This window comes from Archocentrus centrarchus, chromosome 12, assembly GCF_007364275.1.
Source record: "Archocentrus centrarchus isolate MPI-CPG fArcCen1 chromosome 12, fArcCen1, whole genome shotgun sequence".
NCBI classification, from domain to species: Eukaryota; Metazoa; Chordata; class Actinopteri; order Cichliformes; family Cichlidae; genus Archocentrus; species Archocentrus centrarchus.
Genome location: NC_044357.1, coordinates 14,383,415 through 14,645,957, shown reverse-complemented (window position 1 = coordinate 14,645,957; position 262,543 = coordinate 14,383,415). Strand labels below are relative to the sequence as shown.

Here is a 262,543-nt window from a genome sequence, read left to right as displayed (position 1 = left end):
TTTCTATTACTCTATCAGTTTGGTAACAGACTGCAGAAACCTGACAGTGCTTTAAGGTCATATGATGTAAGAAATAAACAAAGGCCTGCATGACACTGAAAACAGCTCGACATGAACGGTCCCATCGTTTACAAAAAAAACAAATAATTGTGTTTAAGCTTTGATCAAATCCATTAAAAGTTCATTTAAGAGCTTAGTTCATTTACATCTACGAGATTAAATTATTCAAATTAATACCTGTGATTTTTTTTTTTTTTAAGTAAGTGAAACAGTTTATAAGGAAGATCTAAAGAAAAGTTGGCTCCTGGTTTGTTTGTGCCCAGATTGAGGATAGGAGGGCTTGATAAAATGTCCCCGGACTGACAGGGTGGCTTTTATTTGCTCGTCCTTGAAGCTGATAACTCTTAGATTGTCTGTGTGAATGAACTGAGGTCCCTTCACCACGTGTACACACACACACACACACACACACACGTAAATTTCAATTATTTCTCAACACAGACAAATTTCTGACTTAAAATGTATGGCACTTATACCTGGAAACCATGTTGAACTGGTTAGAATTTAACAATGTACCTTTGTAGGTGAAATAAAGCGAAAGGAGCAGCTGTCCATGTGGGATTACAACGGTTTCCAAAAACTTTGTCAACTCATGTGAGAGAAGGAAGTGAAACTTAAAGTGAAAACAGTGCATGCTGGATACATTTATGTACCCAAATCTGTCTGGATAAACGTTAATGAAACTAAGTGAAGTCTCTGGATACATGATAAAATATACTCACCAGCCACTTTACTAGGTACACCTGTTCAGCTGCTTATTAACAGAGATCAGCAATGGCAGCAGTCGCAAAGCCTTAGAAATGACTTTGTAACCCTTTCCAAGCTGACAGATGTCATTGACCTTGTTTGTAGCATTATGTGTTGCTTTTTGAGCTCTTTTAGCCTACTTCACTTTGTCACACAGGCTCTGCTTAAGTGATTTCTTGATTCAATAGGTCTGGCAGTAATCAGGTCTGGGTGTGGCTATTGTTGAACTCACAATTAATTCATGATTTAACCGTAGGGGGCAGTTATTTTCGGCTAGCTTTTTTACCCTTAATAAAAGAAATCCATCCACCTTGTTCATCATTTAAAAAGTGCATTTTGTATTTACTCGGGTTATCTTTGTCTAATATTAAAATTTGTTTGATGAGATGACACATTTAACTGACAAATATGGAAAATAAATCAGGAATGTGGTAAATGTACAGAACTGCATATTTAGTCCTTTAACATTATCAGAAGTGTGTAGTTACAGCATAATTACAGCACCAAATACACTGTATCTTTATTAGCATGTTCTTTTTATAAAAATTGCTACTTTGAAGTATAAAAGCTCATGAAAGACTTTTTTCTTGGTGATCCTCTTATTTTTTTCCCCGTGAGTAGTAATTCTGATATCAGAAATGAGACCAACAAACCCACACCTGCAACTTGAGGTGCAGACAGCAATTTAATATGCAAATGAAAAATGGGAGCATCTACATTCATTCATTCATGACTAGAGATGGGAGCAGAAATTAGACTTGTGCATGTGTGAAACTTCAGTCAGCATTTATAAAAGAGGGCCATGCATATACACATCTATAGAAATCATCAATACACTTGCACTAGATTGGTTACGGATTACACAGTCTGTAGCTCTGGCCCACGGTCTACAGCAATTTATCCACTTTTAAGAGAAGTTGGATCTTGATTGATTGAAGCGACACAGTGTGAGAAGTTTGATTTTTATTTGTCTGAAATTAAATGAACCACAAAGAGTTGCAGAAATTGATGGACTGAACAAAATGGTATTCCCCCTCATTTGTTTAAAAAAAAAAAATCTGTAGTGAGTCAGTTTGAGTGGTGGGATTACAGACTGGCAGAAACACAAGGAAGGAATATGTAGAGAAAGGGGACAAAGGAGGAGCTAAAAGAGAATATATTAAAGGATCTGAAGGCTCAGCTTCATTTCTGTTAACTTTTTGTAGCAGCAGCCCAAATTTATTGCACCGAGTGCTTTGAATGGGTGGGTGGGTGGGGATCACATTCAAGTAAATGACAAGAGACATACAACAGGTGACATGACCTCAGAGTGATCTATAAAGTGCCCTTTAGGTTCAATAGTGTTAGAAAAAGAGAAACAAGAAGATATAAAAGAAAAACACTTTTTTCCCCCCGCTGTAAGAAACGTGCTGCTTTATATTCAGTGGTGATCACAGCTTTTCTCTCACACATCAACACTCACGCATACACACATCTTCATTTTAGTGTTGTTGATCAGTAATACTTCTGTTAAATGTAATACATATATTCATATATCATGAAAGAACTTAAAATGTACCCCCCCCCCTCCAGAACAATTTACAGCATTATGAACAGCAACAGGCATCAGAATATTAATGTAATTATGACGTCTTAGAGAAACTACCCCCGGTTTTTAGTTTTCCCTCCCCGACCTCAAGACCAATTACACTTCCAAATTAATATGTAGCAAACACAAGATACAGTTTCATGCTGCTTTCAAAGCACTACAATAAAAACATTTTATTAAACACATTTGCTATCACTGTAACAAATGATATGGATTAATAATTTCTCAGACTAGCCAGATTTTCACTTCACACACCATGTCATATAGTTGTCAAAATAGTAAAGAACATTGTTCATCAGTACAAATACACTGAGTACGTTCCTGGAAGAGTTATACCAATGTTTAAAAGAAAACCTGTTTCATGACAACAAAATGTATTACAAAAGAAAAAAAAAAAAAAAATCCCCTCTCTGGGAATCCATCCCCCATCTTCAAATCCTTATCAGTGGCTAAAAAAGAAAACCTTATTCTACAAAAGGCTGCACAGTGATCTCTGATCACGTGGCACAGACAAGGCTCTATGGAGGGGCGTGGCCAATTTCCTGAAATGTGACTGGCTAGCATTCCTAAGGTAATCTGGTGTTGGTCTAAGGGTTTGAGAGAGTTGTGATCATAGTGCCGTTGCAGTTTCTTAAAGAAATAGTGCATGTAGGAGCCAGATTAAGGCCATGCTAAGCACCCTTCAGTGGAAGGGGGTGCAAATCCTGTGCTATAGTGTACATAAAAGGAGCTATTGAAATGCATTAGTGTTTTCCAGCACTGTAGATTTTCACAGGAGGAGGGTAGAGGGGAAAGAAACAGCGGATTAGGGGCCAGCTCCCATCATTCATTGCTCATGCCTGTGGATAAGAGAATTCAGCATTCGACCAGTGCAACGCTCCCTTTTCTTTCCCCAGCACCTGAAAGGAGGGACCTACCCAGACCGAAAAGACATAAAGACGTAGGCATATTGGCTCGACAAGTCGCTGTACAGTCTCAAACCACCGTGCAGTGGAGGTGGCTCACAGTCGGGCGTTACAGTACAACATGCTTGCACAGAACTGCTACAGCAGCTGGTTTGACATCCCTGTTTCATTTTGTTTTATTGTTGGATGGTTGGATGTTTTAGTCGACCCCCTCGAAGCCCTGCGCGTTCTCAACGGCCATCAGCAGCTTCTCTCTCAGGTCTTCAAATGAGTCATAGGTGGGCAGATCCAAGCGGTTGAAACTGAAAAGAAAGGTAAAATAAATAAGGTAGGTTTTATGGTTCTCTGTGTCATGTCCTCCACTCTGATCAAGACCAAAACATCTTTAGAGCTATTTAATGATTCCCTGATGTTTCCACAAGCACCTCCAGAAGGTTAAACTGACACTTTTTTTTGGTTAAGAAGTTTAAATTTAACACACTTTAGCTTTAACATTTTAGCACAGGCATACTCATCCAAGATAACCCAGCTCACTGTCGTGACCCAAGTCAGCATCAGTGTCGGCGTTTCATTACCATGTTTTGAGTGTAGAACAAAGTGTTTCAGCGCGTTCCCCTCAGGCTATACAATTATGAGTTTTGGGTCGCCTGACCTCTACGTTAGCACACTTATCAGGTCCATCCAGCCATCCATTTTTTGCTGCTTATCTGGGTCTCAGTCACGGCAACAGCAATTCAAGTAGATCTGCCCAGAATTCCCTCTCCCCTGCCACCTTCTCTAGCTCTTTCAGGGGGATGCTATAGCATTCCCAAGCCAGCCAAGAGATGTAATCTTTCCAGAGTGTCCTGGGTCTGACCTATGGCCCTCTCCCATTGGGACATACCTGAAATACCTCATTAAGAAGGCATCCAGGAGGCATTCTAGACAGATGCACGAAGAACCTCGACTAGCTCCATTTGATGAAGAGGAGTAACAGCTCCACTGACCATGGTAGAATATAAAATAGTAGCAATAGTGCCCCAATGTATTTGAGAAATCAGCTCACCAGTGGTATTTAGCTAGTATCTTCTTTGTGGTTAACAAAACAACTGCGTTAATTTAGTGCATGATGCTGAACCGATTAATACCGACTACACACTTCGGCATCTTAAGTTTTCTGCAAATTTCATTCGATCTTCACTAAACTTGGTTCACAGAACGTTTGGACAACACTAAACATTGGACTGGATGACCAACAAACTGCAAACCAAGAATAATACTGCCAAGTTTAATGCAATTGTGTCACCGGGGGACACAAATATAAAAATAAATGTCTTAATACTATTTATCATGTCTACATTTTAAAGGATAATGTGATTGCTTTTCTAGCTTAGAAGCAACTTTCAGCAGCTACGGCAAGCTTCAGTTTTGTCCAGTTATTTGCCAGGTGACAAAAACCCTGCCAAGCTAATGACATTCCCATCAGCCTTAGCTGCACTATGTTAAGTGCAGGCTGTCACTGTAAGCATGTTAGTGCGTTAGATTTTTGCTAACCACCACTGTGTAGTTTCATAGAGCTGCTAGCACAGCTGCACACTCTCAGCTTTATTGTTCTGTGTGTGTGTGTGTGTGTGTGTGTGTGTGTGTGTGTGTGTGTGTGTGTGTGTAGCAGTGGCATACCATGTGTGAGCTCTTGGCAACTTATCTGGTGTTCCCCACTGCTCGATGGTGAACAGCTGAGGACCATTAGAACCTGGCACACAGAAAGAAACAATTGTAATTCCACTGTTGATGCACACATGAGGACAAATTAAACCACTAAGTCAACTCAGTAAATCCAGTCATTGTGATCTTGGCTGAAGGAAAACCTTTCAATATTTACTACATTTTACATAAATGTTTTCTTATGTAGATACTGGATCAAGTCAAGCTTTATACATAAAACTAAAATAAACACAGTAGACTACTTTTCAATAGATGGTCATGACATCTCTGTGTATATGTGTAATTATATTAATTCAATCCCTGGACCACATTTAATCAGAAAATAATTTGCGTGACCTTGTTAGACCTTGTTCTGGGCAAATATATGCCAGTACTGATACGCAAGTAAAAAATAAAGGAGACATCAAGCTATCTGCTCTGGTCACGTACCATAAAGCTCAGCAAAGCCATTCATGGGCACTCGTGATGTTCCTGTGACAAACTGGAGGAGTCGTATTCTCTTTTCAGCATCCATCAAAAGGACAACCTGATGAAAAATTACAAAGTTTACAAGGATGTAAATCAATTTACAAAAAGTTGACAGAATTCTTTATCAAATCTAAAAAAAAAAAAAAAAAAAAAAAAAGAATAACCTGAAAAGGAAACTCATAATTAATATTTTTCCATCACTTCAATTCCAACACAGAAAGTACATTGAAAACATCTGAAGGACAAAGGTTTCTGCATACAGTTTTGCAATCTAGTGCGTGCGTGTGTGTGTGTGTGTGTGTGTGTGTGTGTGTGTGTGTGTACTTGCATTACCATCTTTGTGGGAATGAAGTCTTAGACTTTTGAAGTGAGGACATGAAGTATTCGCTAGCAAAAGGCTAGCGAATACTTCTGTCCTCACAGGTATAAATGCACATTTGTACAGGGGGGAAAAAAAATATCAAATTAAAAAATGATGACACAAATTTAAACAGAAGCAGTCGCAGCCCCTAATCAGATGACACGAGACAGTAGTCTCTGTGGCTAGTGTGTGTGTTTGCTGTGTGAGTGTGTTAATGCTCAAGTCAAGACAGATGATAACCAGGGCAGGTACCACTTTAGGCTCTTTCATCAGAGCAAACAAGCCTGCTCTTCCAAATAGACTTTGATCTTCAAAAGCAAGGCCAGTAAACCTGTCACAGGCCAGATGGAGGGAAAGATGACAGGAAAGTGCTTTTATTGTGAAACATTCAGAACCACATAAACTTAACATGTTGTTTACACAGTTCTTCTGCATGTTATGAGTCTAAGTGTGTAGCTAAGTAATGGACATACCTTCCAGAACCACTGTATGACGGGATGGTTGGGACAGTAGCCATTCTTGTAAACGGTGTGTTGCCTCCAGTCGTTGACGTCAACGTCACCGAGACCACACATGAGCAGCTACAGAGAGGCAGAGGTCAAGTAAAAGATAACATTTACACACAGTGCCACATTTTACCACAGACCTAATTTCATAAAATATACACTAAACTAAAATTTCAGTTTAGATTTTTTAATAAATCACCTAGCTACATTCTTAAATAATTGATTGCTCTATAATCAGTTTACCAGCATTCAAGGTTATATCTTTAAACAGTCTAAAGATGCCAAAGAAGCTTAAAAAAAAAAGAAGATAAAATATTCTCATAAAAGTAGTATTTTGTGTTTTATATAAACATTAAAAAAAAAAAATCTAGATTTTAACAATTGCCTAATTAAGTTAATGGCTAATTATTTCAGCTCTACTAAGAAGATATTCATACCTCCAGTTCATTTTCATCAAAGATCTTGATCAGATCTATTTGAATGAGCTCAGTGAAGCCCTAAAATTTAAACAAAAGGAATTATTATAACAAGTTTTAAAGACATGATCATTAAGCAGGTTTAGAGAAGGTTCAATTCAACTCTTAGCGTTAAGTAAACCAAACTCAGTGGTCACATTGCCCTCAAGTGGAAAGTGTATGACTTTACATAAATACCTCCAAGAAGGCGTTCATCTGCTTCTGGACCCGATTGACAAACCTCCACTGAATGACCAGACTGACAGAGGGGAAATTATTGAGATGAGCAGCTTATTGCAGTTTTAGTGATAAATATTATCTATGAGTCAATGGATGACATAAGAAAAATACTCACTCTATGTATTCCTTCTTGTTCTCATTGGTGACCACCATGTCTGAGCCACTGGGCTTCAAGTCAACCTGGTATGTCTGAGAGGAAAGAGAGAGAGAGAGAGAGAGAAGAAAAAAACAAGCATACACACAAATAAAGCAGAGTATTCTCCTGATACCAAAAAAGATTAGGCCGCTGAAATTAAAAATTAGGTTTTAATGATTAAATGTGACTGCTTGGATGCCTGCATACCTGTCCAAAGTTGTCTTCATCAATGCAAAACCTCAGGTCCAGCTCAGTGGGATCATTCTCCAGAATCCACTTAAGAGAGTTGTAATATTCACTGTCCTATTAGACACAAAGAAAATTAAATAAGTCACTGGCCTTCATTTGTGAAATAGTCATTTTGTTTCATGAATGTGTAACACTTCCAATCAAAGAAAGCTAAGGTGTTTCAAAGAAAATGTAAGGAATAATTTCATGGATCCTGGTATGATTTATCAGGAGTGAAACCTTACCACAGACTCCATGTCTTTAAGAGAGATCTGTTTTCCCAGCATCATCTTATAGAACGGTCGGATGAAAAAACCTTAAAAAAAAAATGTAAAAAAGAAAGACAATCATCACCATCATCTTTATTTCTGCAACACATTTAAAAACAGAATTTACAAAGTTCTTTGACAGAAAGCAAAAGCAGAAAACTCAGAGGGGTAAACAGCCAGTAGAAATAGGTTTTAAGAAGCGATTTAAAGGAAGTCACTGATCTCTGGTAGGTCATTCCAAGGCCAAGAGACCCTTAAGGCAAAAACACGGTCAACTTTCGAGATAAACCTTAAATCTGGAACAGGCAGAAAGGCCTCCCTCTCATAGGATCTAAGGCTGGAGGAAGGCTCATATGGGGTCAATAATTTGGCTATATAGACCCGGACCCACACAATTGTTAACAGGGATCAGCATGACAGGGGTGATGTGATGCTGTATGCTAAAAACCTGTAAGATGTTTAGCTGCTAACACCGCGATGGATCCATTCTGTGCTACATTTGTCATATCAAAAACAGCCTCCATAATCAAGTAGCTTACCATCCAGCAGTTTTCCATGAAACACGGCCATTCCTGCAACACGTCCAATGAACTTGAAATAGGAGAGGTGATCCTCATTGCATAGGCCAGAGTTGGGATTAATTTGGAGAGTGTAGTTGTCCCTGGAAAGACACGAGCACAGATGAAGAAAGGAACTTTCAGTAATGTTCAGAAAGGTAAGCTAAATATTTACGAAAAACAGGATTATCAGCAGCAGCATTCGCTTTTCATTTAACTGCATCCTTTGATGACTTTTTTGCCTTTTTAATTTTTCCATTTCTCTGCCCTTTAACACAATTTATTTCCTTTTAGTACCTCATGGCAAAAGTATGCGAGAACAAAGTCGTTGCACACTGATGATGGTGCCAAGAAAAGCAACGCAAGAGAAGACACTTTGATTAGCTTAATGTGTAATGCCTGTGGGAAACCCTTGTTTCACGCTGGCTTTTTGAATGGGAGGAAAAGTTAATCAAATTAAAGGAAACTTTCACAGCTCTCATGGGGACAACATGGCAGCACTGCCCCTCACCAGCTAACCCAATAAATGAGTAGAGATGGATGTTTTCATGGCTTAGAGCTGAAAGAATGGTTCCTTTACAACTTAAGCTTTGTGTAACACTACACTATATTGCCAGAAGTATTCACTTGTCTGCCTTCACACGCATATGAACTTGAGTCACATCCCATTCTTAATCCATAGGGTTTAATATGATGTCGGCCCACCCTTTTCAGCTATAACAGCTTCAACTCTTCTGGGAAGGCTTTCCACAAGGTTTAGGAGTGTTTTTATGGGAATTTTTGACCATTCTTCCAGAAGCACATTTGTGATGTCAGACACCGATGTTGGACGAAATGGCCTGGCCCGCAGTCTCCACTCTAATTCATCCCAAAGGTGTTCTATCAGGTTGAAGTCAGGACTCTGTGCAGGCCAGTCAAGTTCCGCTTTGCACTGCGCTTGGTGACATAAGGCTTGGATACAGCTGCTCGGCTCAAACCCCATTCCATGAAGCTCTCTACGCACTCACTGTTCTTGAGCTAATCTGAAGGGCACATGAAGTTTGGAGGTCTGTAGCGATTGACTCTGCAGAAAGTTGGCACCTCTGCACACTATGTGCCTCAGCATCTGCTGACCCTGCTCTGTCATTTTACGTGGCCTACCACTTCTGCTGAGTTGCTGTCTTTCCCAATTGTGTCCCAATTGTGTGTTATAATACCACTAACAGTTGACTGTAGAATATTTAATAGCGGGGAAATTTCACAGCTGGACTTCTTGCACAGGTGCCATCCTATCACGGTACCACGTGGAAATCACTGAGAGCGACCCATTCTTTCACACATGTTTGTAGAAGCAGTCTGCAGGCCTAGGTGCTTGATTTCATACACCTGCGGTGATGAAAGTGATTGGAACACCTGAATTTAATGATCTGGGTGGGTGATTGAATACTTCTGGCAACATAGTGTATGTCCTGAGTGGTAAGTGATATCCTGTTAAAGTCTCAAGGGATTAACCCCTTTCATCAGTATCAGAAGCAGCTCTTAAAGGAGGTACACACAAACACGCAAAGACTTACGTGGCAGAGTATTCGAAAAGGCCATAGTAAGGATTGAACATCTCCTTAGATAAGAGGAAAAACCACTCTCTGGCCACACCACCATAGTCCAGTCCTTTCTCTGATTCAAACTCGATCCATAGACGCGCCTTCAGAACATCTGGCCTCTTTAGGGACATGATTCGACGGTAAGATTCTTCAAAGATGTTGTTCCTGTGTAGCTTCATCTCAAATCGATTAGGGATGTCAGCCTGAAACAGTTTAAAGAAAAAACTGTAATAAGTGGTTTGTTGAAAATAAAAACTATATTGAGTTAAAAACTGGTAAATTAAACCATTTTCAGCAGGAAATAAGGCCAAACATGATCCAGTGAATCAAGTTTAATATCAGATTGTGTTAGGCCCCAGACACACAGACCTAGAGACCAGTCAGCAACCATGTGGTTGCTGGAGGTTGATGCCAATTGCTGTGAAAATGATTATTAAAACCCCAGTCATGCAGGCCTAGCTAAGTGACCCTGGCAACTACAGGTCACAAGTGAAAAATATGCACCCCCTGATTGGGTGGCAAATGGTTACTGGAGGAGACGCAAACCATAAACAGAGACCGTTCAAAGTAAAAGCCGCACCTTTGGAAACGTGTTGGTGGAACAACTCTTACCCTGAAGGCAGTCTCCATTTCCAGTTAGTGTCATAATTTTTCCAAGCTGTAATACTGCTTGGCTAGTAGTTAGGAAGCGCTTGCAGACAAGTTGAGATCTTCCATGCACACTACAGGTGACTGCAGGCAAACTGTTAGCAACCAAAGCAATCATCAAGATTTTTGATACAGCACCCTCTTTGCAACCCATTTCCCCTAATGACTGCCAACAACCTCCAGCAACCACTTGCCAACCAGTTGGGGATACAAACATTTCCCTAGCAATCAGAGCTTGCCAAGGGGTCACCAATCAGTTCATAGGCTTGTGGGAATGGGGCCTTACATGCAACAAACTTCTGTGAAAAGAATTTCCTTTTCTCTTTATTTTAAGTTACTAAAAAGAGCAAATAAATAATGTTGTCTCAGCAGACAGTCCAAAACTAATCTCTGTTCAAAAATTATTGTTATTGTTCACTTAAGATTAAATTCAGACATTAAACAGCAATGGCAATGAAGAAAAAAAAAAAAAAAGGCAATAACTGGGAATTATGCACCAACTGCAACATATTTTAATTACAAAGAAATGTGAAATGATTGCAATGAATATTTAACAAACAACAAAGATGTTACACAATCTTGAGACAGTGTGAATAAAGTTGAATAAGTACACAATCAAGCATCAAAACAGAAGCAATCAGACTGCCTTGTGCATCGGGAAGTCAGGAGGTCTGGATAACATTTATCTTCGGCATAATTATGCATTAGTACCACTAGACAGAAACTAGAGAAGCAGGATAGAAACCACGTCTTACCGGTTTCTTTAATTTCTTTCTGAAGTAGTCATATTTCTGCTTGAACTCTCTGGAGTAGGGAACCGCCTGCAAAGAAATAAAACACGCAGGTGTCAAGAAACAGTTAAAAAAGTAGCAGTCTCCTTATTAATGAGCTTCAGACATAAATGTTTGAACAGAGAGCAACATGGTGGCGACCTGCCAGTGAAAGTAAACTCTGAAGTGGTACACAGAGTGATACAAGGTGTTAGCATGTTAAGTGACAAATTCAACAGCTAAGTGATTTATCTCTGCTGTGCATAGATGGACTGGGGCTGATGAGAGTGCATGAGAGATAGAACGGCAATGTTAAGAGAAAAAGCTGTTGTTTCCATGTAGTGACTCCCCGAACAAATGAGGGAGTAAGAGGAAACTACTCACAGGTCCTGTGATAGCTGGACTCTGCAGACGTGGGTCCTCCCACTGTGTGTTCTTTGTATCTGGATGAAATGAATACAATGGAATATCATTTCAAGCTTTCATGTGTATTCTCAATATCTAATGTTCAGGGACGGCGATCATTCTTGGTAATGGAAGCATTTTGCCACTTTATTTGTAGCCTTTATAAACAAACAGATTAGTCAACAGAGCATTAAAAATTAAGCTTTAGTTGCAGGAGTCATTAAAATCCATACATCCTGATTAAAATAACTATATCTTCATAAAGAAAAAAGGTAGTAAAATGTATTCACTGTAATTCCATTTTGGGCACATCAAGTTTCTGTCTACGCTTCAAGTGACACAGTTTCACTACATTACACTCATACACATTGAGTTTTTGCATTCAGTAAATGCTGTAAAAGCATGAGGTCCTTTGTAATCGAAGAACTACTAGTCTGAAATGACCTCTGACTAATGCATGGACGAACAATGTAAATCCTGTCTAGGTATCCATCAGTGCATTCAGCCTAGCATTAGGATTTTAATTTATCTAATTTTTCATGTTAACCTACTACTCCCATAAACTTTTAATGCAAATAAAACAGGTTTAAAAAACAAAACAAAAAAAAAACTAGAAAGACTGCTGAGCCAAGATCCATAAATACTCATTTTCCCCATTTACAGCAGGATACCAAGGATTTGTTGGTATTCTGCAAGACTTGACTAAGGTTGTTGGGAATGTGGAGGCCTTAGCTTTGATAACCAGCTTGGTAACATGAAGAGCATCTAGTGAAAAGAAGGAGAAAACAGCGCTGAGGCAGGAATGGAGCGGGCAGAAAGACATCCTCAGAATGGGATGAGAGTGGGAGGTAGGAGGCTTGGACTGAGTCCAGTTTAGCCTGGAAGAAGTCCAGGAATTTAGAACAGAGGACAGGGGCATCAGAGTGGTGGGGGGCCCCAAGGGGATGAAATAACTTTTATAGTAGAAAAGAGCATTCTGTGGTTGTTTCTGGTCATCAGTGAGGGTGGAATTGCAGTTAGTGCAGTAGTACTGCATTTTGGCTCTCAACAAAGCTGCTTTACAAGCACTCACATGGTCTTAAAAAGCCTTGTGGCAGACAGTAAGGCCAGATCTTTTATAGAGCCTTTCCAGGCGATGACCAAGGGTCTTCAAAAAGCGTAGTGCACAGGCGAACAGAGGCCAGGATGGAGCCAGAAAACAGTCTGGGATTTTAGAGGCGCCAAAGATTCAAAGCAGTGAGACAAGACAGTGTTGTAGTGTGTAACTAAGCCATTTACTGTGTGGTCACTACACACATGTAGTGACACTGTTAACACAGACCTGTGTCCTCAGGTTCACGGAGTAGCAATACAAATGTTGGAGAGATTTAATGACACTGGAGAAATCCAGGAGTGAGATGACAGCAGAGGTTCAGGAGTCCTGATGTGTAATATTTAATGGTCGCTATCCAGCAGGAGAGCACAGTAGAAGGTGAGTACACAGCAGCAAAATTCAGTACAGCCATTAAACTGGAACAGCACAAGGTAACTCAGCGAGACATAGAGATTCCCATAATTCCAGATAATAGGAATCAAGAAATGAATGCTTCTTGAAGTGAGAAGAGGTGTCAGACAGACCAGTGTCCTTGTCGCCAGTAGGTGACAAGTCTTTTCTCTAAAAAGAACATGCCAGCATGGCTTAGGTTTGCAAAGTTGCATCTGAACAAACTACAAGCCTTCTGGAACAATGTTCTTTAGACAGGCAAGATCAAAACACAGCACATCAGCACACCTCATACCAACTGTCAGCATAGTGGTGGAGGGGTGAAGATTTGAGCTTGTTTTGCAGCCACAGGACCTTCGCACTTTGAAGTCATTGAGTAAACCATGAACTGTTCTGTATACCAAAGTATTCTAGAGTCAAATGTGAGACTATCTGTTCAACAGGGAAAACTTGGCTCACATTCGGTGTTGCAACAAAACAATCATCCTAAGCACAGCAACAAATCTACAACAGAATGGCTGAAAAAGAAAGAATCAAGGTGCTGCAATGGCCCAGTCAGAGTCCAGACCTCAAGCCAATTGAAATGGTGTGGAAGAGCTGTGCGCAAACAAATGCCCGTAAACCTCAATGAACTTAAGCCAGGTTGCAAAGAAGACTGGGCCAAAATTCCTCTACAAAAATGTGAGAGACTGATAGATAAAACAGTTGTTTCAAGTTTCTGCAGTTCTACAAGATACTGAATAATTTGGGGGGGGGGGGGGGGGGGGGGGGGGGGGGGGGGTTGGGGTTACTTGGTTTTTCACAGGACAATGACCAACTGCAAGCATTAAAGAGTCATCTTACTGTGGTCAATGTAAAAGGTGCGTCCATCTGTGTGAACTCTTTCTTCCCATCCAGGCTGAAAAAGAAGAAAGGAAGAATGAGAAACTACTAAACAGCACCAATAAACAGGCCACACTCAAATAGCAATTTAAATCCATCCATTTATTTTTCCTTGTTTTAAATTAATGTTTAATTGAACTTGACTGACCATTAAATGGTCCAAACAATGACATCCCAGCACTGCAAGCAAGGTAAGCTCAATCAAACACCGACAAAGGAAATGAAAGGATTTTGTGTCCTATTTGAGTAAAGTCTGGCACATCAGCAAGGCAGGGATACAACCACAACATAAAGGTTAAATCACCACTATTCAAACCAGTATACCACGACTGACACGGTGACAACTCAGTACAGTGTCACAGGCGCCACACACACACACACACACACACACACACACACACACACACACACACACACACACACACACACGTACGTACGGCACCAGCAATCGAGCAATTAAAAACATTACAGCAGACTGAGTGTAAAGGAGTGGGGGGAAAGGACAGCTGAATCTGTTGAACAGAGGATGTATAGTATATGTATAAGTATGCTGCTGCTGCATGAGTGGAGACCAGACTGGAAAAAAAAAACAAAAAAAAAACTGAGAATACATGCAGCATACAGCCAATTCCTTCCTCTGATATACATGTATAGCTCCTTTTGTTTCCTTTGAAACCTCCCTCCCTCCTTGTTTTACTCCCATTATGTGCTCTGTTCTCAGCATTCCTTCAAATCAGTCCTACTTGTTTGTTGTCCTCCAACAAATGCCCGGGGAATCTGTCAAACTAGTCTGTTTCTCAGACACTGATAAGGGTAAGCTGTCTGAGAAATCCAAGAACAATGGTGGGGAGCTCCAAACGTTATTCATTAACAGAAGGAGCGGTGGTGGTGCAAGGAGGGCGCACACAGAGAGAGGAAGTGGGGTAAAATACTAAAAAGGAAGTATAGGCACAATCCATCCATGCTGGTCATGAAAGAGAAAAGATTGAAGGAGAGAGAGGAGGGAAAAAAAAAGAAAAAAAAAAAAAAAAAAATGAAAGGCTGTCTGCAGGCATTTGACCAGACCAGACTGGACCAGACAGGTAGGTAAGGCAGGCAGAGGGAGGGAGGCACCAACCAACCTCCTCTGGTAGGTTCTGCCAAACAGACATGGCCAGGTGTAGAAGAAGAAGCATACATTAGATCCATCAGAATGAAGAGAAAAGAGAAAGAGGGAGAGAGAGAGAGAGAGAGAACACATACACACATGCACACACACCACACAAGCCTGTGAGTTGTACAAACCCATAAAGCTTTTATTATTAAACACCTAGCTACAGTAACATTTTGCCCACTTCCAGGGAGTCTGAAGTTTTCACCTCCTAATTAGGTTATTACAGCCCCCCAGACCCTCTTGGCTAAGCTTCGCACCAACCCCTTCTGTTCTTACAGGACTAAAAATGGAAATGTGTAATAGAGTGTGATCACATGATCATGTCTCATCTTTTACTGTAAAAGTCACTTCATTCACATATTAAATTTAAACATAAACAGATCAGTGATACAAGCTGATTACAACATGCACTATAACATAAAAAGCCAGTTATCTTTCTTAATTCTACTTTAGCTAAGAAGAAAGACTGAATGTTTGTAGTACTCAAAATAACAAAAGACAGAACACACACTGGTAATGGTGAGTGAACAAAGTTGAGCAGTTTTTGTGATTCATGAGGTAGTTTTGAATCTGCATTGTAGGCCCAAGGTTAAATATCGAGTTGGTCTTATAGTGACTGTACTTACAGGAAGAGGGCCGAGGTCACCAGGCTCCATTGAGTTCTTAGTCCTCATATGGACTGGATATTTCAACCTGGGATCCTCCTGATTTTCAGCAGCAAAAGACAAGAAAGAGAATAACTATGTCTCAATGTCCACATTGTTCTCTGGATTAAAACAGCAGCTCTGTCAAAGCACACAACTTATTTATTCTAAAAGAAATGTGAAACTAATGTTCCCACCACCAGATGTCACTAAATGACCCTGTAGGACCAGTGCTAACCACTGCCCAAGATTTTTAATCACTAGATTATTGGAAATGTCAACTAATGCACAAAAACCAGTGTTTTTCCCTAAACCACAATGTGCTAGCTCACCCAGGTGGTGGTCCTGCTGTTGTGGTCAATGAAGAAAGGTCGTCCATTTGGAGCTATTCTCATCTCCCATCCTGGGGGCAGGAAGCTCTGCTGGGTCTTGTGTTGTGACTTTGGGGAGCTGTAAGGGGATGGCTGGGGAGACTGAGGATTAGAAAGAGTATCTTTCACAGCCCTCCGTACCTGAATGTTGTTGGCTCCCTGAAAAAAAAAGCGACACAAAATAAAAAAATATATATATATATATGTAATACCATCTTCCATATCTACAAGTGAACAAGGAAACATGTTGAAAATTAAACTTTTAAACTGGCTAACAGTGGGATACAAAAATCAGTGATCATTAACAAAGACAGAAACACATCTCCCACCAATTCCCTTCATTTTCTGCTTTAAAAAAAAAAAAGGACAAAAGAAAAATATTAGAACTCTTTAGCACCACTGGAGATTACCATCTAACACTTGTGACATTTGAAAATATTATCACAATTTTGTCCTAAAACTATTATATCTGTTAACACCAGGGTAATTTTTTGGTTTACACGTTCCATGCTGTTTACTCCATCAACCTGTAAATGAAAATGTCACATGCGTCAGATTTGTCAGACTCCCCAGATAATGCTCCTGAGCTTTCATGTTTTTTTGTTTTGTTTTTCCTCTCACTCTCTCTCGGTCTCCTAGATACTGAAGAAATAAAAGAACAACTTCAAAATGTTTACTTTAAATCCACCAGAACTCATTAATCTAAATCTGGCAATAGAGACCTCTGTCTAGGCTGAAAGGAAACCTAATTACAACATAATACCAGGAACCAACTATCTCTGCTAAAAGCTTCTTATGTTGCCCAGACTAATAAGTGTCCCTGCATCAAATTATTTTTTTAGCAGTAATTATCACTCACTGATCTGATTTTAACAAGGAAGAAGAGTGCCTTAATTAGCCACAGACCTCCCACCTCCTCTGGAAGCTGTAATTATGACATTCTGCTGTGACTATTTCACTTCCTTTTACTTCCACAACACACACACGCGCGCACGCACACACACTTTAATTAATCTTCATTCAGGTCTGTTCCCTAGGTAGCATCTTCAGCACTATGTGAAGCTACCAAAAAGACTGTAAGAAGGACCAGATGAGAGCATGCATTTTTACAAACATGTTGGTCTGAGTTACATGAGTTACATTTGTGGCCATGGTGCATAATGTAGACTGAGGATAAAATAGACATAATTAAATTGACAACAGAGGTGATCTGCATGATGTAGCCTGTAGGCTAAAACAAAAACAAAAAACAAACAGTTAAAATGTGAGGCAGAAATTCCAATATTTTACCCGGGGTGTTATACAGCTAACGCATTAACCACTTGTGCTGTGTGAATATTAACACCCTCTAACCACTGAGTAAGAAATTGTTTATGTAAAGCATAATGCTGGGAACAACATAATGTGGAGGCATTAGGATTACTCCATGAACCGCTATTGTTCATTAACATTCAGGTTATTTAAAAGCAGTGATGAAAAAAAAAAGTGCTAATATTTAATCTGCTCACTAGAGGAGTCAAACCCAAGGAATGTGCATGAAGTGGCTCACATTTAAATCTCCTTAACAGAAAGTTCTACATCTATTAAGATTTCTGTATGCTTTGTTAGTATAGAATTGCTGCAGAGAATGAATTAGCCTTAAATGCTTATTTGGTCATATGTGCAAAGTTTACAGTCCTAGATGTTCTGTATTTGTCACACCTTCCAAAATAAATCTTATTTGCCTTTGCATTACTAAAACAGCCTTTGTTTCCTATACTTCATTTGGATGTCTCAGTTTTTTTTTTTTGTTTTTTTTTTAAATGATATCATTTGGGACCAATTATCAGTTTTAAAAAAGTGTATTCATCTAGCTTAGACTTACTATACCAGCTTCATTATGTTATTTCTTTGAACCACAGTGTGCATCGTGAAAAAAAGCTGTCCCAAAACTGCACACACTGCATTAACTGTGCACACAAAGAGCATGCTCATGTTTAATGAAGATTAAATAAAGCTTAGATCATATTATTTGCCTAATCATTATAAGTGTACTAAAGGAACTGTAAGTTTCCTTAGTACACAGTCATCAGCTCAACTTTAATTAACGAGGAGAAGGAAAGAGCAGTGTGAAGGACGAAAACTGTCATTGATGGAGAGAAGACAAGAGATGAGAAGATTCCATTAAGTTTGGCAATGAGGAGGAGAGAGAAATACAGCAGCAAGACAAGAGTTAACCTGAAAAAAAAGGAGACCTAACAGGTTTAAATGTTAATCTTCAGAAGTAAATGATGTGAAAAAGTGAAGATCATGATTTTGTCATTTGGAGTACATGGAAATAAAGTATGGAGGGTAAAGACTCGGGTAGAAAGGACAGAAATAAGTGTATCTCAAGTAGTTTAGACAGGAAAAGGAGATGGGCATGATGGTGGAGTGGGACAGTACAGGTGGCTAATTCTCACCTCCAAAGGGGTGGAAAGGGTGACAGTAGGGGAGCTGAGGCTACGAGGTCGTCGGACTTGGGGCTCATGGAGGTGGTTGTTGGAGGCATTGGAAGAGGAGGGGGTGGATGCAGGTGCCAGGACTGAGGCTCCTCCTGATGCTGCTGCTGCTGCTGCCGAGGTGCTGGCGCCATCTTCAGTCAGCTGTCAGTGAAAATAGCACTTCTGAGGTTAGGTGGGGAAGGAATCAAGTAAGCTATGCGGTTTGCAAGAAAACAAAAGTCTGTCTCTTTGTGAACCATACTTTTCTGCACCGGAAAGGTCTGGAAGCAAGTTTGGTTTTTTTTCTCTCCCTGAGGAAATGAACTGCTAAAATCTCAAAGGCAAAGGTCATTTCAGACCCAAAAACAACAACCATAAGATTATATGTCCAACTAGAAAACAAGGACAAAGGTTTGAAATAGTGAGACTCTACAGCTTTCACCCCTAGATGAAGTGGGAGGTACAGCCTGCATTTACAGCAGGGTATAACTTCATACCATACACAGAGCAGTTATGTGATTGATTCTTCTCTCCTTCTGAGTACTTAAGAAAACAGATGAAAATCAGAGAATGAAAAGACTATGACATTTATAATACAGTCAGCACTGACCATAAAAAGGCACAAATGCAAGGGTGGATTTCAAAGGAGAACATCAAACATACACCCAGTCCCATGTAGCTGTCTCTCTGTGAGCACTGCTTACGTGGGGCTGCCTCGCTTGCAGACAGAAAGGCAGGGTGGAAAAATGGGGTGGACATGGAAGAAGGGAGGGAAGAGTAGTGGTTGCAGTTCCATGCCAGGGTTTAGAAACATGTGACCAATACACAGTTGCACTTCATCCTTATATTACACAAAATGTTGTGTAGAAGAGAAGAGACGGAACACAAAGTCAGACAAAGTAGGAAATAAAACAATAAGGAACTTTGACATTTCAAAGCTGTCTCTCTTTTTCTTTCACTCGGCTACACAGAGGAGAAACACAGGAGGGGAATAGAGGGGGAAGAGATCCAACACACAGGCGAAGAATTATGGGGCCTGGGTAAGGTCCAGTCCCATGCACAGAGTCCAGCCAGCCCTACAGCTAGCCTTCAGACCTGCTGTACCTGCACAACTGGCCTAGTCCATGTAGTGGTGCGGTTGTTATGGTTGACGTAATAAGTTCTTCCCTTGGCATCCTTCCTCTCCTCCCATCCAGGGGGCAGGCCAGGGGTAGTCAAGGTGTAAGCAGTCGCCGACGGAGACTGGCCAAGTGTAGAGAGAGAGCAAAGCAAAGATAGCTAATCAGTACAGACTAGTATGTTTAGACAAGTGGAGGGACTCTTAATATTTTAAAATGATGCTGCGGGGAGAGACACGTGGATAGCAATGGGTGCTTTCAATAAAGTCAAGCTGAGAACCAGTTATTCCAACATACTGCCTGATTATTTTTTGGCCATCTAGCAGCAACACAAACGCTTGACAATATTTTCCTCTTTCAGCTGCAGAGTTTAGGAAGCTTTCTGACTCTAATGGAAAAGTAGGTGAATGTGCACAGAGTCAGACTTTACACATTAAAAAAAAAAAAGCACAAACTAGTACTAAAATAAACACCACATGTGGAAAAGTTGTACATTATTACAGTCTGAGTGAACTATTAACCATTCTCAGCACAAACATTACTAAAAGAGTCAACCACATGGTCACGGCATAATCTGGTGAGTATGAAGATATACAGACAGCATGACTAAACATTGGCAACATTTTATGATGCAGCTTTATGGCTTGTTAGCGATGGCTGATCAGTGGCATTCTTTATTTACAAGTATTATTTGATGAATTATGCTGTCAATTTCTGAAAGATTCCTTGTTTGTACAATATGCATCATAGCAATGAAAATGTTTGAGGGCTGACCTGTTTTTATATGGTGGATGACGTTCTAAAATGCAGATCACCATTTGGCATATGATCTGATTTTTAGAGGAATCATAAACAATGTTCCTGTCACTAAGTTAATAAGCAACAGTGCTGTTTGAGCTTTCCTACTCCGCATGAACTGAAGAAAAGCATGACTGTTGTCATGTCCTGACCTCTTTTGCTCTGATTAATTAGGGTAATTTTTTCTCTGTTTTTGCTTTGCATTCATTTCTTGTACAGCACTAAATTGGTTTTTGCAAAGTGCTTTCAGGCTGTGAAAAATGATATATAAATAAATATTACTTTCCTTGCTTCTAGGTGCAACAGAAGAAAGTATGGCTGACAAGGAATATCTATATGCTTTTAGTCTTGAGTTAAAATGTGATTTTATCTTAAGATTTTCACATGATCTTTTGATCATATTGCCCTCCTCGGCATATGCTTGTTTGGGACTTTACTGGGAAGAAACACTGCTTCAACATTAAGTAAACCCTCATGTGGCTTCCTAACCTAGTGCAGGATTTATTAAGTCAGTCACAAAACTACTCAAGTGACAACTACAGTCCCAATGTACATGTTGTTAGGGAACTAAGAGGTGTGTGCCTGAAGCGCTATACTGTACATAAACTGAGACATTACCATAGGCTCCTCACCACCTGAGACTGTTTGAGCTCTTGTTCTTCTGGACTGGGAAGTCTGCTGGTGGTAAACAACAACGGAAGAGGATCTTTAGTTCACAATAGGTTATGTGTTAAGGGTGGAAGTTAAGAGTCAAGTATGGGCAGTAGTGAAGGCTGAGTGAGGAAAAACTGAGTGGACAAAGGGAGGAATTCATTCTCAAAGAAGGTGAGGAGTGGCAGAAAGACAAAAGATCCTTTGGGTTACAGACCTAAGAGTGCAGTGGCTGTGAATAGCAAAGAAACGGGACACCAAGTGAATTGTGACTGGATAACAAGAGGGTGATTAAAGAAGTTTTATCACTGTGCTATCAGTAACCTTTTGAAAACAGATTTCTTTCCCCATTTCATGTAAATTTAATCCCCAGATAGTGCAGCATCTTTAATTTCAACCAGAAAAAAAATGATGGACCTACAAGACAGGTGTGTCCTGAAAATGCTCAAGCAGAAGTGATTTACAGTGCTGATGGTGAGAAAAAGAAAACAATCAAATAAAGAAAAAAAATTAACTGTATTTTCCACTAAATAATTTAAATTTGTTATTTTTTTCCTCAACACAGAAATGAACTAGGTGTTGCTCTGCTTATGCATAAGTGCAATAAGCAATGATATCAATCCTAGAACAGCAGCCTTATAACTTGATTAAGAAATAACTACTACTGCCGAAACAAAAAGAAAGCTCAAATACATGTGAAGAGCCTTAGATCTCCACTTCATCTCCTACTATTAAGCTCATGACATATTTTAAAGTAAATTACAGTCAAATTAACTAAGAAGCAATGGTGGGGGTGGGGGGCTGTGGGTTTTTCCACAGGAAAACATTAAACCTTGTATAGACATCAAACAAATGCATTTTCCCCCTCTAATGACTCAACAGTCCAGTTCTGAGAAACGTATCACTGATGGGGGAACAAAAAAAAAAAAAAAACATGAGCACCTGTACTATCGCTTTTTTGGACAATGCTCAAGCTCACCGCTGTGACTCAGCTGCATGACAAACATCTGACTCAGATCTTGTGACAGTTTGTTAAGCTGACTCCCTACTGATGCCGTGACTCAGGACTCCACAGGGGACACTGGTGCTGTTCTTAAACTTACTTTTAGTCTCAAAGTTTTTAACTGGAGTAGTGATTCTGGTGGCACAAAAGCTGTACAGTCAACATTTTCTACTACAAATCAAACACAGTGGAATGTGAATCACAAAGAGCAGTGATGACAGAGGAGGAAGAGGTGTGGTAATCCTAGAGAGACAAAAAGCAAAGTAGGATAAGTGGTACAGTTAAGAGGGAAGAAAAACGATGAGGAGGTAATAGCGTCTGCCTAGTATAAATCGGTGGAGGTTTGAAATGCAAGAGGAGCACAGATATATCCACAGAGAGGAGGTAAATGAGACATTACCAACCTGCTTAAATAAAACAGAAAAGGAAGCAAAAGCAAAAAGGATGGAAGAAGGATTTATAGGTTTAGAAATATGTACCGTAAGAGGAGGAGCCTGGGCCTGATCACTGACGCCATCCGTCATACTTGAAGAACGGAGTCTGTTTGAAAGCTGGCTCTGTCCAAAGGAGGAGAGAATAAACACTACTGCCAACACTGTCAGTTTGGCTGCCCACATTTACAACATTAAGTCTAGGTTTTTGACAATGGAAAATGAACAGGTCTCCAGTCTCACCAGAACAGAGCTGGGCCCTGGCACTTCGCCATTAGTGTCGGGAGTCAGTGACAGCCTCAGATTTAAGTCTTCAGAGAGCTCCTGGGTGATGGGTGTTGGCGGGTGCTGTGGTGTCAAAATGGAGGAAGGACCAGGCAGAGACTGAGCCAAGCTGTCGTTATCCTCTTCTGTGATGAGCTCCCAAGACTATAGCCACAAGGAGACAAAATCTTGAAGCAACACGGATTTTTGCGGAAATTTATCACTGTGGATGAGGCTGAATGTGTGTGAATGGACTATATGTATGCCTGTGTTCTTTTCGCTCACGTTGTCCAAGTCCCTGGGCTCCAGGTGCTCATTCTCAAGGTCTTCGCTGATGTGGCGCCTCGATCGGAAAACACGATGGGCTTCCTGATTGATTTGCCGCTGTTGATTGTCATTCTCAATCTCTGAAATCACATCCCTGAGAGACATATGGTGAAATGTCATTCGAAACCAAAGAGCTAATGACCATGTATTAATTTCCCTGTGCAGGGTTTAATTAGTAACAAAAACCAAACACTGTTTAACAAGAAGAACTCCGAAAGCACAAACCTCCACCAAGGCAGCTCACTCTCTGGGAAGCATTTAATTTTAAGGGAATAGTATTCTGTTTTGTACATGTTCATTGTTTTTCTTGTTCTTTTTAAAAGTACTTTAAGTTTCTTTGTTTGTTTATTTTTTTTATTATTAGGGCTGCCGCCATGGTTGCATCTAACGTCTTTAAAAAAAAAAAAAAAAATTAAACCAGTGATTTGTTCATGTATAAAACCACTGGAATCATGTTAAAGGTTCACATCTCTGGTACTGCAAAACCAGACATACATGTTGGAGGGCCGTTTCCACTGTGTAGTGCGGTTGTTGTGGTTCACATAGTAGGTGCGTCCCAGGTTATCCACCTTTTCCTCCCAGCCTGGAGGCAAAGGAGGCAGCAGCTGCTGGGGTCGTTGGGAGCCCGAGTCAGCAGATTCATCCCAACCCTGAAAGAGAAAGTCCAGGTTTCTGACATGGTAGTTCAGGCCAAAGAGCCAGAGCTCAAGGAGGATTAAAGCATTCAAGTGCATTAAAGATATAGCCTGTTAGATTTTACCTGACTGCTGTGTTGTTTGAAATGTTTTACTTAACATTTACTTAATACCTGTGTTTGCTAGGTGCCAGCAGACTGAGCTGATGTTTGGGCAACAATATCACTTCTAGTGTTGGCAAATTTATACTCAATTTAAGTAGGCAGAGAAAAAAAGCCACTCCAAAAACAAAACGTTAGCCAGGAGGCTATAATACAATGGAAAAAAAATCCAGAGTGGAAAAGGGGGCATTTTTTTTTTTTAAACAGTAAGAACATGACATGAAGGGAGGAGTGGCATTTTCACGCTTTGGTTGCTATATGTCACCTTATCTGTGAAGCCTTTCACTCTCTTCCACACATCCGAGAACACACATTAAAGTAGGAAAAGCTCCATTTTCTCCAAATAACAGGCCACATTGTAAATCTTTTTTCCAGACCCTGACCTGGAAAAGACTTTTACCAGATGCTGGCAGCAAGAGGTTTCCTGAATTCTCAGAGAAATAATAAAAAAAAAAAAAAAAAAAAAAAAAGGAAAACAAAAGGGGAAAAAAAAAAAAAAAAAAAAAATAAAGCTCTCACATTACTTTTGGTTCACAGTGGGACATTTACTTTCAAGCTCAGAACTATGTTGCCTTCATGTGGCAGAAAGAAATAACAGTAGAATCTGGTTTGGTTTTATTGTGGAAAAAACAGTTAAAAGAATGTCTTAGGTAATGCAAAGTCAGCACTTTAAACTAACTCAACAACAATAGAGGATTAGACCTTACCTCAGCCTCCTCCCTTATGTCTGCTCCCTCTTCCTCATGTCCTCCTTGTTTGGGCAGATAGGCCATTTTCAGGCGCAGGTAACCCTTCACCCTGGACTTGTGACTAAAAGGAGAATATCTGCTTTAAAGTACTTCTTGCCCATTAGTCCTAGATAGTATTTTACATTTAGTATTTAACTGACAGTCACATGAAGTTATTGATGCTGCTTTGTGCTGATATGGCCAGAGCCTAGACATCGTTGCAAACCAAGCCATTTATTTTTTCTAATTTGATATCAAATACAGAAAAAAACTGACCTCCTTGGTCGCAAAAGGAAATCTTTAAATGTGTAAGGCCGCTCCATAGTAGGATCCTCAGTCTGCAAACAGAGGGGAGGCTTTTGTTGACAACATTTAAGTGAAAACACAAGCATAAACACATGTTGTGATATTAGAATATCACCATCACCAGTTTTCATGCAAGGGTTCAACCCTCTGCACAGCCATCCCAGGATCATTATGCAATCCTGAGCTTCTCCTGTTACATATTGAACAGCCTTTTGTAATTCACAGCAATCTCACACCGCTCTCTGACAGGCCCAAACCAGTCCACGCTGGCTGCTCACCACATACTGCTCTGTGAGATACCACTGAGGCAGACTGTCAGTTTACATATCAAAAGTGCAATCTTGAATGGTGGAAAGTTTTATAAAAGGAAAAGGAACCTATGTGAAATGAACCAATGTCAAGTTTCCAAATAATGGATCTCAATTACAGTGAAAACACCATTGTTAAAATATTATGTGGGAGGGGGGGGGCCTCAAACCAGGAATATGAAATGGTTTGGAACAAAATTTCAACTGAAAATATTAGGTGCAATTCCAGTTTCAGCAAATCTAACCATAAAATAATATCTGATTTTAATTTAAATAAATCACTCTCTCTTTCAAGATAGTTTCCTCGGGCACTAAAGCAGCTATTTTTTTGACTCTATGGAACCTCCATTCTGTCCCCTTTGCAACCAGTAAAACTGGATCTCTCAAACCCCAACAACCTGAGGAGGACAAAGTCACAGGGAGGCAACTCTGATGACTAAGGTGGGTAGTGAATGAAGATTGTGTTGGTGTGGCTTTCACGTGATGGTACAGAGTTCAAGTTGGTTGTAATGAATGGTTTGATGAGATTATGGCAGAACTCCTAGAGCTAAATCTGGCCCTGCAAGGCAAATTGTGAAAGGTTTAAAAAAAAAAAAAAAAAAAAAAAAGACCAGCGAGCTCATGAGTTAAGCTTCTGTCCTGACCTTGAACACTAAGTATCTCCAATAAAAACAGTTTGTTCTGTGACTTGAGAGAATCTGGAGAATGCATTCTTATCAGCCTCATCCTTGACGTGAAATTTGGCTCAGTATTGATGTCCTGGTGCTTGCATGGTGCCATCTGAAAATAGCAGCAGCACTGCAAGCAGTCCAGAGGTGTACAAGGAGATGACCCTAAGGGGGAAATTTCAATCATGCATGGTTTTTGATTTGCTGAACTTTCACATCTCACTTACTTATATATTTGGTCTCGCTACATTCAGCACAGAGCCCGGTTAAAATTGGTTGCTGATGGTGGAGCCTGCTTAAATACAGAGACCCAAGATAAAGACCTAGCCATAAGTTACAACAAAAAGGGAGGAATGATGTCGACCAGTTATTTGCTCAAAAGGAGTTCATGGTTCCACAAGGAAAATGTAACTACCAGATGGCCTCGGATGAGTCAGTACTGATGTCCTGTTTCATGAAAAGTAAAAGGACATTTACAAGAAGCTAGTATGGAGAAAAGGGTAATGACTTAGTTATGCTCAGTAACTATGAATAAGACAAGAAATTATGTCATCCATGAAATAATATACCAAATCAAAACAGATGTATGCCATTTTATACATCAGGTATTCATATAAGCATTACAGTAGGCTATTTATGCCAAGATTTTTGGCATAAGCTAGATCGGGACTAAATATTATCCATGTTGTCCCTGGGCTTCAACTCTCAACATGACTCAGCTGTAAGCTTTCATCTGCTAATAATTTCCAGGGCCTATGGGACCCAAACAGGGCATTAATAATTAACCCCAACAACTTTTACTGATAGGCTTTTAAGGTTGACAACTTAGACAGAACTTCAGAGAGCTACAACCAGGCTGACAGCAAAGCTCTCAACTGTGCTACAGCTTCAGAAAGATTTGTAGGCCTCTTTAGCAGTTTTCACACAAGAACTCTACACAATGTTGCCCTTTTTTCACATGAAGGACACAGCAGAAAATAGCCTGCTTTAAATGCGTTCTGACTACTGGAAAAAGTTTGGTTTAGGAAAGGGCACTCTCTGGGCAAAGCATGCAGAAGACAGGATACAGAATGACCGCTTGCTGGCTGTGAATTCCCCAGACAACTACCTGCTTTGTTCCTACTTCATACAGACTTACTACTGGGGAGCCAGAAAGGTTAAAAAAGAAACAAAAAACTTTCAAGTCCAATCCAACTGAGCATTTTCACAATCATCTCTGCTAGGTAATGTCGGAGGTGTGAAAATGGCTTATGCTTGCATTTCAGGTCATGTACATCAGACCTAAACTGTAAACATTCCCCAAGCAGATTCTGCATGTTGTTGTTGTGTATTTACCTTCCAGCTAGCCCGCTTCCCCTTTGTAATACAGGGGTGTCATTTGACCACAACAAGACATTCCCTAAGTAACCAGCACTTTCTCACACTCAAGATGGGCAATCATAAACAAACTCTCTGCCTGACCTTCACAGAGGTTAATCAGGCACAGCAAAATTGTAGATAAGAAACAGCTGAGTATTCAAAATAGTGCTAAACCAGCCAGTCTGTCCACAAACACACACACACACACACACACACACACACACACACACACACACACACACACAGAGATAACAGCAGAGATGTAAATAACTTACTGGCAAATGACTGAGAGGAACATCGACTTGTCCCAGGAAATCATCTCTAGTCTAGGGAGAAAGAAGAAAAAGAGACCTTTAGGAGCTTAAATTTAGAAAGAATGTCTTTTTTGAGAGTGTCTGTGAAAAGTCAAAATTATCAGCAGGGGCAATGAAGGGAAAAAACCACAATGCTGAGGTAAATCACCTAGTGCACCAGATTATTCAGAAGCATTTTGTGTGTTTTAAATACAGGTGGAAAGAAAGGCAAAGAGATGTTAATTTCATAGGCAGCCCCATCCAGAAATATAGTAACCTCCAGCCTAATTTGTGAACACACGTGGAGATCTGAGAATCTCAAGAGAGTTACAGTAAAGTAAAGAGAGAGGCAGTAAAGAGAAACCATATTTCAACTATTTCTACGCTGTTTTACAGAAAATGTCACACAACATTTGCCATGATTTGTTCTGGTATATGATCAGCTTCTCTATCAATCAGAACAGATTTCCACATGTGCCCAGACAGAAGGTTCAGAGTAAGATTTATTTATGGACAGGCCTTTGGCATCACTTTATGGGAGAAAAACCTGTGAACCCAGCAAGGAAAAAAACAACATCTACAGCCAGCAGATAGAAGACAAAACAGCTGGTCAGAGGGAGAGAAGGGCTGATGTGACAACAGGGAAAAAACAGGGAAGGTTTGTGTTTCAGATTTTAAAGGCCCATAGATTTGTCCATTACGGAGTATGGATTACCTGTCCGAGATGGAAAAGCCCATTCTTGGAAGCAGCCTGTGTGTGGGACACAACTTATTTAGACAATAGGCATAAACTAACAATGTCTGTTTGCTGGCACTGATTGACAAACAAGCTGGGCTGAAATAATGCACTGAGAGGTTTAATGGGCTCCCTTTAAAAAAACAAAATAACTAGAGTAGTCAACTGAAGGAAAGGAAAGCAGCGTTGTGGAGTGCATACACTGGGCTTCCACCACGGTTAACCGACCTGGAATTCAGTGGTGAAAAGGTTACAAATGAGTCACATAAAAATGCTGACTGATTAACGCACAGGCATGTAAACACACACTTGTGAATGCATGTGTAGTCACTCATCTACCCAACTCCACTGAAACACACACTGTAAATGAGCCCTTCTTGGAAACCAGGAGTCACTACTTTCCAGCTTACCGTGATATATGCTTTTATTTTCTAAACCAGCTGGACAGTTCACTTACTGTTGGCATATTTAATTTAAAACAGTCTGACATATGATTCCTCGAAAGACTATCAAAGGCCAACTGGACCACAGTATAAGCACAACTCTTTACCATACGATCATAAGCAGTAGTAGTCCTGTAGTCCAACTGTAATGGCATTATCACACAGAACACGTCCTTTCTGAAGACATAGCTGCATTTTTGTGTCCCCAACCATAACAAGCATTTAAAGCTTTTGTTATATATGCTAAGTGGGATATAATTACAGAGTCATTAAGGGGTCAGATTTGAGCACACAGCTGCCTCCCAGGATCAGGCAACATCACCGCAATGCCTGCGGATTCCACATAATTTTGTGATTCTCACTGCACAAAAATAATAGCTTTCATAACAGCTTTCATCACCCTTGTTTATGATAGGAGTTCAAATCACATGTAATAAATTAAAAACTAAATGCATTAGGACACCTAAATATGAGATAAGTGGAAAAATATATTTCCAGTCCTTCAAGACTGTAGGAGAGTAGATCAAGTGCTTACAACTGGAAATGCTATGAAGCTACAGGAAGATGTGCTGACAGGGTGTTTATGACAAAAGGGCAACCTGGAGCAAGTCCAGTCTGGCACTGAGGTGTGAAAAGGCTGTCTCACCTTCTCAACAGCCTCCCTCCTGAAACAACTGAATTACAATGCCATGCAATTCAAAGAGATTTGCGCTGTCAGAGAAATGCCTTTCATAACACAAGCGATTTGAATGCCTCTCACATGCTGTTGGACCAAAATAAAGAGCGCCCTCACCCCACTCATCCACAATCTTGCCTCAGGTAAATATAGCCAGCCTAGTGGCCTCCAGGAGCTCTCAGTAAATGGAAACTGAGGGGAACCATGGCAGGGCTGTAACGAGGGCAGTGCACAGTGGCATAGCCAGCAGTTAGACCATCTGCTGCATGCACACACACCAACGTCATCCCAAGCCCAATTTTAAAAAGGGCAATCCAACTCCAGGCAATCAGTTGGGGAAGACCCATCATTATGCCCTAATTGGGGACTTCCTTGTTGCATGAGAAGCGGGATGTCATGGAGTATGGCATCACCACATGTTTTAAATCAGGGGGAAAGAAAAGGCTCATTTATCTCACCAGATTTGACAGAAAAGGTCATTCCTCAGTCAGAGAAAAGACCTTGTACAAATTGATTTAAATTCATTTCTTTCAAGGTAAAACATTAGCAAATATGCTGTTTTTCTCCCCCCAAACCTAGATTGTTTATATCAACACAAGCCTTGCCATTTTTATCATCACCTTTGCTATTGCTAGTGTAGTGCTAGTATTGGCATCTCCTTTTTGATCACCCAATTAATGTGAAACCATTGCCAGGACTGGATGCACACATATCCCAGTCAATTTGAGGAAGAAAAGGTATTCTTTTGGCCAACTGGTCATAACTTGTTCACATACAGCCAAACAGAAACAGCTGGAGCCAAATAAAATGAAAATGACGACTAAGTACCAAAAATTGCAGTTCATGGAGCGGCCACCTGAGGCTAGCTCCAAAAGTGTGAAAATCCCCATTAACTGCACAGCAGTAAGTCAGAAAGAAAGAAAGAGTTTATAGACTGTTACAAATAATTTTGGTTTGTAGTAGGGTGTTTTTTTTTTTGTTTTGTTTTTTTGTTTGATGTTCAGGCTTAAAATTTGGATTATTAGAGAATGGCCACTTTGACTCTAAGATGGATGATGGCATCTCTGACAACTATGTTCCGCTATCTGTAGGCTTCGATGCTACTTTTTTCAACTGGACATCTCCATTGGGTCTGTGGGGTTTTAATGTTTATAATGCAATTATCTGACAAACAACAAGGACGGGTAGTACAGCCTGTCCTAGAATTACTTAGCACAAATTAGCAACCTGTATGTATGTGATACACCCATAGACTTTGGACACATCTTATTAATCAAGCAAGCTAGTGTTAGCTGACAGCTTGGCACCCCACATGCTCATCTAAATGTTCTAGCTCAAAAAGATGGCTGTGACCAAAATGCTAAGTTGAGGATTCAAAGCAGAATCAGTTCAGATAAGAAGGTTATTGTACCAAAAATTTTTTAAAAAGATAATTTAAATTCTGTCTCTTAATTATGACCGGCCAACACACTCACGCTCCCATTTGTGTATCTATTTTTAAATGCCGATAGAATTGTAACCAAATGAGACAGAGCAATAATTCTTTTCGCATATGAAATCGGAGTTACATATCATGCCTTCAACGTGTCCCAGAGTGCTGTTTCCTTCCACTAATGGGTTTGGAGAAATCACGTTACAAGGCGCACAAAACAAAAACATTATAATCCAGGTGCTTTATCAATCTGATCAGCTACTCACATTCTTCCTACATTGGAATATCCTTCATCATGTTGTCAGTATGAACCATCACATGATTTTAATGTGAACCACTACCTGTAACAGGATGTGCCATCATTTTGCTGAGAATTGTAGTCGTCCCCTTCCATCCCTTCCACAGCTCCACTGGTGCTATTGAAAAGTAATGTTTGACTTTGTGTATCTGTGGGACAATTTGAACTCTGACTGCACTATTGGAAATAGTTCATTTTGGTGCACATGCTTTCTTTTTGCAAACTGTGCACAATGGGCATTTTATTTTGGTTTTTCCTACAGTTTATAAAAATGACTCTCATTAAAGAAATTATGAAAAGACTCATAATACATTTTTACACTACAGCATGTAAAAAAGATAACAGACATGTTATGTGCTGTTTTAGTAGTGAAATAATAACAGACCTCTCAGGTGACATGTAGTAGACAATGATCAACTGGTCATCAGTTATTTGTTTTTTCCACACGATTTTCATTTGTTTTCTAGTCAAATGGGGCTTTTATGTTTATTCAAAGTTATTCTTTGTTATTGTTTGCAAGTTCTAAGTAATTTAATTGTGCGGGATTAAATTCTGAGCAATACTTTAGGAGGAGTAGTGATTCTTGTTCATTTTGAACGCACAGATAGCCACCGATGCCTCACCATACCATGACCTCATCGGTAATTTGGTGAGATGAAGAGGGGGGTGGAAAAAAAAAAAGTGATATGAGCAAACAGTTTCCTGTTTAGGCAATGCTTCCTGGAGCTAAACATCTCATGACAAACCTTCATCCTGATTGCTAATGGGTGCAAACCTCATACAGTCAATGATGGCCTTACTATTTAATTCCAAAATCTACTATATTAAATATATTAAAGATGAGGCTTGAAAGTTCAGTTTACAGCTCTAATTTGCCATTCAGAAAGAAAATAAGCTTAAAAACAAACATCTAAAAATTTCAACATCTTAAGTGTTTTAAAGGTTTAATAAGTGAATAGCAAATTAGGTAACCCGATATACTGATTATGATATTCAAGCTCCATAGCTGGAGATATGCATGAGAACAGAGCAACGCCAAAAGTTTTCAGGTTTTGAAGGAACTGAGACTGCCTGTGAAACTTCTTAATCATTGTCTGGGCTGGAGTGACACCTTAATTCTTAATCACTTGTGGAGCAGCTGCATGGATACAGATCCATACCAGCCAAGAACCGGAGAAGACATGCCGCCCGCCTGCTCTCAAAAATCAACAACCACGCTCGAGGTAGACTAAAAATAGACACAGCCAACTCTTAAAGAGCGCTGACTGCACTTAAGGGTATTATCAAAACCCAAGTGTCACATTTCTGTGAAACAGAAGGCAACAAGTGCGTGGAACAAATTATCCATTCATCCATGTTATCCGTTCCTGCTTTCCTTGCACAACTGAACAGGCTGATGTGTGTGAAATTTTGAATCTTTCTGGTTATTTAGTGAAAGAAAGGCAGCATGTGTGATTTAGATCAGTAAGTGTGTCTGACTTTTAGTTCCAGGAAAGTCACCACTCTGTATCAGCACCATACAGATCTCTCCCCATCTAGGCTAGATTCTGTGAGTTAAATACTATTTGGCAAACAACTTAGATGTGTTAGACTAATTTCAAATCGGGCTCTCTTTCATTTGTTATGTCCATGATACTACTGGCTCTCACCCCTTTGGCCACAAGACATACAAGCTTTGTCATATTAAACTAAATGTCACATGCCATTCACTATTTTTGGATTTGTTTACTATTCGTTCTCATATCAGTTTCTTTAGGAACATTAAAACAAGTCTATAAATGTTACATAATGTTTCCATAATTCTACAATTTTTTTCAACAAACATTTCAGAGACAGCGTATGCTTCTACTAAACTTTTCCAAACTCTTTACCTTGGAATTATTCATAGTTGATTCATTGCCAAGGCTCACATCCTGATTTCCACCTCCACCCGGGGTAAAATATATCTTGAAATGTGGCTGCCTTCTGGGGCTTTCCCCACTAAAGTTTAAAGTACAACCATCAGGTCTGTTTCTTGCTTCTGTCTCCACATCTGTTTCATTCGCTTCTATAGTCTGACCGTCTGCACCAGTTTTCTGATGATTATTTTCCAGCAACAGCCTCTGATGAGACGAGCTTCTATGTAATCGAATTCTAGGGTAATGCACCCGATGGCAACCCCTTGAGCCTTGATGCCCAGCATCTGTGAATTGTTCCTGTGATGCATCACCCTGTTGTCTGCCCTGCTTCTGATCCTGACTCTGATTTTGCTGGAGCTGAAACACTAGTCTCTGTGTTGGTCCATTAACACCAGACGATTGGTCCAGGCTTTGCTGCTGGACAGACCAGCCAATACCACCATATGGAAGGATTCTGAAATGTTGGACATCAGGACAGTCAGGAGAATTCCTCTGGATGCAGATAGCTCCAACACTGATACCAGGTTGGCGTCTGCTATACATACAATGACTGCTGGAACCAATACTGAAGACCCTGCATTTGGGGAGGTTTGGCTCTGCCAGAGAAGGTTGCACATTTACAGAATCTGGGCTGTAGTATGGAGGAGGGGATTGCTGCGGAAAGCCTGCTTGAATCAGTTGTTCGGTGTAGGCAGGCGCAGGTCCTGGAGGAGTATAACAAGGTGGCGGGACATCATCAGCATGGCCACTGGAATCTCCATTATTAGTTCCATTGGAGCGCTGAAGGGAGATGTGCATGGATGAGCTTTTAGTAGGACGTGGCTCAGTGTAGGCAGCAAGCTGGGGTATAAACATGGAGGAGCTGCGTTTAAGCAAAGGCTCAGAATGCAAACCAAAAGTCGCTGATGGGACGCGCTGCGCAGCTGACTCCTGGGAAGGCCTCAATACTGGACGTGGCTGTGCGAGGTGCGCCGTGACCACATCGTTGTCTCGCTGCTGCTCCTGCTCCACGAAGTCTCCTTCCAGTATGTCCGGGGCTGTGTTACTACGTCCTGAGCCAAAGTACAAACGTAGACGTTGTGCCATTTTCACCTCACGTCCAAATCTCCTGTTGCCTCTCACTTTCTCACTGAATGGCTGTTGATTTTCTCCTCTGGCTCCTGCCTCAGTATCCTAGTGTTGCCCACTTCTCCTCTGGCTAGACAACTGATCCTCTTTTCTTCCATCCCCCCTCCCCACTTCTCTCTCCCAAGCTCTTGGAGTCTCTTCTGCAACTTTCCTTCCCACACTAAACTGAACTCAGAAAAGAAGTACTCACACCAAAGAAGCAAAACAGCCACTGCAAAACAGCTGACAACTTTACACAACACACTCAAAGGAGAGGGAGTGTGAGGGCTGAGAGGAGGGGTGGGGATGGGGGTGGGGGGAAACAAAAAAAAGAAAAAAAAATAGGAGGAGGATCCCAGTATACCAGTCTCTTAGCATTACCAAGCACTAGCGACAGACAGCAGAAATAGCCTAAGCCGAGTGACAGCCAGCATTCCCGACATGATTGGATAAGAGTGGCTGGCACTCCTGGTTTCCGCGGTGATGGTGCCTGGCAGTCATGTGACTACAAATGGCCCTGCTATCTCCTGTTACGACCCCATACTGCCCTCAACACTCCCACTGACCCCACCTACATCCTGCTTGCTTACTCCTATCCATCCTTCCATCCATTAACGTGAACTTTTTCTAACCCTGCCCATTCTCCCTGCCTCCACATCTCATTAATTAGACATTAAACTATTTACTTCATAATTTAGACATTAGCTACAATTTGATTTCATTTTCTAGATCTGATCTCTCATTAAGCGCAGCTCAGTTCCCCACCCAACACTCACCAAGAGTAGGCCTATTAGATTATGCCACCCGAAAAAAATCCTAAATCATTCTTTTTTTTTTTTTTAATGTATTAATCTTTAAACAAAACTAATCTTTGACAGTAAATTTTCTTGAACTTTAAATATAACTCAAACAGAAAGAAAAAGCCACCATTGCGGGAGGTCTGCAGGTCAAAATACCCGTGCCCCAGAGAGTAGAGTGACAAATGGCTGAGCTACAGCAGGCTCACCTACAGAAACTTTATTATGACCCCTTTTAGATCAATCCTGTTGACCAAAGTCTCTCGCTTTTTTTTTTTTTTTCCCCCCCAACTCCTCTTGCATCAAACTGAACTAAAAAGTGAGCGGATTTGGGTTTTTAGGGAGGAGCGAAAGCATTGCACTGTTATCAAAATGGGAATGTCGGATAAAATTAGAGCATCATTATGAAAATGAGTGCAGCTCTGTTGGCAATGCGAATCAGCTGTTTATTTGCTCCCACTCAACTCCTTTGGCATTGAGTGATTTCAATCACTCAGCGTTGGCTGCAATCAGCCTGGTCTGAAAAGAAAAAGAAAAAAAAAATGCTGTAAACAGACACTGCAGTAGCAGAAAGAAAGAAGGAAAGCAGAAACGCAGAAAAACCCAGACACACACTATTACAAAAAAAACAAAAAAAAAAAAAACACACCTTTGTTCAACCAGGTACTCTAGTTTCAAAGTGAGGTTACTTGTTAATTGATCACTAAATGCCACTTGGTGCCAAGCAGGTCAAAATAGAAAATATATTGTGAACTGTAACTTCTTGTCAATTGGAAACAGAAAAAGAAGGAAGTTGCTGCTAAAAATGGACTGGGGGGGGGGGGGGGGTGCAAAGTGAAGAGCAGAGTATCTGACAGATTGCAGCTTTGATAAGGCAAACAGCACAGTTGTCTCTGGGAAAAGACATGCCTACTTGAAACAGAATAGTCATGCAATGTCTCCCATAGACATCCCCACGCTTGACTGTGCTTTTATAGGTCATTCCTTTTGCATCCAAAAGCAGTCCGAGACACAACTTGGCTGTGATGCTAGCCTGTAATGCTGAATGAAATCAGACACACAAATTCTGGTGCCTAAGTCGAAGGTACAACACAGAAAAAGACGCTTTATATGCAATGTACCGTACATTAATGTTAGAATGCTCCTATAATTTGATTCCCCACAGAATCAGCATATGAAAAAGTGGGAGTTGGACTACTATGCCCTGAAGCCCGAGTTAGTGGGGGAATCGTCCGCCTCCATGCACAGAACTGACAAAGCCCCTATCACAATTTGCCATTTCAGAGTTACACACGCTTCAAAAGTGGCTGCCTTGTTTTAACTGCTTGGACTCGTTCGACCTATGGCTTAGGCCACAATGCGTCACCTTATCTTTCTCAAAAAAACAAGCTGCAACAAGCAGCTCATGGTGTATTGAACGAGGGGGGGGGGGGGGGGGGGGGGGGGCATATCAAAGCTCTGCATTGTGGACAAGAGGGCATCACAAAGACAAGTGATACTGACTGAAGACAAAGAAGCCAAAAGAAAGAGACTGTAGTACAAAAAGAAATTGTGGCTTGGCAGCCAGTTACACTTAGTGATGACACACTGCCTACAGTGTTAGGCACAGTCAATAAATGTGTGTCTGTGTGAGAAACGTTATGGGGAACGTTCTGTATAAAAGAACGAAAATGCCAATGTGTGGTCCAATGGCAGTGAGCCCAGCTTGCCAAATGACATAACATGCCTGCTTCAAACTACACTACGCTGTAGGTCTATTCAGCCTTTTTCCAAACTCAGCTATCAGTCTCCTACATAGCTCTCTTATATTTGTACTATGCTCTAGCACAGATCACAAAACAAAGCCAATTTTTCATCTCATATGACAAATAACCCATAAATTAATAAATACAAAAGTACAAGAAGTCCCTTCAAAGAAATGCTGACCAGTGGTGGAGGAGCTGCCTTGGCATGCACCTCGAGAAAGACAAAAAGCACCTCCTCAGACATATAAGGAGAGGACTGTGCTTGAGGCTGCCTGTACTGTGCGCTCTTGTGTCATCCTCTTATAAAGAGAGCTCCTGTTGTACTGAAGGAACATTAGAGCTGCCCTTTAGTGCAAATGATTCCCCTTTGCAAGTTAGACCTGATTTTATCAGGATATGAAACACGTGTTTAAATCAATAAAATATCCATTTCTTTATATGGTTCACCTAGTAAGAAAACTAGAGAATGTGATGTTACTAAAAGACACTCCCCAAACAAATCCCAACGACCTCCCACGATGGTCCTCAGCGTTAGCCCTGAATCTGTGAGGCCTGGACAGAATGTGCCTTATCCAGCCAAGATCGCCAAAACTATGTTGGGCTGCATCCGCTGTTTGTTTTATACAGCATCAAGCCCAATACCCAGTGTTACTGAGAAGACATAAGAAACAAATAACACTGCTAGCAGAGCCTTTTGCTTATTCTACAGAACAATGACTTCATGGTGTCAAGCAACCACTTCTCTTGTGTGTGTGCTCTCTGAAGACACTTCACCATAGTGAAGTTTAGAGCCAAAAGTGAATTAGTAAATTGATAACAAGACCAATGCTGTTTTTACTCACTGCAAGTCTCAACATTGTGCAGACATTTCATCTAGTTGTCAAGGCAACTAAGGGTCTGCAAGGGGTTTTAATTTCACAAGTCAAGGAAACCAGTGTTCTCGTCTGTGGGGAAATCTGAGAAATCTGACATAAAAGGAATGTAGGAGCTGACAACAGTCTGAAAGCAGAGTACTGAAACTAGTAGAAAAGCTGTACACCGTTTACACTGCACAGAAGCTAAAGCTGAAATCCTGTCATATTAAACCTGACAAAGTTCACATGAAGAAAATTGTTAATGCACAGAGGGGGGTGGGGAGCGATAAAGTCAATACAACTCATTGCAGCTTGCTGAAAACCTCCGCGGTATAATGAAAGCAGAACTAACTGGAGACAAATTTTGCGGTATCAGTTTTACAGTCATCACATTATGTTTTATTGGCGTAACTGAGACCAAAGCAGAAAATAAAATACTACTGGAAAGCACATTATCACCATAGGAAATTAAATGAAAGGCAATATATTTTGCAAATATTTCCAAGTAGATCGCATTGCATCAAGACATGACAACTTAATAAATTGGCAAAAGTGTGAATCTTACCAATCTGTTTTCATCAAACACCTCAAAAAGTAGCCTGTGATTCTGCGGACACACCTGTGGGAGCAATAAAATGACAGGGAAGAGGTTAGAGAAGTTGCCGACCGTTTATGTGGCAGGTGTGTGCACGTTAAAAATTTTGTAGGTGACCGCCTGCTCGCTTTTGCTTCATAATAATTCATAATTGTTGCAGGTAGAAGGTAGTTAGTCGTCTAATCACGTTACAGAAGCCTGAATTGCACTTATCTTACCATAATACACAAAATCTCTGTTTCCTCACAAACTCCTCCTACATGATCAGGAGTTGAGCAACCAAAATTGGCACAAAGGCAAATCTTAGCCCCCTAAAGGTTCTTATCTATATCACACATATTGACATACAATCATGTTGCTTAACAACTATCTACCAATGGGCTAAAATGACCAATTTGTAGCAATTATGCAGCTATAACACCTTATAAAGCATCACATCATTTTAATTGCAAAACAGTAATATCTAATTTATATCCACAAAATTTTAATTATGCATGATAATATGCCATCATCTTGCTGCCTAACAACCACTTAACAAAGTCCTAAAATAACAATACTGTAACATGGGAATGTTCTACTTTTATAAATAACCAATGAAGAGTTAACCATGTGGCTACGCTTGTAAAGTCCATAATGGGCTGTTTGATTACAGTGGTGTTAGAGGTGAGACTCATCACCAAATTAAACTGCAACAGCTACAACACTACCACTCCAAAGTTGACAAGTGCAATAACAGACTGTCATAGCAAGATAAGAAAAAAAAAACATCATTCATGAAAGCATTTAAAAATCTGAACTCACTCTGAAGTAGAATTCTTCGTTCCATTTGGGGTTGAGGGTCTGAAACACAATGTACAGAAGCCAAATGAATCACTGCAAGAAACAGCATCATTAATTTACACAGAAAACAGAACAGATGTATGAAAACCATCCCACTCAGAGTGAGAGAGGAGAGGCCAAATGAAAAATTAGGATCTATCTGGAATGCAAATGATCCTCTCTTACATTGTTAGAGGAGAACTGTAGCAAACTTGCTCCTGTGATACAAATACGCCTTTAGATTAACAGCCAAGAGGATTTTCACCCACTTTCTGGATGGATCAGCTCAGCAGATACGCTCCTCTTTCCTTCTGCCTCACACATTTGATATTTTTATTGGACTGAGAACTAAGTGACAGTTCTCATTAAAATTCCTTTGGTGACTCAAATGACTTAAACACTCAAATGTCAATGAAACCTGAAATTCACAAATGATGCTGAATAATAAACATTAAACATTTTACAGCAGTGATAAAATAACATCCCTACTAAAACTACTGTGATGCCAGAATTACAAATTAACTCACTGCACTTGGACAAAAAATATCAATGAAATCCACAACCTGTGATGCAACAAATAATCAAAGTATCCAGAATATCCCAAGTCAGCTCTTGGACTATGCTCAGGTCAACATCTAGATACTGAGCTTTGCCTTGACTTTTTTTTTTTTTTTTTTTTTTTTTTGGTCATACTTTTTTTCATACATTTTTTTCACATCCTCTTGCCGCAAGCCAAACTAAAACTCAACAACAAAGATGCCATCAAAGGTGTCCCACTTAAAGACACATGAAGCCCACAGACGAGCTGAGCAGCACTGCTGCTTTTTCTGCTCCAGTTCTATTGTCAGCTATTTATATCCTATAAAGAAAACCATGGCCACTGGCAGCATATGTTTGGCTGCATGTAGGCCTGAGCTGCTTGACTCCAACACAGGCTTTCACTGGCAGCTTCTTATAGCTAACTTTCCTACTCGGAAGCAAGAAACTGATTCAAGCTATGCTTCAAAGTTTCACCCCTGCATATTATAAAGTATATACTTGCAGAACACAACATATTTTAACTTAAATTTAAACTATGTAGCCCAGAAAATTCAACAATCCTGGAAATCAATATGAACTTCTATTAAAAATGCAGCTCCCTTTGAATTTGAAATCTCTCTTGACCAGAGTGTACAATAGCAAGTAATAGCTCCCCCTGCTGTGAATAGATTTCCTCCCCAAAATGGGCCATGGGGAAAAGAGCTCGACCAATGTCTCCCTCTAGACTTTCCATAACAGGAAAAGCATCACTACCTTTTAGTGCATTTCTCTTCTCTTAGAATGAAGTATTTGCCTTGATTGGTAGGGATAGAGTTAGGGAGTGTGGGCTGATATTAAGATGATCTGTGATCCCACACCTGTGACTTGAAAAGGAACTCAATAAACAACGCAATAAATGCACATTTAAGTGGCTGAGAAGTACATCTAAAGGGCCTGTGTGGAAATAGAGTACTGTGGAGTAGCCAAAGCTGATACAATACAAGTAGGTTCATTAGAGTCCATTGGACTGTGATGGCTCAGGTGGTAGAGTGGGCTTTCCACTAATATAAGGGCTGGTCATTCAATCCCTCCATGTGCCAAAGTGTCCACAGGCAAGAAAATGAACTCCAAATTACTCCTTGCAAAACAATCTGCTGACACTGGTGGTTGAGTGTGTGTGAATAAGGAATAAAGCCATGGCCTTGTTCAGACCTGGAATTAACTTGCATCTTGGATGATCCAAACACAAGCAGACACTTGTAAGTACAGGTGTGTGATCACACACACAGATCTGACTGCTCAGACCTAAGGCTGTTTGATTATGGGGAAAAAAGAAAAATCATAATCGATTACTTTGGTCAATATATAAAATCACGATTACTCGTTGACTTTGTAAAAACATTGCATTTGATGCACTTTAAGAACAGTGAATACCTTGAAATCTAGTGCACTTCTACAATCTCCTGAAAATAAATACTAAATTGAAATTAAACTACAAATATATAAATTATATAAATAAATTACAACATAAATACATTCTAAATTAAATACAAATAATAAATAAATAGATAAATAAATAGGTAATACCAGTTAGCATGACTAATACTAAAAAGAAATAGATCCAAGTTAATTAGATCAAATAAATTTGCTCACATTTTAGTGCACTGCCACACCACAATGAAAGATCCTGTACATGTATTCAAAACTGACATTCAATTAATTACTACTGTGTAGCAAATCTGTGTTCATTTACGCATTAATGACCTTGCAGTTGTGTCCTGGTGTTTTACATGTGGTACCGGCCGATAGAAACAATAAAATGGTGGGATTTTTATCTTCCTGGGTCCTTGCCCATTGTGGTCAATTACTTTGCAGAATCATTGCAGGCTTCAATGCTCTGACATGTAGTTACATTTTTTGGAGGTGCACGTCAGCTTCTGTCATAGGTTATAGCAAGGATTCAGAGGGGTTTCCAGTAACAACGTAGATTTCTCGATCGGGTTGGGACACGACCACATGGTAATTAACATAAACACACCTCGTACAAGCGTAAGTGCTCGGAACGTCACTGGCCACTTATGTAGATTACATTGCAGGCCCCGCAAAGAAGGAACACTGCAGCATAAATCAGGAATAAGAGTATACTTGCAGAGCTTAATGTGACAAAACACTTTAAATAATTGTTTTTTTGTCGATTACACCATTTTTGAAAGTATCTGGAGCCAAAGTCAAAATTCGATTAATTGCACAGTCCTACTCAGACTATATTCAGAGGTGCTGTGGGCTGCATAATCCCATACTCTTTTTAGCAATGTGTACATAAATTTGTCTGGAGCCACACTGAAAGAACGCCTACTCAATTGGTGTTTCTACTGCCAGTGAAGAAACACAATGTCGTCCTGCACCAGATCTGGCTAACAGAACCAATCTGCACTAGACTGTTGGGTAACTATACAAGTAAGAAGTCTCTCCACAACAGTGTGATAACATGAAATGCCTTCAAACTACCGTCTCTTTCCTGTCAGCTTTCACTATCTATAATAGATCTCCCACTAGCAACAAGTGCCAAACTGCTGATGCCTGCTGTACAATTAACAAAGAATGACAATCTCTAATTTGAGATAAGCAATATTTAAGCAGGTTTGCAAAACACCTGTAGGCTACATGTTTATTTGCACGGTGGACTGTTACTTAGAGCTTTCCATTTGTGATTGCTTCATCCAAGACATAAACAGGGCGACAACAAGACAATAAGTATCCAAGTAGGTATGCTACAAGTCAGTGCATCCAAGTTCATTTCAATTTTATTTATATAGCACCATATCGCAACAAACAGTTGCCTCAAGGTACTTTATATTGTAAAAGTAAGGACCCTACAATAATACAGAGAAAATTCACCTTTTACTTCTGGACTTACCTTTTTAATTGTTTTTGTTTGGACTAAGGCAAGCTCTCTGTTTTCATCAGCAACATAGAGGGAAAGCTTGACATAAGGATCGCTGCAAAAAACAAAACAGAAATTAAAAAAGAAAAAGAAAAAAAGCCAAAGTCAGAAGCACATACAAATTTAGAGATTACAATCTGCTCCCACAACCTTATAAATATTTATCAAATAACATTTCTAAAATATATACATATGCCATTGCTAGAATACATACATTTTGAAAAGAAACAAAGTATTTTAAAAAAAAAAAAAGAAAAAAAAAAAAAAGAAAACACAATAAACTAAATCAAATTTGACTGCAAGATAAATGTTAGGGACATTCATCTTTCACAGCCTATAATAAAAAGGCAAACTCCAAACTTCCTTCCTCCACTGCAACACAAATCTAAAACCTGGGTCAATCCAGCTGTGAAAAATCAACCGGACAGTGGACAGAATAGGCCAATTTGCAGAATTCTCAGCCTGGACAGGTGACCAGCTGGTCAGCTTCCTGTATGTCCGATTAAGAGTCAGTTGCAACACATACATAGCAGAGCAGACTAACAGTCGTGCGTACACTCACACCCACACACTAAAATGCTGTTCATGTGGAAACTCTTCAGTGAGTGAAAACACGAAGTTCACCAAAATGAACCACAGGGGACCAACACAAAAACGTATGCAACAACAAACCTAATCAGACACTTAAATCACCTTCATCCAGCTGAACATGAATATTTTAAACAAGCTAACAAAGGGAAAGTGGCTGAAGCTATCTATAGCTGAAGTATGAGCAAAGGATCAAAACAATTACAAGGAAAGTTATGAGACAAGTGGAAAAAGAGAAGGGAAGGTTCGATGTCTTGTTATCTGGTGAAGTTATAAAGATAATAGAAAATTATTTAAGTACTTGACATTTGTTGTTATATAAATTTGTTGCACCTGCTTTTTTTTTTTTTTTTTAAAACAAGGTAAAATACATCAGGTAAAGGTGAGTGTACAGCAACTCTTTCAGTTTATTTGTACCACTTTCCAGTAGCAGAGACCTTCATTATAAGTTGTTTCAGTGAGAGAAGATCCTGTAACTCACTGCAGTTTGGATGAAAATTGTAAAGTTTAATCATCTCCTTTTTATGAAAATAATAGAAGAAAATTGGAAATGGTGTATCTTAGTTAGAAACTGCTTGCATTTGAATACCATGAGAAATAAAAATATGACGTCTTATTGCAAAGATTGCTAAAAATAGAAACAGCTGAACATGAGCAGTGCAAATAGTAAACAGACCATATGTGACTGTGCCATTTAAAAACCTTCACATAGCTTATTTGAAGGTGCTGACAAGGTGGAAATCTCCGGTGAGTTCTGTTCTGAGAGAACGATATCTACTATTCAGTGGGAAGCTCATTAGTCTGCTGCTAACCCCAGTGGGCAACACCAGGTACAGTGTCAGGTTTTTCCAAATCCTTTCCTTTTGAGGAATGACTACTTACAGATCTGCGTGTCTGGAGGAAAAGATGACTATGAAAAGTTACTTTCTATAGTCCTACACCAAACTTTTACATTATTATAAAACTATAAGTACCATGGATGCTTTTAACTGTGTTTTTAATATCTAAAGATATCCGAAATCTTACTACAGTATAGTAACATGACTGATCAACTGGATCAATTAGGTGGACTAAAATCACAAAAAAATATTAATTTAAAAAAAAATTTTTATAGTAAAAAGAAGAATCTGACAAGCAGCAAATTCACAGATTTATACATCAATCAACTGATGTTAGAGTAGCCATACTTGAAATTAGGAGGCAAAGTTGGTGCTGTGTACATTTCGCTGTTTCTAAGAAGGCATGGCCATGTTGGCAGAAGTCAAAAAAAGAAAGAGACAAAGAACAGGCCAAGAAAGGACTGGTGCAACAATAAAACAATGAAAAGAAGTGAAGCAACAGCACAGTTTCTGCACAGACTCAGAGAAAGTTTCTCCTGTCATGTAATAAGACATGCATTTCTTACTGTGTTGAAGAGGCAGTTTGGTGTGAATTACACCTTTCTGCCTTTGCAGGTGCTGAATTAGATTCTCAGCACTAGCAGGGAGACTGCTACCACATAAACCAATGGAGATTTACCTAGCACACCTTAATTAGTTACAAAAACTACCTCACAGTCCACAATTTATAATGTTACCACTAACAACAACTGTAATTTCTCAAAAGACACATATTTCTTCCTTTACAAATGAGTTTATAGTTGTCTGTATCATCACTCGCTAACTTACCTCAGCAATATGTAACATGGCTCGTAATCAAGAGAGCCAAGTTCAGATTTTCAGTGATTAGAATGTAATCATACCTTAGCTGATCATCAACAACATGGAGAGAATCCAAAGCTCAGTGTATTATCAACAGAGCTAATAAACATGTTAGCCACCACCAGGCACTTAACTGTGGTGTATGAAGATGATGTGGAACATAAGGTTAGTAGGACATTTGGGCAACTCAATAACTGCCTACTACTACTGTGACCCTTCCCCTGCTGTTTATTTTGCAAACAACTACACTCAAGAACACAACTGCTGTGGTTTAAGAGGTCTTTGGTCAAATTAGCAGTATGCAGACTTGACATAGGTGAACAGTGCGATTGCTGTTTTGTGTCAAGGTGATGATTTGGGGTTTCTGGCATGACCAATACAGTGTGTTTCAGCACCCTCAACAGAATTTAGTGCCACAGCATCCTGTAATAACCTCCTGTGGTCTCAGGGGCTGCAATTGTGGTTGCTCAGCAAGAATTACTTCGTTTGAGGTTAGATAGATGATTTGAAACACATTTCAAAATATCAATGAATGTGTTTTAAATCTATCTTAGAATAATCAGTAACCATGGCATTAGGTCTAACCGAATCAGCAATTACATTCCAGTTTAGATACACCCAAAATTAGATTTAGCCTGGAAGCTACAATCCACCCTTACATTCATTTGAAGGAAGCAGTTGAGACAAAGCAAAAGAATGAGAAGAAGGAAAATAGATAGGCAGACAGGCAGATATTTAAAAAAAAAAAAAAAACTTGCAAACATACCCAAGGCAAAACTGGTGCTGCTAATTAGCATCTTCAGGAACCCCATAGCTTCTAATTGTGTGTTTGTGTGGTTCTGTGATTTGCTGTGACTAAACAAAAACAATGAACCTACTGTATCCCAGCTGCACTGAGACTTCTCGTCTCCTTCCTTCTATTAGCAAAAATCCGGCTGAGGGCGAGAGAGGCTACTTCTGGTCAACACAAGATTAAAAATACCACAGGCTGCAGGACTCGAAACATAGCCGGGTCCACTTGCTGTTTTGACGTTAGTTCCTTGACTTTCATCAGCTCTCAAAAACAGTGAGAACAGAACCCAGAGTGTTTCATTTAGTCTGAAACAACAGAATGTAACATACGAGCACCAACATGAACACACATGGAGCAAAAAGAAGAAAAGAACAGGCCACGAATTTTTGATCATCTTATGAGGTGACAGACTGCCAAGTCAGCACTGTCTCCTGTGGTAGCTAGCCACACATCAAGACCTCACTCAGTGCACTGCATTACAGTTCAGCTTTCTCCTGAGCCAAGCTGAGCTGTCCTGCCAGCAGGGCATCAGGATGCTAACACATGCACTCTGGCATGCGAGTAGCACTCACACAGTGCTACACATGCCAAGCTCTTCCTCCAACAAGGTCTGCTTTCTTACAGCTCAGATACACTTCTATAATCAAGAGCAGGAACAGCGCTCAAATTCAGACAAGGCTTGCAGTGCTCAGACATCAACTTTATTATAAAGTTTTCTTTGCAGCCTCAACTTTTGTATAAAGTCAAGGACCTACACATCCAAAAGTTACTGTTTAGCAAATATGTAAAGAATGATAAGCAATCTTCAGTGAATGAGACTGTTCTGTGACATATTCTGACATTTGCAAAGCTACTCAGGCATTCAATCAAGAGGTCATAAATGTTTAGATCTTACGAGTTAAAAAATTGTCCTATCCCCTTTTAAAGCAGAGGCATGCCATTTAAGTGACTCTACTTCTAATGGATGTTTGCACTTCAATATAGTAAATATTTTATGTTTATTTTGACACTAGAAAGCTGGTTACAAATTAAGGAAAATGTCTCTGATTGGCACAATCAATGGGAAAAAACAATAACAGACAGCAGGATGATAGAGGTGGTGCTGGTAGAAGTGATAGCGAGTCATTCGGTATGTCATTAGAGTAAAAGTAAAGCTGTGGGTAATTAAAATCCAAGGAGCAAAGTCACAGTGCTTAGCAAAGAAAAAAAAAAACAATAATAAAAATACATTAACTCCATAGAGAGCTATTATGTAACATCACATAAGAACTGTATTAACAGCCCGTTGCACTTCACAGATTCACACATGGGAAGAGGACATTGATGGACATAATGCTCCAGAGATCCTCAAAAGTTTAACCACACTGTGTTCCCACATGTGAGAAAGTATGTGTCATGTATAATAATTAGTCAAACTCTTATCTGGAAGAAGGGTAACAGAGGTGGGTTATGACTAGGATAGGAAAGGCAGGTTGGTAGTCATTGATTAACAATTCAAATACAAACAGGTCTGTAACTAGAAGGAATGTAGTAAACGTGCATAACATTGTGCTGCTCAAGGACAGGCTAAAAGGAGAACCCCCAAAGAGTGAGGATGCTAAATACCATACTACAGTTAAGGCCTGTCACGTTTTCCTTAAGTTTGGGTTTCTTTATGCAAATATCCCTGAAGAATCATTATTGTTGAGTGAAGTAGCTGACATATTGCACATTACATATCTGAACAGTGACAATGCGCCTGCAATCCTGAGAGCCCAAAAGACAAGGCAAAATTTTCAGGTCTAGTTTTGTGAAGGAGGAGCGCATGCAGAGCAGCCCGTGTCCACAGCAGGTGCGCTCACCAGGCCTCGAAGATGATGGGAAAGCAACGTAACAGTTCTACTATTAAGAAACCTCATGTGAAAACAGCATCTTCTGGCATGTTCTCAAAAATCCTGTGATACTCACCTCGCTCCAAGGATGTCTTTCTTGGCCAGATCAATTCCTGCAATGACCTTAACGCGTAGCACTCGTGTTTCATGCTGCAGAGGAAAGAGATGCTGGGTCAAAACATTTAATCAACTCATGGAAAAATGGTTAAGTCACCACAGATATTTCAAGCAGGTGCCTGCACCGACCTGCCTTTTAAATCAATAAAGCTCACCAAGAAATGAACGGCCATTTCTAGCCTCACGCAGAAACGCAAATAAAATATTACAAAATATTTAGATACTTAATACTTTAAACCAGCGCACGCCAGGCTGTGACATCACTTTTCTCCAAGTCATTGCAGCCACAGCCAGTCATTGGGTAAGTCTCTGACAGAGTTAATAATGCTAGCATGAAGCCAAACAAAGTGATAAAGAGGCAAGAAAACAGAATGGGGATAGAAACTATGGCCAAAGCAGCTGTTACCTTGGTGGATAAATGGATTTGGGTGCATTACTGAATGTTGTCACAGGAAATGCTTTGTTTTATGGCATCATCTTGTGGAGATTACACTTTGGTTTTAGTCCTGTAACATGGTGAACACTATTAAAAAAATAACCTAGAGATTCCTTTACCATTCCCCATCTGCTGAGTGTGAGGAATGTGTTTTTTAACATAAAACAAACAAACAAAAACAGGGAAAGCTTTAAAAGTGGATTACACGGTGGAGTTTACTATTACACCTACTGATTGTTATGAGGATGATAAAAAATTATGTTAATCTACAAAGGCACCTCAATTCTGGGCCAATATCAAAACTGTTAAAAATATTTTTTGGCCAGTGAAGATTTCTGTATTTTTTTTTTTTTTTTAATGTTGTTGCTATATGCTTCCTTTTTGGTGTCACAGAAACATGAAAGTCTTTTAATTCTTGATCACACATACGTAAACATGTAACCTACTCAAACCTGAAATTATCAATGGCCAGCATATAATAGTGATGCTCAGGAGCTATGTCAATCCATCCCCAAGTTGATGTTTGAGAAACTGACTTTATGTGTTTTTTGTTTTGTTTTTTTCACAGCCAGTTTAAAGTGCATCTACACAAACACAGGTTCAGTTAATTGTCAAAGAAAGACCAGAGGCAGAACTCTCCTGCATCCTGCCTGGTCAGACTGACAGATGAGTCAACTGCAGAGTGCAAATTCAACAATCAGCGGCACACCCCTATTTCCCCTTTGAGGAGCCATTATAGAATTATTTTTAGCTGTCGACCAGGATTATCCAAAAAACATCTCCACGCTGCTTGCTATTTGAGACTACACTGATACGGTCTCACAGATAGCTGGCTGATATGGCAGCTGCCCCGTTTAAAATTTGTTTGGTCTCTCAGTGATGCTCTAATGTTGGACTCGTGACTATGATGCTGCGGTGTAAAAACAACAACGCTTGCATTATTTCTCAATTAATGGCACTTAATGTAAATCTAAATGCCATGGCAACATAGTCGTCTACATGCAACTCCTTCAGTAGTCACCTCACTATCAGGCAGCCACGACTACAGACAACTAGTGTGTTTAAATCTGACACAACGGTTATAGCTTGTACTGTCATCCAGACTCCCACCCAAGAAATTCGTCGGTTTCCCTTCTGCCCTTCTGGGATTCAATAAAGCATTCTGGGGTAGCAGCTGAGCTATAAGTCGCCCATAAATTGAATTAAACTGAGGATGATGGAGAGAGGCAACAGCGCTTGCCCGCCTCTCAATTGGACGGCTTGGTTTCACGGCTGGAGGTAAACTGGCGCAGGCGCTAGTAAAAATGAGCTGAGAAGACTAGTGTACACGAAGACAGGGAGGAATTGACAGCTGCCTAACATTACACAGGAATGCTATCTAGGGTAAAGGGGTCTTTAGCTTGCCTATCGGCTAACGCTGGCCATCTCTGGTTGCACCCCTCGTGAGAAGACTCCTTTTCCTGACTGTAGTCTACATTAAAAAAAAATAATAATAAACAGTCCGGTTGAAATTAAAGCTTACCTCATCTTCTGAAAGTCCATATATCGGCTCGTAATTCGCAGCCATATAGCCTGCGGTCCACAATAAATTCACACAAAAACAAACCGCTTTGCAAAGCTAGCTAGCTAGCCTTGAACAATAAAGTCCCACTCTCCTCTCTCTGCCGTGCGGTGGTGGTAAAGTCCGCGGTGAAAGCAAGTCCTCGGCACGGCGCGGGTGGTTGATTCACAACCGGATAACGTAATCCCCTCCAGCGTGGTCCGTCCAAGACCCAACTTGAAGATTAAAAAAAAAAAAAAAAAATACAGTGTAGAGAAATGTTTCAACTGAGACAAATCGCTTTTGTCAACTCCGAGCTTATCCCTCCCGAAATGTTGTGACACTTGACTTCCTCCTAACCGCTCAGCCAATCGTGTGCCGATTAGACATGATTGCTGTCAAAATCAACCAATAACCGTCTTGAATTCACTAACGCCCCCGGCCGCCCAATTAAACATGAAGAGGGCATTTGACTGAAGTGGGTCATTTAAAAAAAAAAAAAAAAATCGTCCTTTTATGTTATGTAGAGGTACGTCTCACTGTCAAAATATCCAAGATGTGTAAGGTACTTTTCACATATAATATTACAATTTCCACCCAAGTGGTGTCACGGAGAAGGGGATAGTGTCGTGGGTGGGGCCAGTAGCAGCCAGCCAACCATGGGCGGCAATCACAGAACGCAGAAGATCAATCTACTGATCTGGATCACGAAATTAATTAAATCCGGGATGGGCGAAATTTGAGAGCAACTGTGGGAAACAAACAATAAAATATAAGAGTACTGCAAAATTACAGCTATACATTTTATTGTATATTGTGAGATCACATTTATTCACTTGTAAGGTTAGACTAGAAAGAAACACACAAAAAACATAACATTTAAAATGAAGACAAAATTAAATTCTGCCATTATGCAATGACAAAGGAAATAACTGTACACCAAAAAAGGAGAGGGAAACGGATCATTCCCACCTACTGCCTTATTATTATTGAACATCTTCCCTGTCTAGTATGTAATTTAGAATCAATGACAAACCAGACCATTTGCATGTTAATCTAATTTCTTTAGCAGGAAGAAACGTGACTAATGAAGACAAAGAGATTGATGAATTTTTTAATACTATTATATAATATTTGAGAGTGTTGCCTCTGCTGTGTTTCAGAGTTGGCCATGAAGGAGCTTGATGTCATCACCATTCCCGCCAAGGATATGGTGATGGTCCACGAACACAAACAAAAAGTGGACCTGACCCACTGCCTGGAACATCAGGCCGACATCTGAGCCATTAGATTTATTTAATTTCAGATTGTGTGATGCAGCACGTGAGCCACTAGTCTAGGGGTGTGACCTGGCCACTCAGCCAGCAAAATCTGCTCTCTTAGTGATCCTGGCGATTCTTCCATCTTGAGCCTGTGGCAGTAACGCAGTTTTGATTGTGATCAATCAATGGGTTCTTGTAAATCTTGTGGTTTTTATCAGAAGTTTAATAATTTACAAACATGCTACAAGTGACTGTTTATCTATTTGCATCATTACTAAACCACAATAATTCAAAAAGCACCCAGGGTTTGGCATGTGGTTGAAAATGAATTCAATGTTTTTTACATGTTAATCTAATTAACATACAAAAAACATGTTAATTAGATTAAATTAATTAGCAGGAAGAAACATGACTAATTGAACACAAAGAGATTAATGAATTGATATTTTATATCTTGCTTTTGGGGGTGGAGTAGAGCATGATTGTGCATTCTGTCTTCTCCTGCAGGTTCACTGCCAGACCTCTAGCAGAAACCATTTTTGAGAGAGGCATGACCACATGCTTTGCTTATGGACAAACAGGCAGTAGAAAAACACGTGAGTTACATGTAATGACTTAAAAACATATAAGGGCTTAAAGCTTATAGTTATTGTATTTTATATAATTGGAAAGTACAGTTTCATCTGTATTTTTTTATTGTGTCACAGACTATGGGTGGCGACTTCTCTGGGAAGAACCAAGACTTCTCTAAAGGAATTTATGCATTAACTGGTAAGCATATTAGCTGCAACTTTTTGTTGACCAAAGAATGCATTTGATTTGTTTGGTTATATTATGAAGGGTTTGCTTTGATATGCTGGTATTAGATATCTCATCTGTTTTCGTGCAACTGAGGATGTATTTCTCAAATTAAAGAAGTCCAGCTACAAAATGTTGGAGCTACAAGTTTACGCAGCCTTCTTCGAAATCTACAGTGAGAAGGCAAGTGCTCGTTTTTCTTCTTCTTTTCTAAATAGAGCTTTAACCCATGCTGACAGAACTGCATTTGTAATGACAGGTGTTTGACCTCCTGAACTGTAAAACTAAGTTGAGGGTGCTCGAAGATGGGAAATAACAAGTACAGGTGGTGGGGCTGCAGGAGTAGGAGGTCAAGTGCACAGAGGTTTATCTTTGTTCCTTTGCTTAAATCCTTGAAAATTCAATAAAGATATTTTGGTTAAAAAAAATTTTCTTTTTGTTGCACCCCCCAGATTGAAGAGCACAGAATATGTGTTTATGTGAGGAACCGTCCTGTCAACAAAAAAGGTAAAGATCTTTGAGTTTCATCTCACGTTACCTGCTATTTTCTAATTAAAATGTAATTTTTTAATACTATTATATAATATTTGAGAGTGTTTTGCCTCTGCTGTGTTTCAGAGTTGGCCATGAAGGAGCTGGATGTCATCACCATTCCCGCTAAGGATATAGTGATGGTCCACGAACACAAACAAAAAGTGGACCTGACCCACTGCCTGGAACATCAGGCCTTCTGGTTTGACCATGTGTTTGATGACAGCACCACCAACGAGATGGTTTACAGGTTTGCAATCCGGATCGACATCTGAGCCATTAGATTTATTTAATTTCAGATTGTGTGATGCAGCACATGAAAAACCGGCCAAAAACACAGGCGGAGAATCCCAGCCTCAAGGAGATTAATGAATTGATATTTTATATCTTGCTTTTGTGCTCATTTCTTTCTTCTTTCTTTTCTAAATAGAGCTTTAACCTGTGCTGACAGAACTGCGGTTGTAATGACAGGTGTTTGACCTGCTGAATTGTTAAGCTAAGCTGAGGGTGCTGGAAGATGGGAAACAACAAGTACAGCTGGTGGGGCTGCAGGAGAAGGAGGTCAAATGTACAGAGGATGTCCTGAAACTCATTAAAGTGGGAAACAGTTGCAAGTATGACAACAGAAGCTTTGCCAGGTATCCCAAGAATTTGAATTCTTGGCTTTGATTAGTGATCATATCAAAACTCTGAGAAACACCCTTAATAAATCGTTCTATTCACAGCAAATGTAAGAGGCCTCATCCATTTATGAATTTCTTGCTCAGTTCAGCCTTGTTCACTCTGCATTCATCTTTCATCCCTTCCTCTCTTGTAGAACATCAGGGCAGATGTTGAGTGTGTTTCTGTGTCTGTGTTTGTCTGTAAGGAGGCCTCCGTGTGAGTGTGACTCTGAGTACTGCTGTGCATTTGTATTGGCATGTGTGTTTCAGAGAGAGAGAGAGAGAGAAAATGGAAAATGGTTGCTTCGTTTAGTATGTGTGCGCTACGGTTTGTGTATCTGTGTGTGTGTGCATGTATCGGGACAGAGAGGGAGAGAGAAATAGGAAATAAGGACAAAATATTGTGTGTGTGTGTGTGTGCATTTCTATCTGAAGGTTGTGTGTGTGTGTGTGTGGATGAGAGTTATAGCCTTTAAGTTGTTTTTCTGTTCTTTTTTTTTCCTTAATCTGCCTTATAAACATTCCGCCAAAATGCTCCATAATTCAAGATATCTCAAATGTCATTCTGACTAGTCAGAATGTTAATTTAAGATATCTTAAATAGAAAAGTGTCTAATTCAAGATATCTGTAATTAATTTGGAGATATCTTAAAAGGCATTTTGACTAGTCGCAATTACATTTCTAGATATCTCTAATTTAGTTTTGCCTAGTCATTATTTGCTTTCAAGATACCTACAATTTAATTTGCACTAGTCAAAATTATATTTCGCCTATCTAAAAATACATTTAAGATATCTTAAATTAGGGTGTCATTTAAGATATCTTTAATTAGAATTATGACTAGTCAGAATAAAAAACAAGATATCTCGAATTCACTTTATGACTAGTCATAATTTAATTGTAGATATCTGAAATGTGAGTTTCAGATAGTCAGTAATTCATTGAACATATCTTGAATTGAAGCCGCCATACAAATCAATGGTAAATTTGACATCATTTCAACTAGTCAGAATGTAATTAGAGATATCTCAAATAGGTATTTTGTCTAGTCAAAACATAATTAGAGATATCTTAATTTACTAATACGTCTAGTCATAAATCAATTTCAGATATCTGGAATGTAAGTATGGTGAATCGGATTTTATGTTAATACGGTCTGCCATACGAGGCAAGAGTGTTTCTCAAGAAAATCCAAGATGGCTCAGAACACACAGCTATCCGGTCTTTAAGTCTGATGTCATTTCTGGGTCCAGATGCCCATAAAAGGACAGCAATGGCAGCCCAGTGACTGTTCACTATTATATTCGGATTGGTCAAAACAACGAGGGACACAGCATTGCTGAGTATTGAACCCAGGAGAGTTTGGACCCGGAAATGGAATTCTACATCATCACTTCAAGACTGGATAATTAAGAATCGAAGCCTATCAATATGGTATGTGGTCAGGTATTGTTAAGACACAAATGACTGAAATCATTGATGTAACAAATTTTTTTCCTTCTTTTTTTTCATATAGCACATTTGATCTGGTACACTTATGCTCCTAAATATGTAACGATAATTAGTATAATGAGAAATTATCCTTTAAGTTAGTATCCATTATCATTGAGCAATAGTCAAATTGTTATAATTAAGCAGTCGCAGTGGTATAGTTTAAGTTAGGGGTCGGCAACCTGTAATCCGGAAAGAGCCATTTGAACCCGGTTTCCATGGAAAACAAAACGGTGACAGTCGCAAATACTAGCGGAAGCCGGTAGCGGCTACCGCGAGTGACACATATATTGAGAAATAAAAATAAATAGATAAACAAAATGATTTTATTTTAATGTTTCAAGATCACAATAATGTTCCAATTTAAAACTACAACAAAAACCGAACTGACAAAAATAAAATGCACTTCAATTGGATACTTATAATTTACTTCCGCGAGCTGCACAGAGCCGCAGATTAAGCCTGAAGGAGCCTCATGCGGCTCCGGAGCCGTGGGTTGCCGACCCCTGGTTTAAGTTCAGAAAGTGGTCTGACTTATCCAAACCAGGTATGGCTCGGTCGTTGGCAATGACTGGAGACGTAGAGATGGGGGGTGGGATTTCCCTAATATGGGGAAAGTCAGCAGCAGAAAGAGGAAGGATAAAGTACCGGACACACCAAACAGCAAGCTCCTCATGAAAGAGTACACATATGCGGAGGTGAGCACCAACGAGCTTTGCTGTGAAAGTATGGAAGAGGGTGAAGAGGTGGTCCTGCAAACTTTACCTGACCCTCCACTGAACAGCCCTGCAGCTAAAAAGAGCAACATCGGTGACCTCCTGCTTCACGAGCTACAGACAAATATAAGTGCTCTCACGATCAGCATAAACCAAAGAGCAGACCAGCAAGAAAGCATGATAAAAGACAACACCAGTGAGCAACTCAAAAAATCTCTTGAATTTGTCCATGAAGAAATTAATGACATTAAAAAAGAAAAAAACAAGTTACTAGAAAAAATAGAAAAGCAACAAAATGATATCAATCCGCTGACTGATAGTCTTGCTGAAGCAGAACGGTACAAAAGAAGATGGTGTCTGCGTCTGTATGGTGTGGATGAACAAGAGAATGAGGATGTGAAGCAGAAAGTATCCCGAATCTGCCAGAAAACTGCCCCTGAGCTTGGAGAGAAGGCAGTGGAGGGGACTGATATTGTGCACAGCCTGTGTGAGCCTGTGCAGGCGAGAGAACACAAACACAAAACCACGTGCTGTCATCATCCTCAGCTTTGCTCTTCGGTCTGTGAGAGACACCATCTGGAAGAGAGCAAAGAACAACACTTTCCTGAGAGAGAAGAAACTTCGTTTTGGTGAAGATCTAACAAAAAATGAGAAGGAAACCAGAGCGGCTCTGTGGCCTGCTGTGAAAAAAGCACGCAAAGATGGGCAGAAAGCATACTTCATCGGTCCGAGGGCTTTCATCAATGGGAAAGAGATTTGGCCGGGCTAAAAAGAGAATTAACACATGGCATCTGCAGCCCATTCCATTAGGAAGACTTATAGCTTTTTTTTCCTCTTTTTTTCTGATCTTCTCTTTAAAAAAAAAAAAAAAAAGAGGGCTTTGTGGACAATCACCCCTCCACCACACACTTCTCTGGACCCTTTTTGAAAAATTTCCTCTGTCTCTAGTCTGCTAGCTGACAAGAACCGACAATGCCAGAGGACCATCAAGGTCATAACTGTAAGACTTGGAGCCATCTTTCAGCATGGGTGTTTCTCCGTGGTGTCTCACATCCTTATTACATTAGAACCGGGCCTGGTGGAGACAGTGAGCTGTTCCTGTATCTCTGATTAGGGAAATCATGTAGTGATGCAGCAGCTATTCTGTGGAAGGTACATCACTTATCTGGATATCAGAATGTTCAGATCACTGAAACAGAAACACTGGACTGGCCAAAGGCGGTGATCGAGGAGACACGCAGCCAGGCCCGGTTCTAGCCCACTGTAGTTGGGTTGAAAATGTAGGTGGGCAAGTATATATATATATATATATATATATATATATATATATATATATATATATATATATATATATATATATAATATGACACAAAATATTAGGCTATATTTGTTTGTTTTTTTGGGAGTTGAATACAGCCCTAGTAGGCACAAAGATATACATATACCTTCTCCATTTATCTGGGTTTGGGACATCACAAAAAGTACACAGATTTGTGACCTTATACATTTTTTTTATTATTCTTTTTGTTTTCTTTTTTTTTTTTATTATACAACAGTACAACAGAACGAGAACAGCAACTGCAAAAAATGCAAAATGTGAAAAACTACAGAATCATTCTTCTGTTTTTTTTTGGGCAAACTTTGTGACAAATTCATTCGGGAAGCAGAAACATGTGTCCAGAGCCACAGAGTATTCCAGCCAAGGTCTAGTGCAGTACCACGCCGCGCTGAATGAGCAGAACGTATTGGCGAAGGCAAGATAGTTAGCTAGTACTGGCTGTGTGGGCCAGGGTTATAATAGTTTTGGATTTTTACATTATTGTTTAGTTTTAGTTAGTTTTTACTTTTTCTCTAATTCAGTTAGTTTTAATTAGTTTTCAGAGTGGTTTTGCTTGTTTTTTATTAGTTTTTATTTTAGGTTTAATGCTTAGTTTTAGTTTAGTTTCGTTAGTTTCAGTATTAGTTTTAGTATTTTCATACTATGTCAGGTACAAGATTCAATGCACAAAAGTGACTATTGTGTAATAAAAACTCAACAAAAGATACCATAAAGAAATATATTCAACAACCAACAGTTCACAAGACAGCAGCACTACATGCTAAATGTGTAATAATTAGGACACACCTGAACATCAACAGGGAGAAACAAAGAAAATTATCAACTCCCAAACTCAATAAACTCCCAATAAACTCCCAAAAAACTCCACAATAAAGTTCAGCATCAGTGCAGTAGATTAACAACACCTACATGTGGTGTTTGACAAAAACAAACTCTTTGAAGGAGTCAAAGCTCAAATCCAGCTGCATCCTTTTTCTGCATAAAGTCTGAATAATGACTAGACAGCCCAAATTAAATATTACTGATATTCATGGGTCTGTACTTTTTGGTGATTCCTTTTTCTGTTTTGAAACCAATATTGAAAAACGAAAAATGTTGATGCTTAAACCACACAAATAGCCCCCAAAATAATGAGGTTACAGCCAGTTAATCTCTCCGATCTCTCAGCCGCCAGGCAAAGGAATCCGGCTTTGACATCAGAGCATTGATCATTTTGAACATATCAATCACGCTGCCTCATTATTATTGAACATCTTCCCTGTCCCATATGTAATTAAAAACAATGACAAACCAAAAAATTTCCAAATGTATTTAATTTTTATCACCAGCACTGAACCCCAGCGCTGCAAACAGGGGCATGGTGGCCATTGGGAGGTTTCCCAAACGGCCGGTCGTTTCCAGGCCGAACCGGCCTGTGACCAGAATTTTTTATTTTCTAACCAATTAAGCACAGCAACGCTTCTGCTGCAGCACTGGCAGCCACAGGTGCAGACAGTGATGGTGGGTCAGAGCTGGCTCTTCATCAGGAGGGGCTACAAACACAACAGCCCAGCCAGCACACAATAGGAGAGGTGAAGGGCGAGACACCAGCTTGGGGGGGGTCTTTGCTGCTCTGTTGTACGATCGTATAAAAGGTCTCTCCAAACCAAGCTCCCGGGCTGAATTTCAACCCCATCCTGCCCCTGCCTGCAAATTTCACTGAACAATCAGATTGCACATTCACCACCCTGGAGGGAGAGTCCTTGTGAACCTAGTGAGGGTGATGCCACCAGCTTGTGCCTCCACTGCAGTGTCATTGGTAAGAATAGTCTCTGGAGCTTGAAAAAGGCGACTGGACTTCTTTTTGTTTCTTGAAGACGTTTCACCTCTCATCCGAAAGGCTTCTTCAGTTCTCAACCAAATGGTGGAGAGACCCAGGTATTTAAACCCCTGTGGGCGTAGTCCCCTGGAGGTGGTTATGACCCTCTATTGAACATGTGCTTGAACACATGTGCCCAGGTGTGAAGGGGGCGTGGGTCATATTTAATCAGTGGTTTCAGTTGAAACCAACTTAGGACTCCGCTCCATTGTTTCCTGTGGCCTATTGAGGTCACTGGAACAAAGGTGTGAATGGGGGTTGAGACGTCTGGGAAGGGAGCTCAGGACAGCACTGTAAGCGGGGGAAAGTTGGTGACGTAATCCACCTCCTCTGTTCAATGATGGTTGTTCACAGTGGACATAGATGGCTTCTTTCACTCCTCTTTCAAACCATCTGTTTTCCCTGTCCAAAATGTGGACATTGGCATCCTCAAAAGAGTGCCCTTTTTCCTTCAGATGCAGATGTACTGCTGAATCTTGTCCTGTCGAAGTGGCTCTTCTATGTTGTGCCATTCGTTTGTGAAGAGGCTGTTTGGTTTCACCAATGTAGAGGTCCGAGCACTCTTCACTGCACTGAACAGCATACACTACATCGCTGATCTTGTGTTTGGCGGGTTTGTCCTTGGGATGAACCAGTTTTTGTCTTAGGGTGTGACTTGGTTTGAAGTATACTGAGATGTCATGCTTGGAGAAAATTCTTCTGAGTTTCTCTGACAAGCCCGACACATATGGGATGACAATGTTGTTCCTCTTGTCCTTCCCATTCTCTGTAGTTTGTGTTTGGCCTTCATTCCTGTGCATCTTAGCTGATTTGATGAAGGCCCAGTTGGGGTAACCGCATGTTTTGAGGGCTTTCTTAATGTGTGTGTGTTCCTTATGCTTCCCTTCTGCCTTAGAGGGAACACTTTCCGCACGGTGTTGTAGGGTCCTGATCACCCCAAGTTTGTGTTCCAGAGGGTGGTGGGAGTCAAAGAGGAGATACTGGTCTGTGTGTGTGGGCTTCCGGTAAACTTCAATGTTGAGGCTTCCATCTTCCTCGATAAGCACCGCACAGTCCAGGAATGGTAACTTGTTATCTCTGGTGTCCTCCCTGGTAAAACGTATGTATTTATCCACTGAGTTAATGTGACGAGTGAAGGCTTCTACTTCTCGGGTTTTGATTTTGACCCAGGTGTCATCTACATATCTGTACCAGTGGCTAGGTGCCGTCCCTTTGAAAGAACCAAGAGCTTTACTTTCCACTTCCTCCATGTAAAGGTTGGCTACAATGGGAGACACTGGGGAGCCCATGGCACATCCATGCTTCTGTCTGTAGAATCCATCATTGTATTTAAAATATGTTGTGGTAAGGCAGAGATCTAAAAGTGCACAAATCTGATCTGGGGTGAAGCTGGTTCTGTTCAGTAAGGAATCGTCTTCCTGTAGTCGTCTTCTGACGGTCTCCACTGCCTCAGTTGTAGGTATGCAAGTGAAAAGTGAAACCACATCAAAGGACACCATGGTTTCATCTGGATCCAGTACAAGATTCTGGACCTTGTTAGTAAAATCTGTAGAGTTTTCAATGTGGTGGGGTGTGATGCCAACAAGCGGTGATAAGATGGTGGCGAGGTGTTTGGAAATGTTGTAGGTGACCGAGTTTATACTGCTGATAATGGGTCGAAGTGGGACTCCTTCTTTGTGGATCTTTGGGAGTCCATAAATGCATGGAGTGGCTTCTCCAGGGTACAGGCGGTAGTAAGTGGGGCGGTCAATGGCTTTTTCCTTTTCAAGTTGTTGCAGGCAGCAAACAACTTTTTTCTTGTAGTTGCTTGTGGGATCACGTCTCAAGACCTCATAAGTATTGTTGTCACTGAGGAGTGTAGTAATTTTGTTGTGGTAATCCGATGAATTCAGCACAACCGTGCACCTCCCCTTGTCGGCTGGCAGTATGGTGATGTTTGGATCCTTGCTTAGGGCTGTGATGGCCTTCTTCTCCTGAATGGTGAGGTTGGATGGAGGAAGTCTTGCACTGGCGAGAGTGGCTGAAACTTTCATCCTGATCTGTTCTGCTACAGGATGAGAAAGTTTGTTATTTCTTATAGCGGTTTCTGTTGCTGTGATGAGGTCTACTATAGGAAGCTGTTGTGGGGCTATGGCAAAGTTGAGTCCTTTGGCTAGCACATTTTCTTCTGGTTTGGTGAGGACCCTGTCTGATAGGTTCTTCACCCACTTTCCTTGGTTTCCATTGCTTATCGTGTCGTCCTGTTTGTTAACAGATGAATGGTATGCCTTGGTTTGCAGAGTTTGAAATTTACGTAGTTGTCTTTCCTTGCCTTTGATGTGTTGTGCGAGCTGGGCTTTGTCCACAAATGTAGAAACTTCTTCTGCGATGGTGTGAGGTAAGAGTGATGAGAGTTTCTGCTGAGTCTGGTGGATTTTGTTCTGGAGTGCATCTATGGTGAAATGGACCTGTCTTATCCTTTCACTTAAAAGGTGGTTCTGTGCTCTCCATAGAATTTGGTCAGCTCTATGTCCTTTTACTGTGGACCCAAGGTGCAAACTCTTGGGAACCAGTCTGGACTCTATGTGTCGGGCTTGTCAGAGAAACTCAGAAGAATTTTCTCCAAGCATGACATCTCAGTATACTTCAAACCAAGTCACACCCTAAGACAAAAACTGGTTCATCCCAAGGACAAACCCGCCAAACACAAGATCAGCGATGTAGTGTATGCTGTTCAGTGCAGTGAAGAGTGCTCGGACCTCTACATTGGTGAAACCAAACAGCCTCTTCACAAACGAATGGCACAACATAGAAGAGCCACTTCGACAGGACAAGATTCAGCAGTACATCTGCATCTGAAGGAAAAAGGGCACTCTTTTGAGGATGCCAATGTCCACATTTTGGACAGGGAAAACAGATGGTTTGAAAGAGGAGTGAAAGAAGCCATCTATGTCCACTGTGAACAACCATCATTGAACAGAGGAGGTGGATTACGTCACCAACTTTCCCCCGCTTACAGTGCTGTCCTGAGCTCCCTTCCCAGACGTCTCAACCCCCATTCACACCTTTGTTCCAGTGACCTCAATAGGCCACAGGAAACAATGGAGCGGAGTCCTAAGTTGGTTTCAACTGAAACCACTGATTAAATATGACCCACGCCCCCTTCACACCTGGGCACATGTGTTCAAGCACATGTTCAATAGAGGGTCATAACCACCTCCAGGGGACTACGCCCACAGGGGTTTAAATACCTGGGTCTCTCCACCATTTGGTTGAGAACTGAAGAAGCCTTTCGGATGAGAGGTGAAACGTCTTCAAGAAACAAAAAGAAGTCCAGTCGCCTTTTTCAAGCTCCAGAGACTACTATGACCTGGATAACTGAGAATCTACACAGACATTGGTAAGAATAACTTCACAGTTGCTTATTGGGGTACAAACAAAATGATCTGGCACCAGATTATTTATTATTAATATTGTTAAGCAGTTTTTGTTTTGTTTTTTTGTCAGTTTTTTGTCAGTTGTTGTCTTTTTGTCTCTGTGTTGTCTTGCAGGTTCTTGGTGGGCAGCATTAATTGGTGAAACTGGGAGCACCTGGCCAATCTCCCTGGAGCATTTAAGAACTGGGTTTCTCAGCTCTTGGGAAGGTTTTTCCTCCATTCATGTCAGAAAGTCCCTTAATATTTCAGTTCTATTGTTAGGGTTGTGGCTGTACAGCCACAACCCTAACAATACAATGTGGGCATGTAACTGATGCCCACATTGTTTATTAAGTTCCAAGTTGTTTTTTATGCTTTCGCCGTAAGTGAGGAGGTCGCAGGTCTTTACGACAGTGCCCCACATGACGAATGCTGCTGCCATTAGACACGTTTCTCCACAGGTGATAAGGAGTAGCGCATGCTAGCCGTGTGCATTCATGCACAAACAACCACACACATACCTACACCTACATCCCGCCGCCCACATACTCTTTGGACTCACTCCTGTATGCCAAGTGCCATGCGAATTGAATGTGATCCATCCTAAAAAGTCTATCCAGATAAAGTCTATCTGGAACAAACTCTCTGTGCCCTACTCTCTGACCAGAGTCCCTGTCCTGAGGAGCTATCAAACCAGCCTCCTGGAGAAACCTTTCCAACAATTCATCTAGCATCATGATTATTTGTTTGGTTAACTTTATTCTGATTTGTTAGGTATTACACTGTGCAACACTGTGCAGGAAACACACACAGCACTGGAAGGACCATAAAGAGAACTTTTAAATAAAGAACCATAAAGAACTTTTACTGTAATAAACCCTATATTGGATGTGAAGCACAATTTCTCAGCTTTCAGAAACTTTTTTGGGGGGTCAGGCTGCTTATATGTCACTGTAAAATGTGCTGTCTGCTGATCCCTGATCAATGGGTCATTGGCAGCACAAATGGGTTACCGCACAGGTCTCGGCCTGCAGCATCTGTTGCGGTGCATTGTGGGATTTGTAGTATAAGTGGTGGGAGCGCTGTTTACCATTGGCCATTAATAATAGCTATATGAAATCATCTCGCGGGCCATATGAAATTACATCGTGGGCCGGATTTGGCCCGCGGGCCTTGAGTCTGACACATGTGATCTAGATGGTGAATCATAAAACACATAAATTAAAGAACTTGGCAGTGATACACTTGAGTGTAGATGTCTTCACTCAGTATAACACTACAGTGCTGTTGTGATGTATCAGATACAGCATCCTGTCAGTAACTGTTATCCAAAAGGATATCATTTAAAATTAAAATTTCATGGGTTTTTTTTATATGTGGTTTGACTGCTGTATTTAAAAAAAAATACTGAACACAAAGTTCATGTCATTCAGCTGTGAGGATGAAGAGAAAGAAGAGAGGAAGAGAGACAGAATCAGGGCAGAGGGGAAGGCAACAGGTTGGTCTAATATTAAATAGAAGTGTAGGAAAAGCCACTTAATCCCATGTGTTTAATTTAAAAATATTTATTTTTAAAAAGTGCATTTGTAAGATCTGTAATTAGTTTAAATCTAATATGTAATGCTTTTTTGACCAATAGACCTAGTGGGGAAGAACACAGACAAGGTGTGAAGGAGACAGGTATGAGGTCGATGATGGAATCTGCTATAGAGGAGACCAGTGATGACATCAGGTAGGAATAATTAAATTAGGAGGCCAGAAAAACCTATATGCCCAGTATGGTTTCAATTTGTGATTAATACTTTTCACTGTGTCCTTTTTGGGAAAATTAGTGCAGGCAGACCTGGCAAGTCAATCAGGGAACCTGTGGAACAGGGAGTTGCAGATGAAGGAGAGGAGCAGAGAGGTCCAGAAGCTGATGATGAGGAGGGAGAGGAGCAGAGAGGTCCAGATGATGATGGAGAAAGAGAGGAACAGATAGATGCAGCAGAGAGTGCTGGTGCAAGGCCTTACTCAGAAGATCCAGCTGAATGGCCTTCACCCGGTGAAATGGGGAACTCATTTAGGCAGTACATAATTGAGAATGGCCCACAGAAATGTTCTCATGGGCCATATCCAAGATCAGATAAGAGTAAAAGGTGTTTTTCCAAAGTATACTGTTTTCGTTTACTGTCTAATGGAGAGAAAGTGGAACGTGATTGGTTACTGTACTCCAAAAGTAGTAACAGAGTCTATTGTTTTGCATGTAAGCTATTTGGTGAAGCTAAAGTTGCTGACACACGCCTTGTGGTGGGGTATAATAACTGGCAGTGTCTTTCAAAAACTCTGACACACCATGAAACCAGTGGTTCTCATATAAATGCTTATCTGATGTGGAAAGAATTGGCATCCCGCTTACGCCTAGGTAAAACTATTGATAGCGAATTGCAGAGAGCCATGGCTGCTGAAAAGGCACACTGGAGAAGTGTGTTGACTCAAGTGATCGACTGCATACTCTTCCTTGCAGAGAGAAACTTGCCACTGAGGGGGAAAAATGCACAGTTAGGAAATCCTGAAAATGGAAATTTTCTGGGAATCCTTGAGCTCATAGCAAGGTATGATGTCACACTGGCAGAGCATCTTAGAAAGGCTGTCTCAAAAAAAGCCCCCGGATATTTGTCTTGGTGCACTCAAAATGAATTTTTAAATTCAATATCAGAGTGTGTTTTAGGTAAAATCACTGCCAAAATCAAATCCTCCAAGTACTTTGCAGTGGAATTGGACTGCACACCCAATATTTCAAAACAAGAGCAGGCCTCAGTTATCATTCGGTATATTCATACAGATGAGAAGAAGAAGGTCACTATTGCTGAGTCTTTTGTGGGGTTCGCTGCTGTGAAGGACACAACTGGGAAAGGCCTCACAGATATACTGACAGGGGTGCTGGATGGTCTGGGGTTGGACTTGGCTAATTGTAGGGGGCAAAGTTATGATAATGGCTCTAATATGAGGGGAATAAACAAGAGTGTCCAAGCTTTGATACAACAGAGATGTCCTGGGGCTCTGTTCATCCCTTGCTGTAGCCACAGCCTGAACCTTTTGTTATGTGATGCAGCTGCATCCAACAAAGAGTGTCTAACTTCTTTGGCACCATTCAAAGATTGTACACCATCTTTTCATCTTCTGTGAAGAGGTGGGATATTCTCACAGTTTGTTGACATCACACTGAAGCCTCTGAGTGACACTCAGTGGGAAGCAAAGCTAGACTCTGTCAAAGCTGTACATTTCCAGTTGGGGGGGATTCTAGATGTGCTTGAAAAGCTTGAAGAAGTGGCAGGAGACAGCAAAATTGTCTCAGAGGCAAAGTCCTTATCTGACAAGATTGTTAGTATGGAGTTTCTTGTGTGCCTCTTAGTTTGGTATGACTTATTATTAGAAATCAACTTTGCAAGCAAGGCACTACAAGCAGCAGATGTCTCACTGGACACTACCGTTAGGTTAATCGATTCTCTGAAAGAGTTTTTGCTCAAGTATAGAGAAGAGAGATTTCAGAAGTCACTTGAAATTGCAGCCAGGATAGCCACTGAAATGGATGCGTGACAGTAGCCCTTAGACCAGGGCTCTTCAACTCCAGGCCTCGAGGGCCGGTGTCCTGCAGGTTTTAGATGTGTCCCTGATCCAACACACCTGAATCAAATGGCTGAATTACCTCCTCAATATGCAGTCAAGTTCTCCAGAGTCCTGCTAATGACTTCTATATTTGACTTAGACCATGCCTTTGACAGTTGCATCTGCCGAGAGATCTTTTAGCAAGCTGAAGCTTATCAAAACATACCTTCGTTCGAGTATGAGCAGTGATCGCTTGACTCAGTTAGCAGTGATTGCTGTTGAAAACAGAGTGGCACGGTCTAAAAGTGTGTTCGCATACACACTTCAGAAAGTATATAGCTGCGCCCCTGTATAAGAGAAAAGTATAATTTGTAAAATTCTAGCAAGCTTGAAAGTTAAAATTCAGCATGGCCATCTTTATTCTTCAACACAGCTTTCTTTTAATTTCTTTAAGTAGTCTTCAGGAATAGTTCTCCAGGCTTCTTGAAGGAATTCCAAAGCTCTTCTTTGGATGTTGGCTGCCTTTTGTTCTGATCTCTGTCAAGATGAGCCCACACTGCTTCAATAACGTTGAGGTCCAGGCTCTGGGGAGGCCAGTCCATGACTGATAGTGTTCCACTGTGTATTTTTTATCCAGGTATGGTTTTATTGCACTGGCAGCGTGTTTGGGGGTCAAAATAAAGAAAAATAAAGCCAGTGTCAATCAGATGCTTTCCGGGTGGTATTGGATGGTGGGAAAAATCTGACTGCACTTTTCTGCAATAATAATTTCATCAATTTTGACAAGATCCCCAACACCACTGGCTGAATGCAGCTCCAAACCGTGACTGAGCCTCAACTGTGTTTTACAGATGGCTGTAGACACTCACTGTTGTACCTCTATCCTGACCTCATCCATACATATTGATGATGACTTGAAGCTAAATTTTCAAAATTTTTTGATTCCATCAGACCTGTTGCCATTGATTTTCAGTTCAGTTCTAGTGTAATTTAGCATACCTCAGCCTTTTCTCCCTGTTTCCCTTCCTTAACCCTTTATCAGGCAAGTGAAAATTTTTTCCACACACTTTATATATGATGTCCATCCTGTGCCTCAGTGGGATTAAGAAGCATGTAGTGTTGAAGAATATGGTCATGAAGAAATGGCCTAAATGGAGCTGGAGCCTATCCCAGATGACATAGAGCAAGAGGGGCAGGGTACACTCTGTACAGGTCACCAGCCTGTCGCAGGGCCAACACAGAGAGACAAACAACCATTCACACCTATGGGCAATTTAGAGTGACTAATTAACCTAACCCCAGTAACTGCATGTCTTTGGACTGTGGGAGGAAACCCATGCAGACACAGGGAGAACATCCAAACTCCACACAGAGAGAGGCCTGAGCCAAGGTGGAATCGAACCCAGACCTTCTAGATGTCATTCTAGCTGTGAGGCAGTAGTGCTAACCACCACGTCACCATGCTGCCTAACTTCATTGACCTTGATTTTCTAAATGAAAATGAAACATTTTGAAAAATGTCACAAAAGTAATTGAGTCTTGCTATGCCCTCCAGTAATACCTGGGAGTGACCATCTCACAGGACCTGTCCTGGACTCATCACATAAACATCACTGTGAAGAAGGCCAGACAGCGTCTCTACCTCCTCAGGCAGCTGAGAGACTTCAAGCTCCCACTCAAGGTGCTCAGGAACTTTTACACCTGCACCATCGAGAGCATCATGCGTGGGAGCATCACCACCTGGATGGGAAACTGCACCAAGCAGGACTTCATGGCCCTAAAAAGGGTGGTTCGTTCAGCTGAACGGACCATCAGAACCACCCTCCCCAACCTGCAAGACATTTACACCAAGCAGTGCAGGCTGAGGGCCATGAAGATCCTAAAACAGCCCAGCCACCCCGGACACTCTCTCTTCTCCCTGCTCCCATCAGGCCGGCGTTACCGCTGCCTGAGGGCTAAGACTGAAAGGTTGAAGAAGAGTTTTTACCCACAAGCCATCCGTCTGCTCAACTCTGAGCCCTAACTGGACCATTATTGCACAATGTAAATATTATAATTTATAAAAGTGTGTATAGTGTATAGTATATAGAGTATAGTGTATAGTGTGAATTACTTTTTTTTATTTTTATTCTTCTTATTTATATGTGTGTGTATATATGGTTGCAGGTACAAAATACATTTCACTGTGCATTGTACTGTGTATAACTGTGCATGTGACAAATAAACACTATCTTAATCTCTTAATCTTAACACTCTAAGGTTGAAATTTTGAATTTCAAAGTATTTGCAATTTGACTTCAACTGAGACCATTTCTGATGAGGCTCCTGTGATGGATCAACTTTAAGGGCCAGATGCATGTCTCAGGTTTGCGTGTCGGGTCTTTGCTGGATTTTTTTTCCTATTTCTTCAGATCATGACTTTCAGATACTATTCATTGGCTGTAGATAGCTTTTTAGGCCTGGCATGGCATCTTTTGTCCTTCACTTGTTCAGTTTCCTCTAATTTGTTAAGGACACACTGCACACCATGCAGATGTATGCCAAGTTTTCAGCTGATAGCACAATTTTAAATAGGTTCTTTGTTAAGTTGTCTGTTATGTGTGGACACAGCACTGGTTCACCACTTGAGTTAAGTGCCTTTTTAATGCTTGAATGGTTCATAGATGAGTATGAAGTGGTTTAACAAACAAAAAAATACACTCTTTTGGAAATAATCAAGTACAAGGACTGAACTGAAAATGACTGAAAAAGCTGCCAATGTCCAAAGAAAAACTCTGAAAGACCTTCAGAAAGCCTGGAGCACTATTACTGAAGACCACTTGAAAAAATTACAAGAAATTCTGGCTCCTTGGAAGCAAAATCTAAAGAAATAAGAGGTGGCACAAGACTTTTGCACAGTGCTGTATGTTCCCCCAAGTTTCTAGCAGGACATTACTACCACTGGAGGTGCATTTTTACCTCAGGACTTTGACACCTACACCAGTTCGACCTTATCTAAGGAGTTAGCACTTCATAGGGTTAGACAGGCCAAACCCTGCAAATGACATTGTAACAGATGCCTGAACCATTACTAAATCAATTAGTTAAACCGTGTAAGCCCATTACTAATGATGCCTTGTAACAACTTGCACGCTATGTGCTAACATTAGTTAATTAGTTAAATACAGGAAAGTGAATCTGATGATGCATGTTTGTTATTCATTTATTTTTCATTCATAGTTCGTCAACGTTTGAAGAATGTGAATTAATTTTTGTGTGTCTTTGCTTTTAAACTGTTTTTCATGACCAGCACTGGGCCTCTTCTATAGTCTAGACGCTTACTTGCCTAATTAAATTCTACCAGAGCATGCAGCCAGGCCTCTGGCAAATACCTGGCTTTATTAACCAAAGCAGTGTCGTTACCTTGAATCTTGACGTCCGTTTAGTTTGATCAGTCGAGCCGACTTTGACGTCACACCAGTTCCAGACAGTAACACTAGATGTCACCATAGAGCTGTAATTGCTGTGTTGTTTGACCCGGTCCATACTCGCACTGATGAGCATTAGTTAGAGAGCAAACGTCTAAAAAAAAATTAGAGGCCTTTTTGTTATTTAAGAGGGGGACCTCTGACCTTCATCTCTGACTGCTTGACATACTTCGGGCCTCTTCGACTGTGATAACGCCAGCATAAACGGACATGCACAGACAGGAAAGCTTACATACCAAAATCACTTCCCCAAAACGGTTCAGTTTGTTAGGAACGTGTAGGAATGGGTTTATAAATCTGCGCACCCGTGAACATTTCCGTCGAGGGCATCCATCGAGCATGTTCAGATATTCACTGGCTTGATTCGCATGTGGCTGTGTGGCAGTGATACTTTTTTTTAAATCAACGTGAAGAGCAGATGGCCACGTTATATAACATTATTGCATCTAAGCAGAGCTGAAAAGGGGGACGGGCAGAGATTTCCCGAGCCACCTCGGTTTGAAGGCCTCTAACACAAAGAATGCTTTTATTCTATGATTACTCACAAACTCACGTGAATGAGTTTGCGCAGACGCTCATCGATGTCCCCAAAAGAATGATAATGCTGTTCTTTTCTTGTAGTCATTCCCTGCAAATTTGGCACAGATTTGTTTATTAAGGGTCTAATGAAAAAGAAAAAAATCACTAAAATGTTGCAAATGAAATTAAATTATTGCAGGCTTCCCAGCGCTATTAGATACAAATAGAATAGAATCTCTACCCATTCTTATTCTTATTTGTATTATCATGATGTACGCAATAGTACCTATTTCATTACTGTTTTCCAAGACCTATTCTTTCCTCCTTCTCTGACATCTCACATGTGGGCTGGCGTCTGAGCCCGTTAGATCTCAATAGGTGTGGCTTCCAAGAAAGTTAACACAATGAGAAGAAACGAAATTTACGTCAACAGACAATGATCGGATACACGCACGATCCCTAAAGGAATCTTTTCCCGTCTCCGTCTATGTCGACGCTGCATCCAGACCTGACTTGGAAACATAGTCGCCCAGAAGTTAAATAACTTTTTTGGAACTGCTGCAGCTGCAGTGTTTTGGGGGCATCTTTTGTAGAGCTACATATAGAGACACTTGCGGTCTTTCAAGTAGGAACATGATGTTCAGGGTTAGGCTACATCCTGCTGTAAAGTTTAACAATGCACCATTCTTTGAGGTTATTTGCATGCATTCTGTATGATTTGTTTTCTTTCTGTTCTTTTAGATAATTAAAAATATACAAAATATATTCAGTGAGTTCTTTCAGATTCCGTCTCTTGAGCTGTTTAAAGCTCTCGTGTCCTGTAGCCTATGTGTGGATGACCCCACAGAGAGGCCTGAGGCTGATGCTAATGAAAAACAAAACAGAAGTAAAAGAAAAGAAACAGTAGGGATAAGGTGTAGGCTATAGAGGAAACGTGTCATATAGGAGACCTTGCAATGTTCACAGCTCCCAGTGAGAGGAAAGGATGAACACTGTTTTAGCAGGACACATTGTTCTCATTGTCACAATATGTTTTACAATGTTTGCTCATAGACGGGGGGGGGGGTGAGAGTTACTAAGGTAGCAGCAGACAGGCCGTGGCTTTCCCCAGCTTTTCTGAAACTCGCGTGGCAGTAACCCTTACCAAACCACCATTAGTGCCGAGTCTGTGATGGACTTTGAGGAGGTGATCATTAAAGAAAAAAGTAGAAAAGCTTCTTTCTTTTTTTTCCCCTCCCCAAAAGGACATATTTCATTATTGCCAAAAGCAGGTCGGCGCGCAATTTGTTTACCACCACCATCACCACTATTGCACACATTACACGTTACACACCACACAAAATAATCACAAACATACATGTACTCAAAACATACCCACATGCATACAAGCACCACGAACAGTAGAAAAACAATGGCGAGCTCTGTTGTAAACCATGTGGCTTTATTTCTGATGTACGTTGTTTATGCCGTTTTTGCGTGGAGGGCATGTATAAACTTTACACACACCTGGCGCTGTCATTTAGACAGGTCTTTGCTTTGACTGATAGCTGATTTCTTGGAAAGTTACCTTAACCATAACACGCAACCAAATTCCTCAGGGTAACACAAACATCCACACAAACAGGGAGACAGACGGAGAGAGACGTTAGATTGCTATCACTTAATTCATATTGATTGAACACTCACACATCAATTTAATTTGCGAGACTTTACTCTAAACATATTTTGTTTTTCCACTGTTCTTGCGCCTTTTGAAGGTGTTGTGCTACACGTCAAACTAGTTTGACCAGTCCGTTCCTCCTCGAAACCCAGGTCTGTGGTGTCAACCGTGCATGGGCGGAGCTGACTTAACCCACCCTTCACGGGATCAGTGCAGAGCGCAGAGTGGATGTTGGGCGATAGCTTCGCTGACAGGACGGATAAGCCGAGCGGTGCGCTCCTCCTGTCACTTGAAATCTATCGAACCGCAGATAGAAGCCGGTGAGTCCGCTCTCCTGGGAGCCGGCAGCGAAGTCGGCACGGCGGCAGAGACTGAAAACTTTACATCCAGGTAAATCATAAATTTTCCTAACGTTTAGCATTTTATCCTCAGCAAGTGTCAGCAAGGAACAAGTGTGCATGGAATGTGAATTACTTATAACAAGTGAGCGTGATAGGATTTAGTTCTGGATGAAGACATATTCCCCTTGTTTGCAACTGACACGCAGGTTGAGATTGTTTTCCGCTGCGTGGGAGGATGATGATGCTCAAGTGTCAGCGGCGTGATGGGGTTTCCTATATCTGTTCCATGCTTATTGGCTTTAAGACTAGTTAGGAAGAGGTGAGGAAGGCCAGTGTCCCTTATAGCCTCAAGCTGATCAACTCAGTACTGGATTACAGATTACAGTTGTCTGCAGCTGACTGACTCTTTCCGCTATTAGCCCCACACAGAAGCTTTATAAGGCCTCACAAGTGTTGGGAATTGCGTATTGATTGCTGGTGTGATATAAAGTCCATATCAGTTTCGTCACTTCTGGCTTTTGGCCTTTTGTCATACATCCTGAAAACACAGAATTAAGGCTTATTGTTGAAAAGCAAGAGTGAGTTATGTCATTTAACAGATATAATAATATCGGTGTTAGATTTGTTTGTAAATGAGCTTGCAAGCTTTACTGACTTTATATTTACATCCTTATTAGTGGCTGGTGCTTTGGTGGCGACTGTTGCTGTGGCACGAGTTTTAATTGACATCAAAATAAGTGATGACTCACCAAAATTAAGCGCCTGCAGAACCTTTTTACTAATGCTGTTTTGTAAGGATACACTCTTCTTATACTTTCCCATTAAGTATTCGTTCTCCCCTTCCACCTTTTTGCAAGTACACACAGTGTAGCTGCTTGGCTAAATTTTTCTATTTTACAAGAACAAACCAGACAAAGGTGTATTGGGATGTCAGTACTCCCACTATCAGAATAATACATGCCCGCAGATAGAATTAAACACTGGTAAAGCCACCTACATCAAATCTAACACATGCCCTTGGTATATGAGGATATATTTCAGATCTCTAAAAATTTTCACCTTTAAAAATATGCAGTTACTGCTTTACCAAATAGATTTGTCACAGAAGCTCACAGAAGACACGTGGAAGGAGTATTTCTTCTCTACCGCAGAGGCTACAGCAGCTCAAAGTTATCCTTCTTATTGTACTAACTCATTGCTTGTCATAGCAAGGCTGGAGATCAATGGGATCCCTGTTGCTGCTGGTAGTGAACAGTGTCGTCTGTTGCCCTTAAACCTGATGCAGTACTTGAGTGACTCAAAAACACAAGAGATCACAGGACATGGGTTGGTCAAGAAAATTCAGAGTGTAAAAATTTCATAAGCATCACCTTCTCACGCAACAATGAAGTAAAAAAATTTTTAAAAAGCTGTTGCTGAAAGAGGCAACCTATGAATGATTTTGTACATCCCGTATAATAACAAATAAAGATGTTCTTCTTCTCTATTTATAATTAAGAGTAAAAAAAAAAAAAGAGAGCAGGATCTCTTTTTACTGAGTCTTTATTGAAATGGTGGCAAATAAACATAAATAATTCTGAACAATGCATTAATGCACCCACAGTCTATATATTAAAAGAGATGAAAATATCCACGGTAATGTCACCCATTGGTTTGAGAAGGCTGTTTTGAAAACTCAAGCTGAGCATTTTGCCATTGCCATCGTGCAATGGCAAAATCGTTTTAATTCTGAATTTCAAGAAGCAGAGGTGTGTCTAATAAATTCATTGGAAAAGCAATGACTGAGGTCACAGAGAAGGGGTTGTTTTTCCATAAACTTCTATATATTGGAACTTCTTTTTGAAACCAGACCATTGCTGCCTACTAGCTATTAGAAAGAATGCAGGTTGAAGGCACTACTGCACTGGCTTCCCTATTCAGACCCATACATAGTATGAAAAAGGTCACTGTGCGATAATGACCTAGCTCTTTACTTATAGACAGGTATAAGGTATGTTTGCATCTTTAACTATGGTCTGAGGCCATGCAATCAGCAAAAAATGCTGCTTAACAGCAACATAAAGACTTTAGCAGTGCAGCTAAGGAGCAAAACATGCCTTGAAAGTAGTAGTTGGTTTGGTCTTAATAGGATCCATTTTTATGCACTATTCCCATTGTCTGGTACAACGGAAACTGAAATATATATACACAGAGAGAGCTGCTTTATTGGGATTTAAGTCAACAACAGAACATCTGATGTGCCCATTGCCGAGCCGTTTGAGAATTTGCGGAGCTTAGCAGAAGTTTCGACAATGACACAACTGGCTGAATCTGGTTTTAATTAAGGTGGCTGGTCATTCTTTGACTTGCTAGGCAGGCATAATGGAAATATGTTGCATTTTGACATAAATAAGTAATGGAAGAAAAGCCAGGACTACAAACTGTGCTTTTCACATCCATCCACATATAAAGAAATTTTTCTTTGATTGCTGGCGGACATCCCAGATTCTCACTGCAGGTAACATATGTCATTTCCTAGTCACCAGTATCCTTTATGCCCATTAGTTGTCTAAGACTGACTTAGCATGGTACCTGCCAACTTCATATCACTAGTAGTTAGTCTTAGAGGGTGTGTAAACCCCCTAAGGTTCAGAGTTTTCACTAGGAGAGAAGTCCTTCAGTACTGTAGCCTTTGTTACTTTGCAAAGCTTTCACAAAAACTAACACATGTAAAAGCAAAAAAGCATTATATGGACTTCGATACATGTAAGAGGTGTTGGAATAACTTTATTCATGTGATAAATAACTTGCAAATATTTGTTCTACTATATTTGTGGGGGGTTTTTTTCTTAATTGCCAGGATTCAAAAGTCAAGCTGTTATTTTAATGTAATTTCACTATAGCCTAGTTATTGTATGATTTGAAACCTGCCAATATAGTCAGTGTTGAACCTTTTCCACAAGTTTCACAATGACAATAAAACCCAGAATCCTCAACAGACCTTTTGCACTGCTGTTTATTTATGGGAAAATATAGACAGAAAACAGCCACGTACTGAACAGCTACCTGTTTAAACACAGGCGTGGGTCATATATTTTGCCCACAGTGCGGCCTAAACTTTGTCCTGAGAGGGCCAATCAAATCAGTCAAAAGCCTCTGAGTTACGAAATTAAGCGTGTCTCTTTCAGATAGTTTAATTGCTGTGAAGATTACTCTGAAACAAGGTTTTCTGCTGCTCTCTACCCTTAATTGTGTCTTGAATACTATTTGAACTACTATTCAAACCAGTTTTTCTCTAGTAGCAGGAACTGTTTTCAGTCTGTTCCAGTCAGAGCAGGAATGCAATCAGAGTGATTTATGTTATCTTTTTATATATTCCTCCACCCAAACTCTGCAGTAAGTCATGGTCATAATTACTGTACAGTTTATTATCTTTTAAAAAGATGCATCATTAACCGCTACTCTGACAAGTAGATCATGACAAATCTGCTGGTTTGTTATATTGATATCTTCTCTATGCTACTGCCCTGAAGTTCATAAGTGTACTAGCAGCTCCATAGAAGTGCACACACCCCCAGAAAGGGAAATTGTTATTTTCTAAATAAGGATACAAGTGAATGCTTAGTAAATCATTGAAGATATGTTGTGCACTTTGTGTGCTTGATCCCTATAACCTTCCAGGAGAGAGAAACAGGTTCCTAGAAACACGTCTCCCACAGCTCAGCTGTGTCGGTCAGCTCTCTTGAGAATACCGTGGCCCTGCATAAAAAAGAAACATTCTTTATTCATCATCTGCGCAAAGGTGAGCTGTTGTGCTGTGGAGCTGTTGTACAACCACGCCAGAGGATGCTTCACCTCTCACATTTTACCACCACATCATTTGACACATCCACCCATCTCGTTTTGACCACTGACGAACAAAAATTATGAATGATTTATATTCAGCAGTCTGAATCTAGTTTCATAATGACCTGGATGACTCATTTTGGATTTTTTTTTTGTTATATGTCATGCTTACTTTACATGTGGGGATAATGCGAAAACTAGCATAACGTTTATCAAGCATTAATTTCGCATTTTTTTTAAAAAAAGGAAAAAATTAAAGCACAACAGCGACTCTAAACGCTTGCTTGTTTTCTTAGAAGTCGACAGTAAATGCAGTTACTTATTTACAGACCACGCACAGCAGAGGTGGCAAAAGTACAGACATTCTGTACTTATGTAGAGGTACAGATACTCCTGTTAGAAAATACTCAGTTAAAAGTACTGATCCAACTTCTTTACTCAAGTAAAAGTGAAAAAGTACAGGCTCTGAAATGTACTCAGAGTAAGAAAGTAAAAGTAGCTCTTGGAGGACGTTTGTAACAGCTATTTTTGCTAGTGCTATATTAACATAATAATAAAATAATACACAATAGACATTATTATTATGCCATTATTATCAGTATTATTATGAGATACAATCTTTATTTCAGTTTAAATTTTAATTTTAATGATTGTACTGGGCTTGAACACAATTATGTAAAACTTTTTTTAAAAGCTTCATTTGCTGTTACCTACATTGTAGAGAGTGACTCTGCCTCATCACCTAAATGGAAAAATTAGTATAATCAGGGGTTAAAGTGGGATTCAGCAGGTGGGGGGACCCTACGATTGGTTGTAGTGGCTCGGCGTCAGGAAAAGAATCACTTCTCACAATAATTTCTATTGTGAGCTCCAGTTGATTTTCTTTGTGTGCAGGCTGTGATCAACTGCTGCTGCTCTGATGTTTACTGCTCTTTGTGGATTTACACAGTTAAATCCAACAAGATGCAGCCCAGTATTTCACGAGCTAAGCTCATTTCCACCGTGTATACAGTATAGAGTTGGTATAAAGGTTGAAATGAGCGAATGACTCTAAGCATCATCAGCTTATATTCAAACTCATCTCTGCTACGCTTGATGTAACCAAACTCTGACCATAAACACCACAGCCATGTGCACCAGTCCAACACAGCGCTTTACTGTAAAATCACCAAAGCTAACCTGTTTATCCTGCACTAAACTGTCTTTTCATGCAACCTTTGGATAACACAGCATTAGTATACCTCAGTTTGTTTTGCAGGATGTATCACAATATGAAAAAAAAAAGATCCAGATCCATACAGATCCAACACCTGATTTTAAAAATGTAAGCTTTAAATTTTCCGTTTAACAGATGTCACTGAGCAGTCCTTTAAATCTAACTTCTCTTCTTCCTCTCCTGTCCTCTTTCTTACATCTTTTGCCATCTCTGAGTGAACTTCTCTCTCTCTCTCTCTTTTCTTTCCCTGGAAATACAGCAGCTGGACCTTCAGCTGGCAGACACACTGTGACAAACTGCACACAAACAGTTTGTGAGTTTACTGATATTTGTTGAGCTGTTAGAAATGTTGCATTTGAAATTACTTGCCACAAGTTACTCCCTTTATTTTCACTTCTCTTCTGTAGCCCTACACTCTTAAAACAGATGTGTGAAAAACAACACATGATGTGTTGAATTTTAACTCGTGCGGAATCAGCTCAGGGACAACACGTGTCATTTGTGACACAACTAATGTGTCTGTCATTTTAACACAACTATTGTGTCACTCAAATCAACACAAATGTGTGTCAAAATGTGTTATTTTGACACATATATGTATAAATGTGTTTTCATAGATCAAATAAAGGTCAAATAAAAATTGACATTTCCATTTGAGGACATTAGAAATACTTTTATTACAATTAAGTACACTACAACAACAAAGTTGGGACAGCTCATGTTACATTTTGTAACTTTTGTAATATTCAGTGAACATGTATAAAAACATGGCAATAAAATTCATAAAAGAAATAAAAAGAATTTCTGCCGCTTCCAACAATAAACAGTTTTTCCAATTGCAATCAAATGGCAACATGTATTTACAATCCAGTACAGTCATCAACCAAGGTACAAGATTTTGTATCTTGGGGACACATACAACTCTCTGGTGCCAAAACTCCTCGTAACATCTAAGGGATGCAAATCAGAAACATCTGCAAGTGTGATCAACTCATATTCACTTGTTTTTTGTACTGCATAAGCATAAAAATGATCATCAAAGTACAGTACATTTAGTATTTGAACAAACATGAGAATTCAATTCAATTCAATTCAATTCAATTTTATTTATATAGCGCCAAATCACAACAAACTGTCGCCTCAAGGCGCTTTGTATTGTGGGTAAAGACCCTACAATAATACAGAGAAACCCCAACAGTCAAAACGACCCCCTATGAGCAAGCACTTGGCGACAGTGGAAAGGAAAAACTCCCTTTTAACAGGAAGAAACCTCCAGCAGAACCAGGCTCAGGGAGGGGCAGTCATCTGCCGCGACCGGTTGGGCTGAGGGGAGAGAAAGACATGCTGTGGAAGAGAGCCAGAGATTAATATCAATTAATGATTAAATGCAGAGTGGAGTATAAACAAAGTAAATAAGGTGAATGAGAAACAGTGCATTATGTGAACCCCCCAGCAGACTAGGCCTATAGCAGCATAACTAAGGGATGGTTCAGGGTCACCTGATCCAGCCCTAACTATAAGCTTTATCATAAAGGAAAGTTTTAAGCCTAATCTTAAAAATAGAGAGGGTGTCTGTCTCCCGAATCCAAGCTGGAAGCTGGTTCCACAGAAGAGGCGCCTGAAAGCTGAAGGCTCTGCCTCCCATTCTACTCTTAAGTATCCTAGGAACCACAAGTAAGCCAGCAGTCTGAGAGCGAAGTGCTCTATTGGGGTGATATGGTACTATGAGGTCTTTGAGATAAGATGGTGCCTGATTATTCAAGACCTTGTATGTGAGGAGAAGAATTTTAAATTCTATTCTAGATTTAACAGGGAGCCAATGAAGAGAAGCCAATATGGGAGAAATATGCTCTCTCTTTCTAGTCCCTGTCAGTACTCTAGCTGCAGCATTTTGGATCAGCTGAAGGCTTTTCAGGGAGCTTTTAGGACAGCCTGATAATAATGAATTACAATAGTCCACCCTAGAAGTAATAAATGCATGAATTAGCTTTTCAGCATCACTCTGAGAAAGGATGTTTCTAATTTTAGAAATTTGCGCAAATGCAAAAAAGCGGTCCTGCATATTTGTTTAATGGAATGGAGTCATTATGCACCAGAATATGAACAACTTCACCAAATAAAGGCTCCTCTCTGTGATCTGTTCTCAAGGGCAGTATGGAACCAGCTGTGTAGACTTGGCTATACACATCAACACTCGGAGACAGATAGATTGCAGTGGTTAAAGAAATGTCCGTTTCTAGAGCTAACCTCAAGTGGCTCAACAAGACATCTGTTTTTTTCAGTGACCCCACAGTCACTAGATAGGCGTTGGTCACACTGATTTTCTTGGAGATGATAGAGCTATGCTTATAATTAGGGATGGCACGATACCACTTTTTTATGTCCGATACAGATACCGATATTTTACCGATATTTATATCAGTATCGGCCGATACTGATATAAATCCGATATTTAAAATTGATCAAGGCATTTAAAAACATAAAAAAAAAGAAGTCAACAGTCTCTCACACAACAAAATCAAAGTCTTTTAGTTGTCCCACATACAAGACTAAGGACCAGGGCGGGCAGAGCTTTTTAGGCAGTGGCACCAAAGCTCTGGAACTGTTTAGTTGAAAACTTTTCTGTTTAACCAGGCTTTCTGGTTTCTGACTTTATTTTTATTCTTTTTCTTTTAATATGGTAATGTTATGTTTTTAACATAGTGTTTTCTGGGGGTGGGGGGGGGGGGGGGTGATATTGTGTTTTAATTATTGTACAGTGCTTTTCTGTCTGTGAAAAACGCTATATAAATATTCTTTACTTACTTAAAACAATAACTATCACCTGAATCCTGTTGCTTCTGTGTGAGAAGCATGTTGCAAATTTCATTAGGGCTGCAACTATCGATTATTTTAGCAATTGTGTGTTCTATTTATATTGATTACCCACTGGATAAGAAATACTTTTTTTCATATTAACAGTTCATCTGCATATTTTAACTTCCGTACTGCAGTTTTTCCCTGTGTGAAACAAACAGGGTGGATTTCTTCGCTTACTGATCAGGTGGTTGATGAAGGACCTCCAGCTGTTTCCCAGTAAAGGTTTAATGGAGGTTACAGGGACGAAAAGGCTTCTTTTGGACACTAGAAAAACATTTCCTTCTGCTCCATCAGAGCTCACCGTCTCTTTCCGCTTGTGCAGCCAGACTGCACGTAAATCAGCTGACTGCTGCTGTTGCGTCATCAGTGTTCACGTGAAAAACTAGGGGCTGCGTGAGCGCAATCTTGTAATGCTTTATATTTACAAGCATTCTCGTTACGTTTCTACTGCAGGTCTATATTTAGTCACAAATCAGGGATTAAAGTATCAAAAATATTTTGACGGTGAAGGGGTTCTTCCGGTACCGGACAGTCACCAGTGCTAATAGCTTCGCTCGCTAGCAGTATGTCCAGGAGCTGAAGTAGAGAAAAAAAATAACAGCTGATTCTCAGCACCGCGAGCACAACACACAAACAAGGCAGAGAGCGGTGGAGGCGGAAAAACATGTCAGCGATGATCGCTCAGTGTCAAAGGGAATCCGTCGCAGCGACAGAGCATCTGAGGGGGTTGTTTTCTAACTCCTGATCCCCCACTCCATTCCACTAGGTGGTGGTAATGCAGCTCTAAGCTGGTTTGGTCAACCGCAAACCCACAAGAAGAAGAAGACGACTGAGCCCTGTAATGCAGCTAATGTGAGTGAAACGTTATTTAATGTATCGGATTACATTTTTTAAATTTCTTTCCGATATCCGATCCAGTAATTTAGGCCAGTATTGGACCGATACCGATACTGAATATCGGATCGGCGCATCCCTACTTATAATGATACATTTGTTGTACCTGGTGTTTAAAAGCCAATGTCTTTGAAACATTTTTGAAGTTACACATAACATGTGCAAGTCTTTTGAATGGATTGTGCTTTGCTTCAAATCGCATGCACCAAAGTTTAGACAGAGGTCCAAAACGAACCATTATTCTTGGATAATGTATCATGAAATGATGTTTCGGTGTGAGATTTCTCTCATACAGCTGCTTGAAAAGAGTATGATGCTCTATTATCAATTGTTTTAGAAACACAGCAAGCCCTTTGGTAACAACTGCTGCAGATGTCATTTAATAAAACTAGTAGTTTCCAGTGTTGACTCTTTCTATTTACAAGATCGCCAAGTAAAAAAGGCAAGGATTGTAAAAGGCAACACATTTGGGAAGTTGTCTGTTTTACAGGATTCTCACCAGCTTTCAAGTTCAATATGACACTTATTTTTGACATTTCCACTTCCATAGGGAAAACCTGAAATTCTGTCATTCAGTTCTTCCAATGTAATCAACTTTTCCACATAAATGAAATGTTGCAGCATTAGTTTAACCTCTAGTGGAGCTACACCTTCAAGAATATCATGCATGACATCAACACTTGAGTTCTCTGTGACATGGAAATAATGTAGCTTATTCAACCAAGAGTCTTCTTTGACACCTGTCTTGCTTGGCTCATTTAATCCAACATGGTGCTGGTAATTTTTTTTTGTACGCAGCTCCACTTCATCTTCATCATATATTACCTGTGCATCTGCTTTGTCAATCATGCAAAAGTGACAAAATTTATTTGCAGAAAAACTTTCCAGATAACCACCAAGCATATGCAGTGCAAGGTTATCTGCTGTTAATAAGCAGACTGTACCATACAGGTGATGGTTTTGACCTTTTAATTTTAATGTCATACCAACATCTTCAAGAAGTTTTAGGTCCTCCACAAGTGGCTGCAAAATCTTCTCAAATCCATATACCTCTCTGTCAATTGAGTTGAACAGAAGACATAGATGAATATTGGCAAGTGATGAATTGCAGCTGGTTGGCAAATTCCTTATGGTAAAATACATAGCTCCTAGCTTATGTATTTTTGTTTTTGAACCCAAGGGGTTTGTTGTTTCCAGGTCATCAAAGTACAGTTGTATCTGCAAAGCATTGGGGGACTTTTGAAACAATGGATGTGTAGAGAAATGTGACCCATCACAATAGTCATGCAATTTATGTCCTTGGACAACTGTCTTGACCACATATAATTTTTGTATTCTGTCCATCTGATAAGCACTGTATTTCACGGAGGTGCCATATGAGGTTTTTCAGCTCTTTGAAACCAGTCCCTCTGTACATTTTACTTGCAAGCTTTAAATTGTGCAATCAGTTCTAGCAGTTTTGCCTTTCTTTGTGTGGAGAATGGTAGATCGTAGATGTACTCAAAGAATGTAAAGACAGGGCAGAGTTGTGGTGGATAAGACAAGTTACAGACCCAGTAGAGTTTGAAAAGCTTGTCCACAGCACACGTGAGACCATCATCTAGAGGGATGGTGACTTTGTCATTCTTGGCAACGATGACCTACTGCTTCAATGACCGCAGGTCACCGATGCAGATCAGCTGGGGCTGATGATTCGTTGATGGAGCAGAGGAATCACTGCACAGCGATGCTACTCTTGTTCCAGGCTTAGAGACAAAAGATCACAAATAAAACAAATTTGTTAGTGAAATGATCAGCGTCTCTGACAAATTTTATATTTGGCAGAACTTCTACCAAGGTAAAAACATACCGGCACAAAATCCAGAAAGTACGTTATTGTGGTCTTGGCGCTACAATGACTGGCACCAACAGGGCGCAATAGGTGTGTTAACAACACAAGCATTGTGTAACAAGCCTCATCTGAAACAGGAAAAAAAAAAGCCACACTCAAATGTGTACTTTATGCTGTGGGCCACTGTAAATACACATCATCCACCTTTTTATATAATAAGCAATATACCCTACTGTCAGTGGCTGGCATTATACATAAAAAGACTTGGCATTTCAAAAAAAATCCCTTTTAAGAAATACAGGTAACTTTTTTGTTTGTTTTTTTTCCAACAAAATTAGTATTGTAAACTTTTCTCCTTTTAAAATATTATGACCTGAATTTAACAATTTTATATTTTAAAGATATTATTTTAAAAACTTCCCAAATTCCTGGTCTCACATAAATACCTTCGGTCATGTCTTCAATCCCTTTCAAAAGAGTGCGCAGCCTTGGTTCCATAGCAGCTACAGCTTTGAGTTTTGGCATGATGTAGGCCTCCCATCTATGAAGGAATAGGTCTGCCTTTTCCACCAGTGAGCCTTCCAAAGTCTGAGTCCAGCTGAAACAAGGAAAAACAAAATAAGGTTTTGGAAAACTAAAAGTAGAACATTGTTGGTTCAGTAATAAACTGAAAGGATGAAAACAAGCAAACCTACCAGACTCGGCATGTCCAGAAACCGTGGATATTCACTTAATATTTCTGCGAGCGTGGGTGATTCTCTCATAATCCAGGCTCTGCTCTGGGTGAATGTTTTCTCCATGCCTGACTTAATTGCTGACAGGTTTTCTGAAGAGGGCAGCAACCTTTTGATCAAGGTGACCCACTCATTTGTGGTGTTGTCATTTTCAGTCTCAGTAGCACTGAATGTCTGTGCTTCCCCTCGGACGCTGTCACTTTCTGTTTCCTGTAGCGCCTTTCTTCTTGTTGCAGATTCCGTCGAAGGTTGCGCAGTTTAGTCTCTAGTAACCCACTGTGAGATGCTGGATCATAGAAATGCTCCTAGTGAAGAAAAAAAATTTAAATGAAATATACAAGGAAAGACAACTAAATCTGTTATTTTTGGGCCCCAAAATAAAAATGATATGTTGTTTCACTTGTTCACTTACAAATCCCTCCCCTTGTCCAGCCACCTGGACACTCAGAGATGGGAAGGTGGCAATGATGCTCTTTGCTAAGGCCAGCTTGTCTTCATTAAGGGGATAACTGGAGGAAAAAAGACCACTTATTCTCAGTCATTTACTCAATTTACTCATACGACAGAATATCATATTTTTCCGCATCAGTTCATAAAGAGATTTGTAAAGTAAAAAAAACTATTCCAAAGTGACAACAAAGAACAATACTTTCAAACCACACTTCTCAACTAGATCTCCTACACATGTCTTCACAAGAAGCTTTCTTAACTGCACTGACAGGAAACCTGTGGTTTCGTACTCCTGAAGAATCTGTGGAGCTTTCTTCATGAGTAATGACTGTAAGGGCTGACTGTCCTCTCCCCTATTAGTATGGGGCTGTGGAGGATAAATAATAGTTATTGCTGCAGTACGTTTAATGTCATCACAATAATCTTGAATCTAAGAACTATAAAGAAAAACTGAATAAAGTTGGTGATTTAATTAGTAAACTTTTCAACCAGTAAAGTTACAAATAAATTCACTCTGTAAACAAGCTGAAACATTAAATGCTGATTTTAAATTAACATGAGAACAATATAAAAATTAAATTTATTTTTCCAACTCAAACAGTGCCTGGTTTTGATTAATCTCCTCAAGAGAAGCTTCCACCAGGGGCCCTCTAGTTGACAGGAACATATGGAATCTGTCAAAGTCCTTAATTTCCACATTTGTGTCGACATCAGTGTATTCCAAGAAGTCAGAGTTATACTTTAATATCCTGTCCAAAACACAGCCAGATTGCTGGGCAAGAGTTTGTTCAATAAGATTCTTGGTACTTGAAACATGAAGAATTTTTTTAGAAGTCTCTTTTTCATTTTGAAAAGTTGTGACAAGGACCTTGGGCAGATTCCAGATTGTCAAATGAAAACTGAAAAAGGGAATACACAAAATAATAAAATTAGAACATTTTAATCTAGATTATAGACTTGCAAAAAAATACTTAAGTTTGTTGGCTTTTTATTTCAACACCATTATGGTCATAAATTGCACACCAGACAAACTAAATTTGTTGAATTGCAGCCAAAATAATGTTACGCAGAAAAGTTTTTTTCCTGATCTCTAGCTCGATTGTTATTCATCAGCAAATAATTCCATGCATGTTAATAATGTGTGTTATCACTAATAAATAAATATAAATACTTTTTGTTTTTTTTAAGATGTAAGTCTAAGAAACTAGTAAATCTCACAGCCTGTTATCTTGGGTGTTGAAAAGAATGTGCTATTGTTTGTAGCATAAAAAGCTTATTTATTTGTGTTGTGTCTGCCTTTGTACCTGCTGAATACTGCATGCCAATGAGATATTAAGTCCACAACACACTTGCAAATGTTACTCACAGCATTAGGAGGGATGGTATACTTAGGAATATTTAGGAGCATGGCATATTTGAGAAAACTTAAATTCTGCTACATGTTGCACATTTATTCGTACTCCAGTGTTTGCTTATACAAAATCAATATTTCTTCAACAAAAATTTTTAAAACAGACCTACTTTTGTACATGAAATTTTACCATTTAAAAACACAACCACCTCCAGGATGGAGTAAAATAAAAGTAATCCAATTTCTTAGCCTTCTGTGACCATTAGTACACTGTACTCTACAAAACTGAGCAACAAACCAAATTCCTAAATGTCAGATTTTTGAAATTTACTACACCTTTTGGCTGAGACACCACACGTTACTAATTCTACTTTTTAGTCAAACAGGACATGTTTCTTAAATTTACTACCGTTAAGTCAGGATGAAAACGGTATCAAAGGACAAGCGTTGCGGTTTCTCCATGGTATCACAGCAAACTTAGCACAAGGCTGACATTTTGCAATTACTTCTACATTTTTTTTTGGGGGGGGGGGGGGGGGGGGGGGGGGGGGGGGGGGGGGGTTGCCTGATGAGTTTTACCATAGTTTAGCATAAGTGTGCTCCCTAACAGCCCATATTATTTCTTCAATGAGGTCAGATAATCACGAGGAAATATTACCGGGGTTTGACTTTGCCACAACACAGCAGAAATGACAGGAAAACTGGATACTACTGTAGTGGATGCACATGAAAGGAGTCCTACTGCTTGACCATTCCACAACCCATCGACCAAAAACTTTGTTCCAGATCGCCCACTTTAACCCCTTAGTACAGAGCTATAAATGATGCATAAGTTACATGGTATTGCCTCTTTAAAGTCTTTGTATATGAAAAGCCCAGGGGATGAATAAGCAAAAACAATGGTCTCTTACGTGTTACTGTTCCCTCCATTTAGGCTCTGATTGGTTTGATGTTTGAATAAAAACTTCCCTCAGATGTGTTAAACCTAAAGTAATGAGCCTGTTTTGAAAATGGAAGGTCTAGAAAGTACAGATATTTGTGTAAAAATGTAGTGAGTAAAAGTAAAAAGTTGTCAAAAAAAATAAATACTCAAGTAAAGTACAGATATCTGAAAATGAGTGTATCACTCTGAAGACATGCAACATTTTGTAACGTCGCCCTACATGTTGGCGGCTTGAATATTGTTTTGTGTATATTTTTAATGGCAACATATGATACAGAAGACACCCCAAAACTGACATTCATCATCAGGCAAGAAGCTCAAAAGTACTACAGCAAACTGTGATGTCCGTAAATGTGGTGGTGCAAATCTGAGTTTATTTTAAAACACACTGATATTCCATACAGTCAGGATTATTCAGGAATATTCAGTGAAGCGCTTCACTCTGTTGGCCAGCCCTTTTCCAGCTTAGCAGCTTATTCAGTTTGGGCTACTGGTTATGTAAGAAGGCTATATGCAGCAGGAGGCTAATCCAGTGCCTTGATCTTAATGCCAATTATCAGCTCATGGTGATGTCAGTAAAATGAAAGCACAATAAAAATGCAAAAAAAAATTTAAAGGTTAATAAAAAAAAACAATTTGGTAACAGTTTCTTGCTGAAATTAAGGGAGTGTAATAGTGTAGCTTTAAAACAAGTTACTTGTACTCCAAAAACGTCAAACCTTATATATTTTAATCATCATGAAGAACGTGATAATTTAAGTAAATTTAAGAGCACTCCCACACCTCACAACTCAGCACGTTATTAATGTACAATTAACTTCATGTGAAATTCATAACACGCTGTTGAAATACTTGAGGATTTTTTTTTTTTTTAAATAGGCAGTCTGTGCCAAGACTTGTCTACTGCTGTGTTTCACCGTGGGTGTTTATGTTTCTTAGAAAATACCACATACATGTCTAGATTTTATTGAAGGGCTCTCATGTTTCCACCCACTCTCACTGTCAGAGCATACTGAGGTACTTCACGTCATGTCATTACATGTTGTGGTGATGACAAACATGCTGTGCACACTAGACACTTGTGAATATAGCACCTTTCAATGAATTACTTTAGCCGCTTTGTAAGGGAATGGTTAGTTTACAGGCTCGATTCAAACATATAATCACAGAACAATCTGGCTTTAAAAGCACGTGACTTTCTAAAAGCACTTAACATTATGTTTTATGGTGGCAGAACAAGGATAATGGTTCAAGGCCCTGTTCTTAAGCAAATTTGTCATTTTTTAATCTCTCTTTTTTTTTTTTTATTCTGAGGGCTTTGTGTTTACTCCAGCTAAAGTGTGAAGATGCTCCTCTTTATATTTTAGCTTTTTCTTGGTTGTTCTACAGGAAACAAAACAAAAACAAAAAAAAAATCCCGTATTTGGTATGTCAAATCCTGGCTTAACAGCAACAATTCATCTTCAATAATGCAAGAAAAAGTAGGCAGCATGTCAGGTAACGTGAGGAAAGTGTTTTTTTCTCTTACTCATCACTCATGGAACATCAGCTCTCCCATCTATTTAACCTCTAACTAATACCACCTCTAGCGCCTATCATCCAATTGCTTTAGAACTAAAGAGTCGTGCAGAGTAATAACTAATTCAACATCTGCACATGGCGAGGCAAATGCAGATGCAGATCAAGTCATGAGAAGGGGAGTCGAGCCAGTCTCCAGCAAGGCAAATCAGCCTTCTGCCGCGTGTTGTCAGGGCAAAAGCCTGACCAGAGGTTATGCAATCAGTTACGCTGCATGTGCCAGCTGGTAGAAGTAGTCAGAGACAGGGTGGATGTTTTTTTTTAATCCTTAGTGAAACAGCACGTTATTCTCTAGAAGGTGTTTTGTCTTTCATCACTTTTTGCTCTTCAGTTTATTCAGATTCTTTTTTTTTTTTAAATCATGTCTGAATAAGGTATATGTGCATAGTAGTTGCACTGATTGAGGACAAAAGTGTTCTCAGTATAAAAACAGATTTAAATATCCAACATTTAATTTGTTTGATTTTGCTACTAAGCTCTTCACCCTTGCTTAAAATCCTTTCACGTTGCCTGTTTCTAATTATATCAGGCCGTGAACTAATTTTAGCACTACGTGCAACACTTAGCTGTCAAACAGGTAGTGTCACAATAAGAAAATACGCGTGCTGCATATTGCAGTTTTTGTTTGTCATTCAAGTATGTTGTAACTCAATACAAGATGTGCAATCAGTGTTGTGGGTCAACTGATTTTGTCCAGACCACAGTTCCTTCATCTTCACCTTTCTTTCTTTCTTTTTCAGTCCAACAAGGTTTTATGGTGCAACGATGAAGAAAGTTGGAGAAGTTCTCCCGCTGTTGCTGCTACTAGCCTTTGTGCCACATACAGATGGAACACGTAAGTGTTTGGCTTGAAATACAGTCTTAGTATCTTCTTATGTTTCTGACAGTGTGGTAAGATATTCGAGAGGTGTGATCTACCTGGTTAACACACGAGCCAGATCTGCATAATTAATAAGTAGCAAACAACAACGAGTTTCATCTGTGGATATTTCTGTGTTTTATATTGCTTTCAACTCACATTAGAGTGTTATTTCTTTAATGTTGTAATGCTTTTAATTTTTAAGCTAATGCACTCTTTTTTAGGATTAATTGGCAAATGCTTTTGTTTCCTTGTTTACATGTAATATCTGTCTTTAGGTCATAGCTTGCCTGGCAAACCCACACAGATCAGATGCCGTTCTCCTGAAAAAGAGACCTTCACGTGCCGGTGGGAGCCAGGTTCTGATGGGGGATTGCCAACAACTTACTCTCTGTACTATCGAAAAGAAGGGTGAGAAACACTTGCAAACACCTAATCTTGTTATAATTTAGTTCTATATTATCTGATAGGAGCACACGGTGAATAATAGTTATTTTTGAAGTTCATTTATATGAACCCACATCATAATATTAGTATTCTCAGGGCCCTTTACATAATATATTATAAAGGGAAGCGTTAACACTTGGCAATTGTAAAATCTCTCTTCCATATTGGTGAAAGAAGAGTACCATCAATACAGCTGGTGCAATAGGATGTTCTTCTGGATGGGTTATTAAATAGCAGCATAACGATGTAACAGGATAAAGACTGCCAAGTGCTAAGAGGTGCCCATGGACATGGATTTTAAAATTGTTCAAGGTTGATAAAGACAGGCATACAGAAAAAGAGTGGAAGGGCGCGATTATTTTATAACTGCAAAGCAAAAACACAGCCTTGCTGGTGAAGACAGTGTAACATGTGTAATCCATATCGTTAATCCAGGCAGGCAGTGGTCATGCACAAATAGTCCAGGAAAAGTCCAAAAGGTGTCACGAGGAATACTATCAAGACTGGACAACACTGGTACACTTGACTATGACAGCAAAATAATCTAGTATGTGTACACTGAGAAGACTGGTTGGGAACAGGTGCTCCCACGTAAAAGAAGTGATGAGGGCAGGGCAGACTATTACGAGGAGGGAAAGAAAGAAGGAAGTAAAATTGATGGGAATACAAGAGCCAAAGATAGCAAAATAAAACATAAAATAACGGGAAGATCTGCAGATAGGGAGAAAGGCAATGAGCAAAATCTGGCAGAGAGAAGGTGACTGCAGTAGCTCAGAGAGAATTGTCTTTGATTGCTTACTTGGGAGCAGTAAAAGGTGGGCTGAGAGAGGAGTTGTTGGCAGGCAGGCTGGAATCTGAGGGAGGTTGAGAAGATTCGGAGGAGAGTGAGCAGGCAGGGGAGTTTCAGGTAAGTCCGTGTTTCCACAGCAAGACACAGAATTAGAGTTGGCATGCCATGATTGTCCGACGGTGGCCCTTGGACTCCAAAATGGTTGACAGGTGAGTGTCTAGGTGAGTAATGCAGGAACTCTGGGTAGGCAACTGGGAACCAGACATCACTAAGCAGAACGAATTGAATGTTTGTTCGCAAATGTCCAATTTACCACCATAGTGGTAGTGGAGGAGCGATCTGATTGAAAGTCATAGTCACAGTCGATCCCACAGCACAGCATTGATGACACAAATGAACTGCAGTTGTGTGACAGCAAAAATACAACTCTGCCCATGGTCAGCCACCTGTGAGCAAGGGCTCCAGCTTAAGTGAGACACCTGGAAGGTTGGGTATATCTTCATGGAGGCAGACGGTTTAAAATACACAGCCGATGGACTGAATTCTTTCTATTTCCAAAGGATCCCGGGACTTGGGAGCCAACTTCTTTGACACACCTCTCAGAGGAATGTCTCTAGAGGCAACGTTGACGTTGGTTCCCGTCAATGGTTTGGAGCAGTGTTGCCTTGATCTTCCTCTGCCTATGTGTTGTCTGCATCTGCGAAGGTGTTGCTGCATGGAGGGCAACACTACTTCATCTTTCTGGTTAGAAAACAGTGGAGCTTGATAACCTAAATATGCTTCAAAAAGGGGAAAAAAAAACACTTTCAGAACATGGTCTCTATATGGGACCATAGTTGGTTGGGAGTGGGTAGTGGTTGTAGGTTGCCTGCAGGTGGTTGAGTGCCACTCTGGCTTCTAGTACATGCCAAGACATACTTATGGGTGTCTTTTTCCAAGGAGGGCCACCAGAAGGGATCGGGATCTGGTTCTTTTACTGTAGTTGTACTTGATAGATCTGACTTTCTATCTCCCAGGTGACAGGTAAGTCTTGTCTTTTTCTCTAAGAAGAAAAAACTGCACCCACTGGAGAGGGGAACAGCTGAATGATGCAAGCGTCAAAGGAGTCCTTGATGTTCTTCTTCATGGCAAGCCGTTCAGGACCAGATTGATTGTACAGATGACTGGAGGGAGGAGGTGCCCCCTGGAAGAGGTCAATGGCACAGTTGTAAGACCAGTGAATACAGCACCCAGCATTGAATTGTGGAACAAGAGACAGATCACGTGACGTTAGTTCAGGGTTTTTCTTTCTCAAATGTGTGGGTGGAATTGCAGACTGTAATTTTTCTGAGGAACAGTATAAGCTCCAACTCTCAATATGGCTTTCTTAGTATTTTATGTCTCAAACCAAGTATATCCGTGAATTATGGGAGAACTGGGAGAGTGAAACACAAAAAACATACTTATGATGATTACCTGAGAAAATTTGTTGAGTGGAATCAGTTGGTGTGTGATGGTGGTGAGGGATTGACCATTCAGATCACATACAGCCATAGGTGTGTGAAATGGGTGAATTGTGATTCCCAATCTTGGACTAACTGATGATCCATAAAGTTTTGTTCATCACCAGAGTGCAGCAGAACATGGAGCGAGGGTTTTCCTTCCTGTGCCCACACACTTTTGGGCAGCATTGAATTGTGGCGACACCAGGCATGTAACAACAAAGCAACCAGGTTGTCCACCATATACACAGAACCTAGGCTCAATTCCTTGCTGCCATTTCTCAGGTGGTATCTTGATTTGCTCATTAAGGTAATTACAGAATACGCCTCTTAGGGCTTTTTCTCCCATTCAGTCTCAGCCACCATTACCCCAAACTCAGTAGAAGACTCCGCTACAGACTTATTACCTTGACATAGGTTGAATAAATGTCGAGCCGCTTCCTCCTCATGGGGAGGGTGGTCAAAGACTAACTTGGAATCCTTAATGAATTGTGTATAGGAGACAGACTCTAGAGGGTTTGAAAGTAAATATGCTTCTGCTCGCTTGGCTTAACAGTGCTTGGAATAATCATTAGAAAAGGCCTGTGGAGAGCATTTAAACAGTAATGAGCATTGAAGGGAAAATCCACCACAACAACCCAGCTCTCCACCAAATGGTTCAGGTGAAGGTGGAGCTGGATTAAGAGCGTATATGGCTGTGAGCTGGCAACTGGATTGGGAGGGGGCACCCTGACCTGAACCGGGGCTTACGACGGGAGAAGGTGACAATTTGGAGTGAATTATTTACAGTGCATTACCCATCTGTTCTGCCTGCAGATGTGTTTCATGTAGCTGCTAAACTATAGATGTCATAGCCCTCTCAGGTTCATCTAACACGGCTCCCTGACACGTAATGGCAGCTCATGCAGCTGCTGGGTCAGATTGTTCTGCCATGGTTTTACTGTGGCTGGACCGACAGAGCAGGCTCAGACAACTGACTTGATGTTTAAAATGTGTATTTACAAAGTGCACAAAATCAGTAACTGGCTGATGAACTGCTGTGTGGGAGCTGAACTCTGTGGTGGCGTTCTGGAAAGGCCTGTGGAGAGGGAGAAAGGAAATTAGAAAAGTCCAGCAGAGAGAAGGTGACTGCAATAGCTCAGGGAGAATTTTCTTTGAGTACTGACATGGGAGCAGTGAAAGGTGGGCCAAGAGAGGGGCTGATGGCAGGCAGGCTGGAATCTGAGGGACACTGAGGAGATTCAGTGGAGAGTGGGCAGGCAGAGGAGTTTCAGGTAAGTCCTTGTTTCCACAGCAAGTCACGGAGTAAGAGTTGGCATGATTGTGATGGCTCTTGAACTCCAAAAAGCTTGACAGGTGAGTGTCTTTGCAAACAAGTTATGAACTCCTGGCAGGCAACCAAGAAGCAGACAAAAAACAGGACTCACTAAGCGGAACCTTTGCAAACAACCATCAAACATGGGACCCTAATTTAACACCATAACGGAGAAGCGATCTGGCAGAGAGTCACAGCAGCAGCCGGTCCTTAAATACACAGCATTAATGACACAAATGAGCTGCAGGTGTGTGACAACAAGTCTGGAAAAATACATCTCTACCCAGGAGTAATCCGCCCACAACTCCACCTGAAAGCCAGGAGGAAAAGAAAACAGAGAACAACACTAGCCTTCCTCAAACTTAACATACAGAGGAGGGCAAGGTTAGTGTTCCTCATATCTATTTGCCAAAGTTCTGATTAGTGTTGCATAAAGACCACAGGGTGACAGAAATCTAGGCTGTTGCTGCTCCCAGCCAAAAACTAGTCCACCCCTTAAAATATAGTACTTTTAGCAGGCTTTGTCTTTTGAGGCTCTATTCCAACTATTCCAGTTTTCATTGGTGGATTATTCACCTTCTATTATAGTGGTAAAACACATAAACTAACTTGTGTATTTCCACAGTATTTTCTAATTGAACTCAGATAACTTCAGACATTTGGTGACGAGTATGAAAGTGATGAGGATTATCAGAGGACAGCAGAGAAGATATGGCAGCGGGATGAACCGGGATAATGTGCAAACATTGTTTGAGGTTTAAGTTTGAAGCTTTCCAGATCTTAAATGATTTGAGTGTCTGTGGGCTCACATACATTTTGAGCCACATGAAGTCCTGAAATAGTGAACATGTTTCACAAGCCTGAATATGCCTTTCAATGTGGCTAATTAATAAAACCCAAATCTGTAATTTTGTTCTTACATATATTTCTGAAAGTCTCGTGACAATATGATGGCTGTGTGGGAAATTTCATGAGGAAAATAAAAATTATTTTTTCACCTGTTAGATTTGTGCCACAAAATTGGATGCAAATATACATCCAAGACTCAGCTAGTTCCTCTGCTGTGATGAAACTCCATCCCTTTGTGATTTTGGTAGGAGAAACGTACATTGCTTCTCCTTTCAGTTCAGCAACTTTTTGCCTTGGTCCCCTGTCAATGGCTTCATATCTCTGGTGGTATTAGGACTGAAAAAAAAAACAAAAAAATACAGACTGGCTCTTTATGTTTGGTAAAGAAGCTCTCAGTCCCTCCGCTTCTCTTCAGATTGTGCCCCTTTATCATTAACCTTCCCTTTTTTTTCTGCCATACATAGTATAAGCTTGCAGGTGCAGCAGAGGTGCACCTGTTTGATTTTTTTGTGGCGTGACACATATGTATCCAAAGGTTTCTTTGAGAAACTTAAATTTAATCATCATTATTTGCATTAAATGATCTTTCATTTATAATGTGCTTCCTAAAACATTTTATGGCATAGCTTTATTATGACAGGTTTTCTAGGTACTAGTTTTGCTGTGGTTTAATGACAACCTGCTGAAATAGCTATTATACATGCTTCTTTCAGTCCTTAAAAGAAAAAAATTCAAAGTAAAAAAATTATTCTAATGCTGCATAATAACTGTGTTTTTTTTGGTTTTTTTTGTTGCCTTTCATTCTGCTTTCAGTTGCATTCAAACCATGGTATGTTATGTAGCAGCAGAACAAGTGCATTTTTATTAAAGGTTTATGCAAGCGCTGCTCACCACAGAGATGACATGAGTCAGTTTCTCGACTTTGTGTGAAATCAAAGTAATCAAACTTCTTTGTTTTATTTTATTTTATTATTTTTTGTCCTGCAGCTCATATGTGTTTGTCGTAGGCAGCTTCACCAGCATTCAGAGGCTCACGCTCTCTTTCCTCGACCTGAACAGGTCCCCCGGCCGGTCATCTCTAGCTACTGCCCCGTGTTCTATATGTGAACACTCCCAGTTGTGTTCATTAAAACACCCAGGTCTATTGGGGAATGAACCTGTAGTTGTGGCCAAGAGTTCAAATAGAAAACAGCATCAAAGTTATTTTAATTGTCTCCTTTTATTAAAAACAATGTTCTAACAGACTAACAGCAAAAACATGGCTTCCACTCATTTTGCAGTCACACTTTCTCCCCATTGGTCTCATCTTGTCCCTCTCACACATATATACATACAGTGCACACTGTTCTTGTAATGTGGCAGTGCAGTACAATGTAAACGCACACCTGTGATTACATGCTGCTCCTCTGTCTCTATTGCAGTTCGGACGTAGTGCACGAGTGTCCCGACTACCGCACAGCTGGGCAGAACTCCTGCTTCTTTAACAAGAACAACACCGTTATCTGGGTCAACTACAACATCACCGTGGTGGCCACCAACGCGCTGGGCAAGACCTTCTCTGACCCTGTGGATATAGACGTGGTCTACATCGGTGAGGGGACTGCACGGGGGCAGGGGAGTGGGAGTGAGGGTGGGGGAGTTTTCATAATTCCACAAGGATTAAACAAAACAAAAAACAAAACGTGTATTATGACGCACACTCCACAGCTGCTCAACGTTACAGTGTGGCTCTTAGAGTGCAGTCACCCTCCCGTTTGATGTAACTGCTCACTAAAGGTCACCTTTTAGGGCATTAATGTCCACAGTGAAACTTCCTTTGCAGCAATTAAAGGGCTAGCTGATGCAAAATCTACTAAAAATATTTTTAGCATTCATTTGACATAAATATCAAATTTACACTAAATTAAACCCGATTAGTGAAATTGTTCTGAATTCGTAACAAGCATTTGTTTTACCTCCTTACCTGCTTCTAGTGTGTTTTTGGTAGAGGCCACTTGCACGCATGTGTGTCTATGGTGGTTTGCTGCAATGGAAAATCTCCACTGTTTTCTCCTACTTGACTGACTATTTCAAAACTGTCCAGCTATTTTAGGCAATCGTTTACACCCTTTCCAAAGAAATATTACAGGAAGCAAGGAATTCGTTTAGCAGCCTTGAGGCTGCTAAACTGGAAGTGTGTTGATTTGTTCTGGCCCAATGTGGTTATCTGTTTCTTTGTGTTAGCTCACTACTGTTTGTTATGTACCTCCATGATGATAGCAAAAACCCCAGACAGTGACATTTATCTGTATATGTCATGATACACACGTCAACAAATGTTCTGAAGGTCATTCCTGCAATGTCGATGCTTGTCCACTGGGAGTGTCCTTTCGTTTGCTGTGTAAGCTGATATTTCATGCTGCAGGGGTTTCACCACCTGCCTTTCAGAGTCACAGTTGATGTCTCTTGTTTTTCTCATTGGTACAATCTTCATTCATTGTTAGATTTTCTATTACACTGTCTGTCATTCATTCACATTTTCTCTCTTCTGCTCCAGTCATGCCTCATCCTCCAGAGAAGCTAGAAGTGACAGTAATGAAGGATCAAGGCTGGCCTTTCCTTCGAGTGTCTTGGGATCCACCTCCTAAGGCTGACACCCGCTCCGGTTGGATCACTCTAATCTATGAGCTCCGTGTTAAGCTGGAGGGGGAAACCAAATGGGAGGTACATAAAACTGCTTGTGTGGTTGAAATATTTGCCTTTCAAATTTGCTATCTTGGCTCTGGCCTTATGCTGGAGAACTAGCTGATGTGTCACTGAGAGGACAATTCAGTACTTATAACATTTAAAATCTGCATATTGGCAGCCCGAACGACTGACTGAATTATGTATGTCAACTCTGTGTGTTTCCAGCATCACCTTGCCGGCCAGCAGAAGATGTTTAACATTTTCAGCCTGCGCTCAGGTGGTACATACCTTATTCAGGTGCGCTGTAAGCCCGATCATGGCTTTTGGAGCGAATGGAGTTCCACTTCCTACATCAAAGTTCCCGAGTGTAAGACATTCACCAGCTTTTTTCTGCACTAACAACATATTATATACTGTATGAGTTCATAATTTTGAAACATACATTAAACCGCTTTCTTGCTGAGAGCTTTTGATACTGTTCTCATGGTACCAATAGCAGTCATTTAGCTTAGCTTAGCTTAGTTTGAAGATTGGAAGTCAAGGTGTTGTGATTTTACTGCATTTATTTTTAATGTAATTTCTTTAACACAGGGGTGGGATATTAATTTTCCCAATGGGCCACATGAGAAACTGGGACTGTAGTGGAGGGCTGCACCAATAAGTCGAACTTAATTCTGCTCAATATTAATTTTATCCCTTTCTTACCACAACATTCTCAGTTTGTCATGTGGCCCCTTGAGAAAAATAATTGCCTACCCTGCTTTAGCATGATGTAATGATAATAACCACAGGATAAAGTACTACATACTCAGATGTTCTGCCGAAGCACCCACTCATTGTTATGTTGTGTCTTTCAGATCTCCATCGGGAAAAGTCTGTGTGGATCCTCATTTCAGTCTTTTCTGCCTTCATTTTACTCATCCTCACATGCCTGATACACATGAATAGCCGCAGGTATTCTTCTTCACCACTTTGCTTTGTTAAAATGCTGGTGATTATTTATTTAATTGTAATAGTTATATACAACACAATTAAAAATGTAGTAATAATTTAACATCCTCCCTCACTTGTAAGGTTTTTATGTATCAGGACAAAACAACATTAAAAACCGTGCAATGCTCAGAGAAACTGCAAAAACCCAATAGCTACGCGTATCTCAGACTGTACAGGCCTCAGTTAGCGTGTTAAATGTTAATGTTCATGACAGTAGAGAACAGAAAAATCTACAACAGAATGGCTGTAAAAGAAAAGAGTCAAAGTGTTGCAATGGCCCAGTCACAGTCCAGACGTCAACCTGATTGAAATGCTTTTTGGGGGGGGCCTTAAGAGAGCTGTGCATAAACAGATGCCTGCAAACCTCAATGACCTAAACAACGCTGTAAAGAATAGTGGGCCAGAATTCCCCCACAATGATGTGAGACTGATAAAGTCATAGAAAAAAACTAATTCTGTTTTTTCTACAAACAGGGTGTAGTTTTTCACACTCTGCTTCTGGATTTTGACTTAATTATTGTTAAATAAATAATTAAAATAAAGTGTAATATATCTTTTGTTTTTGTCCATTTCAGGTTGTATTTGCTTAGTTTTAAGATCTACTAAGGACTACATAATTTATTTTATTATGTCCTGAAATGTAAAACCTTAGAACTGAGCTTAGTAAAGAGGGTGTACTTTCTTTCTGTGACTGTACTCTGTCATATGTTACAGTGGCCCAAAGCAGTCTTCACACTTACCTTAAGATCAAATAGTTAATTATTAATAGAATATTATAATTAGTTAACTATCAAATTATTTTAAATTATTACATATAAATTTCCATTTGTACGAAAAACAATCTGACATGTTAAAGAGCAGAACTCATTATTGCATGTGATAATGTGATGACCACTCTGGGCTTTGATAGTATACAGCAAGTAAAATAGTGACTTTAGTTATCATATCTATGCTATTCAACTGCTGCTCACGAACCCTGACATGGATGCTTTGTGTGTGTGTGTGTGTGTGTGTGTGTGTGTGTGTGTGTGTGTGTGTGTGTGTGTGTGTGTGTGTGTGTGTGTGTGTGTGTGTGTGTGTGTGTGTGTGTGTGTAAAGTCTGAAGCATTGCATGCTGCCGCCCGTCCCTGGTCCTAAAATCAAAGGCTTTGACAAGCAGCTTCTCAAGGTAAAGCAGTAACATCATGAACACTGCCTTCATGTATATTTATTCAGAAGAACACTTCTGTTTGTATAGTGCTTTCTCTTTGTGTTGAATCATTTTCCTGTTTGTGTGTAGAGTGGCTTCAGCGCACTGGTGGTATCTGACTTCCCCCCAACCACATCTAATTATGAGGACCTGCTGGTAGCATACTTAGAAGTGTACATCCCAGAACAGCAGGAACCGATGGTCGACAAAAGCACGGATCTACATGATGGTTGCCTGAAATCCACGGGCCACACATCTGACAGTGACTCTGGACGGGGCAGCTGTGATAGTGACACTCTGCTGATGGATAAGTGTGAAGTGGCAAAAGAGGAAGAGCAGCAACTAGATCAGGAGGGAAGTCAAACTGGGACAGAGGCACAAGGGCACCAAGAACCCTGGGAAAAGGAAGCGATGACATGTGCTCGCAAAGATATCGTTAGCCCTGATGCATCAAGTGGGAAGGCTGAGACCTGGCCTTCTGTGTTTTCTCCAGTGCTCCCATACAGCCCAGGCCCACGGGGTCCCCAGAGCTCACTTGAGATGGCCAAACAGCACTGCCTTTCTGACAACCAGTTTCCTCCAGGCCCCTTATGCATGGGTCAAAGCACCAAAGAGGCTCTCCAATCAAACTACTGGGAGGTCTGCTTTAACAATGAGCAACCTCATGCCCAGACAGAGGCCCAACAGCAACTCCAGGCCCACAGAGATCTCAACGTCTCAGTTAATGATAAAAAAACACCTGCTGGTCTACTATTGCCCACCCGATCAACTGATTATGTTGAGGTCCAAAGGGTGAACAAGGAGAATCTGGTGCTTCTCCATCCCATTCCTTCAGATCATGGCCATGAAAGTAGCTGCCCCCCGACAGGCCAGGGGACCGATTACAGCAAAGTGAAGAGGGTGGACAATGGCAATGTGCTGCTGCTCCAGAGAGACGTGGTGGAAGAGGAGAGCACGGAGACAAATGCAGCAACCGAGAGCTGCTACACATCTTACATCACTACTGCCACTCAGAAGCCAACAACCTGCAGTCAGGCTGCCCTGCCGGTCCAGGATGAAAGGGTTCTGACAGTGAGTGGGTATGTTGACACTGCCACCATGTTCTCCCTGCACACCTGCTAGATGTGCCAGCCCAAGTGGCAGTAGTAGAACATTGCGAGATGTATATTTTAAGCAGGGACTGAAAGACTCAAAAAAAAAAAAAAAAAAGCTCTAACACTGGATACTCCTTTAAGCAATGGTTGCCAAGACAATGAATATTTATTTTTTTATCTTTTCCTCCTGTAAGACACTATCTGCTGAGGGTGAAGCAGTGACACACTAATTTTTGTTATCCAAAAAATGTTATCAAATAACTTGAATAATAAGCTTAATTCAGTTTTATAAAGGTTATAACTGATTCTATATATCAAAGTGGTACTTCACGTGATCCTTCTGACTATACTGGATGTCTGTCATAAACTGTCCTCTATGGCACATAAAGATTGTTTTCATGAAATATATTGATATACTGTATAACAGTTGTGATTATTGTTAAAGTTACTTGTATTAAATCAAAACTGCAGAAACCTCAGCCTTCTACTTTGTTTTGGATTTTGCATGTGTGCATTTGCCCTTTTCCCTATAGAAACCACACTACATTTTAAAGCCTCTTGCTTTATAGCCTATATATATATATATATATATATATATATATATATATATATATATATATATATATATATATATATATATATAACAGCAAAAGTGAGAATGTACTGCTCTATTTTTCATTCACAGACGATTTTTTTTTTCTGTAAATACACCTCATGCAGTTTTAATCTACAAAGGTTTTTGGATTTTTGGAAGAAAAAATATTGTGTTGTGATGGCAATGTACAACACTGCTCATTATTTCTGTATGCTTAAATGTCTGTATAGCTAACACTATACATATACATGTAAATGAAATGGGAAACAGCCTTCACATCTTTGTGGAAAGCTTGGCATAAAAGTCAGGTTTATAATAAAAAATATTTAAAAATCATGAATGGAATCTTTCTTGTGTGTGTGTGTGTGTGTGTGTGTGTGTGTGTATGTGTGTGTGTGTGTGTGTGTATGTGTGTGTGTTGATAATTGCATATGTTGATAATTGCATATGTAAGCCCCCCCAAATGCAGGCCTCTAGATGGCTTTGCAGAGAACTCAATAATAATTCCAGATGCACTGTTATTCCAAGTGTGGTGATCCCAGCATTACTACACTGAAGTGGAAAACATATGAAAAGAGAAATGAATTTTGGACATATAAAATGTGGTTTGAATCATATGGAGGTAAAATACTGTTTTTGTTTGGTTCCAAAACACTCCACAAAGAGGTTTTGGGCTGTTGTAGGTCACTGTGAGCTGTAACAGTAGACTGACTGGGGGGAGAAATGAGCTGACTTAAATGACACATATCTTTAAAGACACTTAAGGCTGTTTGTCATGATCGATTTATTTCAAACATGTAAATAAATTTTTTTAAAAAGCAACAAAAGTGCGTTGTACACAGAAACAAAAAAAGGACACTGAATCACCACCAACAGCACTATACCACAATTTGCATGTTCAGAGAGGAGTAAGAAATATAAACATACCACTTTACGATGAATTTTTCAGCTCAAGTCAATTTTATTTATATAACGCCAAATCACAAGGTATTAGTTCATATGTACTTTAAAAGAAACCTGCAATTTTCAAATGTTTTTCATCTCAAATGAGAACAAAAATGGGCTGCACATTGTCCTTTTCTTTTCTGTTTTTTATTTATTTATTTTTTTAACCAATAAATTGCTAAATTTACTGGGGAAAAAAAAAAAAATCAAACTGAGGAACGTGCGCGCGCACACTATGACGTTGTGAGTGCGCACGATGAGAATCGCCGCCCACTACAAACACTGTTTGAGAAAGATAGACGTGTGTTGACCCTACCTGCTACTGTCGAGGGTCAGGGTGGAAGTAGAGGAATACCCCCCCTTCTGTGTCTGCTCACCATGTATAAACCTGTATCGGCTCTAATCGGCCGTTGTGCAGTTTTAACACGACGGTCCTGCTCATGGCCCAATTTGGCCCACTTCCACTGGGCCAGTGGTGAGTTCTCGCTGCTCCAGCAACATTTACACTCAGCTTATTTAAGTTTGTCGAGCCTTTTGGTTTGTGCAGACAGTAAAGCAGTGCAGGATCAGCAAACCTCTTCAAAAGGAACTTTCTGTAGAATTAACTGTAGACTTTTGGTCAACATTTGCGTGAATTAAGTCACCGGTTTATGTATTATATTGATTTGAAGATCTGCCACAGCCATGCCATTGCATCTTCTGCTGGACATTTCACAACTAAGAGTAAACAGGCAGCATTTTATCATGTGCTGTACAGTGTGAGGTCAAAGGTTAGCTTAATGTGATCCCAGCCTGGGTTTAATCTTGTAGAAAAGTATGAATGCAAATGTAGTTTGTATCCAATGTGTCTTTTTGTTGATAACTAGTAGCAACATGCAGTTGTTAAATCTTAGGTATTTGTGTTAACAGCAAGCTCTTTCATGAATTACATCCAAATGTCACAGAAGTGTCATGCTAAGCTTTGGTCATCCTTTGCCAGATAATACAGAAAAAGGATGGCGGTCATCACTAACTGTCCTTTTTACTTCTCTTTTTACACTTAATTCATTTACAGGGACATTATGTCAGAAATCAGAGTTCAAGGTCCCCCCTGCAGATTTGCCAGAGATGCCCCCGTGCAATTTCAGTCCGGAAAAATACACGGTAAGAGCAAAATCCTGCATTATGCAATCACCTCAGTAATAACAGTACTTAGTTTGGCCAAATAAATAAACATGTGAGATAATTCATTGTCATGTACTTTAAACATTTTCACAGCTGCAGTTAGTTCCTCTGAGCCTAGCGATTTAAAAACCCCAAGAAGATAAACATCCTTCACTGTAACTCTTATCTTGTGTATTTTTCTCTGTCAAGGGTATGTCCAAAGACCGGATGATAGCGATCCGCAGACAGAACTGCAACCCCATGACCATGAAGGTTACTTATTATAAGAAGCCAGTGTTCATTCACCAGGGGTACATGCAGTGGCTGTGGGATGTGGATGGGAGACGATATCTGGATCTGTTTGCTGGTGTGGCTACTGTCAGTGTGGGCCACTGCCACCCGTAAGGTCTTTTGGTTTTTGTTGTGTCACACATAGAAAAATGTTTAACAAACACATGTGTATTATATATGAAATAGAGACACTCTTCATCACTGAAATATTATTTATAGGGGGTTTAAAGCTAAGTGTGGCAGGTAATATTAGCTAATGAATCTGAATATCGGAATATGTCAGCTTCATGCGTCGGTCCTTGTAAGATTTATGCATCACTTTCAGCCTAGCCTAAGCCTTTATACATGCAGTGTCATTAAAGGTACAGTCAGTCTTTTTTTTGAGGTTATTTAATCTAAAAATATAATATTGTACTCAAACATAGGTCATTGTCTAAGTACATTTTCCAACAAACTGATGCATTCTCATGAACTTAGAGTCAATCCATTAAAAACATCGGGCATCGGTTTGCGGAAGCCACCATGTTCCCCCGCCCTCTTGAATACAGTGACCAGGAAGGACATCGCTGTTCCAGCTAATCACATTTTATGCATGTCACTAGAAGCCGACCATATATGTAGTACACCAGTGGCTGAGGAGAAGAGAGCTTGTATGCGTTTGTGTGCCGTGAACGCAAATTTTAATTCTTGTGTGCACCTACAGACTCAAGATATGAAATATCATGCCTATGTTTTATCATCTGAAAAGATGTCCCCTTCACCAAAGAAGCACAAACGTAAAGGAAAGCGACAACACCATCGGCATCTTAATAAAATGTCTCCTTCTTCCTCCTCACCTCAAGCCTCATCTCCTGAACTGAAGTCAGGGCTGTAACACATAAAAATGTGCATAAACATGCTTATTTATTCCAAGTATTGTCACCGTTGCTTATTGTCAGCAGATTACACATGCGACCCTCCCGTCTCCGTACAGCTGATGAGCCTAAATAACAACAAAGCTGGTTATTGGCTAACATTATGCCAGCTAATGTTAGGCCTGAGTGTCCTAAAAAAACAGTATGATTACATTCTCACATCATATGAGAGTTTATTCAGCCTCAGAGTCCAAGAGTGATAGATCCATTTCAAAGACAGTTTCACTAACGCCGGCTAACCACTGCAAAAACAGCAGCGCTTACAGACAGAACTGCTGTCATTGATCAGAAGTGAGCTCCACTGATTCATCGCTTGTATCAGACTCCTTTCACAAAATTTTACAGCCTCTTCCAGAGGAAATAAAGATGGATGCTTCTCACCCTGAGGTGACTCAATGGTTAAAAAAGTGAGAGGTTTTATGAAAATCTTTTGAACGTGATATCGAGAACGATGTGAGGTAGGATGTTCAAATTCACACCATAGATGCATCTACTAAAAATCTCAGAATAGTTTGGGCAGCACGGTGGCACAGTGGTTAGCATTGCTGCCTCACAATACCATCTGAAAGGCCTGGGTCCGAGGCTGGCAACCTGTACAGGGTGTACCCTGCCCCTTGCCCTATGTCAGCTGGGATAGGCTCCAGCCCTGAACAGGATAAGCAGACGGATTTTGATGGATGGAGTTTGAATCTTGGCTATCTTGACCCCAAAGCAAAGGTCAAAGGAAAATTATGGGCATGGAAAATAGGACCTCAGTGTCATCTCTTCGGTGTTTGGAGTGTGACGTGTTTGTGAGACAGACAACATTCAAATCGGCTAAAGCGCCCGCCGGGGGTGGGGTTTGTCGTTAATGGCACCACTTGTTAAGTGCTGATATTATTTAAATATATTAAAATATAGTGTGTACAAAAACATTTTTTTTACACTAACGGTAGTAGAAACATCCCAGACATTATGGGGTACAGCCGAATTTTTATATTTTTGAGCTCTCTTTGCTGACTAAAACATGTTTGTCCTATAGCAGCCACCATAGGATTATGTACTTAAATAATATTAAATAATAATAATAGTCTGCTCTGTACACAGGAAAGTAACAGCAGCCGCAGAGCAGCAGCTGAAGAAACTGTGGCATACAACTAGCATCTATGTCTATCCCACGCTCCATGAGTATTGTGAAAAATTAGCTTCCTACTTCCCAGAACCACTTAAGGTAAGTTGGTGAATTTTTCATTGAATTACCAGTCATCATGGGCTGAGGCTGTCATTAATTAGTCTGCTGCTCTGTTTTCTGTCCAGGTGATATATTTGACAAACAGCGGATCAGAAGCCAATGACCTGGCAATGTTGATGGCCCGCCTCCACACAGGCAGCTTTGATATAATTACTTTCAGGTCCAGGAGTTTCCTTTTTTTTTTTTTTTAAATGAATTACAGACTCATCCTATACACTGATAATAGAAAAATGTAAATTCTATAGTAATGTTTGATTTTGATAACTTAATAACCTGTTACCAGGCAAAAATTCATACTTTAGGCATTGTTTACATTTTTCCCAGCCTGGGCCTTGTACTATAAAGCAAGTTCAGGATATCTCTTTGTTATTTGGCTTCACTTACTCTGACATCAGCAATCAGGCTAAGCCTTCCCATGAAGTTGGTTCCCAACTCAATAAGCTGACCCGGGGTTTCACAGGAAGGGGTGTCATTGCAACATATGACCAATCACAAACATGGGCAGGTCTGCTGACAGTGAAGGAAGATAAACTGATATTATTGGGAAAGATTAAGAGGTTAAATGTGTAATAGAAGCTAAAATCAACACAGCAGCTGTAGACAGAGCAGCAGTGTGAGTGGCTGTAATAGGAAAAGCACTGCACAGTAGTGTAGTATTAAAAGTGGTGCGTGAATGTGTTTTGTGCTCACCTTGGTTGTAAGAAGTCTTTATTTGAGTTAGTGACCTCTGGCATCAACAAGACATTTTCACCCAGAGAACTGCCACTCACTGGATGTTCTCTCTTTTTCACACCATCCTCTTTTAAATCCAAGAGAAAAACTCTAGATCAGCAGTTTCTGAAATACTCAGACCAGCTTGTCTGGCCCCAACAACCATGCTGCTGTGTTAAAAGTCACTTAAAGTCACCTTTCTTCCCCATTCTGATGCTCGGTTTGAACTTAAACAGGTTGTCCTCTTTACATTCATTAAATGCACGGAGTTGCTGCTGTTCGATCAGCAGTGGGAACAAGTATACCTAACAAAATGGTTAGTGAGTGTGGGCGCCCTGTTTTAAGGATCTTTAAGGATTAAAAATTGCAGTTTTTTTAATAGTTTGAAAACAAAAAAGCAGGAATAGAATAGCTTCAAAAACTCCATATTTCTCACTGATGCTCATCAGTGATGTCATACTTGTTGATCTAGTTGGGTGTGCAGCAGAAGTTGCTACGGTACCACACCTCTGTAACACTGAAATTGTTAATGTTTTTACTGTAATCTTGTTTTGTAGTACAGGCCTCAGGTTTTATTTTTTACTATTACTTTTTTCTACCCATTAATTCATGATTTTGTTATCTGTTACGAGAAGTAAATAATGAATAACAAAGTTGAGAATTGTAATATGATTGCCAATAATGTGTATTTTTGTCTTGTAGAGGGTCATATCATGGTGGCAGTCCACAGAGCATCGGCCTTACTTCCAATGCAGCATATAAATACCCTATTGCCAATGGTTTGGGCTGCACAAATGTAGGTATTGAAAGAACACAGCAGAAAAGCTGTATTGTGCTTAAAATGTAACTTTCTCAATCAGTGCATACACAAACATACAAACATGGGTGACAAATTAAAGGGAAAAAAAACCCCACAAGGCTTCTTAGGAAGGTGGTGGGTACATTGGCATTAATTCTTAAAATCTTTAGAACTTTAATAGAACAATAATTAATCCAAAAAGATATTCCCTCATTTATCAAAATCTCCTAGGTGTTCATTTGGGTTGAGATGATGACTCCAAAAGCCATGACACTTGATTCAGAAATTTTTAATTCACTTGTGCACTGTGGATGGTGGGCGTTGTCAAGAGTCCCCAAGATAAACACGATCACTCAGGACAACTTTGCCGTGCACACATTAACAAAGACAACAAACCTGGTTGAAAATTATCTTAAAGCACCACATGTAAGCTTGAAATGGATTGGAGGTAATAAGCTGTCACTGAAAGCACATACATTATTTTAACTACCGGTAATTAAATTTCACAACCATTTGCATTCACTGGATTAAATATAATTCTTAAATGCACTGCCAGTGACTAATGCTGTAACAGCAGTCCAGGTTTCATGATGCTTTATTTGTGCTGTTTAATTATAATAAGCAGACTTGGTTTCTGTCCAATAAACAGACCATGTGTCCTGATGTGTTCAGAGGGCCTTGGGGAGGAAGCCACTGCAGAGACTCCCCCGTTCAGACCATACGAGAGTGTACTTGTTCCCAAGGTACACAAATACATGCACGTGTAGCTCTGAGCCATCCTGTTCTAGTAAACAGAAGAAAACAGGGAGGATTCATGTTTTCTTTTTTGCGCAGATCATTATAGCTTAAAACGTGCATTTAAGAATTGCATGTTTTTATTTTGCTGTTTTTGTCTTGAGCTGAGCTGCGGGTCAAAAAATGTATTCCTTTCAAAATAAAGAGTAAGGTAGATTACTTATAACCATGTTACAGCAAAATAATATCAATATCAGTCAGTCATCTAAACTAACCCAACATCTCTTTCTGTTTATTTCCGCAGGTCACTGCATGGCAAATGAACAATACATTGCACAACTCAAAGAGACATTTGCTACAAGTGTCCCACATAGAATAGCTGCTTTCTTTGGAGAGCCTATTCAGGTACTGCATTCATTTGTATTCATTTCAGAATTAACGTAGTGTAACTCTATGTAATTCTCCTATCTATGCCTGTTTCTCTGATTATTAACTTTTATGCCTTATACACAGTTACACTAACTAGATCCAGCTTAAATTAAAAAAGGCCTTTGTTATTATACCATCCATGTTTATTGTTTTATCTTGTTCAATATGGTCACTGTGTTTGTGTTAATTAAGATGTGACAGTGGGATGTGCATGTGTGTGTTTATACAGGGAGTGGGAGGAGCTGTGCAGTACCCCAAAAACTACCTCAAGGAGGCTTACAAACTTGTAAGAGAGCGAGGAGGGATCTGCATTGCTGACGAGGTTAGGTGCATATGTTTAATAGATTTTCTTTAATCTTTAATAGATTTTTTACATCATTTTTTTTGTTTGTTTTTTTTAATCCGTTAAGCCTGTCACAGCTTAGTATTAAGTGGGGTTTAAGCACATCTGCAGAAAAATAAACTGAGCACTACTACACAAGCTTAATCTGCAGTCTTACTTGACATTAAATAAAGTGCTTTATAGTGTAACATTGTTATAAAAATATTCCTAAATGCATTTTTTTTTTTTTTTAAATTCAAACACACAAAAAAATCCGTCAAAAGGTAACAAGTCAGTGAGGCTCATTTACAAACACTGTTTGCAAATCTGTGCCTAAGCCATACATACTGGAGTTTTACACACAAATCCAGGAGTCGGTATATTTAATCTAATGAATTTTGTTTATAAAACATATAGGAGAACGTTTCACCATGTTTCAATGCAATAACCAAACAAAACAGAAAACCAAAAAACTCCCAAAAGATCATAAACAATATTGATCATACACTGCAATAGACTGGGGACCTGTTCAGGTTGTACCCCACCTCTAGCTCCAGTCCCTGAGAACCCTGAATTGGATAGGATGGATGGATGGGTGGATCATACTTCAGTTTTAAATTCTCAGTATGATAAAACTACTATAGTTTAAAAAAAAAAGTCATTCTTGATAGATGTCATCACTTCCTCATTTCTTGTCAGTATCCCACTAATGGAAGTTTCTCCAGTAATTGCAGCTAGTCTCATCTTATGTTTAGCTAGCCTCTGCTCTCCACCTATTTCCTTTTCTTCTGCTCTATTAATCTTTTTTTTTTCCTGTATTAATTTTAATGTCAAACAATTTTAAAGTCTCACTGGACCCAAAATCCACCACCTTAGTTATCCTAACCCTGGATTTTCTTTCTTCACTCCTGAGGAATCTCATTGAAAATGTGCATTTCTTTTGGGCTGCTCCTCAGACACTGTTTTAGTTTCTTCATTCATAAATTTTTTACTCGCGAGGCGCATCTCTCTCTGTAACAACAACCTCACAACACTGAGAAATGTGGGCACAATAGTATGCAGACTGCAAATAGCAAGAGTGCACCTATCAATCTAGAATGATTCCAGTTCACTAACATATGCATTTACCAGTGTGCACATTTTTTTCTGTATGTTTCCATTACTGTAGCACTCCTGAATGGAGTGCTATATATTAACTATATATAAATTAATAATTTAATCTTCTGTTTTCCATTTGACAGGTCCAGACTGGATTTGGACGAACAGGAAGTCACTTTTGGGGTTTCCAAGGCCATGATGTCATTCCTGATATGGTTACAGTGGCAAAGGGCATTGGTAATGGATTCCCAATGGGAGCTGTTGTTACAACACCAGGTACTGTAATTCTCTGTCTGTGAAAATCTGCTTGTATTTTAATGAAAGATGAACAAATATACTTACTAAATACAGGTATATGTTCATATGCAATGCTCTTCATTATTTTCATTATTGAACTGGGAAAATGCAACTGGCCATGAGGAGACAGCATCTGTGTGTTTCTGGCAGGTAGGGGACAAAGGATTCTAGAACTAAGGACTCAAAAAAACAGGAAAGCTATGCAATTTTCTTTTTTTTATGAATTATTGTGTATTTGGACATTTTCAAGCAACTCCTGATGCTAGGCAGACCAGTTTTTTTTTTTTTTTAACTAAAAATGCAGGTGAATGAAATAATTGACTCTCCAGTTGTGACTCACCACTTCAGCCAGGCTCTCAGCAAGAAATAGAAGAAAGGAGAGGAAGGGGAAAAAATAGTTGTGTGTTGAATACCTGAGACATAAATTGATTATAAGAAAGCTTCTGGTCCTTGTTCCATTAGCACAACGCTGCTGAAGCCCTGAGACACTTGTACAAGGATTAATAATACTCTGTCACAGGGATGGGCTGTCTTGAATCTCTTTGTTTATTGTTATAAAGTAGCTCTCTAACTGATGTGTTACCATGAAAAGTGTCATCAGACCCCCAGTTTCATCCACTTTAGTTTGTTAGTGAAAAACAGTACTAAAATACTAAAAGACTTAACATCGTGTTAATAAAGAGATCAACATGAAAGCATTTTATCAAAATATTTTAAATTTATGTATTTTTATTATATTTTGAGATTTAATTAGAAGGAAGCAGTGGTCGGAGGTATTACATTGTTTATTCATGTGTTGTTGGACTTTCTCTTTTTTTTTTTTAGAAATTGCAGCCTCCTTTGTTAAGGGGGTTCATTTCAACACCTTTGGGGGAAATCCTGTGGCTTGTGCTGTTGCTTCATCGGTGCTTGATGTAAGAATTCTTTATCCTTTTCTGCATGAGTCTTATTCAAGAGAGATCAATTATTACCAGATAACAAATCTGTTCATAATCACAGCAGCACACCGAATTACAATTCATTTCACTTTTTTACTAACCAGACTATCAGAGAGGATGGCACGCAGCAGAACAGTCTTCATGTGGGCACCTATCTGATCACAGAGCTCGCAAAACTCAGAGACAAGTATGAGATTATCGGTGATGTCCGTGGAAAAGGCCTCCAGATCGGCGTGGAAATGGTCCGAGACAAGGTACCGAGTTTGAAACAGATGCGACGCTTCCGATCACATGCTTGTGTAATGTGTGTGTCAGCACTGTGCCTCCCTGGGGCATGGTCCAGCAGTGCCCCCGTTAACCATTAGCTTCAGCACCTGCGGTGGTATTTTTCCTTTTAATATTTGAAACAATTCAGCAAATGAAAGAATTAGTATAGAATTGGCAACAAAAGAAACAGCGTTTCTTCTGTTAATTTGTTAGAACACTTAACTGTGATGCACAGACAGAACAAAGCAGAGCTGTGTTTGCAGATCTGTACTCACAGTGGGCAGGAAGAGAGGGTAAGCAGAGAGTTTGCTTCCCATTTTACAGCCTATACAAGCAAGAAAGCACCAAATCAAGATTAATGTTGTTCACACACATCAAAGAACATGAGTCCATATCAGCAGCTGAGGGCCTGGTTCTCTAAGCCTTCTTTTAAAACTTCCTTATAAGATTTAAATCAGTTTTTATGTGTGAAATTGCTAACAAAAGTAAATTTAGGAGCAGCTCTGCAATTATTTAATGGTTCATGCTTTACAGGGTTAATGCAGTTCTCAAAACAGTAACGCATTTTCCCCACCCAGGTTAGCCTTTCTAATTTTTTATATACGCACTGCTGTAGTTTCTATGCGTACTTCATTACTCAAGATATTTGTTACTGTGTTGATGCACTTCTCACTTGAATCTCACAAATAATACAGAAATACAGATCTCTCGCTTACCTAAATGCCGTCCAGCATTGCATTAGTGTTTTCAATCAAGTCACTTTGCAAATATGGATGAAAGAGCAAGGCCAGTCACACACTCAGTGGCAGCAGTAAACTGGCCTTCAATTGAAAGCAAATATAAACACATCTGGCATCAACAATCATTCTATTTTCACTCACTTTTCTTCCTGATGCTCGGTTTGAACTTCAGCAGGCTGTCTTGACCTAAATGCTTTGAATCCTTCACATTTAATTTTTGTGTCTGAATACTTTTGACTTTAGACACACATTATTGCAGTACTCTTTCCAGAGTCAGTAGGGTTTTGATAAAAGTAAAAAATAAATTGATGTCTAAGTCTTAAAATGGTTTTTTATTCAGGCTTCATTGACAGGCTTTTTTAATTCACTGGTCACAGAGTTGAAGTGATTGACTATGAAAAAGGCTTTAACTGTTAAGGCATTTTTTACTGTTTTGAGAACTGCATTAAGAGCGGTAAGAATGACGTTCCTGATGTGAGAATCACACCAAAGCAATTGAGAAAAATTGTAATTGCTCCTAAGTGTTCCTTTCATTTTCTTTAGCACTGTACATACATATTGTACTGAAAATGCTATTTTGGGACAAAGAAACTGTGCACTTCACCACACACTTGAAGCTTTGACAGATCTGTGAACTCTTTCCAGTTTGCACGTACTTTCTGGAAATGGGAATAGATTTTTGAGAAAACCTGTAATGAAAAATATAGTGGATGAACTTTTAATTCTGAACTGGAAGTGTGAAAACATTTGATATTTTTTGCGTCTGTCTTTATTTATTTTTTTATGTGCATACCAATCCATCTAGTTAAATCTTTCTCTTCTCTGCAATATGCCTGCGGGTTGTGAACCATATTTCATCATTCAGACTGTCTGTTTTCTGAACCTTCAGATTTCAAGGTTAAACAAATTAATTTAAATCCATTCACTAATTTGAAATCTGAAGACTTCAGGTCTGTATACTTTTTTAGAGAGTTTGTCAAGGATGTTTCTGTCCTTATTTTGGTACAGTTTAAATATATCTTAAAATTCATGTCTTATACATGCTATCTACATACTATACTATATGCTTTATTTGAAATGTTTACTGAAGTATTACTGCCTTGTCTTTGATCTTTTTTTTTATCCTGGTAATTGAGTTGGTTAAATTACAGTGGTTACTGAAACATCCACCCACATCCGTCTCCTCTAATATGTGTAGGCCAGCAGAGAGCCGCTTCCCCCTGAGGCAATGCATGAGATTTTTGAGGATGTCAAAGACATGGGTGTCCTGATTGGGAAAGGAGGAATATACGAACAGGTAATTTCACTCACCCTCTAACCTCAGACTAAGACCATAATATGGTATTAATCCATCCAGTATCCTCATCACAAACCAAGTCATTTTCTTCAGTTCACACACGCATGTCTTTTTGCCTACATTTTATTCTTTAACTTTGCATCTAAAAGATTCATCTGAGTAGCAGCTCACACTAATAATACATTTAATTACGGAAGATGCTTTTTTGGGATTCTTCAGTTCTTCATGTGTAACTAAGCCTCCAGCTCAGCACATCACACAACACTAGAAAAAGGACCATTCTGATGTGAAGTCTGCTATTTGGTGCTTTTATTTCTATTTATGGCTTTAGAAAACCGCATGCTGGAGGTATTTTATGCTTTAAAATAACAGTGATTAGTTTAATAGAACGGTAAAAAAAAATGGCATGGTTTAATACTCCAAAAGAGCCATGCACCCATTTACGTACATTACTACATATAAACCTTTTTTACCTTTTACTGCTTTAAAGTTTTGGGACAATTTCTAATGATGATGTTTTCAGAGAAAAGCACATTTGTTTTCTTCAAATTGCAAATACATTACACTGATCAGAGAAGCTGTAAAAGGAAAATGAATGATGAATTTTAGGAGAATATCAGCATAGGGGTATAGAAGCCCATTTTCACGGGCCGTCACTCCTTTGTTCCAGAGGCACGTTGCATTACCTAATGCAAGTTTATTATAGGTCTAAAGGGCCTCTGTGAGATCAATGATAGTCTCAAAATGGGCAAAAGAACAACAGTGCAACAGTGTCTACATTCCACAACTCTAACATTAAAATGCTCTAACATTGTTATGAGTCATAAAGAAAGATACCCAGCTTAGTCATGCATTTTTTTTGTTAACAGTCTAAATGACTGATGCTACATAATCTCTGTTGTTCTGTTTTTATCACTATTTAAGACCTTCCGCATCAAACCGCCCATGTGCATCACAATGGAAGATGCTAATTTCTTCTTGGCAGTTTTTAACAAGTCCCTCCACAACTACATGGAAAAAAGATGAAAGCCAGGAAAAGGTCAGACCGATTGTTCACCCTGGTCAGCCAATGATGACCTTTTTTCAATATAAAGTATAAAAATCCCAGTGTGAATCATAATAACCTCACTATCTCTGTTTTTACCCTTGTGTAGAGTTTAAGAAGAGGAAATGTTATAATTATGTTGTAATGGCACCTCACTAATGAAATGTGAAATCTTGCAAAGTGTTCACAGCTGACTTTGAGGTCATTTAGCTCTGTTGGATCTACTAACGCTAGAAACCAATTCTGGCTAATTCTTCTGACAGTGGATTTATTGGCTTGTTATCTCTGTAAATAACTGGATAAATATCTCATTTTCACAAACTAATAAAATGTGATACTCACTAACATAGTATCCAGCTGTCTTCATTGCAAGTATACAAGTGCAAAAACTGTTAATGTTCAGTGACAGAATCAAACTAATTACTGGGAGGAGCATTATGATTCCATATAATACTGCTGCACTCTGCAAACTCACTGCTGCACTTTGAAAATGTTACTGTAATGTACTCAGATTTATATAACACTTTTCCAGTCTTACTGACCACTCAAAGTGCTTTAGAGTACAAGCCACATTTAACCATACATTCATACAGTGCTTTCAAGCAATTTATACTTTTCATACTTCATACACTTAAAGCACTTTATCTACCTCACTTTCTGAGCCAATTTAGAATCACCAATTAACCTAACATGCATGTCTTTGGACTGTGGGAGGAAGCTAGAGTACACAGAGGAAACCCACGCACAAACTATACAGAAGAAAAAGGATTATTACAAAGTAACGCAAATGTCACTGTGATGATGGAGCAATGGCAAGAAAGACAATAGGCCAGGCTCGCAATCTCCATTCTAATTCATCTCAAAGGTGTTCTATCGGGTTGAGGTCAGGACTCTGTGCAGACCAGTCGAGTTCTTCCACACCAAAGTCACTCATCCATGTCTTTATAGACCGACCTTTGTTGGAACAGGAACCCACAAAGTTAGGAGCATGAAATTGTCCAAAATGTCTTGATATGAGGCATTAAGAGTTCCTTTCACTGGAACTAAGGGGCTGAGCAGAACTCCTGAAAAACAACCCCACACCATAATCCCCTTCCAAAAAGCTTCACAGTTGGCACAGTGTAGTCAGACAAGTACCATTCTTCTGGCAACTGCAAAATCCAGACTCGTTCATCAGATTTCCAGACTGAGAAGCGTGATCCATCATCTGTGGCCATGGAAGTGACTGGAAGACCTGAATTCAATGATTTGGATGGGTGAGTGAATACTTTTGGTACTATAGTGTATGTCCTGCAGAGGACAAATAGGAATAAGCAAGTACTGTAGTATGGTTTTCTTTCAGTCCCAGCTTTGAATAGACAAATTACAGGGTGTTAATATTGTAATAAGTCTAATTGAGTCTTCTGAGAGTTTAACTCCACATACTGTGCTGAACCTTTACACCAGGCTTCACCTAATTTATGCATGAATGCTATGTGTGAGAACCTTTTAGCTGAGAGTTGTGGTCCATGTACAGAAAAGCTGTGAAGCTCGGTTTATTAGTGGAAAGACAAGAAACACTGAATACAACTAAACTGGGCCGGACAGGTGCCAGAACTAAATACAAAGCTAAGTGGCAGGGTGACACACAGCAGGGAAACATAGACAACAACACGACAAAGAACTGACACAGACTGACGACTTAAATACAAACACAGGATAACGAGAGGATCGGGAACAGGTGGAGACACAGCTGGGAATAATTAAACAGGATGAGACCAGGAAGTAAACTAAATACAAGACAGATGAGACTGAGACTGATAAAATAAGCAGGAAACAAGCAGACATAGGACAAAATGCAGACTAGCTACAACACTTGGACTAAAACTCAATACAAAAACACACATTAGAACACAGAGACAGGAACAAAAGGGAACCAGGAAGTCAGTATGTAAATAACAATAACTAATAACAGGAAAAGAAACTATAATGAACAAAGAATCAAAACCAAATGCAAACTGGGAAACATAACAGAAGAAGCTCAATGAAAACCGAACCTAAAATAACCAAACACAAAATGCTGGGCACATGGCCCAGGACCATGAAAAGGAGAAAGGTGACCTAGGATTGGATTTTAAAAAAAAACCCGCCTTACAATATGTCAGAGTCCCAGTTACCATCTTCTATGCCTGTGAACAGGTAAGAACCAGCACCTGCCTACTATCTCTGAGTAGTAGGCAGGTGTGACGCTGCAAAGAAACAATGGTACTTTGGTAGCATCACTACTGGCTGCTGTCTGCCCACCCATCCATCTTAGAAAATGTCCAAAGCTGCAGGTGGCTGTCAGACGGTGACGTGAGAAGAGCTGTTGTGTGTCCTCTGTATTCACTCAGTACGTATTAAGTGTTCTCAAGCTTAACTGGCCCCTGTGCAGCTTTAACAGGACGGGCCTGCTGTTTAACTTGTTCGGCCAAATTTCACCTGGGAAGTGGGGAGAGTTACCATGGAGACAAGCATGGTGATGCTTACAGAACATTCATAAAAGGCATTTTAGATAAGCCTTTATGTAACCAGGAACTCACTTGACTTTTTCTAGTTAAACCCATTAGCTTGTTAGTTCATCATTCATCAAAGGTACTTCCAGGGCAGCATGATCTGTGTAGAACTACTAAAAAAGTAGTTTTAGTTAGTGTTAATGTAAGCTACAGGAGAAACAAAATATACATATTTATTACTGTAGAAACAGTAGACAGATGATAGGTGGAAAGAAAATTCCCAATATATAGTACAAATCTGCAAAAAAATTTCTGCTCATACTGTTTCATTCAAAGTGTTAAAGTGTTTTAGACTTAGACATAGTCTCTGCTTTTCTTTTCTTAAATAAGATGATTTCTACAGTGAAATCTGTCAAATGGCTCATGGGAATTTCTACAATTGTGCCACATTTCACTTAGATTCAAGCATGGTGTGATTAGTATTTGGTGGTCAAAGGTGTGTGATCTCCCAAAGCGCAATTTTGGCTGAACTTTATGTATGACAGAATCTCATTAGAAGCTACTTTCAGCTGCTCCCTCATTCATAAAGGGTTGGTCCACAAATATGCTTTGGCAGATTTTTACACCAAATGCCCAGATGATTTCCCCGGGATCAAACCAGTGATCTTTTACTAGTCCAGTTTTTTTTTTTTATTTTGTCTTTAAAAAATGTGATGAATATGCTTCTTCTGTTACACGATGTGAAGTTGATCCAGTTAAAGCAGCTAACTGGGTTTTAATGGTGTTAAATATTTACCAGAATATTCAGAATGTCAGGAAAACAACACAAGTCACATTTCACATTTTAGACCTGTATTATTGTGCAAATCATAAAGACACTGTGTTCAGATTTCTGAATTGCTTTTTCAGAAATAACATGACAATTTGCTGGAAAATGGTGTTCTGAAATGACTGCCAGCCTGCAATACAGTGTTAAGAACAGAAGCATTATAAAACACTCAAAACAGTGTTGCTCAAATGTCACAGAAATGTCATGGTAAAAGTTTGATTGGATCACAGAGTTCTTCAGAATATTGAAAACTTATGTTCTTCGCTTTTCTTTATGTGTTTCAGTGGTAACAATTCACAGGAGCGAAATGTCAGAAAACAGACAATCAAATACCGTCCAGCAAACGTCCCAGAGATGCCTCCATGCAATATCAAACCAGATTAATATTAGGTAAGAAGTGATAAGTCATTCAGGCAGAGCTACAGCACTCTGTAATGGCTCAGACATAAAACAAGTTCATAAAATACAAAAAGAAACATAAAGATCCCTAAAGAACAAAGTTTGAGCCAATCTCAAATTTTCTGATAATTCAGATATGTGCAGGTATTATTTCATGGGGGTTTTTTTGCAGTAAATCGATCTATCCCAGATGAGCTCCAAGATGTCTGGATGTTCACAGTGGAGCAGCAGGTTAGAAATGTATTTTGGAACTAACACATCTAGTGTTTCATAAGCCACACAATAAACAGTTGGTGTAAAGATGTGAGGATTGGACTGATGTGGTCTTTTCTCTTCTTAGGGAGGATTCTAGCCATAGCTTTCTGAATCAGCAGCAGCTGGCTGAACAAGTATTCAGAGAAACCTGTAAAGCTCTTTGCAAGTTCATTTAAAATCCTGCTAAAAAAAAAAAGTCCTAAGTCCTTTTTTGTCACATCCAGCCGATGTGTTCAAGGAACCCATTTGGTGCTTGCATGAAATCAGAGTTAAAAAAAATAAATAAAAAGCTATTTTCAGCTGCTCCCTTGCCACAAGGGGTCACCTCACATGTTTAGTATTGGCACAGTTTTATGCCAGATGCCCTTCTTGATGCAACTCCAAAGGGGAGAAAATGTCATGTCTTCAGATGGTAGCGTCAGAATTTGGCGGAAACAACATGAACGCATGGATCCATCCATTCTGCCTTGTATTACAGTTTTTCTCGCTTTGGTGTAATTCCCATTTCAGGAATGTCATTCTCACCACTCTTAATGCAGTTCTCAAAACACTTAAAGCATTTCTCGTAACTCACCTGTGCAAAACACACTAAAACAACTCAAACTTTTTCCACATATGTCAAAACATGCAATGTTAGTCAATCACTTCAACTCTGTGACCAGCGAATAAAAAGTTTTCACCAGTGTATTAAAAAATACTCAACATACTCGACTCTGCTGTCCAACCCACAAATGTGGTTTCCTTAAAAATAGTGCACATTTTGAAAGGAAATAAACTTTTATATAAACCTACTTTTAGATGAATTTGATTGAATGCACTAATGCAAAGCTGGACAGTATTCATTAAAGTGTGCAATCTAGGGTTGTGACTGACAAAAGTACAAACTGTTTTGATGAAATGAGACATTTAGATGAGAAGTGCATCAACATAATCACCAATATCTTTAGTTGTGAAGTATGCAGAGAAACTACAGCACTGTGTATGCAAAAACAATTAGAAAGGCTAATTTGGGTGGGGGAAATGTGTTATTGATTTGAGACCTGCATTAGAGTAGTGAGAATGAAACTTGTGCTGTGAGAATTACACCAAAGCGACAGAGAAAAACTGTAATTTGAAATGTTTGTAATTCATAATGATCCTGGGCCAGATCCCGCCCCCTTTGAACTCAACCTGAACTCATTTTAACTACATACATATAAAGTTTTGTGACTGCTTTTGTGTTAACAAACTCTGTCATCCAATAACAACTGCCAAAGTATGTAAAACCAGCTTTATAGGTGAATAAATTGGGAAGTCCTTCATTTATCCTCTATCTGAGCACTTTAAATGTACCACTGTGCTAACACTAATAAAAAAAGTTATGATCCTCCCATTCTGTAACTTCTCTTCTGTTTTTTTGTCTAATCACAGTATGCCCAAAGAGTGGATGATGGAGATTCACAAGCAGAACTGCAACCACATGACTCACTATAAGAAACCAGTGTTCATCCACCAGGGGCACATGCAGTGGCTGCAGGATGTGGATGGGAAGTGATATTTAGACTTATTTGCTGGTGTGGCTACTGCCAGCGTAGGCCACTGCCACCCATGAGGCCTTTCTTCTTCACCATATATGTTTTCTTTTGATTTAAAAATTTCCATGCAAAAATAACTCCTAATTTTTTGTTTATACCCTGACTTATGCACAGGAAAATTACAGCTGAAAGCAGCTGAAAAAAATGTGGCATTCTACTAACAGCTAAATCCATCCTGAACTGCATGAGTATTGTGACAAACTCATCTCCTACTTACCAGAGTATTTGGTCAGCTATAGTTGAGGAACTCAGTTCATATGTGGGCTGTTTTTAAAAGCGTGTTCTGGTCCATTTTCTTGTCCAGGTGATTAATCTGACCAACAGTCACCCAGAAGCTCACCATTTAGCTCCAGAGCATAAACATAAACATTTATCGATATAAGCAAAATAATTTTTATTATGCTACTGTTCAGCGATAAGAGGATGGGCCCCATTTGTTAAATCTTAGAAATTTGGATTATGTATTGCTCCTGAGACAAGACAATATTTTGTCCTTTGTCCTTTGTGATCATGTTCCATCGTAGTACCCTCCTGCAAGGTTGGCAGTAATATAGTCTAGCTGTGTGCAACACAAAGACGTAGATGTATATTCAAATGTACTTGATTTTATATATATATATATATATATATATATATATATATATATATATATATATATATATATATATATATATATATATATATATATATATATTTCTCATTAGTGTAAATTATTATATTTATATTTATAATAACTGCGGCTGCTGTTACACCCAAATTTCCCCTCTGTGGGACAATAAAGGATGTTTCTTCTTCTTCTTCTTCTTTTGTCAAAGGAAACATTGGGTGATTGAATCATTTTGAACAGTATGTCCATTTATTAATTATTTTTTTAAAAAGTCTTCTTTTAATTTTATTTCAACACAAAATACAAACACAAAATTCAGGTTTCTGCACCTGTTGCACCCATGCAGGATTCACAGTATATATTTTAATGTGATTTTCTTGTAAAACTTGCTTATTCATGTGTATCATTTTCAGCTTAATAAACCCACAAGCTGGCGTGTGCCAGACTCTGTTCAGGACAAATTGTGCCTTACAGGCAGTGTATTTCTCAGTATATTTCCAGAATTCTTAAAAACCAGCGTGGATGAGTCATGTAGTATTAGGGTTTATTGTTTGGGGGAAGGGGGGGCATTACTTGAGCAGGAATTGCAAATAATCTTATGACAGCATTCCAGGTTTTATGATTTCTTTGTTCTGTGTTAACCATTAACTGTCAGACTGACCCAGCTGACTTGGTTTCTGCCCAATAAACAGATCATGTGCCCTGATGTGTTTAGAGGTCCTTGGGGAGGAAGCCACTGCAGGGACTCCCCTGTGCAGACCATCAGACAGTGTAGCCGTGCTCAAGGTATACACGCACGTACTCCTGGCTTAGCATGCATCAGTTATCTTTATTGTTGCTCTCATAAACTGGAACATTCATCTCCATGGTCTGGGAGATTAAGTATTGCTATCTCTATCTCTCTATCTCCCTGCACTAATAACAGCTTGCATGTGTGTGAATTGTAGGTTCATAGATGTAAAAAAAAAAATATGAATGTAAAGGATATATATATATATATATAGTTGTAGTAATTTACATACACTCAGCATGAATGTCATAGTAATTTTAGGCTTTTAATGATTTCTTTGTACTGTTCTTTTTCCAGGGTGGAATCATTGTACAGCAAACATCTTTAATTACTTTAAAAACAAGCATTGGGTGCACAAGTTTAAATTTATTTTGGATTTTCTAATCCATACTGGGTCAAAAGTATACACCTCCACCTATTTATACACCTATTTGATTAAATGTCTCTTAGCAGGTTGAACTTGAACCAGACGCTTTTGGTAGACACCAACAGGTTTCTGGTATAATTCTGGCTGGATATTTGACCACTCTACTTGGCAGAATCTTAATTTTAGCCTGCTTCATTCATGTGTGTTTGGAATCACTGTCCTGCTGGAACATCCAGTTGTGTTAAAGTTTCAACCATCTATCTGTTGGTTTGAGGTGAAGTTGAAGAATTTGGAGGTAGTCCTCTTTCTTCATTATTCCATCCACATTGTGCAATGTACCAGCATCACTGCCAACAGAACAGCCATAGAGCATGATGCTACCACCACCATGTTTGACAGCTGGTACAGTGTACTGAGGTTTGAAAGCCTCACCTTTACTCCTCCAAACATGCTTATCATTGTGGCCAAATAGCTCAGTCTCTGTTATGTCTGACCATAAAACCTTTCTCCAGAAGGCATTTGGCTCATCCATGTGGACAGTGGCAAATTTCAGTTGAGCTTGAAGGTTGGTTGACACCTTCTCAGTTCGTGGTGATGGCAAAAACTCACTTCACTGTGGATGGTGACGTTGGTGTTCCAGCAATTTCCAGTTCATGGCAGGCTTGAGCTTTGATGGTTCCTGGGTTGTTCCTGAACATCCTAACCCTTTTCCTCTCATCTGAGGGTGACAATTTGGCTTTTCTTCCAGCTCTTGGTGAAGTGGCGACACATCCAAATAACTTGTACTTACATACTATTGTTTGAACTGATGATTGGAATCTGCAGTTGTTTAGAAATTGCTCCAAGAGGCCTGCACAACTTGTGTAACTCTACGCTTCTCCTTCTTAGAGCTTCACTGAGTTCCTTGGACTTTCCCATTGTTCTGAGAATTGGTTAATCCAATGAGTGCTGTCAAATAAATCCTTTTTATCCTGGGAAAAGAGAAACTGCCACTTGTAGTCAATCATGATTGCTAATGAGAAGTTAATAGTCCTTGGCCTTCTCAAGTTAAAAGACAATGTAAAACCACTTATATATGTGGGGGATATCATTATCCCCACACTCTGAGATTGGGTACCCCAATAACAACTAGTATGCTGAATGCCAGAGCAGCTGACCTGAAAGATAAGATTATGGCTAAGATGGAAACCTGGACCCCTCGAAGCCGACTACCAAGACTACGTGACGTACCCTCTGAAAGTCTACTAGAAGATGCAAATGCAGCACTACGGACAATCCCTGCTTCGACCATCCCTGAAACCAATCAGTTGATCTATATCATGGCAGCAGTGATCCTTGAGATATATAAGATGAACAGCCACAAGGAGCAGTACCCTCCATGGAAAAGACAACTAGAGGCTAAGATCAAGGCAGCACGGAGGGAAGTTAGCCAGCTATCAGAGATGCAGAAAGGTGCGGCTCAGAAATACAGCAGGCTGTCCAAACCTGAGGCCTTAGAGCAGGGATCCTCAAATCCAGGCCTCGAGGTCCGGTGTCCTGCAGGTTTTAGATGTGTCCCTGATCCAACACATCTGAGTCAAATATAGAAGTCATTAGCAGGACTCTGGAGAACTTGACTGCATACTGAGGAGGTAATTCAGCCATTTGATTCAGGTATGTTGGATCAGGGACACATCTAAAACCTGCAGGATGCCGGACCTCAAGGCCTGGATTTGAGGATCCCTGCCTTAGAGACCACCAAGCAAAGAGTCACAGCTTTGGCTAACCGTCTGAAGAGGTATACCAGAGAGCTAGAACCCAGGAGAATAAACCAGATGTTCTCCAGTGAACCATCCAAGGTGTACTCTCAGTGGCAAGGGAACAGCATGAGAACAGCACCCACACCAAGGTTGGAGATGGAGTAATACTGGAAGAGCATTTGGGAGAAGGCTGCAACACACAACACCAATGCTCAGTGGTTAGTGGATCTAAGAGCAGACCACAGCAACCTCCCTGAACAGGATCCAGTAACCATCACAGTGGCAGACATCCAAGAAAGAGTCTAACACATGAAGAGCTGGACAGCACCGGGCCCTGACACACCTACTGGCTAAAGAAGCTAACTGCACTCCACTATGCTCCTGGCAGCACAAATGAATCAGCTGCTAGAGGCTAAGATACAATGGCTGACTGAAGGTCCCGATCCCCAAGGACCTCCAGAAGGGACCGGTCCCATCTGGGGGTCCCCCATCCTGTGTGGATTACGGAAAAGATCAAATAAATTCAAACTTGTGCACCCAATTGTTGTTTTTTAAAAAGTTTTTAAAGATGTATGTTGTACAATCATTCCAACATGGAAAAAGAAAAATTATCGTAAATTACCCCAAATTACCAGGACATTCTTGCCAATGATGAGTGTGTGAATTTTGGTTAAATTGCCTTTTTTAGTATATGCCTTGTCTAGTATATGTAGAGCTTTAATAGCTGTGGTCAAAGAAAGAATGGTCAATGAAAATAAGTATTTATGTCCCTGCAGTTCAAACTGCTAATCATTTACTTGTTGTCATGGTTAATCATTTTAAGAAACATTGTAAACCTGAGTTTCACCTAGAGTTACCCGGAAATTCAGCATGGTAGCACAACTACATGTGAAGTTATACCACTTCTGTGTAAAATACGAAGAAAAGTCAATTGCTCAGCTCCAAGTTCTTGGAGTACAGTAAAAACTACTTTGAGAATACATAGACATTTGTGTACTATTACTTTTAGAAAAAGATCTTTCTCAGATCCCACAGGTCTTTGTATGGCAAATAAATAAACATAAATAAATATATTATAAAAGCAAAGCAAATCTCCATGCCATCACAATGTCTGTGGTTTTAACTGTGGTTCACATATCTTTATCAGGTGTGCTTGCAGTGTATATCAAGGATGTTAATATGAAATGCGTTTCCACTTGAGGGGTCCAGATGGATTCGGCTGGACGAGAAGCCACTTTTGGGGTTTCCAAGGTTGTGATGTCATTTTAATTAATTAATTAATTAATTTTTTTGTCGTCATTAAATCAACTATTAAACACAGAACACAGAAATACAGGGGTTGGACAATGAAACTGAAACACCTGGTTTTAGACCACAATAATTTATTAGTATGGTGTAGGGCCTCCTTTTGCGGCAATACAGCGTCACTTCGTCTTGGGAATGACATATACAAGTCCTGCACAGTGGTCAGAGGGATTTTAAGCCATTCTTCTTGCAGGATAGTGGCCAGGTCACGACGTGATGCTGGTGGAGGAAAACGTTTCCTGACTCGCTCCTCTAAAACACCCCAAAGTGGCTCAATAATATTTAGATCTGGTGACTGTGCAGGCCATGGGAGATGTTCAACTTCACTTTCATGTTCATCAAACCAATCTTTCACCAGTCTTGCTGTGTGTATTGGTGCATTGTCATCCTGATACACGACACCGCCTTCAGGATACAATGTTTGAACCATTGGATGCACATAGTCCTCCAGAATGGTTCGGTAGTCCTTGGCAGTGACGCGCCCATCTAGCACAAGTATTGGGCCAAGGGAATGCCATGATATGGCAGCCCAAACCATCACTGATCCACCCCCATGCTTCACTCTGGGCATGCAACAGTCTGGGTGGTACGCTTCTTTGGGGCTTCTCCACACCATAACTCTCCCGGATGTGGGGAAAACAGTAAAGGTGGACTCATCAGAGAACAATACATGTTTCACATTGTCCACAGCCCAAGATTTGCGCTCCTTGCACCATTGAAACCAACGTTTGGCACTGGCACGAGTGACCAAAGGTTTGGCTATAGCAGCCCGGCCATGTATATTGACCCTGTGGAGCTCCCGACGGACAGTTTTGGTGGAAACAGGAGAGTGGAGGTGCACATTTAATTCTGCCGTGATTTGGGCAGCCGTGGTTTTATGTTTTTTGGATACAATCTGGGTTAGCACCCGAACATCCCTTTCAGGCAGCTTCCGCTTGCGTCCACAGTTAATCCTGTTGGATGTGGTTCGTCCTTCTTGGTGGTATGCTGACATTACCCTGGATACCGTGGCTCTTGATACATCACAAAGACTTGCTGTCTTGGTCACAGATGCACCAGCAAGACGTGCACCAACAATTTGTCCTCTTTTGAACTCTGGTATGTCACCCATAATGTTGTGTGCATTGCAATATTTTGAGCAAAACTGTGCTCTTACCCTGCTAATTGAACCTTCACACTCTGCTCTTACTGGTGCAATGTGCAGTTAATGAAGATTGGCCACCAGGCTGGTCCAATTTAGCCATGAAACCTCCCACACTAAAATGACAGGTGTTTCAGTTTCATTGTCCAACCCCTGTAGATGTTGAATGTTTTCTTTGTGTACACAGCATCATATCACATTTGCATATCCTATTGCTAATTTATGTGCCTATTTCTACACAATTTAAATGCAATAGTGATCACATGATTAGTGTTCCCTCAATTCAATAGCATCTACAGTGTACTGCTCTTTATCATGTTTTATATAATTTTTGCTGACTTGATTAAATTAACATATTTACAATTTTCACTTTCAGTTAGAACCTGCATTCTAAATCCAATTTTTAAAAAAACAAACAAAAAAACCCCATAAAAGACAAACAAAGACAAACACTGATTCACATGACAATTACCGGTTTTAGCCTTGAAAATGTATGTTTACTTCTGTGAGTGGGTGTGTAATAATAGGCTGCTCGGTGTCCATGGTGGGTATAGCTCTCACATACTGATCAACTTTAAGATGCACAATTTATGACCCCACTTGTACTCCAAAAAAAAAAAAAGAATCCCACTTGGTGCCATTTATATAACCCCGAAACCAACACGAAGCCCCTTGATACTTACACAAACCATTTGCAATGCATGTATTCTGAGGAATTTGTATTTGTGGCTGAAGTTTTTAGTGTGAGCAGCAGCGAGTGGAGGTGTGAGCTTGTTTATTCATGTGTTTTGTTTTCCAGAAATTGCTGCTTCCTTTGTAGCCTCCCACTTCAACACCTTCAAAAGAAATCCCTTGGCGTGTCCTGCTGCTTCGTCGGTGCTTGATGCAAGAATTGATCTTCTTATTTCCATAAACGAGGTTGAGAAATTCATAATACAACAGTTACACAAGTTGATAATGTTTGTCTTTTTGCCCAAATGAAGATAAATTGCATGTTTTTTTCCTCTCTACTACTACATACACCTCTGTAAATCACATGTGTGTGTGTGTGCCTCTACCATTGCTAACAAAGCAGACAGTCTATTGCACAACACAGTGACCCAGATAAGAAGCTGCAGCACATTACACATCATAAAATATACCAATAACAATTACTTTATATGCAGGTGCCATTTTAATTTGATGTCTGGAGGGGGCAATAAGGGGGAAAATAACTGATAAATGTAATTAAACTGGTAGTATAACTATATTTTTTGCGGTAGTTTTAAAATATTTATATTTACAAACTGATTTGAGTAGGTAACACTTTTGTGTCGTTAAACACTGTATCTAGTGCACAATATCACTGCACTTCTCCATGAATAGGGCTGTATTTTATAGCAGCTTCCCCAACACTGGTCTGGTCAATGATGGGAAAACAATTATTTCTACATGTGCTATATGGCAGCAATATGTCATTTCAGTATAGTCTTCAGGAATAGCTCTTCAGGCTTCTTGAAGGCCATTCAAAGCTCTTCTGTTGGCTGCCTTTTGTTCTGCTCTCTTTCAAGATGATCCCACACTGCTTCATTAATATTGAGGTCAGTCCATTGTGTGCTTTTCTATCCATGTGTGTTTTTACTGTGTTAGAAGTATGTTTGGGATCATTGCCATGCTGGTAATCAGATACTTTCCAGGTAGTATTCCACAGTGGATCAAAATCTGATGGTACTTTTCTGCTTTCATAAGTACAACACTGTTGACAAGATCTCCAACACCACTGGCTGAAATGGAGCCCCAAACCACGAGGGAGCCTCCACCGTGTTTTACAGATGGCTGTCACACTCACTGCTGTACCTCTATCCTGACCTCCTCTGTACATACTAACAATGATAAGAAACAAAAATTTCCAGTTGAACACAGACAGCCACCGAGACCATTTCTAATGAGGCTTCAGTGAGAAGAAATCAACTGAACTGGCAGATGCACCTCTCAGGTCCTGTGTCAGATTTTTGCTGGATTGTTTCCTGTTTCTAAAGGACATGACTTTCAGATACTGTTCACCTGCTGTACATAGTTTATTAGGCCTGCCACTTCTTTTTTCCTCCACTAGTCTCAATTTTTTAAGGACACACTGCACACCATGACAAGGTAGGCTATCCCAGCTGACATAGGGCGAGAGGCAGGGTACACCCTGTGCAGGTTGCCAGCCTGTCGCAGGGCCAACACAGAGAGAGACAGACAACCATTCACACTCACATTCACACCTATGGGCAATATAGAATTAACCTAACCTCACTAACAGAGTGTCTTTGGACTGTGGAAGGAAACCAGAGAACCCAGACAAAACCCACGCAAACACGAAAAGAACATGCAAACTCCACGCAGAAAGGCTCAGGCTGAGGTGGGTTCAAATCCAGACTTTCTCACTGTGAGGCAACAGTGCTTATCTTTGGTATTTTTCATAAATTCAACTGAAAAAAATGGAAAAAATGTGTGTTTTTGCAACAGGCTGCTAGTAACAAAGTATTTCTTGTCTAAAGAAAAAAATTTTAATTGGTTCTTTATTATGCTGTCTCTTATGTGTAGAAACACAACAGACAGCATAGCATAAAAAGGCTCAATCCTTCTGGGTGCCTTTTTATGCCTGAATGATTCATAGATCAGTGTTAACAAGAAAAAAACATCCATCTGAAAATGGTCAGGTATAAGCAGCCAATGTCAGAGAGGAACTTTGAAAGCCCTTCAGAAAGCCAGGAGAACTAATACTCAACCCCACTTTTAAAAATTACAAGAATGTCTGGCTGCTTGGAAACAAAATATGAAGAATAGAGGGGGTCACTCAAGACTTTTGCACAGTACTGTAGATTCAACAAGGTACTGGAAAAATTCCTCAGAGATTTTTGTCCATATTGGCGTTGATTTGTCGGCTGCACATTCAGGATGCGAATCTCCTGTTTCACCACATCCCAAAGGTGCTCTATTGGTTTGGGGACTGTGGAGTCCATTTGAGTATAGTGAACTCATTGTCATGTTCAAGAAATCAGTTTGCAATGATTTGTGACACAGCGCGCTAACCTGCTGGAAACAGCCATCACAAGATGGGTACACTATGGCCCCACCATCTAAAGAAACAGCGTACACACAGTGTATGCTTCTGTTGCAGCAGAATTAGCAAAGTGCTGCCATGTGATTGGCTGATTACACATATTAACAAGCATCTGAAGAGGTATACCTGATGAAGTGGACTGAGAGTTCATAGGTATTTAAGATCTGTCCCCCAATAAGCACAAAACAGGATTTAGTCAAGATTTGGAATATGATATCATGTGTAATATCTTACACTATGTAAGCTTCCCATTCGCTTTCTTTACACATTCTGCAGAAATCCAGCCTCATACAAGATGGTGAACTGAATCCTTTAACCTTAAGTTGGGATAATGATTTTACTGCATTATTTTCCTTTTTAGCAATATGAATGAAAAAAAAAAAAGAAGTAGACTAGTGAACAAAATGCTACAGAACATACATGACTCCTTTTTTTCCCCTCAGAATATCAGATGGCACACAGCAGAACAGTTTTGCCATTTCCGATGACGCAAATGGCAAAACTCAGAGAAAAATATGAGATTATTGGTGATGTCTGTGGAAAAGATCAGCGTGGAAATGGTCAAAGACAAGGTAGTGCATTTGAAACACAAATGACTCATCTCTCCAGCACCATTAGGAGTAGCAGCAACAGCCGTCTGTGCTGAAATTGTAAAGCGGAGCAAATTCAGCTGCGCTGCCGGGCTTCTAATGTAGGTTTCAATTTTTTATAACACCGCAGTGGACGACCAGCAATGCTTAGCAGAGAAGATAATTAGTCGAATTATACCTTCACAAGACCCACACTGAATAGAGTCAGTCCAGGGACAGATTTAACACTTCTGTTCATTTTAAATTTGACGGCAGCGACATGTCTCAAAAAAGATTGGATGGGGACAAAAAGGGGGAAAAGAAAGCGGTGCTGAAAAGAAACAGCTGGAGGAACATTTTGCAACTATGTTAATTATAAACAGGTCAGTTAAAATAGACTGAGGCAAAGTGCAAAACTGTTCTGAGGTCAAACTGAAATGTGAAACTTTCTGGAAACCATGGACACCGTGTCCTCCAGATTAAAGAGAGGGAACATCTGGCTTGTTATCAGTGCTCAGTTGAAAAGCCTGCATCTCTGGTGGTAGCGGGGTGCATTAGTGCCTCTGGAACTGGTATCTTGCACATCTGGAAAGGCACCATATATGCTGAAAGGTATATACAGACTTCAGAGCAACATGTTCTCCCATCCAGATGGCGTCTTTTTCAGGGAAGGCCTTGCGTATTTCAGCAAGACAATGCTAAAGCGCAGACTGAAGCTATTACAGCAGCATGGCTTCATAGCAGAAGAATCCAGGTGTTGAACTGGCCTGCTGGCAGTCCAGACTTTTCACCAACTGAAACATGTGGTGCATCACAAAACTAAAAATACAACAAAGCAGATCCCGGACTGCCGAGCTAGAATCCTCCATCATACAAGTTCCCCGTCAGATTGATTTGACTGGCTGTGGAAAATACTGTAGACGTTTTATGGTAGTTATCATTAAACATTATTTTATATGAACAGTCCTATCACGCTGAGAACCGAACGGGAAAAAGTATCTTTCAATTTAACTTTTTTGTGACACTCACTGAGGACATAAGGTCTCAGGAAGTTCACATTTTTTAAAACTCCATTCAGTCAAGAGGCAAAATGTCACCACCACGATTACTAACGTCGTATTGTTCTACAAAAAAGTGAAAGCATAATTTGCAAAGCAACAATGAATACATCTGAGAACCTCTTTACAATTTGTTTCGATGCTGAAAGTTTTTCAGCTGCCTTGTCCTTGAGTTTAAAACGCATGCTTTTCAATGTACAGCTATTCATACATTATACAGTAAAGATAACAGGGAGCTCATTGTAAAATTTATCACCCAGTACAAGTAATTCCTAACAAAAAATGTCTCGCTCTAAAAGCGAATGCCTTTACCAGCTTGGATATTTATTTATGCAGCTGCTCTCCCTTCAGGATAAAGAAGACTACGCTGTTTTTCTCCACGATCTCCACTCTCACCACTTTAGACCTTTGGCATAGAATTCCCCCATGAGCATCACGAGAGAGGGTGTTTAAAGAAGCCATTTCCAGCTAAACAGACAGAAAATGAGCAGGTTTTTTCCAAGGAGTTAGCTTGGGAAACCATTCGGCAACAGATTTCTCCTTTAAAAAAAAAACAGCTATTTGCCTTTTGTGCTGCATGTTATAGATATGAAAACATGCCACAGCTATTTTGCTCACTTCAGAATGAATGAACAAACATGATTGATAAACCAAATATATAATTGTTTCATTTTGTTTTTGTCTTACTAATGAAACAGCACATATGATGAAATGAATGCATTTTTTTTTAGACCCATCCAACAAACTGTTGTTCACTGTTAAAAATAACTGCTGAAGGCATTAACTGATTTCAGGGTAGTATACCAACCCGCAGCATCACCTTTATTAGTAATACCGATACAGGCAAACAAGGAGAGAGGTTTCCTGGAGAAGTACAGATTTGATAATGGGGATGAGAGCATCCTATACACATCCGGATACTGGTTTCAGTATGAAGACTGTTTTAAGCTACAGAGAAATGTGCTGAAGGGCTGCTCAGGAAGTTTCAATCATTCCAATGTGGATGATTCACTTTTTCACACAACTACATCACTGAACATCATAGTGTCATTTTTAAAAAAAAAAAAAGCTATCTGCTGAGTCAGCCAGTACTGTCCACTTTAGACCGCTTTCAAGGACTTTTTTTTAAAGCCTTTTTCATCGTCCCTGCTGAGTCAAACTTTTTCAGGTTCAAAAGTCCAGGTGATGATGCGTTATCTGTTCTTCTTCTTGTCTTTTTTGCTTTTGCTCATGGAACTGTGAGAAGCATTTCCGGTGAGGGCTGTAGCGTGGCCGCTGGACTTCAGATGGTCAAACAGTTTGTTTCTTGTGGGGAACTCGTTGTTGCAGGTAACACAGCAGAGATTTACTTCCTTCTAGAGGTGGGAATGGAGAGAAGTGATAGAAGTAAGGATCCTTTTCTAACAATCAAGTGCCATATTTGAACTAATGTGGGAGGGTGAAGCATGTATAGGCATAGCAGTTTTCAAATAATTAAGATTTACTTACCAATGGTAGAAAGACAGTAATGTGCCAAAGTCTTGAGCCACCCCTCATTTATTTATATTTTCATAGGAAAGTGGAAAATAGGTGCAGCAATTTACTGTGCAAACATATATGGGAATACAGCATATAAAGCAAAAACAGTTCAACTCTCATAAAGTCAATATTTGGTGTGACCACCTTTGTTCTTCAACACAGTCTGAACTCTTTGGCAGCTTTCTTGTCATTTCTTTTTAATTAGTCTTCAGGAATAGTTCTCCAGACTTCTTGAAGGACATTCAAAGCTCATGTAACTTGGCATACCTCGGCCTTTCCTCTGTTTCCTTTCTTTAAAAATGGCTTCTTGACAGTCACCCTTCCACTGAGACCATTTCTGATGAAGATTCAGTGAGCAGCTAAAAGGTCAGATGCATCTCTCGGGTCCCGTGTCAGGTCTTTCCTGGATCTTTTCCTATTTCTTAAGGACAAGACTTTCAGAAACTGTTCATCTGCTGTACAGTTTTTTTTGTTTTGTTTTTTTTTACCCTTGCCACTTCTTCTTTTGTCCTCCACTTGTCCAGTTTCCTCATATTCTCATAAGGACACACTGCACACAGTGCTGAGATATGCCAAGTTTTCAGCTAATAGTTCTTTAAGAATCACCTCGTTGGTGCAAAAATGCTACTTTATACCTGTTAAACTGTTATCATTGGCATTTTGCATAGATTCAACTAAAGAAATGGGAACAAATGATGCATTGTTGCAACAGGCCACTTGTAACAGAGTGTCTCCTTGGAAACAAAGTACAAAGGATAAGGGTTGGCTGAAGACTTTGCACAGTACTAAAAACATAAATTAAAAAAACTATCTGTAAAATTTACAAACCTCAGGAAACTGGTCTGTGTGCAGCTTGACATTCTTTGGTTTGTCTTTTCCTCCTCCCTTCTTTCCCTTTGTCTTTCCAGTGCTGCAGAGGAAACATTCACGTGAAGGATATACAATTACAAACTACAAAACAAATGCCATCACACTTTAAAACTCCCATATTTCCTGCAGGATTTCACCTAAGACTTCGGTGGATCCTTTCTTTATCACAGCAAGTAAAGTCCCACTTATCCTTAACACAACTGACTAATCAGCATTTTTTGTTATATTGTCCCATTTCTCCAAATTCTGGTTTCCTCTACTTTAAAGATTGTGTCAAAGACATTGGCTTGTTTAAAAACTAGTGCAGCTCACACTGAGCACTTTGCTCCTGATATTTTCAGTCCACCGCTTTTCTCTTCTCTCTCTAACCTGGACTGAAAGCGGTCACATCACTACAACAGGCCTGTTTATTGTATGTCTCACTTAGGTAGCAATTACACACACACACAAAGTATGTGGGCATAGCATTAAGTATAAACACAACTTTAAATCTTTATTCATCTTTACCTAATTTGAATCAAACAAGAACCTCAGGAACAGGAACTTAACAGATCTAATGAGGGGGCTGCATTTTCAAGCACTGCAGAAACGAGACATTTAGAAGACATCTGCAGCTCATCAAAAATGTTCTATAAACAATACGTAATATGTAAACATATGTAATGTGTAGATATACATTTCGCATGTATTATGTTTTCAATTTTTTTCCCCAAAAATATGGGAGGAAATATACCCTGCCTGAACGAACAAACAAACAAACAAACAAAAAACACGATTTATCTAAGCAAACTGCTAAGAGCCTTTCAGTGGGTAATTACTGCTGAGATTAATGTTTCAGCTGGCAACAGGTCATTTCACCCTAACTGATGAGTGAGCAGCTTCTCATTTCTTGAACAACCATGCTGGATCATTCCGACTTGGATCCACGTTTTGTGATGTGGTCACTGCCGTAGCGATCCCTTGGGAAATAAGGGATCAGCCAAAAGTACACTCCTGCTCTCTTAAGCAAAGAAAACAACTCAGACATTAACTGAAACTACTCAAATGCGTTATTAAAACCTGGAAGAATAGTGGTGAAAAGTGAGAACATTTCCACACCTACAATGTAAAGAGAACTCATGGGATTAGGAACGCCGTGTAGCCTTAAGAAAACTATCAGTGAGGGTAATTGGCCAAAAAAAAGGCTTCAGTTTGCTAGGGAGCATTAAGACTGGATGGAAAAAGGTCATGTGGTTTGAGCCCTGATTTATCCTGTTCCAGAGTGACTGGTGCATCAGGGTAAGAAGAGAGGCAGATGAAGTGATGCACCCATCATGCCTGGTGCCTACAGTACAAGCCTGCATGTACTGTTATGATCTGGGGTTGTTTCAGTTGGTTGAGTCTAGTTTCAGCAATGAGGTCAACTGTCTACATGAATATACCGAATGACCAGATTTTATCAGTAGATGTTTTTTTTCTTCCCTGATGGCACGGGTGTATTACATGATGACAATGCCAAGATTCGTCTGGCTCAAAAGAGTGGCATGAAACAGGAGACAAAACTAGTACCCAGAAAGCCACCCAACTAAACTGATGGCATCATCTAAGCCGCTGAATGCCTTCAAACAAACAAAGCCAGAAGTCCAGTCGATATCTGTTTCTGGTTTTACAAAAGAAGAAGAAGAAAAAACAAACAAACAAAAAAAAAAAAAACACTTGGCCAGAAGACAGACCTCGAGATGGAAAAGAAACTGAACTGACCTCTTGCCCTCTGTGGGAGACAGATCATCCTGCTTCTCAGGCTCTGTGCGGTCTGCTGACTTCTTGGAGGCTTCCTCCTCACAGGTGGTCAGTGTTGGTTCTTCCTTGTCTTCCTCCCCTGGAGCACTTTGCTATGGAGGAGGAGAGCATAGACAGAGATCAGAGAAGTCCTTTAAGAAAGTTTTACTTAACAAAAACGGGCATGCACAACAAAAGAGAGGATGATACGCACGGGGACCGTTTTCTGCTGTTTTCTTTTCCTCTTTTGTTTTTTGGACAGCCTGTAAGGGAGGAAACACAAAGCTCAGTAAAAACAACTCAACTTTTGTATGCGGTCCATCAGCAAAAAGCAAAAAAAACTATTAAATGGACTAGAAATGAATAAAAACCAATGCAAACATTCATGTTATATGCATTGATGTTTGCATCCTTCTCATGCTTCCATTTACTTCCCCATTCATTTGATTTATTGTTTAAATGTATTTACGTTTGTATCTGTATTATTTCTTTCCATCATCACATCTTGCCTGACTCGCCATTACATACTTTTGCCTTGGCTTTTCCTCTTCTTCCTCTTCCTCCTCTTCCCCTTCATTTTCATTCTCGCTTCCCTCCTTTCCATCCAGGTTCAAACCAAGTGCATCGTCTTCTTCCTCCAGCTGTTGCCTCAGCAAGGCCACCATCTCCCGATGCTTTTTAGACTTTTCATGGTTTTTCATACTATGAAAACAGGGAAAAGAAAAAGGAAAAAAGGTAAGAGGCATGCGGCACACGGATAATAACAGTGATTACGCTGTTCCTAACTCATTTGAGATAAAAATAAAGTTGGGTGCAACTTTCTCAATCTCATGCTGAAAGATAATGTTTGACACTCACGCTTTATCTGACTTGAAGGATTTATCACATGCTGGGCAGTACAGATCATCGTAATCGTCAATCGTCAACTCGTCTCCATCCAGCTGCTCTGCTTCTGCAAATGAGCATTTATGCAACGTCAAAATGCAAGCAAGAGCAAATGACTTACTCTTATTTTTAAATTTCTTTTAGTTTAGAGATACACCCAACAAAACAGGTGGTTCTGGTTTTCCTTGTACACAAGCTTTAAAGCTTTAAAGTTGGATTAATGCTGCCTTCCTTTTACATTCCAAGTCGAGGAACCTGAGCTCACCACGTTCCAGTAGTCTGTCATATGCAGCAAAACTGGCTTTGTTTTGCTTCCCTACCAAGGTAAACCCATTCAGCCATCACAAACAATAGCCTTTATGCTTTTTTTTTTTTCTCACAACAGCTGCAGTTGCAGTACACATTACAAATTCTTCAGCTGCTGCCGCCGTAACACCAGCACTGCATTATTGGTGGTACAATGTCAATGTCATCTTCTTCTGTATACAGCACATTTCATTATAGTTAAACTCAATGTGCTTAACACAAAACATAAAAACATAAAAATCTGTGTAGGTTCATGATGAAAACACAAAAATGCAAGTTAACATACACACGCGCGCACACTCAGTTATTGACTGTGAACCTGTGAGAACAAAAAGGTTTTGAGTCTGTTTTTGAATGTATGCACAGATTTGACTGACCTCAGGTCAGCAGGCAGTTTGTTGCAAAGAATAGGACCACAGTAGCTGAAAGCACCTTCAGCACACTCACATCTAATTCTGGGGACGGTTAAAGAAGGGGATTAACTTTTTCTTTTTTTTGTGGAGGACTGTTTATGCATTTCTGAAAAATATGCTTTAAATTTCTTAAGATCCAAAACACTGATGTATTGTTCAGGTCAAGTTATAATTTACTGCCAAGTAATGTATGTAAAGATGGTGTATATAGTGCTAATCATTCATTTAAAATTAATTTATTTAAAGAGGAGATATGGCACTCAAAGGCTCCACAACATTATCTGTGGGATAATTCGGAAAAGATGGTGGTTGTCCCACTCTTGCTCCCAAAGAGCCAATCAACTGCTAAATCACATGCCATTTGTTACAGTAGCAAAGACACAGGAAGGTGATCTTTTTAACTTTGTCTTGGCCCATTGCATCTATAATGTGAATTAGCATGGCATCTGTTCAGAACTCTCAGGCTTTGTTTGTGTTTTTAAACTTTTTTGGGGCAAAGTCAGCAAACCTTTGGAATAGTTTCTACTGAATTTGACTGGCAATTTTGTATGCATTTACATATACACTATATTACCAAAAGTATTGTCTCATCTGCCTTCACGTCCATATGAACTTGATTAACATCCCATTCTTAATCCATAGGGTTTAATATGATGTTGACCCACCCTTTGCAGCTACAGTATAACAGCTTCAACTCTTCTGGGATGGCTTTCCACAAGGTTTACGAGTGTTTGTGGGAATTTCTGACCATTCTTCCAGAAGCACATTTGTGAGTTCAGACACAGACGTTGAATGAGGAGGCCTGGCTCGCAGTCTCCGCTCTAATTCACCCCAAAGGTGTTCTGTCGGATTGCGGTCAGGACTCTGTGCGGGCCAGTCTAAGTCTTCCACACCAAACTCGCTCATCCGTGTCTTTACGACCCTTGCTTTGTGCACTGGTGCAGTCAAGTTGGAACAGGGCAATCCCCAAAACTGTTCCCACAAAGTTGGGAACATAAAATTGTCCAAACTGTCTTCATGGGTTCAAAATAGGGGTTTCAAAATAGGCACTCAACTATGGCTGCTGAGTTGCAAGACTTGTTATGAATCAAATTTCAGCTGTGGTTCAGTATCAGATGTTTTCCTGTATCAGATGTTTTTCCAGCAATTACATTATGAGTTCAGGACATAACAATGAATGAGCAAAATCGTTACTGTACACTACAGCCCGACTGATGATTGATTATTTCTATCGGATATTCTGATATAATAGCCAATATTTTCTTTTTCTTTCAGACATATGAAACAACATTTGATATGAATATTTATTTATTTACTCTTTTACGCTCTGCTTGACTCTGTTTGGATCAGCTGATCGTATTTATGGCATTCTAATCCTGTGTTGCCAACAGGGAAGTTGCAGAGTGCCCTCTAGTGGTCAAACTATGCAATGTCAACAAAATCATAACATGGCTGTAGAAAATAAACTGTTGCATTCAGAAAGTGCTACACCCAAAAAAATGAACCCATCGCAGCCATAACTTTAGGAAACAAGACCCAGCTTAGGCTACAGCCACTGTGAGGTGCCATCCCAAGGCAACACTCATGATCACAGACACAATTGTGGGCAGATAGTGAGAACGCTGGTGAACCTGCTAAAAGTGCACAGGCTCTCACTGCATTTGCCAACAGCTGCATGACACTGTATGTTAACACAGATTAGCCTTTTTTTCCAAGGTCAGCTGAAATACAAACATTATTCCAAGCAATACAATATTGTAAGATAATGCAAATGTCGTCATAAAAATTCGCTCTATGACCTTTGGAGACCATAGGCTGATTTATAGCCCAGTTTTGAATTCCTCTAGCTCATTAAAAAAAAAAAAAAGATGTATTATATATCATCAGACTTTAATAACATTGGCTGCAGTAACTGTTTACATTCCTTCAATTATTTACTTTCTGATACAAGCAGCTTTGAGAAGGCCATTCATTATTGTACTATTTGCCATATATCATTTCATATATAAAGAATGTGATGCAAACAAATAAATTCTTCCATTATGTTGTGAAATCCATGACATTTCTCCTCAGACATGCAGTCAGCAGCGGCTCACTTGGGTTTAAGAAGTTAAACTATTTCTTTCAGTATCGCCATACAATCCACACACTTAACAAGGAAGACTGACTTTTATTGTGAAAGAATTAACTTATCTATAACCAACACTGTGTCAGTTACAAGTATTAAAAACAAATGGGATAAATCCAGTTTCTCTACTATTTGCCAGTCTCACTGTTATTACTGTATACATATTTGCAGGGCCACATGTGCAGCTACAGAGCCGACATTCATAGCTGCTCTTAAGTGCGACATGTTCACTCAAACCTCACACGCAGTCACCCTTACCTCCTCCTTCTTCACTGTTCTTCTCCAGCTCCTCCTCTTCACTTTCCGATGCATCTCCAAACTCTTTCCCGTACTGAGCTTCCATCTGCTGCAGCTCCTTCTCAAGTTCAGACATGGCCGCCCAGCTCTGCTCCTTGTACTCCTCTGCCAGTCTTGGGTGGACGTATAGAGAATTGAGAGGAAGAAACATATACAAAAGGGAAAAAACAAAAAATATATAACTCACATCTGTCCTCAACTACCCATTTTTTACTCACTTGGCTTGTTTGAGCTTCTGCTGCCGTCTCAGCTCCTCGACCTTCTTAATCTTCTCGGCGTTCTGTTCCTCCACCAGCTTCCTGTGGGCTTGCACGCGGCGGTCGCGCTTACGGACAAAGGCCACCAGTTGTCGCACCAGATCGTTGCGCTCCTTTCGAGCCTTTTCTCTAGTCTTTTTGTTCTCCTTCTCCATGGCCCTCTTCTCCCAGCGGTTGGAGGCCTGCCTTGTATCATACTCCTCCTTCCAAGCAAAGTTTTTACGAGTGCAGAAGCTCTGCCAGTAGCCATAAAACACATGCACTACCTGTGATACAGAAATAGAGAAAGCAAGACTGATCACCAACGGAACAGGGATCAGCTTTTTATTTTTTCAAGTACGCAGCAGCTTTAAAACAAAATAAATCAGCTCTCCGTTTCATCCGGTAACTGAAGTGTTTAAAAGTCTTACAGTATCGTAATCACTCTGCGAGTCTCCGAAGGGAGGAAACTCCTCTTCCTCTTCCTCATCTTCCACCTTGCTGTGCTCCAACTCCTCCTTAACAATGGACTCAAAAAGATTCCTGTAAACGGTGTAAAAGCCCTAGGGAGAGAGGAAACAGTAAAAGAGAAACTCAATCTGAGAGGCCCAAAGATTTTTCTTTCCCACAGTCCCTCAGGGCAGCACTGCCAGAGCGATCAGTGAATGCTGCTGCAGAAGCCGGGTTCAGGGTCAAGGCGAGGGCATGCTGTGTAGGCTGAGGCGGTACAGTGATAGACTTTGGGTCTACACCATCCTCCCTAGTTGAGTGTCATAGTAACAATATTACACTAGGGGGGAGTCTCGCTCATCAGACGCCTTCTACAACCACTAATGAGAGGTCCACTAAGAATACATCAAAGCACATTCAAAAGTGCAAGATAAGTGAACTGAGATTAATCTGCATCATTAAAAATGACCTCTGTGTGAGACAAGCTGACACCATTAGGCTGGCGTATGATCAAACAGCGCACTTGTGGTTTTTATGTAGCATCTACTTCGATGCTGAATGCCCAACTTGGGAGTTACATTTGAACACATCAGTTTCATTTTAGCAAACAGTGTAACCTCCAAGCCCACACATATAGCTGCTGTAGGCCGTGGACTCTAGTAGCTCTGTGTCAAAGACTTTTTTGGGAATTGAGACTAAAATATTCTGCCAAGCTTTCTTCAAATCCTGTGTTGACTGGATATTCATGCTTTTGTTTTGTTTTTTAAGTGGGGGATAACTTTAGCTTGCTTTATTTTGGTTTCTTTATGGAATCACTATTGTCAACATTTTTTCAACAATGAGAGACACCCTAATCTGTTATTTAGGCATGAGTGATGCCACAGCTACTGGCAGGATTTCCATAAACTTGTGTATGTTGTGGTCACGTTTTTTGGCCTAAGATTGAAATTTAGAGTACTTATTTTGACATTAAAAATTAAAATTTTCACCATGAAAAAAACAAACAAACAAACAAAAAAAAAAAACTATGCGCCGTTGCAGTGTTGGCATGATCTGCAAAACATGAAGTCAACCCCATTCTCACCAAGTTTCAGTAACCTCTCTCCAGCAGTCCCTTGTTTACCAGTGCTGGTGTGCACAAAAATAGTGCAAGATGTATTGAGCCCAGTGCCGCTAGAATTTGGGTAGTTATCCAGACCAGTTGGAACACGTTAAACACGGCTGATCGTGTGAGACAGACAGGCTGGTCAAAGTAACTAAGCCACATTCCTTGGAACGGACAGAAAAGAAGCTCTGAATGTGTGGAGAAGTTAAATGACCTATTTAAGATCACAGTGACTGTTCAGAAATGGTCAACTTGTACTTTGTTTTGTCGTATTTGTCAAAGCTTGATATAAAATTGTTAATACTTGTAACGCACTGACCAGTGGCAGCTGTCACAATTTCATCAAGCGCTTGTGTTTGATCACAATAAAGGCTTCTGATTCTGATTCACAGATGTAGCGTAGAGAATAAGTTAGACTAGATGTTGACATAGATGTTTCACTGCCTTAATGACCCTCCCAACTCTTTTATTTTTATTGTCAGATGACCAAAACTGTCACAAATAATCCTACTGAGAGTTTAAAGCAACTACTGTTGCAAACAAAGCATCACTACCCCTGCACAAAGGATCAAAACCACACAAACCTTCTCGTCATCTCCGTAACCGGAGTAGCAGGTGACAGTGAAGTACTGCAGCAGGTCAATGCTGTCATCTTCATAATCCCCACTCAGCCCTCCTTTCAGCAAAGCCTCCCTGTGATTGTCATACCTGTCACGCAAGACCATCAATGTGATTTATTGTTTCAAACCAGTACAAATCAGAGTATAAGTCTAGCTCTGCAATCTGAGCATTGCACATTGTTTGGGCATTAGTTGTACACACCAGGCTCTCTCCTGTGGGTCACTCAGGACGTCATAAGCTGCCTGAATCAACTTGAACTGCTCCGCTGCTTCCTCTGCATTGTCCAAGTTTTTATCTGAAAGTGGGGGAGTGGGTAGGACGCAAAAAAAAAACAACAAAAAAACACAAACACAAATACATTGTATTAGAGGGAAGCCCTTGGCTGAAAGATTTATTGAAAGGCAGCAACAAGATGATGCAAAAAGCAAGAGATGAGAAATCAGACAAACAACAATCTCCAGCACTGAATCGCTACACTCTGTATCAGAAAAAGAAATGCTCACAGGGATGTCACAATTTTGTACTGAAACCTCTTATGGTGTTGTAACTATTTAAATGTTGCCCCTGACAAACAGCCTAACTAATTATTAGCTTAAAATAAAAATTAAAAATGTTATACAATTACAAATAAACTGAAAAGAGCAAAGCCACTCTGAAAACCAACTGGAACTGAACTGAACAGATTAACTACACTTTTAAAAAGTAATACAAAATATAAACTACTATAACTCAGCTTCAGAACTACTATCACGGGGAAATGCTAAATGTCCTGCATCTATATATCTGTATATGGAAATGCTGACGCCTGAGTAATAGAATCCAAAAGGTTTCTTCCACTAACCTGGATGCCATTTCAAGGCTAATTTACGATAAGCTTTCTTCAAATCCTCGTCTCCCGCGTCTCGTTTCACACCCAACACCTCATAGTGACACTTCATTTTTAATAAGAGGAGCCTAATAAACGGAATCAATGAGCACACGTTGTCCCAAGCGACGTTAACGTTAGCATTCAGCTAGCGACCGGCTAGCATCTCCGCTGTATCTCTTAAAAAGCCAGATTTAATAAGTAGTAGCGACAGTATTGTAATATCAGATATCACATATTTACTATTTCTGTCACTGACAAATAGTTTCTATCCCTGAAATTACTTTACAACGCTTTTCGTGACCGTAAGACACGACTGTGTGCGAGACTGTGAGGTGAAGCCACTAAATCTCGCGAGATTTCTTCTTCGTTTCATAAAAGATCAGCAAATGCGAAAGTGCGGCTGCTCCTTATTGCCCCCTGCAGCTCAAACTTGATCATTGCTAGATTTTTTTTTTGTCAGACTCAGCAATTGTTAATTAATATTTGAAAAAAAAGACTCATTTTCAAATCACGCATTTCTTCCACTTCATCACATTACATGAGCCTTTTTTTAAGTATGTGTTTTAATCCTCCCTCATTTTCTTTTGGAGATTCCCAGTTTTGTTGTTCTGTCCACATCTTCTCTCTCCTAATCTTGCAGCTGAAAGCTCCCCCATTTTGCCCCACATTATCTGGATGTATACAAGTAGGTCTTATTTGGGTTTTTGACCTTAACTCCCCATGGAAACAGTTCAGCAGGCATCACAGCACTTCCTCTCATGCATTTATTCATCGGTTAACTGATTGTTCATACATAGCTCAAGTTCAAGACCTTTAAACTTCTTTTTAGTAGAAATAAACCTACAGCAGAACAAGCCATTAAGGAGCCAATTGCCACTCTATGCTGCAGCACTGAAAGTACAATACCTCCAGGAGGGTAATGGGAGAGAGAGGTACAGAGGGGACAAAGCACAAATACGGGCGAGGGAAGGCAGCCTTAACGGCATACCGATGGCAAATGTCTGAAGAGTGAAATAAAAGAGAGAAGAGGTCAGTGCAGCCTATAGGCCTATCACAGTGTAACTAAGGGATGGTTCAGGGTCACCTGATCCAGCTCTAAATATAAGCATTATCAAAAAGAAAAGCTTGAAGCCTGAATTTAAAGTGAAGAGGACATTTGCATCCAGAATGCAAGATAAGAGCTGGTTCTACGCATAGACGTAGGAACCAGGGGGGACGGAGGAGACATGTCCCCCCCAATATTGGAGACAGGCGCATTTGTCCCACCCAAAAATTACACAGCAGAGGAGAAAAATACATAATTTTGAAATCTTTAACTCACGTGCTTTTATTTTGAAGGCGCAACATAGAGTCATGTGCACTGGTAACAATTATCTATGCATTTGTAACATTTATCTGTGTACTGTAACATTTTTCTGTGCACTGGTAACTATGCATTGGTAACATTTATCTGTGCACTGGTAACATTTGTCTGTGCACTGGTAACATTTATCTATGCACTGGTAACATTTGTCTGTGCACTGGTAACTATGCATTGGTAACATTTATCTATGCACTGGTAACATTTATCTGTGCACTGGTAACTATGCATTGGTAACATTTATCTATGCACTGGTAACATTTTTCTGTGCACTGGTAACTATGCACTGGTAACATTTATCTGTGCACTGGTAACATTTTTCTGTGTATTCGTAACATTTATCTGTGCAGTGGTAACATTTATGTGTGCATTGGTAACAATTATTCATGCATTTGTAACAATTATCTATGCACTGGTAATATTTGTCTATGCACTGGTAACAATTATCTATGCATTGTAACATTTATCTATGCACTAGTAACAATTATCTATGCACTGGTAACTATGCACTGGCAACATTTTTTTTTTGCTTTGCTCAGAGTATTTATGGATCTGTCAGATTTCTGATGTGTCCCCCCCAATAGGAAACTCATTTCTACGCCCCTGGTTCTACGGCAAAAGAGCCTGATAGCCGAATGCTCTCCTTCCCATTGTACTTGTCAACACTTGCTTCAAATAAGCCACACACACGCACACACACACACACACACACACACACACACGGCCTTTAAGACGTGATATCCCTAAAGGATTTTTTTTTTTTTTTTTTTAATGGAACGGTACTGGATTTTACAGAGCTGCTGGAGAGATGCCAATAAGAGAGAAATACTCCATGATCTCTTTTTCTCCAGCAGCTGGAGGTGTTAAATATGCTTAATGTTTGTTCTACAAAATCACTTCACTGGTGTGTTTGTTTAATTTAATCTGCATATCAAAAATGTAGAGGTGAAACAGATGATTTACTTTTCATAAGTTTCATAATGCTTAGAGGTGCAGAGGTGTACTCTTTTTTCCTTATCTTGTTAGTTCTGGTGATGGCTGTTGTGTATCTTTCTCCACATGCGACTCCTTGCGTGTCTGCAGCATTATTTCCACCAGCGGGAAAGAGCAGGTAATTATAAGTAGATTAGGAAGTGATTACAGCACCTTGAATGTGATCCTTCCTAAAATATGGAAACATCCTACCGGGTATCCTAATCAGTGCCCAGAAAAAGAAGACTCAGAGCTCATCATAGCCTCAAGCAGGAAAGGGGAAGAAAGCGCTCTGGTTTCAGGTCTGCATAGGTTGGGATGCATAATGTAAACTTGCCACCAGAGACATAACATTCGGGAGAATGGGACGTGCCTCAGAGCGCAGAAGGCAGGAGGGGTCCAGTCAAAAATGACTATCAAAGATCCACTCCTCCACATTACATTTCTTCTCCTTCTGGCTTTAGGGGTCGCCACAGCAGATCATCTTGTGATGGTATGATGAGGCCCCGTGGATGTGCCGAATCTTTCCGGCCAGCTGATTCACCAAAAGCCTGATCACAAGAAGCCCCGTTCAACAGCTCATGATGGAGTACTGACATCTGCTGGACATTTGATGTACAGCATTCCTACTGTTCCGTTAACATGCTGACTGGCGGATCTTTTAGCATAATTATGCAATTATTAAGTCAAAATCTCCATTTGAGGTATTGTAAAACAAGATTAAACAAATCTATGCTGATCGTGGTATATTAATAAAGTATTGTGCATAGACAATGTGTGGTGTGTTTGTGGATAAACAGTTAAAGGAAGTGCTTGGGGAGAGGTGGGGTGCTTTAGTAAATCTTATTCACAAATAAAAAATTTAAATTAAAAAAATGACATTGTTAGGGCTCAGGCGATTCCTTCTTTTTGGTATAACTTCCCCAGCCTCATAAAAAAAACTCTCACAGAAAACTGAAGAAGCAGGGCCGCTGTAACTGAAGTTCTAATTGTACAGGATACAGGTGCTTCTGATTAAAACGCTACAACAGTGGCTCAGATTCGGATCACCCAGAACACTTCCTCTATTTCCCACGTCTTTTTCAGCAACTCGAATCAGCTTATGAAGCAGTCACGTGATTTCAGAACTGCCTCGTTTCATTTGGACACGCCTGAGAATACAAGTTTACAAGTTACGAATACAAGCTACAAAGTTACAACTTTGCAACAATAAAAGTACAAATCACAAATATACGAGTAAATCTCTAAATCCTTATCCAGGCTGCATATTCTTTAGCTGGCCCTCCAAGACTCATAAAAGAGATTAACAGAATAAATTTTAACTTTATTTGGAAAAACAAACATCATAACATCAGAAAAAGCGATTTGCTATAAAATTACGAAGAAGGTGGTATCAAGGCAAATGATTTTGAAATTATGAATGGAACACTAAAAATTAGATGGCTCCAGTCCCTGTTAATGAATGGTGGTCTTATTTGGTTTATAATGCCGTCATTTTTATTTCAAAAAGTTGGAGGTATTGAGTTGTTATTGAAAAGTGATTTTGAATGATCTAAATTACCTCTTCAACTGTACTTTCCATCAACAAGTTTTGTTACAGTGGAAAATTATGTTTAAACACAACTTCAGCCCTCATAATGTTCCACTGTGGAATAACAGAGTCATAGTGAGTGGAAGGAAATCTATATTTATGGAAGACTGGTGGAATAAACAAATCTGGTCAATTATTCACTTACTAGACGAAAATGGCAATATCCTTAATTTGGGGGATTTTAATAACAACAATGGAACTGATTGCTCAAAAGCAAACTACAAGAAAGTAATAAAAAACATCCCTAACGTCCTTATTCAGTTAGTTAAAAACAATTTATCTGACACCACAACACTGAGATTACACAAGATTCAAATTATGTAGATATTATGGATAAAAAAATGTAGCAATAAGTTTTTAAAGCAATATTCAATAAACAACATGTACCCAGGAAGAACAAAAAACACACTGGCCTTACAAAACTTTGACAAATCTACAATATCAAAAATCAGGACAAAATATTTAAAATTCCCAATTCCTCCTAAATATAAAGAACTACATTATAAAATAATTAATAACATTTATCCTTCAAATGAATTCATAAGAGTGAGATTTAAATGTGATGTCGAAAGTTGTGGTTTTTGTAAAACACAGCTGGAAACAACTAAACACTTGTTTTATGAGTGTAGAGAAGTTCAAAGTTTATGGGTTTACTCCACAACTTCCTGTCCTCCAAAGCCATAAATATAGATTTCTTCACACTTCAAAATATTAAGTTTGGCTTATTTGTCAAAGAAAAAAATGTGGAATTTTTAGTCAATACTGTAATTATTGTAACAATAATATTACATTCATAAATGTCGATTTGCAAGGTGCTCCTTCTCTTTCTCTGCTCTCAAAAATGAACTCTCCTTGTTCAAAAAATGTTTAGATAAGATGCATAAAACAAATGCCATAAAACTGTACGAGATAATTTTATTTTTTATTTCTTTTCTCTATTGTGTTGAAAACCTATGATATGCAAATGAATATGTATGCATTAGGAGTTGTGGTTCCCTTTCTCGTTTATTTTTTAGGCACTGACTTATTGTTATGAGTAAAGTCGTTGTTTTTGTATATACCTTACTACTACTACTACTACTACTACTACTGATAATAATAATAATAAATACAAAAACAAACCAAAAAAAATCGAACGTCATACTGCGCATGCGATAAACAATACCATTCCTGCCCAAAGATGGGGGACGGAGAGAGTAAACGTAATCAGGTAACAGATCATTTAACGTTGGATTTATTAGAATCAGACAGTTTAATATTGTGTTGGGTTCTATACCACTGTAGTGTATCTGGTTTCCAGAGCATTTCTATTTTTTTTTATATTTTATGTTGGTGAGTGCGTCAAGCTAAGGTAGCAAGGCTCGAACGGCTGCTCACAATGCATTGTGGGCCGGGGTTGCCATAATCCAGGCAACAGTGTTTGTTTACATCCCTGAGTTAGAAACGGTGCTGCGAGATACAGGCGTTTTCGGCTTCGTTTACACGAGACCGCTGTCTGGAAACTGCCGGTATTTTCGGATGTTGAACATAACACAATATTAAACTGTCTGATTCTAATAAAGCCAACGTTAAATGATCTGTTACCTGATTACGTTCACGCTCTCCGTCCGCCATCTTTAGGCAGGAATGTTGTCTTTTCACGCATGCGCAGTATAACGTTCGAGAGTTAAAGAGTTGTACTTGTATTGTTGCAAAGTTGTAACTTTGTAGCTTGTATTCTTAACTTGTAAGCTTGTATTCTCAGAGATAAATCCTCTGAATTCACATGTAAGTATGAGCTGGGAAACACAGAACAAATGCAAATCTTAAATTTATGCACGTTTATTGACTTACATTTACGAATTTAGACTCCTATGCATACAGTTTTTATTGACAGTAATCTTACCCCATACATCTTTGCATTGTTTGAGGCACACACGTTATGATCGAATATCATGATATCAGGTTCTATTTACAAATAAAGATGGATGAATGTGTGTTGTGTTATTGAGCAGAGTGCTGGGAAAACTAGGCATTAACTGGGCGTGCTTGTGTAACTACGGGGGAGGGGACATATTCAATTGTTCAACTGTTATTCATAGAGACCCGCAAGGGACAGGGGAGGGAAAAAAATAGAAGAAAAAAAAGCCACTTTCATGCTAGGTTTTAATTTAAGGCTATGTGCTTCCGCGTTAATCTTGATACGACAGCGTCCGTCATCATGTTGAAAGGATGGGCGAGAGATTGTCAGCCAAAGTTGGGTTGGCTGTAACCAAGGGCGTAGGAATGAGTTTACTGTTGGGGGGGCACATATCGGAAACCTGACAGATCCATAAATACTGTGAGCAAAGCATAAAAAAATGCAATTTGAGCTTTTATTTTCTTCTCTTTTAATGTTTCTTGGAAAAATATTGTTGTGTACACCAGTGTTAATTTCGTTGACAAAATATTTTTGTCATAGTTTTCATTGACGACCCTTTTTTCATGACGATAACGAGACGATAACTAAATAAAAACTAACTAAAATGATAAAAACAATAACGAAATTAACTGACACTTTTGTCAATGAATGAAAACGAGATGAAAATGCTTGGCGGGGACGACATCCAATCAGAACTTATTTAATTTTGTGACAGGGCCGGACACGTTAGGAAAACATCCAATCAAACGCACAGTTGCACAAATTTGCTTTAAACCCGTGAAGACCAAACTAGTCTGTGATTTGTCGTTCCTTCGTAAGTTATGTAAACAATGTCAGCAGGGAGAAAGAGAAGAGCCGATGTATGGACACATTTGTCCTTTGATACTGTGACAAACAAAACAATGTGTAAACTATGTGGGGCGACTATCTTGGGTAAAAACATGACAAATCTTAGACAACATCTGCAAACATCCAGATCTCCATGCAAAGGTAAGCATTTTAATGTCATGCAGGGTAAAGAGTTTTTCCCAGTTTAGCGTTTGTGTTTAGAGAAAATCTCCACACCGCGGTGGATTAGCCTTTCCTAATCTTAGTCCTGAACACTGCCCTGTACCTTTCAGAGCGTGTCCTGCTGTAAAACGCTCGTATTATCTCAGTAAGGTGGTGTTAATGATCAGGTGTGTGGGAAGCAGAGGGAAGCAGGTGATGTTAATATTATTAATAATATTGCATAACTTTTAAAAAATGTTTAATTTGTGTGTGTATAATGAATAATTCAAGGGAACTGAAGAAAAAGCATTTACATTTTACACCCTTTATATTTTAGTCGACTAAATCGACTGTAGATTTAGTCGACTATATTCTTACGATAATTTCGTCGACTAAAACTAGACTAAAACTAAAACTATTCAGATGACTAAATTACGACTAAAACTAAATTACATTTTCGTCAAAAGACTATGACTAAAACTAAACTTTTTTTATGTTGGTTGAAAATACTGGTCAAAAATGCATTTATGTAGGTTGACTGGCAATAGAACTGGTTCTTTAATTAAACAACATTCTGACATGAAAGAACCCTCACAAATAATGTAATGAACAAATTATTCACTTTTTAATATCAACATTAAGTAAAAAAAAACAGCTATTAAAATATGCCTATTCTGTTTGAAACTCTAATAAATCTAATAAAAATAAATATCAATAAAAATAATAACCAACAGAAATAAATAAAAGTGATACCTCTAACATTTAATAGACAAGCTGTGTGCCTCACTAACAACACAGTGTGCTGTCGCACTTCACAGCCCTGCATTTAATAACTGGCCAAACAGGTGCCAGAGCACACAAAAGGTTAAACATTGGCCTGGGCAAAAGAGCCAAAACATTTTTTCGGTAACGCTTTCTTTTACGGCCTGCCCTTAGGCCGTAACTACGCGTAATTTACAGGAATACTTAGTATTAATATTGTTGCCTTGTTTTGTTTGTTAACTGTTGTTCCAAAAAAAAAAAAAAAAAAACATCCACTAACCTTCTGTGGTCGGTGGGAAAAGTACGTTGAATATGGAGCTGCCAGGCAGGAGGCAAAGATGAAGACCACAAAGCTCGTTCGTGGACATAATGAAAGAGAACACTGAGACGAGTCGGTTTTTGCTTCCTGCACACCAGCGAGTGGGTTTATGGTAACCTGGTTGAAGATGGTGAGTTCAGTGTGCTGTGCTCCGCCACTGCCACGGCACTTCCAGATGCCACTGCCCACTGCTTCATCCAAAATCCTCGTCCTAAGATAAAAAAAAAAGTGATAAGCAAAAAAAAAAAAAAAAAAAAAAGTGGATGTAAATTGCCTGTAGTGATAATTGATGGTGCATGCATAAAGCTGGAATATAATATAATATATAATTAAGACTTTATAACCATCACTGCTCCCAACAAAAACCACAATAGCCTACACAATGTAGGATAATATATAATATACTGTAAATAGTCCGGCACATCATGCACATTGTATATAGTGTTATTATTATTAGTAGTATTAAGGTTAATATTGTTTGTTGATTTTATATATATTCTTTTCTTAATAGTGTGAATTATTATATCTTTATTTATATTTATAATAACTGCGGCTGCTGTTACACCCAAATTTCCCCTCTGTGGGACAATAAAGGCTGTTTCTTCTTCTTCTATAACTCCACGCCACTTGGGGTCACTCGAGGGCAATGGCGTTACGAAGTGGATATCGCCCCTCTATATTATACTCGTTGAACGGAAATAATAAAAAATGGCGACGGTCAACAGAAAACGTGGGGCACAGAGTCCTGGTGACAAAAATGCGAAAAAGGGAAAAATTGTCGGCCAAGGCCCAGAGGAAATCCAAAAAGAGATAACGGTGCCAGCACCGATCTCTCAGGTCAGAGTTACGAGTTACTGTCCGCTGATCTTTGTTAGCTGCTGAGCGAACCTTAGTTCAACGAAAAAAAACACAAAGTTTTACTCAATTTTCATTTAAATCATTAATTGTTTCGCTAAATGACAGCTGTAATAGACACACTGGATGTGTTAATGCGTTAATGTGTTGCATCGTGTAGAGGAAGTCGTTAAATGGCAGTATTCGCAGTTTGATATCAGCACTGGGATGAACCACACTCCTTTAAACCCATCGGGATAAACTGTAAATGCTTGTATTAGTGTCTTGGCTATTGTCATGTTTTAAAGTCAAAATGGCAAACCAGTATTTGTTTTAGTTCTGTGTTCTGAGGTGAGCTTTCTTTAACAGGGCAAATGGACCAACAAGGAGAGAGTCCTGATTTTCTCCTCCAGAGGAATCAACTTCAGAACCAGACACCTAATGCAAGACCTGAGGACCATGATGCCGCATGCAAAGGCAGGTTAGTGGTGTAGGATTCCTCACACAAACACCCACAATAACATGCAATGCATTCTTGCCTTTAAATTTATGCTCATCTTGTGTCTAGATACTAAAATGGACAGAAAGGATAAGTTGTTTGTCATAAATGAGGTGAGTCTTGTTTAAATTCTTGGTGTACTCTCATATAAAATGTATAAGGAGTAGAAGAGAATAAAGTCATTTGTTTTGCAGGTGTGTGAAATCAAGAACTGCAACAAATGCCTCTATTTTGAGGCCAAGAAGAAGCAGGACTTATATATGTGGTGAGAATTTTGTTGTTACATCTTGTATACATTATGCTTGCTGGAGAGTGAATCTGATCTGAGGTCAATGACTCTCTTGCCTTGTAGGATTTCAAACAGCCCCCATGGACCTTCTGCAAAATTTCTAGTCCAAAACAGTAAGTGATCTCTTTCTACAGTACAGTCCTGAACTGCAGCAGTCACCTGTTATACTTTGGGAAATATAATTTTATTGTCTCCCCCCCGACAGTCCATACACTGGCCGAACTCAAACTGACGGGAAACTGCCTCAAAGGATCCAGACCGCTGCTCTCATTTGATCCTGTGAGTAGAACTGATCATAAAGCCACTGAGGAATAGCAGACACTACGAGTCTCATCATCACTACACCAGATATACACGGTTTAGTGCATTCAAGGAAACAAAAAAAACAAATGCATGCATACTTCTCAGTGTGGGGTGGACGGATGTGCCGACATGTCCAAATGACATCATCAGTTTACAGTGGCTTGTAAAAGTATTCATACCCCTTGAACCTTTCCATATTTTGTCACATTACAACCACAAACATAAATATATTTCAGTGGAATTTAATGTGAAAGACCAACACAAAGTGGTATACAATTGTGAAGTGGAAAGAAAATTATAATGATTCAAAACATTTTTTACAAATAAAAAACTGAAAAGTGCAGTGTGCAGTATTGAGCCCCCCTGAGTCAATACTTTGTGGAACCACCTTTTGCTGCAATTCCAGCTGCAAATCTTTTAGGGTATGTCTCCACCAGCTTTGCACATCTAGTGACTGAAATTTTTGCCCATTCTTCTTTGCAAAACAGCTCAAGCTCAAGTCATCAGGCAGCTTCTGAATGCAATTGGTTGCACTCAGAGAAAAGGGGGCTGAATACTTGTGCACACCACACTTTTCAGTTTTTTATTTGTAAAAAATGTTTTGGATCATGTATAGTTCTCTTTCCACTTCACAATTGTATACCACTTTGTGTTGGTCTTTCACATTAAAGTCCAGTGAAATATATTTTTATGTTTGTGGTTGTAATGTGATAAAATATGGAAAAGTTCAAGGGTATGAATACTTTTGCAAGCCACTGTAAGTTGAAAGTGTGGACTTCATAAGTTTGGGGGGGGGGGGGGGGGGGGGGGTGGCTTGTTAAACACGTTTCTGGTTTTCACAGTCAAAAAATATGGAGCATAAGTTTATCTTCTTGCTCTTTATTTTCTTCCACAGAAATTCGACAAGGAGCCTCACTATGCTTTACTCAAAGAGCTCTTCATCCAGGTGTGTTTCCAAGATGTGACGTCAGATGGCGTGAACTTAAATGCTGACTGCAGTTTTTGCTTGAAGGACACCTTCTGTCCAATGTCAGATTAAAGTACTACATATCAAGTCTTGACCTTAAAGAACAATGTTTACCTTGGAAAGCTGAACAAATTGTATTTTTAGATTAAACTCATGAAGTTTTCCTGTTGTAGACATTTTCCACTCCACACTACCATCCTAAGAGTCAGCCTTTTGTGGACCACGTCTTCACGTTCACCATCGCGGACAACAGGATATGGTTTCGAAACTACCAGGTAATATTCCACCACACTTCATAATTTTTATTTGATATTTTCTCCCTGGCTTGAGAGGATTCTGAAGTTAAATATTTGCTTATTTTCCATTCTGTCTGTGTTCAGATCATTGAGGAAGATGCCTCTCTAGTGGAGATCGGGCCTCGCTTTGTTCTTAATCTCATGAAGATCTTTCAGGGGAGCTTTGGAGGACCTACACTCTATGAAAACCCAGACTTCCGTTCTCCTAACATGGTAAAAATCCACTGAGTGATAGTTTAAGTTACAGTTAATGTGCCTAAAATATTAACATTGTACATTAAATGTTCCTCTTTATACTCCCGCAGCACCGGAGAGAGATGCGACTGGCGGCAGCAGCCAAAGTGCGAGAGAAGCAGATGGTGAAGGAGATGCAGAAAATGAAGAAGACATCTGTGAAAGAGGATTTGGACAAGGACGTTACAGCGGATGTCTTCCTGACACCGGCTGAGGAAAAGCCCGTTGACATTCAGACGGAAGCGCCTGAACCAAAAGTGGCGAAGAAGAAGAAACAAAAACCTTTCAAGAGACAAAGGCTGCAGATGGCACGCAGGTAACCGGATGGACTGTGTTAAGCTGAGCAAATACTGCTGCCACAAATCATTTAAAAATATTTTTGTTACACATGTAATCAAAAAACTTGTTTATTGAGTTTGATTAATTTTTCATGTCATGGAAATAAAACAGTTTAAACTTGATTTCTGTATCCTGTGACATAAACTCCAAAAAAGGTTGTTGTAATAGTGTCTACATAGACACACAAAGGGACAGTTTTAGCAGATAGACTGTATGTTTGTTTTAGATCAGTAAACTGGTCTAACGTGGCTAATTTTAAAGACTTTAAACCATCTGGAAGCTCTCAAATGATGTAATGTTCACACATCGAGAGACTTTTGACTGGAAACAGCTGGACTGCCAGAGTTGGAAACACTATAATGAACAGTCGTTTTCCATATCCAGGATAATGAATTTCAAGACAAACGAGAACAAAAGAACATTACATAAGTGGTAGTATCTCTCCACAAACACAACAGCAATGTTCCTCTCAAATACCCTGGCACAGTGCCCATTACAAAGCCAGCATTTGTTTTCCTACCTGCCTCCTCTGGCAAACTGAACTCTGGTTTAGTTAAGGTGCTTATTACAAGTCAGATTTAACGGGCTGTTCTCAGTCTTCTTCTACTTCCTCGTCCGGACAACAGTAATATTCTACGAAGCAGATCTGTCCATCATCGTTCCTGACCAGGTACTGCAGAGAGAGGAAGCCTCTGTTGTCTGTCCTGACGGAGACTTTACAAGACAAAGCCAAGGCTTTGGTGGATGGTTTCAGGAGGGACATCTTGTATCTGTTTGCACACAGGATGACAGAACCCACAGCTTTTTTAAAACCTATTACACACTGATACTGAAGTTATTCCTGAACCATTTCTCTTGCAGACATTTTAACATGATGCAGTAGAAAAGATAAGTAAAAATAACACTTAACTGGTTCCGGGACTGCTGACTCATTAAGTGTCAGCACTTGCGGTGGCAAATGTGAATGTTGTCATTTACCTGTGGTTTTTTCTGCAGTGACAAGTCAAATATATCCTGTCAACAAGCTCTATTACAGAAGGAGTTAGTCTGCTTTTAAAGAGATGGAAAACAGCCAAAAAGTCAGCAGTGAAATGATTCAAATCCTACACACAAGTGCTGCAACTTCTTGTGGGTAATTTAACCTCTGGTCAGGAACCATGCTGACAATTACTGTCTGCACACGGCCCAGAGAAAGGGCCAGTCAGACAAATTGTATGTAAAAAGCAGTCAAGAGCCTACTTCAGTGAAGTATTTCCAATCATTTCCACAGAGCCCAATTTTCTGTCAAGACTGTAAGTTGTGTGGATATCTTTCAGAGTTCACACTCGGATTAACATTGTCCCTCATTTACTAACTGCTACTGTACTGTGTGTACACACAAATCTGTGTGTAAATCACGCATACAAACATTTCACACACAAATCAGTGATTTATCAACATTTTAATTTTTCATACCTGAATTTGTTCATAATATATGAATAAGTTTATGTTCACACACGGCTATGAGGCAGATAACTAAACTTAAAGGAGATCAAGACTAAATCAAGCACAGTCAGTCATCCCACGATAAAGATCATCAGAAGATGCAGATTAGTAAATAGCATACATTTTCTACTAAGCCATTCACTGCTGTGTGTGACATTTGTTTTAGTCACCGTGTTAGTGTTTCCTGTTCTACTAGTTGACCCCTGAGTAGTTTGCTTTTTCTACCATCTAAATAATATGCCCTTGTGTTTGTAGTGCTTTGCTGACCTGTTTGTTTGTGTCTTGATGCACTTAAACAGCTCCATCATATCCGAGTCTTTGGAGTAATCATAATGAGCATTTCCAGCATTCCCAAATGTAGACAACCTTAAGAAAACAACAAATCAAAGATTACTGTAAACGTAATGTATGACTCAGCAAAAAGCATGCCTTACCTTTACCCTTAAAAGGTTTACGGCTTAATTTCCCACACATAATTTATGCCTAATCCTAAACTAAATACTTTTCCCAGTGGATATCTTCATTGATTTTTATTTTAGTCTAGTTTAATTATTGTTTTACAGTCACTTTAAATATTTTTTAAACTTCAGCAATATAATCATCAGCCAGGATGATCACGCATGTAGAGGAAATAGAGTAAGCACAGCACACCTGAAGTAAGGTTGGCTTGGGGACATGGTGATCTGTAACACTTCACTAGTCATGTCCAGCTCAGAGAAGGCTTCCTTCAGACTCTCTGATTGCAGGATCACCTATAAAAAAAAAAAAAAAGAGTCAGGGGTGCATGAGTTGTACTCGAGTTGTTTCCTGTTTTCCCAACACCTGCAGATACTGTTATTCCTACTGGAGCAGTGAAGCATCCAACAGCGAAGCTGTAATGTTGTCAACACAGAACTTCTGAACAGATGTGTTCATATTGGCTCATTGTTTGCCTCTTTTTTTTAATATTCCAGTTTTAATAACCAAAACCACTGAAATAAACCTTGTTTGTGACATTAGTGCTGCAGAACTCAAAGTCAATCGGTTCTTCTGGTTCTTGTGTGTTAATCTTGCACACGGTCACTACACCACCCTCCTCCAGGAACAACGTTAGAGGGTATCCATACCCCTTGTAGCACATCCGCAAGGCTGTTGATATACCTGGGACATCACATGAAGGAGATAATAAGCACATTTAGTGACATCTAAGGTAGGTAATAATGTAATCACTACTTCGGGGCTCCTTCATTTTTTTTTAACCTGGTGTTGTGGTTCCACCAAAGATATTGAGGCAGTCAAGAAGAACAGTGAGATTGATCTGAAGAGCCACTAGATCTTCTCTTATGGTGAACTCTTGGAATATCTCAGCCTGGGAGAAATGAATACAACTCCATTAAGGTATTAATATTATAGTGTTTAACATAATTTTAACACACATCTGTTCATTCAAGTGTTTCACATAAGCTTGTTCATCAACAAAAGCACAAGAGAAACACACCTGGATGAAGGCGTTGGCCTGCAGACATTTGGAGTCCTCCACAGTGACCTTTAGGCCATTGGGTGTAGCTGTGAAGATGGCATGGTCTTTGAAAGCGATCGCTTTCAGGATGTTGGAGAGATTGCGGGCATTGTCCAAACTCGCCACTAAAACGTACTGTTCGTCATCACCCTGAGACTGCGTGGAGAGAGGCATTGTGGCTCTGAAATAAGAACGCCCAGATTCCTGCTGCCAGGTCTTTGCAAGGGCAAAAACATCAAGTTAGCCGCCCTAATCACAGTACAGGTGCATGAAGTTAAAACCTTCCTAGAGGAAGTATCTGTTTCATTGCAACTCGGTCATGATGTTGATACACCGAAATGGTTTATGTAGACTCCACAACACGCACAGAACTGTCACTTATTGAGGTACTAAGCTAGGCTTGTTTTTCACTGTAGTTTAAAACGACGTAAAACTCTAATTACCGCTAATTCCATTTCAAAATTTTCCATCTAAACCCCCTCCGTACATTAAACTTGGAAGGAAAAAAAAACTGCAACTACCTGTTTGTCTCTTATAAAGCTGTTATGAAGCGACTCATGAGAGTGCTTTTGAAGAATGGTACCCCCGGTGCAGAACAACTTCCGCTTGTCGCTCTTCTTCTACGCCACCTTCTAGAGATTTCGCCATAAAACGCAGAACACCGGCGGTGCCTGACAACACGGTTTGTGATTGAACTCGGTGAGACTTTATTCTGTTTTCCTCATATGGCAGGATAAACTTTTTTTTTAAATTATATTTTTTATTTTTAAATGTGCTTAAATGTTGGTGACAGTTTTTCATAATTACTCTGTTAGGCTGTGATAGGAAGCTAACGTTAGCTCGCTGTTTGATGGTAGCTTGGAGACTGTGGAGATAAATAATCTCTAATTGATAGACGATAAACAACTGACAGCACAAAAATCCTCCCGGCACAGCCCGAGGAAAATGTTGAACAGATGTAAATGTGTTAGTCGTGTGCAAGAAAGCTTTCTTCTACCATTAACTGAGGTAGCTCAGGTTAGCATTGTAAACATCAGTATGGCTAATAGGTTGCTTAGCATGGAGAACCAAAAGTGCCAGAATAATTGCAAACGAATACAGAAAAAAAGTTAAGTGAATGTAGGCACTAATTAAGTGATAAAATATGCCATAAAGGTGTATTTATCAAGGAGAATTTATTAACATTTTAAGTTATTTGTATATTTCTATTTCCCTTAGCTTTTTGACCAATTTATTTATATATTTTCTTGAATTTTTTTTCCCTTCAAAAAAACCACATTTTTTTTAAATTTATTTTTAAAATTTAGCATCATATTCCCTAATAAATTACTACACAGGAACCATTCAGCAATGACTTCACAACCAACCATAAACTTACTGTGTGTCTTTACAACGTCTTCTTTTCTGCAGATCTTTCATTTTGGGCGGCCTGTCTAAGCCACAGAAATGGTGTGCATTCCCTGCATTGTGATTCCTGTCCTGTTGTGGGTCTACAAGAGGTTCCTGGAGCCTTATCTCTACCCCTTCATTTCACCAATTATTAATATATTCTGGACCAAAAAGGCAGTGCAGGAGACCAGCAATAATGATCAAAAAGTCAGTGGAAAGAGTAATGGGACTTACAAGGTAAGTTAATGGAAAATGTATGACATGATGATGTTTTAATAAAGAATCGTCATTAATTATGGCCATATTGCCTGGCTGAAATACACTGAGCAAACGGCCACTGTACTTTGTCATGTTTAACATAAAAATTTCATGATTGTCTTTTTGAAACTTTTTTATATACATTTTCTGAATCATGTTTTTTCAGCCTGAAAGCAATGGTGAGGCCACTGCTAATGGATCTACCATAGCAGCAGATAAGAAGACAGACTGACACCTCTAAATACATTTTATGCTTCAAAAACAATGTAAATATTTCATATAGAGAAACTATAAATTAACTTATAAATAATCTTACAATGGAATGGATTTTATAACCTTCCAATTGTAGTTGGAAGCTCTTAATCTTTTCTTCTATATTGCTGATATATTTTCTGTTAATTAATTGATACATCTGTTTATTGTATTGAATGAAATAGTTTTTGTAAGTTAAATTTTAAGTTTAAATAATGAATAAAAGAAAGTCTTAAATAAAAAGGTCTCTTTAATGCTCCCATTGCTTATTCTGTCATTTCAAATGTTGTGCTCACTTCATACTTGAGTCATTCAGGAAGTTGTTTATATAAAAATAAATGTGAAATAATATTAGCAAATAGACAAGACAGTAGGTATAAATTAATAATTTAGACCTGACATTTATGTTCTTCTCCTGTGGAAAAATAACTGAAAGCTCAGCAACAGTGTTGCATGTTCTTATAGAGTGCAAGAATTACTCCAAACATGGATGCAGCTGGAAAATTGCCTTTAGTCTTCACAACTTGCTCATTATAAGGAAAATGATTAAATAGCTTTGCAGCATAGGTATATACACCGCACTGATCAGCCACAACATTGAAACCATTGGCAAGTAGAATGAATGCTTTTCTCAACATCCTACAGTGTCTTCATATGTTCTGATGTGAAACCTTGCTTCTTATTCATTCACGCTCCCTATGGCAGGGAGACCAGTGGTCTGATTTCTAAGAGTCATTTGGTGTTGGACACTTCAGGACACCCAGGATCTGTCATTTCCACGCTCCAACAGGTGGGAGTTAATTTCACAAGATTAAACAGGTGGTCCTAATTTACTATGTTTCTATAATAAGCAACACCTGCCTCTGTGTGTGTGTGTGTGTGTCTGTGTGTCTGCAAACCCCTACTGTACCATCAGAGGTTGAGCAGCCAAACTTGGCACATGGGTACATCTTAGGCTCCTGAAGGTTCAAATCTATGTCAGATATAATTGTCATTGTATTGCCTGGCAACAGGCTAAAATAACCTGTTGATGAAAATGTTTTAATTATACATGCCTAGCAACCACCTAACAATGGGCTAAAATGAACTTTTTTTTTTTTTTGCACATAAACAAGCTTTTTTTCTCTCAAAGTGATTATGTTTTCAAACAACGTTAACAGCCCAAACAATACTGTAGCATGGGCATATACTAGTTACTAAAAACATGAGTAAAAATGTCAAAAGGAGGAGGAGAAACAAAAAAATAAATGGCAGCAGTTCCTGTTTAACTTCCAGCTGGCCGAATACACGAAGAAGACGTAGTAAACGCCCACGTGTCGTCATTACGTACGGGGTGGCGACGTGGAAAACATGGAGGACAGGAGTCTGTAGAGTAAACTTAACTGTCTGAAATACAAAGCAATTTCAGGCCTTTTCCTTTGTAAGTCACACTTAATAAATAAATCGGACAAAATTTCAGATCATTTTAAAAGGCAGCAGTCGCATCTGAACGGTCCTGGGAGGCAGGAGAGTCGCGGAAACTCCGAGAAGCGTTTATGACAGGTAAGCCGAGCGGTCAGCTGGTTGCTTTCTGTATATATGCGTTATTACCCATCGGCTAAACCAAAGCACTCCTTAATCAGAAATTAACTTAGTGCTTATTTCATTCTCACGTGGGACTTTCAGTTTGTCTTGTTTACTGTGTGGCAGGCTATTTACTGTGCTCGAAAGCAGTGTGACCAAGCTAACGTCGTGCACGTTGGTTAAAAAAGCAGATGCATTTAAAAAGCATTATATAGTATGTTGCATGCGGCAACAAAAATTTGCTCTTGCAAGAGAAGCATACACTGTCTTTTATGGTTTAGCACGGCTTTAAATATTGCACATATTGTGTCCCACTTATGCTGACTACACCTGTATGTCTACACCTGTATGTCTAAGGCGTGTCATTGCAAAAAAAAAAAAACGCATGTCCTGGTTCCGTGTGTGTTGTCCTGGTTCAATGTGTGTTGTCCTGCTGGGAACTTTGGCTTTCATGAACGAGTGTGTTTAAGTTGGTGAGATCTGTTTAACACAGTTTCTGTAATGCAAGAACAGGGAGAACCAGGAGCATTTATAATTTATTATAACCAGTTTTATTTATTTTCATTCATTTAAGGCCTTAAAGCCCAAAGAGACAGGGGTGCCCTCTGTCTACTCCTACTTGGAGCAGGAGATGGATAAATGTCCTGGCTCACATTAACATTAGTGAACTTGTTAATTATATTAATAGCCTCCTTGTTTACTGTCTGTGGCCCCAAAGATTAAGGCATTTCCTTTGCCCCAGGTTTTGGCATATGCCTGGAGAAGAAGCAGTGAAGAACAGTGACTCTGGCTGAGTGGAGCCAGCAAAGATGGGAGCCAACACCAGCCAGGTCGGTGACCTGTCCGATAACCCCAGCCTCAAGGCCCTGGTGGGCACAGAGTCCATATCGGAGAATGACCCTTTCTGGAACCAGCTCATCTCCTTCACCTTTATCAGTCCCACCAACAGGTAATTGAACACTGTGTTCATTGTGTGTCTGTAGGTTTAGCGTCCAGCTGAAATTCAGTACACTGGCCAGTCGTCACATTAAAACTACTCACAAGTCAAGTGAATCAAATTGATAATCTCACACAGTCAATGCAGTGCTCTAATTTTCTCCTGGCATTTATGTGGATGTTACTTTAACAAGACCGCCCACCTAAACATTGTTGCAAATAAAGCACACCCATCCATGCCATCTACAAACCCCAATGGCATCCTGCCCTAGCTCATTAGTCCCATCAGACATATATGGGATCTTCTATAACAAGCCTAATAAACCATTGAGCCACCCCTCGCAACACAAAGGGTCTACTGACAACAGACTGATGTTAGACACCACAGGGCACCCAGTGTCTTTAGCAGTGGAAGGGGGGGTGTCTACATAACTTTTAGTTTACATTGGTCTACTTATTTCTGTTACTTAGTTTTAGTTAAGTTAAATAATTGAGGTAGTGAGTTCAAAGCACATGAGGAAGCTTGAAGCATTGAAGGATTGCCACCAAGTTGAAGGTACTTCTATGGTAAAGAGCTTTCATAAGCAATGTAATACTCTAAATCACTCAGATGAAATCTTCATGTATCAAAACAGACAAAATAAGAAGCAAATCAGGAGGCAACATTCATATTAACATAAGTGACTTTTCCTGTCCTTGGATGCATTGATGAAAAATATTTTTTTAATAAATAGTATTGCTGGAGTGATATCAAATTCTGAGTCTTCTAACTAATTGTTGATAATTTCTTAAAGCATCTACTCAACAGTTATTGTATACTGCACCACAAGGGCACACACCCAGTCCTTTAAGAGTTATACCCAGGGTTTAAGATTAAACTGTAAACTGGAAGTTTGCAGAGATCACCTGAGTAATGATTCAACAGGGTTGCGGTTCTGCTTGGCTGAGAGCAGACCAGTTAACCGTTAACATCTAGTTCCTTTGTAAATAGCATTGAGAAGGAAAAACACCTCGCTTTCAATTGGCCCGTGACTGATGTTACATATTTATCTAGTCCTGTTGCACTGTGTTTGTGTTCATACCTCATAAATATAGCTGCAGTATTTACTAAATAACAGAGACAGACAGCACATGCCACATTATAATTCATACCTAATTTTTGTCTTATTGTTTAGTGTTAGTCTAAAATTACTGTCCTGTGTATTAAAGCAAAAAGTTAAGCCCCATCAAAGTATAAAGTGGTTTGGTACTGTCAGTGGGTCGGTCATGAGTAGTCGCCCATTTTAACATCAAGGTTTCTGGTTGATGTGTCAGTGCTCGTCTCTTCCTGTGTGTATGCCTCTTTACCCTCTCATTGCTGCTTGATAAGACGATCATGTCCATCTGAAGCTTAATAAAACCCAAAAAACAAACAAAAACATGATTAAAACCATCTGTTTTTAGTATCCATATGCAGGCTGCTATGTTTTATTCTGTAACAGAACAAAAAGTGTCATCTTGTTACTGGACCAAACCACACTGAATGGTAATCTGTGATAACTAGTGCATTTGCATGCGTCGTTGGTGCTCTTGTAGTGTTGTGTCTGCAACAGAAGGACAGACATTTCTCAACAAATTAAGAAACCTTGCATTCAGACCATTTAGCACTTGCAGGCGCAGAAAGTGTAAAATGTTGCTTTTTCTAATCATTTGGTTACATATGTAGCAATGCATTTCACCTAGCATTTTATACCTGTCATGCTTGTCCGGTATTGCAACAGTCACTTTGGCTGTCCCCAATGGCTTTACTTCTGTTATTTGTTCAAAGTGCCTTGTTGTGTAAGACACTTAGCCTTTAAACAAGAAGGGTATATCTTAGAGTTGGATGACGGTCAATGCCACTGTCTTGATGGCATAAGTAGTTGAAGGTGGCAGCTAGCTATATTAGCACAGAAATAGGAAACAGAGCAAGTTAGAATTAGGTTTAGGTCAGGGTAAGGTTTTGGCACTGTGATGGTTACAGTTAGTGGTAATAAGCCAAGTATAGTACCACACATAATCAGGTTCCCACCAATTCTGAAGCAGTTCAGATGAATGGTTGTCAATACAGGAGAAGAACTGAAGGACGGGCAGAGATTTCTCAAAGATGAATCAGGCATTAGTGGTTCATTTTACTAATAATCTGAAAAATCTCTGTCTGTCCTTCGGTTCTTCTCCTGTATTGACAACCATTTATCTGAGTGAAAGGGCAGTTTAGCCTTCACAAGTCAAAGGGAAGGCTTTTAAAACAGTAGTAGGACCTGTTGACCTGATGTCTGGTTTGGAGACTAACAAAAAGACTGGAGGCTGAGCTGGAGGTGCAGAGTTGAAGATGCTAAGATTTTCATTGGGAGTGACCAAGATGGACAGGATTAGAAATGACTATATCAGAGGGACAACTCAGGTTGAGTGTTTTGGAGACAAGAGCTAGAGAGGCAAAGCTGAGATGGTTTGGACATGTGCAGAGGAGGGATGGTGGATATATTTGGCAATGTATATTGAATATGAAGCTGCCAGGCAGGAGGAAAAGAGGAAGACCTCAGAGGAGGTTCATGGGTGTAGTGAAGGAGGACATGCAGAGGGTTGGTGTGACAGAAGAGGATACTAGGGATAGGGTGAAATGGTGGCACATAGTCCTCTGTGGAGACCCCTAAAGCGAGCAGCTGAAAGGAGAAAAAGAAGAACCACTAATGCCTTCTAATGAATCATGCCCTATATCCTTGCATGTTGTATATATTGTTCAGATTTCTATGTGCATTTTTTTGAATTTGTTTTTAGTCCCTGTTGTCCTATGAACATTTGGAAATGCATAATTTAATTCTACTTTCAGATAATATTATCATTCAAATAACCAGCTATTTGAATGCTATTGTGTTGTTATCCTTTCAGCTTCCAGCAGAGGGAAGATGGCACAAGCAGTCCATTTTGACCTTACTTGTTCTGGTTTTTTTTTGTTTCATAGTGGAGAATCTAAGTTTATGGAAGAAGCTGTCATACCGCTGGCCAAGATCCTCAGTATGTTAACTATTATATAAAAATATTCTTTTTGTCTTTGTTATTTATGAAAGAATATACCTGATGAGTAGTTCCTGTTTTCTATAGAGTGGATGGATGGATGGATGGATGGATGGATGGATATTTAAATTATTGTATGCCAAATGATCATATTATGAGGTTTCTGTGTTTATGAAATGCTTTTAATAAAGTTCTCTCCCATTTTGTTTTTCCTCCTAAGTTGAAAACAATCCCAGAACAGGGAACTTTGGCGCTCTCGTGAGAATTTTCCTGGGAAGAACCAAAGAGCTGAAAATCTCGACAGAATGCCAAGAGTGAGTATGAGAACCTCAGAGGGGAGAAAGAGCTGAATGTCAGTGATAGATTCGGTGCAGGCCACTTATTGTTTGAGAGAGAGAAGCACTGAAGTAGTTGCAGTTTCCCATGAGAAAAACTGCAGAGGTATAACTATCAACATACGTCTGTGGCAATATGAGGCACTCACTGCCAAGCTCCGATTCCACAGAGACTGACTCGGCCCAAATATTTTGGGTGGGAACTCTTCCTTCTGTGTTGAACAGCATTACAGGTTAGAGTTATTGCTCTTCTTCTCTTTTGTTCTAGGTCCGTCCCACAAATCCACATTTTTGTGTGTGCAAATAGATAATTGTTTGGACTGACGTACACCCCAGTGTTGGTCTTTAGTGGCTGTGAAAGCTGGCTTGCAATGGGTGGCTCCAGGCATTTATTTTCTTTCGCATTTGTTTTCTCAAACTTATACAGTGTTAATAACTAGTTACATGAAACTGAGTAATTAAATGCAAAATGCATTAGTTACTAAGGAAAAATATGCCCTTGGTTAGAGTGTATTCCTTTCAAGAGTTTAACAAAGGAGAAAAAATATGTTTCCTGGTAAATTACACTTCTTCCTTTCGCCATTCCCTGAAAGCCAAAGTTCTAGGTCAGGGATTGAATGTCTGTCTTTTAAAGCTGCCACATCCCAGGTAAAGTAGCTAAAGTGCTTTTAGTTATTTTCCTTTGTCAAGAAAGAGGCCTTCAGCAGAAGAGGCAGAACGTTGAAGATCTGGGGTAGACTTTTTTTTCCTTAAGGATATGCTCATGCTGTAAAAATTGCATTTACATATTTCTAGGATTTGATAACAGTGTGGTCTGACTGCCTCCAAATCCTGCATCATTTCAGATGCCTTTGCACATTGTGTGTAGATAACCATTCAGGTAAAGATATCATTTTAATGACAGTTGTAAATGGCATTATCAGAGATGTTATAGTTTTCAGCAAATAGACCAAAAGACTTCTCTCCGAGTCTTTTTGTGGTTGTTAACCCGATCATGCTTCAATTGCAATTTTACCAGACGTTTCCGAATTACTCTAATAGTGGCTCTGCAGTCCACGTATGTTAAAGTAGTGCTGGGTCTAATCTTACAGAAGCCACGCCAAGCTGCACAGAGCAGTTGAGGAAAGCAGGAAGTCAGACAAAGCAACGGCCAAAAGATCAGTTTTCATAATAAAAGACCTCCTGGTAACTAAATGCTTTACTTCTGAAATGCTCAGTGTGCTTGAAGCTATACAAAAGACAAAATTGAATCAGAGATGCAACCTCATAGACATTCCTGGGATAAGAGCAAATGGAGCAACTCTCAGATCACAGGTTCTCAAAGTTTTTATGCCAACTTAGAGCACTAATATATCACTTTTACTTGAAGTGGATGAATGTAGCATTCAGCAGTACATACTTTTACTGTTATTGTGGGCTACACAGGAATATGCCACTGGCTCACAATCAGTCCTCTTGAGTACCCTGATTTTATTTGAATAGCTTTTACCGGTAAGCTTTGAATAAATTAAATTAAAAAAAAAAAAAAGAGAGCAGGTATCAATCTTTTAAACATCCAGAACGATGCTCATGAGATGCCTTTGTTTTGTTTTCCCTTCTGCAGCCAGCTGTTTATCTGGCAGGCCCACAATGCACTGTTCATGATTCGCTGCCTGCTCAAGGTCTTCATCAGGGAAATGAGTGAAGAAGAGCTGCACCAACAGTTCTCCTACCAGGAGAGGGCACCAGGATCCTGTGGAGGTGAGCTCTGTCACTTTTCCCCAGGCAGATCAAAATAGGGCCACAGAGTACACAAAGAAGTCTGCTTGCTACTGATTCTCAGTGAGCAACTTTTATCAGTAATGCATGGAACAGTTGTGTTGAGACATTTTTCAGCATTTTGACACTTGAATGCGCCTTACACAAAACTTCACGTCTTCTCTTAGGAAGTCTTCAGCATTCTTTAACTTTTTTTGATTCCAAGTGAGCTCTTACAGCAGAGTAACAGAGGTTATGGCCTAGTTTTATACGTCTCATATAACAACACTATCAAATGTACGAGACTTCCTTTCATAGTTAAAGAGACATTATGAATTGGCGTAAATTGAATGAAGTTGAATTAATTAGTCATTGTAAAATGGTTTATCTATCCATCAGTTTCTTGTTGCTTATCTGAGCTCAGGTCACACTAATATAATTAATTATGTCATTAGGAATTATCGTCCTAAAATGCTGGAAAATAGGTTTCATTATTAAACAATTATAATTCATGGTGTTCTACTGGTTTTCCCATTACTTTTCATCCTTTTGCAATTATAATCATGATGGAAGTATGAAATGCATCCTGTGTGATGCCACAAATCCTTATTAAATTATTCCTGACTATGTAATTTCCTCTGTTCAATGAGCATGAAAATATGGAGAGATATGTGGAAACTAATGATTGGATTAGTGACTGTTTAGAAGAGCAAAGATGTGATGATCAGCCTGGTACTGTCCTATAAACTGTATGTCTGATATAATAACTGTATCAACCCCTTGTGGATAAACAGGGAGCGAAGACCTTCTTGAGGAGCTGTTGTCCAGCCTTGTTCACCTGATCGTTGAAGTGCCCCTGCTGTAAGTAGCTCCCCTCCTTTGTGTGAGGAAAAGGTTGAATTAAACACTCTGCTGTCTTCCATACACTACAAAGGTCAGGCATGTAAGAGCTATTCTGAAACACTAAAAAAAAAAAAGTTTTACATCATAGCTGTTTGAAAACATTGCGTGACTAATTTGACTTGTAATAGTCCACGGTCATTTGTTTGACATGTATCATAATAATCATATAAAAATGTCAGCTTTGTTCTGCATCTCTGCCTGTCTTTTAGCTTGTTTTTACTGATTTTTTTATTTATTTTTTCCTGTTTATATGAGTATCATGTTAGTGACTGAGTAGCTAATGAAAAGCAGTTTGTATGTGTAGCTCTGTTTGCGTGCTGTACTTGTTTATTCTTATATTGATTAACTAACCAAGAGAAGATGAAATCCATTAAGGGACACACCAGACTGACATGCTGAAACTCTGACGCCGGCTACACGGTGCTCTCAAAGAGCTGAAATAAGAGAGAAGGTGTTGGTTGTTTAAGGAAAGAGAAAAGGATTGGACTGAAAGTTTAGGAGCATTCCCAAGAAGTGGGAGAAGAGGGAATATAATGTTTGAAAAATTACATCAGTCTTTATTCCCGCTGGGCGGTGTGAAAACAAACATCCTCTGCATTTACTTATCAGTAAGTGAATTATTTTTAAAAAAAGTATACAAGTATACTTTTCAAAACAAAAATGAAACTTGACTGATATTTCCCTGTCATGGCATCTTCCACTTTTTTCTGTGTCATTCTGGACACCTTCCTCTCACCGTCTGCTACTTAATCTCTGTACCTCTTCCTCTTTCACCCCCCTTCTCTTCTTCTGTTGTTTCCAGACATCAAACTGTGGCTCCTGTGTAAAAATGCATTGAACATTCCAACATTATTCATTGTTCCAAGGTTAAAATTGCTCTCTGTTTTTCTTCCCTTCACCACTTTGTGGCTGTTAGCCCATTTCCCCTGTACGTGCTCCTGGCTTGGATGGGAAACCCACCATTCTTTTAGTTAGCTTCCCCCAGATCCCAAGCAGAGTCCTGCACCTTTTGTGGCTTTGTCTCACATGTACGATAGTGGTTATTTTTCCATTCACAGGTGTCTGACTGAAGTTGTTTGTAAAGTAGCTGATTGGTGCCAAAGTGCTTTGCAAAGCAAAAAAGCCACACACAGTAATGGAATTTAAAACAGAACAAAAAATTGAAGTAGCCCATAAAACTGGCTCGAAAGGTTTTAGTTAGAGTGCAGCGTGCATTAACACACAAAGGCATATTGGACTCAAAAGGCAATACTTTGACCTGACTGGGTCTTTATCATGCAAAATGTATTTATTTATGCAAATAAATTGTAATATGTGACCTGTCTGGGGTGCTCCCTCTCCTCTCACCCAGTAACATTTGGGAATAGGCTCCAGTCCCCCTCAACACTGTGTTGGATAGGCGGCTAAGAAAACTTTCTGGATATAAATTAAATGCGATTTTTCTCAGACATTGTTAATATTTCAGTTGAAATATGAATGCAAACCTCACAACACTGCATACAATTATATATTAAAATTTTATGTTTTAAATTCATCTTAAATTGATTTCAGTTCACTGCATGATAAATCCGCAATGACAAATCAAAAACCAGTTTTCCTTCTTCAACAGGGACAGTTCATGTTAATGGATATCAATATGAGACACAATGTGCCAGATTTGAGCAAAACTGGTAATTTACATTTATAATGTCTAGACAGATTACATAAAACTTTAATAATGAGCAAAGAAAACCATGCAGATATACCCACACAATACATAACACGTCATACAAAAATGAGTTAAAGTGGTCACAGACCTGGTTTGGGTTATGTTGGTAAGCTATCCCAATATTTAGATCCCTTTACAGACAGCACAGTTTGTCCAAATGTGGTGCGCCTATGAGTCTTGAAATGCTTTGTAATTTATTAAAAACAAAACAGAGCAAAGTTGCATATACTGTACATAAATATTCAATCCCTTCACCGTTTTTAAAGCTGTTTTGGCAGCTATGATAGCCTCAAGTCTTCTTGGAAAAAATCTAGCAAACAAAGAATAAACAGTATACCTGACGACTGAGTTAAAGATGTAAATATACCATTTTTGTAACTCGGCTAGTGATGTTGGAAACCTCTAGTGTACAAAGAATTGGCTTTTTAGCAATGTAGATGTCTGTCTCTATAAAAACATTTCCATATTTATTTAGAGAATCTGGATTTTTCAATACAAAAGAACAAACTGTTACTCCAAGAAAAAAAATGGGTTTTTTTTATGTCTGAATTTTTTTTTTTTTTTATGTTTATGTCCATGTATTGTGGAAAAACCACTTGTGTGTGTAGTGCTGCCACCTTGAGCTAATGAATTTCAGTGCTTTGTCATCCTTTTATGAAGTGATGTTCACAACAGTGCAGCTGAGATGGAGCATGTGAATCTATTCTTTTGGAAGGCTTGCAGAGCAGGCATGAAACAGATATGAATATTATTTTATGCAGATGTTTAGCTATAAAATTGTGTTATCATTTATTCACATTAACTCTTTGTGTTATGTTGTTTTCTTTAGTGACATCACCTATAGCATCCTGTTTGAGGCAGTGACCACGCTGCTGGTATTCTTCTCCTATCAGCTCTTCCACAAAGACATCCTCCGAGATGGATTAATCTACCAGCACATCTTGAAGGGCCGATGGTGAGAAAATGCACTCGCTCACACCTCATTGAAGACCACACTTAACTTGAAGTGCCCATAATAACAAAAAAAAAGTGGAAGCGTTTTGTATGCGATTATACACTCACAGGCCACTTTATTAGTTATACCTCGTTACTACTAGGCTAGACCCTCTGTTACCTTTGTAGCCTCCGTTTCCTGTTATTAGCTGAGAGGAGTGGTCTTCTGCTGCTGTAGCCCTTCTGCTTAAAGGTTCAATATGTTGCAAGTTCAGAAGATGCTCTTCTGTATACCTTAGCAGGAAAAATGTGTAATTTGAATTACTCTTACCTTCTCCTCTGCCATCAACAAGGCATTTTGGCTGACAGAACTGCTGCCCACTGCATATTTTCTCTTTTTAGACCCTTCTCTGTAAACCCTAGAGATGGCTTTGTCGGAAAATCCAGGTAGTTTAGCAGTTTCTGAAATACTCAGTCCATCTCATCCTGTCACCGACAACTATACCACATTCAAACTCACTTAAATCACCTTTTCTTCCCCATTCTGACACTCAGTTTGAATTTCAGCAGGTTGTTTTGACCATGCTTACATGCCTAAATGCACTGAGTTTCTGCCAAGTAATTGGCTGTTTAGATATTTACATTAGCATGCAGCCAAACAGGTTTGTCTTAATAAAGTAGCTGGTGAGTGTATCTACATCACTATGTAATAAATGTGTGTAACGCCCACCAGGCAGCCAGTTTGGCAAACCTAAAAATAAACAATGAGATGCTGCTTCACAGTCTGCCATTTGTAGTCACTTGCGAGAGTTGCTTCTCTGACTCTAAAATGTCTAAGGAATGAGCGAACACACCAGATGTTCTGTTGCTGGCTGTAGAACTGCAGAAGTCTTCAGACTTTCAACAACTGAAAGCGATTGCATGCTGCATGGCTAATATGACTAAAGGTTCCACAAGTATTGACTTATGTCACTGTCCAGAGCTATGTGGAACTTGCAGTCCTAATGGATGGTCAAAACAAAAAGTGACGTGTATATTGTACCCTTGAAGAGCTTGTTTTTGTAGAGGAATAAATGGTTACAAGAGCCCGCAGCGGGCTGCACCATTCTGAGTTGCAGTCCATAATCAGTGTTTATGGCAAAACCAGCTGACTGATAGATTGCGCTTTTTGGGAGAGGGGCCTTAAAGAGACAGGAGTTAAAACAGGAATTTCAGGTAGTGTGATGAAGGTGAGTTGCAGCAATGTATGCTACAGATAATGTGTTTTTTAAACATTAAACCATCTATTCTAATAGAGACAGAATAAATGTATGAACTTGGAAATCAACACAACTGGGGTACTTTTTTTGGAAAATAAAACAAACAAAGTTCTTATTTCCCCCAAGACCTCACTTTTTTTTTTTTTTTTTTGATGTGGTCCCACATTATTTTCTTTCTTTTTAAAATCCTCTTCAGTCAAATAATCCACTGAAATACAACCTCTCTGTGTGCTTTAAGACAATCTCTGGGTCACAATAATGTCTTTGCGTGCTATTCAACTGATACTAAAAGAAGAATAAAAAAAACAGAATGGATTTAGCCACTTACAGCTTTTGCAGCCACTATTATAGTGTCAGAGGAAAAACATTAGCAAGTTTATGATAATAAACGTTAATGCAAGCCTGTACTTGGAAATTGTTTTCTTGAATATTATTTGATTTAGTTAACTGCTGCACCAAATGTCTTTTGTATGAGTTTAATAGTTGCAGTTTAGAACAAAACAACAAAAGGGGGCACTTTGGCTCAGTTGATTGAGGTGGTGAAAGGTTTTCAAGTGGCAAAACAACTTTGAAGGCTATTTTATACGATTTAGGCTTTCAAGAAAGTAAAGGACAAACAGTGATGTTAGATATCATCTTCAAGAAATTACAGCTTGTGTGGTAAGGAGAGAGAAATGACTAAGATTGATGCCTAACATAGACACACGTATACTGAGAGCAGGATGTTAGTCGCGACCGCAGACACACACTTTTACGTGCATGTCTGTAGTTTACATTCTGTTGCACTATGAAGAAGAGGGCATAACACTGGTCAACAATGATTTTGCTACCTGGAGAAAAATACCTGATATAAGGCATTTCAGGTATGCTGATTCCAAGTCTATAATCAGAATTTCTCTAGCATGTCAGGTTCTTGAGTTATGCACATGTTAATATTTAGCTAATGTATTGCTGTACTGGTGCTTCTCACGCAAATGTAGAGTGTGCTAAGATTTTCTGATTTTGAAATTGAACAGAATTTAGCGATAATTTGGGTGATTTGGGGGTGCTGAATCCAAATATGGTCATTAAAATTCAATCAACTAAAGTTTAACTGCCAATATTGAGGATCAACAATGCCAGAAATTTGCAATTTCTTATAATGACTGCTTTGATCTGTCAATAGATTAAAAACAAAGTTTTAGTGCTACATCGAGTGATGGAAGATCTAGCCTCAAAAATAGTTTTTTAAAAATATGGAGAAAAAAAGTGAGATATTTGGCAAATGCACCAAATACAACACACTGCAAATGTTCCAGAGAAAGCAACAATCTGTTCACCCAAGATCATTTCCAATCACTTGTGGTAGACCTGCATAGTAGCTCTTCAGCTTGGGACTGCTTTTTCATCATGATGTAGTTGTGTCAACCATCCCAACAATTTTGGAAACATTCTAAACCTCAAAAACTACAGAGCTCATAACTGGCACATCTGTGGAGATCTCAAGGTAGTATTTCTTCTCCTGGGTCTTTAACTGGGGTACACAAAGTATATGTGTTTCCTGTGTCTCTGGGACAGCCGTGATGATGCGATTCATTACAAAGTCAAGAAGTGGCCGGATCGAGTCCAACACACAGTTGGAAAACAGTTGATCCAAAGAAAATATACCTTCCTCCCCTGCACATAAAACTTGGCCTCATCAAGAACTTTGTTAAGGCAGTGGATCGTAACTCAGATGGGTTTAAATACCTAAAGCAAAAAAATTTGGGGCAGTCCAAAGTGATGTCAAGCTTAAAGCTGGGATATTTGATGGACCCCAAGTCCGTGAGCTTATTAGAGACAAAGACTTTCCATCTAAGCTCAGACCCCTTGAACTAAGAGCATGGGAATCATCTGTTGACTCGTACAGAATTTCTTGGGCAACCACAAAGCCACAAACTGTGACGAACTAGTTGATGACATGCTCATATCAGTCAAACGCATAGGTTGTGGAATGTCACTTAAGAGTCACTTCCTTCACTCTCATGGTGAAAGGTTCCATCAAGATATCTCTGAAATGGAGACCAGGTACCAGGGGCGCTATAACGCAAACATGATAGGTGACTACTGCTGGTTTCTACAGCGTGAAACGTCCGTGAAGCGCAAGTGTTTGTCACACTTTTGAGCTGTTTAGGCAGTTTGAGATTGATTTTGGTATCTGTGTCTTTTTTTTCACCAGTTGTATGTTCATGGTGTACTCTTCTAATAAAGTACACCAATTGCCAAATCACTTATGTCGAGTTTGGCGATTGGCATTTATTGGCATAGTTACATAACTCAGGATCCTGACGTGCTAGAGAAATTCTGTTTGCATATTTGGGATCAGCATACCCAAATGAGTAAAAATCAGTTGTTTTTCCTCAGGTAGCAGACAAAAAGTTTTGTTTTTTTTTTTTTTTGTTTTTTTTGCTGACCAGTGTAATTAGCGACTAGAAAAGCATTTGTGATAAGGGTGACTACGCAAAAGAAATACATTTTTTTTTCTTTTGTTTCAGAGAATAACTCACATTCTGTTCATATTCTGTTTCTAAAATTTGTGTTTCTAGTTTTTAGCAGGTGAGGAACACTTTTAAACATGGCCATGACCAGATAAGCCCAATGCTTTTATTTTCAGAACCTTTGCAGCTGGGCTCATGTGAAAAAAAAAATTGATATAGACTACAACACAATTGCTTCACTTATCCTTGCCTCCTTATTTTATTGCAAACCTTTTGGTTCAGCCCTTAGGTTTGCCTGATTTTAAAGAATTTCCATAAAGCTAAGACTACAACAAGCATGGCTTTATTCCCCTTGTGTGTTTTGCTATTGAGGCCTTAGCTAAGCAGCAAATGTGAAGACAAATAATGAAGCCAATACGACTCCAGCTGCTAATATGAGTATGAACTCTGTGCCCTTTGTGATATAAATGGGCAAATAAAGTAAAATCAAATAAAAATCTTTCCTTTGACTTTTCAGACTGAGGCAGCTCGCCCTTTTAAAACATTCACTTCCCTTTTCTACAGTGTGTGTTTAACCAGTCGACTGGTGAAGACCTTGCTATACAACTTCATAAGACAAGAGAAGTGTCCTCCTTCAACGCACATTTTTGAACCAAAAGCTGAAGGCGGCTTGCTTTACGGACTGGCGTCAGGGGTGGCAAGTACGAGCGCACACATCCACACACGATAACAAAAGGAAAAGCTATTATGGTGCAACCTAAACGTAGATAATTTGGCCAATTATTCAGCACAGCTCAGATCAACTTGCATTTACTAATCCAGTTGGTACCCAATGGGGCAAAAAGGCAGACCCCACATTTATTTGTGTTTTAATTATGTTTTTATTTATCTTTACTGTAAAGTTGAAGCCAAAGTGTGAATATTTTAAATGTTAACCTGTGACATTTTGTAACATTGATTCATTTATGATTGCATTTGGTGACTGTGATGAGCCTTTCAGATGCAGTCACCTGTCTTTTACTTACAAATTGTTTGGTTTGTGAGCACCTAAAAATGAAGCAAAGAAGTTCCTAGTCCCTTGGTGGCAAAGTGACGTGGAGTCTCCCTTTCGCGGCTGTCTCCGAAAGTCCTCGAAGTCACAGAAAAACTCACTAGATTTGTAGCTAGTTGTTGTACTAACGTAACCGAGCTGAATTTCTTTTTTGTGCCATGAAGATTATTCCGGTGTTAAAACATTAGCTCCACGTGACTTTTCTACCAGGTTGCTTGCGCCCCCACCTGTCATGACCCTGCGGCACACATTTTCAGAATCACTGGATTAACATATCCTGACGCTATAGGAATGACAGATAAGTTACCCTGTGGGGAAAAAATAAGAGCAGGATTTCATAAATTGTAAACAGAATTCTGAGTATCATTTTTGCTTCTCTGATTGCAAAAATTGAAGAAAAAAGACTCATCGGAGAAATAAAAGTGAGAACAATGCTAGTGAAATGAATGATGAATGATGAATGATGAAAATGATGAGCCAAAAATGAACAGGTTTTGTTGTGTGCTTTTAACTGGTAGCGTGCACTCTGTGGGTTTCAATGTGAGAATAGGGCTGGGTTTCCCCTGCGGATAAATGCTCTTTGTCGGTTGTTGGTGGCAGATTCCTATCAGTTAGCCATCACCATTCAAGCCAGCCTGTCTGTCTGTGGCCAGTGATCAGCTCGATGAGTTATGGTGCCCTGTCCTGTTCTGTAATCCCCTAGAGCCTGTCTGTCTGCAGCCGCCTCCCTTATACACACACGCAGACCAACAAAGACACAAGCTCTCTTATGCTCAGAGTGCAGAAACAACACTTGTTTTCTTTCTCTGTCTCCGTGTCTCATATGCATAAAGGCATTTGGCACTGACAGAATACACAAGTGGGTGTTACTCTGAAAACAGTAAATATCAGATGATTTTCTTGAACTTTGTTTCATTAGCAAACATTTGGCTTGTTAAGGAGAATTATATCAATTTCATAACTAAAGGGCGGTTTGCCCGTCATGGTTAGGACTGCTCAGCCTGTGAAAGCATATAAAATTATCAGTTGAAAATAACTGATGACTACAAGACTCGAGGCATGAGAAGCTGTATTTATGCAAAAGAGTGCTTTGAGTTTAATGATAGCGTTCATGTTTAACAGATTTAATTTATCATCGCAGTCTACCTAACCAAGTAGCACAAAGCACAAATTATAGCTGAGGTGAAGAGGAATGTTATTCATTTGTATTAATGTGGCCATCTACCAAAGTACTTCACAGAAATAGATTTCATGGGCAGAGGTGGGAAGTAACAACATACAAATACTTTGTTACTGTACTTTGGCTATCTGTACTTTACTGGAGCATTTATTTTTCTGACAACTTCTTACTTTTACGCGCTACATTTTTACACAAACTTGTGCTTTCTACTTCTTGCATTTTGGAAACAGACTTGTTACTTTGTTACTTTGACTTTAAGACATTTGAAGAAAGGTATTGTTTCCTGTCACTGAGTGCCTTTCCATCATTAAACCAATTTGAACCTAAATGGAGGGAATAATAAAGCATACAAGACAATCCTATTGGTGTATCAATCATTGGGGTTTATTGCACAGGAAAAGGGCAAAAGAAAAAACATCATTTATGCATCATTTATTCATTTTAGAGGTTTTTGAACACGTATTCAATCTATGGAGATTGTGATGTTATATTTTTTTCATACTGTGAAATGTCTTGCAAATATTAATATTGTTTTATTCAAAGACTGCATGAAAATACTGAGCCGTTTAGTGCAGAGGACAGTGATTAGACTGTTGCAGGGAAGCTGTGGTGTTCATGGTCAATGTTGGGTTACATCAGGGGTAGCAGACATCAGTTTGAATTTAATCTGATGATGCTGATTAGATTCATTCACTGAGTCCCACTTTTATGCCAGTTTGATAGTGTCTAGAGGCTGGAAATTAGCCATGATAGTTCATCTAACATCAGCTTATAGCACTGTTGTTCAAACTTAGTAAATTCTTTAGAATTAGAATTTACGTTCAAATGTTTGTAAAGGCAGACTGCATATCTAGGTGCTTGATTTTATACAAGCACCTAGATATGCAATTAGACAATTACCTGGACTCAAATATTACCTGGATTCAAAGATTAAGAGGTGTAGCCCGATACTTTTGTGTCTATAGTGCATTTTTGAGTGGTTTCACTAAAAACCACAAAACCGAGCTTATTGTAGAAAGACCTTTAATTTAGAGAAAAAGTCACATTAGTAAATTTTTTTAACATAAAGCTGTTTAAAAAGGGCCTGCTAGGGAATTTAAATGTATGAGTTATAAGTATGTGTTGATGTCTGATGTCTGATGAAAAGATTCTTTAATTGCATTAATACCAGTACCATTAATTTTGACCATTAATGTTTCTCCTTTTTCATCTCTTGAGTTTCCCAAACTTATGGAAGTGAAATATTAGCTGAAGCACCACAAGTGGTTTTGCATGCCTCGTATTACAAATCATGACAGCAACCTCAGATGAGCAATAATACATGACTCGTTACATTGTTATTATTACTTCCCATTAAGGGTATCTTAATGGGAAGATGCATTTCATACCTCTAAAATTCCTCCTGCTTTCAAAATGTTTTCAATTAAATTGTTTTTAGTAAAAACTTAAAAATGCACTCTTCACACTAGACACACACAGTTTGGCCTGGATTAAATGTTGTTTTTACTAAGAAAAACTATTCACTGTGTCACTGGTGTAATCAGCCATGCCTACACACTTGAATCATGGACAGATTTTTCCAAGAACCAGACGCTGACCATTGGCAGAGCAAAGCAGTTCTTGAGTTTCTTTGCCATTTTAATGTCTGGGGGGGTAGGGTATCTGTCACACACACTGCTCTCTGTCTGAGCAAGTGTCTGCAGGGGGGATTATCACCCAGACTGGCAAATCAGGAGCCGCTCCCATCCCCTCACCTCCCCTCACCTCCCCTCACCTCCCCAATGAAACCTCAGATGAGCAATGACATATTATATTGTTGTTATTACTTCACAAAAATTAAGCCAAAATGCAAAAGCAGTGTGAGCAAAAACTAAATACATCCTTACTGCTTTCATGGGATTAAAATGGTTAGCAACTGCCAGGTGCTGATAATCAAATGCACTTGATTAATTGCTCATCTGCGAGTGTGCAGAAGTTCTGGCAGTTTGCTGGTCTGGAGCATCCAGACTAAGAAGGAAAGACATCAGCAATGATCTTTGAGGAACAATTGTTGATGCCAGTCAATCTGGTAAGGGTTATAAGGTAATTTCCGAACAGTTTGAAGTCCATCATTCTACAGTGAAAAAGATTATTCACAAGTGGAAAACACTGAAGACAGTTCCCAAACTTCCCAGGAGTGGACATTCCAGCAAATTCACCCCAAGGTCAGACTGTGCAAACTCAGAGAAAAACCCAAGAGCTACATCTCAGCCTCTGCAGGTCTCAACTGGCATGTTAAATGTTAAACACCATGACAGTACAATTAGAAAAAGACTGCAGGGCTGCCAGGAGAAAGCCTCTTCTCTTTAAAAAGAACATGGCAGCACAGTTTAGGTTTGCAAAGTTACATCTGAACAAACCACAACAGTTGTGGGACAATGCCCCCTGGACAGACAAGTCCAAAATGGAGATGTTTGACCATTTCACACAGCACCACGTTTGGGGAAAACCAAATGTAGCATATCAACACAAACACTTCATACCAGCTGTCAATCACAGTGATGGAGGGATGATGATGCTTGGCCAAACTGGTCAGGCAACAGCATCAAAACTACAACAGAAGGACTGAAAAAGAAAAGAATCGAGGTGTTGCAATGGCCCAGTCAAAGTCCAGAACACAATCTGATTGAAATGCTGTGGTGAGACCTTAAGAGAGCTGCACATATACGAATGCCTTCAAACCTCAAAGAACTGAAGCAACACCGTAAAGAAGAGTGGCTAGAAATCCCCCACAATGATGTGAGGGACTGATACAATGCTACACTTCAACTTATTCTTGCTAAAGGTGGCTCTACAAGCTACTGAATCATGGGGGTGTACTTCTCTTTCCACATTTATTCTTCTGCATTTTGACTTAGATGGTGTTAAATAAATAATGACAATGACAGCTTTCTGATTCTGCAATTTGTTATCTACAGTCTACGTGCCACCCAGACAGGTCATGTGTACATGTGTGTCATTATTAGTACAGCGCGCTTAACAGAAAATGATTCACAGCTCATACTGGAAACTGCTCTCATTTGGCTATGAGTAGTAGAGGATTTGTTGTAGCGATAGATTTATATTTATGATAATGAGCGTTACAAAATCTGTGGAATGTTCTTGTGTGTGGAACATGTTTATGTTAGCGTGGTTTTGGATTGCAATCGGATAAATGCGCTTTGAGCATATTTTTTTTTTTTTGTGAGAGTTCATTAGAAGAAGAATGTTTATTTATTGTCTGCACAACATGTTTCCCTACATGCATTTTTGTGTGTGTGTGTGTGTGTTTGTATCAGCGTATCTCCGTGCTGGGCCACATTGGCCTAAAGCCCTGATGTCATATTTCATTCACGGTTATGCAAGTAAATAAGTAAGTAGCACACTGTGTCTGTCTCTGTTGACCAGTGTCTGCCTGCACTGTGTTTTTTAGCTGTAACTATGTAGAATCATTTCCAACCCCAGCTCCCTTTTCTGGTGTTTCCACTGAGACCACCGAGTACTCTTGTGTGTACTTTTTAAGCCTGCTTCTATGGTTGGAATTACTGCACCAGAAAAATAACACTCCTCAGATGTTAGGGGGGTATATTCTATCTTAATAAAGACTGAAAATAAAAAAGTGCTCTTTAAAAGTAACTATATTCACACCATCTACTGATAGTCTACTACAACCTGCATTATTGACTGCATCCGTAGAAATAATATGAGATTCAAGGTCAGTGTCCCATCAATACATCTAGGCGATCTGGACTTAGGAGTGATGGTTTTCAGCCTGTTTAATGTTTTGAATTAAACACACTATGTGCCAGCATTTGTGTGTCTGATGGTAGCAGTCATTATGTAAGACTAAGGCCAAGGAAAGCATCAGCAGCTCATGTTCTGTTGCAGAAACTTGTAATCTGGTCTGGTTTTGAAAAGGTTTTTATAGACTGTGTGCACATACTGAAGAGACATGTAGATAATGAAGAAGGCTTTCTGGGTGCACGGCTTGCATGTAGTAAGCTTTCAGTACCCCCCCAAGTCCTGAAGTCCAGATTCTGATTTCAGTGTAGCAGCCTCTGTGAGTGTGTGTGACCTTCTCTTTTCCTCACTTTCCCCTTCCTCCTCCTGGTGTCCTCCTCCTCTTTTTCCACTGGGCAGGAGGCCAGGCCCTGAGCAGCCTAAGCAGGGTAGCATTATTGGGTTTATGTGGTGGGTAGGCAGACAGGCAGAGGGAACCAAGCCAGATGGATAACAAACAGCACCCACTAAGGTAAAATAGAGCTCTGTGAGTGTGTATGTGTGTGTGTTTATGTGTGTCAGAGTGCAGGAAATGTGGCTGCCAGACCGGTCTTTCTGAAACTGCTGTGCTAGTCAGTGTGGTGCCAGTGAAGAGATGTGCAGGACTCCGTCACAACTTGGCCCTCTCTCGCTTGATCTTGTTTTCTCTCACACTCACATCTCTTTCTGGCCTGCATTATCATGTGTGTGGAAGGAGAGAGACAGACTGACCAGTACAAATTATGTAATGCATCTCTTGGGGTTATTTTTTTTTGTTGTTGTCAAAGCACTTTGCTGATGTTCTTTCACCCAGATATAAACAACTTTCGTCCCCTCCTCTCTGGAATTGGGTTCACATTCCTAAACACAAACGTTGCGGTAGTTCTTCACTAACCATTAGTGAACCAACATATAAACATAAGGGGGGAAAAAAAAGGTGGAAACATGTTTGAAAATCTCCTTTTTCAGAATGCATGAGTGTTTGAGTCGTCCTCATAGTCGACATAAATGTTCTTTTGTTTTGAACACTTTGTTTCCCATCAGTGCAAACAGGATACATAAAGATGTCATTTTTGTTTCTTCAGTTCATTTTTTCATATGATGGGATGCCAGCATAAACAGGTGTGGCTCCTTCATCAAGGAGAGAATGTGTAAATTCAACCAGATATTTGTGCCACTGTTCCAGCCTTCGCCTCTAGATGGCAACAGATCTACTTGGCTTGTTCTTAAACTCACTAGCTCGATCATTGTGGACTCACATCTACACACTAGCACTCGGTTCATGCATTCTGTTTGGCTAGACGTGGAGGAGCCAGAGAATGTCATCTGTGTACCTTGCTGTTCATGTTTCTCATACTTTCACTCATGTTGCTCTCAATGCAGCACTTTTCTAGCTCTACAAGAATTTTTCTCATCTCTCTCTCGCTCTCATCCCCCAACAAGAGAGAAGAGAGACTAACCCAGTAGTTCCACTTTCCATTTGTGCTGTGGTGGCGTCTGTGCTGTTTCACATTTCAGGTGCTGCAAACCATTGTGCCTATTTGGCCTTGATTGCATCAGTCTGACTCTGTATACTTTTTAAAAAAAAAATTTCCCACTGAAGTGTAAATCAGTTGTAAGGCTGAAAAGATCTAATTGTGAAAATATTTCAGTGATTTCTATGATAAGCTTGCCGTATACAACCTAACTGCTCTTCTAACTGAATCTTACTTACATTATCTCCAGAAAACAGAGGACTATAGTTTTCTAGAAACTCTTCACAGTGAAGAAATCCAACGTCAAAAACATGAGGAAAGATGCAGCAGAAGATGGATAACTGGCTGTAATTCATATTCTTAAAATGAAAATCTGAAAGAAGTTGCTTGTAATCGCTCATCTTTACATAGTTTCATAGTGACTTTCAGTTCAAATACCGCCGTGGTTCACATTCACCGCTTTCATTGTTTGAGACGCCACAGGAAGCTTTAGAAACCCACGACACTCTAATTTGCTCAGCATGGAACAACAGAGTCACTAAGTGAGTATAGTAATATATACTATATTGCCAAAAGTATTCGCTCATCTGCCTTCACACGCATACAAACTTGACATCCCATTCTTAATCTATATGGTTTAATATGATGTTGGACCACCCTTTACAGCTATAAACAGCTTCAACTCTTCTGGGAAAGCTTTCCACAAGGTTTAGGAGTGTGTTTATGGGAATTTCTGACCATTCTTCCAGAAGAGCATTTGTGATGTCAGATACTGATGCTGGACAGGAAGGCCTGGCTCTCAGTATCTGCTTTAATTCATTCTAAAGGTGTTCTGTTGGGTTAAGGTCAGGACTCTGTGCAGGCCAGTCAAGTTCTTCCACACCAAACTCTTGGTCTTTATGGTCCTTGCTTTGTGCACTGGTGTGCAGTCATGTTGGAATAAGAAGGGGCCATCCCCAAACTGTTCCCACAAAGTTGGGAGCTTGAAATTGTTCAAAATGTCTTGGTATGCTGAAGCATTAACAGTTCCTTTCACTGAAACTAAGGGGCCGAGCCCAACTCCTGAGGAACAGCCCCACACCATAACGCCAAACTTTACACTTGGCACAATGTGGTCAGACAAGTATCGTTCTCCTGGCAACCACCAAATCCAGACTCGTCCATCAGATTGCCAAACAGAGAAGTGGTTCGTCACTCCAGAGAACACGTCTCCACTGCTCTAGAGTCCAGTGGTGGCATGTTTTACACCACTGCATCCGACACTTTGCATTGTGCTGGGTGATTGGCTTGGATGCTGCTGCTTGTTCATGGAAACCCATTCCATTAAGCTCTCTGTAAACTGTTCTTGAGCTAATCTGAAGGCCACGTGAAGTTTGGAGGTCTGTAGCGATTGCAGAAAGTTGGCACCTCTGCAAACTATGCGCTTCAGCATTCTCCGAACCCGCTCTGCCATTTTACGTGGCCTACCACTTCATGGCTGTAGAATATTTAGCAGTGAGGAAATCTCAGGACTGGACTTGTTGCATAGGTGGCATCCTATCATGGTACCACGCTGGAATTCACTGAGCTCCTGAGAGCAACCCATTCTTTCACAAATGTTTGTAGAAGCAGTGTGCATGCCTGGGTGCTTGGTTTATACACCTGTGGCCATGGAAGTGATTGGAACACCTGAATTAAATTATTTGGATGGGTAAATGAACACTTCTGGCAGTATAGTGTAGTAAGCAAAGCAGTTCAAAATTCAGGTTTGCCACAGGAGCTGGTAAAGTCCATAAACAGAGGTAAAATATTGAAAGATAATGTTGCCAAGTAACTCTTGAATATGATGATGATGTTACTGTTTGCCATTAATGTTACCATAACAACTTAAAAAGTGATGACACAGTGGCCTATAATAAATGTTTCCATGTTGATTTTGTCTGCATTAGCTTAGAAAACTGCTTGACAGCATCTGGATTTTAAATTGAATAGTTTCTGTCATTCAGTGAAACTTTTGGTTCATCTATACAGAGCATTGATCAGCCAATGTTTCTTTTTCCGAGGCTTACTGCAGGTGCTCTACGGGATTTAGATCAGTACGCTTGGCGAGCCGTTCCTTCTTTGATTTTTCTCCTGAGCAAAATATTCTTTCAGCCGGGAGCCCCCCCGACTATTCCCATCTCTTTGCATTTATAGCTCTCTCTGTTGCAGTTCTTCCTTAGCTTTCTGCTCACAGAATTTCTGCTATAGACTCATGTGGAAATGTGACTCCCTGAGCATGTTTGTAAATTTAATTCTAGTTGTCTTTTCATCACGTTAACAATGGATTTTTTCTATTAAGTTTGACAATCACAACTTGTCCAAATACTGTTTGATTTATTGGGAAGATATACATGCTTTCCTGTATGACAACCTGATTGTTTGAAAGTAGAATTTTTTTTTTTTTTGCTTTGCAAGTTTCATGCATTGATGAGCAGTAAAGCATTTTTGAAATAAACGTACTTATCTCATGGAAGACTGCTAATGCTTTATCTATCTGTACATAATCTTTCTTGCACCACTGATGATCTTATTGTATTCACTAATGTGCCTATTTTTTGTTATTGTAGTTTTAAATTAAATGTAATAAAGGGGAAAAAAAAACCCTCTGTGTTAAGTATTGTGTTTTTCTTTCTGCAGGCAGTCTGTGGAATGTCTTCACATTGGGTGGAGCTGGCAGCAGAGCTGGGATAGACCAGGATCATGACCCTTTACCTTTGTCCAATCAGAGCCTTATGTTACTCCTGGTATTAGCCAATCTGACAGATGGTCCTGATTGGCCCAACCCCTACCGCCAGGCTATCACTTGTTTCAGAAACACACAAGGTAATATATGTACACTAGATGTACAAGACGTATGTGACACAGCATGCGAAAACCAAAATTTCCTTCTTTTACAAAATTTTGACTGGTACTGTACAAAAACACAGATTTCATTTATCAATCTATATTTTCTATGAATTTTTAACTTAAAGATGTCAAACTGTGTCTGTTCTATGAATTATTGTGGTTTATACTCACTTTTATAAATTATTAAACTTCCGATTTAAAAACTCCCATCATGTTTCCAAGAAACTGTTGATCAGACTCAATCCACATGGAGTTATCCCCATAAGCTAAAGATGGGAAAAGTTGCCAGCATCACCAAAGGGGCACAATTTGCTGCATCTCTCTTTTGAGAGATCTGTGCAGACAGTCAAATTAAGATAACAAACACTAGAAATATTGGAAAGTCCGGTTCCTCTCTAGTGTGTTTTTGTGTGTAACCGGGATTCGTGGTCTGCATCTTTGGCCGGCTTTTTCCATGCTGCGTCACATATTGTTTATTATGCTCCACAGTTGTATTTGGGACAGCTGTTTGTTTGAATGTCTGCAGTGTAAAAGAAGGCAATAAATCAATGTAATACCAATCCTGATAATATTTACCATTATCCATGCAGACACGTCATCGCTGCCTGTAGAGCAACCTCACACTTTCCAGATCAATTTCAACAGTCTGTACACAGCTTTGTGTGAGCAGCAGCGCTCTGACCAAGCCACATTATTACTGTACACCCTGCTTCATCAAAACACCAACATGAGAACCTACGTGCTGTCAAGAACCGACATGGACAATCTGGTGGGTAGAAAATCAATCGTTAGCATCTCGGATGGATTCACAAATCATTTCACACACAGTAGTGTAACTTTTTTTTTTTTTTTTTTTTGGTCTTATTAGCTATGACAAGGAGCTAGGAAGAGCAACTAAACAAACCGCAACAGAAGAACTCTTTAAAGTTGTTTCCAAGACTTGTTTGGAAATCGTCATAAATTTAATCTTCAATTATATTTTGAAACTGTAGTTCTATGAATTATGTCTGACTGTTTAGTGCCACTTTCTGTTTATGGCTTCAGTATCTTCTTTAGAAGTAAGGAGGCTACTAATGAGGCTAGGCTCTTTCTTTGCCCAACAATAAAGCACTGCTGTATGACAGTGTAATGAGCTAACACCGCTACTGTGTATATTTATTGCTAGCTGCTAACCTACTCTGGCACTATGAGTAAACTGTTTGGATTAAATAGAATAATGCGAATAGTCCCTTTTTGGAATGTGCATTATGTTTTATGGAAATTTTTAGCTCTTTAACTAATGTTTGCATTTTTGTCCAGTGTTGTATCTGTAGTTGGTCCCATTAAACTGGCCGGCCGCTAGTTTTGCTCAAAATCAACCAACATGGAAATGAATCCACACAAAGTCAGAATCCTTGCAAACAGGCTCTGTTGAGTGTAATCACCAAGTTAACTCTGAATACATGCTGAACCCTTTTTCTTTCCCTCCCGCTGTTTGGCTCAGGTGTTGCCAATCCTCGAGATCCTTTACCATGTAGAGGAAAGAAACTCTCATCATGTCTACATGGCCCTCATTATTCTCCTCATCCTTACAGAGGATGATGCTTTCAATCGTTCCATCCATGAGGTGGTAGGTATATGCACTTCACATCTCAGCTGTTAACGGTCCCTCTCTGTGGTAATAGTTCATTATTCCTGATGTTTTCAGCTATTTCTGTCCCTCTCTATCTCACAGGTATTAAAGAACATCTCATGGTACACGGAGAGATCACTAACTGAGATCTCTCTTGGCAGTTTGCTCATCCTGGTGGTAATTCGCACTATCCAGTTCAACATGACCCGGACAAGGGTAAAATTAACACACACTGATGCACAGTTTGTACATTTGTGAAAAAGGCATCTTGAGCCACACCACATTTCTTTATATTTTGCTTCCAAGGAACCAGACTTTCTTGTAATTTTTAAAGTGTTCTTGAGCAATAGTTCCCCAGGCTTTCTGAAAGTCTTTCTTTGGACACTGGCTGCTTATTCACTCATTTTCAGTCCAGTCCTTGTACCATTTTCAGAGGAAATTTTTTTTTGTTTGTTTGTTAAGCCACTTAACACTGACCTATGAATCGTGCAAGCTTTAAAAGGCTATCTAACTAAAGGGATGAACCACTGTTGTGTCTACACATAACTGAAAACTTAGCACAGATACAGGATCTGAGAGATGCAGCTAACCCTTCAGTTGATCCAACATCTCATCAGAAATGTTCTCAGTGAGTATCTATAGCTATCTGTAAACCATGGTGGTAGCTCTGTCATGGTTTGGGGCTGCATTTCAGCCAGTGGAGTTGGGGATCATGTCAAAATGAATAGAATTATGAATGCAGAAATGTACCTTCAGGTTTTGAGCCACTATGCAAAGCATCTGATTGGCAGCAGCTCCATTTTTCAGCATCATAATGATCCCAAACACACAGCCAATGCAATAAAAGCATACCTAAAGCATACACAATGGAACACTATAAGTCATGGATGTGTTGGTAGAAGCAGATGGTAGGTAGAAGCAGTCTGCATGCTCAGGTGCTTGGTTTTATACATCTGTGGCCATGGAAATGATTGGAACACTTGAATTCAATTATTTGGATGGGTGAGTGAATACTTATGGCAATATAGTGTATGCTTGCACCTTTTTCCCATTTTCCTAGCAAAGACTTTTACACAGTACTGTATATGAAGAAAGAGTGGTAAAATAATTATATAACTTAGTAGTTTCCACATACAGCATTTATCATGTCTGCTTACTTGTATGTGCATCTTCTCCAGGATAAATACCTGCACACTAATTGTCTCGCTGCACTTGCCAACATGTCAGCCCAGTTTCGATGTCTCCACCAGTACGCTGCCCAGCGCATCATTAGGTAAGGAATTAACGCAGGTGTACAAATGATAAAGCAAATGGAGCACAGCAGATGATGATAGAATATATGTATGAGACGAGAACAAAGGCACGTTCACACGAAACTCAGTAATTTTACTGAGTCATGTTGCATCAGCACATAATATTTGTTGTTATAGTAACTTGACAGCAGCTGCAGCAAAAGAGGCTAAAAAAAAAAAAAAAAAGTATTTAGTGCGTGTTGTGAGTGTGCAGATAACATTGTTATGTAACATGAGGGAAATTAAGGGAAAGTGTTTGGCCCATGTGGAGACAGGATCCAAGAGAACAGGGTCCAAACCACACACAGATACAGATATCTTGTCATGCTTGCCTGTTAACCCCAGAGAACGGGAAGGGACTGTATCCTTCCCTTCAGACATGCACATACTCACGCACACTCAAGGATCCTCTTATCTCCTTGCCTGTGTCTCTCTCCATATCTGTGACTTTGGTGTTTTGAGTCAGAGAGGAACTCTGTCTCTGTATGTACATGTCTGTCCAGTAGTGATGTAGAAGAACTGACTCCATGTCTGATGATAATGATAATGATGATGACTGTGATGGCTGGGGCTGGGCTAAACTGGCTGGCTGCTAGATAAAGGGAATTTCCTGCCAGGAATTTCCAAATGTCAGACAGGCAGCGCTGAACTCTGCTCCATAATTGACTCTCAGAGAGAATCGTGGCTGGTGGTGTTTATTTAAAGGCAGCAGTGGGTTGATTTACCCTCACCACAACCCCCACACATCTTTCCTTACTAATTTAACATTTTCCCTGCTCTCCCATCAATATTTCCTTTCTGCCAAATTATTCTTCTATCCATGCTCATGTGTCTGTTCATTCACTCGGAGGTCTGCAGACTCAACACATACAAATTAGGTCACTGTAAGGCTGCAAGTAATGATTATCTTCAATCTGCCTATTGTTTCATATATTAACCAATGCAATTTTTGGATCATCAACTGTGTAGACCCTAAAATATTCATTTTGCTTTCTCAGAATTAATATTCACATATAATGAGCTAGAAGCTGCAATTGTGCTTAAGTAATACCAAAAACAGCCAATTAAGCCTCCCAATTTTCTGTCATTTTAAAAAAGTGATTAATTGACACATTGCTTCTGTCCTAGTTAACAGCAATCCACTTTTAATGTAAATTATTTTCAGGCAACTAATTTTATTCATTTTTTTTTTTGTTGTTGTTCCCAAAGTAAGAATTATAAAAATGACTAAATAATGAGGAAAAGGTTTCACCTTTATCTCAGGTATGAAAGGTTCGTGCATTGTTGTGCAAAAAGTGTATGCCAGAATTAAAAAAAAAAAAAAAAATAGAGAGGGACACATCTGCTTTTTGCTTTTTCTACTCTATGCAAAGTATTTTGGCCATTGACTGGAGATAAAAGATATGCCAAACTACTCTGGTGTCACCCACTAGTTCGTGGATTACCATTTGGCATGAAATCAGCTGTGACCATTTTCACAAACATGATGGATTTAACTGAGAAATCAAGGACACTGTATGGCTCTGCTTTAAAACATACCCTGCTGTACTGTCTATTTTATGACATATACCAAATGAACATCAGGTTGTATGAAATAAACTAGTGATTGACACCATAACAGCATCAGGAAAATGTTTACTGTGATAATAAATCAAGTGAGAAGTGAGGTCATAAATTGATTTCTTTTCAAGCACAGTGTCCACATGAATCTTCTGGACTGCTGGGAACAGGACGTCTTTAGATATGAACTACGTCTGTCATTATTTTAGCCTCATAACTAATTTTGGGATCATGCCAGTACTGTTGAAATCTTTTGTGTCACTGATGAGACAGTCCAGCATGTAACAGTGTGTTATTGTAAGCACCGTCCCAGGTGGAACTCACTCGGTGGTCTCTCATTTGAAATGGGTGGTGGTGGTGAGGGGGACCTTTGACATTAGGTCTGAAGGTGATGAGTAGATCTCCACATAGCTGCTCACATAGCTCTATTTTGCCAATTATCCTGGATAATGAATGCTAAGGGATTTAGTGTGTGAGTGTGTATGTGTCTGCTGTGCTGACAGGTGGGTAGGTATAGCTCCAAGGGCTTATCAGAGCTCTGTTTGTACCTCTTTAGCTTGTTGATGTCATTGATTTTAATTTATTCCAGATTTTTTTTTTAATCTTCTTGATTAACACACAAATTAAAGACTTAACACCCCTGGGCACCTAAAGAGAAGATTAAAAATTTGTAATTACAAGAGAAGGTCACTAATACTTTTAATAACACTGATAATCAGCAGGAAATTTCTTGAAAATATATTTTAAAATATTATTTATTTATCTGTGAATGAGTTTATTGTAATATGAACACTGCATTAATGGTGATGTCTGTGGGTCTGTGCATGCATTGAACCAAACTATTACTACAACCAAGGTGCAGTCAAGCAGACTGATGCCTGCCTGTGTTGTGCCATCATGCGGTCCCATAACAACAACAGCTTAGACAAACACATAAGAGCAAGACATGTCAAGCTAAAAGGGGAACAAGCATTTCCATGTACAGATGTACAAAAATAAAGAGGCCCATTTTAAAAAACAAAAAACAAACATGAGTTGAGTTGTGGTAATTTCCTGATTATGTTATTCCGAAATGAAATATATTCATTAATTTTTTAAAGGCTTCATTTAGAAATCAAACAGGTTTGTTTTTAAAATAATAAATAGTTCTGAATAGAGGCTTGTCTTCTCAGCAGAGGTAAGCCGATGCCATTATCAAGTACAAAATGGTGCATTAATTACAGCACGTGTGACAGTTATGAACTTGGGTTCTTTGGTCTTTATAGATGTGAAACCTTCATCTGTCACAGGGACACTCATTCCTTTTCTGTCTCTCTGTGTCTCCCCTGCAGTTTGTTTGCTTTGCTTTCCAAAAAGCACAACAAGGTTTTGGAGCAGGCGACGCAGTCTCTGAGAGGCAGACAGGAAGACAGCACGGCCTTGCCAGACTATGTGAGTAAAACTTACAAACACACACTCTCTCAGTCTCAGTCTGCACAAAGTTTATTGATATTTGCCAAATTATGGCTGCTTGGATAAGGAATGGTAATTAAATATGGGCATTTGTGGGCTTCGTAGTTTAGTAAATTTGAGCTTTCATCAGTTTGTATTTAAAGCAGCATTTTTGTATCTTTTTAGTTTAAAAAATCATCTACCTATTGTTTTTGTTATTTCATTTTTAATGATAAATGAGTCTTTACAAAGGACTAAAGCTTTATTTATTTTTTTAAGAAATTCACAAGAAAGGCCCCAGTAACACATGCCTAGAGACCAGTTGGCAACCACAAGTTTCTAGAGAACTGTGTGTATTCCTGAGCTGGTTAGGGAGTAGCTGCTGGAGGCTTTCTGGAAGTTGCTAGGTGAAATTGGTTGTGAAAAGGTATACAGCGCTGCACCGAAAACCTCCATGTGATTGCTTTGGCCACTAGCATATTTGCTGTGGTCACCAGTAGTTTGTATGGAACACATCTACATCGTCTGCAAACACTTGCCAACTACTTGCTAAGCGGTAGTGAAACCATGAAAAGTGTGATACGTTTGAGGTGTCACCATAGGTTAAAAATGAAGTATATTGGGGGGGATGGCATGATATGATAATCTTGTTGATAATCCAGCACTAAAAAGGTAGGAGGCAGTATTGCACTTTAAGGTGGTTTTGGATTAAAACGCAAGGAAGATACAATACCTAGCTAGCTATTTATTTTGACTATTATTCATTTGATGTATATTCGTTTTAACATTGTCTGTATTAAACCAGTAAATATGTTAATATGACAGCCACACCTGATGAGAGAATTCTGTTGACTATTGACAAACATATGTTGTCTGTATTTGCACGTAGACACCGCTGCCCTTGGGTATGTTTGTCTGCCTTGCAGTCTGGCTGTTTCATTAGATTTGCTTGGTCCTAGATAAGCGTGCATATGCAAATGTGTGTGTATGTGCGTGTGTGTTTGGAGAAGGTCCTCATAAATGCCCTAAGGTGTTGGGGAAACATGAGTGCATGTGAGTGCTTCTTCAACCGTGTAGTGACTGTCTGATGAGGCCCCTTCCAAACAGACATCTATGCAAGACACACATATGAAGTGCAATTATCCACCCTTGTTTGGATGCATCCTTCCTTCAGGGCCTATTTTAATGCTCTGTTTTATTTACAAACATGCGTGGAACCAAAAATCTAAAGGAGAAATATAGAGATCAATTTGCCATTATTACATTTTCTTTTGTATGAGAAAATGGTGAATATAATAGAAGTGAAACACTATAAAAAAGTCAAAGACATGCACGTACATGAAAGTACAAGGTTAAATTATAAGGTCACCTATATAACAGCACTCTTTTGATAGAGACTTAATTTACTGCTCAAGGGTACGTGGCAGAGTTTCAGCATGATTATTTCATGGGAACTTTGAATGAGTGTTTTCCTTGAAATGTCTGACACATAGTCTGGGTCATAGACTTTAAAGACAGAACTGGTCAACTTTTGTGATGTTGTCGTTATCCTTGAGCTTAGACTATACTAACTCAGTGTGGCATTGGTTCCCATGCCTGCTATGCACATCTCCATGTCCACACAGCATGCCTTAGACTGAAAGGGAACATATTGTATATTTGCATGCACACATATACACACTTGAGACCTAAGTTGAATATAATTTTGTCTTGAACACCAAGCTCAAATAAAACTACACAATTAGCTTTGCTTGTCTCTTGAGTTGTGAATATCTTAGTCATAGGTGCTTTGAGCACTGGATGAGATTTGTTGTGCTGTTGAGAAGGAAAGGGGATGGTTCCAGCCTGCTGTTGCTGTACATCTCTCTTTCATGTTTAAGTGGCTGGAGTGTGTGACACAGCTGAAATGGAAAAGCAGATATTTAGATTTAGTTTTAGCCATTAAATGTCTGTCTTTATTTTTTTCTGTATCTGATGTAACTTTGAGTTTGTGCCACACTGAAGCTTTTCTAGTTATCAGAAGGAAGACCGATCTATCTTTTGCAAAGAATAACATAATACTTAATAGCTTACCTTATGAATATCTATAGACATTCATATATATGCTGCTTGTCTGTTGCCTCGATAAGGTTGGTATTTGTGCGTAAGATTAAAAGTGTTGGATTGTTTGTAGTGAATCTGGGTATTGTTAGGTCTTTTATGACAAAAAAAACACCCTTTTTTAAAATGGCATTACACACTGACTAAAGTCTATCATTGGTTTTGAGAGATGTGACATCTGAAGGAAGGGCTGCTGTCTCATTATGCTGGCTCCTTTGTTTCCTCCATCTCTGGACCTTCTCTCCTCCTGCGGTAGTAGCGGATGTGGCAGCGTAATTGAAAGCAGCCTGCTCTGGTGTTATTCACAAACCCTCGCCTTAACTGGGGAGGTGTGGAGGTTTAGGGAACTGTAAGGAGAGAGCGAGAGAGAGGAGGGTGAGAGAGAGAGAGAGGAGGGAGACGAAGGGAGGAGAGGGCTTTAGGGTGGGTGTAAGCGTGTTTTTGTGACAGGCATCTGGAAACAATGCAGTTTGGCCCAGCCTGGCTCTGGAGAGAGAACTAATGTTTGTTTAATGTGGGATTGTCCTGGACATATAATCGCTCTCTTTACGAGGGAGAGGCCGAGAGGCGGATATGAAAACGTTGTCAAAATGCCCTAAGCTGGAAGTTAAAGCTGGGTGCAGTCTGCTTCTGTGTTAATGTCTCATCTTTCCCTCGGTCTCCTCTTCTGCCCCCCCCAGATGTCTGCCTCTTGGTTGCTGTCTGTCTTTCATATATACACACACAGAATATGCCCCCTGTCCCTGAATGTGTTTGTGCTGCTGTGTCTGGTTAGTGTCAGGGAAGACAGAGTGAGAGGTTGGGGCCCTAGAGCCCCCCCCCCCCCCCCCCCCCTCCGGGAACATCCAGAGGCTCCTAGACCAAGCAGGGCAGCTCTCATGGGATGCTATGGTTGCTCTTTATAGTCTCTGCACCTCTGATTATACATTTTTATTTATTTATTTTTCTTATCCATTGAGATATGCCCATGACATGCAGTTTATGGCTGTACATACAAACAAACATAAAAAGATGGAAGAATGTGTTGCATTGTTTGTCACTGTTTATGCTCCCAGCCAGTAATGGTAATGTTACTTCTCTGCCTCTTAGTCTGTTTACTGTTGCACATTTCTGGGAAGAGACTACAAGCGTACAGACACACATACACACACACACATACACACACACACACACACACTCACACACACACACACACACACACACAGAGACACTGCCAGGAGCATGGTGGACCACCCTGTCTATGTGTTTATGTGTCCTGGTTGAGTCACATTCTGTGATCTCTTTTTAATAGCCGGAGTAGACGCATGCATTAGCTTTGTAGCACCATTCCTCTTGTTTAAGGGGAAAGCAGAGCCCGGGGATATATCAACAGATAATAAACATTATGCCTTCTGTTTATTATCAGGGCTTTCAGGAATGCGCAGGTTTCTCAGGAAGCTACAAAATTATTATTGCAAAGTCCAGTCATCTAGTGATGTAAGCTGCTAACTAGAAATTGTGCTTTTGAAAACTAACTATTATACAGTCTGCGATGTTTATGTGAGTGAGTAGTTGTAATCAGTCAAGCAGCATTAATGTTTGTGCTGACAGTTATTGTTTAGTTTATTTGAAGTGGCCTGCTGCAGATTTTTTTCTTCACTTGTTTACGATGTTCCACTGTGTTTTATGTTGTTTGTTGACTCAAACATACTTCACATGTAGCTTCATTGTACTTTTACATTAAATAAGATTATTGGTTAATGTAAAAATATATATTTTAAAATCTTAGGGTAGTTCTTGAGTCATTCTGCATTCATAAACAGTAATATAAATATTTAATTAGTGGGATATAAGACACTATAAAAGTTAAAGCTTACACATAGTACTTTCCAAAGGTCTTTCAAAGTTTTTCTTTGGACATTGGCTGCTTTACTACTTATTTTCAGTCCAGTCCTTGTACCCATTTTTTGTTTGTTTATGGTGGTATTAGCTGAAAACTTGGGATATCTCAGCATGGTGTGAAGTGTGTCCTTAAAAAATTTTGTGGCAACTTGACAAGTGGATGACAAAAGAAGTGTTGGGGTAAAAAAAAAAGATCTATAGCAGATGAACAGTGTCTGAAAGTAATGTGTTTAAGAAACAGGAAAACATCCAGCAAAACCCATACACAAGACCTGAGAGAGGCTGAGAGATGGCTCTACAATTGATCCATCTGCTGTTCACTGAAGCTTCATCACAATTGGTCTCAGTGGAAGCGTGTCTCTCAAGAATCCATTCTGAAGGAAGGAATTATATAAGAACTGGACTGAAAATCAGTGGCAACATGTCTTATTGAGTAATGAATATAAATTGGAAATTTTCAGTTGAAATCACTGTTAATCTGGATGGAGGAGGTCAGGAGAGAGGTACAACAGTGAGTGTCTACAGCCATCTGTAAAACATGGTGGAGGCTCTGTCATAATTTGGGGCTGCATTTCACTGTTGGGGATCTTATCAAAATTGATGGAATTATGAATGCAGAAAGGTACGGTCGAATTTAGATCCATCATGCAATACTATCATTTTTCAGCATGACAATGATCCCAAACATATTGCCAGTGCAGTAAAAGCACATATGAGTAGAAAAACAGACAGTGAAACACTATCAATGATTTTTTTATTTAATTCTGTGGTGCTGGAAGAGATTTTAGGAAGTCTTCCGGATTAACAAGGTCCGTGTTAGGTCTTGAGGAACCAGGGCATACTGACGATAAGTGATAAGGTTACTGGAACTAGGATGTGGAAAGTGACGGTAACAGTGGTAATCAGAACACAGTGACCCCCAAACTGGGTGAATGGCTCCAGCAAATTCCAGGAACCAAGATCTCTGTTCAGAACAGCTAAGATACTGTGCAAGCTCCGAGTCTTCAACTGCACCAAATGAAGTGAACTCCAAGCTTAGATAAATAGCTAAGCCTCTAGTAAAATTGAACATAGAATAAACTAATCACATATAATAAGTAACCTCTTAACCTCTTTGCCACGTAATAAGTAGCTCATTATCTTCTCTTCTGTGTCTCATAAATCTGTTTCCTTGCATTCAACTCATTAAGGCACTTTCCTGCTGAGAGGTAAGAGTTAACTTACTCACTGAATGCATAATTTAGTCTCTGATCTTTCAGCCCCCCCCCCCCCCCCCCCCCCCCCCCCACCTGCCTGGGAAAGACAATGATAGGCCTAGCCCTTAGAGACAGACAGGCTAACAAGTAAACTATCTATCTATCTATCTATATATATCTATATAAATGAAATATGCTATCCTCTTATCTTCTCTCATCTATCACCGCCTCTTTTCTGCTGCTATTCTCGGGCAGTAGGACTGCCACCCCTGCAGGCAGCAGGTGCTCTGGGGTCCTAATGATCTTCTGCTTCCAAATGGTAATTAGGACAGCCCTGCTGCGTCGTGGTCTTTTCGTGATCGAGGCACAGCAAAACAGAGCACAGCTCGTCGCAGATCAATTAGCACTGCCTACCTATCTCCCAGAGTGCTGTTGCAGCAGTTGGCATCATCTTTTTTTTATCGTTATCACTCACGTCATCACCCACAGTACTGCCTTCATTCCCCACCCAAGCTCCCCCGCTGTTAGCGCTAGCCAAATCTCACAGAAGTAGTGTGCTTAGTTAATCCCAATAAGGTATATGGCTGCAAATATGTGGGAACCTCCCTTCACACATCAGGCAGTGATGCAGAGAGCATCCAACATAATCTCTGCCAAACACATTCTAGACCTAGAATTGCACACTCTGTTGATGCTGCTGGTCTGGAGGGTCAAATACTGTCTCCCCAGCCCCCCTTTTCTGTGTGCGCATGCAACAAAGGATGTTTTGTGCATATGTGAAGCTATGGGGTAATGGGAGGCTGACCTGTGCACAATGCTCTTCAAAATGGTGTGATTATGACATGGCTGTGGTACCATAATGCAGGTCAGACAATGACCTATTTAAAAAAAAAAAAAAAAAAACTCCCAGAAGATGAGGGCAGGCTGCTGCTGCTGCTGCTGCTCAGCCAGTCTGACCCTCTCTATCTGTCCATGTGGCATTTTTTTTTTTTTTTGTTCTCTTCATGCTTTTTCTCTTCTGTGCCTTATTCAACCTGTAGGTGTGGCTTTTGACTCTTTCTGTTTGTCTCTCTCTCTGTCTGTATCTCCATGCCCTTGTCTTTGTCAGTGCTCTTTCTTAATATGTCTGGTTTGTCTGCCCCGCAACAGCCTACAGTGAGAAGCAGGGCCGGCCAGAGAATCACTAAGCTATTGGTTTAATGATGCCAGCGCCTACTTTACAGGGATTTGCATGTCTGTGTCTCTAAACACCCTGTCCACACTCACAAACACTTGCTTAAAAACATGTGTGGGTATGATAGAAAGGCTAGATGGACACTGGCTTTCTAGTCACTGATTGCATCTGCAAACTGTCTTTTCAGTTGTCACGCACAGCAGAGGTCAAACATGCCTACAGATGTGAAACATTTGGGCTTAGTATGTTGAAGAATTAGCAACAGAATCACACAGATGGGGAAAGCATACAAATCTACACAGGCACATATGCACTCCTTACTTTCTGGTAAGGGCTCTGCGAATGGTCACACAAGTAAAATGGGACAGGATCATTGAGACTAATGATACGACTCATGTCTGAGGCCTATGTTTTCCTGGGTGGAGAGAAGACAAGAAATAACAGCATGAGTGGCTGTGACCAAATGACAAGGCAGGAGGTTGGAAAACGATGTATGACTAAGAGGGAATAAGACAAAAAGGGGAGGCAAGGTAGAAAGAATATTCTGTCAAGCAAACACATGTCAAGTGTTTTCTGGCTGAAGACACACTTTTTAAGGAGAAAACAAGTGCAAAAGGACAGAGTGGGAAGTGGAAGAGGAGGAGCCGCCAAGATATTTAAATCCTGTCTGGGTTTCAACTAGACCATGGACCTCTTAATCTCATCTACTTGACAAACATACACACAAGGCCAGGCAGACGTCTAGCTAGCCTATTTTCATGTGACCTGAATTCCCCAGTGTGGCATTTTTTTCCCTGCCAGACTAATCTCATTAAGCTTGGTGCAGAGCTGGAGAACAAACACACCAGGCATCCTTCACTCCTACTCTGCCTCCCTCTCCTGCTTTTGTCTCCTCTTCATCACGTCCGCTTTCTCCATCAGCTCCCCCTTACTCTCTTATCTTCTATGCTACCATTTTGGTTGCTGTCCTCCTCCTCCTGCCTCCACATCCTCCTACTCAGTTGTCTCTTGTATCTGTCCCTGCTTTCTGTCTAATTATGGCCTGCCACTGTGGAAAAGAGTGGAGCAAGTCTAGCAAGGCAGTGGAGTCGAGCTCAGAGAGCCACCTCTGCTTCCAGACGCACAATCAATCCTCATTATAAGTGGCTCTCCCGCCTTCCCGTTGCCTCTCCACATCTGCCTGTTAAAGCTCCACACCTTCATCTGCCAGCGTGTGCAAATCAGTGCAATATGTTATTGCATCTGTGTTGGAATAACTAAACTAGAGTTATGAATCAGTTGTTGGTGGTGTTTACAAAATCAGAATGCATTATTTTTTTTATTTAAAAAATGTAAATCTAGAACTGTTCTGTTTCTTTTTGTTATTTTGCTGGGCAGGAATGACTTCTTCTAGAGAGCTACACGGGTCAGCAAAACTGTAGGAGAAAAAAATTGAGCGTAACACCATCAGGGCATCAAGTATAGGGTGGCTTACAAGGATGTGCCTAGACAGTCTTTTTTGTTTTTTAGGCATTTTCAGCTTTTCTATAACAGTATAGTATAGAGCGACAGGAAAGCAGGGAGAGGGTGGGGGGATGACAAATAAAATAAGATGCATTACTATAAATGAATTAAAAGGGTTATGCCAGTTATTACATTTTTAACAGGGCAACTAGGAATCTGTAACCTATTATATATCAGAAGTAACATTCCCAACACCCTTATTCCTGGTCAGTGCACAAAAGAATACAGTTATTTACTGTTATCTTAATTGCCCAGCTTCTTTCAGGGGGCAATTGTGTGTGTTCATATGCAGTATTTAAAAAAAAAAAAAAAAACAGCATCACAGCAAGCAAAGTTATTTATAAGATAAGAACTTGTTCTCAAAGCAGGGCACTGAAGATGGAATATAAAATGCTACCACATGCAGTTCTGTTACAGATGATTAGCCCAGATTGGAGGTAGACTCTCAGCATCCAATCAGCTCGCAGCAGGAGTCTCACCATGCTGCTGTTTTGAATCTGGTTTTGCAAATTCTTGGTCAAAACAGGTCATCAGCAGAACAATGATGAAAATGAATCACTAAGCGTAATTCTGCTGTGGAGAATATAAAAGCCCATGTTCTATCCCGTCCAAGAATGGGAGTTTTTAATCTTTTTTTATTTCCTCTCTGAGGGTTGAAATCTTAATTTTTAAATCAGAAAGCTTTGCTAATTTGTATACACTAAAGATAAAAATGTCTCTCAGCTGCTTATTCTGATGAACACTCAAGCCTGAAATGTGGCAGCTTGTAAACCCAGAGGAAGTTTCTGATGAATAACTGCCTAAGGCGAGGCTTCCTGTAAAGCAAAGATGGTGATTAAAGTTTTCAGACCAACAGGTTGGACTGGTCAGTTAAACATTTGGAAATTGTTTTTGTCATATTATTTATATATTTATCCGGCGGAGCTGACAGAGGTGCATGTGAGAACGCAAATGTGTAATGCAGTGAGTTCGGACATTAACTAGTCTTTGACCTGCCAGCTCCCCACTCAAAAGCTGGATGATGTTTGGTTTTGATGATGTGCTAATAGCACCGATAATAATCCAGCGAGTGGATGTCATGTGTTCCTCCTGCACGCTTTACCCACCACACATAACATTTCCAATAGTACAAGCTAGTAGGGCTTTTACACAACCGTACCTTCCTGGTCCTGGCGCCCGTTGCCACTCTGGTTGTTTCTGCTTTCTTCTAGTTAAATTTCCCAATATGTGGACATCGTTTCTTACCCAGGTGGCACCCTGCTGATAGGCCTCGTAAGCTCCGTCATACCATTCAGTACAGTCGTTGCTCCAGCCTTCTAACTCACTGCAGGGTCTACGTGCCAGCTCTATGGTGCAGGTGTCGTTGGCCTGATTACATCTCATTTTCCACGGTCTCGGGGTTAAGGTCACACTTGGTCTAATGCCAGTCCATCTATACCATTCATAGAGTCCTTCCCCTGTGGAATAGACTGTAGCCATGTATTGATACTTAATCCAATAATTCTTCGTTTGTGACAGGCATGGTAAAACCCAGGCTTCGGTTTCCTCTTTCTGCAGCCCCCACCACGTCCGGGTCTTATCAGGGGCGTCCCAAAACAGCGGCCACTGCTCCAGCACCCCCTTCATGGTGTTATGGCTCTTCATCCTGGAACAATTGTACCTCCAATATCCCTCGTCCCATGCTCCTACCTGGGTAATGTCACATCTCGGCGACGCCCAGTACTGCGACACTGTTCCTTCACCTTTTGAGTAGTCCTTCCCATCAAGATCTTCAGCCATTCTCTTCAGAACACACCTGTCGATTTTGTCAAAGTCTCCTGATGGTGCAGACCATAACTCACCAGGGGTAGGGATCTTTTGGACATACTTTTCTGATCTCTCTGGGCCTCCCAGTTGGTTGGGTTGCGTCACGGTGTCGGTAGTTGCCCTCAAATGGGTGACTCTCTTTCTCCATACCCATGGTAGACTCTGATTCAGCCAGTCGTCAATCCAGATCCCTCCAGAATCGGGTGGATCTCCCTTCCTTCTCGTCCTCCTCCCGAACCAGTCATTACTCCAGATTCCCCAAGTCTTTTCCTCGACCTGGCTCAGAACCAGATAGTGCTGTTTTTTGCACACTATAGGCCCCAAACTCCAGTGACAGGGATCAAGCTTGAAGACTTTCTCCTCCATACACCTCCTCATTCTCTGCTGATCAGCTTCTGAAACCTGGGGAGGCCTTTTCTGGACCGGTTGTAGCCTTTTCCTCATTCCTGGCTTTGGTGTGGAGTTGCTGGCTGTTGTAGAGTTATTCCCACGGGTTGTGGGAAACTCTTCGGTGCCGTTATTCTCATGCCCGTCGAGTTGGGTCTGCATATCACATGTTAAATTCAGGTTTCCCCAAAAACCCTCCGGTTTAAGGATAGTTGCGTGACATTGCTGCGGAAGTTCATGAGCTGGCAGAGTCACCTCTTCAGCCCAGTAGGTTATCTTTCTTCCTTTGACACATGCCTGCGTGTAGTACCAATACGGGCTTTGTCCATCCACTCGGATCCAATTAGCTTGCACCATACGAGTCTCATTTTGTTGAGGGATGATGCCATGCAAAAGCAGTGTCTCACCTTGAAAGTCAATTGCTTCGATTACTCCCCCTCCTTCTCCTCTCTGGGAGTCAAAGAATTGCAGTAACGTTGAAACATTAAAAGCCGACACTGCTTCCGTGCAGTTCTCCTCTCCGTTTTCATCACAAATTAAGGAGAAATTCCTTATTGTGACTATTTCCTTTTTGACCTTCCAACAGGTCTGATTATATCTCTCAGTGGAAGTGTAACTGATCCTCACATGATCCTTCTCCCAAAGTCCACTTCCATGACAATACAAAAATATCAAAATAGCAGAAAGTCCCAGAAAGCCGACTACAGTTTTAAAAATAATTCCTTTTGCAGGACAGAATAGAGTTCTTTCAGCCATGCTGCTCACCTCTCAAGGCCTCAGGTGGTGAATGGATTTAGGCCTTTCAGGGCTCAGTGTTAATCACAGCCAGTAGCTCCTCCCCTTGTCTCCAGGTGACAGAGGAACCACTGTTACCCGGGGTCGTGGTGAGTGCAGATGTCCTAATGGATCCCTCCACAGCCGAGCTATCATGAGCGGTCTCATCAACGGCCAAGGGTGGTCTCCAGCACAGTTGTGCACCTTGTAATTTTCTTTAATATATGGGTCGAAGCCCTTCCACATCCAACGATAGCGGGTGATGATGACTTTTCCCGTAGGCTGCCGTTGATTCTCTGGCCGTACTATCGCGAGTTCAGCACATAGGGGTTCCCCACCGCGGTCCACAAGTTCCACCACCTTGCCCCAGATCTCAGGCCTTGTTGCAGGGCTGATGATTATGTCCCTACTTACCTTTGGGAGGCTGCTTATAGACTGACGATCATTGGGATAGTCTTTCTCCTGCACCTTCAGAGGTAAATGCTGGTTTTCCATAATGATCCTTTCTGGATCATTGACCCTTTGCTCTAAATTCTTAGAGGTGCTAGGGCTATTAGTCCATATCAGCATGCTCCCGAGCCATATTTCCACATATGGCCCTAACCAAGGTTGGCAGTGGTTGACTCCCCACTTTAACTTAATCAGCTCCTGATTGACCTGTAAGTACACTGTGTTAAGGATCCAGGGCATCCGTTTTGGACATTCCGGCACTGACTGATTCTTCCATCTGCCCTTAGTGAGTTCATAGCTCATAGAAAAGAACTGCAGTTCATATCCTCGGAACACTCTTTTCCCTATCTTCCCTTCATCAGGTTTAGACAAGTCGGCTAATCTGGTAAATTCCACATTGCTGCAGCAATAAGCTGCAGATCCACAATACATCCAATTATAAAAATAGTCTTTCTTCGGGTATTTTAACCATACCTTCTGATTTGGCAGTTTAATATAGGGTACACGGGCTAGCTTCCTCTGCCATTCTTCTTTCCGCCTCCTGGCCCGTTCCTTTGTCCCAGGTTTGGCTACTGCTGGGACTTGCGGCTCCATTTCTTCACTTTGAAGCGTTGGAAAGGGTTCCACTTCCCTTTCCCCTCCTTTCCTGCCTCTTCAGGCTTTGGTGGTTCTCCGAGGCACGTCACTGTGGCTCCGACTGAGTAGACTCCTCTGAAGGGAATGATCACAGTCTGCACCGCCACTCGTACTCTGGTGAGCTGCTCAGGGTAGGTGGGCGTGGCCGCACGCCCTGCCCACGTCCCAGGCAGTTGGACCACCCCTTCTCTACGCCACACCTCTGGCGTCACCACATACTCTTTACTCTTTTCTTTGGCTCGCGCCGCCTGGTGGCCCCATGCGTCCAGGCTTGTGGTGCTGTAGAACAGGTTGGTGCTTCTCGCCCCGGCCTCTCTTGGAAGTGGTTCCAAGTCCTGGACCGGTATGGATGGATCAGCGTAGACCTCCTCTATTAGACGGCCCCAAGTGGTCAGCTCCCATGGTCCCTTCCAGCCCTGGCTCTCCGCCATCTCCCGTTGATCCTCTCTCAGGTCACTCGAGATAGGGGAGTATCCTGGGTCCTCGGGATCCCGTTGCACTCGAAACACCATATTCACCTGCTCCATTGATGGCGGTGGCTCATGAATCTCTGTTCGAGCTGGACTGTAAGGCCATCCCCTTCTAATCGCCTCCTTCCACAGTTGCTCCCCCTCAGGACGTCTCGCTGGTCCTTTCCCTCGCCCTTTCACTGCTGAGGGTCCCGGTGGCAGGGGTGGTGCAGAAGGGCCTTCAGTCTCCGGCGAGCCGGGATCAGGGGAACTGAGTGGGTCACTCCCACTTTCCCCTCGTTCTCTTCCTTCCAACGTTGCTGTCATGAAGCATTGCAGAGGGTCCAGGAATTTCCTCACCTGCCATCCCTCTGCGGTGGCGACCTGCAACAGGCGTCCACTCTCCTGCTGCAGCTTGCAGCTGCTACATGGGTGGATACGTTCACCATCCCACTGGCAGACACATTCTCTGCAGTCCACTTTTCCTCCTTTTAAATCCCACTGAGTGTAAAACTTCAGCCGGGGTAACCCATTTAGCCGGCATAGTCCACAGACATGACCATCCAGCACTTTCACTGGTTTAGGGTTCATCCCCTTGTATTCCCTCCGATTTGCTTCAGCCCGGAGGGGCTTATTTCTTCCTGGGCCTTCCCACTGGACCCCCAGGGTGGTGGGCTTCCAACACACCACACAGTTGTTTTTAATCTCTTTCCATTGCAGGAACTCTTGGTCTCTCGAAAGAATTCCTTCTTTAGCAAACTCCATCTTCTCAAGGGCTCTGCCTGCCCAGAGCCCATCGGTACTGCGTCTCATGATAACCACCCCCTTAACAGTGGCCAGTCTGACATAGGGTGGTAGGCAAGGTGTGCTACTGGCCATGGTTTTGGTTCCTAGGTCACCTAGTCAGGAACTGGTTTCAGCTGCTCTACTCCTTGGATCCCCGACTTCTTTAACCGAACCGTATTTCGGTCCAAGATCTCAGTCACTATGTCAGTCTTGTCGTACTTTGCTTTCACCGCTGCTCCAGCTGGGTGAGCCTGTGCTTTAATCCATACTCGCTGTCCAACCTGCAGTGACATCCTGCCATCGGGGGAGGGCCTCTTGTCATCTGAGCTCCTCCCCGCCTCTTGTGACGTGAAGGGGCGTCGATTCAGCTCCTCTGCTGGTGAAGGCCTCCCTTGTCGATGCCTGTCATTTAGGGTTTTGACCAGTTCCAAGACCTTTGTACTCCATTCTTTACCATTAGCATTTTTACCAATCCAGCTCTTTACCAGTCCAATAGTTCGCTCGACCACTCCGTTGGCCTGCGGCGTGTATGGTGGTGAATACACTCTCATCACCCCATTCTCTTGACACCACTTGTCCACTTTAGCGTTCCGAAAATGCGTTCCATTGTCTGTTCTTAGCTCCTTTGGTATTCCCATATAGCAGCATGCCTGATCCAGCATGCTGACTACACTAGATCCATTTGCTTGGCGCACAGGTTTCACAGCAACATACCCCGACATAGAGTCCACCATCACTAACAGATATTTTTCTCCTTTCATACCTGTTATCCCTAAGGGTCCTGCTACATCCATACAGATCGACCCCCAGGGAATGGTGCTCTTGATGGTGAGTCCTCCCATGCGCTGTCCCCGCCGACCTGCGTTGTACCGACCACACTCAACACAGTCTTTGAGAACACGCCGGATTTCTCGTACTGGAATCCATAGCTGCTGTTTCCTCAGTTCCCTGCGCGTCGGGTCAGCTCCGGCATGGCCTAGTGCCTCATGCACTGCTTCCGTTACCCCCTTCACGCAGTCTTTCGGGACAATCTTACCCTGAGGCGTGTTGTCCCATTTCTCGATCCCGACAAAGACAATTTTTCTCATCTGGACGAAACGATCCACTTCTTCGTTTCCTCGCCAGTGAGCTCCTTCTTTTACATGGGCTTTTTGATGTACAATTTCCAAATCCAGGTTCATCCGCAACTCAGCAATCTTTTTCCACAAATCTTCATGGGCTACTTTCTTCCCTTTTGCTGTTTCATATCCATTTTCTTCCCAAATGGTCAGATCTTCTCTTAGTGCTTGCGCACAATAATAACTGTCTGTTACTAATTTTGCTCTTTTGATCTTCCTCTTTTCCAGCTCTAACAGGCCCTCTAACACTGCTGTCACTTCCCCAGCCTGCGCGCTGCCGGGTGCTTTCCCTCGCTGGCGGGTCTGTTCTTTACCTTTCAGCTTGAGAATAAATCCCCAGTACGCGGTGTCGTCAGGTCCTTTTCTCGAGCCGTCTGTAAAAAGAGTCCAATCATACTCTTCCTTCCTCGGCTTTTCAGCTGTTGCAGCCTTGGGAACTCCCGGTTGTAGCGGTCCAATTTCAAGATCTGGATCTAGTAGGATGTCCTCCCACCGACCCCATCTGGCGTTAGTTGCTTTAGTGCTCTCGATAGTGGCTTTTCTGAGGAAACGGTGTACTTGGCTTTCGGTGATGACTCGGATTCCCTGACCTTGCGCCAAGTCCTTCAGGGAGCCCCAGTACCTTGCAATCACTGCAAGCTCCTTCTCTTCAGGGGGGAATTTCACCTCCACCGAAGTCAGAGTATAACTCCATAAGGTAACTAATCCACCACCCTCATTGCTTACTTTCACCGTAGCACTGTCCTCATCGCAACTTATTTCCGCAACCAACCTTGCTGTTGGACTCCGGGGTTCAAGCCTCAGCGCTCCTTGGATTGCTTGTCTCAGCTCTTCCAAGTGACTTTGGTCAGCCGCTGTCCAAATCCATGCCGTAGTCTCATCTGGTTTTCTTAGTTTGGCATACAGGGGTTTAGCATACCTCTGATAACCTGGAACATAGTCCCTTACGTAGTTACATAGTCCTAATACTTTCTGCAGTTCATTCAGTGACGCTGGAGGCTCTATCTGTTCAATCTTTTTCCTGTACACCTCAGATAATCCCAAATCGTCAGACACCTGGAATCCCAGATAATCCACTCGCATCCGCCCAAACTGGCACTTTTTCAAGTTTAGCTTGAGTCCTGCAGCGGTTAATCTTTCCACGATCTTTTGCAGTCTGTCCAAGTGCTGCTCCTCCGTGTCATCTGCAATGAACACATCATCTATATAAATAGTGGCACCTAATCCGTCAAGTACATCCATTACTGCTGCTTGGAACACGTTGGGAGAATTTTTGTAACCCTGCGGAAGTCTCTCCCAAACGTAGGATCTTCCCTTATGGGTGAAGGCTGTTTTCCCCTGGGATCCCCGTGCCAATCGTAGGGAGAAAAATCCATTTGCCAAATCTATACAGGATTTATAGGGTTTTAACTTTAGGGTCTTTAAAGTCCCTTGCGGGTTAATCAGGCTGGCCCTGTTTGCTACAGTCCTTCTATTCAGAGCTTTGAAGTTGATCACTGGTCGCCAGCCTCCTCCTGAGGATTCTGGCTTCTTCACTGCCTGTATCGGGCTGTTAGTGATCGGATTCAACTCCTGACGAATTACTCCCAGTGTCAGTAATTCCCTGACTATGAGGTCCATTTCTTTCACAGCTCCTGGGTTCAGGGGGTACTGTCGAACTGGTGGATGTACTCCCCCTTCTATGGTATGGATGTATTTGGTTCCTAAATCGCCACAGTCATTTTTGAATCTCGCTACTTTTGCTTTGGAGATGATCTCCCTCAGCCGCTGTTTCCCTTCCGGAGAGAGATCACTCTCCTGTAGTTTCTGCTCTGTCACCTCTGGAACATTAACCGGTTTGTACCAGGCCCCCTCAGCCTGGTCCTCGACCGTAGGTATCTTAACCAGGCGCGCCTGCAAAATCCTCAGACGTTCCTCCACCTTCCTGCGGTTTCGTGGTTTCTGATGTAATCCTTCTAAATCCGTGATGGTTACCAAGTCATAGGTCCCCAGGATCCATATAATCCCCCTCCAGATGCCATAGGGGACTTCAGCGATGGAAGCATCCGCTAACTGCACCGTCAACTTTCCTTTAGGACTCAAGGCCCTCCGTGTCATGGACACCTCAGCCCCTGAGTCCACCAAATACGGAGCTCCATCAACCTGGGTGTAGATCTTATCCTTGACCCGGTAAGCGTGCTCCAGGGTGACTTGAGCTGTCGTGTCCATTACTCCTTCTTCCCCCCAGCAGCCGTCTGCTGACGGGCTAGTCTGAGGGCGTCCTTCTGTTCAGGCGTTAATTTCTTAAACTCCTCGAAAGGCAGATATCCAGGCCTCTTATTTGTAGAATCCCCCTTCGGTGGTCTCTGGTCCGATGGCCGGCTGCTCGTAGCATTCTTTGGTGGACCCTGGAAAGCAGGTCGCTGATCTGTCTTCCTTTGTTGGCCCTGTGGGTTTGGTGGGGGTTTCGGGGTGGCTGCCTTCTGTTGAGTTCGTTGACTCTCTTCGGCCCGCCTTTGTTCCTCAAACTTCCTCTTGAGGTCCCATTTTCTCACCACCTCCCTTATCTGCTCCTGTGTGCTGTTTGCAGGGTGCAGGGCAACGAAATCCATCTCACCCTTACGGCCCTTCATCAGCTTCCTGAGCGCCTGCACATTCCGACCTACGGGGATCTCATTACTCAGCACATGCCATACTTGTGACAGGGTCTGCCCTTGGTCTAGTTGTCCCCGTGCCTTTTCTATCTTGGTGTCTTCATCATCGAAGTCTTCCAAGACTAGTCTTTTGTAGTGCTCTTCAGCTGACTCTTCTGGGCCTAATGCCTGCCCAGTGGCACGGGCCAGCCACATTAGTCGTGCCTGGTTATCTTGGGTGCAGGTCATCACCATTTGCCAGTGCTGCTTCAGGTACTCCTGTAAACTCTGAGTTGGGGATCTCTCCTGCACCAACGCCTTTATCTTTTTGAATTCCTCAAAACTCGAACCTCCTCCTGTCGCTACCGGCGCTCCAATCCCGTTAACATCCACTGCCACATCTCTGGTAGTCCGGCGGGTCTGCAGCTCAATTCTTGGTTGGGGGGGAATCCGTGACTCTTCCTCATCACTAGAGGATAATTCTCGTTGGCGCTGAATCTCTGTCTCCCTTGCATATTTGAGGGCAGATTTCTTCAGGCGACGGAGCATGACATCGTGTGTGATGGCTAGAAAGGCATTTTTGAAGTTTGTTGTTAGCGGCTCATGGCTTCTCAGGGTAGGATAGGTAGGAGCCATCAGGAAGTTAGCCCACTCTCTCACTGGTGCTTTTACTGGCAACACGACCTCTTCCTCAAGTCGTTCTGCCCATTCTATCGGTATTCCATAATCCTGCTGGCCTGCCTCTGGCATGTATGCCTTTCGCCCATCCCTGGTTTCCACACACCCGAAGGAGATATCCCGGGCCATCTTCTCTGAGGTTCGATAGACAGAGTACACTGGGGTCTTCTTCTTTGTCCCTTTCCTCTGTCCTACCCTCAGCTCCACCGCTCCGGTAATATCCTCCTGTCGTGCAGAAGTCATGGCGTCCACCTCTTCTTCACTCTCCCTCTCTCTTTCACTGCCACTGTCTTCACTGATGTCACTATACTCCGGCTGTCGTTCAGCGTAGCTGGACGAGATCATCGGCTCCCTCTGCACCTCATGTCGTGGTGTAACTGCAGGCCCACGTCTCGACGTGTTGACCACTTCTGGCACATTAGTGGGAGATGGAACCCTGTATGTGAAGGTGGCCACCCCTGTGTTCCCCTCAGTCTGCATACCAACATAATCATTCACTGGCTGCAGGCTAAGTCTTGCAGGGGAGGCCTTCACCTTTGGGGTCACCTCCTCTGGCTTCATCTGCGCTGGTGTCATGACTGGGGGAGGCTGTCTTTGAGATGTCGATGGTTCTTCACCGTCATCTTTGCCCGGGGTTGAAGTACTCTTAAGCCGCGATGTCCTCAGCGGGGCTCCCGGCGTCTCTCTGGCCACCGGAACCCAGGAATTCTCACCTCCCTGCCGCCTCAGCTTCACGGAGAGTCGTTCCCGGAACTCTTTATGTTGCTTCTTGGAGGTGACCAGGACCAATTCTGTGATCCCGGACCAAGCCGCTGCTCCAGTGGTGTGTAGACGCCCTGCTCTCACCATGGCCTGTTCTGCCACGATCCATGGCAGGTCACCTGACCTAATCCCATCAACGCACATTACTACTCGTGCATATCCGGCATTGCTGGCGCTGCGCAGTCCTTCTTCTAGGGCGTCGACCAACTGTTGCTCATACTCCTCCGAAGGTTGCCCCTTCGGATATCCCGGCACAGGAACATGTATGATGGCAAAATGCCTAGACTGTCCACCACTGGTAATCAGGACCTGAGTTCCTTTCTCCGATCCCTTCAACTCTTTAACTCTATTTTTTAATTCCTCAATGTATTCTCGGCCAGCTTGATTCTTTAACTCCTTTTTGAAATTATTATTTCTAGGATTATACTGGGAGTTTGTCAGAATAATCAATCCATGTCCATCCAACTCCCATGGCTCACCATAATGATGATACATTGTCCTCTGAGTCTGTCCCCTCCACCTCAGGGCCTCCACTGGAACAGGATCAAGTTTGGGGAGCCAGTCCGATGGCGATTCTTCCCGAGCCGTTTCGTCAGCCAGGCCGAATGGGGAAGTCCATTGGTATCTCTCTCTCAGCCGGTCCTCCTGCTCCCGCAGGAGAGTTTGCACCTTCCTGGGTGTCTCTGATGCACTCTCAAGCTTGTATGGCAGGTCCACTAGATGCAGGGTCGTTCCCTTTAAATCCCATCTTCCATCTTTTTCAGAGTCCAATTCGGAGTTATATTCCGAGCCTGTCCCTTCACCCTCAGCTTGGGATCCTATTACACTTTCAGGCGGGTCTCTTAACAGTTCTTCAGCCTTTCCTTGATATTTTTCCAACTGCATCAATAAATCTCGGTGCTCTTTGTACTGCTTAGCTGCAGTGACTTTCGCTTCTATCTCGACTGTAACAGTACCCGTCACTTTCCCCAACATTTTGATAATAGGGTCATATTCTCGCTGGGGACTAAGCCACCCTGCTATTGGTAGAGGCTCTTCTTCTACGCCGTTGGGCCATATTACCTTCACTGCCCATTCCAGCCACTTCTGTATTATATCCTTCTTCGTCCCGGGCTCAGGGGACGGCTCCACTTGAATCCAAATTCGCTTCCTCACTTCTGGCGTCCGAAAAGCTTGGTTTATACTACAAGCCTTGTCCACTGCCTCACCAACTTCTCCTTCATCTTTTCCCATACACCTTGAAGCTACATGATATTGAATTGCAGCTTCCCATTTCTTCCATCCTTGTCCCCATGGGACAACATGAATCATAGCCCATGCCTGGACTTTGGAGACTGCTAGCCCTGTTGCACCCTGCTCCTCCGTCGACTCTGCCTCCGATGGCGCAGGCGCCTCTGGATCTTCCTCGCCGGGTGTCTTGAGTGTTTTAAAGAGGGACACTCCTTCTGATTGGGGCTCCTCTAGCACTCCTGTTTCTGCTGCTCCAGCCATCACTAGACTGAATTAGCACTCTTGTCTTTGCCGTCTCGAGTTGCTCTCCTCCAAGGCCCCTCGTGATATCTCCGAGGCAAGGGATGGAATCGAGCGATGCCTTCCTGCAGAGTCCTCTGGGCCCCTGTCGGTCTGGGTGTCCTCAGCGACGTCTGCTGCTACTCCTGTCCGCGTCACTCCGCTTCCTGGACAGGTTGAGAGCGTCGGTTGATCCCCGCTTACGCTCCTGAACAGCTCACGAAGTCCTCTCTGCCTCGCGCTGCTCTTTCAATCAATCCTGGGGTTATCTCCCACGAATGATAACCTCTCCGGGCTATCTAGGTTCTTTTAGAGCGACGAAATCCTCTCAATTTCTGTCGCCCCACGTTGGGCGCCACGTGTTTGATCCCACAGGTATTTTACCTCTGTGACAGCTCCTCCGTTTCATAGGGTCATGGCCACACCTGCAGCGGGGTCTTACCCTCTTCTGATAGTTGTGACACTACTTAAGCTGTGGCGGGGCTGCTCGTCTGGCTCTAACTGCTAATAATCCTATCATCTGCCCCGCTACCTCTCTGTTCTGATGCTATCGTTCAGGAAGGCTCACACAGACGACCCAAAACAGAGTACAGATAGTTATAGCAGCCAGCCCCTTGATCAGTGCACTTGTAACCGACCAGAATCTTTTATCGGCTCGGAGTGAGCCCAAGGGACATAAGTAAAATTGAAGTGGATTACTAAAGACTAGTGTGTCCAAATAAAACCCGATGATATAGCTTGCCTTGCCTTACTTTTACAGTTCTTGGACGTTAAGTGTACCGTTTAAAAGGGGAATAAATTCTCAACAAATTTCACTGACTTTTTAGAGTCAAATTTTATTTGCAGGTTTTCAGCTCAAGCAATTTGCATTTAGCTCTGAATCAATCCTTAATCAATGCTCTACATGCAGTAATCACTTCTAAATATCAGATCTCAAAATCATCATACATCAATCACTTCTTAAACAGAGTAAATACTTATGAGCTGGGTTGATGAGGAAGGGGTTTGAAATTGTCCAAATCGTTTAAAATCCTTTTTGGAAGAAAAGACTTCAAGTTGGTGCCTGGCCAGAAGCGACCACACCCAAAGTCCAATCCGTTACTGCTGCAGTGAAGTTGGGGAAAAAAGGAGAAGTCCAAAAGAGTGAAGTTATCCACTTCTGATTGACTGTCCTTCTTGTATAATCCTTACTGTTCGTCAGGCTTCATTTTAGAAAACCAACAGCTCAGGCACCTCCAATCTTCAACCGCCAATGCAGGGAGAATTCTCACAGAGACAGTTTGAAGTCAATTAAATGTCCACATCTGGGTTGGCTTAGTCCAAAGAGCAGACCTGTCTAGGTGCTGAGAAGGGCTCCGCAGAATCTCGTACGATGTTTTCGTGCAACTCCTTATATATGTTGTCTAAGACACATCCTAGTTTTAACAACAACATCATGACAAATCATCACCCCACTGCTCTTATTACCAATTATGGTATTAGGCTTTATTCAATACCTCATTTCTCGTAATACATGGCTTGTTTGGTACTTTCCAGTTAAGATTATTTTTAACTTGTTTTTCTCCTCTTGTTCCCTCTTATTCCTAGGCAACAGGTTTCAGTTCCTCATTTCCCTTGCTCAGTGATTTTCCAAGATTTCACAACTTTGTATTACACTCTGAATCATTTCTGTGTTACACACATACTTATCAACCTTAGGTAGAAATCATACAGATTATTTGTTATATTTCATAAATCAACCTTTAACAGCCTAATAAATTGCAATCATAAATGCCCACATAGTATCAGGCACAGGCCATCGAATAACCAAAATCTCAACCTTAATCCACTTCACTTGACACATGTCAGAAACTTTAGATTTCCTGCTGTGTGCTGCATGTGAAAAAGAGCAGGTGTAAAAAATATGCCAACCTGAGTCTCCCAAAACTGTCCAAAGTTCATGTGTGAAAACGACTAAAAATGATGTATTTCAGGCATTTCGACAGGTGTGGAAAGTGATGACTAGATTCAGCACAACTGCCTACTGTATGTTTCACTGTCACACTGTCATAGCTCCTTTGTGAATATAGAGGACTATATTGTTGAGCTCATCAACAAAACAGTTAAAAACAATTTCAGACACTGCTCAGATCACATTCTCGGCACCACTGATTGCATCATTGTTGCCACACAGTTAAAACAAGACAAGTAAACTTTGGCTAGGTAAACATTTTGTGATAAACGCATACTATACTGAGCATTATTACACTTGGTAAAAATACTTTTGTTGCTTTTTGTATTGTCACGCATAGTTCTTTCTCCTCTCACCCATCTGCCAGTTGTTCAGCCAGTACTTGGGGAGTGGCCATCAGTTCAGTATTTTTTTACTAAGCACTGAGAGATATTTTGGTTGCACTACATAGGATATAGCAATACTCTATGCATTCAGACAGCACTGCAAAATGTGGAAATGTGCAAAATCGTGCACACATTATGCTAATATTTATATATATTTGCTTAGAGGCATGCACAGTTCTTTAGTGTGACTCCTGCTAATCATACAGATCCAGGATCAGCACTGGAACCTGTCAGATAATCTTTGTCGCGTGTTACAGTTGTGGTCAGTCTACCATTGGACTGATTTCATTAGAACTCCATTGCATTAAGCTAAGCTGCTTTGAATGTCCCTGACTCCTGCATTCTCTTAGTCTGCATTTTGTTGTCCTAGCTTCTTAGCTGCTTACCAGGCAGCCCTTTGGCTCTGTTTAGCGTAATGTAGATGCTGTGTACTGTATATATATATATCAAGCAAATAATATAGCCTTTTTTTTTTAAGTCGCTGAGCAGATAATTTGAGTACATTGTGAAGCAGAGACAATATTTTTTGCCTTTTTTTGGAAGTGAAGAGAAAATCAGAATGGTGGTTTAAGTGAGATGAGTCATGGTGCGACTGAGTTATATTTTTCTGATTTTTTCATTTATGGAGCTTATCTTTTAATATCATCAGTATACGGGAAATTTTGTAATGCTCTACCCATAGCTGTCACACCATGGGAAATCAGTCATGAACTCTATTGACTAAAGTTTTTATCTCTCTGAAGTTGATTCATTTTCCCACGGTTCCTGCTGTTTTCTTGTTGTGCCACTATGGAACATGCCAAACAAGACGTTATCTCACCATGGTGGCGTCTGTCTGTCTCTCTTTTAGACCGCTTGTTGTGAATGTAGTAACTAAAGAACAATGTATGATGATAACCCAGATATCTTAAACCATGCCCATCCCACTAAGAGTGAATGATGTGATGAAACCACACTCCTCTTTGCTGCATAGATTTCTGTTAATGGTTAAAGTGATTTTCATGATCACCATTAAAAGCTGCGAGCAGGGACATGTTTTACAAGTTACCACCACTCAGACTAAGGTTCAAGGTTTCTCTAGCAGTAACAAACTGATAAGGTAAATGAAACTTAACATTAAAGGTCTATAAGTTCTTTTAAATGCTGGTAAAGAAGTCTGAAAACCTTTCTCACTGCTGGAATGTGTAAACGTGTTTCTCATAATGAATCTCTTAATTAGTGTTCTTACACTGGTTTGTCCATTTCATTAACAACTGAAGCTAAATACTACACACATATACAGTACCAATGTGTGAGTGTGTCCAAACCTTTGACTTGTGTGTGTGTGTGTGTGTGTTTCTGTTTGTGTGTTTGTGTGTGTAATTAGTCGGTAAGTGGTTGCCCTTATGTAGCTTATCATAAAGAATGAAAATAAGGAGATAGTAGTCGGACTGTGTCCAAAACCAACAAAATATTCTTTCTGTACCTGCACCTCTTGAGCTTATAGATTATATCTCTTCTTTAATCTGTACAAAAATGTAAAAAATAACAGTTCCATGTAAACAGGGTTATGTGTTGAACTAGTTGTTAAAAATGACTTTGAAGTTATTATGCCAGAAATTGTCTGATGTACCCTTTTAAATGTGTTTCACTCTGTTTTGTTTTTGTGCTAAGGTAAGCAAAGCACCTGCTTAAAGAAGCCTCATATTTGCGTCTTATTTCTACAGTCACGGTAGAGAAAACTGGTTGTAGATTGCAGCACGACCAAAATTAATACAACCGCGTGCAATGAACTTGCCAGCTTGTTGCCTTTTGAAATTGTCTTGTCTTAAAAGCAATAAGACGGTGGTCAGTCTGTTGTCAGTTTGTGATTGAATGGGGTCAAGTTGGCAATTAAATGCAGTCTGATTATGAGAATAAGCTGATTACCAATGATACATCGTCGAAAATCACAAATGCTGTCTAAATGCATAGAAATTCACATTAAACAGAAGTTCACATTAAGTCCAGCCAGAACGTCATAAATTTGAAACAAAAATTCCTCCTCAGATAGAGACGTAGTTCCTGCAGGATGACAAAGGCACTGTAACGTTCACATAGGAATATAACCAGAAACCAGCTGACAACCAGTTGAGTTGAGTCCCCTATCACAAAGAGACGTGTCACAAGAGTAGTTGCGCTCATTGTTGCAGACTGACTCAGATTGATTTGCAGCTTGTTGGCAATCTGTCTGCATTTACAAATTAGATGACAGTTATTTGCAAACCTTTGTCAATTTGTCTTGGAGTTGGACCGGGGTTGTTTGGAGACAGGTTGCCTCCCACCAGCCGACTTGTGCAGTCGCCTTGCCGTTGAAAGTTGCCACCCAGAGGTTGAGGGTGTTGCATGTTCAACCTCTGGGCGACTAGTTGGTCACCACAACTATTGGCAATCAGTCACAGCAGAAAAATCCAGTGCAGTGACCGGGCAACCACCAATTTTTCCTAGTCCCAAAGAGGTTTTCTTCCAGTCTTTACTGTGACTGAACCATCATAGATATTGCACTGTTATCAACCTTTCCTTCACCAAAGAGCAACTATTTACATATTTCCTAAAATGCCAAACTTGTTTTTAACATTGCTTTGGGATTTCAGCTGTCAGTTCTACAACACTCTCCTGCATTGACTTTCCCATCTGGAAATCCTTATTTATGAACTTTTCTGATTTGTGTGTTGATTTACAAGAAGCCTACTTAGTTTGAAGTAATATTGAGGATATCTCCGTCATATCAGCCGCTTTAAAACTCTGTCTTTTTGTCTGTCTTTTCTTATAATCTTTAGTCTTTGCCACACAAAGCAGCGCAGGCTGACATGGCCTGATATCTGGCTTATAAGATCACCCTTCAGACACATGCTAAGACCTTGGCTGACTTTCCTACTTTCCCTTTCACCCTTCCTTCTCTCCCCAGGTGCCATTTCTGCCATCTGTCTTTTACCCCCTGCCGATCATTCTATCAGAAAACGATCATTTAAAAGCAATATAATAAGTGAAACCAGTCTAGTGGGAAACCAATTAACCTTTACATCCTCCCTCTCCCTCCAGGCCCAGGACCTCAGTGTGATTGAGGAAGTGATCCGCATGATGCTGGAAATCATCAACTCTTGCCTGTGCAACTCTCTACACCACAACCCTAACCTGGTGTACGCACTCCTGTACAAGAGGGAGCTCTTTGAGCAGTTCAGGACGCATCCATCCTTCCAGGACATCATGCAGAACCTCGACACGGTCAGTCTGCACGGTCCTGTTTGTCTGCTTGGAAAGGTTGAAAAGGCTAGGCAGCGCCAGAACATTGCAGTTGGACAATATGACATGCTGGGTCCTGTGAACTTAAGTAGTGTGATTGAATTAATCAGTCCACTTGCATCAAGTGTCTCTATCGCAAACATTCAATGAGTATGTATGGTGTATATGTAAGAAGGGACAGTCTGAGAAATCTGCCATTCATAGTCCCATAGATGAGAAAAGGAAGCTTTGGTGGGTATGAGTGTGTATGTGTGAAGGTTGGGGGTTGCTGCATACATTGCCATGGGCTTTTACTGTTATCCATAAGCATGAGGGAAGCATCCTAGGTAGAATCCCTTGGTTAAGTCAGTTTCCCCGAGGCTATTCAGGATGCAAGGCAGCTTTTTTGCTCTTCTAAAATAACCCCATATGAGAAGCCTTCTGAGTTAATGAAGAGATTTGTATTAGATAGATGTAGACACACACATACTGCTCATACGAACACTCGTGTGCTTGAAATCTTTAAAACAGCCCCACAGCATGAGAACAAAAATTGCCTGTAGATGCATTTTTTTAATGTTACTCTGACAAAAGAAGGGCTTTAAAAGGAATTTGTAATACTTTGTTTTTTTTTTCTAAATTAGGGAACACCAAACTTTTCTTCAGGCAAAGACCTAGAAGAGCAGTGGAATTATAAAAAAAAAAAAAAACACTTTCCTAGATTTCTTGTTTGAGGTTAAACCCAGAAAGCATTGAACAATTTGAACTCCAGTGAACTACTTATTTAAAGCAAGGTAAAAAAAAAAAAAAAAAAAAAAAGATTAAACCCTAAGCTGAAGTTTTGTTATCTATTTCCACTGACAAAAAGCAGAATTCACACAGTTTTGAAAATATTTGCATCGCTACTTGACTTATAAACACTGACCAGCCACAACATTTAAAACATCTCGCTGGAATGGCACCAGTCAAGGCGCGCTGGGATATACGGTCGGGCCCAAAAGTAAATCTTGTAGTAATCGTTCCAGTTACAGCCACCTTTTCTGTATGCCTACAGGCTCAAGGGTAAATGGATAAACTTATATCATAAATATAACAATTATTTTATTACTTGCATTCACATCCTTTAGCCAGAGACTGCCTGAGGTTTGGAACACATGGACATACACCAAATGCTGGGTGGTCCTCCCTTGCCTGGCTTTATTGCAGCCGTCCTTATTTGTTGCTTATTTATGGGTCTTTCTGCCTTTAGTTTTGCCTTCGATAAATGAAAAGCACGCTCACTTGCAGTGCCCACACAGTCCACTGTAGCTTGAGGATTAGTCGCAGACATGCCGATCCTTGTTTACAGTAAAAAGCTTCAAGTAGACCTGTGCATGGATTTGCATCTTTTATCTGAGGTGCAATAGCAGCAAGAAGCATTATGGGAAGTAGCCTAGCTGATGGAGAGAGTGTGATGATCTGGAGCATGGTTTGCTAGGACACCTTGGGTCCTGGCATTCATGTGGAATGTACACCTCCTACCTACTTAAACATTACACTTTTTAATAAAAGTAAGCAAAATTATTCTCTGATGGCAGTACCCTCTTTCAGCAGGTTAATGTACCCTGCAACACTGCAATGCTTGTTATAGAAAGACTTAAATAATACAACAACAGACTTCATGGTGCTAACTTGGTCTCCAAATTCCCCAGTTTTCTATCCGATTGAGCATCTCTGAGATGTGCTAGAAAGGTAAGTCTGATCCATGTAGGTCCCACCTTGCAGCTTATAAGACTTGAAGGATCTGCTGCAAATGTCACCGTAGCTGATGCCACAGATCACCTTCATCGGTCTTGGAGAATCCGTACCTGAACGAATCAGAGCTGTTTTGAATGATATATGCTGTACTGTATCCCTATATAGAAGCATTTCCAAAGCAATTTACAGTTGCTAGGAAACATGACGGGCTATGCGCGTTTAATTGGCTGTTGATAGAAGCAGCAATATGTTGCCTCAAATCAAAACAAGCTGGCGGCACACTGTAGGTTTAACACTGATTCCTCGAACGTGATGTTCTTACCACCCCGGGAAGATTGACCAGTGTTATTGTTTACACAGTTGGGGTTTCTTAGGCCTAAGCATGTAGCATGATGCCATTTTGTTCTTAGATCTTCATATTGCACCCAGTGTCATCATATCGGGTGTGGCTGCTGAAATATTAATGTGACAGCTCCAAACAGAGGGATTAGAAGAGTCGGAGAGGGTCACAGTGGAACTGGGAGTTGACATTAAAGCTCAATGAGAGCAAGGTCCCGAGTGTGTACTAAGAAACACAAACAGGACTGAATACTTATTTTTCAGGCCAAGACTAAAAACTGATTGATATTTAAAAGTAGACTAAAGTGAGTGAGTGAGTTAAATTTAAATGAATGAATTTTAAATGAATTTATAATACCAAAATTAATAAATCTTTATTAAACAAAAATTTGAAATATAAATAGTGATTCTCTATGTACAAAAATGTTTATAGTTCTGGAATTGCATTTTACAGATTTGCCAAAATACCAGCTATTACTGGTGGTAATTCAGCTGTTGGAGCCATTTATATATTGTGTTAATGTGTGTTTAAATTCTGTGTTTAACCCTAAATACTCAAAGTGTTTTTATGGCACATTTGCGATTGGCCGTTTCCACTTGTGTGACCTTTAGGTGATTGGCTTCTTCAGCCAGCGTCTGGAGCAGGCTGGAAGTGACCTGTCTGTTGAGAGAGTTCAGGAGGTCATCATGAAAGGAGCCCAGGCACTGCCAAAAGACAGACTGAAGGTAATTCACTCACTCAGACACACAGCCAACAGGGCGACAGACAGGATGGAAGAGCATGAAAAACAAGAGTCATAAAATATGGGGTTTGCTGAAGGGAAAAAAAGTGGTGCATTTTGGGAATTTGTATGTATGTGAAGAGAGTACAGTTGAAAGAGGGAGAGGTTTGGGTAGGGAATATGGACTTGGGCAAGGGAAAGATGGAAAGAAGCCATTAGGACTGGACACAAAAGGCCAAAGCCCAGTTCTCATTAGCATTAATGCCCATCTTCATTCCATTTCTGCTTACCTGCTACATGCGAACATGTAATGACATTTCAAGGAGATGGGATGGAGGGGCGGCTAAAGGCACTTTGTCATGGGTACATCCGATCGGGGGAGGGGATAAGGGGGACATAAATCTGCCACCATGCCTCGTTACCCGACACTCCTGGCGGGTTCGCTAACCCTTTCCCTTTCCAATGCTCCTCCATTAATCAGTAGGGAAATATGTAACCAGCAGTCTCCACAGCAGCACGGGAGCTCTTAATTGCATGTTTTATCATGTGTTTCATGTTCTGTGCTTGGTGGATGGCTGCAAGCCATTTGTCTGTGGAAGAGGGATGGTGCATGGCCATGAGTCCATGTTAACTCTCTGTCTTGCTCACAGTGAGCACATCTGAGCACTAATGTAGCAACCGTGAATCCACAGAATTGCCCACTGAGTCATATGGATAACCCTGATGTCCTTCAGTGAGAGTGCTGTACCTGTGGCACAAGTGAATGTGGGTCGTGTGTGTGTGTAGTGTGTGTGTGTGTGTGTGTGTGTGTGTGTGTGTGTGTGTGTGTGTGTGTGTTATCTCCTCCAGTTGTGTCTGTCTTCTGATGACCATTTGACTAAATGGCAGTCTATGTTTTAGTGCAAAAGTGTTTTTGAGCCCTACTCTGACTCTGCACAGCAGAGTGCTTTCCAGCTCCACAGGGTGACGTGAAGTGAAAAGTGTATCTGCCAATGTCTCTTCTGGGAGAAGTCCCCGCTATTTGATGGCACCATTGCTCAAATAAACAGCTGTCTCTCCACATCTCGCCTCCGTTCATCCTATGAGCTCATTCTGCTGTTCAGCCCCCGGTGTTAAAATCCATAGGTTATATTAATGTTGTGTGGAATCATCGATAAGTTAGCAATTACTCCAATAAAACAGTATCGGTGTCTCGATCAGTTGTGGCTGCACGGGGAAGACTGACAGGAATGAGACGCATGGGAAAAATTATTATTACTCTCTATAAACGAAACATAATAAAGTAAAGCTTCTGCATGTTGTTTTTACTGTGGGGTCATTTAGACATGCACATTAATGCATGGAGATCCATGTTGAATTTAGGTACAACATTAACAATCAAAATCAGAACATTTTGTCACCACTTTGCAGAGTAGAGATGTCTGAAGGCTGAAAACACCAGTGTGGCGTTGTGATGCAGATGGGGAAGAATATTTGCTTAAGTAAACTCGGTCTAATATAAACTTCAGGTTCAAACAATATCCCATAGTTCTTCTTGCACAGTGATAAAAGAATCAATAAGGTTATATTCAGACATTGTTTTCTTTCTGATTATTTTTAAGATCAATTATATAACTAGTGAGAATTCAGACATTTAGGTTGATTCAGAATATATTAACAAGCCTAAAACAAGGGCTTGACAGCCTTAATGCTATAAGACAGAATTTACTACTAACCTTTGTTAAAAATGTCAAAAATGTAACTGTATGCAAATGTTTATGTATTTTTAGATGCAAAAAGTTAAAGAAAATTACACATTTAGATTTTTTTTTTAAAGTGCAAACAAACATCCTCAGCTGTAAGTACAGAAATGAAATGGACACAAAAATTGTTTTTTTTTTATTTTATTACACTTATTTGGAGTTAAAAAGTTTTTTTAAAAAAATGCAGTTTCCACAGTTCATATTCATCAGTATTATCCTGCGCGTGTCTTAAATTCAATATCTTGAAATTTGTTTTGTCAGTGACATAAAAGCACAGCTTCAGAAATAACCAGTTATAAATGGTGAAGTAGCACAAACATTAGTTTTAACTGCAGTACAAGTTAAAGGTACTAAAATAAAAACTTGTAAGTAAGGATGCAGATTTTAAGTGGACCTAAAACACTGAAACAAAATGCAGACATGCAAATTAGGTACTAACTGAAAGAAAGGATTGAAGGTGGCAAGTAGCCCTTGGGTGACCCCCATCACTCAGCTGCCTGCCTCTCATTCTTTGTGTATGTTGTTTCAGGGTGTGTGAAGTTGAGTGGCGCTCGTAGGCAGTGCCTGCGGAATGTGTTGTTTAGCCTCTCCTGCTGAAACCTGCCTCTTTGAGCGGTGATAGCCTACAGACTCTCTGGCTCCTCAGGAAGAGACGGAGGGGGAGGGGGATTACCAGCTGTTACTCGGTACCTTGGGCTTAAGAGACCTGATGGCTGTCCGCTGCTACTTTCCCACACACTGACAACACGGTTTCTATACATTTCTATGTGTAAATCCTCTTTCAGATCAGTGGAGTGAATTCAGGAAGCCCGTGCCTTGTAATACAATCCGCCTTCACAGCTCAAACTTAGGGCAATCAGGGCTTTGTGCAGTGTTAATAGTCTTAAGCAGTTTTCACAAATGCATTGCAACCCTGAACTTTTCTAGTGCTTACCAAATGGAGTGGCATGTGATAAACGTCCAGCTCAGTGGGCTCGGACATTAGCTGGTCTTGAGTCTGCCAGCTCCCTAGTACAAAGACCTTGTAATGTCAGATATTTTTCCAGTGAATTCACTGCTAGTGATTTGCCATCATGTGTCCCGGCTTCTTCGCACTCTGTCCAGGAAGCTCCTCGCTTAAAGCCCACAAAGTATTTCCAGTAATGCACGCACATCTGAAGTGGATTGTACAACTTCGGAAAATCTCCTGACCCAGTTCTCCCGAAAATGTTCGAACTTCATGTGTGAAAATGGGCTTCACTCTGGCGTCACTGTAGAATTATTTTAAAATGATTGTAACTGTACTGCAGAAGGAAAGTTCATTTCGTAGCTCTCTCAATGTTTTCTTCTATGAATTCTCAGTATTTGAACATGAATGTGAGCTAAATGGAGACAACAATCCCAGCAGATTGAGTTATTGTTTATTAATTTATGATTATTTTGCCAAATCCAGTCTTTTTCTTCATATTTGATGGTTCAAAATAACTGTTTTGTGATATATGGTTTTTGTCTGAACATTTAAAGTAAGAATTAGTCTATACCAATGCTAGCAGTCCTTTAGGGTTGTACTTAGGGTTAGGGGCTAACATTAGTATGCTAGTATGCATTATATTTCAGTATGTTGTGTGTCATTCGCTCTGCAGGGATATAGTCATAAGCAAAAATGCTGGATGAGAAGTGAAAGGCTCATTATTAGTTTAACTGTGCTTGCTGCAGTTCATCTAAAAGCTGTCAAGACCTCATGGCAGTACTGGAGACAGTGCTATCAAAGTTATATTCAAGTTAAGAAGAAAAAAGAAACACTTCACACACACTATTATTTTGAATTTTCATTGTAAAAATAACAGTGACCGTTGTACTCTAAGTGTGGGCAGAAAATAATGACAGCCAACACAAACTAAACTGTTTTGAATAGCAGAACTTGAATATAAAAACCACAATTTTTGTGGAAGATTTGGATAGTATTTTGAAATCTGACCCTTCGGTGTTTGTGTGTGTACCTGCTTGTGTGTGTGTGTTTGTGTGTATCAAGTTCTTATTTGCTCCCTCGTCGCATTCTTCTCTGTCTGGCCGCTGAGCTCTGACAGCACAGCACAAAGGAGGAAAGGGAACACAGCGTCCTAAGTAAAGATATGAGGCCAGCCAGCCAGTCAGTCTGTGTTCAGGGGCGAGGGCCTGACCCGCCAGGACCCATAACTAACTGATATGAGCCCAGGCCAAGTGGGCCCCAGACGGCAGTCAGACTGAGAACAAAACAGAGGAGTGGAGGGAGGGAGGGAAGACAACAGAGAACCAGAGGAGATATGTGCTGGGACAGTATGCACAGAATAAGGGACAGAGATAATATTAGTTATTGGATGTAGCAGTCTGGAGATGCTCTGATTTTTAAAAAAATTTTTTAACCCCAGAAAGCACTCAAGCCTGAAAGGAGCATTTTTGCTGTGAGGCATGTAGTGATATGTACGACTTCCTGTAGTATCAATTACCGTGGTGCTTCTGTCTAATATAGATGTAAGAAGAAAAAGGTGGCCACTGTGATTGGGCTGATTTTTCTGTTTTCTGATTTTGTGCTGACCAATTCCCACGAAATTGGTCACGTGGGACTTTGTTTCTGCTGTATAGATTCATAACTTTTTTTTATTTTAGCACAACAAACATCATTTTTACCTGCTTTTCAGTTCAATGAGAGCTCAGATTAGTCACGATCGAGATCTAATTTAACATTTTACTGCTTAGAGTTAGATGAAAAGATGGGTACATAATATGGTTTCAGGAAACAGCTAGCCTAATGACACATTTTGTTTATTAGTACATGCCCATGCTACAGTACTATTTGGCCTGTTCATGCTGTTGGCAAATTGATACACGTAATCACATTGGGAGGAGTAAAAAAGTAAAATGCCAAATGTTTACATAGTCATACAAAACAAGAACAGGGTTCCAGTGATAATTGCTAGACAATCATGATGATGTAATAGTATATCATGTGTAAATCAGCTTTTGTAGGCATGAATGAGATGTTGTTGGCATGAAATTAAATGAGATGCTTTTTTTTTTTTTTTTTTAGGTGTTGCAGTTACCTAAATGCTAAAATCTGTCATTTTAGCCCATTCCTACATGGTTGCTAGGTAACGTGGGATGTCATAATATCTGATATAGATAAGAGCTTTCAGGGGGCTAAGATGTATCTGTCTGCCAAGTTTTGTTGCTCAACTCCTCATCGTGTAGGAGGAGTTGGCAGCCAAAGACGCAAGCAAACAAACACACAGGTGGAGATTTTGTGGAGATTATAGTGAGATATATTTAGGCCTTTGTTTGTGCCAGATTCATCAGTTCCTGCAATAGTCCAGCAGAGGTATCACTGTAAAACGGCAACTTCTCATCTGTAACGGTTTATTATTGAGCTTGGGGAACATGCTGATCTCTCAAGCCAGTCAGCCTTTGTTCTGATCTAAGTTAGATCGCTGCAAACTATAATTTCAAATTTCAAGTACAGACATGAGACTGGTATTGATCCTGTCATCTATGTCAACAAAAAGAAAAAACACATATTCCAAGATGCCAAGCTATTCCTATAATTACAGAGGATTTTTTTTTTTTTTTACATCAGTGGTACCCATTTTTGAAGTAATGATAACTGGTTGATGTGTCAGTACTAAAAGCAGGCCAGTGTCTTGTGTTTATCTGTTTTTGTATGGGGAAAAAAGTGCTTATACCACAACTTCCTCAAATAGATGATTAGTTTTTAGATGATTGCAAATGTTCATGTAATGCTTTAAGGGAAAAATAAGCTTAAAGAGAAAAAGAAGTTAATACCGTACCATACCATATGTTTGAAAAGTATGTTGGCGTAGCTGTGTTCACTGGTTTCTGCTTTGATTAACCTAATTGCCTAATTAGCACAACTGGTTGTGCTTCGTATGTTTTCATATATCACGGCGGTTGCAGCAGGGCATTAATCAGCTCAGCTGCCGTCTGTGCATGCTTGTAAATCCACAATGCTGCTAAATAAAGCAATTTTCAATAAAAATGAAAAATTAAAGGCTGCACTTCTGTATTTCTTCCTGTATGCTAACAAGTAAAATCCATAATGGATCGAGCAACTGTCACCCTCATGTGAACGCCGGATGAGTCGTCAGGCTATGAGATAGTCACCTACACACGCATACCAGTCGGATAATACAGCTCCTGCATTGTGTCTGGCCATCAACAATGGCAGTGGTGTGTGCGGTTTAGCCTCAGTAGCCTGGCATATGGCCTGTGACCCCATAGCCCCTCAGTGTGTGTCATTATGATACCGATAGTGAGATCGTGAATGGAGCCAATCAGGATTCAAAAGACTGGACTCAGACCATCAAATAAAGGCCCACAGCATCTGTCTTTCACCGGAGACTGATTACTGGCTGCGTGTGTGCACATACATGCATGTGCAGACAGGAGGATATAATGAGGCACCGTTGTATTATTGATGTGCTTCCTCTGCTGCCTGCCTGCTGTCAGGTGGTTCTGGCTGATGCATGGTTTGGTCTGGTTGGAGGGCTTCCAGAAGGTTTGGAAAAAAGCTGGTGTTCAGTGTGACCTATTGATTACACAATCATGAGAAAATTAATCACCTTTTAAGGAAAATTTGAACACATCAAAACTGTGAGCTGATGTGTTGAAATACATAGTAAGAATGTAACTGTAGTTGTTAACCTGTAACTTTTAAACTCTTAAAATTAATTAATTTTTGATTGTAGGGTTTTGTTAGAATTTTGCCTCAGTTTTACTATTTATTGTGTATTTAACTGAAAGTTAAAAATAAAACAGCATATGGTATGAAACTAATTACAATTAAATAGTATTTGTACCTTTTCTAACAATGTCATGTCAGCCCAAACTGTTGAAGCTCCCCCAGGTGCAGCTCATGTTTTCCCTGTAGGAAAAATAAAAAGGAATTTTTATCTGATCAAACCAGGAACACTTGAAAAACCTCTTCCCACTTCACAAACTGCTGGGAAGTGTTTAGTCATCTGACGAGATTTCCAAGTGGTCTTCCTCATATTTCACGGTATTAACAGCACCTTGAGTTGCACAGTTTTTCTGCTTCGTGTGAAAGTATTTCATTCACTCGGCAGTCAGCTCCAAAACAAGGCTTTTATTTAAGTGAGCTGTGTTTGGCGATCCACATTTTTACAACACACAGAAGGAAAAAAAAACCCACACACAGTACACTATTGTGTCACAGGTGTTATAAGGTGCTTCAGTTTCATGGTGCTGGTATTGTTTTGTAATGGGTATGTATGGGAACCAATGTTTTGGTTTTATGGAGCCAAAAGTGACATTTATGGTCAAGAGCAGGCTCAGTAAGCAATTTGCATTCATAGACTTTATAGTTGTATCATACTGACACAGTTACCTACTAATTAGTGCTGATAATAGAGCTAGAATTTATTTCCAAAGCTGTTTCTCACCAGGCCCTGAACATGTTTACTTCTGTTGTAAAATGGGGGTTTTAACACAATAATCTATTGGCCTAATAGTGCAGTGGTTTACATACAGATACCAGGACACACAAGTGGAAGAGAAGGGTGGATGGATGGATTGACTCACTTTTTAAGCCAGCCAGTGGCCACTGGAGGAACTGCAGTCTGTGGCAAGGCCATATCGGGTTCATATTGCATAAAACCTGTGGATCATTTTAATTTAAAGTTAAAATGACTTCTTTGAAAAGGCTCCATGCAGAAACACTCTGCCCGCAATTTTCTTTCTTATGACTTGTGCATCATTCCAGTTTTTTCTCTCTCTCTGTTTTCTGTGAATAGAAATTTCCAGAGCTCAAGTTCAAGTATGTGGAGGAGGACCAGCCAGAGGACTTCTTCATCCCCTACGTGTGGTCCCTGGTCTTCAACTCTGGAGTCGGCCTCCACTGGAGCCCACACGGGATCGAGCTGTTCAGCATGGACTCTGGCTGAAGGACACGCTGCAGCAGATTGTGTGTCTCCATCTCCGTTCAGTACAGAAAAAGAAACTGATGGGGGTGTGTGTGTGTGTGTGTGTGTTTTGGGTAGGTGTGTATGCATTACCCTTTATAGTATGTGCACGCTGCTTTGAAAGTGCCTCGACCTTGTAGAGGATGGTGTTTCTTTTTTATGCAGCACAACTTCGTTTCCCTTGATATAATAATTTCTCTGCTTCTACACTGTGAAGCTTTACCTGCGCTGGGTTACAGTTCCCACAGTAGCTCCTGCTCACGCACCGTCAGTCCTGCGGTGAACACCTGTTGGTACATCTGAGCAGCTTCATCTGGCTCTACGGCACATGCTGACATGCTCTGATATCACGAGGAGCTCAGGACACTGGCAATGGCTATTTCCAAGTTGTTGTTTTTTTTCCCCCTTGCTTACAAAAAGGTCAGTTAAAACATGCAAACACGTTACACCGCTCTGATAAAAACATTCATTTACTTCTGCACTGAATATTTAAAAACTGTTTTGACTCAACAACTGCCACCTGTCTTGAAAGACACATTATTCATTCAAATAAAAAAACCTTTGTTACTGATTTTACACGATTTTCTTTCGTCCGCACATTGTTCTGTCTGTTCAGTGGCTTTTTAAACATTTTTGTTTGTGAAATGAGGATAAGCGAGAGAATTTATCACCAAAAGAAAGTCCTCTGTTGTCATTAGTATGCAAGAGTTACAGTTAATTAAAGGATGGGATAATATAAGCAGTGTGCATCACTCTAATTCATGTGATTTCATTGTTACTTTCAGCTCATTTATTTGACTTTACCTTGTCTGGGTCATTTGCAAATACTTAAACTAGGACAGTCATTAAACCTCCTGTCCTATTGTGCTTAATTACCGTTGTCTCTTTAACTTATGTTATTTCAAGTTTAACTAGGGACTTAAGTTATTTATTTTCATGTATATTGTTTTTATATATATTCAGCATCCCAAAATGTAAATCATAGTAGTACTGAAAAGACTACTATTAACAAAAGAGGAAAAAACGATGGTACTATTCTTTGATTATTCCCAGATGGGAAACTGGCTTTATATAAATGCATATAATATGATGACAGCTGTCCTTTTATGGCAAAGTTTACTTTGAAAATAGAAGTTTAAATAAAAGAGTAAAATCACACCAGCCTCAGTGTCACGCTGTTTTTTTTTTTTTTAGCAAAAGTAAAATACCACAAAATTCATGAAATGCTTCACAGGGGAAGTTTACCAAGTTTGTATCAATTATTTTAAGGTTATGCAACTTTGGACTGAAACACTTATGACTGTCAGGCAGACAGCAAAGCAGGCAAATGCAAAGTCAGTATGAGTTTTTGATTTTTATCGAGCATATTGGAATATCCAGTTGCACAATGCTTTATGGCTCAGTCACGTTAGAATAAAAATAGGACAGCAACAAGCCAATCAATCCTGGTCTGAGTTTGGTTGATTCCAATCACTCTCAGACAGACTGGCAAAGGTTTGCAAATAATTGGCATGCAAGAGATCAACGCAGACAGATTACCAACACATTACAATCAATCTGAGTCAGTCTGTGCCGGTGAGCGCAACCCATCTCCGATGTGTCTCTTTGCAATACAGGTCTCAATTGCTTGCCAGCTGGTTGAATTCTTATTATATTCTGATATGAAAGCAAGGTTGCTGAGTGCCTGAGTCATGGCAGGTAGATTGCCATCCTGCAGCAACTGTGTCCCTATTTGTTGAGGACATTCTGTTTCAAATCTTTGAGCATCTGGCAGAATTCTGAATAGAAGATTTACAATTTGTGTCAATTTATCACAGTTAATCATCATATTATCACAAACAGAGCGCTTGCAATTGCCAGCTTCGCCCCATTTGATGAAAAACTGCTGTGATGACACTTGCAAAACCAGTATGATAGTATTTCTACACTTCAGTGTTGACTTAAAATGACTTGAGATTCAGGACAAACTTTAGTGACTGAATAGGGGGAAACAAATCCCATCCCCTCGGAAATCAGCTGGAATAGAGGAAAATGTCAGACTAAAGATGGAAACAAAGTCTAAGGAGTTGTCAGTTCTTTTGATATCTGGCAACCAGAGTGATCTTTTTAACAGTATAGAAGGAAAGATTAGAAAAAAAATCTGAGAAGCCATCATGTATGCAGCAGATGTTTTTTTTCCCATCTGTGCTACCATAGTAATCACCTGAAGACCTCTAAGATTTATCTTGATACACAGCGGCTTGCCTTTTCTTTCAGTTTTATTGACTTAGATTATTAAAATATTTACCAAGGTTGCTGCTTCATATCTTTAATATATATATGTTTTTAGCTTTGGATTTCATCACTGCTTGCTTGGCTCGTTCCAGACAGTGTTTTCTTACTTCTGTGCGGCAAACAGCACAAAAGAAAGCTCATCCTCAAAACCGGACTGTCACACTATAAACACACTTTAGCACTGAATGTGTCTCACGCGTCTTATTGTTGCCTGTTTTTATCATAGCTGCAAAGGCAGCCGAAACAGAGGCGGAAAACCACTTCGGGGGGGGAAAAGTTTACGGCACAATGGCACCCACTGTGTCGCCGGAGCTCCTACTTCCCAAGAGAATTTCATGCTTTTCGTCTCTATTCTATTGATTTTCATGCCTGAAATTCTCTTGTTCTCAAGGACAATATAATGGATGCAATTTGATGTAAAGAATGGCTCATTTTCAGGACGGGTTCATTGGTAGGTTACAGTGAAATTGCACGCTCAAGGAGACTGAGGCGCTGCACTGTCTCTCTATCTCTCTCTCTACGCTGACTCTCACCTGCTTCCAGCTCTATTATCTTGGTGCCAGATGGTTGAGTGGAGGTTTTTACAAAGTGGCATGGCTCTCCTTGTTCCGTTATGGCATAGGGGTCACCTTACCATTGGATCCCATTTCAGGTGACAGCAGAAAGATGGATGGAGCCAGGGATTCTGGGATGGGTATTTTTTATTTTTTTGTGTGTGTGTGCATGCTAGTACATTTTCCACAAGGTCTAGGTGAGATTGTGTTAGCTACCAGTGGAGTGTGCTTCCAGAAGTGTAGGTTGTAATCAAACCAGTGTTTTTAAAGTATACACCAGTAAGACACATAGTCGTGATAATGTTAGGATGCTGTCAGACTCTGTGGTTTTAGAATGAAGTCTGAATAAGAGATAAGCTCGCTCTCTGCGTGGGAACAGCACCGAGAGCTACGCTCAGATATAAAAATAAACACTAAACCACCAAAGCTTCATTTGAATTAAAACATTGTTCCTGTGGGCTGGGCCATCAGTGGAAAAATATCAACAAGATATAAAGATGAGATAGGTGTGCTATCATGATCTTGCTGTCTGCATCAGTTAACCTAGCTTTTGTGACTGAGTGTTTACGGTTTATGAAAAACTCGTACAGTTGCTTTTCCTGTGATCAGACGTTACACTGAAACAGTTTTGTTTTTCATCTTTAAAAAAAATGACATTCGCTCAACCCACATGAGTCACCAGTCATTGATCTATTTATATAAAGTCATGTAACATGCCTTTTATTCCATTTGTGTCAAGATGATGCCACACTGTTTCAATAATATTGATATCTGGTCTCTGGGGAGGCCAATCCATGACTGATAGTCTTCCATTGTGTGTTTTTCTATTCAGGTATGCTTTTCCTGCATTGGCAGTGTGTTTGGCATCATTATAATGCTTTAAAATTAACTTGTTGCCAGTCAGATGCTTTCTGGGTGGTGTTGCATGGTGGAGCAAAATCTGATTTTCTGTGTTCAGAATTCCATAAATTTTGACATGATCCCCAACACCACAGGCTGAAATGCAGCCCCGAACCATGACAAAGCCTCCACTATGTTTTATACATGGTTGTACAGCTGTTGTACCTCTCTTCTGACCTCTGGTCTTTTTTCATATTTCTTAAGGACATAATTTTCAGTCTTTTACATCTGCTATAGACAGCTTTTTTGGGTTCCCACTAGTTTTGTTTTTTGTTTGTTTTTTTATCCTCGACTTGTTCAGTTTCCTCATTTTTTTTTTTTAAGGACACACTGTACACCATGCCGAGATATGCCAAGTGTTCAGCTAATAGCTCTGTGGGACACAACAATAGTTCATCCCTTGAGTTCTTCTTCTTTAAAAGAACATCAAGTACAAGGACTGGACTGAAACATGTCCTCCAATCTGAACGATAATATCATTCATCTATTCCAAAATTACTTATGAGCGTTTCTAAAATGATTTGGCTTTGTACGTCATATTGGTCATATCACTGCGTAATGTGGCTATAGCTCAGGAGATAGAGTAGGTCACCTGTTAATTGGAAGGTTGTTGGTTCAATCCCTGGCCATACCAGTCTACAAGCCAAAGTATCCTTGGGTAAAATACTGAAGGACTTGTGTGAATCAGACATGTTATATAAAGTGCTTTGAATGCTCAAGTACAGTAGCAAAGTGCTATATAAGAGCCAGTCTATTTATTTAATGTTTAAGCTTTTCCTGTTGCATCTAATGCCATCTAGTTCCCATAGACTAGAAATCTGAGAAACTCCACATTTACATATTTCTTCAGGATTTGCCAGAGAAAACCGAACACGGTTATTCACTCACACGTATGACTGCTAAAGGTCGCTTAATTTATTTTAAAATGTAATGATTGGTCGTAAAACTTGCCTGCAAAAATGACCTATGAGGTCGGGTTTTTTTTTTTTGTTTGTTTGTTTTTTAAAGCGCACAGGCTGTTCAGAAAGCCTGGAAAATGCTCACGACCACTTATTCCTTTTTGAGAGAATAAAGAAAACGATACAAGAAAGGTGCGGATCTTTTTGCTTACCTACTCATTAACCTACTCAGTGATTGGCTCTGAAACCTGCTCAGTGATTGGCTCTGATGTGTCTCATCTTCCAGTCCTTCTGATATAAAACATTTGTTCTTCACTGGCTCTCAGTGGCCATAGTGGATGACGGTGCAGCTTCTCCCATTCCTGGTGAACTCCACTGTTGCTCCCTTCCCTCTTCTGGCCCACTTGTCAACCAATCAGCATTCGACCAACGCACAGCATCATCCATGTCAACCAAAGTGCAGTTGGGATTTTGGAGGATGGCAAGGGAACTATAATAGGGAAAATCCCTCTCTGTAGGCACATACGTCCGCAAACGGACACAATCATGGTACTAAAAATCAAACATAAGTGCAGGGAAGTGAATGATACTGTATAGCTCCTGTGAAGGACTCATCCCCTACAAACAAATCATCCATGAACATCACACAATTAGTTGGATGGACAAAGAAACTGACTGACCTCAGTATCACGATTGAGCCTGGGCGCTCTTCCATGTAGGACAGTTAAATGTATGCAGATCATCAAAATAGTTTCATGCCAGTGGCCTTTAAAGAGAACTGGGTCACTGAGGCCTCGAGCTATTAACATGTCAAAAATGTAATCCCCTAACCAAAACCGGTCTACAGAAGTTTGAAAGTAGATGTTCTCTGCGAGAGGTTTATCAAACAACACCTTATAGACATTAAGCTGATACTGAAAAGACAAAAACCCCTTGGACAAGAAAGAATCTTCCAGTAGAGCACAGAAAAAAATACTCCTTACATGAAAACTCAAATCTGATATAACATTTCTCATGACTCTTTGTGCTTCACTGCACTCTGCATGTATATTAGGGATGTGCTTGGGTGTAAAGTAACATTGTTGCATCTCAGTGTGTCAACCTCGCTTTGACTGAAACATATGGATTGATTAAGTTATTAATATTGAATTCATTTTTTTTTTTTTATTATTGACTGACCACTATCTGCAGGCTGTGAGCTACCTGCTGAGTTGCTTGTTGGCCAAAGCTGAAGTTCTGAACTTGCACCTAGTTCTCAGGTTTTACCCAGTGCTAACTTAGCAGACTCATACAACAGTGGAAACTGAGGTGAAGCAACTTTTCTTCATCATGTCAACTGAAACTGAAGATTACAACCTTCACAGAGGTAAGATTTATCGCCAGACTGTCTTATTAGACTATTAGACAGTTTTAGTGTAGGAGACTACCTACCTTTTCAATCTAGTTTTAAATGTGTTTACCCCTTCTTTTCACATTGTGTTTTGTATTGATATATCACTAACCAGTATTTTTCTCAGTTTCTGTACTGACTTGACTTTTTTTTTTACTCTGGACCAATGAGATGAGCTTGGGACTTATATTCAGCTGATGTCAGTTACATCTTACTAATTATCCGTATCCAGTGTGACAGATCTTGGCAAGATATCCTGACTTACTTTGCAATGGAAGCAATTCAGTTCCTATTTCAGAGAATACAGAGGAAAAAATTCACAGCTCACTCACTGAAAATTCAGTTGGCTAAAAGGAGTCTGGGGCAGGTTGGTAGGTCTGCAGCTAACATTAGCATTCTGGGATAAAATGTGGGTCACACTGCATGTCTGAGGACAAGACTGAAGCTTCCTCTCATTCATTATAGAGCAAACCCCTCTGGAGATGTTGATAATGGTCGACTTTTTTTTTTTTTTTCAACAGAATCACATGCGTTTTTTTTTTTTCTTTTCATGCCATGATTTAATTTTTTTTTTTTTTAAACAGGCAGCGTCATTTGCTAGTGTGGGTGTTTTTGATCTTTCCTGTCAAGATATCAGATGTGCAAGTTGTGGCAATAAAAAAAAAAAAGTTTTCTCTTATCTATTTAATTAAAGTTGTCTTATTTCTATCATTCTTATCTCGCCAGTGACTGGCTGCTTGCGTGCAGTCTTCACCCTATTCTTAACATTCTCATTCACACAGAATAAGCTTCTTTAATTGCATATGTGTGGCCTCCTTGTCTGGAAGCAGTCACTGTGCCAATAAATTATAGTAAAGGCTAGGACTGCTGTCTAGAATATTAATCATCCCTTATGCTGTATAATGCTGTTTTACCCAACTGCATGCCCTCATTTGAATGACCTCTGCAGGGTCACTTGATTGAGCTTAACGAGGCTCTTAAAGCAATAGCTCAGCATTTTTAGAAATACATTTATTCACTTTTGGTTGAGAGCTGAGCAAGACCTTTGTATATATGTCTTATGAATATAAGGCTGGAGCTAGAAGATAGCTCAGCACAAAGACTGGGAACAGGGGAGAAATATGAAACTAAGCTAAAGTAACCGGCTGCTGATTGTAGCCTTAGGATGTAAGAACTTTAGTGCTCTAGCTGTCAACCAGAATGCACTTTCAGCTCCATTTTTTTTTTTAATTCTTGGACTCTGCTAGAGTAGCTTTGCACAGTTCAAAATAATAATTTTATACTGGGCCTTGGTGCAGCCCATTTGGGTCAACCACTCTAGGAAACAAGCAGGTTTAGCTAATCTGTCTTTAAGCCACCGTTCTTCTGATTGGTGGTTCCTTGCAAACAGAAGGTTTGACCAGCAGGTGGGTGGGACTGTTGTGCTCACGGCTAGAGTTGTAATGATGAGATGACATATCAAGGATATGTGCTCTCACTAACGTCATAGACAGGAGGAGACAGAACTGTCTGAAACCATGTCATCTACTAACCACAGTAGGGGGCTGTGAAAATAAACAGAATATAACATAAGTAAAGAGAGGTCAAAACACTGAATGGAAGGGATAGAAATGATTATTTTGGGGGCATCATATAAATGCAATAATCATGTAAAGACAGTTAACACGTCAAACCAGTGGCTAAGTATCTGTGTTCATTGGTTTGCAACATTGCAGTGCTTTATACAACCAGAGATATTAAAAGGTGAGAGATGTTTATGCTGTGTCTTTGAATGTGGCATGGTTGTTGGTGCCAGACAGGCTGGTCTGAATATTTCAGAAACTGCTGTGATTATCCTACAGTATACCATCTCCAGGGTTTACAGAGAAAGAGAATATAATCAGTGAGCAGTGGTTCTCTGGGTGAAAAATGCCTTGTTGATACCAGAAGTCCTGCTTTGTATCAGTGGGTCAGGCTACTGGTAGTGCTGAAATGGTGTGGGGGGGTAATATTTTCTTGGCCCTTAGTACAAATTGAGCATTGCTTAAACACCACAGCCTACCCAAAAATTGTTGCTGACCATGTCCATCCCTTTATGATCACAGTGTATCATCTTCTGATGGCTACTTCCAGCAGGATAATGCACCATGTCACAAAGCTCAAATGAGTTCACTGTACTCAGATGGCCTTCACGGTCACCAGATCTCAATCCAATAGAGCACCTTTGGGATGTGGTGGAAGAGGAGATTCACATCATGAATGTGTAGCCGACAAATCTGCAGCAACTGTGTGATGCTGTCATGGACCAACGTCTCTGAGGAATGTTTCCAGCACCTTGTTGAATCTGTGCCATGAAGACTAAATCAGTGTGTACAGGTTCCAGTGAGTGTATGTTGTTTTAATGGATATAATGTCATATTCCCCCAGTCCCAATTAGAATAAGGTGATATATTTAAAGTAGTAGAGGAGGAGTGTTCTTTTGATGGAAGTTGAGGAAATATGACTTTTCACAGATGGAAGAATCAGTCTGTATTTAAGCTTGTATTTATATTTATATGGGTTGTGAAGGTTCATCATAAGCAGAGGAAATAAGGCCTGTACCTGGGTTATACATGTGCCCATTGGTAATGATTGTCAAAAATTCCATTATAACACCTTTACCTTTTAGGTTATGATAACACAAGCTGTATCACACAACAAAGTGTCCACAACACCAAATTACAGGATTCCACCGTGGATCTGAATGCACCATTCAATATTTACTTCAAGTATTGTGAGGTCTGCTTTTGAAATAAAAATTAAATGTGGTGATACAAAAAAAAAATGAATGAATCCCTGTCATGCACCTTATTGCAGACATATTCCTAGCCAGTCTGAAACGGAAAATGGTTAGATAAAATTGGCTACTTCCTGGAGTCTGGGGAATAGTCACACACACAAAAGGAAGGGCAGGGAGAAGTGGAGAGAGAGAGAGAGGCGGGGACAATGTGCGTCTGAAGCGACTTCCACAATACCTCTGACAGACCCTTTCCCTGACTGATTGCTTCCAGACTTGGTTTAAAAGGAAAAAAAACGGCACAGTCCCCTGCGCTGTTTGGGCTGTTGCGTCTCCTCCTGCTCGGCGCCAGTGGGTGATCCCCGGACAATGCGGGCAGAACGACCCCCATACATCGACCCCCCATACACACCTCTGTCCCCCCAACCCCGCACATCTCTGCAATCATCATCATTATCAGACAGACACCCACTCCTCTATCCGGCAGCACCCCCATCGCCTCCTCCTTTGGACTTCTGTCTGTGGAGGTAGCCCTATTAAGTATGCGTAGTTGACGCACACATGCGTATTAGAAAAGCACTTTATTCATGCTCACATTACAAAGTGTTTGGTAGATGCTAGAAGGTCCTCTGAGGATCTTAATCACAAACGTGGATTTAAGGTACAAGGTGGATCAGTTTTTTTAATTAAAATAAATTTATAAAAAGGGGACAGATCATTTATGAATACATATAAAAATAAATAAACTGTCACACTTCAATGACGTCGCGTGTGTTTTGCCTCTTAAGCGACACACAATACAGTAAACAGATCAAATCAGTAGAATCAAACCGCTGCGCCTGTCATAATAAATATGGATTCAGCTTATAATAAAGACAGCAGTCAAGTGGGCACATCCCATCTGCTGTCAGGCAAGTCGGGAAACTGATGGGCCCGTGTACTGGATGAATAAAACTGGGTGGAAATTGTTGTGTTGATGATTAAGACAGAAAAGTGATGATGTTAGTCCCACCTGGAAACCAAACGTCCAGAGGGCGGCAGCAGCGCGCTCCCATCTGGCTTTCGGACATGCTGCCTCGGCCTCTCTCTCTCTCTTTCTCGCTCCCTTTGCTAAGCCTTGCAGGCACGTTTTTATAGGCAGTAAAGGACCCTAAAAAAAAAAAAAAACTAATCTGAACCAGCTTCAGCTACGACCCCACAGATCCGGTGAGTAGTTGAAATGCCGTCTGTGACATTATCTCACTCGGCCCCCTAAGCCAAACCAACCTGCGTAATCAAGATGGCCAGATGACAAATGTGAAAATGTTATATTACGAGAATGAAGTGGAAATCAGTGTTTCCAGCTTAAATGACACACACTTCAACAGCGCATCTGCTTAAATATAGAGCCAGTGTGTTCATGAAACAGCAAATATCTCGGATAACAGGTTTGGAGCTCGAAAAGGAAAGCAACAAATCTTGAGTTGTCAGTTTCAGACAAATTAAAAACTTGCATATGGCACAAAAGAAACAAGTTTAGGTCACCATTGCTCTACCAATTATTTAGCATTAAACAATGAAAGAGAAATTTATTGTGAGAATTTATAATCTTTTCATAGTTTCTCAACTTTGCCCTTTAATTCTCAGCTTTACACTTTGGCAACTTTTTGCCCAAAACTTTCCTCCCTTCAAAGGTTTTCGTGTGTGTGTGTGTGTGTGTGTGTGTGTGTGTGTGTATACGAGCGCGCCGCAGGCTCTGCTTGATCTGTTGTTTGCGCAACACACAATCACATTTCTTTTAAGCGACAGGGTGTCTAGACACACACGTGACCGGGCGCGTCAATGCGCACTGGAGACCGGAGACGGAGCAAGGGCACCCAAACCATCCGCCTCATTTACAGAGAGGCTCATACTCCCCCTCGAGATCACACTCAGCGGCTCGCTCCCTTCCACGGAAACTTCGTGTGAGATACGAGGTTGGATTATTTTATCAGAAAGGATTCGCCTACTGAAATAGGTTACAAGGCTCTGTGACTGGACGAGTGGTCTCTCTCGCTTTCTCTCTGGCTTTACAAACGCAACTCAACTTGGGTGAGAGATTCAGACCTGGATTTGCTCCCTGGCTCGCTGAACGAGGCTCATCTCAACCCCGGCAGACCACATCCTCTGCAGACTACTGGCATATTTAGACGATAGCGGATAAAAAGCCTCCGCATGCCCGGTGGAGAACCCCACTCTGTGCAGTTGGATCAAGGATTTTGTGGATTAATGCTCTTGAAGACACAGCAGCGAGCCTCGGTTTTCATGGGATAATTGCGATTGCGTTTTAGGCTTAATTAGGCCCCATATTTTATAATTTCCACTAGAGCTAAAGCGCAGTGGTAGAACGCTTTTTAGGCAGTGTTTATTTGCTGAAAATCGGCCTGGGGTATTTTTTTTTTAAAGGGGTCAGCTCACTGCTCTAGGTTGCACATCACCAAGTGAAAATTGTAACACCTTCAGGCTACGCGCAGCTGAGTTGCTCCCCATCGCTATTAATGATTATATTCTGCTAGATTAATCATCATACACAAGTCTTAAATTCCTGATTGTGATGGTAATTTTTCACCGGAGGAAAAGTTAACTGTCCCGTGAACGCTGACTGCTTTTCGGCGATCTGGTGTGCAGGACACGGCAAAAGAGACTGGCGAATGATACAGATTTCCTCTGCTTGTCCAGACCCCAGTTTTTCCACCGTATTTTCTCAGGCTGCTTATCATCGCCTGGACTCGGATCCCGGAATCTTCATGATTTGCGGACACAATGCTCGTTTTTTAGCCGGGAAACCCTCTTTTCGTCCCGCATGTTTAGGACCAAACGATCGGGGCTCGTCCGGCGACTCTGGAGGAGCCGTGCGCCCGTCGAGGGCGACGGGGAGGCGGATAGAGGGACGCATGGATCCGGGGGCTGCTGCATGGGCAAAACGACAAAGGTGGCCAAGTCCAACGCAGGGTCGGAGGCTGAATTGAAGGCGTTGACCCACTCGATACTGAAAAAGATCAAAGAGAAACAATTAGAGGTGCTTTTGCAGGCAGTGGAGTCCAAGGGGGGTGCCCGAAGCCCCTGCTTGCTCCTGCCCAGCAAAGTGGACGCCAAAGTGGGTCAACAGTCTTACTCTCTCCCCATGCTGCTCTACAAAGTGTTCAGGTGGCCGGACCTCAGGCATTCCTCGGAGTTGAAGAGGCTGTCTTGCTGTGAATCCTACGGGAAAATCAACCCAGAGCTCGTTTGCTGCAATCCCCACCACATGAGCAGGCTCTGTGAACTCGGTGAGTTGGATTTATGAAGAACAACCATATCTTTGCAACAAATATTTTTAGTTCTCTGGTGGTCAGGCCTCATTTGAAAGCGCGTTCAAGTTCAGCCACTGTGACATCATGTCATAGAATTACCTAAAGAGCTAATTAGCCTAATTCAAATGACATCACCTCTGTTGGCACAGTTGTGTTGAGTTTCCATAAGGTCAAACTTGTGTGCTGAGTGGCCCTCTACATCTTTTCGGAAGTGTGGCGTCATTAAATCCCGGGTTTGTCATGTTATACTACTAAAGCAGACTTCATTGATTGGCCGTGTTTTAAAATACCCAGTATGTCGATGTGAAAACCGTTAATTAAACTGCATCCCAACTTAAAGAACATGCTTCTGGGCACTTCAGATGTGCGGTTTTCAAACAAACAGCCTTTCTGGTATTTGAACATTTCATAGTTGGCATTTACAAAGCGTAGAGCGGCGCAGCTAGGGCTTTACAGTCTTTCAGTCTTTCCACAGTGAAGTTTCCAGGGTCTGTGTGTGTCTCTCTCTCTCTGTGTGTGTGTGTGTGTGTGTATGGCTACGCGCGCGCGCATCCGCGCGTTTGCTTGGCGTCCCGGGCCAAAAGAGGCCCGTATCTCAGTTTGTCCTAGACGCTGATAGTGGCCCTTCTGGCGCCAGGCGGCCCCCTGTTTATCTGCCTGCCAATGAAAGGCAATAGCCGCCCAGTCGGCCTCGCTGCCTGCCTCTCCAGGCGGAGCTGACAGACACAGATCTTTCCCCCTGAAAAATGACAAATCTTATCATAAAGTTTAGATCTCTCCCTTGTCCGCCCCCCCTCATGTACTCCTTTTTTTTCTCCATACAGAGTCTCCTCCTCCACCATATTCCCGCTATCCCATGGACTATCTTAAACCACCAGGTGAGCTTGATGTTGATTCATAAATGCATGCATTCATATGTCCATTTGTTTTTGCATAACATTTCCATCTAAAAGGCTATTTTGGATCCAAGAATGTTTGTGTTGTCTATGCCTCTGCAGTGCGTGTGTGCGTAGGAAATGGCTCCATGTTATGTTGTGATTTATGATAGCAGTGGAGTGGCACGCCTGGCTGACTGGCTGGCCATTTCCAGCATGGCTGGCAGCCAGGGCAAGGCAGTACAAAGTTGAGACACCAGCTATAGACTGAATGACTGGCACATCACCGGGGGAGGGGGTCAGAAGGGCTGAGAGGGGGGAGTTTGTTTGTGTGTCTGTCTATCTATTGTGAATCGCAGCACAGGGAGAGACAGACAGACAGCAGCGTCTCTGGAGCCAGCCAGTCTTTATCAGCTGAATTAATCAACAGAACGAGGGTGAGGGCTTGTGTGTGTGTGTGTGTGTGTGTGTGTGTGTGTGTGTGTGTGTGTGTGTGTGTGTGTGTGTGTGTGTGTGTGTAGCTGGGGGTGTCACTGTCCCCATTTCCCAGTTTGGTGTCTTACAGAGCAGAAGAGAGGCTTTGTGTTGTAATGTCTTCCACATCTAAAGCATAACTATCGCAACAGTGTTTTTGTTTTTCTTAACTGCTTAATTGTGGGCTCCCTCCACATATTGTTCCTGTTGTCATTTTCTTCCTCTGTGCGGGAAATTGGCATCAAGTTATGCCAACAAGGTTAGGTCAGTTTTGAAGTGTGTTAAATTTCACACCATGACTAGAATAGAGTGAGATGTACAAGAGTTTTTTTTTTTTTTAATTTCACATCCTCTACTGTGTCTTTGCTCATTTACTCATCATCTTGCTTTCTATAAGTGCAGAAAATGCTGAGAGTTAAACAATGACCAGTCAGGCGACCAGCCAGCCAGCCAGTTAGTCAGGAGGAGAAGAGGAGAAAGTGGCTTTCAGTGAGTGGAAACAATAGGAAGTCATTGCAGCTGCAGCTGCTGTTCTTCAAAGCCCACCTTCCCTCTGTCTTTGTCATCGTTGCTTTAGCAATAGTGTTATCCTTAAAGAGCATTTCTGACAACTTAAATGCAAGTATGATTGATCTAAAATATTGGAAAGAAGAAGCGGGGGGGGGGGGCAGACAGCTCAATTCATCCAGTTGGAGCAGTGTCTCCATATGAGTTCAGTTGGAGACTTTCCAGTGATGAAAGGAAACAAGAAGGTAAATAGGAAAAGCAGGCTGGATGCACACAAAGGAAATGATTATACAACTCATGCTACCCCCCCCCCCCCCCCCCCCCCCCCCCCCCCCCCACACACACACACACACACACACCAGAGCAAACTGAAAAAAAACGTAGAGATGGGAATTAAATGTCACCAAAAGTCACAGAAAATGTTTGTGTGCAAGCAGATGCTTCAGTTTTAAGTGCAGCAGCCTCTGTGAGCTTACCTGCTCTGCTTCTTCCTCATTTGGTTGCATTCAGTCGGCGCAGCTGCAGTTGCGGTTAATCAAAGGCGACTCTGTCTGCTTGTCTCCTTATTGGCAAAGTAGGGTGAAAGAAATATTAATAGGACACTGGAGCACGCTGGAGGGTGCACACACACACACACACTTACACACACAGGACAAATAAGCTTATCATGCAAAAAGCCAGGGGTTTTTCCCTACCGCCTCAGGGAACTGTCAGTCATCAGTTTCTTCATATAACTGGAGGTTATTACAATTTTTCTATAGTATTCTCTCTCTGTTTGGCTTATCTGAGGCTGTGGTAAATCCTCATGACATTCAGACAATCTGCATAGAGGGCGATCAGACATAGCTAAATGTCTGCATGAAGCGGAAGAGCTATGAATTTTATGATGATGGTTTTATGATTCCAGCAAGCAGGAAGTGGGGTTATATGTGTCACGGTGCCTGTCCACTCCAGCAGTAGCGGTCAATATGAAAGCAACCCAGACATAAAACGCTACCTTGTTTCAGCTCTGGGGAATATAAATCACACGCTGTTTAGCTCGTTCTCTCTGATGCCCCCTCAGCCCTGTGGTCAGCTGTGAACTGTTGCCCGGGAGACCAGGGCAAGGCTGTTGGCAGCCAGTGAAAGCGAGGCAGACTTGGGTTATGCCCGTGCATCTCGTTACCGTGACCACAGCAGCATGGGCTGCGTTTGGACCGGGCAGGGTGGAAGGGAGCAGTGAAACCGCTCTGGTCAGCTCCGTCTGTCTGTTAGTTCCATTCACCAGAAAAACAATTGCGCTCCTCCTCATGCTCGCTGTCACTTTTTTTTTTTTTTTTTTTTTTGGTGACTTCTTGCGCAGTCAAAGCGTGTGCCACCACTCCATACTGTGGTTCAGTGGATACGAGGTGTAGGGCATTGCTGACGTGCAGCAAAGGGAATGTGTGTCATTAGTAAATACCAAGGTACCACCAGCAGCGGCAGCTCTGCTTTGGTGTTAGCCTGCTCCCAGCGGTGTTGCTGCTCCTCTCAGCGCACACTGTGGTTTTGTTGAATTCAGGTGTCGTGTTGAAACTAGTCTAGATTACAAGTCTAAATGGGAGTTTAGCAAAACAAAGGAGAGAGCGGGAACATGTAGTTTTTCTCTCTCGCCTGTCACCTAGCTCACCATCAAAAATGAGTAGAGGTGAACCCCACTAAAATTTTAAAGTGAGCCACACAGATGTGTTTCTTATTTTGAGGCTTATTTTTCCAGATGCATCTTTGACAGTTTTGTTTGCTTTTGGCGTGAAGACTCGGATGTCTTGATTTACCTTGAATGCGTCACACTCAGATCTTTAGACAGGAACAGGGAGGCAGTTATCAGTCAGTTCAGACCCAGGACAGTCTTCTAATATTTGATTTGTGTTCGGTTATTGAGCGGGGTTTATCATGCCCAGACTGAACCCTCTGCTCAATCATTAGCAGGAAGAATACAGCTCTTTTCAGATCAGCAGCTCATCTATGCAGGGGAAGCAGGGCTAACGTTCTTCCTGAAGCAGTGGATTATGGGGGGATTATCAGGGGTGTGAGAAGCACTCCACTGCAAGTCTTCTGTGCGTATGTGTGAGGGTGTGAGCTTCGTTGTCAGCGTCTTCATTAGGCATTGATTTCACCAAAGTGATTGACGGCCTCACAGCTGCTGCTGTGCCGTCTCCTCTCACTGCCATGTAAATGCGCACACACACACACACACTCAGAGTATTAATTCAAACTCTCTCTTTCTTCATTAGATTCTCCAGACTCTGGACCCTCATCCAGTGAAACTGGAGGAACGACTTATTCGGCCCCTGTGGGGCTTTCAGGTAAATATTCCTACTATTACCCATTTTCTTGTCTTTTTCTACTCTTTATGCAATTCATTCCACTTATGTCTTTCCTTTCCTCCTCTATTATTTCTTCACTACAACCATACACATATTCCCTCCATACATGCGATGATGAGGCAGTGATTGTGGGGGCCCCTGCTTTCACTCTGTAATAAAAAAAAAAAAGCCGTTGAAAGAGGGTGGTGTATTTTTCCCACATCCACATAAATTCCTCCCTCCTTGCTCTTTGAACAACGCTTCACTCTTCTCCTTTTCCTTTCCCATTCGCTCTCATCCCTTTCCGTGTTGTGTTGTAATGGAAGACAAACACGATGAACTGTTGTTTGGAGAAGAATATGTTCTGTGTGTGTGGTATTGAAGGAGGGAAAAGGCAGCAAAAAAAAGAGGCTTCGACAGACATGAGTGTTTGTTTGGGTGTGTTTGCGCGTACAGGGGATGTATTTGTTAGATCCTCCTCTGGGCTCTGTGGGGATAAGAGTGAGACACAGGCGCCTTTCTTTCTTCCACCTCTCAGGCAGGATGTGTTTCGAGCTTCTTCAGCTTTTTCCCGCATAATCCCCTCTGGCAGCGCTGCCTTCTCTGCCCATTGCCCTGTCCGCAGGCTCCAGAATAAGATGGTGTTCATGAGAGAGAAAGAGTTTGTTCGCCTTTGCCTGTGATTGCTCTGTGCTTTTCTCTGCTTTCCTTGGCCTCAGATGGTTCTCATTACTGGGCCTTTAAAGCCTGTTTTATGTCAGTTGGTGTTCGCTGCCCATTCCAACCCCCTCCTTTGTTTAGTGGCGGTGGTGGTGGGGAGGTGGAGGGTTTAGCCTGCTTATCTGCCTGCCTGTGTGTGTTTGTGTGTGTGTGTGTGTGTGTGTGTTACAGGAACAGAGAAACTAAAAATCAGTCTCTCTTCCAGGCCGTCAGATGGACACTAAAGTAGCCCCAGTGTGCATTAACTAAAGACACATTTTAGGCCCAGTTCAAACTGTGAAACCCAAGAAGTGGAGTCTTAACAGGCCTCCTCATACTCCCTCCTTTTCTTCTTCCCCTCCCTCAGTTGAAGTATACATGCCACCCCTCCTTCTCCTCCTCTTCCACCTCCTCCCCCTGTTTTCTTTCCTGGCGAGGGTGACATGGCAGCGCTTCAGTGAATGGGTCTCCTCAGTAAAAAGCATTAGAGGTAGAAAAGGCCAGGCGGGGTGGCTCCAGTGCTCTGCCCTCATGATTTCCCTGGCAAGCCAAGAAAAAAATGGCTAATCCATTCGTCCTCTCACTCCCTCCCTCCTTCATTCCCTGCTTCCCTCTTTGCTCCCTCCCTCTGGGGCTCTGACAAAAGAAACATGGCTCTCCCAGAGGCCCGCTGCTGACCTTCTAATTCACTCACTCTGCCCTTTTTATGTTCTTCTCCAGACATATTTACAGAGAGGGAGAGGATGGAGGCTCTCAGGGAAGGAGAGTGGGAAAGGCTTGGAAGTGAGCAAGAGTTGTACCACTTCTTCTCTTCTTCTGCATTGTAGTTGAATAATTAAGTGCTCATCATCTTTAAGAAAAGGCTGAAGTGGGTTGGTAAAGCAGCTATAGATCTAATATGCAACTGCACCTGAAGCAAAATCAAAGCAAAGAAATTTGGCCAAAAGAAATACTGATACATTTAAAAGCACAGTTCAGAGCTGGAAGAGTGGAGGCTGTTCTCTGCAGGAAAAGCCATCCAGACAGGAAGGAGTTAAGTGAGCTGTGACAGCGACAAGCGCAAATGCAAACTAGGCTGCCTGCCAGGCTACCAGCTCCAAAGCTCCTCTCGCTGGCTCACGTCATCAGCTTGGAACAGAGCAGAGAGGAGGGAAAAGGAGAGGAGGAGGAGGGGTCGATGGCTAAAGGCCTGGAGCTGGGTGTCGGGGTGCTGATCTCTGTTTGAGCTGGGAGTGAGGACTCGGATCAGGGGTTTGAGTTCAACCAGGAACTGAAGAGAGAGATCAAAAAGAGAGATTTTGAAATGAAAAGCAGGCCAGGGTTAAGAGGGTGATGGACTCGTGGTTGTGAATCTGTGGGGTGTTAAGTAACTCGTTAAAAGCCATATATTGCATTCAGTTGAGTTTATGAGCAGCTCAGGTAGCATTCACATTGCCAGTCATGCATTCAGTTGAGTTTAAAGAGGTTTTCAATACTTTAAAAAAAAAAACTTTTATTTATTTATTTCGTTTCTAAATCCTCAGATAGCTGTTGGATTAGTTGTGAGTTTTTGAATTCATATGGGACCCATATGACTTTGCAAATCTGAAGGTCTTGACTCTTCCCAGACATTCACTGCCTCAGCTTTCTGCACTTTATCGTTAATAATGAGTCAATACCCAGCCACAATGTGTACATAAATGCACAAAGTTTTCTTTAAAGCCAAGTTATAGACTGCCACTGCTGATGCCAGTCTCTTGGACTTATAGCACTGACGTGTTAGTGGCATGCCTGTTGGTGCCATTGGGGACTGACCCGGAGTGCCTATGTGTAAGAGGATCTAGTTGGGGGCTGTGGTGACATGTACACATGCACACGCGCACACACATACAGTTTTTGACACATACACACAAGCGGGCAGATAGAATGTGGTGTGAGCCCTGGCGCATGGCCGACTGTCACACAGGCGCTTCCTCCCACTGCAGGTTAAATTTAGGCACGGTTGTATTCTTATACCACCAGCCAGTCACCTCACTCGACAGACAGTCGGCCAGCCCTGTAGTCAGTCAATTAGTCATCCAGTGAATCGGCTGGAGGTTTAACCTTCATCAGAGATTAAATTTAGTCCTGGCACCTTGGCTCATTAAATCAAACTAGTTCTGCTGTCATGTTGAAGGTCCCAGAGAAACAGCCCATTTTTGGTGCAAACTGAGGGCGAGATAAGGCCTGTATGTTTGGTATGGCGTATTAATACCTAAGACGGTATCTTTACTTTTTATTTTTTTTCCTTTTTATTAAAGAACCTCCAGCAATTAGGAGCTCGACTCAGAAACAGAGCACCCTCAGTCTCCCTCCTCTCCCTCGGCATTCCTGCCTTGTTTGGGTTAGCAGGGAGAGGAAAGGGCTGCACAGGATATGACCTCATGTCTTTGAGGAAAAGGCGAGCGGACAGGGAGGCAGCTGAGGCCTCATCTTGACGGAAAACAAACACTGGAGTGCACTGAAGGAGAGAGAGAGAAATTGAAAATTTGTTTTCCTTAAATGATGAGAGAAATGCATGTGGCGCCTAACTTGGTCGAGTGACTTCACGCGTTCTCAGCCGTAACAGGGTTTCTGTTTTGGTTTTACCTTCTTGTTTCTTTGTTACATTTTGCATTTTCCATTTTTTTTTTCTTAAAAAAAAACAAAACATTTTTTTTTCATTGCTTGAACAGTGAGAGGAAGGAATGAAGAGGGAGAGAAGATGGCGGCTTTGGGTGGAGAGAGAGGTGGCTGGCTCCTCTGCTCTCTCCTCTGTAATTTGGAGGCTGTGTGTTAGCCAGCGAGTTGAGCCCAGCAGAGCTGGGCCGCCCCGTGCCGGGCCAGGATCTCTCATTACTCCCCACTTCCTCTCCTTGCGCGGCAGCCAAACCGCCTCTTGGCAAGGGACTTAATTTTGGTTTTGGCTGTCCTCTGTTCCCCACCCTGTGTCATTATGCTGCACAAATCGAAAAAACAGCACAGACAGCGGAGGATAGAGGGGGGGTGGGGGTGGGGGGGGTGAAAGAGAAGGGGACGAGAGTGGAAAGCGCATCTAGTTTGCAAAGCTCTGCACGCTTTATATCCTCTTGGAGCATCGTTTACAGTTGAAAACATTTACCTACCTTAGCAGAGCCCGCTGATTGAAAAGAGGCCTATGCAGATTTGGCCATTAGCCAAAGCTGGAGGGAAGCCCAGAACAAGATGAACATTGTTTTGGTTTGCAGTCACTCTGTGGAAGTGGATTTTGACATTACCTCAATGTATGAAGATATGAATGAAGGAGGGAGGGAGAGAGAGAAAGAGAGTAGAGTGTGTAAAGTGGAAAGAGGAAGGAAGGGATAGAAGCTGTCTTTAACAGGATAAAAACAGGAATGGAAATAAGTGGAGACACATGCCTGTAAATCTCTCTGTGCGTGTGTGTGTGTGTGTGTGTGTCAAATTTCTAGTGTGACACACAGCGCTGCTGTCTCCACCCTCCCGCCTGCTCATTCATGTAGTCACTTTGTCTTTTGTGTACTCAGACTCCGAGTGGAGGGGTGTGTATTCGCCTCTCCCTCTCTCTCTTCATCTTGGTGACAGACTCAACCCTGTCAGTAGCCACATCTCTATCTCAAGCATTGGCATAACCACACACACACACACAGGCATGCACTCACTCAGACATGTGCAGGTATATGACAATAACAGAGTAAGAATGCGACGAAAAGTTACGGTCACGTGCAGCTGGATCTGCTGGTTGTTTAGTTCTCACAGTATTTTTTTTTTTTTTTTTTTTGCACATCACAACAATGCGGGTGATTGTCAGGTTTGTCTGTATCTGTCTGTAGCGCCCTGCGTGTCTATGGCTCTGAGATTCAGATTCTGCGGGTAATCTCTTGACTTGTGTGTTTGCAAAAGTGGGCTGATGACATCATTGCAGTCTGCCCGGCACCTTGTAGCCAGCTAGCTAGTGTTTATTTGTCCTGTCACCCTGGGAAATCTGGGCTGCAGGGAGTGGCTGTGTGTGCGTGTGTTAGGGTCAGCTTGATGAAGTGTTGGAATAACAACTCAGCAGGAGCAGGGAGGAGGTGTAACACGGAAACACAAGTGTCCTTGAGTGGAAAAGTATTGTGCTATAATTTAGTGATAATGTAGATCCAGATGGAAGCTGCTGGCCACCCGTTTGATTATGAAATGACCCTGTGTTTTGTCACAAGCTGTGGAAAACACAATGCCTGAGTGACTCCAAGACATGTGGATCAATGTAATCATGGCAGAAACATCCACTCAGAGAAAATTGTACCATAGATGGAGGCATTAGGGGGAAAAAAAAAAACATGCGCCATTTCTTCTCCTTATCTTTACCTCGTCGAGGCCGGATGGTTCATGTTAGAGATGGCGTGTCTGCAACTCGTTCTCTCTATCTGTGTTTCTGCAAGAAGTCAGATCTGTTGATAGTGAAACCGTGCCACTCCCCTTGGTGGTTTTCCTGCCATCGGGGCTTATTTATGTTTCCTGAACTGGGAGGCGGGGGGGGGGCTTTGCTTCATACCCGACCTGCCACTCTGAAGCGCCACTTCCTCTGTCTGCTACTAAACCCACTACTTTTCTTTTTTTTGTTAATCTGCCTTTTGGTGCTGAAATAGCGTCATTTCTCCTTCTTGGATCTCAATTTAAGCTCTTCAATGCTTTTTAAATAGTTTAACTGCTTGATGCCCAGTGAAAACTTATTTGTGACCAAAGGGGGAATTCAATGTTTTTTTGCACATTTGCACCCCCCTCTGTCAGTACACCTACATAATGAAAGACTTTAGAGCAGTGTAAGCCTGACAAACTGCTCATATGACTTGAGTCAGCATCAGTTTGGACCCATCACTCTCCTCAACTCTGCTAGGCTGCAAAGAGCTCAATCTCCAACAAGAAATGTCAAGTTGCAGCGTGGGTAATGCAGGTGACAAGGTTGTGCTGCATCGATCTTGGTGTGTGGACTTGTTTGTTTTGTTTTTTTTTGTTTACAGCAGAGTTTCAGGATTGCAATGCTAGATTGTTTTAGTGTTGTTTGGAGAAATAGCACAATCCAGTTGAAAACATAATTTAGCCTAAGTTAATGGCTTTTTTTTTGTTAATGGTTGCATGCTCTGCTGCACAACAAGTAATCAATCACAATCAAGACCAGACTTAGTTCTTATCTTTCAGTACTAAAAAACCCAACACAAACCATATAATATAATATAATCTGTAGTTTGTGCCAATGTGAGGCAGGGACAGTCTTCTCTCTTGACAGCGATACAGAACAGCTGACCTTTTCTGTCTCTGCGGTCAACTGCATTTCTTACAGTAAAAGAAAGTGAATTGACCAGACAATAGGAATCTGCAAAAAAAAAAAAAAATCCCAGCCAGTCAATGAGAACAAATATTTTTGTGAGCAACTAGAGTGAAATGCCAGGCTTTCACCACAGACAGAAACGCACAGATGCAGGGTTGAACATATATGGCATGGCAGAGTGAGCAAAAGGAATGCCTCAAGGTTGACCCTTGACTTCTGGAATAGACTTTCCCCCGCTTGAGAGAGGGTGTTGACTTGGAAAATAAGACTCCGTGAAGGGCCCTTGCCCCTACCCCATTGGTGTTGTATCCTTTATGTCTTCCTCATTCCTGTTTTCAGTAGGTGTGTGTGTGTGTGTGTGTGTGTGTGTGTGTGTGTGTGTGTGTGTGTGTGTGTGTGCGCGCGCGCGCGCATGAGTGAGATGACGACAGGGTCATTACACATCTGAGCTGAGAGAGGCACAAACACACAGAGCTCTCAGCGATCGATGCGAGACAGATCTCAGGAGCCTCCTCGCTATTTACAGATGTTGAAAGTGTAGAGTTCAGAACAGAAGGTTGGAAATTTTGTGTGTGTGTGTCCATGACGGTGTATAACATGCAATTCTGTGACAGTGCCAACCTCTAAGAATAGAAGCAACCGTGTGTGTGTGTGTGTGTGTGTGTGTGTGTGTGTGTGTGTGTGTGTGTGTGTGTGTGGAGTCAGACAGAGGTAATGATTAACCTTTGCAGACTGCGTAGGAGAATCACCTAGTCTGCCACCCCCGCGCCACCCCTCCTCCCTTCAACTGAGTCCAATTGTCTCAGCTAGCGTGGCGTCCACTCTTTAAGCCTGGGGACCATTAAAAACCACGGGGGAGCTAACACCCTGCCCATTTGCCAAATCTGCTATTATGTGCTAAATAATTCTGCACTGCACAGGATGTTTATTTAACAACACATATTTACAATTTTCTCATATGCTGCACTAGACTATACTAGACCCTCAGACCTTGCAGGTAGTTAAGCTGATCGTGCATTAAATACCAGAGAAACACAGGAGAAATATGCTAATTTGCTTGTAACAAATATCCACATTAGCCCATACTTCCTGCAACATTATTTCAGTGTTCCTCTTAGTGGTAAACTAGCATGGAAACTGTTTTTCTTTTTGGGATGGGGGTAGGGGGTTACATGTGGATCCCATGGGGCGAGACAGCCAGACGGGGGCAGAACATAAAGGGCTGGGGTGACAGATGGCCTCAGGCTGCTAGCTAGCCAGCTTATCTCCGGCGAGGAGAAGCCTGAGAGACGGGGACTGAAAGGACATGGTGCAGACAAGCAGGTGGGGGAGGCAGACGGACGTACGGGCTAATACTTGGATGGGCAGACGGATGCACAGACAGAGAATCAGACAGCATTCTAAGCATTTGGAGACCGTATCTGATGGAAACACGCTAGGACAGGTGCTCTGACGGCACAGCTTCGCACGCACCTATGCCAGACACACCTGAAATGGTGTCAAACAGTAACATGAGGAGGCTGACCAGCAGACTCTGCAAAATGTGTTAAAAATTTAAATCATTTTAAGTGAGCCTTGCGCTGAACGCGCACTGATACGGTGGCACACAAATTAGTGGTTGTTTATATATATATTTTGTGTGTGTGTGTGTGTGTGTGTGTGTGTGTGTGTGTGTGTGTGTGTGTGTGTGTGTGTGTGTGTGTGTGTGTGTGTTGATTCGGCGTTCATCAGTATGAGGTGCGAGGTCATCTGCTGTCAGGACAAGCTGTGAACATACTCTTCACGAGGCGGCGCCCCACAGATCTCGTCTCATTTTGCTCGCTGCTGCTTTGCTGAATTGAGAAAGTTTGTTTACCTGTGAGGGACGTTTGAGCTGGATTATGAAAAACATGGGCGTTTATCAAAGAGATTTAGTTCATATTTGGGGAGTGTAGCACGCATTGTTTTCTAGAGCTTGGATCAGACTATAATTTAGATCTTGATTAATTATTAATGTTAACTGAGTCTCCAGCAAGACAGTACATGTAGTACTTCTTTTAAAAATATAGTAGTGCAAATAAAAGGATTTGAATCCTCCTTTTCACACAGCCAGTCTCTCTATTATGTTTCTTTTCCGTTTCTCCAACTTCCAATACTTTTATTCTTTCATCTCTTTTCTCTTCTGCGGTTTTTACTTACCTGCAGTCTGAGTCTCTGAGAGGGGAGGATGACTAGGGAGGGGAGGGGAGGTGGGGGTGGGAAACGCAGTTACTGTAGTCCTGAATAGCAGGGTGTTTTCAGGCTGCAATGACAGGCTCAGACAGGCAGCCGCTCTAATGACCTCTGACGCCAGGCCCTGTCTCTCTCAGCAATAACAAACACACACAAGGGCCCCACAGGTGAGCTCCGGCAGCAGGCCCACTGTCAGCTGTTAAGAAAGTCCAGTCCGTGTTCCTGTTCGTCAGCCACTGTATGTGCATGTGAAAAGGAAAGGAGACCATCTGACACTAGCCCAAGATACAGATGACACTTTCTGTCTCTTATCTCAAAGATAAACCTTTCTTTTCCGCCATTTGGCCTGAGGTAGATATCTAGGTACTTAGTTTCCCCCAGAACCCTATGAGGATGGATTTACGATAAACTCCCTGAGGCTCGGCTCAGACCGACTTCAAAGAACTCGGCCCCTCTTGTTTTATGGAAGGCATGCTTCTTTTTTTTTTTTTCTTCTGTTTCTGTCTCTCTTCCCCCAGTGTTGTCTTTGTCTTCCCTTCTTTCTCTCCCTCTCTCTCGCACTCTCTCTCTAATGAAGGCTAATGACAGGCTGGGGTAAGTCTGCTTGGGCCAGCACAGATCCTGCCACATTAATGTTGCCGTTTTTCTCAGACGGGACCTTCCAAATTACCGGTTACATTCACAGCTACTGCCAGATTAAAGGGGGTGGGGTGCAACTGAAATGGGCTCTGAGAGGGGCTCTGTTCTTTTTTTTTTTTTTTTTTTTTTTTTTCTTTTCTTTTCATATATATGTCCTCTTCTTAACCTTTGCGTGTCTCATAGAGGCTGGATTTGTGTATATGTGTGTGAGGAAGGCGTAAAGAATAAAAGATGGGCAATCAGTTAGATGGAAGTTGCAGCAATTATGGAATGACCCTAAAGGCGCAGGAGACTCTTAAAAACCATGAGAGGAAGCAAAGTTGCAAAAGTAACAGTCAAAATATGTGAAAAGTCTTCCCTCTCCTCCCCACCCCATCCCTTCTTTCTTTCCTCTTGCGCTCTCTCTGTCTCTCTCTATTTCCCTTGCGCCTGACTGGCTCCCACTCTTCTCTCTGGGAGTAGCTGGGAGCCAGATTTCTGTGGAATAGAGATATGAAGGGCTGGGGGGCGGGGGGGCGAGAGGCACGGTGCAGGAGGCACTCTAAAGGGGGACGGGAGAGGGAGGGAGAGTTTGGAAACTGGAGCGTGGCCAATGCTACACTTCTTTTACGCTCAGGGGAAACTTTAGACTGCAGAGGCCTAGCTTGTCAACGATTCAGACACCAGGGTTTGAGAGTCAACAGCCCGCCTTACTCGTCAGCTAAACATGTGTTTATGGGACATGGAGCAGCCGGGCTTGGTGGAAGGTCTCCGCTCTGCCTTCGAGTCTTCTTGCCGTTTCGGTCATCGCTGTCAAACAAAAATCTGATGAAAGTTTCCTATAATTTCCTCCAGCCAGTTGAAGCACGTTGCTGCAGAGAGACGATCGGACAGTCGGTTGACGTCAGTGCATTGTTGGCCACGCCGCAACAAAAATACAGCGAGCCAGACAGAAGATAAGCATTTAATGCCTAGATAAATATTGTACTGCGTGTGGACGCTTGCCTGCCAGTGTCTCAGAGTTGCTTTTCTTGTCTGAAGTCCAGGAATTCCAACATGGTTTTCCTGTGTGGCAGAAATTAAGGATGACAGTTTAGTTTTGGCTCTTGACAAAAGCAAATTCCCCATTTCCCAAACAGGGATGAGGAAGAAATTGTTCTGAAGTAGCAGCATTTAATAAGTTTGGGAGTTGCCTCTGTTTGTTAGACAGAATTGGCTTTTTCTTTACCTCTTGATCTGCTTCTTACCCCAGTGCTTTACTAGCTGGCCTAATATATTGCTCTTTTCACTTTTTATATCTCTTTTCTCTCCTGTCCTTCGAGTATTTTATTGCCTAATGTTTCAGCGTCATCATGTTTTCTCAAATCTAACCCTCTCCATCTCTTGACTGTTTTCTCCTTCAGATTCCCTGGCGTTGCAGGAGTCTGGCGAGCGGGCCCATTGGTGCGTGGTGGCGTACTGGGAGGAGAAGACACGCGTCGGGCGCCTCTACTCAGTCCAGGAGCCCTCTCTGGACATCTTCTATGATCTACCTCAGGGGAACGGCTTCTGCCTGGGCCAGCTCTGCTCCGAAAACAAGTCCCCACTGGTGCAGATGGTGCGAGCTAAGATAGGCTACGGCATCCAGCTGACGCGTGAGCCAGACGGGGTGTGGGTCTACAACCGCAGCTGCTATCCCATCTTCATTAAGTCGGCCACACTGGATAACCCGGACTCGCGCACGCTACTGGTGCACAAGGTGTTCCCCGGATTTTCCATCAAAGCTTTTGACTATGACAAGGCCGGCAGCTTGCAGAGGCCCAACGATCACGAGTTCACGCAGCAGCCTCGTACAGGCTTCACGGTGCAGATAAGCTTTGTGAAAGGCTGGGGACAGTGCTACACCAGACAGTTCATCAGTAGCTGCCCGTGCTGGTTGGAAGTCATCTTCAACACCCGATAGCAGCAGCCTTCCTCTTCTTCAGCACCCCTCACAAACAGACTACGCCCACTTCCCCTCCTTTTTTTTTTTGTCTTTTTCCATGGAAAAAAGGATTTAAAAGAAGAAGAAAGTATAAAATTCTGATGGACTTTGTTTAATAAATGACTAGGATTTAATTAAAGAAGCGAAAAAATGTATTTTATGTTATATAAATATATTATTAATTGTAAATACGAAGACGTTTTATATGCATCATTATTTATGTATTGTGCAATGTGTTGATGAGAAAAAAATAAGATGCACTTTGCTTAATATAAATGCAAAACAAAGAAATGCCAAAATAATAATAATAAAAAAAAAAACAAATAATATTTCTTGTCCGGTCTTACTTTGGATTTGTGGTGGTCTCATTCATTCAGTACATAATTCAAATAAGATTATTTGAATGGATCCACATGTCAGTTCTCTAAAACTCTTCTAATTTGATTCTGTCTTCATTACAACCAAAGTCAACATTGGCTTAACGTTATATTACTGAAGGACTTTGATGTCATGCCATGAAAGCATTTCCCCTCCTAAGACAAAATGAGTCAGACGGTGACAGAGCCATAACTCACTGTCCGTACTCCAACAGGCTCATTATTCCTTTTAAAAATGTCTGTTTTTCCTGAGTTATTTGGGGATGAATGTCCCTCTTCCTCTCTATCATTAAGAAACCGATGACATCACAGCCAGGAAGCCCTAATGACAAACTTCAGGAACCAATAAAGTCAACAGAGGGTCCAGTTTCCTGGAGGAGCAACTTTATTTAAAGGGCTGATAAAAAGAATGCAACATGAAAACAATTGCAAAAGAATTTGGTGCCACACCTAAGGAAATTAAAATATGGGAAAATTGAATGGAAAATCACATGGACATCTTGGATATCACAGGGCTGTATTAAGTATGCAGTTAGAAATGATGGCATATTAACCTATTTCTCATAACAAGACAAAACAGATTTCCTTCTAACAAACACAACTGCGTGTGTCTGTGTGTGTCTGCCTGTCTGGGTCCCGTCCTGTTGCTAGTCAGATGTGTGTCTGTGAAGAGGATTACTACTATAAGCCTGCTTTACCCACACACACTGTCTCAAAGACCTACATTCACAAGACCCACTTTCCACCCCATCCTGCATTCTGCTCGAGAACACGTGGAATTTCATAGAGAATACAAGAGACAAAGCATCATGTTTGCTGAAAGCAACTTCGCAGTGGAAACAGGACAGACAAGAGGAACGTCTGTCTGTTTCTTCCCGTCCTTATTTGAAGAAAACCTTTAGAAATGTCTGGAATATCGCATTATATCGGAATATGTGCTTGTATGTTTGTTATCTCTGCATTTTGTTTGTATATTTAAATTACTTCAAAAGAAGACTGAAAAATGCAATACTCAAGAACCTTTTTTGCTATTAAATGGCATATATTAGTATTCCATAAGATAAAAACATAAATGCACACACAAAAAACATAGCAGCCAGCGCTTGTGGCAGAAACACAAGGATGGATGCATATTAATATTCTCTTGCCTTGTCTTATTCTGAGCGCAACTCCTACATGACAGTCTATCTTTGTATCTCCTTCAAACCCCAGAAAGAAAGCTTTACTGACAATCACTTAAATCAAAATCTATTTCCACATGATGGGACCCTTCAATCTCATGGCTATCTGTGTGTCCTTCCAAACAATAATCCCTAACCCTGCTAATACAGCTAAAGCGGCTCGGAGCTGTGTTTGTGTGCATGTGCGCGCGCGTGTTTGTGCGTCCTTATATCCATGACCCATGACTTCCCCAGACAGGGTGACCCTGATTCAATAATTCCATTAAAACTGTTACAGATTTTTCCAGAATCTCTTGTCAGCATGAACACATGCAAAGCACAAGTAAGCTGTTTGTGTGAACGGCTTCTAGGAAAAACGTGAGTAATTTACAAGCTGGCTCCATAATATGTGAGTCAGTTTAAATTGGACTGTTTTAGGATGAAAAAAAAAAAAGATGTTTTGAGCATCATCTAAGGAGAGAATATTTAGCGAAATAAATAAAATACTGACAACTTTTTTCGAGGATGAGGTATTTTATTAATAAACAAAAAGCGCTCCAAGACCACAAACCTCAGTATTATATGAATCATTCAATTAAGAATCCTCCTTTACTTTTAAGCGTGTCTCAGTGTAATCCTTCGCATGTTTTGGTTTGTCACTTCTGCAGCTGTTCCGTCATGTTATTGTCTCCCCAGAAACACTTGGGATTTTTTTCTTCTTCCCTTGTGTTTTACTCAACCTTGCTTATGCTTGTTTTTTTTTCTTTCTATTTCCGTTGTGTTTCTTTCAACATCCCTTCTGTTTGTGTGCTTTTGTAGTATTTTTTTTTTCTCTTTGCTGCTGTTTTCTTAAGTTGCGGTGCATTCTGACCTCTCAGGGCCACCGTAGGACAGGGATTGAGTGTCAGTGTCTGGGACTGTAGCCTCAGGTTTATATTAACTGCTGATTATGCGACAGTGCATTTCAGGACATGTTACAGAATAACACAACAGAAATGTAACGACCAGTGTAACAAATTACATTGTCCAGGGTGTAGCCTTAAGTAACGTAATGCATTGCTTAAAGAAACAACAAAAAACAAGTGATGTGTAATACCTTTTTTTTGTGTGTGTGTAACGACTCAACGCTTGCAGGTAAGTGAGTAAAATACATCATCTCCATTTGTGTGTTTTTCTTTTTGTGTATTTTTCTTTGTGTGTGTTTTTCTTTTTTTCAAATGGCTTTATTGATGCTTTAATCTGCTTTAATTGATGCTTTCGGTCTTCATCCACGTCCTGTTCGTGACAACCCTCTGCAGCTCTTTTACCTAATACATGTCTCTCTCTGCTTTTTCAATTATGTCTTCACATCTTCTTGATGCATGTGCTCCATGCATGTTCCATTATTGATCTTATACACAAGTCTCTCCAGGATGAATGTTGCAGTGGCATATTCGTGGCTTCAGCGATTCATTGCCTTCAGTGGTTGGCGGAGCTGTAACCAGGGTTTAGAAATGAGTGAAATCTAGAATTTTTCTCTTAATGCATCAGATTTAAGATGCAGCATCAGTGACCAGTGGAAAAGGCTACACTTCTGAACAGACTAGGTTAATTTTGAAACCTGTAAAGAACTTTATTTTTTACAAATTCCCCCCCCTTTTTTTTTTTGCAGGAGCAATTGTGTGTACAGAAATATGGTCAATGACTGTTGTGTGTATAAAACAGTGTAATAAAACAAAATACAGAATTCTTTCACTTGAAATTAAATGTCACATGAGGAAAAGTTACTTATTCCATGACTCTGGTCCTACTGTGTCTCTGAGTCGCTCCTCATGCCTAAACAAACCAATAATTATTCCTCATCAGTCATGCATCAACCTAACCTCCTAAACACAACCCAATGAGAGGCACTATAGGGCAATTCCTGTGGAGTCTTTTCAAAGTAAAACCATCTAGAGGGTCACACATTGTTTCATGGCAATTTATACTTTGAGATTTTTTTTTTTTTTGGACCAAGGTTCAGACCTGTGACCTCATAGCTGGTTACATCCATGCTGGGTGGTTATAATATTTTTCTATAAAACTAATTTACTTTATCAGGGTCAATTGTGGGACCAATAGTGTCTCTATCCTTTTGGATTCGCTCCACCTATCTTCCTTCTACTCATGTTGAAACGCTGGGTTACCAGCTGATTCAGTCCATGTGGATTTTGATCTCCTGCTTTTCCAGTTCCCACATGTGCTATATGTGGGCCTACTGTCCTTCGGTTTGCACTGTCCTTGTGTATGTATGACTTCTTTTGCCTGCTTCTCAGCACCTGAGTAAATCCTGTTAATTTGGGGGAAGTATAGCCTGATGTTTTGCTGTGCCACAAAGGAAAAGTTGTGTCCAGCTGATTTAAGTGGTCTCCTCACTCACCAGGGCTGCAGGCTCAGTGGGCTTATTTTTGTTTTGCTTAGGAAGTTTTCTGAGTGAAGTGACCTGGAATTACCTTTTATGAGAGCTGGTCAAATTCTCAAATTCTCAAAGGTGCTTCTGTGCTCCCTTTATTTCTTACTTTAGCTTAGGACACACTGGACCATCCTTTATGAAAGGAGAGGAGATAATGGTGCTTCATTCATAGTAACACACTATGCAACTGTCATTAAACACAAAAAAATCTACATCAGTGGCAAGTGTTGCAGATAATCATGTGCATGGTAATTGGTATGTTTCTATTTAATGCTATAACCTCATCATATGTTTTAAACCTTCAACTACAGGTTTGTAGCTCTCTTTTTAAGTCCTTACACGTTCTTCGTCATATCTTTCCTTGACCTCGTGACATTTTCCATTGAGGTCAAGGTACAGTTATCAGGAGAAGACCTCAGGAAGAGAACTCAATAAAACACTGCTCAAATTATGTGACGTAGTTATGTCACCATGGAGGATAATTTGAAAGGAGTGCTTCCAACATGCTGTGAAAATAATGTGTCCCTGGTCAGGGCCTGTATAGGTGGGGTTAGTGGTGGCTGCATTGTTCTGTTGTAGGTGTGTAAATGTATCCTGACCTTTTCGTGTCAGGGATTATTTTTTTAAATCAGAATCTAGCGCTCAATCAGATGCAAACAGCCTTTGTTAAGGCAAATATTTCTGAAACTGTAATAATGCTGGTATGCAGTATTTATGGATGAATCGTTTGTCCTTGCATTTGCCTGGTGTGTGTCACATGCTATTTGCGCACGTCTGTCTGTGTTCATGTGTATATATTGTCATATATATTTGTGCACATGTGCCTGTGTGTGGGGGAGCAGCACAAAGCCCTGTGCCAGTAGACAAAAAGCTAGCCCCCATCTTCTTCTCTTCATTTTCCCTGGTGGGGAGATAAGACCGTCTGTGCCCCAAAGGGTCTGGGGCTCAGGATTGGGGGTGACGGAGGTGTTGGGGAGGGGACAGTCTAGCCATGTTTACATGCTGCAAATGTCAGTAGGGGGTTTAAGAAGACAGCAGTCACTTCTGGCCTTTATATGCTTATTAAGCAGCATTTTGGCCTGCAGTCTTGTCTTTCCTGACCTCTGTGCACTAAAGAAACCATAAAAAACAAACATGCATACAGATAAGATGAAAAATAGATGCAAACACGCTTATACAATGAAGGCATGTTACATGTAAATAGCATGTTCTCTGGTTTTGGATTCTTTCTGGCTACTCAGTGAAAACTGAACTGCAGTCAATTAAAAGACTTTGACATTACAGTAACTAAAATTAGCTGACTAGCAAGATCACAGCTCCCTGATTGTAATTAGAAAAATGTTTTGAGCACAGCATTTTTAGTGTGATGAATTTTGTTGCTAAGGATCAGTTACAGACAAGCTGGCTGTAATTGGAATTTGTGAGTTTTTAAACCCTCCTGCATACAACTGCGCCATCACACATGGTGGTGTGTAGAGAAAAAACACAGAAGCAGCATGTCTTACAAGTGTTTGAGGGAACGTTTTTAAATTTAGTTTTTCTGCAGTAAAATGAAGTTACACAATGGAAAGTGCAGAAATCACCTCCCCAAAGCAGTGTAGCCTCGAGGAAAATGTAATGCACACTCCTATTTCATTAGTTAAGCGATGCTGGTACAGCACTGGATCCCCTTTTTGCCTTCACAACTACCTAAATTCTTTATGGCATAGATTTAAGGTGCTGAAAACATTCCTCAGACATTTTGGTTAATATTGACATGAGAGCATCACACAGTTGCTGCAGATTTGTCAGTTCCACACCCATGATGTAAAGAAAACCAGAGAAACCAGTTTGAGAGGAGCTTTGTGACATGGCACATTATCCTGGTGAAAGCAGCCATCAGAAGACTGGCACACTGTGGTAGGTCATAAAGTTGGAGATGGTCAGGAACAACACTCAGGTAGGCTGTCTTGCTTAAACAATGCTCAGTTGGTACCAGGGGGTCCCAGAGTGTGCTAAAAAAATATCACTCACACCATTACACTACCACCACCAGCCAGAACTGTTGATATAAGGCATAATGGATCCATGTTGTCATGTTGTTTATGCCAAATGCTAACCCTACCATCAGAACATTGCAGCAGAAATGGAGACTCATCAGATCAAGCAATATTTTTGTATTATATTGTCCAGTTTTGGTGAATCCTGTCATGAAAAGGCTGTGTGGCAGACAGGAAGAGGACCCCAATGCAGGATACACCAGGCAAAGGTAAAACTTACATTCCACTTTATTTTCAGGTGCTAATTCAGAGGCAGAACAGGACACACAGCAGGAGAACATATGAAGACAACGCAACAACAGGCAGAGAAAACACGGGACTTAAATACTCAGGAGGGCTGATGAGGGAAGAGGAAACAGGTGGGAACACAGGTGGTGCTGATTACCTTGACGAGACCAGGGGACGCAAAATTGAACACAACAGACAGGGACCAGACAACTATCAAAGTAAAACAGTAAGACAGAAGGGGGAACAAAGATGCAGACTTGACACCGGGAAAACATAAAGAACTAGAAAGCACCAACTAAACCCCAACAACCACAGAAACCCAGAACAGAACAAACACAATAAGGCAAAACAAAAACACACAGGGTCAAAAAGACCCTGGACCATGGAAAATCCATGGAACCTGTTGGGTTAGTTTCCTGTTCTTAGCTGACAAGAGTGGCACCGGTGTTGTCTTCAGTTAATTCAATTCAGTTCAGGTCAGTTCAATTCAGTGTTATTTTTATAGCGCCAAATCACAACAACAGTTGTCTCAAGGCACTTCATATTGTAAGGTAAAGACCCTACAATGATATAGAGAAAACCCAACAATCAGATGACTCCCTATGAGCTAGTTCTTGGCAACAGTGGGAAGGGAAAACTCCCTTTTAACAGGAAGAAACCTCTGGCAGAACCAGGCTCAGGGAGGGGCAGTCATCTGCTGCGACCGGTTGGGTGTGAGGGGAGTGACAGAACAAAAGACATGCCATGGAAGAGAGCCAGCGATTAAATGCAGAGTGGTATAGAAACACACAGAGTGAAAAGAGGTGAGTAAAGAAGAAACATTCAGTGCATCATGGGAAGCCCCCAACAGCCTAGGCCTATTGCAGCATAACTAAGGGATGGTTCAGGGTCACCTGAATCAGCCCTAACTATAAGCTTTATCATAAAGGAAAGTTTTAAGCCTAATCTTAAAAATAGAGAGGGTGTCTGTCTCCCGAATCCAAACTGGAGCTGGTTCCACAGAAAAGGGGCCTGAAAGCTGAAGTCTCTGCCTCCTGTTTTACTTTTAAGTATCCTGGGAACCACAAGTAAGCCAGCAGTCTGAGAGTAAAGTGCACTATTGGGGTGATACTGTACTATGAGGTCTTTAAGATAAGATAGGGCCTGATTATTCAAGAGTACAATAACCCGAATTTCATTGAGACAGAAGTGCAACTAGCTGTTACTTTGATTAGCAGATTATATAATATTATTTTCTCAATTAATATATTTTTGGTATAAATATTTGATTTATTACTGGAAAATGAAGAAAAGTAGCCAAAAAAATGAAGAGTTTTTGTTTTTAAGTAGCTTTTTGAAACATTGATCTCTTCATTTTATGCATACATCATAAAACTCAAACACAAAGTGACAAAACTGCTAAATTATAGAGAACAACCTAAACAACCAGTAGCGTGAAGAACCCGTGCATTTTCAGATTAGACATCATAGGCTTAATGATGACAGAAAAAAAGATGACTGTCTTCACCGACTGTTGAATGATATTGATATGAAGTGTAGACTTGCAAGAGCCATGTAATTTCCAGAGCTCAAACTGGCAAACAACAAAAATCACAATTGTGATTTAAATCCATTTAAATAGTCTTTTCCAGCAGTATGAATCACTGACTTAATATTTTTCTAAAGTGATACGCCACCCAAAATCTGCCTTTGGAGTATAAAATACTCAGCAGGTCGGTCTTTAGCTGTATTTTTATACAAAAAACAAATTGTTTGGATTTCCATCCCTCTGTAGATACCCCTGTTTTATACATTATACCCTCTATATGGCCATAACATTAAATCATCACACACATTCCTCTCTCTGATGCCCTTTCTCGCCCATTTGTATTGAATAGTATGTGCTTATTATTACTAAGATAAATCAAGAGAAATGCCAGTGAACACTCGAAACATAACCTATGAAAAATGATTCATTGGTGCAATATCAGCATGGGACAAGCATGAGACGACTACAGTATCCTATTCCTTTCCTTTTTCAATTATGTTAACCAAGCTGAGCCATTTCCTTGCTTGCCTCTTGATTATGAATTGCACTGTCCTCTGTCCATTTGGGCCTTTCTCCCGGAGGCCAGCGCTGTGATGTCAGACTCCCTGAGAGAGACCTGACTTTAATAAAGCAATGGGAAATTTATTTCCAAAGGAAGGAAGCAGTGTTTGGAGACGAGATGACTGCCAAATACAAGGCTGAAGGCACGTCCTGCAGGGAGTGTGTGACCTTTTCACACACTAACACACAAACATTGATGTCTTAAATCAAATGGTCCCTCTGAAAGCACACCAAGTCCTGTTGCGGCAACATAGAGCTGTGCAACATGTGGGTATATGAGCAGCTGATGGGGCGTCTAGTCGGCTGTCTGTGACAGCATTCCTTGCAGCAGGAGGGTAGCAGACAAGGTTGAGGGCCAAACCACCACATTGCTGCTGCTCTCCTTACAGTTTGGTGTGAGGTGACAAACAGCTACATGTGGATTGCAGTATTATGGCATTTTACAACCAGGTTAGCACCGCAGTGGCAACACAAACCTCACCCACATTCGAAGTCATTATCCAAACTGTTGCATCTTGAGTTGCATGTTACATTTCATCAAAGAGTTTGTGACGGACACAACTGGAAGGGGAAATGGAATGAAAGAGGGGGTGACAAATATCATTGATTTGAATGTTCTGAGTTAAAAGTTGGTTTAAAATTGGACTGGACATCTGTTGGGGTTGTTGGTCTGTGTGTTTGTGCGTCTTTGCTCTCTGTGTAAAGCTGACTTTGCAAGATTCCTGGGTGGATTGGAGTAAATGAGGGCTGTGGAATTTGAGTGGAGGGTAATCATCGCAGACCTGCAGAAGTAACCAGATACCGAGCACCAGACTTCAGAGGGATGGAAATCCCTCCACAACAGGACACCACCTACTGCAAGAGACACTTTGGCTGGGCCAGAACAAACCAGGCCCTTAGTGTCCAGTCTCCCTTTCCTCCACACTCAGTATCTAGCTTTTGTGTGCCTCTAAAATGCACATTTAAAAATATAATATATAATAATATATTGTACTGACCAACTTAAATACCTCCTTGATCACAAGAACATGGTAGCAGGACTTGGTTTTATAAAGTTGTATCTGAGCAAACCATGACTTCTGGAACAATGTCTGTTGGACAGACAAGAAGAGGAGATGTTTGGCTATAATGTAAAACACCATGTTTGGCGAAAACCAAACAGAGCATAATCAGCATGGTGGTAGAGGGTTGATGATTTGAGCATGTTTTGCGCCCACTGTACCTGGGCACCTTGAGTCAACCATGAACTCCTCGGTATACCAAAGCATTCTAGAGTCAAATTTAAAAATGAGCCCACATTTTAATAGATGAAGTCTACAAGCTTCTATAATCCTCATATATGGTTCCCAGAGGTATGTCTGTTAGTCTTTCCAGACCAGTACATACTGGAAGTTCCTTTATCCACTGTTTCACAGAGGGAGCATCCATACTCTTCCAATAAAGTGCAATAGCTCTCTTAGTTTGCATTAGTCCAAAGTCCGGTAAATTAGTCTGTTTCTGTGTTTGTGTGAAGCCCACTGGGTAAATTCCCAGCACACAATTCAGCATTTAGGGGGTCCTCTGACAGACATTTAATGACATCTTTCCATGATTTTTGAATCTTTGGACATTCCCATAAACAGTGAAGAATAATTCCTTTTTCATTTAGACATTTAGTGCATATGTTTGGAACATTACCACACCTATGTTGAAGGGGTTGTACACAGACATGGACAAAATTGTTGGTACCCTTCTGTTAAAGAAAGAAAACCCCACAATGATCACTGAAATAACCTGAAACTGACAAAAGTAATAAAATTAATAATAAAATCAGACATTGCTTTCGAATTGTGGTTCAACAGAATTATCGTAAAAAAACAAACTAATGAAACTGGTTTGGGCAAAAATGATGCTACCCCTAGAAAAGACAGAGAATAAGTTGACCACAGGGAAATGTTAAACTAAGGCATGTCCTGTAATTAGCACCACAGGTGCCTTCTAGCTTTTAATCAGTCAGTCTGCCTATTTAAAGGGTGAAAAGTCGTCACTGTGCTGTTTGGTATTATGGTGTGTAACACGCTGAACATGGACCACATAAAGCTCAGGAGAGAGCTGTCTCAGGAGATGAGAAAGACAATTACTGACAAGCATGTTAAAGGTAAAGGCTACAAGACCATTTCCAAGAAGCTTCATGTTCCTGTGACTACAGTTGTACATATTACTCAGAAGTTTTAGGTCCACGGGACTGTAGCCAACCTCCCTTGACGTGGCCACAAGAGGAAAGTTGATGACAAGTTGAAGAGACAGATAATATGAATGGTAACCAAAGAGCCCAGAACAACATCCAGAGAGATCAAAGGTGAACTCCAAAGTCAAGGTACATCATTGTCAAATCGCACCATCTGTCGCTGTTTGAGCCAAAGTGGACTTAATGGAAGATGACCAAGGACGACACCACTACACTAAAATGCATATTGACAAGTCACAAAGCACCTGGAAGAATGTCCTTTGGACAGATGAGACAAAACTGGAGCTTTTTGGTAAATAACATCAGCTCTGTGTTCATATATGCAGAAATGAAGCATACAAAGAAAAGGACACTGTCCCTACTGTGAAACATGGAGGAGGCTCGGTTATGTTCTGGGGCTGCTTTGCTGCATCAGACACAGTGTGTGTTGAGCCTGGTACACACACACACACACACGCGCGCACACACACACACACACACACACACACACACACACACACACACACACACACACACACACACACACACACACACACACACACACAAATCTCAAATGTGCAAGTCTCAAGACCATCGAGGGATTCTGGAGTGAAGTGTGGTGCCCAGTGTCAGAAAGCTTTATCTCAGTTGCAGGTCATGGGTCCTCCAACAGGATAACGAAGCAAAACACACAGCTAAAAACACGCAGGAATGGCTAAGAACAAAACACTGGACTATTCTGAAGTGGCCTTCTATGAGCCCTGATCTAATTATTGTTTGATTGTGTGCCTTTAAACAAGCCTCATTCCAGTCTGTTTCACTGATATCATCTTGTATGTCGTTTCTCCAGGCATTCAACTTTGATATTTGATATTTTTCACATAATTGATAAAATGTAAGCAGCATCTTTAACTTTCTGGATGTCCTTCAGTTTTAATTTATCTCTGAGGGTTCAGTAGTCGAGTTACCCATGTTAAGGTCATAAAATGTTTTCTTAGTCAGCAGTAAACTCTTAGCCACTTTTTCAGTTGCTAATTTGTCATGTTTAGCTCTCATAATAATTGGATTATGTAGTTTTTTTTGAGCTCATTGCTATGCAATTGCAATGACTTGATTGAATTTTTTTTTTCATACTGGTGTAGCTAATAATTTCCCCTCTTAAGCCCCCCTCTTAATCTTTATCTATGCACTTTTCTACAAATTTAACAAAGGTTGGATCCTTTAACAAAAGTGTTTGCAATCTCCATCTTTTTTGGAAAATGCACAACCTTACTCAATTGAATTTCTATAGAGACTGCTGCATGATTACCAACCATTATTATGAGAATACTGTTACAGTGGTGTGAAAAAGTGTTTGCCCCCTGCCTCATTTCCTGTTTTTTTGCATGTTTGTCACACT

At 40.7% G+C, this 262,543-nt stretch overlaps 9 protein-coding genes across 20 annotated transcripts; 6 read left to right on the top strand and 3 right to left on the bottom strand.

The window, feature by feature from the left end:
• Positions 1–2,055: 2,055 nt before the first annotated feature.
• nedd4l (NEDD4 like E3 ubiquitin protein ligase) lies at positions 2,056–49,895 on the bottom strand. Of its 9 annotated transcripts, XM_030742184.1 has the most exons (32): positions 49,563–49,893; positions 47,564–47,637; positions 42,509–42,590; positions 39,055–39,093; positions 38,224–38,277; positions 28,388–28,423; positions 27,655–27,705; positions 25,015–25,076; positions 24,718–24,820; positions 23,710–23,864; positions 23,173–23,308; positions 22,867–23,052; positions 22,672–22,749; positions 21,157–21,216; positions 19,727–19,864; positions 18,602–18,784; positions 16,122–16,319; positions 15,772–15,849; positions 13,954–14,008; positions 11,607–11,665; positions 11,208–11,273; positions 9,778–10,007; positions 8,207–8,328; positions 7,644–7,714; positions 7,378–7,473; positions 7,150–7,223; positions 6,993–7,053; positions 6,777–6,836; positions 6,307–6,414; positions 5,434–5,530; positions 4,960–5,032; positions 2,056–3,602 (listed from the first exon to the last, which is right to left on the bottom strand). In XM_030742184.1, exons 1-32 carry the CDS (start codon positions 49,605–49,607, stop codon positions 3,500–3,502), a joined length of 3,033 nt encoding a protein of 1,010 aa, XP_030598044.1. In that variant the 5' UTR covers positions 49,608–49,893; the 3' UTR covers positions 2,056–3,499. The 9 variants fall into 9 exon arrangements, with proteins under 9 accessions (XP_030598044.1, XP_030598047.1, XP_030598046.1 ...); XM_030742187.1 differs by lacking the exon at positions 28,388–28,423 and having other exon boundaries at positions 15,772–15,846; positions 49,563–49,895; XM_030742186.1 differs by lacking the exon at positions 28,388–28,423 and having other exon boundaries at positions 21,157–21,213; positions 49,563–49,894.
• A 21,122-nt stretch (positions 49,896–71,017) lies between these two features.
• prlra (prolactin receptor a) lies at positions 71,018–98,688 on the top strand. Its single transcript, XM_030742811.1, has 9 exons — positions 71,018–71,257; positions 87,630–87,724; positions 88,027–88,159; positions 94,052–94,221; positions 95,167–95,333; positions 95,523–95,664; positions 96,155–96,251; positions 97,389–97,458; positions 97,570–98,688. The coding sequence occupies exons 1-9, from the start codon at positions 71,040–71,042 to the stop codon at positions 98,599–98,601; spliced, it is 2,124 nt and encodes a 707-aa protein (XP_030598671.1). The 5' UTR covers positions 71,018–71,039; the 3' UTR covers positions 98,602–98,688.
• Positions 98,689–100,395: 1,707 nt separating this feature from the next.
• agxt2 (alanine--glyoxylate aminotransferase 2) lies at positions 100,396–112,706 on the top strand. 2 transcript variants are annotated; one of them, XM_030742837.1, is made up of 15 exons: positions 100,396–100,588; positions 101,168–101,256; positions 101,467–101,657; positions 103,548–103,671; positions 103,758–103,852; positions 105,106–105,199; positions 105,852–105,945; positions 106,242–106,342; positions 106,596–106,688; positions 107,930–108,062; positions 108,909–108,997; positions 109,126–109,275; positions 111,227–111,325; positions 112,250–112,364; positions 112,480–112,706. In XM_030742837.1, the coding sequence occupies exons 1-14, from the start codon at positions 100,492–100,494 to the stop codon at positions 112,349–112,351; spliced, it is 1,551 nt and encodes a 516-aa protein (XP_030598697.1). In that variant the 5' UTR covers positions 100,396–100,491; the 3' UTR covers positions 112,352–112,364; positions 112,480–112,706. The 2 variants fall into 2 exon arrangements, with proteins under 2 accessions (XP_030598697.1, XP_030598696.1); XM_030742836.1 differs by having other exon boundaries at positions 112,250–112,706.
• A 16,658-nt stretch (positions 112,707–129,364) lies between these two features.
• dnajc21 (DnaJ heat shock protein family (Hsp40) member C21) lies at positions 129,365–148,053 on the bottom strand. Of its 2 annotated transcripts, none has more exons than XM_030743402.1 (12): positions 147,876–148,053; positions 139,354–139,447; positions 139,116–139,239; positions 137,408–137,539; positions 136,959–137,263; positions 136,702–136,853; positions 133,570–133,663; positions 133,240–133,413; positions 132,926–132,974; positions 132,694–132,824; positions 130,912–130,993; positions 129,365–129,920 (listed from the first exon to the last, which is right to left on the bottom strand). In XM_030743402.1, the coding sequence occupies exons 1-12, from the start codon at positions 147,961–147,963 to the stop codon at positions 129,759–129,761; spliced, it is 1,587 nt and encodes a 528-aa protein (XP_030599262.1). In that variant the 5' UTR covers positions 147,964–148,053; the 3' UTR covers positions 129,365–129,758. The 2 variants fall into 2 exon arrangements, with proteins under 2 accessions (XP_030599262.1, XP_030599260.1); XM_030743400.1 differs by lacking the exon at positions 147,876–148,053 and adding an exon at positions 139,994–140,395.
• Positions 148,054–148,595: 542 nt separating this feature from the next.
• bxdc2 (brix domain containing 2) lies at positions 148,596–151,797 on the top strand. The gene is made up of 10 exons (XM_030742777.1): positions 148,596–148,751; positions 149,118–149,229; positions 149,317–149,360; positions 149,442–149,512; positions 149,600–149,649; positions 149,742–149,815; positions 150,735–150,785; positions 150,980–151,081; positions 151,187–151,315; positions 151,408–151,797. Exons 1-10 carry the CDS (start codon positions 148,623–148,625, stop codon positions 151,654–151,656), a joined length of 1,011 nt encoding a protein of 336 aa, XP_030598637.1. The 5' UTR covers positions 148,596–148,622; the 3' UTR covers positions 151,657–151,797.
• A 5-nt stretch (positions 151,798–151,802) lies between these two features.
• On the bottom strand, positions 151,803–155,274 carry rad1 (RAD1 homolog (S. pombe)). 2 transcript variants are annotated; one of them, XM_030742778.1, is made up of 7 exons: positions 155,180–155,274; positions 154,638–154,874; positions 154,400–154,508; positions 154,143–154,300; positions 153,812–153,912; positions 153,428–153,526; positions 151,803–152,445 (listed from the first exon to the last, which is right to left on the bottom strand). In XM_030742778.1, the coding sequence occupies exons 2-7, from the start codon at positions 154,830–154,832 to the stop codon at positions 152,268–152,270; spliced, it is 840 nt and encodes a 279-aa protein (XP_030598638.1). In that variant the 5' UTR covers positions 154,833–154,874; positions 155,180–155,274; the 3' UTR covers positions 151,803–152,267. The 2 variants fall into 2 exon arrangements, 1 of the variants encoding a protein (XP_030598638.1); XR_004020695.1 differs by having other exon boundaries at positions 152,365–152,445; positions 152,586–153,526.
• c21h18orf32 (chromosome 21 C18orf32 homolog) lies at positions 155,127–156,709 on the top strand. The gene is made up of 3 exons (XM_030742779.1): positions 155,127–155,357; positions 156,069–156,284; positions 156,472–156,709. The coding sequence occupies exons 2-3, from the start codon at positions 156,105–156,107 to the stop codon at positions 156,535–156,537; spliced, it is 246 nt and encodes an 81-aa protein (XP_030598639.1). The 5' UTR covers positions 155,127–155,357; positions 156,069–156,104; the 3' UTR covers positions 156,538–156,709.
• Positions 156,710–157,896: 1,187 nt separating this feature from the next.
• dym (dymeclin) lies at positions 157,897–224,708 on the top strand. The gene is made up of 17 exons (XM_030742997.1): positions 157,897–158,099; positions 158,863–159,069; positions 162,037–162,089; positions 162,310–162,403; positions 164,028–164,164; positions 164,956–165,022; positions 167,602–167,727; positions 171,985–172,121; positions 181,562–181,747; positions 182,362–182,540; positions 183,255–183,380; positions 183,486–183,599; positions 184,562–184,656; positions 187,567–187,666; positions 212,885–213,067; positions 215,753–215,866; positions 223,388–224,708. The coding sequence occupies exons 2-17, from the start codon at positions 158,930–158,932 to the stop codon at positions 223,535–223,537; spliced, it is 2,001 nt and encodes a 666-aa protein (XP_030598857.1). The 5' UTR covers positions 157,897–158,099; positions 158,863–158,929; the 3' UTR covers positions 223,538–224,708.
• A 9,433-nt stretch (positions 224,709–234,141) lies between these two features.
• smad7 (SMAD family member 7) lies at positions 234,142–250,890 on the top strand. The gene is made up of 4 exons (XM_030742379.1): positions 234,142–235,614; positions 236,463–236,516; positions 239,747–239,818; positions 250,055–250,890. Exons 1-4 carry the CDS (start codon positions 235,149–235,151, stop codon positions 250,591–250,593), a joined length of 1,131 nt encoding a protein of 376 aa, XP_030598239.1. The 5' UTR covers positions 234,142–235,148; the 3' UTR covers positions 250,594–250,890.
• The last annotated feature ends 11,653 nt before the right edge of the window (positions 250,891–262,543 follow it).

Bases quoted from the DNA above. Each gene is read 5' to 3' on its own strand.
- nedd4l (XM_030742179.1), bottom strand. From the start codon at position 34,241: ATGGCACAACGTCTACGTTTGTACTTTGGCTCAGGACGTAGTAACACA. The intron at 6,837-6,992 runs GTATTTATGTAA...TTTAAATTTTAG, and splicing joins AGATGAACGCCTTCTTGGAG to GGCTTCACTGAGCTCATTCA. The intron at 5,033-5,433 runs GTACGTGACCAG...TCTGTGTGCCAG, and splicing joins TGGCTTTGCTGAGCTTTATG to GTTCTAATGGTCCTCAGCTG.
- rad1 (XM_030742778.1), bottom strand. From the start codon at position 154,832: ATGCCTCTCTCCACGCAGTCTCAGGGTGATGACGAACAGTACGTTTTA. The intron at 154,509-154,637 runs GTGTGTTTCTCT...CATTTCTCCCAG, and splicing joins AGGCCAACGCCTTCATCCAG to GCTGAGATATTCCAAGAGTT. The intron at 153,527-153,811 runs GTGTGCTGTGCT...TGTTTTCTTAAG, and splicing joins CCAAGCCAACCTTACTTCAG to GTTGTCTACATTTGGGAATG.
- smad7 (XM_030742379.1), top strand. From the start codon at position 235,149: ATGTTTAGGACCAAACGATCGGGGCTCGTCCGGCGACTCTGGAGGAGC. The intron at 235,615-236,462 runs GTGAGTTGGATT...TTCTCCATACAG, and splicing joins GAGCAGGCTCTGTGAACTCG to AGTCTCCTCCTCCACCATAT. The intron at 239,819-250,054 runs GTAAATATTCCT...TTTCTCCTTCAG, and splicing joins GGCCCCTGTGGGGCTTTCAG to ATTCCCTGGCGTTGCAGGAG.
- agxt2 (XM_030742837.1), top strand. From the start codon at position 100,492: ATGTATAAACCTGTATCGGCTCTAATCGGCCGTTGTGCAGTTTTAACA. The intron at 106,689-107,929 runs GTTAGGTGCATA...TCCATTTGACAG, and splicing joins GGATCTGCATTGCTGACGAG to GTCCAGACTGGATTTGGACG. The intron at 109,276-111,226 runs GTACCGAGTTTG...TAATATGTGTAG, and splicing joins TGGAAATGGTCCGAGACAAG to GCCAGCAGAGAGCCGCTTCC.
- prlra (XM_030742811.1), top strand. From the start codon at position 71,040: ATGGGCGGAGCTGACTTAACCCACCCTTCACGGGATCAGTGCAGAGCG. The intron at 96,252-97,388 runs GTATTCTTCTTC...GTGTGTGTAAAG, and splicing joins ATACACATGAATAGCCGCAG to TCTGAAGCATTGCATGCTGC. The intron at 97,459-97,569 runs GTAAAGCAGTAA...GTTTGTGTGTAG, and splicing joins TTGACAAGCAGCTTCTCAAG to AGTGGCTTCAGCGCACTGGT.
- dnajc21 (XM_030743400.1), bottom strand. From the start codon at position 140,090: ATGAAGTGTCACTATGAGGTGTTGGGTGTGAAACGAGACGCGGGAGAC. The intron at 137,540-139,115 runs GTTTGTGTGGTT...CTCTCTCCCTAG, and splicing joins GTTACGGAGATGACGAGAAG to GGCTTTTACACCGTTTACAG. The intron at 133,414-133,569 runs GTGAGTGTCAAA...CTGTTTTCATAG, and splicing joins TCCTTCAAGTCAGATAAAGC to TATGAAAAACCATGAAAAGT.
- dym (XM_030742997.1), top strand. From the start codon at position 158,930: ATGGGAGCCAACACCAGCCAGGTCGGTGACCTGTCCGATAACCCCAGC. The intron at 159,070-162,036 runs GTAATTGAACAC...TTTGTTTCATAG, and splicing joins TTTATCAGTCCCACCAACAG to TGGAGAATCTAAGTTTATGG. The intron at 215,867-223,387 runs GTAATTCACTCA...TTCTGTGAATAG, and splicing joins TGCCAAAAGACAGACTGAAG to AAATTTCCAGAGCTCAAGTT.
- bxdc2 (XM_030742777.1), top strand. From the start codon at position 148,623: ATGGCGACGGTCAACAGAAAACGTGGGGCACAGAGTCCTGGTGACAAA. The intron at 148,752-149,117 runs GTCAGAGTTACG...TTTCTTTAACAG, and splicing joins TGCCAGCACCGATCTCTCAG to GGCAAATGGACCAACAAGGA. The intron at 151,316-151,407 runs GTAAAAATCCAC...ATACTCCCGCAG, and splicing joins ACTTCCGTTCTCCTAACATG to CACCGGAGAGAGATGCGACT.
- c21h18orf32 (XM_030742779.1), top strand. From the start codon at position 156,105: ATGGTGTGCATTCCCTGCATTGTGATTCCTGTCCTGTTGTGGGTCTAC. The intron at 156,285-156,471 runs GTAAGTTAATGG...ATGTTTTTTCAG, and splicing joins AGAGTAATGGGACTTACAAG to CCTGAAAGCAATGGTGAGGC.